The sequence below is a fragment of the Lonchura striata genome, chromosome 18 (assembly GCF_046129695.1).
Source record: "Lonchura striata isolate bLonStr1 chromosome 18, bLonStr1.mat, whole genome shotgun sequence".
Classification (NCBI taxonomy): Eukaryota; Metazoa; Chordata; class Aves; order Passeriformes; family Estrildidae; genus Lonchura; species Lonchura striata.
In genome coordinates this window covers 14,907,597-15,195,954 of record NC_134620.1, presented here as the reverse complement: position 1 = coordinate 15,195,954, position 288,358 = coordinate 14,907,597, and the positions used below count along the sequence as shown (strand labels likewise).

General features: G+C 44.2%; 3 protein-coding genes across 10 annotated transcripts; 1 reads left to right on the top strand and 2 right to left on the bottom strand.

Annotated features, from left to right (window-relative positions):
* Positions 1–102,502: 102,502 nt before the first annotated feature.
* Positions 102,503–220,420, bottom strand: ADGRD1 (adhesion G protein-coupled receptor D1). 2 transcript variants are annotated; one of them, XM_021543961.3, is made up of 26 exons: positions 220,066–220,149; positions 219,933–219,969; positions 216,946–217,029; positions 213,967–214,062; positions 211,473–211,595; positions 208,440–208,619; positions 206,840–207,091; positions 203,441–203,505; positions 202,314–202,469; positions 200,418–200,477; positions 199,451–199,580; positions 198,477–198,587; positions 196,655–196,730; positions 193,323–193,464; positions 158,882–158,955; positions 156,960–157,083; positions 143,343–143,446; positions 140,763–140,874; positions 135,603–135,756; positions 131,702–131,768; positions 130,666–130,732; positions 127,159–127,250; positions 106,983–107,109; positions 105,775–105,816; positions 103,838–103,930; positions 102,503–103,196 (listed from the first exon to the last, which is right to left on the bottom strand). In XM_021543961.3, the coding sequence occupies exons 1-26, from the start codon at positions 220,132–220,134 to the stop codon at positions 103,101–103,103; spliced, it is 2,733 nt and encodes a 910-aa protein (XP_021399636.1). In that variant the 5' UTR covers positions 220,135–220,149; the 3' UTR covers positions 102,503–103,100. The 2 variants fall into 2 exon arrangements, with proteins under 2 accessions (XP_021399636.1, XP_021399634.1); XM_021543959.2 differs by lacking the exon at positions 213,967–214,062 and having other exon boundaries at positions 220,066–220,420.
* Positions 220,421–231,469: 11,049 nt separating this feature from the next.
* Positions 231,470–235,640, bottom strand: RAN (RAN, member RAS oncogene family). Its single transcript, XM_021543968.2, has 7 exons — positions 235,519–235,640; positions 234,775–234,816; positions 233,849–233,933; positions 233,630–233,755; positions 232,494–232,681; positions 231,807–231,977; positions 231,470–231,713 (listed from the first exon to the last, which is right to left on the bottom strand). Exons 2-7 carry the CDS (start codon positions 234,808–234,810, stop codon positions 231,669–231,671), a joined length of 651 nt encoding a protein of 216 aa, XP_021399643.1. The 5' UTR covers positions 234,811–234,816; positions 235,519–235,640; the 3' UTR covers positions 231,470–231,668.
* A 25-nt stretch (positions 235,641–235,665) lies between these two features.
* On the top strand, positions 235,666–255,830 carry STX2 (syntaxin 2). 7 transcript variants are annotated; one of them, XM_021543967.3, is made up of 12 exons: positions 235,666–235,694; positions 236,793–236,897; positions 245,635–245,706; positions 246,190–246,289; positions 247,244–247,318; positions 247,724–247,797; positions 248,317–248,425; positions 249,698–249,771; positions 249,854–249,991; positions 251,303–251,413; positions 252,455–252,582; positions 253,780–253,879. In XM_021543967.3, the coding sequence occupies exons 3-11, from the start codon at positions 245,686–245,688 to the stop codon at positions 252,536–252,538; spliced, it is 786 nt and encodes a 261-aa protein (XP_021399642.1). In that variant the 5' UTR covers positions 235,666–235,694; positions 236,793–236,897; positions 245,635–245,685; the 3' UTR covers positions 252,539–252,582; positions 253,780–253,879. The 7 variants fall into 7 exon arrangements, with proteins under 7 accessions (XP_021399642.1, XP_077643408.1, XP_077643407.1 ...); XM_077787282.1 differs by lacking the exon at positions 236,793–236,897 and having other exon boundaries at positions 235,676–235,694; XM_077787281.1 differs by lacking the exons at positions 235,666–235,694; positions 236,793–236,897 and adding an exon at positions 236,558–236,576.
* Positions 255,831–288,358: the final 32,528 nt, after the last annotated feature.

Here is a 288,358-nt window from a genome sequence, read left to right as displayed (position 1 = left end):
AATCGGTCGCCAAATCGTAAGCTTACTTTTATCTTGGGACATCAGTGTTAATGTAGGTGATTTTCAAGTTCTTGTCTGCTGTATTTTTCAAGAACTGATACATATGATAATTGAATTAATTATTCTGGATTCCTGGTGGTACCAGCAGGTACATGGTAATCCCTGCTCAGCCAGTGATCAGATCATAAACCCAGAGCTGTTATTACATTTAGACAAGAAACATCCAACTTTTTCTGACTTTATCAGATAGTCTCTATAATCACAAATAGAAGAATAACTTGGCTCAGAGAGAGAACAGCATGGAGCTGTAACAGGGGAGGTTTAGGCTGGATATTGGGAAAACGTTCTATCCCCAGAGGGGGATTACCTGTTCAATTGTCTGGGCAATTACCTCTGGACACCGTCTAATATCTTAACACTTTTTTTTTAGTGTGATACCCCAAACTGCACAGAGGACTCGGGGTGAGGCTGTATGTCCTGGAATACACCACAAATTTTTAGTGACTGTCCCCTGGCAAGCCATCACATCTCTAGAATAGATGTTGTTTATATTAAGAACTTACTAAGGAAGAGAGGAAACATCTGGCCTTTATTGAGCTACTACACAGGCAACATTCCATATGAAAAGTACAGTCGGGCTGCTTTATTTATTTCCGATTACAGGGAGAACAATCGAGTAATGCAGCAGCCCAGGGGAGGCAGAGCCCCGCCGCTGCTGCGGGGACAAACGGGCTGTGCCTGGGCCGGGTGGAGCGGAGCCCCGAGCCGGGCTGCGGCAGGTTACCTCGGGGCTGCGCAGCCCGGCGCGCTGCGCTGAATAATTACCCTCGCAGGGAGGCAGCGCTAATTGCCTTGGCTCGCGCCCAGGAGGATTTCTGTTCCAGGGCTCAGGGCACCAGCTCCCCGTGGCGCTGCAGGGTGCTGGGCAGGCTTTGTGCTTGCTCGATTATCTGCACCATGGCATTCCTAGATAAGCACATCCTACCTGAGAACTTCTGGAAGCACCACAGATATAAGGGTGCTGAGAATATCTGAATATTATTTGTGGAGTAGGAAAATTTGAATTTACTATAGGTGTATGTTTAAGTCTGTCAGCAGGTATAGGCAGCAGTATATCTTCTCTATCACCGAGTATAATTCATATGAAATATAAAGTATAACTTTCATTATAGAAGTTATCAAAACTAAAATAAATCACTTCAAAACGTTTTTGCCTTCCAGCATGGTTTTGATGAACACACTTTGTCCTGGAAGGCAAATAAAATGACATAAAAATCTATACACCAGAGAATTTCTATATAAGGTTAAGTTTTTTTTTCCCACACTGAGGCATTAAGTCTAGATTTTCAATTTATTTCATCTTGTAATTGAATGCAAAAGTATTTCAGCTTTGGGGACTAATCTAAAAATTTTAAGTATTTAGAGCCATGCTTTACATTTTGATTGGCAGAATGCCCTACATTTAGCAAATACTGACAAGAAGCACTTTTGCTCAGGAAGTCAAACAGTAAGTGAACATCAGTTTAAAAGAGCACCTCTCAAACACATTTAGCCGAGCTCTGTAGCATGACTGGAATAATCTCTGAAATTTCAGTGTTTTAAAGAAATCTCCATTACAAATACGGAAATGGAAGGACTACATTCTCTGACACCTGTGCTGATCTTTGTGTGGAAAATGCAGTTACTGACTTGAGGAATGAAGCAGATCTTTTGAATTTTGTTAGAGGTTAAAGCCATTCAACAAGTCCACTGATGGTTTTGCTTTGGGTAGGATCAGATTGAGAATACAATAACACAAAGTCAACAATGGCAAAGCTATCCATAACAGAAAAAAAAATAAATTTCTTACAGGAAAGCAGGTTAGCCTTTCACAAAGTTTTAGACTTTCTGAACACTAATCAATCTAATTTAAGAAAAGCTTTTTAAAGGAGAAAAGATAACTCCATTTGTTTCCCTGCCTCTTTTTTTTGCACCTCTCATACTTCTCTGCTCTCCTATCCTCTCTTTTTGCTGACTTAACTTTTGCTCAGCAGTTACACCTACACAGTGTTATTATAAAATACTTTAAACCATCATAATAGTTTCTGTCCCCCACAGTAAATAGTTCCTGACACTATTTAATGAAGGATAACAATAGGGAACGATAATCTTAAATATTAAGCATTTACTTTAAACATTAAAAAATTAAGTTCTCCTCTGAATGTTTAACACTTACACCAACTTTATAAAAACTGAAAATGAACAAGGAAAAACTTTTAGTATGAAAAATATATATCCCTTAAGCACGAGAAATAAACTGGGAGCAGGACACGAGGGACACTCCACATTATAAATATTTCAGATCACATCTATAGAAGAAAAGATCCACCATGTGATTTTTTCCTCTCATCAGGTAAACATGATCTCCGATACCAATCTTGGTAAAGAATTTGAAGTTTAAGTTTGTTTGACAAAAACGCCTCAGTGACAGTGAGAATTGTAGCACTAAGCATTCTTGTCCATACTGCGAGCCCGTCCCTGTTCCCATGAGCCAGCAGCATCCCAAACTGGGCCATTTCTGGCCCAAGTCAGAGCCCAGCAGCTGAAGAAGTGACAGTCACCATTACTTAGAGCCACCTGGGAGCAGGAAACTTCTTCATTGCTATTTTCACTTGTCTGAAACATAAAAAACTCACTATCCTGAAAGCTGCACTTTTATGTTATCCTGTAGGCAAAGTCAATACCAGGAGAACTCTCTCACACACTATACTAATTAATATTTGATCTATCATAATTGTAATCAGCAAAAATTATTTTTTTTAACATTAACCCTCATTTGCATTGCTTTTCCCCACCTTCTCAGTAAGAGAGAAATGACATTTTAGTAGAATTTTATACTCACTAAATTAAAATGTCGAAGGTAATATTTAATGAGGCAAAGTCCTGCTAGTCACACTCCCTTGATCTTAATTATAATCTCAGATTTTTTTAATGACTATCACTTTATTAGAAACTTTTCTGAAGGCTGGGGTATACCAGGACCAGAAAGTAAACAACAAGCAAAGAAACCAATACATGTCCTGCTCCTAGGCTTGGGGACTCCAAGTCTAAAAATGAGTAAGCAGCTTTCACCAGTTTTAATGTACTGAGAGAAGTACTACTGTCATTTATTTGGGAATAAATCAGAAAGTATTGACACCAACAGTCAGGTCACCAAAACTCCCTTCTTTCTTAATGCTTATTAAATTTTCGGCCACTGGGACAGTCTTCAGACAGATACCTCATTTTTATGAGAGTAGCTGTACATTCATCTGGAAGATGAAAACCCTGGGATCTACTTTGCAGTTCACCCCAGCTGCTGAATTTTTCATTTCAAGCAATTAAGAAAAAAGATGATAAGTGGAATGTTGTTTAAGATTTAAAAGACCAGAAAACAACTCACAAATTGCTTTACACATGTAACACAAATCTTGGAATTAGAAGTGAAGTATATTCAAATACATTTCTCAAATATTTTGGCATTTCTTTCAGCTCAGAAATCAAGCCACATTATCAAGGACCATTCAAGGCAGTTAGAAAGAAATGTGTAGTGCTAACAAATTATAGAATTTAAAAAAAAATTAAATATCCTGTTTTCTTACTATATAGGCACACTCCAAGAGTCGTTCAAAGCAATATATGCAATACTGAAATGGTTTTACACTGCGTGTCACTTCAGCTTAAAAGTGTAAAAATTTATTTCCTTAATCTCTTAATGCAGGCTTGTGTGTTTCTTTTTTTTAAACCTAAATTAATTTCAGCAAATTATGTGATTATAGCTATTTCCAAATCCTTTTCTGAACCAACAGATGTTCTTAAAACAAGAAGAGACAGAAGGTAAAAGAAAAAGAATGCTATTCTGAAAGAACCATTTCAGAAGCCCAAACCTGCAGACTAGACAAAACAAGAGGCAATTCAGAGCATCTGTGAAATTGCAAACAGAAATGAGATAGTTCACAGTAAAACAAATGAACAAAAAAAGACAAACATAAACCGAAAAATCACCAGTGTTTTAAATTTAAGAATAGCTGAGGAAGACTCTTTAAAAACAACAAAAATCTTATTTGCAGTATAATTTTGAGAAGACAATAGCTCTGTCCAGGAACAATAGAAAAAACACAGATATTTTCAGTCTGGCAACCAACTGAAACTTGCAAAACCATATTCTCTTTCTGGAAAATACTAGCAGGAGGCTGGAGGAGAGCCAAAGGAACACAACACCCTTGTCTGTGGTTTTCCCTCTGCCTGAATGACTTGTTCATTGCTGCCATGGCACGGGCTATGGCACGGATTGAAGCCTCAATGCCCACAGCCATTCACACGTCATGGTCTTTGCCATGAGCTGCTCTTTGTCCATGTATCCCAAAGCTTTTGTGCTGTCTGGAACATCCTCACCAGGATACCAACTGAACAGCAGCAGCAGCTCTGTCACATCAATCAGAATGAGCTCCCCTGCCCCAGAGTGCAGCTTCCAGTATTCAGGGCTTTGAAAAGCTTTCAATAGATCATTTTCCTCTTTCTTTGCCTCAGAAAAAGTAAGGAAATGACGGAGAAGTTGATATGCAATAATCATTTGTCTACTGAACCCACGCTTTTCCCCTTTGAGAATGAGAGCTGTGTTATGTTTAAATCAGCACACTGAGATTACTGTTAGATGTATGTGCATGATTTAAAAACCATTGAAAAATACTAATATGCCATGGTTATTAATAAAATACTCTATAATTATGCACACATCTAGTTACATTGGTTCAGATGGAGAACTGAAACTTGTTCTACCTCAGATCTCTCTGAAGTGAATTTTCTGCAGCTTGGACGTAATGAACATTTATCCATTTTCAACCAACCATCAACTAGTGCAATTATTTTTGCATCCTCATTAATCATATAGCATAATGAAATAATTTATTCCTAAGCAGATAATGAAAAATGAGGTGTTTATACTGATGTTCTCTGTTAAAGAGCAGCAGCTGACACAGTATTTGAAGTTGTTATTAGCGCTGACCCCTATGCAATATATACATATTGCCTGTCACAGGCTCAATTATGGTATTTGAGGGATTTATCTGTTCAGGAGAGATGGGACAGTAAATAACTTTTTTTTTCCCCCAGGTCTATATATTTAGCAGCTAGAGCATCACTGTACCAATGATTGCTACCTCAGGACTATGCAATATGGAATACCAAGATTTTCACCTATTTAAAAATAGAAGGAAGCATTAAATATGTAATGGGCAATCAGTTGAGGTAGTTAAGAACAAAAGGTGACTTCTAAACAGTAGCTATGTCTATTATCTGCACTGAATTAATGTCACTGCCTTTGCTTTTCAATGCTCATCATCTAGAATAAATGGAAATTGATGGCAACTATTAGTCTATTTGTGCACACTTTCTGTACCTTTCTGCTTGAAAATGTTGTTGTGTAAAAAGGTGACATTCATCAGCTACATGGTTAATTGGTTCAAATCATATGTTGATGAAAGTATCAGTGAAGTGCTACTGACTTAACAGCATAAGATGTCTGGATCACCAACCTCTGCAATCACAGTCCTCAATGTAAATGACATTGCATCCAGGCAGTGCTTGAACATACATTGCATACAAAAGATCAAAACCCTCAAAATATGTCATGTGCTTCAGAAATGGGGAAAGGAAGAGATATTGCCAGTGTCCTGTATTTCTTAAAGCTGAGTATCTCAAAAGGAGTTTGTACTTTCACATTATAATCTTCTATCTGCTGTCTCTAACCAGAAAGCAAAATTAGTATCAAATTATGAACTACCTAAATAGAAAAGACAATTATTAAGTGAAATATTTGGCCTCTCCAAAGAGGATTTACAAACATTACAGAGTTTCTATCACATGTAGGCATCCAATGGATGCCCAAATGCTGAGAAGCCAATGATATAATTTAGTAGAATATATAAAATTTGAGTCTTTAAGAGATGAGTAGGACTCAGGGAATTTTTACATTAAATAATGTAAAACAGATAATTATAAATAGTCAAATTCCTGTAGAGCCAATAACAAAGTGGCAGTAATCAAAGGAAAACTGGCAAAAGCCTTTCTGTCAGCAGTTAGGCAGTATTACCCACGTGCTCTATTTTGAATTAGTTAAAAATACTTACAGCCTTGTTTACGTGCACATGAGAATTTAAAATATTGTTAGCAGAGGTTTCCTACTGTCCTTGGTATATAATTCAATCTAATATATTTCATAAGGTGATTTTTTTAAGCTCTGCTTACTGGGTTATAAATTGATCATGGCATTTCACATCTTTGTGATGAGTTTGAGATATTGTTCTTCTCTTCCCACACAGCTTTTTAATAAAATGCTGCCAGTTTGATGACCTTCCTCTCTTCAAGGTTAATGGTTTGCTACCTACAAATTACTTTTAATGATACAACTTGGGTTATGAACTCCAAAATAGTCTTCTGTTGCCTCTCCCTTCAATTTGTTTTAGGCTCAGAGAAAAGCAGATTTCACAATAGCAAAAAGGGCCACAGAAATGAAAAGAGATAATGTTGGCTTTAGAAACTTGCCTTTTTGTTCTATAAGAAGAGAGCAAATTGCTGCAGCAGAGTGATACAGGGAAACAAGTGCTGTCATGCTATGTAGGAAACCTAAAAGCCTCTGAGATTGCAATTTACCACTGCCCTGACTTCTTTTTCTTGCATACAGAGCCTCTTGGCTAAAGATATTTCAGAGACAATAGTTAGTGACATTGCATAATTGTAAAGGTTTATAAAGATGTTAATAGTCAGACAATTTATAATTTGCAGGCTTTGTTATCTTTATGGAACATCTGTTATTTAAGAGCCAAACCACGTCCTAGCATTTCCTAATCCTGTCACAGTTTAAGAAGTTAAAAAGAGATGAAATTAAATTTGATCTTGGGAGGTAGCAGAAATCTTTGCATCCCATGGAGGGCAGTAAAGCAGAAGGTGCTCAGTACCACCTGGCAGTTTTAAGATCCTTCACTAATATATCACATAATCCTTTACCAGCTGGCCCTTCCCACCCTTTAAACTTTGAGAGGGAATTCTGCAGACACCAATAACGAGATTCCAGTAGCACATTATAACTCAATATCCAGGAAATACACATTTGCTTTCAAGGTCTGGGAGCCATTTCAGTATCTGCACTGTTGAAAAATGTAACTCTACCACTTCAACTGCAAGTTCAGTCATAAAAAAATGTGTAAGTCTTTTATTCTGACTGTTTTTTCTAGAGATCATTTACATGAAGCCATTTATAGAGGAGTAGAAAATCATGCAGTAATGAAGCAGAGCTTTCTTGGTGTGTTTATGGTACCCTTGCACAAGAGTATTGCAAACTGCTTAATTTTTCAATTTTGAATAAAGCATCTATTCCACTTCTTTTATTTTGAAGGCTTTTTGAATGAAAACTGGCAGCATCCTGCAGAATAACACCCTGAAATGACTCTTCCAGTTTATACCTTTTTTTTTCATTGTTGTTGGAAAAGGGTTGAAAATTTTTTATCTCTTTCACAAATACTCTCCATACATCTCTCTCACATTTAATTACTTCAACAGTTCATTAGACTGTGCATTAGAGCACTGTTAAATTTACTTTTAGTTTCATTCTAAAAACAGATTTAGTCAATAGCTATGAAGTACTGATTCTTTGTCTACAGAGACCGTTATTAAAATCTTTACTTACAGCCACTTGTGCAATGACTTCAAGCTATTTAAGTCCAATTTTATTCAATATTTTAAAATTTATACCCTTTTAAAGAAAATAAATACCCATATTTTATGAGCTTCAAGGGGTTGCTATTCCTCTCTTAACATTCTTTTTATTTACATTTCTTTTTTTACTAGTGCACTGTGATTGTACATATAAAACAACAAAATCACACTCCACCCCAACCCCACACGTTATTTTCAAGAAAATGCTAACTGTAGCATCCTAACTCCAGTAAATAAAAACTCAGCTCCTGTAATGTTTTGCTGAAGTATTTGATTTACTTTGTGCAAGTTTTGTTCTCACGATTACTTAAGCCGCTTACAGCAACAACATCCAGGGTTCCTCTAGCACTGTCCTGGAATATTGGTCTGGTTTTAGACTTGGAAAATCTGAAGACCACTGCGAGCACATCAAGGTTAGAGCAAAACATTGGCAAAATCAGCAAAGGTTTGAGTAACGGCCCCATAGCAAACAAATCTCCCCAAAGGGGCGCTCAGCTTCCCGTTGTGTCCAGTGAAAAGACTTGCAAAGAAGCAAAGTCAGAAACATCTTTAATTGACTCTACATCTTGAAAAACTGGCCTTGTCGAGAGGTCTCAGGCTGGGGACTCAGTTCCTAATGCAAAATTGTAAAGCATTCAGGTTTTATGACATGGTTTAGGGCATGACAGTTTCAAGCTGTCCTGCTTAAGTAAAACATGCACAGAATTAAGCAAAATTTCCAGAAGTGATAAATCTGATAGTGGTACCCTAAAATATCAGCTTAAAAGCATCAGTAACCAATTATGAAATAGATGGTGTTAAAAGATTCAAAGCTTTTAGAACTGGGTGCAGCAGCACTGCCATCAGAGGAAATCAGTCAAACTATCAATCCTTTTACCATTATGTAAAATTTATTTTAGTTAAAACCCTAAGCCTTTCATTATCTAAATTAAAACTATACTGTGTTTGTTGAATTTGGAGATTAGCTTGCTGTTACACACTGTAGCCTTACTTTGATGTCTCAGGATTAATATTCATGAAGTTTCAGACTATTAACTACACATGTACAACATCTAACAAGAAATGTATCTCACAGAGTTCAACTATTGTACAATGCTGTTAGTTCTGATTTTTATCTTTCATTTTTCTGTGGATTCCCATGGAGTTTATATAAAACCCATGTTTTAAGGTTGGTTGTGGCAGGTTTATTGTATCAATGGATCTAGCTAAAACTTGGACTTTCAAAACCAAAGGATATCTTTTGATTTCTTTCTCATTTTTACTAGGTTTTATATGAGTGAAAACTTTCAACTTCAGTTGCCTGAAACATCTGAACTTTCAGTAGAATTTGAAATCAACAGAAAATGTTCACTCCTTAATCAGTTCAACCCAGAGAGTGGCAGGGCACTTTGCACGCCACTGGTCAACACTGACTCTTGTCCCTTTTCCCTTTCCAAGGTCTCACAGACACGAAGCCTTTGTATGCTCTGGGCCCCACAGGTGGTCAGAAACACAAAAACTCTAAGCGCTACTTTTTTGGAATTCCAGATAAGACTCAAACCCAAAAGCCATGGAACACTTGTGTGGTCCTTACCCCACAGGGGCTGCTGTGCAGGAGCACTTCCCACCTAAGCCTATGTCAGGATGCTGCTAAAAGTTTCCAATTTTCCCTCGGTGCAGGGGAGGAAGACAAACTACACAGCAATAGTAACAAAAAGCAATAACAAAAGGAAATGTCAGAATTTGAATTGCAGATCATACATGGGCCTTGACTGCTAAAACTAAATCCAAATTTGAACATTAAAGGCTTGAAGTTGCTCAGCTGGGGATAGAGGTTGCTTCTGCTCATCCCTTTAACAATCTACTGGGCATTCCAGGTAGACTATGGCAGCAACTCTCAAAGTTCACAAGATTCAGGTGAAATATTTATTATTTCAATAGAAAGTATATCTCAAACTTCTCCCTCTGTAATAGAGATTTATTTTTCTGATAGGGTTTTTGTACAGTAATACAACTTTCTAAAACATAATTTCTACTTATGTTAGACTAATTTCTCCTGAAAACAAAATATATTTTAGACCCTACTATATAGGCCCTAATTCCCACTTAAATATCTGGATTTAGAAAAGTTCAGAATTAATATTTTTACATTATTTACAGCAAGCAAACCTGCAACAATACAGAACAGCTGAAATATGTATTGAGAACACTGAAACCCAGTAGCATCATCTTCAATTAAATAAAATTTAAATCATTAGCTTCTTAATTTGGAGCTTGCCCTATTAACCATGAGAAGAGTTGCAAGTTTCTTCTTATCAGCTGAGTCAGGGAAAATAAATTCTCTGGTGCAGTAGATTTATTTGCATTATAAGGAACTGAAGTTTAAATTCTTGGTCTTCACTTGACAAGCAAAACAGTTAGCAACAGGCTTTATAAGGGCTTAGACTAATGTATATACCACACTTAAAATGAGATTTTACCTTAATGGTGATTAATGGCTGATTTTCCTGTCTGCAAATAGAAAGAGTAGCTTGTCTAGTATTTTGGACTTACACACCTGGAATCCTGAAAACTGTTTCAGTTCTATCTTTCAGTAAGTTTCAGGATAAACAGGAGCACTACTGAAAAGAACACTGACAAGTGATTGGCCACTGCAATCAGGTAATGAATGTTCTAGAAGGACCAAGTGAGTTTCTTCATAGATTACCCCAGTTGGCTGCTCTGGGGAATGCAGTCTAATTTTCAAGTATTTGCATTTACATAATCAGCAGACTGATGTATGTGGTATAAGGTGACAAACAGGTTTGTGGTTCAGACATCCCACTCCCTCCTTTTGAGGGATAAGAACTTGTAAGCCTCTCAAAATTTTTCTTTGTCAGGAAAATAACAGTTTTACATTTCTCTCTGTTTTACTCAGTAAAGTTCTTCGTACCCTACAGCAACTCAAAAGAAATCCAACATGGATATTAACACAGAGAAAAGAAGAAATAAAGACAAAATCCAATCAGGTTAGAATTAGTTTATGAAAAGTCATCTGCTGCATCTTCTCACATTTGCATTTTAGATTAAATGTGGTTTCATTTCTTCTATAAAGAAATGAACAAATCTAAATCCCCTGTCCATATTAGAGAATTTGAACAGCATGTTGTAAGAAGCTTAGCTCTATGGACTTAATTACATTTCTTTTAAAATGCTGGAGGCAAGTTACCACAAACAAAAGTTTCTACCTGAACCAAGAATTGGTCTGTGTGAATAATTTAGCCATCCTTTGTTAAACTCCTAACTAGGGCTCATATTCCTCTTTAACTGTGTACATTTCTAAGAGTCACTCAAACCCAGGTGACATGCAGGTTCTTCCTGCACCTCTGTTCTTCCACCCAGCTGCTCTCTTAGTACCTTCTACCACATAGAGGATAGACACATCAGAAAAGCAAGTGCTAATTTTGTAATAGGAAAGCATGCAGTATATGTTTAACATGCCAATCAATTTCCTGTCTCTGGGAAGGGTTCACTGCATTCATCCCTGTTCTCATTAGTAGCTCAGTAATCTTGACAAATTCTTATAATGAAGAAATCTTCTATTTCACAAAGTTACCAGAGTTCTTTGGCTGCACACCATAAGGAAATCCATGCACTTAGTCACTGAGCAGCAGTGACACCACCTTGGATAAACAGCACCTCAATGACACTAGCAAACAACTCCACAGAGAAAAAGATTTCCTATAAAAGAATACATATATGACTTTTTATCTGTTAGAAAACAAAGGAAGAAAAATGCATCTCATTAGCAGAAAGCACAGCAGTATGTAGCTCTCACCCTTAGCTATCTGTTAAGAGCAGAAGCTGTCTGTGAAGTTGGTGTGCATCCTCCTCTGTTCAACGAGCAGCCCCATTGCACATCTCAGTATCCTTAAAACAAACTTAAATCTGTGATGCCTAGTGTATGTTCAGGAAAAAAGAAATCACAGTGAATAGTGGTGGTGGCTGCTATGGTGAAGGTGAGGAAGTGGAAGCTGTTAATTCCAGATTATAATTCAGACCCTCTGGGTTGTAGACAAACAGAAGGAAATAATTTTGCTCCTGCAGGGAAGCAGTAAAACATTCTCAGTGACCGTGAGGCCTGCATGACTTTAAGTAATTTGCAAGGTGGTGCAGAGCTCTGCTTCCCTCAAGGGTGTTTAATGGGACAAGGCACCGTGACACCCACACACAAACCAGGGGCCGGGGTCAGTGCTGCAGTGATCGTGCACAGCTGTATAACGTGAACATCGAGACAACTGAATTCCTAAAAGCATTCATACATGACTCTGGAGACATAAAAACCCATGCAGAAACAGCCCATACCAGAAGAAGTCAGAGTTCATGGCTAAAACAGCAAAATGCTCCAGGTCAGAACACAGCTGACCTTCTGACCAAGCCATTTGTCAACTCCTGATCCAGAACTAGAAGTACTGACTTTCTACATGAGCACAAGTAATGCAGAGTCGACCCAAATATATTCCTTCATGTATTATTAACGTTTGACAGCAAATTATAAGCTTCATTTGGTTTCTTATGCACCTGAATACTCCTCAGTCTTCAGCCTCATCTGACCTCTCCTAAATTCACTTTTTAAATCTGAATTTGAAATTACAGTCCCTATCTTGGTGTCCAAGCAAATAAAAAAGTTACTTTTTAACTTTGGTAGAAAGAGGAAGTAGTTTGTTCATTTCAGTAATAAAACTGAACAAACTTGTCTCCAGTAGGATTCCTATGAGTAATTATATTCCATACATCTCTAATTTTTCCAGGTCTCTAGTAACCTCACAGTGACTACACTGTGTAGGCATGTTTAGGCTAAATCATCTCTAAACTTTGTGTTTTCCTACTTATGATTTAGGGCACATGACGTGACCTGGGTATTTAATTTATACCTCTCAGTTGCTGAGACATCTTTCTACTTCAGCTCTGGCTTTTACTTTTAGCCAATAAATCTGGCTAAATTCAGTTGAAATGTGGGAAGCCAAGCCACGTTACCCTCTGGGACAGCACAGGCCTTTCTGCCTACATTTCCTTGATGCTGTGCTTTTGAAGTGCATAGGAGCTGCAGATGCTCAGTGAATAAACAATAATTTGTTGTTCATTTTCAAAAGAATATAAAATATTGTTCTTTTATGCCCACTTGTAACATAATTTTTAATGACACCAAGTACTAAAATATTTCAAAGGATGCTCACTGCAGCAGATATTCCTGTTGCCCACAATGCTATATAATTTTGCAGTAATTTACTACAGAAATCTCCTTTTGTTCAGGCAACGAGCTATTGCTGAAACACCAAAAGGATACAAACAGAAAATAATGTGCATTCCTTTGAAGGCATAAATAGGAAGTTTCCCTCACTTCCAGACTCAGAATTGATAGTAAGAAGCACAAAGATAAAAGAGACAAAGATAGACCGTGTTTTTACAAAGTAACTCTTTTACAAGTACTGACAGCGTTGGTGTTTCTCCCAAGCACTAACGTTCTGTATTTACTGTTGCATTTCATTTTATGGATTTTTTCCCCACATTGAGTTCAAACAGAATAAACAGAAGTTTGAGTTATAGCATGTAACATGGTCAGAAAGGGACTTTATAGAATTAGATCAATTCTTGTTTCTTATCCACCTAGATTCATAAAACACTCATATTGACTCTGCTACTTTAATCGTTGTGTTTGGTTGCTCAGGCTTCACAATCTATTAGAAGATAAAAGAAGAGCTTTTTATGAGAAAAATAGAAGTCACAGGACTTTCACAGTGCTGTTCTCTCTTCTTCATGTTTTTTTCTCTAAAGAATTTTCAGAAAGTTTTCAATCTCCTATTTTTCCCTATATCCACATTAAATAAAACCCTTCACTGTAATTCAAAAAGCCCTGATTTCACAGTCAGCAAAGGAATGGAAAGGCAGGTCTCCATGTAGTTCCATAAAAAAATGATTGTATTTCCAATCAAAGCATGGAAAAAATGGACAAATTAGACGTGAGACAAGTGAAATGGAAAGGAAGTGAAAGGGTAGAAGGAATTCTACTCTAGATAGCTCCAAAGGGTTTCTTGTAAGACTTTCCCTGAGTGATGTAACAAAGGAACTGTTGGTAGAAACTGATGCAGTGCTGTCTTCTAGAGCGAACAGACAAACATGACAACTGACTATTCTGCAGCCAGAAAGGAATATTTTCAAGATGTTTGTAAAGAACTAATTATTATTTAAATATTAGTATTAGATATTAGGAAATGCCATTAAATATATAGCTGTACCCCTTAGATTCTTAGAATAATTTAGTAACTGTCTGCAGTCTCTATTTTTTATAGAAACCTTAAGCAACAGTGGCTTGAAACACAGGTGAAGAGACAATTTCTCCCTTCTCTTGTTACTTGCAGGCCAAAATTAAGATGCTTGGATTACTTCCAGTCTGGCTCTCAATATGTATGAAGGAAGAAACAATGGTGCCTGTGATTTAATAAAAGTGATTATTTGTAATGGAAAGCTGTGACCCTTCTGTAATTCATCTAAATTAGATCTTCAAGTAAAAAGGAAATATTTTTTTCCTTCTTAGCCCTTCCATCCTGGCTGAGAACATCGTGGTTCTAAGTGAGATACTGAGATAAGCCCAATATCCATAGTCTGAGCATCACTGAACACAAAGATGTAACCGGAATTCTGACTTCATTCTCCGTGTCGCACTCAGCAAACATTCCAGTAAGGATGGGAATGAGCTCCTATGAAGAAAATTTGTATATAATATGTCTACCAGCAGAATAAATAAACCAGTCAACAAAGCCTCAGGAACTGGGCACATACATGACATGGACTTTTAAGATTCCAGAAACTTTGTTGTGGTATTGTCATGCCCCCCAAAAAATTTTGAATTACAATAGCAATTGCAATGCACATTGGATCAAAGAATAAAAATCCCAGTTTCTGAGAAGCAAAAAAGGAAATTTCTCTTATGGGTCAAGAGCAGCTCAACTAACATTTTGAGACTACTACAGTACTCTTCTATGTCTCAAGTTAACTAAAAATTATATGACCCTATTACTACATTTTACAGTAAAAAGACTGTTGATCAAAAGGTATTTAGCTAAGGAAATCCAAGCTTCCCAACAAAACCCCACCAAAAACAATCAAACAAAAAGCCCAAAACCCCCAAAAAAGCTGCAGAAGATAATGTCGCACCATTAAAAATAAAGTTACAAATACCTCCTGCTCTGGAAACTTTAAATGGTCTTGAGACCAAAACAGGACCCTCACATGAATAGGATGCATCTGAAAGATGGTATGTGTTACCTGCATATAGCTTTAGTGATGCAAATTTCTGCTTAATAATGCTACTAATAATTTAATTACTAACCTATGCCTTCATTGGCAGCCTAGGAATTATATTGCTTTTGAATTTCTTGCTGTGCCTTAATTTCTTGTCTCCTAAAATAGCAGGATTTTATATGGTAAAGAATATGTGAATCTGAGCCTTCCTTGCTCAAGCTGCTGGCATTTCATGGAAAGGTTCACTGTGAATTGCGGCCTGGGACTGTGTTTGAAACACACAAACAACCTGGACTGAGCTATAGGCTACCAAACCCATTTTCTTCAAGCAAATTATTCTTCTTTCATTCTCATGGTGCATTGATGTTGACTCAGAATGATTTTTCAAAAGATAACCAGATCAATCCAATGATTTATTTAATTCAGTTCATGTGTTATGACTCTGAAAAGGTGACATTCATCATCATTTTAAAATTACCACCTTCATATAAAGTGCTAAAAACCTGACTAGAAAACAGCACAGTTATACTTAATTTTGAACCATTCTATTGCAAATATTGGTAAGTTTCATCCCCGGAGTACTGAATACAATAAAAAGTATAAACATGGTATTTTAAGTTTTTCCTGCAATTTCTACAGAAATACATTACACCTTCCAAAAGCACTCTGGATTACACCTCTCAGATTCTCAGGGATTTAAACACTCTAGCCCTTGTCACAGGTAGATCTCATTAACTGCTGGTGAACAAGTGTCTCTTCTATCTTGATTCATCAGCTCCTGAGGTATTTCTAGACAAGCAGAATCCCACAATTTTCTTACATATTTAAGAACCTTCTTATTCCTTTATCATCATTCAGTGTTTTGCTCAATGTCTCACTAGAGTAGTAAGTATTAAATATTACATTTTCTGCTCAGACCAATATTAAGATTCATAGCTTTTTTACTCTAATACTGATTGCCTTCACCTCCAACAAATTAGTAACTTAATATTAAACTCACACAACCATAGCAATGAAAAATAAAGAAAACACTGTATAATTCTGTGTCCTGGCACGGTTACTTAGGCTGTCACCATATTAAATGAAGGGAACTTTCATCAATTGGCTCAAGAAATATGTCAATATTTAAATTGAAAAGAACACAAAATATAAAAAAAAGGTTACAAGTTCTTGCTGAACACAGGAGCCAGAATATTTTGATTTACAGACAATTTCCTTTGATACTTGTAAGCTGGAGGAAAGGAAGATATCTAAACCCAAATGGAAATAAGCTACATGCACCCTCAAGCCTGGAGTTGTATCTATTATTTTCACACCTAGTTTCAATAAATGGCAATGTGCTCCTCACACATCACGACAGCCAGCACCAGCTACTGAATGTAAAACTAGGGTCTTGGCCAAGAACCAGAACACTGCTGGATGACAGAAATGTTTTTAATAAAACAGTGCCCACAAGCAAATCACCTTACTCAATGTTTGTGTATCAATGAAGCCACACAGACTGAAAAGAAAATTGTACTTGCCATAAGTCCACGCTCCAACTCGGCACAGGAACTAGGGGAGAAGAGAGGCCAAAGCTGAGGTCACATTTTGCTGTTGTTCAAGGGCAAATCCTGCCCAAACCGAGCCTCAGCCCTTCGAGGGGGAAGGTGCTGCTCTCCCATGGCCTGGAGATATCTGGTCACTCCCACGGGGCTTTGCCCAGGTGAGGGTGGGTGTTCGTTTCACCCAGGTGAGGGTGTTTGCCTGCCCAGGTGAGGGTGTTTGCCTGCCCAGGTGAGGGTGGGTGTGTGTGTGTGCCTGCCCAGGTCCGCCGGTCCAGGTGAGGCTGTGTGCCCTCCCACATGAGGTGTTCTCTGCTGCTGCTGGGTTTCTTTGAGAAAGGTGGGGAGAGGAGGAAGCAACGCCTTCCATAGGGCATCCTGGAAAGAACCAGTGCCGAACCTCTCCACTGCCCCCCGTTCCAGCACCCTGCTCACCTGGCAGCAAACCCTTGTCCTGAACCCCAGAGAGCCCCAGGACTGCCAGCAGCACAGACTGCAAACCCAGGGCAGCTTCTCCCCACCAAAGCTCCACAGTTATTTGCAAACACTGTAGGATATTGTGGATCACAATAAGTGACAGGAGTGATTTCTTGGAATTTGTTCAAGGAAAGGCTGAGGCCATGCATTCTAAAAATCAATAAAGTTTGGAGCACCAATAAGACATAATATTCTGTAATATGCGCAATCCACACGCTATTGCACTTGATTAAAAAAGTGACTCCTCTTTTCTGGGAAGTCTTGCTTACATCATTTGTATTGCTACACCAGACATTCAGACACTTCTGATGTTTTGGCTTTTGTTGAGACTTTGTTTTTAAATTGTTTTGGGGTTGTTCTTTTTCTAACAGACTTTCTATCCCCCAAATAGAAATCCTGAAAAGAGTATGAAGCACAAAATACAGCTTAATCTGCTGAGTCATGATGACAAAGCAAATTTACTAAATAGATAAAAGCACCCTTCACACAGTGATATACTGATGAAGGTGGTAAATAAATACGCAGTGCCATTTGCTGGTTTTCTCTGTGTGGAACATATGAGGCCATAACTGCTTTGCTAAACTGTGTCCTCCTAGAAAGATTTCCAATATCAATGAGAGCACTGACTGCATTGCTACTAAATAGAGTTCCCTGATGTGTTTCCTTGATTATATGTAAATATTTCCTAAATTTGACATGTTTCAAGCTCCATTTAAAATCTAGTGCAATAGGATATTTTGTCAAAATCGTGCAAGGTAGAATACAACAAGGACCAACAGTCTAGGACTTATACCTTTTCGTTTGAAATGAAGATAATTTATTCTAGATAATGTCATTTAACAAAAAACTAATAAGATACTTTGGGTTTATGCTAGAGAAATTATGCCAGTTTTCTTAACTATTAAAAAAATCTGAAGTTTAGCTCATGTGAGTCCCTAAAGCCTCAGAAATTATTCCAACAATAAATTAAGAAGTTTAAAGTGTGATGTATAACAAGATGTTTTCTCATTACTCAATAAACTAAGCTGTTCACTTGACAGGAATTTCATATGTAAACAAATGATACATGCAGGAATATATTAATAATACCCTGAAGTTATAAACTGCCCACCTCAAAATTTCTGGATTATTTTAAAGATGCAAAACTCTCATCTTGATGCAAAACAAACAGCAAACAAGCAAAACCCTACAAACAAACAAAACCCCAAACAAAAGAAACAAAACCCAAACAAATAAAAAACCCCCCACTTGAGATCAACCCTTTTTAATACCAAGATCTCTTGGACATGCAAGGATCACTAAGATGAGGCTGAGGATTAGACCACAGCTTTGTTTTACTTGACCCTTCGCTCTCTGAGATTTCTCTAGCTGGCTCTTCTACTTATCTGTACCCTGTAAATTAACTTGGTGTTTTGATTGAATTTTCACTAGCTCTGACAAGAATATTCCTTATTGTTGGCATTTGAGTCAGTGTTTATCGCTCTCTTTATGTCCTTCTGGAATTACTTCTTTCTTTGGACATTTAACGTACATGGTGCCTCCTGTTTGGCACACTTAAAGGTTGAAAATCTTCCTTCAGTATTAATCTTTGGCCAGAAAGAAATGAAGGAAATTGCATGTTAAAAGTGATATGCATCTCACTGCTATAAATAGAAGAAACTGAAATAGGAAATAAAGCTATCAAGTGAGAGTGTAGGATATTTCTGTGTCTAAACAAGCAGATGGCTTCTGTACAGGAGAATATATTGATGCTCCTCAAACAAATATTGGGAATTTATTAGGCAAAGAAATTAGGGAGATTTCAAAACTAGCATAAAATGGCATGTCATTGTTCAGAAGAGAAGAGTTTTCTTGAGTGAAAAGAAGCAGGTTTTTTTATGCATGGAAGGGATGGTATGCAGTAGGATTTACTTATACCCTGAATATTGTAGCTGTCTTATCTGGCTTTATGTAGCTTGTACATCTGTTTTCTGGTAGACATCTGGACTTGCATCTTGCAGCAGACAGCTAACTGACAGCAGAGATGTGCTGTTTCCTGATTGTAGATATTCTCTCAAAAATGACACTGAGATAGGAGAAGTACATGTTTTTACAGACTAAAATTGTTACCTTGACCACTTTCTTCCACAATTATAATTTATAATTGCTTTCTCACATCACTCTGGTAAGAAGGATGACAGCAAATGAAAGGAAAGGAGAAGTCTAACACAACAACAAAAGTTTCCTTGGTTGTCCTCTACATCTAGCAGTTTCTCTCTGTCTTCTGACATGTACAGTAGAGAAAAAAAACCCAAAGAAATTAACTCATCAGAAACAGCATCACACACCTGGAGCCTCAAAAGAAGACGCTGTATATTCCAATCCTGCAAGTACCAATCTTGAACACATCATTTACACTACAGCTGCTGCCCACATATTGCAGCTCTGCCCTCCCTGCAGAAGTGCAGATGGAACCTCACAAGCACCAGAAAGGTATCACTGAGGTGGAAGAGAACACTTTTCTCAGCCAGGCAGCTGCTGCTCCCAGCCCTGCAGTGCAGATGCTGACAGGTTTTGACAGAAGGGATAAGTAGCAGCCAAAGCCAGGTCAGAGCAGGGAGCTCCAGCATAGGAGAGATAGCTCCAAATCAGTCTTTCCACAACCCATATAGAACTCAAAATCCAGATATGGCTAGTAAATTATTCCAAATCAGAATTAAAACCCCTCATATATACATAAACACACAAAACTAGGATTTCCAAGCTTTGTTTTAGTTAGCTATACAGAAATGGTTAGACTTTCAAGATAAACTAAATGCTTTTATGACAAAACAAAGGCACTGAACAGTCTATCCAGCCTATTGCAATCCTAGATATAACATCTGCTGGAATTAAAAAAAAATCTAGAGCCAAATATTTTGCTGTTAAGGAAACTAGCATTGCTTAATAGATATCACTAGCATACATTAATCCAGACCATCTAAGAATTAGGTCTCTAATTTGATTGTTTCCAAGACCTTTATGCGTTCAATCCTCTACCAATTTTAATTAATTTGTCTCCTCTAGACTCATTGGCTCAGTTCTTTGAATAAAGAATGGGAATAGGACTATGAAGAGGAAGCAGATTTTTTTTCTCTGAGCTCAGCCTGCTTTAACAATTTTAGCTAAAGAAGTCTTTCAGGGTACTGAGTATTCTCAGTACAGTTATGTGTTTGGGTTTATTATCTGGATTCTGTAGTGTATTATGTTTCATATGGGTGTCCTGATGCCTATCTCAAACCTTGGATTAACCAAATTTTGTTTTCTCTCAGCAAACAGAGTAGGGGGGAAAACCCTCAAAGAATAAGTGCCAACCCAACAGAAACTGTGCAGAAATCTGTCTGAAATCCCATAAAAAAGAAAGGCCTGTACAGCTGTGCTCTGCAGAAGAGAGTTCTCATTCTTTATGACATCTTACAAGATCCATACTGCCTCAACACTCTTTGCTTCAGCTCTGACCTAGCTCTCACTCAGTTACCTCTGACTCCTTGCCCCTCAGGCACAAAAACCTCTTAACTGAACACAGAGAGCATAATCTGAGTGGTCTGGGGATGGAAATGAAAACCTGAGTGCTGCTTTCATTCCAGGGCATAGTTTAGAGAGGTTTTCTCAGTGCAAGTCCTTATCATGTGCCTTGCCTAGAATTCATCACATATTCAGAGGCCAAACAAATTATCCTGTAATCCAGTGGGAAAGGATCAAAGCTGATACTTTCTGCCTTTTTGCATTTGCTTCCAGAAGTCAAGGAGGATATATCTGTGATAAGAGTACAGAGCAAATGATCACGCAATAACTCTGTACAGCTTTGAAGCAGGGATAATCACAGCAGAGCTAAGTTAACTGGATGCTGATTTCTTCTCCAAGGAAGATTTTTTGAACAGCGAGTAGCAGGAAGCTCTGCTTCCCACGTGGACCATCGGAGCAGCAGGACAACGCTCTGGGGCAGTGCTGAAAACGCTTTTCTGTATTTGTAGTTCTGCTAGTCAAGTTTCAAACTGTGCAGGCTGAGTAAGAAAAGCTTCCTAATTCACCTTTGTGTGGTGAAAATTTGGGAGATTTTGAAAAAATTAAATTTTGATGTATTGCTAATCAGTGGAGCAAAACTTTTGCTGCCAATATCCATTTTTGTTACCAAGATGATAGCAGAACAGTTGCTGACACTCAGATTCTCAGGTGTAGCTCAGCTGTACTGTTAAAATACAGACATATCAAATGATATTTTATACATTTTAGGATATCACTTGCATATTTTTCCATGTTATAGGCAGAAAGTTGAGCCACATTTCTAAATTTATGTTATTTTCCAGCTCCTTTGTTACCTGTGTAGGGGTTTAGTCAGAGAAGCAGAAAACAAGAACAGTGGAAGCACTGTAATGGTCCTGCCTTACAGCTGGGATGCTATTACGATAAATCCTAAACAAACAAGATGAAATTACTGTCAGCAGCTCAGATCTCTAGCTGTTAAATTTCTCCCTCTTCACAGATCAGAATTTGAGAAAATTCTGGACCATGAAAGGTTTAACAATCAAGGCAGGAGGACCAAGGTGATTCTAAAGCCATTTTTATATGCTTCACTCAGTGATAAAACCAGATTCTCTATGTTTCTTTCTAGTTCTATGATATGCATTTTCTTTTCAATCCTTTCAGTATTCAGTTGTGGTAGAAAACAAGAAAACAAGCCCCAGGACATTACAAGGACATGCAACACCACTGTAATGGTGTGCTACAATTTTAATTGCAGGCAGTTCTTATTTGGAGGATTTTCTCCCATTTGGAAAAAGTACTGCAGTAAGGAACAGGCCTGTGGATCTCATCAATTATAGAGATTTCTTATTCCCAGGGAGCACTGATTGCACAGTCAGGCTTTGCTCCACGTACCAGGGCAAAGTGGAAATGTAACATTTTTACACTAGGGATGTGTATCAATATAAACAAAGGCGTAATATAAGCATGCACTATGGAAAATCATAGATGCAAGCATTCATCCCTCTCACCTTTTAATTTGTTAAAAAGGTAATTAGCAAAGACTATTATGAGATAAAGGCAATTTATTTTATGGATAATTGCATGCATTTCCAATATGAGTAGATTTAGAATGGTTCACAAAAGTATTAAAGCCATTCATCTCATTAGCTTGTTTCCTGACTATTTAAGGTTTCTTTTCCCACTCCGTACTCTAAGCTTTGCCAAATGATATCCAATGGAAATTTGTACCCATGCTTTGGGCATCATGGCATAGCAGTTACAAAAGCCTGATGTAAATTCCCTAAAACTGCAAATCACATTATCCTGCATGAGATGTTTTTGTAAAATGGTAGCACAGTGCATAAACTCAGCCATGCGTTGCAATGGCAACGTCCTCTATCACTTAACAGGGAAACACAGCATAACACAAGTGCCTCCTTTAAAGTGCCATTTCAAAAAGTTTGAACTTATTGCAATACCAAAGCAGTGCTGGTAACACTCTAATGTTCAGCTTTTGCTAAGGGCTCCTCTGCTTCTCACTCCACCCCCCACCAAACAGGTTGAGAGATAGAATTAACTGGGAGGGACACAACCAAGCAGATAGCCCAAATTAACTAAAGAAATATTCCATAGCCTGGAACATCCATGGTGCTCAGTAACAGAACAGAAAGCAAGGAATTTTAGAGGTGTTGGACTGTCTTTTCCTCAGGAACTGGCTGAACACTGTTCTACTTGTGGGAGGAGGGGAATGATTGCCTTTTCATAATTTATTTCCATGCTTTCTTACCTATTTTTCCACTTATCCTTCACTTACTAAACATTTTTTGGTGTTTTTTTTCACCCCCAACATTCCTTACTTCTACTTTTCCTTTCCTCCTCTCCTGGACTACAGGGAAGGTAGGGAAGTAAGTGAGGCAGCAGCTCTGTGGTGCTTGAGTAGCCACCATGGTTAACCTACTATGCTAAGCAATAAAAATTAATAATTAATAGATGACTGATGCACAGGGCTGAAACAGGTAAATGTGGTATAAACTCCAAGCGTCTAATCACGGAAAAAGACTACAGAAATGATTCAAAAAAACATAAGTGAAGAAAATACGTAGCAAGAGTACAACAAAAATTGAAATGACAAATGTGCTCTCTGATGTATTTGGGAGGCAGCTTGTCAGCGTGTGCTATGATAATAAATAAATAATACTACATTACATTTCTGCAGTGCCCTTCAGTGACAGACCAAGGTGCTTTGTCAGGTGAAACACAACAGAAGCTAAACAGTGCTGCTACATCAATGCTTTTTCAATGTGAATGCAAAAATGCCCCAGTAGAACTGACCTAAGTAAAAACTATTTGAAATAAAGACAAGTCATTATCATGGGAAATAAACAGAATCTGCTCTTCACAACTTCAAGTCAGAATTAAAAAACAGTCAAGGGGAAAAAAAGCTTGTAGATGTCAGTAGCATTAACAGCCAAGATCAGAGGTGATCAAAGTAGGAAGCAAATGAATGTTTATGCAGTTATGCATGTAAAGCTGTAATGAACTAATTTAAAACAGCATCTTTCATGCTCCAAGTATTTCCTAAGGAACAGATTTAGTCCATACTAAATACAAACACAAGGCCTCAGAGTCAGGCACTAGTATAGCAGAGAGTAAAAAAAGAGGTCAGAACCATAAAATATAACATGTCTACTCTCATTAGCATTTAACTGTTACAGAATGTGCCCTGGAGTTGGAGTTTAGAGTCTAAGATCAGCTCAAGTGGTTTACTGAGGCTGCTCATAATTTTTTCTGGAATTCTTGATTCCACTTGAAAAAAGATTGTATTTTTTTAATATATATTTTATATATTATATTATAATTCACTTAGGACCTGTACTTGTAAATATTTGTCAACAAATGCTGATGGCACAAATGGTATAAACAAAGCCTGAATTTACCAAACTACCTTGAATGATGCACATTACACTTGTTCAGCTTTCAGACACATAAGATGATTTCGTCAATATAGCCCATCCATTAATGCAGATATTCCTGTAGAATTTTGTAATATAAGGTAAATACAACTCTTCAGGTAATATAAAAATCCTCAGAAATATAAACCAACTGCAAGATGAAAAGAAGTCAAGTCGATTTTTAGATGGATAACAGTCTGTAATTGGTCATCTGTTGAAGACCTGGAGCTGTGTGCCACAAGTGCATCGTGGGCTGACTGCAGAGGGAAGGAAGATGACTCAGTGTGCAGGGCTCTGGCACTCAAGGCAGGATGGACAAGTCTTTCATTTGGTCTATTTACTCATCTAATATTCATCTATTTTATCTGATCACTTTTGATTAGTGCTGCAGTTTTCGCTTTTCTTTGACTAGAGGACTCTGATGAATGCAAATGGGATGAAAAAGTGAATTACAAAGGTCACAAGAACAAAAAATAAATTGTAATAAATTAAGCCATTTGAGAAGTCATAGCAGTCCAGTAATGTTCCTACTAATTGGAAAGGGGGAAATGAAAAAAGGCAAAATTGGAATACCCAGAGAACTATAGCTGCACTGCTGGAGAGCTGACACCCATTATTAAAAGAGGGGTAGCTGCTAATCCTTAACCACGGCTGAGATGACAAAGATACTCCTCTGCTGCTGGTGAAACAAACACACTGACAGGCTTTTATCAGCACTTCAAGTTTGTCTTGTTTCCTTGGGATTTGAAAAGCACAGAATTTGTCATTCTGCCAGTCCTATTATGTTATCACATTAATGTTATCACCTAACAATTACACACAGGGCTGAGAAACTTTGTTTCCTCGACATTTGATATGAGGTACTTCTTCCACTATTTGACATGTGAAGTTTGAAAATCAAAGCTGCCTAATGTATTAGTAGCATAAGTACACAAATTCAAATATCCCACACTCTGGCTGGATTCATTCCACCCATCTGAGACATTAAAGCAGTCACTTCCATCTTCCTCCACAGTCAGAGGGCAACTCAGTGCATCAAAGAGAAGGTTTGATCTGTGTTTCAAAGTGCAAATGTCACACTACAAACAGTACTACAACAGAACTACAATGTAATTTTATATCACAATTATGCTCCTTTCAGATCAAATATTCACCAAAAAAACATACACTTTATCAAGTTAACAAAAGAAGTCTGATAAAACATTGATAAAATATCAAGATTGCAATTTGAATTTCAGGAAAATTTGCAGACCTGAACTTTCAGCTCTTGCCCAAAATGAAACAGGTCTGAAAATTGTGTGGTGCATCCATCAGAGTGCAGGAGTGCAAAGCAAAGAGTCTAAATGCTGCTCCTACCAGAGTTGTCAAGCTGCTGGTTGATCTTAGGAAAGCCACTACTCCTTTCTCTCTCTCCCCAGCTATCTCCTCAGCTATCCAAATTCCAGCTGGAATTTTATTTCCTAAAGTGTACCTACAGGGTGTAATGTAAAAAACATTGTAATAATAGTAAAGACTCCTTAGGTACTCTCCTAACTATGCTAATGTGCCTAAATCAACTTTGCATACTGATTACAATTCTAGAAAACATCTGCTGCCTCCACTCACTCCTAACTTTCCTCTTTCAGCATTTCCTGCAGGTTTATGACTTATCTTTTATGCATATTGATCATGGTTTCAGCAGTTTCAAGTTAGTTATTTTTGACATCAACAATGTTCAGAAATCAATACACACTGAAGTCTGAGCATGAAAGCCAAAGGAAATTAAGCCAATGAAGCATAGAACAAAATGATATCGTTTACTCATTTTAAGTTAGTCATGAATGTCCATTACAGGTGTAAAATATCAGAAACCTTTCAGAACCAAAATTGCTTCCTTAGAGCAACAGGCTTACTGCTTCCATTGTCCTGAGAGATGAAAAAAAACAGCCTAACATGGTGTAATGGCAAAAAAGCATCTTCATTTTACAGAAATGCAGACAATGACTGGATAGAAAATTAGTTATTCTTCTGAACTGCAACTTTTGAAATTTAATTTTGAAGGAGCTGGAGTTAAAAGAGGAGCCACAGTTTTCAATTCAAGGAAAACATTTGCATTCATTTTTTAGTTTTTTAAATTAAGGAGAAATTTAAAAATATATTATTTCTAAAGAAATCCTTATAATTTTGTAATGCTCAACTGATATGTTGGCATGGATTTTTTTTATTTTTAAATGAGTATTTCTCGTGCATGCCAAAGGCACATACAATGGCACTGGAGTGGGAAGGCCAAAGGTGCTGAGGTTTGGGAAATATCCAGCCACACAGCAGCTTCACAGACATGAATCAGAACTGTAGGAATTTTTTTACAATTTTCAGTCATGGCAGTCAGCATCTCTCATTAACAGATTTACCAATTTTCCACTCCTCAATAGGAATATTTTTTGTCAGTTCTCTCTCTCGTATAAATTATCGCAAATAATTAAAATGAAATTCATAAGATGTGTGAGTTCATTAACTTCGTTAATGAGAAAGAACATTTTGGACCTTATTATTAGACTGTCATCAGTATCTGTTAGACAGCTAAATTAATAAAGTGATTATATTCAAATAACTCAGGCATTTGCATTTTATTTTTAACATTACATGTTTCTCTAACTTGCTCTGAGACTGGGGAAAATTTGCTGGCCATGCAGGAGTGCAGTCTGGGTGGATTTCAGTGCACTGCATGCCCGGACCTCAGAAGTACTTAGGGGCAGAAATAGCTGTGGTCTAGGTAAGGGCTACTGGAGCCTCAAGGAACAATTCAAGCAAGCAAGAGCAGTATAGATATCCCTTGAAAATAAAGATATTGTGGTCCCTTTACTGCTAGAAGGCAAAAAGCCTGAAAGAAAACTGTAGAGAAGAGACATTTTTTATCCGTGAAAGCATCAAGATAAAGCAAGACACAGCAATAATTCTCTCCTGCACTGCACTCTTGGAATACCACTGACATTCTGCGAAAAATATCCACTGGCTAAAAGCAATATACAGAGTGGAGCCAGAGCTGCAGAGGTCTCCAGTTCTTGTGAGAAGCCATGGGTATTTTGTAATGAGCTCAACGTCCATCTTTCTCAGAAAGATCCTCCAGCTATGCAGGGGCCCTTCAGTGCTTTCGGGGACATTGGTGCAGCCAAGGCACACAGAAGACACAGCCTCAGCTCAAAGAGAAATGCTGCTATTCTGAAAATCATATGTCAGATGAGGGGGGAAATGGTACCAGTTAAAACTGGTGTATAGATCATATTAACTCATAAAATCTACATCTGATTTTTAGTAACATGTGCCTACTTTATATGTATCCCTCAAGCTGAAATTTCTGAACTGAAATTTTTGCTCCCAAATGTTATTCAAGACAATACAAGCAGCTATTTGACTTCCACATCCTCAGCACTAAAGAAAAAAGTCATGACTTTTCTTCTCTTCCTCATGTTTCACAAGTCACAAGCTTCACAATAGCAAATAATAATGAAAAATAAAACAGACATATCCAGTATGGCTCCTGCATGAATCAAAATAGAGTTTAAATTTCATAATCTTTAAAGCCAAACAAGGTAAACTGCTGTTTTTTAAGAGGCTGTTAGATTTACTAAAGCCATGTGGAAAGAAACTGCTAGAGTATCAGTTGCTCAACAGAGAAATAGATAGGAGGAAAGTGGAGGATTTTTTCAATTCAATTAAGACATGGTTCTGTCTCAGAATTCTGTCTCCATGGTGCCTTCCAGAAAAGTGCAACTGATGAGGAATTTAAAGCACTGCTTCTTCTACTGAGCCTGCTCCAGTTACAGAACTCTGATATTTTCAAAGAGAAATTTAGCTGAAAAAAAAATAACATAGCACCTGTACAACTGCTTCAATATTTATGCCCCATCTTATTTCTTTCCTCGGGGCTGCACTCAGCTGCACAGCAGAACACGGCACAGTTGCATTCGCATTCATCCCAGAGATAAGGAGTGAACTAAGTGCTGTGTTCAGGCCTGCCATTCGGAAGCGATGCTGGATGCTTTGGCTTGAACAAACGCTGCCGATCACTGCGAGCATGCAGAGGCTCCACAAGAGCTCTGTGTTGCTGGAGTGGTGGAGGAGCTCCCACTGAGCACCCCAGCGGTTCCCCTGCCAAGGTCTCTCATGAGAACATCCATCCTATCCCTGCCTATCCATCCTGCTTCCTGTTCCATTGTTCATTTAACCACAGCAACAAAACTGCAGCTGATGCATGCGGCAAGCTCAGAGCCCAAAAAGCCTTTTACTGGTGGAGCTGAGAGAGGAGGGATGGTGCACACAGTGTTATAAATCCAAAAACTCCAATGGGCGTCCTGCAGCTAACACTCCTCAAAACAACTTTGAATCCAGCTTGATGGCAGCCAAAGTCCAAACCTAACAGCAGCTCCTCAGGCATTCCAAATGTGGTACCAGTGCATAGCTGGAAATCACACACCACAGGCAGGCAAGGAAATTCTTGAGCAAAACATTGCAATTTGCCATTCTGGAATATTTTAACATAACGTTAGTCACAAGACAAGTTCGCTTTAATTGGCTTCTCACAGAACAGTCACACAGCTAACCAATAATCCAATTCAAATATCTACTAGCAATCCATGCAATCACTATTGTAAAATACAACACATTCGTCTCTACTCACTAAAGCAAATCTCATCAATGACCGACCCACTTATACACAGTAAAAAAAGAAAGGGATGTGTGTGTTGCTCTATTTATTTTTACTCTCACCAGGAGATGCTATTGAAATCATTCACCCAATTACACGTGGTAATCAGAACTAACACAAAATTTTATGTACAGCATTACATCTTTAGTTTTCTGTGGAAAGAACACCAAGATTACATAGACTCAAATTTCCAAACACAAATGTAATACTGTAAGTGATATAATTAAGTGGAACAATTATTTTTTCCATAGAAGTGTAGTAATATTTCTAGACAGAGAGGTGGTATCTTGTATAACAGCTTTTTTGCAGTAGGAACTGTATTTGCATTTAATATCAAACCAGGGTTTTATCAACGGCTCTAATTCAAAATGAGAAGTCATTCAGATTCTGTACAGACAATTAACTACCTTTTATTGAAAAGCTGTTAACTCTAATGATATATCTATCTTTAATAACTAAGTGAGGAATATTAACAATAGGCAGAGATCCTCCAACCTAACTAAAATTATGGCATAAGAAACCTGTTCTGAATTAAAGTAATACTATATTTCACAAGGCCTTTAACAGGAAAGTTTAATTTATGGCTTAAAATAACTACAGTTCTTCAATTCAAAATGCTAATTTTGGTTATACCTGTAATACGCTACATGTTCATATCTTCCTCTGCATGTCAGCTGGTTTCATTTTAGAGTTCTAATGAGCCTTACACAGGGCTGGCTACTGAGTTACATGCCTACCTCCCAACTTGATGCATCATTCCTCCTCAGCAGGTGAGGATGATTAAATTTTTACCAGAGCTTTTAAAGCACCAGAGACAATTACTTCAAGGCCCTACCCTCAAAAAAAAAAAAAAAAAAAAAAAAAAAAAAAAAAAAAAAAAGAAAAACCAAAAAAACCCAAAAAAACACCAACCAAACAAAAAAACAACAACAACAACAACAACCAAAAAAAAACTGTACAGAAAAGCTGAAATACTTCAATGTTTACTAGTATTTTTTGTTCTGTAAATGCTCAAATCAGGGCAATAGCAGGATTACCAAGCCATTTTAGTCAAAATATTTTATGAACACATAAGTGAGGTGCTACTGATTCAAGTCCAACTATGAAAATAGTGAATATGACTCCCTTTGAAAATACAAGGTATCTCCAGAAATTTTATTTATAAAAGGTAGCTTTTCATATTAGAAACATTCAATATAACAAAGAGAAGATGGCAAACTAAAAATTAGCAGAGAATTTGGGCTAAGTTTTATACATTGTGCTAGAAAAAAAGGAGGTGGTAATATGACCATGTGAAAACACTACATTTTGATGTTTTGGGGTTTTTTGATATTTCATTTCAAACCCATCAAAAACTCCATAGTCTTTTCCTGAGAAGGGAATATCCATGCATGCACCTCCTCTGCAGGTTCTGCAGGATAGTACACTTCCAAATGCAAGGCACAAAGGGAAAAGCTCTCATGAGGGAAACTAGGGCAGCTCTTGGATCTTTTTACCTTCAAACCCCACATTCCGCTCATTAGCGGTTAAATTCCAGCTCATATAAACAGCAAATTACAAAGACCAGCAGGAGTGGTTTTCTGCTCCTGATGCTCTGTACTAGCAGCTGCAGGGGCTACGCTGCTTCCTGCGGAGCTCTCTCTGCAGGGATGAGCCTTTAACTTCTGAAGCTCTTCCTGGCAGAGAAGCTCCCCTGACAGAGGCAAGTTCAAGGGACAGAGTTAGAGCTGCAGAGCAGAGCAAAGTCAGGCAGGAGTGAACTGAACTGTGTGTGCACCGGACTCCAGCTTCTGTGAGGACGGCTGTATTTCCTCTTCCAAAGTGATTGAGATGATTCAGTTTCTAAAGAATCACTACAGTGCTTTTTAAACAGAATTTATCTAGGCAAAAGAAAATATGTCTGTGGCTTAATTCTAACAAGAAATGACAGAGTAAGTTGAATTGGAAATTTCACAGATAATAAAAACATCAGAGACAGTATGCTTTGTGTTTCTTTGTCGTGTGAAACCATTTGACACAAGAACTCTTGAGGATTTTGCTGTCTATAGTCTTTTGACACTTTCCTTCAATATCAGTTATCAATATAAGAAAAAAATAGTATATCCTAATTTTTACACTGATTTAAAATAGAAGGAAATTTTGACCAACTGAACATCAGCAGAAATTAAGATACAGTAAAAAGCAACCATAATATTTCAGACAGATCAAAAACAATTATCTCTAAAACAGCTTAGAGGGATTATAAATACCCACAGTATAAATTACAGGAGATTTAACACTGAATAAAGGGAAAATGCTGAACCCTCCTTTCTGGGCTCTGAACAATATTCCAGAAGTGCAAAATAAAGAGTTAAATAACTCTTCATAAAAACATAGGGATTGCTTTGCTTTGCAGGAAATAGTCAACAATTATCTATTTGCATTATGAGCCATTAACTGGGGAGGTTCAGAAATGGATTAATGGAACAGCTGTCAGATAAAAAGGTGGCTGCAGAAATATGTATTCTGCCATTTGTAACACTGATGTCTCTGTGAGCATCTGTCTGCAGATCCGCCTGATCCAAAGGCCACCAAAGAGCACAGTAATCTTCTCAGTGACTTATGTGGTACTGCCACATGCTCTAGACAAATTTAAATCAAGATTGGGAGCCTCTAGATAGATGCTGCTAAATCGTGTTAAAATAGATTTAATTAGGCTTAAGAACCTGCATTTGTCCTTAATTTGTTAGATGAGTTGTGCTGCTCCAGAGATCACCAGTATTAACCCACTGGGGTCTTAAAGTAGCTTTCTCCTCTGCTTAATGCTATGCCATAATCCTTCACTGAGATCATTGTCATGGCTGTACATCAAAGACATAATGGTTACATATTATTAGACAAAGTCTTTTTAATGTTAGATTTGGCAAAAGGGGTTTTCATGCTTAGGCAAAGAGTTTCAGCCATTCCATCAATGGATTCTTGACATCAAGCTTTGCATAAAAATGTTTTGTCATTTGTTTGCAGTTTCCTTAAATTTCTTTGATTATTACACAGTATGCGAAGGTCAATTTAAAAAGCACTTGAGGTGTTCCATGGACTACTAAATATAAAGAAACAATGTTTTAATGGTGACCATATTTGTACTATGCATTAACCTAACAAATTCTCATCTCCAGTTTTAATATTTTACCTCCCATTTTACCTTGTTGACATCCTTTCCCTGCCCAGTGCTGCATCAGGGTTCAGCACCACTGCGTGGTGAGACTCAGTTGGTCCAGCAATGTGGAAAAAAACTTAGGCTCCTCTAGAGAAATTAGCAGCACTCTGCTCAGATACAGGCACAGTCCTGTTCTACCAGGCCTAGCTGTTTTTACAATTTTGTGACTATTCCAGCAGCAGTACCAATTATTATAATGATACATCATTCTAGTTACAGAGTACCAAGAAAAATTGTGACTGAGAGAAAAGAAACTTGACAGAAAGGATGGGAGAAAATGTTCACTGCATCAGTACAAGTTCCTGTTTAAAGTCACTAAAAACTAACTTTAATCAAGCTGAAATTGTATTGGTAAGAGCAAGACTCATACTGAAATTTATTTTGTTTTTTTTTTATCTGGTCCTTCCACTGATATAAAAAGAAATCCTTCCAACCAATCCTTGTTACAGCTTCAGAAGAGGTGGCCATGCTAACAAACTCCCTAGACTAAATATCTCAGCTGGTAAAACTCCTAGTCAGCTCCATAATTCCATATTTTACTTACAGCAAGAGACTTATCTTCCAGACTAAAAAAATTAATGCTAATAAGTGTGCACTGATACAGTATATTGTAACAGATCCAAGACCAACAGGCCTAATGCAGATACCAAATGCAAATAAAGACTCCCGTGAAAGCCCCCAAAAAAGTAAATGCTTTAGAAGTAGCTATCAACAGTAGGAAATACTTAGATAATAAGGGAGCTAGATTAGGACTTTAAACATTCCAAAGAAATCATTTACTTTCTATGTATTAAAATCCTATTACATAGGAAATTAACAGAAAAGTACTGAGAATTCTAAATCTCACAAACAAAGCACTGCAGAGCATACAAATTGGCACTAAATGAAGAGGAACTGCTGGGCAATCTGACAAAAGAATGTGGTGAAGTTTTTTGAGGCACAGTGTACTGAAACAATCAAGTGAAAGAGTGGCCCAAAGGACAGGAAAGGACAGAAGTTCTCTCCCTGGAGGAGAGCAAGGAAAGCAAGGTCTCAACACACACAGCAGTGTTCACTCACTGGCTGAGCCAGAGTAAGTCAGATTTATGAGGCTAGTCTTCCATTGTGGAGCAAATTGTCATCTCACAACCACAGATAATGCAACCTTTATTATCCCTTAGTTTTAACAGTGGTTCTCAGAGTAAGGCCCCTGCAATACATCCATTCCCTTGATTTCAAAGGTCCCAGAACAGCCTTAGTATCAATCTGTCCCTGGGGGAATTAAGGAGAAGTACACGGGGAACAGAATTTAAGGACAGATGGCAGTGTGAAACTAGGTGCTCTAATTCCCTTTTTTATCTGATACAATGACGAAAGCAAGCAGTGTCAAACAAGAGAACAGAGAACTCAGACTGCAACAGGCAGACCATGGAAAAGAGAAGACTCAAACAAGTGCAGTATTGTTTCCAGATTTTAAGCAATACAAACCAAAAGGACCTGAATACCTGGCTCTTCAAAAGTCTAGGCAGAGAGTTGATTATTATATTTATAATACTACTACCAAGAAACCAAAACCTGTCTTGCACATGACAACTTGGAAAATACACACCAAAAAGCCAAGGAAAGCATGATTATACATGTACTAATCTCCCAATACAAGATGAAGAAAAGAGGGAATAGGACATGGTGCTTCATTAAGAAACTTTTCTTTGAAACCTGTGCTTAAAAGACACGAGACACAAAGTAAAAAAAAAAGAGACAAACCAATAATTTAAGAAATATTTTTCAATTTGAGAAATTACTGTTCGAAAGTATGTAGATCCAGCTTCAAGTTCAGGAACAATTTTATATATATATATATATATATATATATAGGTAGATAGGTAGAATATATCATTTGGTGAGACCAGGGTTATCATGAGAGGAACAAAGAGGTAAGATTTGACAATTTCTTTGGGGAGTTTTCGTTCTTAGACTCTCAGGTAGAACGGGAAGAAGAACTAGTTAAAAAAAAAACAAAAACAAAAAAACCCTGAACTTTCAGGATAACCGAAATAAAAATAAAAATCTTTAGTCTGACAAGTATTCAAGAATGTTGTGATATCAGTAATGGCCCATGAGAGGAACTGCAAGTTCCAGGTTCCATTTCCCTGTGACAGTGCTGAGCCACCCCTCAGCAGTACCAGGCTGCTGAAAATGTCTGTAGAGAACAGTTTTCAGTTTCCAATAGAACTATATATGCTGCCTTCTGAAAGCCTCCATACTATTCCTTTGTCTTGGAACACATAAGGATTCTGGAAAACACCACGTTAGAATTCATCTGACTCAGTCTCTTCTCAGGAGCTGAGGCTCCCAGTTACCTCTTCAAGCATTTTTCTTTCTTTAAAATCAAATGACAGGGAAAATCTGTCACATAAGATCTCTTTGGAGAAGTTTGATAATGCAGGGAGGTTTGTTCCATGCAGGGTCTCAGCTTCAGCATTTACCTGTTTCAGCTGTTCAGATTAATGTTTTCAGAGTTTTACTTTAGAATCCAACACAACAGCATTCCATCAGTGTGTGGGGTATTTAACTTGGGTTATAGTGTGATTTTATAGTAGTTTGAACAGTTTAGAGCAATGCTTGGCAAAGGCACTAATTATAATTAGATGGCTTTTTCAGGCAATCATTGTACATAACTGTGCACAGAATGTGCAGCCCAACAGAGTTCTCATTTCAGACAGGATGCCTTCTGTAAGAGCCACATCCACATTTTCTGGGCTACAACTACAGCAACACAGAGGTACCAATTACCTGGGCTGTGCACAGCAAAAAAACAACCAGCATAAAGTCATGTAAAGCCAAGCTGAGAAAATACAGCTCTAAGTTTAGCAAGAGATGGAAGCTTTGTGTGGAGGTGTGGGTTTTTAAACAACCACTGATTAAGTTGAAATGCTTGCCCTACCTGGTTTAGAGAAAAAAGAAGAAGATAAAAATATAAAACCACTAGGTCTTCAGTAGGTTCAAAGCTCTTAGATATTCCTTACATCAGACTTTTTGTATTAAACTATGAACACAGCATTTCTTGCTTTGATTGCCTTAAATATAATAAAAAGAATAATTACCACTTGAAGATTTCCAGTAATTCTCATTCCAGTGTAATTAGATGTAATGATTAGAATTTCTTCTAATGCATTGCAGCTCTTCCTTAGCACCAAGGAACAGTAATACAAGTTATTTGCATAATTATCTCAGTTAAATGAGGAACACAGCTTAACACAAGGGTTGCCATTGCTTCCACTGGAGCTCCTCAAACCTCCTGCATAACAGCACAGTTCTGTGAAATTACTTTGTAAACTGTTTGTGTCACACCATGATCCATAGAATTTAGTCTATTAAACACAGTCTTTTCAACCAACTCATCCACAGGCTGGCTGACCCCAGGTTTTTTGAGGGAAATATCCACTTTACACCCCAAAGACAAAGTCATGTCTCAGTATTAACTACTTGTAGGCTTCATGACTCATCCATTAAGTTTCAGGCACAAGCAGAACAGATTCAGATTCTCATCGTTTCTTGAATCTAGAGTGGATCTCTGCACTAAATATATCATAAATATTTAATGAATGTTAGCATTTGGAGTTAATAAGAATACTCCTAGGAACACCACTAAAATGTTTGTAATACAGTTCTCTTTTATCAACATATATGAACATTTAGATTCCAAGTTCTTGGACCACAGTCTGAAACAACAGCCACTTCCATGTTGGTTTAGCCTTTACAAATTAAAGAAGTTGTTGATTCTGTTAGCTTCTCCACCACCTTCTCCATTTTTTCCTACATTGTGTAAGAGCAGCTGGTGAAAACTAGCAGGTTAGACAGCCAGAGAAATGCTCTATCTAGCAAAGCATCACAAGACATTTATGGTTCAGGAAGGTTGCAATTAATACATCGTATTATATCAATTCAAAATAAACCTCTACTGTCTTACATCACTCACTCATCTTATTCATAATAATTTCTCATGATTTCAAGCTATTCCAGCTTGCTCTGCTTTTGAGAGAAGTTTTTTTGCAGCCTACCTTAGTCAGGAAATTTCTTAAATCCATCTGACTTGCTCTTTAGTCATTATCTGCTCTTGTTTTAATTACAATAACTTATTCACTGTGTTTCTGTATTTTTACAGATCTGTTATCTATTTCCAATTTCTCAGATATTAGAAAGCATTCAGCAATTTTTGTGCAATGCTCTTTTAACTGTATGTGCTCTTCCAAGCAGCTGGCTACTAATATTCATTCACACAGTAAATCAGAAAGCAGATTTATTTTCAGAAAGACAATATAGATGACCTAGTCAGCATGAAACTAAGTTGCAATATTATAGATTTAACAGACACTTAATTGGAATCATTGCTCAATCCCAAAGCACTTTTGGCAAATGTGGATGCCAGCCTGGAAAACTGAAGCCTGGTCCTTCACGTGGCTCCATCTGCACCCTTAGCTCAGAGCATGAGGGGGAACTGGAAGCATTGTGGGTGCACAAGCCCAGGGCACACACATCCTGTGCTAGCAGGGATGAGCTGACTGCTGCCAGACTGAGCTGGAAGCCACATGCACATCCTTTGAGGACAGCTCTCAGCCTGGCAGCAGCTCTTCTCCAGCTTGACTTGTCCAGGCTCAGCTCAGCGCCCGCTGTGGCCCCGCAGAGTTTTGGGAAGCCTGGGGGCAGGGGAGCTCACCCCCGGCTGCAAAGGACATCACACACATCTAGTGCACAAAGGACAAGGATCGGGATGCAGCTCACGATTTCTTGCAGCCTTTCACTCCCTCCTGATTGTACCCTGCAGGTTTGTAAAGGCTGAAAGTTCATGAAGGAATAGAAATGTTTAAGGCTAAGGAGAAAGCCCAGAACAGGGATCCTGTCATCCCTTCCGTGTTTACACTTGGTCAGCTCTGTTCAAACACGAGCTGTGGGACTCAACACAACTACTGTATGAAGTGCAGTAGGCTGAGCTCTCCAGATGAGACAAATGATCGAATTACTGCCAGGAAGAGGAGCTGCAGAACTGGCAGAGATGTGACATAGCTTGTTTTGGAAGAACAGATTGGATTTTCCCACGAGGCTTACAAAGGGTCAGACTGTTTTCCAAGAACATGGTGTGCCAGCATTCCTAGGACAGATGCAAGTATTGCCTGTGAGCATCCCAACAGCATCTGTAGAACACCTTTTATTGACAGTGAAGCAAAACAAAACCCCTCAGTGTTCCATGTTCCTAACACTGAGTTACTAATTTTAACAGGAACAAAGACACCCTTTCCAGGCAGCACTGGGAATTCCTGTCACATCAGAACTACAAATCTGTGAGACTGAACAAAACACTTCAGGAGAGTAACTTACATCAAGAAGTGGGTGTTCTTAACACTCTGAACTTCCAGGAAAAAAAGTCAGTGTGATTTGAGGCACCTTTTTCACAAACTTTTCAGCCCTTCCTCAAATCAACTTGTAACACTTGGAAAAAAGGGCTTTTTTTGCTTGTCATCATGACAATCAAACCTATTTTCACAATTTGAGAAGGGGAAAAGTGAAAGAAATATCATAGTGTTTCACTTGTTGCAGTAAAAAAAAAAAAAAAAGTTGACAGCTGCAATATTTTCCTCCCTTTCCAAAATGGACTGAAACTATTCAGTAATGAGTATCTTTATGAGTTGTTTGTGCACTTGAAATTCTTTAAATTCTGACTGGCTGGTGGAGAGCGCTCACCCAAGCTAACATCAATGAATCTAGACTTTATTTCTATAACTACTACAGGTCATTGTCACAGGAAGGATATTGGACCAGACAAACATTTAGATGACTTCGCATTCATAAAACCCAAAGTAAAAATGAAACTGGCACCTCCTTTTCTTCCTCCCACTACAAAAAGCACTAAGGAAAGCTAAATACTTCAGGTTTTGCTTATATTTAGATATGCATAGTGAAAGAAATTTAATTAAGTCAGCTGAAGTATAAAAAGCAAGGAAATCTGTTGTCTTTCTTGACACTGCAGCTTTTTTCAGCCAGAGGTCAAAATACCTTCTAACAAGAAAGCACTCCACATAAGTACTGTGTCTGGCTTATTGTCTGAACCAGGACTTCCTGTTGTGCATGTAATTTTTACTGTATTTAAAAACACACTAATGTTCTGACTGGTGCTAGCACTGTTCTGGGAGAAGTTCGTAACGTAGCTAGCACTTAAGATCTGCAACCAAATCTTATGACTTGGCCAATCAACATTTCTTTTTTTGTTTTCATTTCTATCATTATATGTGGTACTCCTTCCCATTCTCCCAAAGAAGCTCTCCTAGAGCTGCTTCAGAGGTGTTCCTCTATCAGCTGCTTCATGTGGGACGAAATAATCAAGCTTTCTATGAGATTACCTTTATTTACATTTTAGGGAATGCATCCCGATTAGGGAATAGGGATCCAAATTCTCTATAGGACACTACACTCACTGAAAAACATTGTATTTGACTGCTGTAATCCAAGATTTAAATACTGTATTCAGAATCAGTCAATGAGCAAATCTTTTTTCCCCACAGAGTCCTTACATCCACGTTGCATGCAATGCAAAACAAGCATTTATATTCTTCAGACTTTGCCACTAATCCAGCCAACCTCATCTTTTAGAGCTCACACTTCATAGTTCAGTATTAAGTTCACACTTAATAATTTAAACCTGTTACTTAAGAGAATGTTGTATTTCCAAATATTGAGACTCTCAGGAAAATCAGGTAAAAATGCTATTTAGACATTACTGCTCTAAATCTTGCTGCAATTAGTAAATCAGCAGTGAGCAGAGCATGTAAGGACTCCTTGCGTAGCCCTTTTCATTGCCAAACTAATTCCACAAGTAGCTGCCCTTGCATCTGTTGGCTTTAGGAGTTGATATACAACATGGGTGTAAAAACCACCTACTTGCAAAAAATTGATATAAAATCTTAGTTACAAGTTCAAAATAGCATTGCATAACTATTTTGTTAAAAGTATATACTTAGAAGAAAGACAGGAATAAAAAAAAAACCTGAGGTTGTGATTTTCTGAAGTTGAAGGCAGAATGTCAGGGAGCAAGAGATTATTGGAATAAGGAAAGTTATCTAGGCCTTTGAATTCACACACCGATGTGTTCAGATTCAGCATCAGATTTTATCTTAGCTGCAGAATTTCCAGAAACGTATTTTACACATTATTATATTATGCTGGAGGGACTGTACTACTGGATGTCCATTATCCTTTTTTTCAAAAGCTTCCTCATTATTTTTCTGGAATGTTTTTGGTGGTATTTCTAAGAACTCACTACCAGCTGCTGTTGCTTCAGGCTGCACAGAAGATTTGCACATACTCACAGCCAAGCAGCTGGGAAGCCACAGGAGGAATATGATTCTATCATTTATTTGTAGGCAAGCAATTCTTAGAAAAGATACCCTCAGTTATGACTCATGCCTTCCTTAATAGGTACACCATTATTACAAATTACAGGTCTCACAATGTGTGAGACCCAGCTAGTGCACCATAATTACAAATGAAAGCTAATGATTCTTCTAATCTTTGGCTTTTTTTGTATGGTATCATCCTATTCAAGATCATAAGAAAAGTAATAACATCATGAATAAGAGGCACAGCTACATCCATCATTTCAAGAGAGGCCTCTTTTCCTCTTCTGTATTACTAAAGGCAAGTGATAGATAAAATGAAAGAAAAAACTAAGTCTCATTCAATATCTTGAGATAGCCAAGAGTTGCCAAGCCTGCTCCCCTTGAGGAACAGAGGAAACACTGTCAGGTAACAAAGCCCTGAGGTTTGTCTGATATCCTCACTGCAGGCAGCAGCAGAGCTGCAGAGCTCTGAATCACAGCCACGCATGGGGCCCAAGGCTGAAATGCCCAGGATGCCACGGGAACAACCCAAATTGCAGGCATTACCCAGCCAAGGGGGACTCAGCACTTGGATTTGCTCAGTGCTTATGATGTTTAAAACTTTTAAGACTTTAAAACTGATAAAGCCAGCCCAAAATTACAGTTTCCAAAACTCAACCCATATAGCTACCCAAAAATGAGATTAAAATCCAAGCTTACCTTATAGGGAAGGACCCTTTTAAATACCCCTTTCCTTCAACTCCTGCCCCATATCATCCCTTGTGTCTATCCCAGGATGAGATGAATCTCACATTGAGGTGAAGCATTGACACCTCATGAGGAACAAGTGCCAATTCCTGATGATTTCACTGTTCTTTAAATGCCTTTTGATAGCAGCCAGTACAATCTCCTCTGTAATTTTTCCAGGCACTAAGGTTAGACAAAGGTCTTTGATTTCCTAGGTTTTTCCTCACACTCTTCTAAATTAGAATATCATTGGCCACCTTCCAGCCAAAAGGAACCTCCACAAACTCCCAAGGCCTTTGATAGATGGTGAAAAGGGGTCCTGCCATGACATCCACTAGGTCCTGCAGTGCTCTGGGATGAGCTCCATCAGGCTCCATGGACTTGTGGATATCGAGCTAGCCCCTTACAATTTCAGTGCCCACAAACAGAAAACCTTGTACTCCAGATCCTCTGACTCTTGGGACCTGGCGACCCAATCCTACCCACATTCCTAAAGACTGAGCCAAAACAAGAATTGAAAGCCTCCACTTTTTCTTCATCCTTGGGTGTGTGTGGCTCTAGGTGTGACAGATGCCAGGCATGAAGGCCTGCCAGCTGTACCAGCTGCCCACTCCTCATACATCTTTTTATACATATTGGAATTGTTATGAAGTACAGCATTGTAAAAAGAAAATCTGACAGATGTCACACCTTTACTCATGCCATAATCATAGACCCTCACAAGGAAGGAAGTCACTCACAGTCATGTAAATTAGCCCCACTAGGGATAACTTGAAATGGTTATTTCATTTGATTAACTTTTATGTCCTCTTTAAAAGTTACAATATCAAGATCAATCAAGACTAGATACATCCAGCAGGATATTTCAATACATTTTTGATCATGCTTTTCAAGTTTCCTGTTACTTTCACATTCAAAAGAGACCACCACAGTTCTGTAGACAACGTATCTTAAAAGACTTTAGCTTTGTTCCATGTATCTTTATGTTCACAAGCTAAAACTCTACTAATTAAAAATTTGTTAATCAATCTGTGTAGCAAATGAGACACCCAAAAGCTCTCAAGATTTATCTGTAATGTAGGACCAGCAAATATTTTCCAGCACTGATTGCCTCCTAAAACCACAAGTCCTTCTCCCTTCCTCCCACTGCCCAGAAACAGATTCATCCCCTCATTTTCATGGCAGAAATATGTGGTAAAACAGACCAACACAAACTTGGGGTGGACTCCATTAGACAGCCTCAATCTGCATGACAACTGCATTGACTGAAAATATTTCATAACAAACAAGCATGAGCTCAGCATAAAGACATTTAAAAAGTCAAAGTTGTGTTGCCTGATTTGCCAGTGACAATCCATTTTATTTATTTGAATGAACCTCTCCATGCACCAAAATTGAAATATTCACACAGGAAATAACTTGAAAACATTATTAAAATTGTTAAAATAATAGCAATAGATAATGTGCTGTGGACCTAATCCCTTCAACCATTTAAATACTCACTTGATTGAAGCTTTTGGGATGAAGGAATTTAAAAGGATATTTAAAAATCAGTAAGAAAAATGCAGACAATATTTTAGAAAAGAAAATACCATAGTGAATAATGCATGGGAAAATTTGCTGCATTTTGTGTTTATTTAGTATGATAGTACATATGAGTTTACAATCTCATTTCTCTGGCTGACTCATTTAGCTTCTGAGGTCTGACTAATCATCACTAAATCCCTTGGTACTGTTTAAGGGACTCTCTACTAAGTAGAACATTTGTTAACACTGTCCCCAGTAAGCTGCAGCCATTACTGCTCACTCACATTAAGCTACAGCCATTTCCTGGCAGATGTCCTAGTAAAATAGCCATCCCAAATCATTACATTTCCCATTAAAGGAATAAATAATATATTCACTATTGAAATTAGATCAAAATATTGAAAGATTCATAAAATTCCTCCCACCTCATTTGGGAAAGAGGAGATAGACATTATCATAAGCACTTTATTTATTGCAGGACTTTTGCTTGCAGCACATCAGTGTCACAGCTAAATTATGATATTCCAGAAATACCAGCCTTCATAACTACAAAAGTGACCACAATTTCAATAAACTGGAAGGACAAATGAAGGATTAAAGGAATATGTCATTAGCCTTCCATTTCTTCTCCCCTCCTTCTCTGCCAGTAGCTGCCTGTTTGCATTTCAAGATCAGTTAAAGCGAGGTTAGCAGCTTGTCTTTAACAGTATTTTAGTGGTCTTCAATTCCATTTTACAGTCAGATCTCTAATCCATACGATCTTCATTAATCAACTGCTTGGGTGGCAGTGGCCGTGGTGGCTGAGGCAGCAGCACACACAGTTTCTGGTGTACGAGCTGGCACCTGGCACAGGCTCATCAGGCACAGCCCTGCGCTGAGCCAGCAGCGGTCTAAGCTGGCACAGTGCAGTGCTCCTGCTCCCGCGGCAGCAAACAGCATGCAGCAGCAAGCACCCGTGACCAGCAAGGCTGGGACACCCGGGCAGAGCATGCCCCGGTCAAAGCCACAGGAAAACAATTGCTTTGGACTGCGCTCCTCCAACACTCACAAAGTCTGTTTTCTGAAACAAGCGCCATTGCATTGGGCACTTGGAAGCAATAATGAGGTTATAAAAATTTACAAGTTACCATGAATTTTCAGACTGATCTTTCCATTAGGATTAATTGCAAGCAGTGTAATAGTCACAAAGCAGCCCCAGAGAGAAAAATCATCTCTGTAATTAATTGTGGCATTTGACTAATAATGTATATTTCCATTAACAAAACTGAATGCAAACAGAATTGATTTTCAGCTTTGATGTAAACACAGCTTATTATCTTGATTAATCCTTCTCCACGCTTTGTTTTCTGGAAAACCTTTTTCTCAAATAAAGCCACACACAAACAGTACTTTTACCTTTATAGCCTCAGCTATGATGTAGGATCCAAGACCTGATACAAGAAGTTATTCATGTTACTAAAATCACCTTGGACGTAGAGCCCTGTTAGTGAAGTGGCTGCATCAGCCCTGGGGCTCAGTACTAAGAGCACCCGTTTGAGGCGAATGGCCTGGATGCTCCTGGATGCTCCTGGATGCTCCTGGATGCTCTGGTCCGTGCCTTACCTGGAGGGAAACGCTCCCGGCCCCAGGGTAGCCCCGGGCACTCCGGATTCACCATTCCCCCCGATCTCGAAAACACCATTGTCCTCACAGCCCTCTCAGAATTTTCCAGGCTACCTGCTTAAAAGGTTTTCCAAGTGAGATCTATTCTGAGACTCCGAGTACTCTGTGCTCTTCTTCACCTCCGTACAGGGTGTCTGTGCCCAGGCGCTGGCTGTGGCTGCTGGGGCCGCTCTGCTGGGCCGGGCACTGCAGAGGGGGCAAAATGTACACAAACCTGCTTGTGCCACTGCAGAGCAGGCAAAATGTACACAAACCTGCTTGTGCCACTGCAGAGCAGGCAAAATGTACACAAACCTGCTTGTGCCACTGCAGAGCAGGCAAAATGTACACAAACCTGCTTGTGCCACTGCAGAGCAGGCAAAATGTACACAAACCTGCTTGTGCCACTGCAGAGCAGGCAAAATCTACACAAACCTGCTTGTGCCACTGCAGAGGGGGCAAAATGTACACAAACCTGCTTGTGCCACTGCAGAGCAGGCAATACCTGCACAGGGCTCATGCCAAACCCTGCAGAACAGCTCAGCCAGCCCTGAACTGATCATTGGGCTGAAATACTTCCCTCTGGTGGCAGAGTCTATTTCAGCCTACAGAAATAAGTGCTTTTTCAAATTCTTCTAATTGCAAATCCAAAATAGACGTTTAATTAACTGTAGAAGCAGCCAATACTGTCCAAAATGCAGTCTGATCATCAGTCCGAGTCCTTTTGCCCTCAACATAGCACAGTGCATATGAACACAAAAATCTTAAAAGTACAGAAGACAACATCCAAAATGGATTAGGACCAAAGCCTACATTGAAGTGCTTTCCTACATCAAAATTTGAATCAAATAACACACTATTTAATTAAAGAACTTAATTTACATTCCCACCTTTCACTGCATTTACAGCACATTGCTTAATTATATTCTCTAATCATGACAAGAGATGTAAAATCTCACTCACTACTTCTGCTCCTTAATTTGCAAAAAAAAAAAAACCTTTACAGTTTGCATAAATATTCACTGAAATATAACTGAAACACTGGAGATGCAAGAATATCCTTTGTGTATTTTCTGAACACACACTTTTGAAATTAGAATTTTTCTATATTCCTTTCAGATTTATTATGAAAACAGAACCACGTAGTGGGAAGTACAGTAGCACAGTTTGGATGAGGAACAGATAATCCATATCATAAAAGGTAAATTTGGGATTACTGAAGTAAACTTCAGAAGTCTGCAGCTGAAGTACCACAGTGTCACAGAGGTGAACAGGCTGCATATATATTCTTTACCTTAGACAGTATTTAAAGATATTGCAAACTACTCACTAATTTAAAACAAACTTTGTTTCTAGCAACTTGCCTTAAAATCAGCCAGTGCTTGTTCAGCAGTAATGATGTTCTCCTTTTAGAAACTGCACAGACCAGCAATTCCATCATTAAAGTGAATCATAAATGAATTACCTCAATTTTTTTCCCTGCACAACTTTGCTTTGATTGTTATTGTAAAGGTTCTATCATCATTTCAAAATGCAGCTTTAACAAATAAGTTTTCTTGAGCTCTGTTAATCTCCTTGCCCTTTCAAGTTTTTAAAGCCAACCTGAAGAAGCTGTGGGCATTTGCTGAGCAGATGAGAATCCCTCTGCAGGTAGCTCTCCCCACCAAGGATGACTTCATACTGCTTCAGGCCAGAATGCCCTTTACATTACTTACTTTTATTTTGTGTGTACTCCACGTCTTTATCCCTAGAGGTGACCCGAAGGACTTCACACAATCAAATGTATGGAAATCACGATCCATTTAATCCCTTCTCGAAATGTTTCCGACTGGTGCAGAGGAAAACAAGGGCACCAACACCCAAGGGCCTGCACTTCTAGTGAAAACTCTTCTAAAATCCTGTCTGCCCTGATCCGAGTAGCTGGCTGGGAGGTTTCTCACTCACTGCACTACAAAGAAAATTTGTTTGAATACATCTATTGTGGAGGCTGCCTGCTCTCCACTGGCTTGTCTCTGGGGCACCACCTTTTATTCTCATTAGTGAAGGGATGCCATTGGGAATTATTTTATCTCAGACATTAGTCTTGAAAACTGTTTGTTTTGAGGGCATTTGGTTTAATATACATGACAAAAGCAGTAGATACTTTGGAAGGAGAAACAAATTCTCATGTAGTTTTATCTAACATGACAAATAAGCATCTCCGAATCCTTTACTTCATTACAATTTCAGATGCAAATAAAGATAGAAATATAAAATTTATACTCCTTAGGCTTTTCTTCCATCTCATAACCAAGGGAGAGAATTAATTTAAGACCAATTAAGATTGTTGTCAGTAAGATTTAAACCAACAATGCATGGAAATGCATTGTGAAAGTGTTGAATGAGAGCATAATTTCCCAAACACTACTAGCAATCAGAATTTAAATATCTTTTCACCCATAGTCTTCAAAGCAGCTCATGAAGTATTATTTTGACCTTTGTGTTACAGATGAGGCAATTAAGGCAGAGAGAAAAAATCTTCAGAAGCTTCTTGAAAATTCTGCTTTGAAATTTTTATCAGAAAAAAAAATAGCATTTTTTCTGGTGAAAAGTTGAAATCAACACCCTTTGCATTACAGACGTGCAGACAAAATGGCCCAACAATTAGAACGTGACAGAATGGAAATGGAAATTACTATAGATATCTTAAGACTTAAACCACCTCCAGCTCAGCCTCTGACTAGAAACCTTGGTAAATTCATAGACCTAAATTGACTCTCATTGCTTATATATGCATTTAGATTTCTGTGTATACAGCTTCCAGAGCATTCTACAGACGGCAGATAACAATTCTGAAGCTATTATTTACAACCTTATTCAAATCTATAGAGTCACAGTCATGCAGTGGTACAGCATCTTTAAAACTAATTCAACACTAGTCATGCAGGAGAGAGTAGAGCCAGGGAACGCTGAGGTTTCTTTGCATTTAAGGAATTTTCTGGAATTTAGACTGTAATATTTCCAGATTTTGCCTTCCTCCATATTGCTTTCTTCCATTATTAGAGAAAATGGAAGCTGGCAATATAAAAGCAAATTTTTTTGAGCCAGATATAAAAAGCATACTGAGCTCTCATTGAAAATTCCCATTCCCTACATTGTTGCAATGTCCATCAAAAATTTCTACAAATACAAATCTAAAAAATACTGTCTCTAGTAAATGAATCATTCAAAAAATCATTTATTCCTGAACATAACTAGAAACTTTAAATGCAAACAATTCATTCAAAATGACTTTAATTGCTTGAAAACACTTCATAAGAACATCTATTGATTTAAAACTTGACTCTAAGTAACTGCATTCTGCCAAAATAAATGTCAAAGCTTCCACAAATTCATTGAAAATGCAAAATTCAGATTTTTATCATCTGTGTCCTGACATACAGAGAATATTCACAGAGAATATTCATCACTGACTGGCAAATACATAAGCACGGAAGCCCTTGTTATTACAATTAGTTATGCCCTACATTCAATACAAAATGCAGATTTTTCTTGGTTATAGTTAACTAATTAGCAGTCTCTTAAGTTCTGCAATATTAACTTTTTTCCTTGTTCCTATTAAAATGAACAGAAATCTGGTGTAAGAAGAGCAGCAGCACTAAAGAAACATTGCATTGCTGAAAGAGAAACAATCAGAATAATGGACACAGGCTCACTTATTAATAGATAAACCACCAGACAGAACATGAGAGAGAACTCACAGCCAGAGACTGTAATTACAGAAATACTGCTGGCACATTTTAAGCGTAGGAGCTGCCAGAGATTGCTTACCAAAGGTCCAAAATACAGGAGAAAATCCATTCCTGGATGCTTTCTCTCTCTCCTATCATATTACTGTGTCTAATCTAGGATTCTTAGGAGATTAGAGTTTTCAGAGCTGTCTTCTGGGGTGGCTAAATGCAATAAATATCCTTCAGAGTACAACTTGGTATTGCTGTCACAGGATTTACTGCAGCTGGCTTTGCAGCCAAGGTATATTTTTCAGACATTTATTTGTTCTCTTCTCATCAACATTAAAATATTGAGAGTGGTTAAATAGAACAAAGGAAAAACAGCCAGAAAATTTGTATGATTTAATTAAAGAAAGAAATCAAAGGGATGATAGCCAACAAAGGAAGCTTAAATGAAAATTTACTAGCTCTGGAAGTAACTCCCTGTGGAAGGTAATAAAATACCTGGCACTTGGATTCCTAGTGAAATGAATCATATCTTCACTACACAACTCTTCCACAAGCTTCTGAATAAAATCACTTCTTCCAACAGCTGCAACTGCATCTTGTTTTAAAATGAATAATATTTCTCTAATATTTATCTCATCTTTCTATTGATACATGAGACCCGTCTAGACTATGTCTGCCAAAATTCTGTCTTCAATTTCCTCTTGATTTTCCAAGTCACTGGTTGCAGGAAAAACCCTGGATTTTCATGCTCTCTAGGGTGGAGGCAGGATGGGCTACTCCTGCTAATCCTCACCCAGGAAGCATTTATCATTTCATGATATTCAATCTTACTTCTTAATTGACTTAGATTAAAGAAAAAGGTAAACATTAATGTTACTTAAATTAGGCCATAGAAACAAAATAAGAAGGTTTGTTTTTTTTAAATAATGTTATACACAATAAAAATTGCATTTTATTAAGTTTTTAAATTGACATTAAATAGGAGTCTGATCCAAACCACTTTTTTTTTCCTTAAGGTTTCACATTTTATTAATTAATGCACATATAATGACATTTACATGCCCATAAGTCAGGGAAGCTATTGGAGACAACTGAAGAGTTAACATGCTATAAAAAAGGTTCTAATCCAAGCCAAAAGACAGAACCAAAGCTGTTGACAAGAAACCAACATAACAAACAGAAATAACTGAGAAAGGGTTTATTTCAGTAATGCCTGACAAGTGACATTTGCACATAAAATCGAAAGAGAATGCCTGAAAAAAAAAAAAAAAATTTCCTTGCCAAGTGCTTAACAGATCTTTGGTGAGAATAAAGCTTAGATGGCATTTCTGATATTAGAGAAACTGATTTTTATACAGTTTTTGCTACATTATGAAAGGATCTTTCTGTGTTCTTCCCCCCTGAGCTATCATGCATCTGTTTCTCATTTCTGTTATTATATTAATTTTTTTCTAATTATTATACCCATACAAGGGTTTACATTGGAGACATCAGGTCAACTGCTGGCAGGCCAAGCTTTCAGTAAACAATAAAAAAACTATATGGACACGTAGGTAAATGTGCAGCTGGGGAACCCAAAATTACCTGAAGAGAAGTTTTCCTACTAATTAGAAGTTCATTTAAAAATGGGAAGGCCACCTATGTGGTACTGATGCAATGCTTTTCCATGATATCATGCTTCTAAAACAAATGTTTGTTTTAAAAACTTCAAGTCTTTGAGTGAGCAGAATAGTTCACACCACTTGCCTTGGACAAGCACATAAGTAATTACAGTGAAAGCACACAAGCTTTTCCAAAACTTTAATGCAAATTAGATAAAAGAAAAAGATCATACTTACCATAATGAAAACCAAGTTCCAACTGTAATAAAAATGAGAATATCTTCAATCCCACTCTGCACAAATTATCTTCCTTGTCCTTCTCTACACCCATTAAGTTTCATTTAGGCTTTTGAATTTTACTTTCCTTTCAAAAACAGAAAAGACTCTGGTTTCTGGGTTTTTTTTGTGACCTCTGTTACTAAAATCATGCAAGTAACAAAGCAAAAATATCCAATAACAAAGGGCTCCTACAGGCAGCCTTAAACCACCCCACCTTTTTAAACTAGCACGACCTGGGTTCCAGACCACACCTGGTGGTGTTGGGTCATCACAGTGCCTTCTGCTGTTTGTAAGTGGAGATCTTTTAATACATCAATTAAGTGAAAAGAAACAGAAAAGCAATCTAAATGGGTTAGACAAAACATATAGCATTGGTTACATCCTCTTTATCAAACCAAAAGGTGAAAAGGTGTCAGTAGATCCACATAGATAATTTTATTCCTATTGACTGCTTTTTCTCTGCTTGTTAATGCAGAAACTAGTGGTTACCACTGGAGTTACCCTTTATTAGCTCTGGATGAAATGTAAGTTAAATCTCAAGAACAAATGGCAGGAAAACAATTTATTTCTTTCCATTCCTGCCTTGGATCTTCAAAACTTGAAGGAAAAAAAACCAAAACAAAACCAAACCAAACCACCTGAACTTAATTTCCTTCTGTTAACAGTATTTCATTCAGAACAGTTGATATCAAAACTTCTTGGGCTCTTGATGCACACAAATGCTTTGGAATACTGATATTGTAAATAAATACATGAAAGCTGCTCTGCTTCCTCTTCTTCAATGGCTTCTCTTCTTCCCTTTGAAAAGGTTAACTTTAATCTTCACAAACAAATCTCTTGTTTCTAACCTCAGATGCACTGAGGTCACCTTATGCAGAACTTGAGCAATGTCAGGTCACTTACTTTGTAGATGTCCATGAATCAATGAGCTAAGAGTTAAAAAAATTGCAATACATCACACTAGATAGCTGCAAATGTTCTTCCTGGCTTCTTACTCCATACCTGTAAGGCATTACTTTCTGGGAAAATAAAGCCCCAAACAAATAAAAATTAGAACATCAGGAATATTTAAATGGGTATCTGAAACAAGGCATCAATACTTGCATGAAGATCTTTAAACCACAGCTGTGTTTTCTGAAGTGCAGCAAAAACTGGCAGCTGCAAATAATCTCTAATGTGCACTTCAGTGAAACACTTAGAAAGTGAATTCTACAGCATCTTACAGACATTGCTGAAGCCTGAAGATGTTTTGTGTGGCTGATGAAGGCAGCTGTGCAGTACGAATCCAAAGGCAGAAGCAGCATGTGGACCTGCATTACTCAGCCCTCGTTTCACCTTCATCTCCTGGAGCTGTGTCCCAGCACGAGGATACAACAGCCCGTGATGGCAGGAGTGTGAGCACACAGTGTGACCAAAGTCACCCAAAGAAGAGTTTATTCCTCATTACTGCTTTTTGATGAACATAAAAATGAGGAAGGGGGAAAATTAGCTGCTTGACTATTTCTAATTTAAAATTAGACACTGAACAAGGCTCTAGAAAGGTTTGATTGTACCATTTGATTCATTGACAACGTGCTTTCAGACATTTTTTATACATTTTATGGTTAATTTAGAATCCTGGTACTTTACAGTTTTCTGCTACAAAAGTTTCCCAATTAAAACAGAAAAAATATAGTTCACTCACAATGTAACAATTTTAAGTGAATGTACAATTTAAATGTTATTGTTTCTTCCAAAATGGGTCTCTCTGGAATACATAACAGTTGTGATTTTTCAGGGGAGTAAGAAGAATATACATAACATAGTATTTGTAGCTAACAAATGATAGGACTCTATGTTTCACATACACAAACCAAGAAGGTTGCAGCAGAATTATGGGCAGTATTTTTAAAAGAATGTTCACAATTAGAACCTTCCTCTGACATTAAATATTTCTCCTAGTAAAGAGCTGTGGCAAGTATTTATCACAACCTGCATGGCTTGCATATTAATGTTGAAATCGCCAGAAATGCAGGCTATGTCTCAGCAAGGAGGGAATTTAGAGCTCAGGCACACAAGTTCAGTGTCAGACAACAGTTTTCACATGGGGAATTGTGCTGACTCCAGCAAGAGCAGCAAGGCAGCAGCTGCCATTGCGTTCTGCGAGGGAGGACAGCAGCCAGACCTCCAGAAGGAAATGCTGCTCCTGGTGAGCTCCTGGGATCTGTCAGCACAGCCCCTGGCAGTTCAGAGAACTGTCCTGTGCAGCAAGACAAGCGTGTGCATGTGTAAATACACCCCCAGAGCCTTCCTGAGGAGGGAGGCATCTCAGAGCCCTGGCACCCACTCCTGGCTGCAACCAGACTGCATAGCTGCACCATCCTCTCTGGCAGACATCACTGGGCCTTTGGAAAATCAAGGCAATAAGACGCAGTTCCTAACCTACACTTCGTCTGAATTCCTTGCAAAGGCACTTTCCCGTGACACTATGTAACAAACAGACCCATGGTATTCATATTCCAGAGACTTATTTGCATGGATTTCTTGCTTTCCTTTTTTCTGCCGTTTCAAATATTACTTAGAAATTATAAACACAGGCTGACTGTCTGAAACAGATGGTAAAAATCAGAGATTTCTATTCTCTCAGGAAGACACAGGTGTGGCATCCAATGAAAAGCTCCACCAAGAGATAATACTGTCACTGAAAGGATTGATAAATACGTTATTTAAAAGACCAAGATGTCATTGGCATAGCAATACTGCGGGTCATATGCAGATCTTTTCTGTAAAAAAAATAGTAGACCCACTCTCAATTTCACACTGGTATCATAGAAAATGCCTGCTTTGTCTTTCTAGGGGAAATCAGACTTGCACTAAGCAGCCCTGCCTATGCTCAAGTACTCTGGCAATGCATTAAAATCCATTTAAATGAGAATGTTACTTGATGTTTCAAAATTCATGAAGGAACACTTGGTTCTTCAATTTTTCCTTTCTTCTTCCCATCCTTTCTCCCTGTGCAGAATAAGGAGGCAAATAACCTTGCTCTGGGGTATCAATATTACCACACATTAGGACAGTGATCAGAGAAGAGGGCACACTGTAGTTGTGCTGGATTTTAGCCATTACAAGAAGTTTTCTCTCAGTTTAAATGAGCAGATTCATGTCCTCATACCATTGTCCTGGTATAAAAGCCTGAATATAAGCAAACAAAAGATAAAGACACAAAGTGCAATCAAAACTCAGCAGTTTGAAACAGCCAGTCTGCCTTACTTCCCATTGCAATTTATTTTATTGCCTTGTGTACTAATACTAAACCACAGCATTGTTCAGCTGAAAGGGTGAATCTGGGATCTGTTCTGCAATTTATTTTATTGCCTTGTGTACTAATACTAAACCACAGCATTGTTCAGCTGAAAGGGTGAATCTGGGATCTGTTCTGCTCCCAATATTGTCCCCAGTGCACTACAATTACAGAAACACCTGGTTTGAATAATTTCTCTACACCCTACTGTAAAAACTCAGTGCCCAGCAGACCAAAATTCCACATCAGTCTGCAATATAAATAATGTATGTATAAGGCACTCAGATTTGTACAGGGCTGTGGACTTCTCCCCTGTGTCCTCAGTTACCATATCCTTTGTGGAACAAATTAAAAGGGAAAATGAGATATGCTAAACTTTTTTCTGACATTGTATGCAATAAGCATTCTTAAAAATAGATAGATTTGGAGGCTGGCCAAACCCTATCTGTTCCAGAGATCAGCCTGGAATTGTCTTCTGGGAACATGATTGCCCTCATTCCAGACATAAAGCATCTCAGTCTATCACCTACTATAACTTGATGGCACTAGCACCAGTTTTGCAAGTATTTCTGAAAAATAAAATGTGTTTTAATATTTCTTCACTACCTTCTTATCTTTGTGGAGTTCACTTCTCTGAACACATTTTACCCAATGCTCATTTTGTGCCTCTCCCATGTGTGATTTTTATTTGCAGACCATTGTCAGCAAAATATATTCATATGTTAACATTGTAACACTCACACAGACACAGAGTACAACAAAGATTTTTAAATGCACCTACAGCAAACCCAGCATGAAGAGTTTGCCAAACACTTCCAGAATGGCTATTCAGAAAGTCAGCCTGCACACTTAAAAGTTTTGAAATCCTGAATGATGCTGAGAGCCATTCAGAGGAGCTTGTCATGTCACTACAATGACCTGAATACAGGGTTATTTCCTGCTGGGGCTGTCAGCAACTTCAAGAAATGTCCTCATCTGCATGGGCAGCTATTCACCTGTCTATAAACCTCAGGGTGCTCATCACTACCAAAAAAACTACTTTCCAGTCACCATGAAGTTCTTCAGCCCCTTCATAAGTATTTTCACACTTCTGAGGTGACAAAAATATGTATCATACACACACCATAACCTGGAGATTGGATCACGGGGACTGGACCAAGACTAGAAGCTATTAACAGCAGAAAAATAAGTTTAGTCATGCTACTCCCCTCTCACCTTACCTATAAGAATCTGCCCCATGGTCAGGAAAACTTCCTCTTAACTCTTGGCATGTTCACAGAGAATATTCACAGAGAATATGTGAACTAGTGCCCAGAAATGGCAGCCTTGCAAATATTGCTTGGCTGAGCTTATGAATTCACCTCTTCAGGAGCACCCACTAATATGCAAACACAAACTCTTGTTTCCTCTTGAAGGAGAGCACTAATAGAAGGCAACAAATCCCAGCTTCCATATTTGAGAGGAAGGTTTCAAAGACCAACAATTTCATAGTCAGAGTAAATCCCTGGTGATTTACATGAGAGCAGAAATATATCTGTGCACAGTAATTGCAGTGTTTTACTTACACAAATATTTTCCATTTTAGAAATTTTTATTAAAAGAAAAAATTGCCACTTCCTGGTGCAGACTTCATCTAAGCAGTGCTCCTTGCTGCTCTTAGTATTTTTATTAAAGAATCATTTTTCCAAGTCTTATTGGGTTGCTGCTGGAAGCCAAAGAATTGGAATATTTCTTGTTTCCTGCCCATATGAATGCTAAACCTCGTCTGGTTCAGATGATTTGCATACATATTATTCCTAATCCTGGCAACATGTTGCTTTGACTTTTCCAAGAACCAGGATAATGCAGCAAAATTATTCTTTTCAAAAGGAACAGAAACGATAGACTTGAGAAAATTTATTTCCAAAGTGCACACAAAAGTAACAAAATCTTCCTAGAATAAAATCCCACCTTAAGAACAACCATCACAAGTATCATAAAGAAAAATGCAAGAAACACTAAAAAAACAAAGTAATGGAAAATATTTCTTAAATCCTTTCTTATATTCCCCTTTTGGTTGTTGCTTAGCTCATTACATGAGTCTTTGTAAAACCAAAAACTCTCTGCCCAAAGGAGTGGGACATTTAACTTAATGTGAACCAACTTCTGTTAAATATGTCACTTGGGAGAAAGTTGAGCATATTTATTATATGAATGCAAAAAATTTCCTATTTTTTGTCTTACTGATCTACCTTCTATGTGCATGCAAAAGAAGAAATATAGTTTCTTTTTTTTTTTTTTTACTGCTATTCATTGCCTCCTTCACCATTGCTATTACTCTTTTTAATTACCAAATAAATTTATTTGTTCTGAAAATATAAAGTTTAAAAAATTCAATGTTCACCAGAATTTTCTCACATTTAATTATTTTTTACTACATTTACATGTTTTACTTCTACTATAACTCCTTGAGGAGCCCTTTTTTCCTCTGAGGTGGTGAGAGAACAAGCCCACAATTTGCAGTGCCTTATATAATAGCTCCTACTGGAGAAATACATCTGGGGCTGAATTCTTAGCTCTTGTGATTTCATGGATTAAAAATTACTCTGAGCATTTGGTTTCTAAAAGATAGGACTGGGCACAGAGAGGTGAAAGAAAACTGACATTAGTATGTAAGCTGACATTTAGCTTGGGTGGAAGTTAATGAGCTCCATCTTGTCAAAGCCTGAAATTGCCTGTGAGCTTTCCTAGAAGAAGCTGCAACAAATGAATATGAATAATTTTGCAGAAAGAAAAAAATAGAAATTTACTCTGACTGCTTCTAAGATGGGGGTAGGGAGGATACAAATACCTCATGCCTGGCACATGTAGGTAAAGCAAGAGATGTGGCTGTTAGAAGCCACAGGAGCCAATGCGACAGCAGCCTGGACTGTATCTTGGACATGTGTTCATTCACATGGTAACACATCTATTTCCAGGCTAGGAAATGAGCCACAGCACCGAGGCAAAAATGTCACTGACCACAGACTCTGTTTGAACACCTCCATGCAATTCAGGGACAACTCTGTGCTGCAGGTTTTCTACTATATTTGATCTTGGGTGACAAATGTACCTGTGTAAAAATGCTTTCTGACAAATGAATGGACAAGAGAGAATTTTTATAGTAATATAAAGAGAATGATTCCAGCCCAAGTCCTCCTCCACTTCTTTAGTAACACTTTGAAAGAATCACACAATTCTGAGAGCCTCATTATTCAGAGTAGCAGTGTGGTCAGAAAGGTCTTTAATGCCCTGGAGAACCGAATGGCCTAGAATGCCCCAGTGGGAAGGCTGTTGATTCTTGAACTTTTGCATCCAAGCTATTTTCACTCACTCTTATTTGAACCCTTGCAAAAGGCTGCTCTCATAAACACTGGTTTCTGTGCAATATTAATAAGAGATTCTGTGTTCTGACAGGACTGTCAGTATGGGATTGACAACTATGCCTTTGAAAGAGGTCCCCAGAAATGAAATGGCAACACTCAATAGATTTTTACATTAATTTAGTGTGACAAAACTTAAAATATAAATTTAGTAATGATTTTGGCATGTCTGCACAATACATCTGATTTAACCCCATGGAAGAACCACCCAGAACAGTCATACCTCACAGAGGATCTCCAGAGACCACAGGCTGCCACAGAGCTGTTGCTAACCTAACCATTGGCAAAGGGAAGTTTCCCAGATGCAACATATAAATAGCTTCTGCTGAGCCATACAGTGCTGACACCTCTTTAGAAATGACATCTCTAAAGCCCAGCTTCTCACTAAACAGAAGCCTTCTGGTTGTAAAAGAATGGGAAGATGCTTTTAGGAGAGGAGCAACACTTTGTCACAACCTTCTCAGCCTCAAAAAGGCACATACTGGAAACTGACAGGTCCCTTTCTTTTTCCTTCCATGGAGAAGACACTTGTCTCATTCTATTCCATTTTCAGTATTGTTGCTTTTAAAGTGACAAATGAATAAATAAACAACATCTGGGTTGCAGAGTAGCCATCTGGGAAAATCTTGGAAGTGAAGTGTAGAAGGGCCCCCAGAGAATGCTGAAGAGGCAGAGAATGGAACATAACTTGCAGATGCACTCAGCAGAGCCAGGGGCTCCAGCTTCCCCACCATGGGCATGCGAGGAGCCAGTGCCCGCCTGGGCTGGCAGCCATCCCTCCCTGGTGCTGACACAGAAACACAGCACAGCGTGGGTGTGTCTCCAGGAGTCTGACTGCTAAAAACCACATCAGGCAGGGATTCTGTCCCCCTGCCAGTCTATCATGGTCTATCTGCTTATTTTATTAGATCATCAATTTGCAAATATTTTTAACAAAAATGGAGGTGGATTTAGTATTTCCCACTGTGCTTTCTTCCAAAGTCAAACCATGACATTTCACAGATTTTGTTAATCTTATTTTTCAAAAATCACTCAACTGTGTATCTTTTGGAAGGTAAAAAGGTAAGTCCTATGCAGGCAATAATTCCTGAAAGACAAGACCAAATTTCAAGAGAAGGAACTGCTAGGTTTTGCAGTAGGATATAGCTGTGCGACATTATTTGTCTGAACAGGTTTGTAATATTTTACAGCTTATGCAGGAAACAAGAAAAGAAAAGAGTATCTTTAGTCTCACTTGGAGACAAAGTCAATTTCCCACAAAGCTGACAGCAACAAATAGTTTCTATGACTTTTTGTTCATGTACCAAAGGCTCGGCATTATGGCCTAATGGAAAACCAGAACAGGTTATCCTGAGTCCATAGGAAGAGAAACTTATTGCTGCCAGTTTTGATTCCATGTTTTTCCCTTGTTCATCAAGTTTTGCACTCTGTGCACATATGTATAATGCATATCTAACATATATCTAATTATAAAATATATATAGGTACAACAAAAAGAATATGAATTTCACTTCTTTGTCCACCAGACTGCATTGTAGATCAAAATGCTGCCAATGACCTTCTTCAGTATACCTGAGAGTCATTACTATGTGCACAGGATTCTGGGGGTCTGAGGTTCAGACTTTAAAGGGGACTCCTCCTTCAATGCCTGAGGTTAAACAGCCTGGGAAAAACTTGAAAAGATCTCCAGGTTCCAAGGCATTCTGAGTTCCACTTGTTTACCACAATTGAGTGACCAGATTTTCAAGTTTACCAGGGCAAATGGTGAGAAGGGGATAATGGAATTTGGATCAAAGCCTATGAGTTTAACCATGGAGTTTTAGGGCCGGGCTGTGCAGGGGGAGCAGTGTAAATATCACTGAGAATTTGTGAAATGGTACATCAGGCACTTTGTGAAAGGTACATGCTGGAAGGCATTTGGAGCCTACTCATTATACAGAGATTTGGTTATTATGAGACTTTCTAGAGAGGCTTTTTACCTTGGCAATGTGAAACTTGCAGAAAAACATACCAGGCATTGGTAATTTAGGAAATTCCTGTGGCATATAAGTTTCCACTGTGTTTCAGATCAGTTCAACTCAGGATTGTTGCAAAACTTGAAATCTAGCTAACAGCAAACAAGGTTTATGCAGAAAGAGATTGTTCCATTTCTCTGGAAAGTTTTTGTGAGGGTGGCAGTGCAGAGGTGTGTTCATGTCATCAGTTGTAAGCGTCTAAAGTTGACACTACTGAGGAAGTTTGCTTCTACCCAAGTACATTAGTCATCTCCTGGATATTCAAGACTTGTTTGCCCCCTTGAGCACACTTGAGGGAAATATGACTGATAGCAATAAAACTACTTGCAGGCATGTGTTATTGGCAGCAGACAATAACAGAGTTACCTATCTCTCCACAGGCATTTCCCATATACCTCAACATGTTTGTTATGAGCAACTGATTTCTCTGGAGGAGCCTAAATTATTTCTGTGCTCCTGGCAGATGTTGTGCCATACATAGAAAACTCATTTTGACTCACACACTGATAGGCATCATTTTACAGTCACAGAATGGTGGTCAGAAGGGATCCCTAGAGATCTTCCCCTGCAAACCCACTGCTCGAAGAAGGGTTAAGCAAAGTTGGCTCAGGCCATTCTCCAGCCTGTGGCAGGGGTCACTTGCTCTTTGATCTTAGGCTTTAGCTCATTGCTCTGTTTCTCCAGACACAATCTCTGTCTAGAAATCTTGGTGAGACAGCTTCACAATTTCCCATTGCTGGTCCAGCATCAGGACCAGCATAATGCATTTGCTCAGTGTAGAGTAAGTGTGTAGAAAGTCCTGAATATGCACAGAGGTGGAGAATGTGAGAAAATATTAAAGCTTTAATAAGTGAGCCATTCTGGAGGCCTGTCCTGACAGTATGCAGTAGAAGATGCCCAGTGGGATCACCTCCAAAGAACTGATTTTGTTGATCATAGGAGGGCTAACCATAAAACCTTTTCTCCTTCCTCAGGAATTCTGTGCTGTTCAGGCAGCATTGTCTGCACACCACTGGTTTTACATTCCTCACTCAAGCTGACTGTATCAATTCCCACTGAACAAATTTCTGGCAGACACTCTCTCTTCCTCTGACCAGATACTTAGAGATTTCACCATTTCAATAGAGAAACTAATTTATGGAATTAAGACTGGAACAAGAGGCCACACATTAGCCCACATCCAGCAGCAGAACTGATGTGCATTAATTACACTGTGATGACTGGACCAGGTCCGATCAGAGCCCATTTTAGCAGATCAGAGCCTGGGGTTTTGTCTCCACAGCAAATGCCTAAGGAATTCTATGAGAACAAGACACATATCCTGTGATCAGCCCTCAGTGGTCTGCAGCTCAGGCAGTTTCCAGCCCAGAAGTGGTATCTTCAGTTTGAGCAGCTCAGATGAACTCTTCCCATATTTTTTGCCTCATTTATTGATTACACTTCACAATTCCTATATAACTTCTAGACAGCTGTCAAAGGTACCCAGCCCATTGCATTAACAACCTAAATATCCTCTGGAATGGGTAGTCTGATTTAACAGGTTAGTAAATGAAGCACAACCAGGAAGAGAGCTTGAATATCAGAACTGTAGTCAGCTGAAAATCCTATTGTTCACAAACCAATCAAAATAAAACTAGAAAAAACTCCAAGCCACACCAACACAGAGTGGGTAGAGTTCAGGTTTCAGCTTCCTTCACACATGTGCTGAGGCTGACAGGGAGTTAGATGCTGCTCAAAGTTACCAACTAATCACAACCAAGCCTGTTCACGAGAAAAAAATCTATTTTTAAACTCACAGGTATAATTTAAAACCAAGCACAACCCTTGCAAGTGGGAGATGTTTGAATCCTTGGTGGATGTTGCCCATATATCTATAGTTGAAGAATCATGCTCTTACTAAGAAGGGGTTCTGTACCTCTAGTCCCTTTGAATATCTCTCACACTGGCATTTAATTGTATTTGAGCAGTTGAAATTGATATGCCTTATTTATGGTTAAAGTGCTGGCAGCCTTCATAAACAGTGTATTAACATTAATTTCTAAACTTACTTCTAGATTAGTTAAGCTGCATTGATGAATTTGACACTAATGCTAGCAGATCTATGAAATACATGTGTTGAATATTTTATAATATTGGTATAATATCTGGAAATTAAAGAAAATTAGTTAAACTGTGACTGCGTACAGAAGTAGGCCATATCCTGTATATTTTTAACGCATTTTCCACTAATTAGAACAGAGGGTATATGCTTAGTTAGGCATATAATTAAGCAATAAAACCCTAGTGATTCAGTATGCACTACTGGTATTTTGCTAATTAATAATTCCATGAAATCTAATAGTAGCTCTCTTATCATTTGAATCAATGAAGTATTGATCTTTCAACAATATGGACAAATCTGAAGAAGTAACTGTCCCCAACTGCACTTGCATAACCTCATTTAAAATAGAATCTAATAATTGTAAGAGAATGTAAGAGAAAGCAAACTTTTATGTATGGCATTTCAACTGTGTAGAGCAGTGTATAAGTCAGTCGCATTACAATTAAGTGACTCAAAAGCGGCATAAAAACAGACAACCTGCAAAAGCAAAAAGAAAGAGTAATACATTTATTCTTGTTGGAATCCTTACTTTCAAAGACTACGTAGATTTAAAAGGCCTATTATATCTATGGGATTCTCACCTTATCAAGAAAAATTATTATGCAATATGCAGGATTAAGTCAAGTGAGTACGAATGCTTACTTTTCTTTATGGATCCAGAATATCTTTTATTATTATGCCAAACTGAGTTTCCTGGTGGCTGCATATTTATAAAAGCTGTCCAGGAAAAAGCCATTTTTTTTCAGAAAATCAGAAAAGTTCCAAACCTCTCCTGTCCCTCAGGAAAATGGATGATGAGAATGACAAGTTTTCCTGACAGCAAGATCAAAATTAACAATGACAGTACACTTTATTCCAGAAGCAAAAATAAATACAGGTCAGATGTCTCTCAGGATAAGGCTGATGCATTTGCTTTTGAACAACAATTTAGTTTCAGTTAATTAAGCCAGTAATATTTAAATGATGCCTTATTTGCTACATTAAGTGATGCAAAAGTCTAATGCATAATTTGGTTTTTTAAATTATAATGGTTCCAGAATTTCTCATTTGTGAGTGATTCATTGGACAACACCAGATTTAAATATCTGGCAAAGATTTCTTCTTATAAAGAATTATACACTTCTAAACCCTGAACAGAGTAGGCCAAAGTTGACCGTTAATTTTTCGCTTTAGTTTCAAAGTCATTGGTCATTGAATATTAACCTGCACCCCAGAGGAACCAGAGTGCATGGCCCTAGGCATCGAAGCAGAAGAAGAGTTCCTGGATTTTTTCCAAGGCCTGAGCAGTCTCCAGGGGTCGGTAGGGATGTAAAGAAAGTCTCTGATTCCCTGCTCTGCCAGCCTTGACACTGTCCAGCACAAAACCCACGGCTGTGGACTCTGCAGAGGAGTGATGCTGAGTGATGCAAGTGCAGCGCATCCGTGTTGGGTTGCAAACCTGCAAACGCAGAAGAAACTTGTTCCACGGAAATCCTTTGCTCCTTCCACGCTTCCACAAGACCAGTTCTTTCCTCCTGCCTCAATTTGATTTTATATCTCTGCTTCTGCATTCTGCCTGGGCAGCCCAGGTCCAGCCTTTGTCTTTCTATCCACACAGCTTCAATCCATCTCATATACTTCTACTTGGGAATTTTGACAACTCTCTTATAAGTCTTTTCAACTAAAGTAATCCCTACAGATGCCAAATGGATTATTTGGACATGCCATTTATCCCTCCAAGACAAGCCAAATATTTTTTTTTGTTATTATTTTATCTGTTTTCTTTTTTTCCCAGGGCACAGTCTCTAGTTTCCTAGCAGGACATTCCCACTATGCACTGCTTCATATTCTAGCAAATTATCTCCATCCCATTCTTGGGCTGCACAACTTGCTTTTAACAATCACCGCAAGGAGTTTTACCAGAACAGAAACAGCAGGAAAAAATTCCTCTCAAGGAAGGAAAAACCGTGATTGTTTTCCAGGAGTGTTAAAAGAATTTTTGTCACATCTTTATGAAAAAGGGTAGTAGGCCTTATTTCCAGTGGGATGTCTGTATCTCTGACTGGTCCTATTCCTTGAGCCAAACCTCAGAGGATGAAAAATTAATGCCTGTGTCTGGAAGAGCCACATTCAGGGGTGTAAAACCCAAATTACTCATTAGGGGAAAGGCAGCAGAGAACAAATGTCCTGTACTGCAGTACATTCTCTTTGTTCCTTCATGAATACCTTAAAATAAACAGAGACCAAAACCAGTTTTGGGGGTTGTGCTTGCAGTATAAAACAAACCCAGAAGTACTCTTGCTTTTTTAGGGAAAGGTCAACTGCATGTACAAAGTGTCTGAAACTGCTGGAGCTGTAAAACTGGGAGTGATGCCCAGCTCATAAAGTTCACAGATGGACTGGACCATAAAGAGGAATTTCCCCATTAATGACTGAAAGATCACATTATGTCCAAAACAAAAGAGTAGTTTCCTCTCAATATGCATAAGGGCATAACGGGTGAATTTCATACACCCAGAGAGAGATGTCATTCACACTGCCATTTCATAACCATATCAAAGCCCACCAGAGCCAGCCCCATGCATAGTGATGAAGAGAACAGCCCAACAAAGATGGTGAGCTGAATTACAAAGCACTGTATTCCTGCACTGAATAGAAGGTGACACACTAAAAACTAAAAGGGAATTCAGCTGCCACGGTCCATTTATTCCTCCATGCTTCTGAGGCTGCAAACTAGCTGGCTGTGTGCAGCATCCACCCGCTTAGTCATAGATCACAAACAAACAAGAGCCAGCACAACCCTAACTGAGGAGCAGAGCAGCAACTGGAAGATTAAATGCTCCACAGCTTGTTACTGGCTGTGTAAATGACCCACTCCTTCAAATCATTGTTTGAGAGGCATTTTAAAGACCTTTAGGATAATTACTATATTTGGTTCCAGAATCAGCCTGTTGCTAATGAATTATTTATATTAGGAATTAGATCCTGTATACTTCAAACTGCTCCAAAAGAAAATAAGTTATAATGCACCTAAAGATAATGAGACAGAACAGTCAGCGGCCATACTTTGAGCTTCGACTGTGAAAACCCCAGCAATGATGTTACAAATTTTACATTGGTTACATTACCCAAAGAGAGGAGCATCATGAAGTTACATTTTCTCTTTCTTCTCCCTAAATCTAAATGGAGTCCTAAAAATAGCAAAAGACGTTTCAGGAAGCTTTTTGAAGATGACAATTTCAGCCCTGTTAAAGGGCACATCTCACTCTGGCCAAGGACAGTTAATTCTGTGGCCACATCTGAAAAACAGGAAGAGCTGGAACAAAAGCAACTATAATTATATTAAAAGTGCTTCATTAATGTAGTGTTAAGCATCAGAATATGGTAAGGAGGGGAGGGTGCAAGAATTAATAGTTTTATTGTAAAAATAAATTGCTCTGTCGTCCTTTTTCTATCTAAAGCATCCACTCATAATTGAGGCAGCTAAATGTAGCCTTTGTTAGATGAAAATGTGGCCAGGCTGTTAGCACTCTTTTATCTGATAGCTTAATGCAGTAAAGCTTGCATTATAAAAATGAACATTGCAAAGGAATATTAAGTTGAAGAATTTACGAAGGATCATGTTACTTTTTTAGGTAAGTACTTTTTAAAGGAGTTCAATGAGTGCTACTGTTTCTTTTTGGTTTTACTAGAATCCATATATTTATATATTACATATAAACTCACAATAATGGGATTTCATGTACAGAGTATATTGAATTTATCACTGGTACACAATGAAATTGCTCCATTGTGCTGCAACATGTGACTGATTTTCTAATGACTGGTGTAAGAGAAAGGTAAAAGGATAGTAAATTCCTCCTCAGCAGTCTTGTTTATGTGTTGTAGACACATTTATGGTAAGTTACTGTAAAGGTATTTACACCTTCCTAAAGGTGAAAAATATAAGTATTGTACATGATAAAGGCTTAGTTATTTTTCTACACTGATAGACACATAACGGGGAAATATTTGCAGAATGATTTGGAGGACTGGAGAATGGATTGGTCTTTCCTGAGATACAAAATCTGTTTCTTCTCCCAAGTGGGGTCCAATAAACATTTTTGGGCAACCCTCCATTTTTTTCCTTGCTATGCCACAAGTTTTTCCTTGCTCTTCTAAGCAGAGCAAATGAAACAAGGCTCCTCTTTAAGACAACTCACTTAACAACTTGTGTGAGCTGTATCTTCCCATTCAGTGTCCTATTACTTGTAAATTGTACATCAAAAATTATCCATCACAGTCACCCACTACAGAATCTGAAAGACAAAGCTGTGATTTAAATACCAAACCTGACAAGCTTCAGGCTAGACAGAACTACACCATGCAACAGGGGACAACATAGTCTCTGCACATTTCAGGACTGAAAGTGTTTATTCCACCAGAAAAGAATGTCAAATAAGGGGTTTCTCACATCAGTGTTAGAAATATGGAACTGATCCTCATGGAATACAGTTGCTATTCCAAAGTTACAAGAAACCTGTTGGTGACTAGAGTCCTCTTCTCCTGAGCTGTGTCCTGGTGCTCTAAGCTTTGAGCTCTTTTCTCTACGCCCAACGTTTGCTGGTAAATCCTTTCATCAATACAAGATCACCATGACCCCCTCACTTCCAATTTCCTACATACCTTTACACATTCCTAACTTTCTTGTTCAGCTCAGTTTCTGTTTCATCTTCACCACCAGAGAAAGCTGAAGATAGAAATCACAGAGAGGTGGAAAAGCAGAACCTTGATGTCAGTTTTCAGGAGTTTAGTCCAGCCAGATACCAAACACTTAGGAGCTGCACCATGTCGTGCAGAGACACAGCTTTGAGTCCTTTGGCTCTGCCCAAACCTTGTTATTTTTGGACTTGTTCCTGCCTGGCTGCTGCAGTGTCATAACAATGAAGACTCTAAAGGCTCTCTCTCTTCAATCACTGCCCTGACACAATGGCACTCACAAGAAAAGAAGCATTTTTAACCATCTTTTGATTCTGAGCTGTCTTTTTCATTGTTAATAATGTTGCTTTTTTTTGTGTACCTAGGGAAAAGGAAAATTATATATATGAATATATACCAACAGTCATGTGGAAAGCTGCCCATACAAGTCACATCTCTTATTTGTCACTGACAAGAATATTAGTTGGTTAATTTTCAGCTTTATCAAAACTCCAAATTAAAACTGCCATAACTTCAATGATTTTCAAGGCAATTTTTTCCCCCCAGAGGCTCGGGTTTTCATTCAACAAACCATGAACATTCATGTATTACACAAACAAATCTAATGATTGATATCTTCCTATTGTCACCTTGCAGTTGGAGGTCTGCAGTTTACTCCTTCCTGTGTGAATAATGATTAACAAAATAATTAGATTTTTACATGAAGTCATGATCTTCCCAAAGGAACTGCAAATATTCTGTTGAATATAAACTATTCAATTCTCCTTTAAACAAAGGGCAGAGTTTGCAATTAGCTGTAATAAACCAGCTGATTTGTTGGACAATTTAGAAGAACATCTAGTTATTAAAGTTCTTAATATCCTTTCTCCAGACAAATTCTTGGGCTAATTTTTCCCACTTCATCATCTGATCTAATAAAGGATTTTATAGCTGCATACAGCATTTTTTCTTCCTATATTTTTAAATAAACAAAATGTCTAGTGCCATCACTAAATAAAAGAATAACCTGAAAATCAGACTCCAGACTCTTCAAAGAAGATTTTCTAAGTATTTACTTCATGTGATTGCTTAGTCTTTAAAAATACTTTTAAAAAATGCATGCTGGTGCAGGGAATTGTAGAGAAAGTATTAACAGTACCAAGGCAGATTGCAGCAGAGCAATGTGACTACCTCCCTGCACAGCTAGCTCTCAACAAAGAGAGGTTTTAGATGGGTCTGTGAAGAGTTCTGGAAATCCAGGATTTCAGAGAGATTATGAAAATCCTCCCAAAATAGATTTTAGGGGATAAGGGCAAACACCACCTCCCCAAAGTCCCAGTGATGTAATCTTCATGGAGGATTTGGAAATGTCTTATTTGACATCATCTGTTTTGTTTCACAGACACAGTAAAAGCTGGACACCTAAAACAAAAGCAATGGGAAAAAAGTTTTTAAGGATTTATCACCAGTGCAGCTTGGAAGATTTGGTAAATTCAAAGACCTCTATGTTGATCTGGATCTTCCTAGCAAAGAATCAATACCTAGTATCCCTTTCTGGTCTCTTGTTTAAGATTATTCACAATTAATTGATGTTTTGAGACCTAAGGAACAAAAATTGGCATACTTGGAATAAAATGCACAGAAAATCCTTGTATTACAAAGCAGAAAAGGAACACGGACTCACATTCTGGGAAGAGCGTGAATTAGAAGAACATCTTTTGGAGTCAGTGAATTTAGTGCTTTATCACTAAATTTCTTGACTGCATTAAGAAATACTGGTTATCTCCCCATCAAAGTAGCACATCAGTATTCTACATGGCACAGTTTGGACTGCAGAATAAATCATATTTCTAATAAAACCACTAGTGTCCCAAAGAGGTCAGTAGCAAAGAACTCTTAGGTCTTCTTTCACTTCTTCACGGTCCAGATCTCTGAAAAGAATTTATTGGCTGGCAAATAACTTAGAGTTTGTCCAAATGAATGGCCAAACTAAGAGAAGTCAATTAATTTCCTTTGTATATTAAGATATGAATGAAGATATGGCTACACTATTTTGAAATATTCATCGAGATAACATAAGAAATAGAAACCAATACAACCTTAGTGGGAAAGTTTTAATTGTTGTCCTTTTCCAGCACAACACCAAAAAGCAGAGGAAAATGGCAGAACAAAATTCAGCAAAGCCACTAAGCTCGTCTGAATTTGTACTGCAGCTAATAACACTTTCCTAGATTACTTTCAAGTTATAAGGAGTTACCTTGAACATTTGGTCAAAGGAGTACTTTGGAGGACAACTTTGGTGGAAATTAATTTATCTGAATCTTGCTCCTGGGTAGCAATTAATTACTTATGGTAATTAGAAAGGAAAGCTTGACTGGCTGCTGCAGTTGCCCTGCGATGGCTCTAAACATGTCCAACTAATCACTCCAGTGTTAGTAACTGTTTCTCTCTTTCCCAGACTCGTGGAATCACAGCAAAATAAGCCAAAGCTGAAAGACAGGGAAGCATAGGGGCAAGGAGTCAAAAAAATGGAAACTCTGGCAGATGAAGGAGTGATTAAAGATTTGCAGAGCTTCATATTTAGTCTGTTGATGTTGCTGTAGCTCTTAATGTGAGAAAAGAGAAGATATAAATAATTTAAGTGACTTTTAAAGAGATGGAATTAATCTTCCCAGGCTCCCTTTGAATGGGGTGGATTCAGCACAAAACCTCAAAAAGGCTGGTGGCAGCATCATATCACCTGGAACAAAATGCCTCACCATGGGGCATAAGAAGTATTCTTGCAGCAGAAAACAGGCACCATCTATAAAATGTTTTACTAGCTGACAGGTTTTCTTCACACAGAAACCAAACTAAAACCACCTATAAGAGTACCCTAAAGAAATGTGGTTGATATTGTTGGAAACACAGAAAGGAGGTAAAGTAAGATTGAAAAAACCTGCAGTTCACCCAGAGAAATAATGTAAAATGTAAAATTCAATGGAAGAGATGCAGGGAAAGCTGTACCAGTGAACGAAATGCAAAAGCATAAAAAGACAGAAAATTAGGTACAACATTCTGTTACACAGAAATGGAAAACACTGAAAGAATTTAAGGCCACAGAAAGGGATTTCAATCATAGTTCCCTCCTCTCTCTCCAGCCGGCTATAAGCTTTCAGTTTCATTATCAACATTATTATCTTTCATTACCACACAAGTGAAGAAAGACTGTAAGTAAATTGAAAGCAGAGCTGATGGGCTAAAGGACTTATCTAATTGAAAGTAAACATCAAAGATAACAAAAAGTTGTTTATTTGAAGCACAAAGCAAAATGGATCAGTTAAAGCATGGAAAGTACAGGGTGAATTAAATGGAACTTACCACTTTCACTGTGTCTATTCCCCTCAAGAATCTGTAGAAAATCCATCTGGGATACCACAGATCTTCAATCTGGGATACCACAGATCTTCACTGCTCCCTCGATGGACAGGAGGGACTCAGACATGCTTCGCTCAGTGGGCTGTGCCAGGCTTCACTACAATGTGGTCCTGGACAGAGGCAAAAGTGCTGCTGGGCAGCATTCATGGAAAAATATACCACTTCATATGAGGGTGAGAATGGAACTATACTTTCCCTGGAGCTAAAGGCCATTTGGAAAGTGTACAAAGAACGGATTGGTGTTTCTGGACCTGCTCCTCTTCACTGCTCCACAAAGTCAAACAGATGATATTTAAATTGAGTTTTTTTTAAATATAAATAGACGTTCAGTTGTTTTCTGGTTAATGTTCAGGGATTTTGTTTTAAAGGGATTAGGAGCTTAGATTTGATGTAGTTTTCACTTGCAACTAAATCCCATCTCTATGTATGATTAAGTTATTTAATAACTTCTGCACAGGATCGTTTCCTTTGCTTTGTTCTAAAATACCCCCAGCTCTATACTGATTTACAAACATTTGCTCAACTTCCTGCCCTGCCATTTATTATGCTCACATTTTCATTAAAAATTAATTAAGTTTTAATATCATAAATATTTGTGCTGTGTGTCATCTCTTTTGTCTTAAAAATCCTGTGCCCATCAGTGTATCTTTGGAATCTGTTCTCTTAAATCAGCTTTAGTAGGCTGGGGATTCTGAAGCTTTAGTGATTTTCTAGCAGCTCAGTCTTCAGGGTCTTCTACTGGGATGAAGCCTGTGAGTTTGGCTAATTCTCTTTTACACCAGAGACTTCTGACTAGGAAGAGCTGTCATTAAACATCCCAGATGTGGGAGTCTTCTCTTGTATAAGTTCCAGGCCAAATTTGGCTCTCCTGCCTTGTTAGCAGTTTATACCTTTCCACCCATGAATCTTCAAGGAATAATTAGCAAAGAAAAAGAAGATCCACAAGGACGAAACAGCTGTTTTCAGAGCACAGAGGTTAAGAAAGAGAGACACCCCTCACCAGGGCTCCAGGAAAATACAACACGCACTAATGGAGCCTGCAGCAGATGGATTACAGGAAAGACTCCAAAACAAAACCTCTTAAATGGAAGCTCTAACAAGCACATGTCTTGACTATGACATAGGAAGTAACCAGCTTTTTATCCCTTCTTCTGGGACAAAACCACTGAGAGCCATGAACAAGCTTTCTTCACTGTGAAATTAAATGGGTTTCTATGTGAAATAAATAATTTATGTAACAGAAAGGAAAATAATTATTCCCTAACTAATCTAAATTAGAAGCCTGGAGGTATTGTCTGGAATTTTAAAAACAGCTCCTAACCTTCAAAAGCCAATCCAGTTGACCCTGATCTTGAAAACACCTCTTTGTCTTTGGTGATTGATTTTAAATAGACTGACAATGTCCCTCTTGCTCATGCAGAAGTAATTAGCATTTGTTTTCATGATAAGGTTAGAGCAGCACAACATCCCTTCTATCACTCCCCTATTGACACTGCTTTTTGAAAGATCAGAAGCAGCTGAATGCAGAAAAAGCCTCCAGAGAAGTGGCTACACTGACTTTCATTCCAGGGTCCACAGTCAAAGTGAATCAAATGTCTGAGATGTGCACAGTTCTCTGTGTCAAGCTGAGGGTGAATGTGGGAAGTTCTCCTCATATGCAGTTGGCCAAAATCCCTTCCTCTCTCCTTGGGGTGCTCTACATTGTTTTGACATAGCACGCACAGTAAAAACAACAGCTGGTGATTCACACTGCAACATGAAAATAAGCCTCTGCTGAAGTGACACCTGCCCTACAGTCCCCAGCTGGCTGCCTTCCCACCTGCACGCCTGGGCGACATGTCCCCAGAGCTGGCCAGGAGGTCACCATCCAGAATTCCTGATGTGCTCCATCTAGACCATGACAATCTGGATCTTTTGTGCACACTTGGTGTGCCTTCCTGTTCATTCTCCCACTTTCTATCCATTGTTGTCAGCACAGATACCCCCTTACAGAGAAGGTACTAAAACAAAGACAACAGGACTTGCCAGTAAAATGGAGCATTTTTAGCTGAAGAGCTAGAGAGCAAAACACAGAAGATCAGTAGACTGCTAACTCTGTGCATTAAAGAGAGTCTTATAGATGTATTTTAACATTATCCCTCTTCCCTCCCCAAAATGGGAAATCCCATTAGCAACATAATTAGCCCTCCTTTAAGTAGCTAATTACACCTAACTCAGCCATAATATCTAATTACTGGTTTATTCACTCTAAGTGGTTTATAACATGAGAAATTACCGAGATGAAATTAGATCAAAGAGTAACATAAAAATATTTGCCTTTCAAACTGCCTTTGAAGGCAGAGGTAGAGCTGGAAGGGGGCTGAGGTGGTGGAAGAGAAACCCTAGCTTGAAGGTAAAGCTACATTTCCACGGTGGTCAGCATCTGTTCCCTTCAGAGCCTTTCTTCGTCTGCGTCCATGTGGGGAGGTGTGCTCTGCACTGCAAAGGAACAGTCCAGACCAAAGATGTGAGAGCAGCTTCATCATGTGCCAAGGGATGGATGTAATTACTCTCACTGCCTTTGGAAGATCATGGGAAGAAGCCTGAAGCAAAAAGCTGCAGGAGAATCATAGGGAGCTACACGAAGCCAACCCTGCAAATTCTAAGCGTCACTGTGGTGTTACTATAATAAAAATATATTACTTAAGATGTCTGTACAATGGGTGAGAAACAAGATTTACCTCATTATTTCACAGCAAAATAATGTGAGGTTTTTGATTATTATTTAAATTTTTCCCCTAGAAATTAAAAGTGCAGCAACTAACACCCCCAGTATGGGAACTGATGTTGAGATAAGGGTGGAAGTGATGTTATGCCAGGAGACGGGTGGGGTAGAAGGGCTTTACTAGACACTAGTATAAAAATCTAAGGAGCACTGAAATTATAGGAGAAAAAAGCATTCCCGAGAATGCTCTGCCTCCTTTCTCACATTCTTTTAATTTGCAGTCATAAACAGCAACAAGTTTTCCTTGTTATGCTCACCAAAGTTGCATAAAAGGCATGTCAATAGAGAGGAAGTATTTCAGAATGGGATGCAACATTCATTCACGTCCCTAAATTATGTGAGAATTCTGTGGTCAAATCAAGCTGACAACATCATAAAGGCAATAGCTTATGCAAGCAGTATCTCTTTTGCTCATGATTTAAAACAGGGAGACGTTGAACAATAGTTTAAGAACATTTTGCCCATCTCAGTTCTGTCACAGCGTACAATATCCTTACCCTTCATCGCTCTGTCCTTTCAGAGATGCATCAGTACAAACAGAGTTTAGTGACTGGTAGGCAACAGGTGAGTTAACTTCATGCGTGACAGAATCAAATTAGCAGAGACAAGTCATAAATTATGCAGATAGTTTGTCTTCCATTTCCTATAGACTGTACAGCTAATTATGGATTCTGCAATTACTGTGGCATATGCTAACCAAGCATCCCATCCCTCGCTAGCGTCATGCTCCATTACAGAAAGTTAAGGATGGTTTTTGGTTCTGAACCACATAAACTACTAGCTGAAAACTGGTGTGATTCAGGATCCCCTTCCACAGTCTCTTGCTTGCATTTGTTAAAAACAGACATCCTGCTTCCTGAGATAGACTAAACTTATTTGAAAGGCAGCCTCATCTTATGGCTAGTAATTGACATTGCCAATATGATTCAAATACAGTGATTGAAGAAAAATGTTTCTTCTTTCTGTGTTCATGGTTTCTGGGAACTCTGTACATTACTAGTACACAAACAATGAGAAGTACAAAACCCAGGAAGCTGATGGACAAGATGGACATTTTACTGGGAAGCTTCTGAATGCAGGACTGAAAGGGGCAAAGACAATATCAAAAACTAGATTTTTTTTTTCTCAGTTGTTTTCCAGGATAAAACTATTGAACTGATCCAAGTCGATTATATTTCAGCCTCTGAGAGAGGCTGAGGTGAAGAGATGGACATGTGTTTCTCATTTGACCTTCTCAACAAAGAAAAAGCTGAGTGTATTAAGCACCCATACAAAACATCACTTATTCTTTTTACAGTGCTTCCCATGTCTCTCATTTTTTGTGTGAAAGCAGATTAGCTACTCTCTCACACATTGTTATCTCTCCTGTGCTCTGACCTATTCTTTGATGCGACTTGTAATAAACATCTTGTTATACTCTAGCACAGACTTTTGGGGACAGGGGAAAGAAACCACACACAATTGCTGCCTAATGTCCAAAACAAGGTCAAAACATTCAAGACTTTTCATATTTTCGTATTTCTGTCATATTTTATGGCTTTTCCTAGATGTGGCTAGTAAATCCTTCTTGGATCAATTATGACTATTACATTAATTTATTATAATTAGGCATAAAGCCAAATCCACAAATATTTTGCCAAGCAATGTACACACCACTGTATTAGAGACACTAACACTTCAACACACTCTTTCTATTAAATTTTAACAGAAATATCTCATTACATATGCAAGCATCTTTTGTGTGTAAGAAAAATGGAACAAGAAATACCAAAATTTATACATATTTTTGCTTAATTGTTTTCTCTTAGTTCTGCCTGCACAATTTTCCCACAGTTACATGGATAGATGCCATTTCCTTCATGTCACAGAACAAACAGGTTGCTTGTTGCCAAGCTTTATTTATTAGCTGAAAGACAGATATTTGATAATTCTCACTAGAGAAAGCAAATGGGACTTTTGAAGAAGCCTAAGGGAATTGAAGCCCATCATCCAGTGAATTTCAAATGGAGTTTGGCTTCTAATCCTTTAGTACTTTAAGAAAAAAAGAAAAGCTAAAGTGAACATTTCAATAAATGGATTAAGCACATTAAGAAAACTTGCCATCACTTGCATTGATGCAGTCAATGGCTGGTACAGAGTGCTGTGGTTGAACAAATGAATGCAAACAAAAGAGGAACTAATTTAAACAGAGCAGTCACGAGATTCTGCATTATTTAGGTTCTGCTCATTTTCAGTAAGGGATTTACTGAAATACAAAATAGTTTTTACTCATTGGGATTTCACGGGAGCATTTTCCTACTTCACATATCATGAAGGACAGTAACAGTCTCCTCTCTTTGTACATCATTTATCTCAAACAGATGAGTCACTAGACAACATAGAAGCAGCAACAACTCTGACATTAATGTCTCTGTTACCCCATGTATTAGTTGGCATTCTTCTAGGTGCTGGTATCCCCAGGAAAATGACAATGCGATGAGTTCCAGGCCCCTACAGTGCACACAGACCTCTGTTTGAAGAAAGCTCTGTCTATCACAAATTACTGATTGAATAGGCAAACCCTCACTGCTCTACACTCAATGAACATCCACATCCAAGCAAAGATGCAGTTCATGGTACTGCACAGTAAAGCCTCTTAGGAACCTGAGGAAGCCATTGCTTCTCTTTTTAGATCGTATATATGAGACCTTTAGGACAAGCAGCCAAGTTTTGCTGTGTTCATGCCAAATATCCCACAATGTAATTTGAACTGATATTTAAACCTCTAATCTTGGCTATAATGCAAGCAGCAACCCATTATGACCACTCCCACTACAAGAAACTTTCTTGGGTGTGATGCCAACAACCAGCTCTGCTTCCTGCAGTGCCATAGGGTTAGATATTTCTCTCTTTTCTTGCAGAAATCAGCACTATAAAGTTATTTAGACACTATAGCCAAAGACCATGTCCAAGTTAGATAGAGTTATACTCTATATGATCTTAAACAAATCACCTCATGCTCTCATACCTCTGTGCCTTAGTTTCCAAATATAATGTTGAGATAAAACCCATTCCAGTTGATAGGAACATGGTACAAATTTAACCTTTCCAAAATACAGTAAAAGCTTCTAATATACTGCTAGGTTTCTTTAGATATACAGTTTAATCAAAACCCTGGTCACGAGCACATCCCAGGATTCTGCAAGGTAATTTCATTCCACAAAATATTTCTTCAGTGCATGAAGGAAAGAAGCATAGCAGACATATGGACAGAGAATCACCAGAGAGGAAAAAATTTGCTATTGCAACATACAGCCCCATGTGAAGAGCAATCAGAAGCTTGGGGACCCTATTATGGGCTCCTCACTGACAGAAGAAGCTGTAAACTGTTCCAGGAACTTGTGAGGCAGCAGCAGCAGCCTGTTCATGATTCATTTAGGTGGCAGAAGATAAGCAAAGTGGCTGATGGCCTGACCTTTCTTCACAGAAAGCTGACAGACATTGCCTCTTCACTTGAAACAATTCCCTGGAAAGGCAGAAGTGATGGTGCGTCTTTAACTAGATACTGCTTCTTATCAAGGAGCTGCACCTTTTACTCTAGTAATGACTTCAAAAACAAAGGACAAGTTACTCCAGTACTGAGAACAGAGAGCTCTTAAGATGGCTACATTCTCTCTTTCCCCCATTAATAGATGTGGAGTGCCTCTGTTCCTAAGAGGCAGGAATTTTATCTTACCCTTCTTGTGTTGCTAATAACTCCTTGCTTGACCCAAACCCTAAACTCCACCCTGCAATACCCTATAAAAACCCCACGACCTCGCCTTTGCCCTGTCTTTAGTCTCCATCCCGCCCCTCCTCCCCAGGGGCAATAAATGGATTCTCGAGCTTTCTGAAACAAAGCTCCAGCTCCTTTGTTCCATGCCTGGCACCAGCAGCTGCACCCTCCCTGGACACAATGAACCCACTTGCAATGCACTGCAGCAAGAACTCCTGCTTTCTCAAGGTATCCTCGTCACATGTTGACAGCCAAATGAGAACAGGAACACAACTCCTTCCTGTGTCAGACCTTATTTATCATACCTCTCATGTCAAACTGGTCTCCAAAACTCAGGTTTAAAAAGGTCATGAGGCTTTTTGGCCCCAGGCAGATCTAAGCTCTCATGGAAGAGCAAACACGTTTGGTAGCCCTCTGGATGCATAGGGGAATTTTCAAGTATGTTTTCAGGATGACACACCATTTGTCAAAGCCAGTTAGAATGTTACCAAAGACTGATCTTTTCACCGCATTTTGGAATACTTGTCTTGGTATTTGAACAAACTGTTGACAAAAAAATCCAGTTGGGATACTGAGTGATTCATTCCTGAAATTTGCTGTATATCTGTGACATGTGGTTCCTCACATATTTTTATCCTACCAGTGCAGTGTCAAACCACTTCCAACCAGCAAATGCAAAAGGACTGCTCACAACTTCTGCTTCTAGTGTGTTTGATATAAGAATGCAGAAGACAGCTGGTGCTCCTGGTACTTTTGCAGAAATTTGTACATGGCTGTTCCAATGAAATTTTGGATTTAGAACTGCTTTATGGTCAGGTAGGTATTTCACAGATGGGTTAAAACCAGATAGTTTGTACTGACCTCCTTCATTACCAGAGCATGCCCCTGTATTTCCTGTAGAGGGGGGCACTTCTGTATGGGAGGAAATCCACTGCTACACATCCATACACGTCAACAGGAGTGTCAGTAAAGTACAAAAGCCAAGCATTGGGAAATGCCAGAAACAATCCCAGTTGTCCAACCTGAGTTAAACCATCCTGTACAAATGCATTATGGCAGCGCCATGAGGTGTGGGACTACAAACCAGTTATCCCCAGGACCACAGCCTCTTTCACACACAGCCTGGCAGCACCAGACAGTTTTACTGACAGGGAATCTTTGTTTTACTGCTGAGAATTTGGTCCTTCCTTCTGCATCATAGGTAAATCCTAGTTTGAAAACAAAATTCTCTTTCCTTGACAGCTTTTCAGTAGCACTTCTTACAGGATTTTTATGAGGTTCAATCTACAGTGCTGACAGGAGATAAGAGGTAGTGCTATTCCCATTTCACAGACAGGAAATGCCAGCACAGAGGAAATGATAAATAGAAGAAAATATGAGTCACTTAAGATACAGGGAGGGTTCAGTACATGATTATTCACACAAGACTAAATTATACACAAGGACTAGGACATCACATTTAAGTTCCTGCAATTCACAGAGGTGTGCTTCAAATGACTTCCCATTAAATGTTTCAAAACTGCAAGTTTCTGACAGAAAACTGTGTCTGGTTTCCCACAGGAGATGAAACATACAGTTGTGCCATCTGCCTATTCACCTGCTGTTAATATTCCTCAATTCTAAGCCTGTTGTCTGGCTTCAAACAAAATTGGTGAAGGAAAAAATCTTCTGAGTGCTTCTAGGTCTTCCAAAACCTGGCAGCTAACAGAGAGTAAGATCCAAACAACAGCCTCCATTGAGGGAAAGGAAACTGCACTTCTGCCCCATCCCTGTCCTGCCAGGCAGTGCCAGAACCCCTGCTCCACACACACAGCTCTCAACTGGCTGCTTTCTCAGGGATTTAGGGCACAAATACATGGAGTTAATATCCATGTTTCCCTTTGAGAAGTTGTGTTCTCATCTGGTGACATGAAATAGAGAAGCAAAACAGAGTAAAATCATCTCCAAAATATGCAGTAATGAGCCCTTACCATGCAATGAAAGAGGTACCATTTTCAGCAGCTTAGAGGCATTTACGGCATAATAAATGTACTTTTATAAAAATATAACTGTAAGTAGAGGAAGAATTGGCTGCTTTTAGCATAAAGCATTCCTAGACAGGGTGATCCAAGTGTTTGTGGCATAGAACATTAAAGAAAGACATATCCAAAAAATAAATGGTAATGGTGTAGCAGTAAATTCACACTCAGCTATACACAGCTTCACAGCTCTGCAGCAACTGCACAAAAGTGGAACATACAGAGGAGCCAAGAAGATGCCAGCCAAAAAAATCGGTCACTTACTGATAACTGCTCCTAAAATCATGCCCCAACTGCAATCCATTTGGCATTCCCCACCCTGGAGCTGCAAATGAAATGAGAAATTCCAGGCAGGTGTGTCTTACACTTCTGCCTTGTTCTCTCCCAACACCATACACCTGGGGTTAAAGGGACTGAGCCCAGCTCTTGGTTCAGCACGTGCCAAATTACTGTATGTGAGTGCACTGTGCCCAGAGGGACAGGAGCTCCCTGGGCCTGACCTTCTCATTTGGTGAAGCTGATTAATGTTATGCTTTTGATTACATTTGTGCAACAGTGAGCACAGAGGAGGAAAATCTGAGCAAGTGAAGGCAAAGAAAGCAGATGGAAAAATCTTGAATTGCAAAAAGCAAAGACACTTCAGGAGGATGGGTTTTGCTTTTCAACAGCTTCCTCAGGTGACACCTGCTTTCTGCTGTGCAGCTCTGCAAAATGCTGCTATGTCTGTGAATTCATCAGTGTGGCCTAAATCAAGAAAGGTGTCACTGTCAGATAAATCTAGCAAAATTTTAAAAATCAACTTTGTCCTTTCCTTCCTAAAGTATCATTCAGAAAAGGAATTAGCATAGCACTGAACTCTTCTGCAGTGAGTACTTCATAGACTTCAATTTTGACAGCTAAAAATATATTTCAGCAGCAGGTACCCATCTGGATAGTAGTCTGAAATAACATAAAAACTATTACAACACTTCCGAATATACTGATGCACTCATTATCTAATGTTCTGCTGCTTTATACCTCACCATAATAGTTGAGAAATAATGGAGAAAATCTTTGCCTATATTATGAACAATGAAGTACTGAGATCAAGAAAAATTCTCCATATATCCTGGACTCATAGATCAGATGGACTTAATAAAAACTGAAATTAGGTGGTTATCAATAATTTGAGGATGTGATCTTCTTAGTTCCATTTTCCAAGCTGTTCAGCTTGCTGACTCTTCCCTTCTCCCCTTCTGCTTCTCCTTCTCATTAGAAGGTTGAGGTTCTGGTCAAGCCCTTGAAGAATTTACTGCCCTGAAACAAAGGAATCCATGTCATAATCATCTTCTGAAAAAGTATTTCCTGCAGAAACAGTCACTTTTGAGTATTATGTGAAGCTAGGCATTTTAAGACATTAATTTAATTGCTAGTACCCATTTTAATTAGCAAGAGTTACATTCCTACCACAATGAGCAATTGCATAAAATAACATAGTGGAAAATTTCAAGAGGATATTTTCCACTTTGTTGAAAGTGCTGAAGATATATGGTGTCTTCAAGAGCTGCACACTTAACCCAGGGCTGTGACAACAAATTACAGCATAGTATCAACCCAAATGCCCCATCACAACACCCTGTTTATTTTCTGCACAGCAACTGAGTCCTCTGGGACAGAAACTCATCTGCAATGCCCTTAGGGCCACAGATTTAATCTCAAGTGCAATGTATAGGACTAAATTTACAGTAATACATCTATGACTTCTCTGTAGTTTTCCCATGTTAATGTTAGACTTAGCACAATGATAAAGGATTAAGAGAAAAAAAAAAAAAAAAAAAAAGACAAAAGAGAAAGGTATAAGAAATTGTGGAGAGAATGAAAGCAATTAATCACTAGATATGTACAGTGTATAAGCAGTAGCAACAGGTACTTTAAAACGAATAGCACAGAGCTGGATTTTCATGAAAGGATGTTCCTGCTGTTCCATACATCAAAGCTTTTTAATGTTAAATTTTATGTCTCACACATGCATGACACAGTCTGATCTTCACCACTTTCCAGCTCTCTTCAGAAATCCTAAATGTGCATTTGAATAGCTTGCATAGGCCCTGGGAATATCCAGTCCTAGGCTCTAAGGGAGCTGATCCCTCCAGCCTGCTCTCAGACCTTTTTTCAAGGACTTTTAAAAGTTTTCTGGAGGTTGGAGGATAGGGACATAGCTACACAGGCCAGATGGGCAAACTGCAGAGAGTTAATTTTATTGTCCTTTGCCCATAGGCTGATGATACACACCAAAATTGGAAAATCTCTGTTCAAGTCAGTGGACCAACATTCAGAGAGCTGCCATCCAACTGCAATCCAATTTTTCATTCCTTCAGTAGTCAGCTGAATGGGCCTGAGGAGGAGGATTTGACTCTTTCACTGCAGGAAGAATGCTATAATTACTTTGAAAGTAAAAAGAACTTGTCCTTTAGGTTACATAACCCATGTTCCTGCTGTCTCACATAACTATGGGGTACTAAATAATACATAATTGAATGAAAACTGCAAAACGGGGCTCAAAAATTTGCTGAAATAATTAATATCACCAGTCATTATATTGATTTATATAGTCAGTATTCCAGACAGAGCTAACCACTGTAGGTTATTATCCTTGAGAATCAATGTATTCAATTGCTGTGTGCAAACAAAGGGAAAAGTCAAAGAATATAATTTGTAACGCTTGCAGCTGAAAAAAAAGGAGATGTTGAATGCATTGTGTGTACTGCACAAGGAAAAGTCATGCTGAAAAATGAATGGAGAAAGAAAGAGAAGCAGACATGAAGGATTGCTTAGAACACAGCCCAAAGTATAATGTGAGACTGACAACTTGAATATATTGTTATTTGCACAGCCCTTTTATTTTGCCTCTCTGCTATTACTCACAGTCCAAAGGTAGAGCTTCTGCTGTGTATGACTGTGTAAATACATGTATATATACATGTACATATAGGAAATAACTTTATAAGAATGGATATTGGGTCAGCGGACTTCAAAGTATGAAGTGATACAACTTCTATCGGGATGTAACTTCATCATGGTAACAATATTGCCAGCTAAGAATAAAGTACCAATTTGCATTATTATCCACTGCAATGGAAACTGCTATTTTTTACCTGCAAATACAGGGCAGGCTTTAGCTTAAGTGGCAGGATGAATGCTAAACCAGAGCTAATGAATAATTCATAAATTTTACATGATGCAGCGGCTCACTGTGGGATTCATGTTTGAAGAATGACTTCTGCTGGTTAGATGCTGTTTAGATTCTGGACTAGTGACACCTTGGCGTGACCTGCCTGCAATGAGGTAATGATGAAAGGGTTGGTTTGTTGTCTGGAGGTTTTTTCACCATTAAAATTTTATTGAGTTTTCATTACACAGACGTATCTACAGAAGACTGAAAAAAGCATATACGCAAATTCAGCAAGCGTGTTCCAGTCCCTGAGTTGATTGCAGAGCCAACAACTGCCTGGAGTAAACCAAAGGCCCATTCCAACCACATCCTGTGCAAAATGCAGCACAGCAGGGTGAATACCACGCTTGGCATTAGGAAATCTGGGTCCATTCCCAGTTCTGCCAGCTGCCTAGGCCATGACTGAAACAGGGATGTGATTTCCCTCCATGGCCTTGAGTGGGGAAGAGGAAAGGAAGAGTTAGTTTCCTCACAGGGACAGGACAGGGCCTGAGCATTGGTGGTGCTACAACTAGACCATATACATGTCTGATGTCCTCTCCAATGCAGCTGAAACAAAGATACTTGGCATTTACTAAGGGCTCTTCAGCTGCATAGTTCCAGCATTATGAGAGTGTTTTATTCACAAATATAAAAGAAGCAGGAATCAGAGGGTTTAGGGAAGCTTAGTATAGTTGTTTTGGAGACAAAATCAGGTCATATACCTCAGAGAAAACACCCAAAATCATAGCTGATGTGGGCTGAAGGGTTGTACACTTCTTGATCCAAGTTAGTCCACTCTGAGCTGCTGTACTCAGTTTTAGTGACTCTCCTTCCATTCTGCTATTGAACACAATATGATTCTAAAGGTCTAAACAATATAACAGTTCATTTTTTTTTTTAATGGACTGTATGTATCAATGGGATATAGCAAGAACAGTATACAGAACTCTGCTTGCCATGCAGGTGAAGGGCAGTTCAGTGTCCTGGCTCTAATTCCATACAGGCTCATGAACTCCCACTCTCCTTTTCCCCATGCCCACAGAACAGCATATTTCCTTATCTTGCTTACACACCCACTGTTTAAGGGGTCAGTGTTGAAGTGACTGCTTTTCTCATTTGATGTGATTACACATAACAGAAGTAATTTCTTTCTAACCTCCTTGATGACCAAGAAAATGTAGATCATTCTTAGAGCTCCTGCATTTCTCTGATTCAAAAGAATTAGAAAAGAGATACACACAGCACAAAACTAATTTACACATACCTCACACCTCTGGGAATGCATTTATAACCCTCACTGGCTTTAATAAATTCTGCCTCCCTGTAGTTGTTACATGCCAAGAGAACTTGATAAAAGCCAAAGTGTCAAAAGGAAAACTAACAACTCACTGCCTGTGTCACTCCAACTGCTCCTAAAAATTACGATAAATGAAAATTGTTCTATTAAATTTAAAATTTATTTGCTACTCACTGATTTAGTAAAAACCTCTGCTCCTCCCACTTCTGTCCAAAAGCTCTGTATTGTAGGTTTGTGCATGACTACCACTCCCATTGCCAACTGACAGTAAAAAGGAGACTTTCAGAGGGAAAAGGAAGAATAATTTTCACATATTCCTTTTAAAAGGAACTGCTCCTCAACAACAGAAGTATTTTAAATTACATTATCAGGAGAGATGTTCTGCCTTTTCAGCAAAGGCTTTTTTCTTGCTCAAACATGAAGAAGCATTTAATTACAGGACATTACTAAAATAACATGTTAAGGATGAAATACAGTTCTATTCATCCAAAATCAAAAGAGGCCATGTCAGGCTAATAAGCTACTTCTTCCTAGTCTGGAACTTTTATCTGGTGTTTTAAAAATGTTAAGCTGAAATTTGACTGTACAAATTTATACATTGATGCATAATCATGGAAACATTCAATATACAAATGTTAATATTTGAAAACACATTTGATTCTGTCCTAAAATTTATATTTAATGGAAAAAAAATCAAAGAATGAAGTAAATAATTATAGGGACACATGTTTGTATGGGACCTACCCAAATAGCTAACAGAGTCTGCAGAGAGACACAGGATTCTCTAATGAACAATAAAATGATGCAATTTCATTTCCTGGTATTTTCTGTGCATTTCTTGGGTTGTTTTTTGTTTGTTTGGGGGAAGGGTGTCTGTTTTGGGAAGTTTTTGTTTGGTTGGCTGTTTTATTTAACTTTTGATGCAATCCCAAGAGCTGCATGCTCCAGGCATGGGGATGTCAGATCAAACCAATGCTTTTTTTGACCCCTTAAGCATCAATGATCAGCCAACAGTCAAGGCAAGTTAAATTAACCCTCTAAGTCAGCAGCTTTCTCCACCTCTGAAAAAGGTTTTGGACATTTCTAGGTGTCTAAGGTCTGGTGAAGAGGGCATAAACAGTCTACCTAGCCCAGAAATCAAACAGGCTGCTCAAAAGTCCACCAAAGCAGAAAAACAATGGCAAGCTCTTAATACTTAACCTTGTGACACAGAAAAAGCCCTTCTTTAATGGCTTTCCTCCTCCTGAAGTAAAAGTAACCAACAAATTTTGGAAAGGCGAATGGCTTCTGCTTTAGGGTTTTATTTTTTTAACAGCTAAAAAGAAATCTAAGCGGCAACCGATTGCATGGTACAGAGAAACCTCTGCTAGAAGTAATTTCTTTATGCTCAAGGCTACAGTGTTACCCTTCACACAAAACTGTGTCTGTTATTAAACCTGAAAAAACTTTCATGTAGGAAACAAAGAAAGGCTGGGGGAGGAACTCTAATGTTTAATTTTGGCTATGACTTTTGCTGTTCTTCTGAGATGGAAAACAAAATGTATGTGTAGTCTTCTTCTATTGAAGCTGACAAAACACTTTTCAGACCTTGGCTTTTGGCAAAGGCATCCGAGGGGAACAATTTAGATGTAGCATGGAAAGTTATCAAAAAATGACAATAGGTTGAATAGTCTCCTTAAATGGTGGAGTTTAGTAAACAATTTTAGCCTCTTTGACGAAGGCCAAAATGAAGAAATACTGACTTCTTCAGTAAACAGTCCCATATAAAGTAGTACTAAATTACAGCAATGTTTCTGTAACAAAATGATTTAAAAGGAAAAAAAATCTGTACAGAGCTTTCAATATTTCAGGAAAAACAGCCAAGTTTTCCTCCCCTCAGTGCAGGGGATTAAAGTGATCATGCTAGAATAGCAATAGAAATAATCTTAGGATTTCTGTGTTAAGCAGAAGCAAAACTAAATATTTGTTTCTGATGGGAATTTTTTTTTTTTTTTTTAGTTACTGAGCAGATTCACAGTGAATTTTAAAAAGGAGCCATTGCATTGTGCTAAATACAGGCAAATTCTGAGAGGCACTTTAGAGACTCAAGCTTACAGATTAGTTTTCAAATTCCATATGCTTGTCTCTCTTCCCAAATATCTGAGTTCTGCCCTTCTTTACTTTGAAAAGATGGGTGAAAAGGTATTTTTTTAATTCAGCTTGAGTGCTGAGAAGCCATTTGTCAAAATGGTATAAATGAAATGTCAGCTTGCTGCCCAGCAGAACATATCTCCCCTGTGCTTGGCATAACATTTGATGCACTCTTTTGGTGTACTAAAAATTCCTTTGTATTGGTTAAACATGATAGAAATGTCACTTTTTTTCAAAATCAGCACAATACACTTGTTTTTCAAACTTCAAAACTAGAGAATAAATGTTATTATCCACTTTCAGCTAAACTGAAAAGTGATACTAAATGACTACACTTCCATTAAGGTAGAGGAAAATGGACTGTTATCAGCCTAGGAAAGAACAACTTGTCTGTGTTTCCCTACCTACACCAAAATGAAAAGAAATACAGTGAGTGGTATAGAGATTAATTTTGATAAATTTTCCTCATTACACCTCCCCTCTCTTCAACACAGTCAGAACAGCTGGGCCTAATCAAGGGTCTGAATGAAATAACATAGTCATCCTATCACATACAGACTTTACAAGCCTATAGTAAACTCAGTGTATTTTTTTCTTACTCATAGATATTAAAATTGGTTGTATTATTAAATGTGGTAAAAAAGCATACCATGTGCTATGGTTTTCTTCCCAGTGTTAGTGTAGAGTTAAAAAAAAAGTTTAATTTTTTACTCATGCTGGGAAAAAAAAGGAAGGGATGGGTGCTTTTTTATTCCAATGCAAATTCATAATGCACTACAACAAACTTGCTTAAATATATTGAAAATCTGTATGCAGTCTGCTTATGTTTTTCTTCTTTCCCTCAGGTGCACAATAATCTGAAAAGAACTGTGCTGCAGTTGTCCTGTTACTTCAGAAACCTCTCTGAATTTTTGATGACGACTAATGACATGTGAACAAACAGCCGAGAATATCACTTGCTGCAATATACAGAAAGCTACTGCCCCAGCCCTCAAGTTTCATTTTGTCCTTTTTCTCAAGAACAGACACAGGATTCCCCTTTTCCATGATTATCCCCTTCCATTCATAATAATTCAGCGGGAATATTATCAACACCTGGTGCTTTATTGTTCCTGGGTGTTCTGGTCACCTCTTTGTTCTTCTATAAATGGCTCAGCTGTCCAGAAGATACCTTACTGGATAAAATACTACCTCCATCTTTCTGTAATTACATTATTTTAGCAAAGTCTTCCATTTTTGTCCTTTATCTGACTTATGCACTGTTCATGTCCTGGTCTCAAATGCTGATACCCCAGGAAAATGGTCTGAAGGTATCTTATAATGTAGCCACTTCTACTGCACAGAGCCCTTTTTGTGATGTACTATCTTCCTGTTGAATCATTTGCATTACCAGAGGACTTCAGGAAGGCACAAAATCATCACCACACATTGCTTTCTTATACTCCCCATCAGAAACTTTTTGTTTCGTTCATTTTATGTTTTTCTCCTACTCTTTTTTTTGACTCCAAGTGTTTTCCAGCTGATGTCAAATTGTTCCATAATGATCAAGTGCTTTCCCACCTGTACATTTGGTGTCCTCTACATTTCAGCCTGTTTTTTTCCCTCAGACCATTTGTCAAACATATCTGTCAAAAATACTTCTTGCCTACAATAAATATTGTTTGAAGTCATACTCCAAATGTGAAAAGAACAATCTATTTGCTCCCAGCTAGAACTGTTCCGTGGTTGATCAAAAATGAGGGGGTCATTGTGAGATAATAGTTTTGGGATAGATGATTGATGTCACTTACCGGAGCCTGTGCTTTGAGGCTAGGTAGACACACCAAAGACTAAGTGAACTTGAAAGCTGAATTCCCATCTCAGGCTTACAAATGAACCATCTCAGCTGAGCTTGCAGCAGTTGTTTAATCAGCAAGGAGCAGCCTCTGTGAGATCCCAATGTTGTTCCTATTTGTCATTAAATGGGGGCCATCAGTCTCCATGACTCTCCCTACAACCTATTAAATTTCCTGTAAAGAAAACAAAAGCACTGATTAGTGAGACCTGTAGATGTTTGTCAGAGCTACAGGTGCCTTTCTTGACAGGAGACTGAATATAAAAACAAATCTCTGTAAAATAAAAAGCTTCTGTTAATCTTGAAAGGTGGGGGGAGGATTATGGATAATTGAAGGTGGGAGAACAAAATTGTTACATCTGAAACATAAACACATTGTCTCTGTGTCCATCAGAAAATTGATTTTTGATGCTCATTTTCCCTCACTTGATTTGTCTTGGGGCAAGTTCATATTTCTGAGATAACAAACTCCTTTTTACCTTGGCAAGCAGCTTGTAGAAACACAGTTCTGCTTCTTTAACCACAGTACAATCCCGAGTGGTTGGTATCATGCTTTTCCTCACTGCACGAGCTGTGAAGTACAGGGTTTGTTGCCAAATATGCATCCAAGATTCTGGTGAGGCCCTTCCTTCCTTCACCCCACATCCAGCTCTGCATCTTCTCCATCCTGTGCACATCCCCAGATCCTTCACCTCTCCTCCACTGCAGTATTTTCCTTCTCTTTTTAAAAACTCTGCTGACTTGTGATCACTTCCTCATTATTTAGGTTAAAATGTGCATGTAGTTGTATTGCTACCTACACATGCAAATAATTCTTGTTTTAAACTAAGAAATGCATAGATTTAGCTTTTTAAAAACTCAGCTACAAAATGAAATGGTTTGATGCTTTGCATTTGGGTGCAATGCAGCTGGGAATAGTATTCCTTCCCTGTTTGCAAGTACATAGGAAAGTGTGTTTATTGATATTGATCAAATAAATACATTTTATTGCACTGTAGTTACAGATGGAGAGGCAGAGTGGAACCCTTTTAACAGAGACAAATATATTTGGAAGAAAAATAGCTTTAGGAGTGAAAACTAAAGAATATGGATTAGATAGCATGATAATGTTATTTGTAGAAAGCTCTGAACAGATCAGACTGGAACTTACTGAATAACTGAGGATGTTGTTTATAGTTAGCCCTTGGCTATTTGTCTAAAGTAAACTTGGAATTAGTTGTGGATTTATTTGGTAATCAGAGTAGTTCAAGCAATTTATCTAATCAAGCACACTGCAAGTCTTCATCCACCATCAGATTTTATTTCTTGCTTGGATCTTTCTGCCTTATGTGACTTGAATTAAAGTTTTCATAAAACCTCTAGATTTCTGTATAAGAATGGAGGTTCATCTCTGAGCAGGTCCACAGGCAGGAGAAGAGAGTTCATTGAAGCAGCAGCAGCACAGAATCTCGTGCAATCTACTTTGAACAGAAGCTGTAGCTGTAGATTCAAAACTTCATGAAGTTTAAGTGGGGATTAATTTGGCCACAAGTGTTGTACCTTCTCGGCCTTCTGCAGAGATCTGAAATCTTGCCAGAATTTATACCTTGAACAGGCTTGTTATAATAATTTAAATTAAGATTAGATAATGTTTTGTACTCTCAGATGGCACAGAGGGAAAAAGGAGGCTGATCTTGTACCAAAGAAATTAAACTAAAATGTCAGTTAAATTAGTTAACTGCATAGCTTGAGCCAGCGTGAGATGCTTCAGTGCACCTAAGACCTTAAGTTATGAGGTAAAAGCAGGCTCAAGGGTCAGCAGCCAGTTTGTCTGCAGCTCTTTGCTCTCAGCAGCAGGCAGGATATGGCACCATTTACATTGAATCAGTCTGTTTTCTGCCATGCGCATTCCCCTGTATTTATAATTCTTTTGCTTAGATTTACAGCCAGAAATGCTCATTAAAATAGCAGGTGATTATACAGATTTTCTTATTTTCCTCTTGCTCTGCTATCTGAATTTAGCAATGACCCTGGATTTAGCCGCAGTCCTGAAGGTGAATATATGCAGAATGTGGGCTGGCTGCTAAAGGTGTCCACAGATTTTTCTTGCTTCCTGGTAGCTGAAAGACAGGAGATTTGTTCAGGGTCAGAGAGCAGCGTGTCCCTCCAGGCACACAGCCCTGGGGCTGCAGCTCCTGCTCTGGGCTGCAGACAGATGTCGATGTTATCCTCGTTTCCTTGAGCTCCTGAAACCATGCAGGGAATGCACATGGCAGCACTGAAATAAAAGGTTAACTAGGAAATGTCCAGAGGTCCATGGCCCTGGCTGATGGCATCCCAAGGGTCCAGGGACCACACCTGTGGGTACCTGAGGTAACCCCTCTTAGAAGCGTGGCTGTGTTGCTCCTCACAGCAGGGCACAGGCAATAGTTCAGTTGAAGAGGCTTCAGTTCCTGCTCCACTCCATCTTAGTCCCAAACCTATTTCTGTGAGTAGCCTCAATTTTGATAGTGTTTGCAAACCTTCCTTTGTGACACCACACTGGTTCCTCACTTTGTTCTCAAGGAAGAGCCATTTGGAAGCTTCATTTTATGTGGAAATGAACCTTGCTGTCTTGAACACAACTGACATATCCATTTTTAACACCTTTTGAGTTGTCAGTCTGTAATGAATTGTGAATTCAAGTCAGTTCTGACTGAGGTGTTCTCCAGTTCCCGAGGTTTGCACGCTGCCTCACGACAATAGTTTTACATGTGCTGTTCAGCCTTTCTTTGGTCCCTCTCATCTGTTCCTGGGGGAATTGGTCTTATCATGTTTCCAGCCCTTCACTTTCATACACCTAAAGCATCACTCTTTTCTGTTCTGAAAACCCAGCACCTGGTTATGCTCACGCTGAGCAAAATGAAATAACAGAGGCAAGGGCACGCAAATTAGAGCCCTGAAGGATCTGCAGTGGTTGCTGCTTCCAGGAGCACGTAGCACTTCTGCAAGATGATGCTGTGATTACCTTGCCTTTGAAAGTGCTGCAGACTCTTTCAACAACTTCCATGGGCGTTTGCCTCAAACTGAATGACTCCGGTTTAATTTAAATGTAAATGAAAAGTACATCATTTAAAATGTTTAACAGACACAGGAGGATTTTGCACAGAGCAGAATTGTTCACGTGCTGCGTTCTGTTGTGGTTATTATTCACTTATGCCACATCTAAAATCTTTAATCAGCTCCAGATGATTTTCTCCCTCCCTCCCCCATCCATGTAGAGGGTCTTTGGGAAGACTTCCCAAGAGCTATGCCAGCTTGGCTTCTGCAAGGTGCTGCTGGTTTCCTAAATCCTGCTGCAAAGTGGCTTTCATGATTGCAGAGCAGAACTAATGCCTTCTGATACTTTCTTTGCAGTGAGCAGCAAAACCCAAGCAAATGGCAGGCGTTCGTTCCTGCAGTAATTCTGGGTCCTGGCAGGCTCTCCTCAGGAGTTCCTGGCCTCTTCTGACTGCAGTAAACTGTAGGTTTGAAAAGAAGGACAAAAGGGAGTCTAACTCCAAGCTTCCAGGCATTTTAGAGAGACTGTTCTGAGGTTTGGAGCTCACAATAACAAGCCTTGTCCATATCTTCAGAGCCTTCAGGATGTTCTGCTTTCTGCAGAGAAATTCTTAGGAGTTCACTATACTTGAACAGTCATTCCTGCTGGTAATTTAGATATTATTCCAGGCGTTCCATTAGTTCCACTATGGATTTTGATCTACTTCGTGTCTGTATAGTCTCCAGACTGTTCTTTTGTAATTAGAAAACATTATTTTTCTTAAAAAGGCACAAAAATAGGATCAGGCCAATACTTCTGTTGCACACACCTGTAGTAGAGCAATGTTCCCTGTCCTGGGGCTGAGGGTATCCAGGTGTCTAAGCAGTAGCAGCACACCTGTTTAGACCTCCTGAAGCAGGGGCACTTCTTATATTATTTTATTTCCTATGAAACAGCAACAATACTAGTATTGCAAGAAAAGATCTTAACTGTCTGAATTGCTGCAGGTTCTACTTACAGGATCTTACTACAGGCTTTTTAATTAATCTGTCCCCCAAAATTCCATTTTTTATCACCTTCAACCTTTGCCAGTCTGGAGTTTTCCTTATTACATATATCTGCTCAAAGTAATAAGTGTAGAAATTGCTTTTAATGCCATAACATTAAAAACAGATATACTGATCCCTGCTGAAAGTCGCATTATTTTTAATTGTCTGACTTGCAGGGGATCAATAATCTGGGAACCTGTGAGTAGCATGGACAATTCATTCTTCACACTGTTCAAGAGCTGTGGAGTTAATCCTGTATGTGGCAAGTTTGTCAAATTAACAGATTCTTCAGTTTTGTTCTGGCTGCTGCTAGGGATAAATAAACAAAGATGGAAATCCACCCAACTCACCAGGAACTGGTTCCAGCCTTGGGCAGGTTGCAGCCGCAGAAGTGGGTGATGATGGCTTCTACAGGGAAAGCTGTAAACCAGATTTTGTGGGGCACAAGATTTCTTGGTGGAGCCCCCAGGTTTCTGTTTGTGCCAGCTCTGCTGAGTTCCTGCACAGAGGAGCTGAATTCTCATTAACAGGGTCTGGCTGGGAACTCATTACAAACAGGTGTGTGCTGAGCACAGGAACACAGCAGACCACTGTGCACCATGTGACAGCAGAAGTTCCCCAAGCAAGTGTACCCCCACACACTACGTGTTAGCAAAAGGTAGTGTTGAATTTACTCTGCAGAGTAACTGCGTGATAAATAATTTCAATCCTTTAGTTAGTCACTTAAAGAAGCCCCATAAATAATTACTGATTTACTGACAGCAATTTAGTTGGTCTAAGAACCCAAGATTAATAACACACTCTGCTTGTTCTCTAGAATAATAGCTTAGGTGCAATTTCTAAACATTATATATCTTTATCTCGGACTCTGATACCTGTCAGCTAATCCTGAGCAAAGGAGCTAAGAAAATGCAGCTAAAATGGAGATTTCTTTCATCTTAATAAATCTCTTTCCCTTACTGCCTTTTTTTTTGCCATAGTCAGGTTTCTAGTGAGGCAATCTTAATTTATTAGTTTAATCTGGGAAATTAGTTGCTGTGGGTTTTGGTTGAATAGATCAATGGACAATAAAAAACATTTTGACTTGAGTGAGATTTCTTTTCCTTTTCCAAGGATGCAAAGAGAATACTGAAATATTTTAGACCATTATTGTTTCAGAGACTAAAATTCAAATACTAAAGAAATATTTCACTGAATTCTCTGGTAAAGGGAAGTCTGTTGTTCTCAAGCAATAGCTGTCTGCAAGTGTGTAAAGACATAACACATTAAAAGTTTAAAAAAGTAACAACTGTTATGTTAGAAGTACCCTCTCCCTCCAATATTATTATAAATCGTGTTTTAAAGAAGAAAAATGAAAGCATTTCTTAAAGTTTCTAGCTGATTTTGGAATCTAAGTCACATCATTGGTGACATGGGACTGAAGCCACATAGTTGTACCTTCAAAAATATTTGTTGAAAGTAATTGGACCATAGTCACTATTTGAACATTTTTCTAGGTCTCATTTGCATTTGAGGAGTTAAGGATGTTTTAATGTCTGTGCCACCATGATTTAGACTTTAAGACCTGTTCAGTGCCTTTTACTACTTGGCCTTCCAGCTGCCCAGTCACTTATGAAAGCAGGTTTTAGGTGTTCAACTCCTTTAGACCTTGTGGTGATTAGTGCAATGGCAAGAGAAAAATTGGAGCTGGCTGCTTAAACACAGAGCTAAGCACTCAGCAGCGTTTTACAAAATGCTCCATAGGTTAGGCTTGAATTCAGGATAAGCAAAAACCACAAAAGTGCTCACAGTGTTTATTGAACGGGTCCAATTAGTGTACAGAGAAGTAACCAAATGCCTTTACCCTTGTGCAAATGAAGAACCAGCCTCTGCTCAGTGACCAGGCCAGAAGGGAAATGCTCTGCCTGTGATGCGTGGCAGCTCCTGTGCTCCTGAGCAGCCACTGCCACCCCTCCGTGTCTGCATTGAAGGCACGAGCCCTTCGTGCCCTGCTCTGGAGCTCTGAGCCCCTAGCAGCCCAGGCTGTCCTGTGCTCCCCTCCTGCAAGAGCCAAAGCCAGCGTGGCCACCAGCGTGGTGCTGATGGCCCTGGTGGCTCCTGCTTGCCAGGAGAGGGGCACTGAGCCAAACCAGCTGCTTGCTCTTTGCCTCGATAACAAATGGATTTTAGATTGTTCTTTTCATATTTGGATGTTTGCAGAGTTCTGCTTTTCCCCTGAAGGGTTCTGTGGGATTGGCAGGGCACCTTCAATTGGCTTTTTAAGTCTAGGGTGCATCTCGGTACACTTGTGTTGGCAGGGTAACAAGAGTATTTACTTCTTTTCCCATTTCTTTAGTTTCAAACAGAGATGAAAATCAGTGACTTGTTTAATGGGTTGAAAAATCTCCACTGCTACTCTGATACTGGACTGCTGTGTACCTTGTGTTGTTTTGTTTCAAGTTAGGGCATTTTCCCTGAAACATAATTTTCTTCATTGTGGAATGCAGTATGAGGTAGAGGTTGCACTTCAGAGACACATACCTGGTTACAAAGCATTAGTTTTTTCACCTTACTGTTTCCATTTTTCCTGGAAATGTCCCTTATGTATTCATTAGATAGACAATGGATCAGTGTGGCACAGGTTTGGAATAAGATTCACACCAGGAGATGTGAAAAGAAAATATTGAGATAGAGAGTGGAATTCTTTTCATATATGGGAGAGGAATACTCTGAAAATATAGTATCTGTTTTGATTTCCACAAATAGTTTTCTTCCTTTTACATTTCCATTCTGAAATTACATCTCAGTAGAAAAATCTTGTGTTTTTTTCTTTTTTGAAGTGAAATGGCATGTATAGTAAACTGCTGTCTTAAACAGTAATGACTTGCTCAGGACTCCTTGCTGGTAGCTAGTGAACCACAAAAATATCCCGAGATGAACAATTTAAACAAAAAGTAGCACATCATTTACTTGAACTCGGCAGCAAACTTTGATTGAAGCGGGTCTGTATCTGTGTTTGCTCCCCAAGAACATTTGAGTGTTTCACCGAGACACAGAAAGTAGGCAGGAAAGCATGGGCTGATTCATTCCAACATGTCTTTCTTTCTTTTGCCAGAATCCAAATTTGATGCACATATTTCTAGTTCATCGTGAGTTCTATCAAGTGAGGAAACAGACCCAACAAGTGACTAAATATTTTCTAGCTGGCACTATGTATAACCTACTGCAATATTGTTTTTTTAAGTCTTCACTATTCTTGCTGTTAATTACAGTTACTTGACTCATACAACTAAAATTACATGGGAATGGCAGACTGTGAGCATTTGTGACAAGATTTCAGCAGACAGTCTGAACAGCAGTAGTTACTCTGAAGGAGTTAATAAATGTTAGTGTCTCAGTCAGTTCCAGAATAAGACCTGACATAAAACCTACTAAAATGATTGGAAGTCTTCCAACAAATTTACTCCATTAGACTTCAAATTGGATGGTTTATCTACTAAAATGGGATGGTATTCAGTTGTTTGCACTGTTTGTAGCATACTATTAATTACAATATTTTTATCTTTGAATAATATAAATTATTAAATTTATCCAAAATGTCTGTAGCCTTCCTGTGAGATAAATTTTTCAATCCTGAAACTTCCTGTCCTGTAAACAGTTACTACCAAATTTTGACAGCCTGATATCAACTTGTGTTTTTCTGCTTCACCATCCTCTGTTTAGCTGGAAGATAAGTGAGACAAGAAAATTAAAAGTAATGAAGACGTGAGGCAGCCAAAACAGCTCAGATTTTCAGATCATACATTTTAAGGTTTACAGACGTACTAATATATACCTGTGTGCATACAGAAATCTCTAAGGAGTGGCAGGCTTGCATCTGACTCAGAATTTGACTTATAGCTGGGAAACAGGAGTTCAGCTGAAATAGACAACGAAGGTTACATTAAATAAAAAAAAAAATGTAGGGCCTAACTCAAAAAATCCAGCATCTTTTAGCAGAAGTCAAGTGTATTTCTCAGTTGTCTGACCAGCTTCTATCAAGTTCATTACTCTCTCTTGATTAAATCTTTTCTAATGATTTCTGCCTGAATGAGAAGCAGAGCAATGGTAGTCACCAATCACTCCTTAGACAGACTTGACAGCGATGTGTATGACTCATTTCTGTTCAGCTGGATCTAACTCTTTAATTCTTCTTAACAAGAAGCAAAAGGGTTCCATCAGCAACAAATATCCTAAGAGTGTAAATTCTGAGGGAAACTTCTGCTATGTGATAGCTGGCAGCAATTAGAAGATTGGAAAAATCGTTGCAAGTTTATCAGGAATACATGTAATAATGCTAAACATTTAAGTCCATTTATCTCACAGAATTTATTTATCCAGAGGAGAACAAAAGACAACTTTTGCCTCTTTGGTGTGTTTTATCTAATTGGAGTCTATAAAGAGTTTTTTTTATAGACTCACCTGAAAATGAGTCATGGGGACCTTTTGGCCTCAGTAGAGTGACTCACAGGAAGAGAACTCTTGTCATGAGCAGTAGGTACAAAAGCTTTTGTGATGCAATCAGAGTTACAGGCAAATTTTCATTTTATCCAGAGGATCCTGCTCCACTCTGCCCCTAGTACTGGCATGGTGCTCGTGCCTGTAGCTGACACTGCCCTTGCCCATCCCTGCAGGCTCAGGTGCCCCTGCTCCAGCCTGGGTTGTGGATTTTGGGGGGTTTGTCTGTCTCAGCACCACAGGGCTCGAAGGATTCATCCTTCTCCAGCAGCAGCCCTTGGGAGAGAGGGAAGGGAAACAGCTCCTCGAGTAAACCTGTGCTTACAGAAAAGGAAACGTGCTGACCTTCCCTCAGCTTGGCCTTTGCACAGGAGGGAGAAAATGATTCCCTTCTCCCCAGCCACCTTTCATTTCTTATTTTCCTCTTTTATCTACTTTTCCTCACGAGGCTGATCATAAATGTTGTCTTTTCTGACAGAGAACTGGGCTGGTCTGGGCAAGATAACAAACACATGCTCTTTTTGCCACTTTCCTTATATAGAATAGCTTTTCTTATTCTATTTGCTTTGCTGCCAGTTCTTATTTGGAATTTAGATCATAAAGCAGGACTGTCTTTCTCCAGGACTACTAAATAATATAATATCTGGTAGATTGTGAGCATTTAAAAAAAATTTTGTTCTGAATTTTATGATGTTTCAAAATAGATTTGGTAACTATTCATACCCTATAGAAAAGACAGAAACAAAAATACTTTATCTCCATTTCTGGCTGTTATGTTTACTTGTTTTAAAGTGTTGTCTTCCCCTTCTCTATTGAAAATTGGCTTTTTCTGATAGTACTGGTGTGGGTCAAGGTCTGATCTGAAGTTTACTGCTGTTAGTACCAGAACTTTTGCTGTCATCAAGAGTGTTGTTTGTATTTATAATAATAACGAATACTGTGTAAACACTGCACACGAAACTGCACAATACTTTTCACAGATTAGGGCAGGGTTCATTGCTCTGTCTTTAAATCTCCTGATACCTTCGATTGCTAAAGAGAAGTGCATGAATTTTTTACTGGGATGCATGAGGTGCCATCCAGCAGATCCATCAGGACACTCCTGTCGTGCTGCTGCTGTGGTGCTGGGCTCCTGGAGCCAAATTCCTGTTGGCTGAGGCCACAGAGGACAGCAGGACAGCAGGACAGCAGGACAGAGGGACAGCAGGACACAGGGACAGCAGGATACAGGGGCAGCGGGACACAGGGACACCAGGACAGCAGGGCAGCAGGACAGCAGGACACAGGGACAGCAGGACACAGGGACACAGGGGCAGCAGGAGAGCAGGACACAGGGACAGCAGGACACAGGGACACAGGGGCAGCAGGAGAGCAGGACACAGAGACAGCAGGACAGAAGGACACAGGGACACAGGGACACAGGGACACAGGGACAGCAGGACAGCAGGACAGAGGGACAGCAGGACAGCAGGGCAGCAGGACAGCAGGACACAGGGACACCAGGACAGAAGGACACCAGGACACCGGGGTCCTGCAGCAGCTGAGCCCAGCCAGGGTAGGAGGTGCTGGCCTGGGCAGGTAAGAGCTGCTCTTGTGGGAGCTGTGTCAGAGGAGCCCTGACACAGCCCTCGGGAAGGGCCTCTTTACTTGCCTGGAATGCCAATGAAATTATTCACAAGAAAATCCATTTTAAGTGCTGCTTCCAGTTTGAGTTTCCATGGAGACTGCTGACCTTGTAGGAACAAGGCAGGCTCGGGAAGCAGCCCCTGTCTGGGAATGGGCTGTGGCTGGGATGGGAACACAGCAAATTACAGCTGTGCCTATCTGAGACAGGCTTTATCCAGATGTTATGAATTTCAGGAACAATTGCTTCCTTCTTCAGATAAATCCTTGATTTGCTGCACCCTTGCAGGGTGTGAGACAGCAAAGAAACTCAACTGGAGAGCAGTGGCAAGAAGCATTGCAGCAAAGCCTGCCTTGAGTCAAGGGTGGACAGCAGGGCCTGAACAGGGGCACATTCCCACAGTACTCTGCTGGCTCGGAGGGCTAAAGGGGGAAATAACCTTCATTATGGGAATCTGTTCCCCTGCCCTTGCCTCAGTTATGGGAATCTGTTCCCCTGCCCTTGCCTGTGCCCATTGCATGGTGCTGAGAGCAGAGAACTGAGCTCACTTAAGGGGCAAATAATAATAATTATTATTTATTGTTAGAAATTCAAAGCAGCTACTTCTACATTTGTGGCCTTGCTCTGTCTGTATGGGAGAAACACCTTCTGTAGGAACTGGCATCTTAAGAGCCCCAAAATCCCTCACATGACAAATTCAGAGTATAAAAGTAAATAAGGCAGCAAGAGGTGGTGTTCAGCCAGCAGCTGCCATTCCTAACACCAAGCCAGCCCAGAAGAAAGCTGGAGGCTCTCAGAGCAGGAGCCAAAAACAAGAGGGCAGGTAAGGGCCAGGACCAGAGCCCTCAGGAGGGCTGGGGTCGGTTCCAGCTGCTGAGACAGCTCTCAGGTGCCCCAGCCCCGTAATTTAATTGATGCTAATTGACTGCTCTTCAGGATCTCCTTCGCAGTGTCTGCAGAGGATGTTTTGAGAACTCTTGGCCAAGGATGGATTTCTGTATGTGAGTGTTTACAAATAAGCTGCTAACACCCCCTGGGCTTTAGAGATAGCCACAAACTCTGTTTTTCACGGAACCTCAGTCCCCCAGCCAGGCAGAACAGTGCCCTGAGCCCATGGTACAGGAGAAAAGGAAAATGCAGATTGCAGAAAGGGACATTTACAGTATCTGAGGGAAGTTCTGGCAAGAACAAGTAGGAAAGACCTGAGGACTTAAATGAGCTGAAAAGGTATTTATGGGAAGGGAAGTAATCAACTTAAGAGAATGAAGAGGGAGCAAGACCTGTGACATATTTGATTGCCAGGAACAGAGCCCAGCTGCCTTTCACATCCCAGACAAACACAGTTTGACTTGCAATTGCTTTCATTTCATAAAACCCACCATCTGTAGGGAGAGAAAGCAGAAGGTCAAAGTGGAGGTAAAATAACCTCTTCCCTATGCCAGTCCCAAAAATTAATCTTGCAAAAGCAGCAACCTGTACACCATGTAGGAGGCAGTTGCCTGTATTTTGTGACATCTGTTCTAGTCTCACTTGAATAGATAATGCCAGACAGGTGAAACAGAGAAGTTAGGGGAATGACTACACAAGTAATGAAAAATAAAATTGTTCTTCAAGGATTGTGGGAGGCATCTAGTGGTAGTGATGCACTTAAAGAATGTTAATTGCCAAATAGATAACTGGAATTCGAGAGTTTGAAATGTGCTTATTTTTAAAGGTCGTGAAAGGTCAGCTCTAAGTTCCTCTTTTCTCACTGGGAAGATGCAATGTCTCACAAATTATAGTACACACAAAGAAAGCAGAGTTGAGCTGTTTTGTGCTTCCCAGTGTGCATTTCTTGTGGTGTCATTACCGAGGCTGTTATCTGAAAAAATAGCTCTATGAAATGAAAAGCTCTGATATGGAGGAAGAAGATTATCTCTCTTTCCCTGTTAAATTACTGCACTGATGCACAGCCAGAAGGGACTGTGTTTTTCTTGCAGTTAGATGTTCACAGGACCAAACATTTTCCTAATGAGAAGAGGTTATTAGAAGCTGCTGTGCAAAGGTTTTGTTGTTGGTCATTAAGAGTTATGGGCACCGTGAGAGCTGCAGGGAGGTGTTTCAGAGAGATGCAGACACGTGTGAGCCCTGCAGACGGATTCCAGGAGAGGAACCTTGCTGCAGCCTGAATGCAAAGCTGCTGCTTTCAGTCCTGGAGCAGGACCAAAGGCCTCGTCCTTGCCTCAGGCTCTCTTAGAGCTGCCTCAGGCAGGGCTCTCCTGTGTGCCAGCACCTGTGGGACTTTGTGACACCTCTGAGCTCTGCCGTCAGCCCAGCCCCAGAGCAAAGCCGTGGCTGCAGCGAGTGCTGGGCTTCAGGCTCCTCCTGCCCACTCCTTTCGTGGCTCTAGGCTGATGGGAGACTGAAAATAAGTGTGATTTCGGGAGTTTGTTTGGCTTGAACTGCTGTGGATTCAAAGGGAAACTATCCATAGCAGTGGCTTTTTTGGAGTCATGGCACAACAATTACCCTTTCTGTCCAGTGAAATGCTCTTAAGTGGCTCCCCTGATCCAAATAATCTCTGCTCTTAAGACAGCAGAGCACAGCATGAATTATTTTCTTCTGCAGCACAAATTATCCTGCACTGGCTGTCCAAGACAGACTATTCAGCAAGTATAAAACAGGAACTGAATTTGACAGAAATGCCTTCAGACAGCCTGAAAGCATCTTTCACACTGTTTTTCCATCTATGTCGTAGAATGCATGCAGAAATTAATTCAGAAATCCAGATTTGTGACACTCTGGGTGATTCCTGCTCCCCTACTGAAAAAGCCAGAAGAAAACCCCACCCTGCTGCACTGGGATGGGTTTTTGTCTGTGACAAATGCACTGGCATCTCTTTTCTATGGTTGTTCGTTGTCCTTGGTGGGTCTGGGGGAGAGGAAGCACCTTGGCTTTCAAGGACTAATTCTGAGATACTTTTTGCATGCTTTATGTTGGTTTGACAGGTAAACAGGCAATGTGTTCCACTGACTACACATTGGAGAGTTTAATGCATAATATATAATCTAAATGCACAATGTTGTGCTCACCACAGATAATTTTTTATCAATTATGCTTTTTGCTGCTGCTGCAAAAAGCTGTCCATGCAAAGATTCACAGCTGCTAAGCTTCAGAGCCTTCAGCATCCCCCACAGTCCCCAGCACAGAGGGTGAAAGGCCCACAGGCTGGGGTGAGGACTGAGCTTTGCCTTTTTTCCTCTATGAACACATGCTCATGTGTTCCCCCGTCATTTTGTTCTTTCCTTTTAGAAATGGCTAAATATGACAAATTAGTGACACATGACTGGCTAAGTGAGAAGACATCACATCACAGACGAGTTACATCTAGTTGACCTGTGCAGAATCTGAAACAAAAATACCTGAAGGAAACATTCTATAATCAACATAAAACAAATTTTAAGTTGTCTAAAACCTACTATATAGGGCTCAAGTTCTCCAAGAAGCATTTGATATTTGCCTAATTTGGGATACTTTTAGAGAGTAAAAAACTTGGTTTTGTTTTATTCTGCATTTTCCTCCAGAACATTATGAGCATGAACTAAAACTAGGGTTTTGCAATGGCAGAGTTGCTAACTGTGCTGGAGTTTTGGTGTGGTTTTCTGTGTGTATATGTTTTGGATTGTTTTTTTTTTGTCTTGAACTGTTTTATGCTTTATTCTCTGTTTGTGAACAGATATCAGCAAAAGCTTAGCTTGGAGAATGCTTAAAGGAGCACATAGAGTGCCCAATCAAGCCTGATTTTATTCAATAACAACAGATAATAACAGTGGTGAGAGAAAATGTCAGTTTTGCCTTTGGTGCAGGTGAGTGGGTGAGCTCCAGGGCAGAGCTCAGCTGTCCCCTGGGAGCGAGTGATTCTGCCGTGTGTCAGCACCTGGGGAGAATGCTGATGTCAGGGCACATTTAGAGCTGTAATCATCCTTGACAAGATGAAATATGGCCTCTGAATTCCAAGAACATATGGGATTATTGAGAAGGAAAATGGTGTGAACAAGGGCAATTATAGCAATAACTATCCATGACACACTACATGGAGTCAGCCAAGCATAACACAGATATAATGAAAATATTTTTAAAGGCAAACATGATGTAAGCCAGTGCCAAAATGATCTAATTTATTATTCTGTCATGAATGATAAATGTTAATAACCTCTGTGTTTCATAAAATAGCAAAAAAGCTTTCTTTTACGTATGACTTGCTACATTATTTTAAAGGATACAAAGCGAAGAAGGTTTATTGAAAGAGGATGAAAAACCTTTCTCATCTAAATTCTAATCTTTAATTTTTCAGCATATAATTGCTCTTGTTATTTTTCCACACCACACCACACCTGCACACCTAGGCAGCAGAGAGGAGGCAGCTGGCAGTCTGTTAATCATCACAGAACGAGCTCTAACCTTGAGAAGGAGCTGCAGGACTGCATCCCTGTGAGGAGACCGACGTGTGATGTTTCTGGACTTGCAATATCATTGTCACATAAAAGTGTAAGAGGTATAAAGTTTTCAGGCAATAAGCACTAGTTAAAACCCATCACTTCTGACCTGCTGTGGGCTGAAACCATTCCCAGAGCCAAAGCTGCAGTCACAGGCACTCAGGCAAGGCTGCTCTGGCTCTGCTCTGGTTGTTCTGAGAGCCAGGAGTTCTCCCTGCAGTTATCCTCTGGGTATAAAGTTTAACAAAAATACTGCCTGCACATTACCTCAGCACCCTGCCAGACAGCAGGTCTCTCACAGGATGCATAATTGCTCTGATGTTTAATTGCAACAATAGCACTGATGGGGAACCTTCATTGTTATGCTGTTGTTTACAATCCATATCCATAGCAAAAGAATCGTTTTAACAAATACAGAGTCCTTTTAGGAAATTAAGATTTCTTATTTATTTGATGGGGAAAAAACAACAAAACTAAATTATTTTACTAATTACTGGCAAAGTCATTCTTGCTACATTACCTATTTTTAAAACTCACATTTCATTCAATTAAGATTTCATACTGTTGACAAAATGATGCTGTCCAAAAAAAAAATATTGTAATAGCTGCTATATACAAGCCCATAAATAAATTGCAAGATTTTCAAGCTTCAAGAGACTGAGGACAGAAAGAGATTGTTTAAAGATTAATTTGAACATTTCTTATTCAGTACATTTGCTGCATTCAGTACCAAGAAAAACACTTTGAATCAAACAAAAAGAATGGCTATCGATGGCAACAGAACACGTTTGTACTTTGAGGGGATTTTTACCAGTTTATCAAAACCAGAAGCAGCGCCATGCCCAATGCATGGGATAAATTCATGCTCCAAACCTCGTGGGCCATGAACAAAATAAAACTGCTTCATCCCAGCCCCGTTCAGGTGCAGCAGGACCCTGCACGCTCAGAGCATCCCAGGAGACACTGGGTCATCCCTCACAGCACTGCCCTGTCCCTTTCCAAAGTATAAAACCAAACATGCTTTCATGCTTGACTTAGGTTTGGTGAACAATTTCAAACCAGAGCATGCCTGATGAGAAACTGCCTCAGCCCGTTGTGCCACTGTCATTCTGCAGTGTCAGGGGTACATTTCTTGTTGGGGTTTTTTCCAAAGGGACCTTGGATGGTCACAAAATGACCAATACAGCACAGGAGGAAATGATGCAGGGAACAAAAATTGTGCAGAGGGGAAAACTCTTAAAAATTAAGATTTAAAAAAAAAAAAAAAAAAAAAAGCTTTTAAATGTTGTCTGGTTCATTCACAGAACTTTGTGCTATAAAACAATGATTAGAAAATTATCAAGGAGGGTTTCAATCTATATTTGTGGTCACAGTATAAAAAAGCCAAAAACAAACCAAAGAAACAAACCAGAGCAAAAATAACTCATATGGTCCAGTATAAAAAATACGCTTAAATACATTGTCTGCACACAATACAAACTCTGAACACTGTTATCACAGTACTTTTCTATTCCATCTCCTCTGTACATCCCAAAGGCTCTGTCTACGGGGTCTTTCAGGGAAAAAAAATAATTTTCAGGCCAAGAAAAGCCCAAATATTTGCACAGCTGTAAGACAGAACAGTGCAGAAAAGGTTAGGAGAAAACCATACAGAAAAGCCAAAATAAAGACACAGCCATCTACATATTTAGCTTTTACTGACCCTCTCTTTGGAGTTAGCTGTCAACAACTGGAGTTATTTAGCATTAAGAAACATGAGATTAAAGCCGTGGATTTCATACCTGTAAATGTGTGATGTGCAGTTCTGCTCTGTTCCAGCTGCAGGAATCCAGCAGAGACCTGGTGTAACTAAAATCATTTCTGTAGAATGTTTTGAGCTGTAAGCTCAACAAGCTTGGGTGTACTCTGGGCTCCCAGTTTGGGGATCACACCCAGGTGTGGGAAGGAGAAAAGGCAGGAAAGACTGAGCCAAACTGAAACAGATCTTTTTTTTTAGTGCAGGAAGGAAATAGGAACAAAACTTGTTTTGGGCCAAACAGAAATTAAATGCATTGAGTTTTTCTAAACTTTAAATGAAACACTTCACTAAATTCAATCATAATTGGTGGATATTTCCTGTTCCCTAAAGATTAATTTAATTTCATTTTACTTTTTTATAAATTTACTATGCAATAAAAAATTTCCACTTTGCATATTAGAGTGTAAATACCTTTTCTATTAGAAACAAAAAACACTGTGACCAGGAATGGTCTGAGCTGCAGAATACACAAACATTTCATTAAGGCTAAAAAAACCCAACACGAAGCACCTTATGAAGAGGTGAGGTTGAAGAGTTGCATTTTCTGCCTGTTGCAGTACTTTGGGAGCCCAGTGGCTCAGGACAGTGAATTACCTGCTGACCTCTGCAGAGCAGTGCTGGGAGGGCTGGGGTCAGAGTGTGGCTGCAAAGGCTTTGTGGAGCATCCTCACCTCTGGAAGTGGCTCTGGGGTCACAGGGTGGCTGCAAAGGCTCTGTGGAGGATCCTCACCTCTGGAAGTGGCTCTGGGGTCACAGGGTGGCTGCAAAGGCTCTGTGGAGCATCCTCACCTCTGGAAGTGGCTCTGGGGTCACAGGGTGGCTGCAAAGGCTCTGTGGAGGATCCTCACCTCTGGAAGTGGCTCTGGAGACCCTGAGTAAGTCCCAGAGCAGGGCTCTGACCTCTGCCAGGGGTTAAGCTCTGCTGGGCTCCAGCTGGGAAGGTGCACGTTTGGCACAGCAGGGGTGGCCCTGCCTTGTGCTCCAAACACCACTCTGAGACCCTACAAAACACTGCTCAGAAAAAAAAAAATTACAGTGCTTTTTCCCTCCTTAAAGATAGTTCATAGCAGTACTAAAGCAGAAGCTACTAAATGCTGAGCAGAGTCTGAAACCACCAAAAGGGACTGCAGAGACCTGTTTAAAAGCTGTCTGCAGGAAACAACACAGACTCGTTTGTAGGCTGGCTGTCTTCACAGTATATCAGTGTCTTACATCTTTGTGGCAGCAATTCAGTGAAATGACCAGCAAAAGGAGCAGGGTACGTCACAGCTCCAGGGCTTGATTTCTAGAAGCCACAGTGAGTTTGCAAAATGCACCCAAAGGAGAGTGGATGATTGCATCCCCGAGCTGCAGGGGAATAATTGAATAATTTGTATGACAATGTGTCAGCAGACACACATCAGCAACAGAGGGGCTGTGGGGCTGCTCTAGGACAGCCACAGCCAGTTTTGCCTCTGATGATAACAGGGCAAGAGGAAGAGCTAAAAATACGACCAGGCCACATTCAGGAGATGTACAGCTTACAGGTGCTGTTTATGTGCTCGTTAGCTTTGCCAACCCACACCCACCTTGGAAGTGGGGAGCTGGAACCTGCTCCTCCCTCACGTCCTGGCTCCCTTGTAGCATCTAGTTAAACACCACACCACGTATTTTGAATCAACTTCACTTTGATAATTCTGTAAGGTAAAAAATGTAAACAGAGAGAGCACAGCAAGTCTGGAATAGTCTCATTACAACATCACAATGGGAAACATTTCATTTTAGAGCATAAAAATCCATATTTTCAGAGGTATGTTGCTTTCCCTCAGTTCTGGGAGCTGGAATGATTCAGAGAGCAAGAAGCCCTTCTTGCATACCTAGACTTTTCATCATTGGTGACAAAACCATCCAGTGTATATTTGTGCTGGTCATTTTTACAGATACTGCTAGTAGCCAAGTGCTAGAATGTGTTACAGTTTTGAAGGCAAGCAATGAGGGCTATTTACTCAACAAAACAATGGCAATTCCCAATTCATTAGGCAGTGATTAAAAACCCGGTTTTCTACTGTTACAGTGAGAAAAAGCTGGTGGACACGGGGTCGGAGGTCCTGAATGTGTGGCTTGATTTTCTCTGAGGAGCTGCTGTTCCTGTCAGACTGCTGATAAATCAATGCGGTTTGCTGAATTGGTGCTTTTATCCCAGGTGTTCAGCTTCGTGGGAGTTGTGCCTGGCCTGTTCCCAGTCATCTGGAAAATAAAATAGTATAGAAAATCGATTTATTTATTTGCCAAGCCACTCTTGCCTGGATGAAATAAAAGCTTGAAGGCATCTATTTACATTACAGTGTTCTCACAGGGTCTTGAGAGCATATGCCAAAAGGATTTTTAAACAGTTATTTCCAGGATCTAAGGTGATTGGCAACGATCACTTAATAACACCTATCACTTCAGATGTCTGGTTCTTTATAAAAAACAAATGTCTCCTGTCTCAAGACAATCTAAGGAGAGCTAGAAAAGGATATTCACGTGCTGGCTTAAATGCAAGAATGCCCCATCAGAGAGCCACCATCATCAGAGCAATACATTGCCAAAGTGCTGCTGGAATGCAGAAGTCCATTGTAATTGGTGGGAATAGCCTTATTGAACCATATCCAGAGCCCACAAAGCTGTTTCCTTTATTTGATCATTTCCCAGAAGGCAGAGTTGCGTCCTTTGCTTTCAAAACAGAAATTGAAGCTGCAACTTCATGCTTGCTGGTTCCACCTGTCTGCACCTTGCATTAGGCTGGTACTAAAAATACCCATGGGCCTGCTCTGTTCTTTCCAACAGAATTTATTCTGGAACACTCTCAAATACAGTAGGGAAAAGAAAAAAGGAGCAATACTTACAATGTCTGAATTGAAGGGCTTCACATTGATGTTGCGTGTTGAACTGCTGGTGAGGGACCAGACCTTGGTTTTGTGCTTAAAGGCAGCTCTAACCTTTGGCAAAAACAGTGAAACCAGTTGAAAAAGTTGTGTTTATTTTCCCAGGTGCAGCCTGCAATCATTTCCCCTTTTTCCTTCCTCCACACAAATGTCACTGTGCTATTAAACAACAAACAGTCCACCCCTACATTTTTCTTTGTCTTTATGGACTTTTGACTTGGAAACTTTCACATTTTCTAACTAAATACAGAGCCCCAGGCTGGAGCACGAGGTGCCCCATGCAGGCAAGGCTCTCCCTGGGCTTCACACAACCCTGAATATCCAGGTGCCAGCAGGACAGAGAGCAGCTGCCAGCCTGTTGTAAACCGAGTCATTGAAAGATGCTGGATGAAACTCCCTGGAGATGGGGCAATATTCTTCACCAAGGTGAAAATCAGCTGCAGAAAAGACAGATGGTGGGACAAGCAGGTGAGATTTGCCAAGGACTGATGGCTGGGAGTGACTGGTGTGCAGATCAAGGACAGTTTTTCAGACCATCTTGGACCATTCTCCTGTGATTCTTCATAATACCAGTGCATTTCTTTTTCACCCAGCCACTTCTATACCCAGTCTATAGATGTTTCTTGACAATGTCTGAGTTTTACTTCTCAGAAAGAAATTCTCAAGGATTTCTGCTATTTAGCTAAAGGAGTATTTTAGATATGCACAGCCTATGAAGGAGCCAGTAAGCCCTGCTCTCCAAAAATGACAGCTCACATCAGCTGTGTGGTTTTTGAGGATATAAATTCTGAAAAGTTTCTGAAATTAATTTCTCATGGTTCTGGAAAAAATGACAGCAGTTCAAATATTTGTATTTGATATAAAACATTTGAAACTTGAAAATTTCTAAGCCTGGGGGAGAATAGAATAAAGAAATATTTTTCCTCCCTACCTTTAACCTGCCTGCTAAATTTTAGTTGATTTCTATAAAGATCAAGAGTTTCACAGTCGGACCTGACTCTCCAAGCTGATTTTGGCAGGGATCACATCAGTGAATGCTCTGAGCTGGAATAGGTTGGCAAATATTAATAAATAATAATTTCTCTACAGAAGAGCTGGAGTGCTGCTGTTGCACAGGAAACAGCAGCAGGTTATGGGGCACAGCTACTCATTAACAGCCAGGAAAAAGATCTGTGGGGAACCAAAGCTCCGAGGGTCTCCACTGAGCATTGCGCTGGCAGGTGCTGGAAATGGCTCTCATAAAACCATTTATTTCAGTAATACTTGTTGCTGAGCATTTTCTGCTATCTGCCACACGAGGAGAGGATGCTCCAAGCCAAATTTACATCAGCCTTGTCTTGGCTTTATCCCAGTTCCTCTAATGCAGCCTTAATGCAAAAAAGATGCCTCAGTCCCCTGTGAAAAGCTGAATTCCCACCAAGAAAAATACCTGGAATATCTTCTACTCACTATGGCTTCCCATTAAGGACTGCATGAGCAACATCCAAAAGTATGTTTCACTGAGAATAATACTTATTTTCCTCCCTGGGACTGCAGCTGTGACAGAGCCCCCAGCAGGGACTGCCAGATGCTGCTCCCAGTTTGAAGCATCTCCTCCTCCCAGGCAGTCCGTGCCTGCTCAGCCCCTCCAGATCCCAGGACTCTACTCTTCTGACTCTTGAACTGCTCCTCTTATCTTGGTTCTGTGTCTCCAACCTTTCTTATGCTAATTAAAACAAATGTCAAGCATGGGTAAAAATGCTGCAAGTCACAAAGCCAGAGGAGTCATGGATTAATTAAAAGAAAAAGGAAATCAGTGACATAGCAGGCAATGATAATGCAGAAAATCTGCTCTTGCATCACACTTATGTTCATTGAATTTGGTAACACCAGATTTATTAACATGATTGATTTCATACCTCTGAGTTCAGAAGACAGTGAAACAGGAACATGAAAAATCCCTGAAAAAGGGGAAAAGGGAAAAGGGTGAGGTCTTGCTGTGAAAAATCAAATTCAATAATGTGTTTCTCTCAGTATGTACAGAACAGGCATCGGGCAGCTGGAGCCCTGTAAATATCTGAGTGCACTAAACCAGAGTGTCCCAAGTGAAACCTGCAGCATTAGGTTACTGTGGGGCTTGGAATTATTCCTGCAAAACTTTCCTAAACTTTGCTGTACTAAAGGAAAAATCTGGCTGAAAATATGCAGAAATTCTTGTTTCATGACAACAAGAGAACTTTTTGCTTGTGGTTGCAAAGACCAAGTAGAGGGAAATGCTCTTAGGGGAACACCAGGATTTTTCAGGTCAGAAAAGCAAGATATTAGCACTAGGAGAATTTTCACAGCAGAATTTTGCTATCTTTGGGCTTTTAGTCCAATGCAAAGTGAAAAGCCCTCATCCCTTTCCTTCACAAAACAATTTTATTTTCCTGGCAATAGTATTTAGCACCAAGAACACTGTTTTACTATTTTTGTATCCTAGTGCTGTTTGTTTCCAAGACAAGAAAGGATTTCCAGGAGATTGTTTTTTCTCCCTCTCTGTAAGCACTGTTTGGGAAAGAACTGTAACACGCCTATAGGGTTATGCCTCTGCTGAAATGTCTGCTTAAAGCTAAGCAGATGTTTACATTCCTCCCTGGACAGAGCTGTTTCTCTGGATTGCTGTGCCAAGGAGATGAAGGCTGAGTTTCCTGCATGCAGGAGTTCTGTACAGCACAGGGAATAGCTCCACTTTTGATCTTGCCCATATACTTCTGTTTGCTTTCATTTAGTCTCAGTAATGAAGCCTCAAACTGGCATTGAATAATTGGCCTGGTATCTCTACTGAAAAATCCTGCCTGTGGTACACAGTGTCGGAAGAATGGATTTCATTTCATTTCTGAAGCTCAGTGCTGTCTCATTTATTTAATTATTGCTGCTGGAAACAATAAGGAGTGGGATACAAGTTCTGTTCTAACGAAGACAAGCAATTGCCAGCACTCTGTGCTTAGTACAGAATTAAAAGACAGAGGAAGGAACACCGAATAAAATGCAATAAACATAAACATGTGAAGACATTACTAATGATCCATTTAATTGGATCTCGGAAGCACTTCTGTAACCATAAATTTTCCAACTAGGTACTTACCTGTAGTGAATTAAAAACAGCAAATATATACTGAAATACTAAAGCGTGGGCATTGACAGCCAAAATACCAAAGATCCATGAGCTCCCCAAGATGGGTAAGAGAACAGCCACGGCTTTAGCTGTTAGTCTGTAGGAGAAAATGAAAATAGGAAATTGTGGTCAGACCATTAAAGAAATGTCAGCCTCCACACCAAGGAGCTTATCAATTATGTTCTCACAGCAAGGCAGCAGACAGAACTCTTCTTTACCATGAAATTCTTTTAATGGGAAAGATTTTAATTATTTTTTCATCTGTGGAAATAGGGATAACAGAGCACTGGTATCACACAGGATAAATAGAGATGGCGAGTCAGAAACTGAGGGAGCAGGGAAAGAGATCTGGGAGACGGTCATAAAAATACTGCAGTAATATCTTGAGTTTACAGAGAAGTTTGTTAGTGGGCAGCCAAGTGCAAGAGTCAAAAACCAGTGAGCACTGCACACCCAGGTCACAGCCTGGGCAGCCCACACACTTCCCTGTGTGGGTCTGCCACACTGTGCTCTCCCAGAAAACTCATCACTCCTCAGGGAAACCTTTCTTGCCATCCAGGACCTGCTATTTGATAAATGCCAGGAGCCATTTCCCCTGCAAGGAGGAACAGCTGAACCTTTGCACACCGGGCACATTTCCAGGGACAGCTCTCAAAGGAGAACTCCTCCTCCTGGCCAGCTGAGAACAGCTTCAGCAGCACAAGACAAAAAGCACCAAGAAGGGACCAGTCCCCACTGGGAGCATGGCCCAAGATGTAATCCCAGCTTTCAGCACTGCAAACACTTAGAGAGCTCCTTTTGTAGCCCATGGGATTCATGCAGAATTATCAAATTAAGTGTTTAAAATATCAGTTAATTCAGTCTATGGTGCAATTACAGATAGAGGAGCCAAGGAGCAGAAAAGAAACAGGGGTAGTGAGAAACAAAAAGTCAGTCCCTGCTTGCTAAAACCATGAGTTTTAAAAATGATCAGATTTCTATTTAGATGGGAGCCTATGAAGGGAAAAAGCTGCTTCAGGAAGAATAATGTCCTGATTGTGCCTTGTGACCCCTTGTACAGATTAAAGCACACATTGAGAGAAGTGCACAAAGCTGTCTGACAGGAGACTGCTTGTAATTACAGCAAACACAAAACAAATGATCATTTTGTACGACACAATTCAATGAAGAAATCTTTTAATTAAACTTAGAGACAAGATGTCTTGTTCATTTCTGTGACCTGAGCACACACCATCATATCAACTAAAAGTGCATCATGAAGTTTATAGGGAAATCTGGGACAGGGAAGCATCGAGATTTTTTTTTCTGTTTTGGTTTGGGTTTTTTTTCTGTATTGATTCATATCTCTGTATGCTCAGTCATGAATATTTCTGCATAATTCAGTCTAATTCTTCAAGGAATTTTTTCAGTCAGAAAATGAAGGAATATCTTAAAGCTTGAGATCCTATTTAAATTTTAAAATGCATTTTAAAAGATACAATTTTTAAACAATTTATACAAGTTTATTTTTGTGAATCAAATATGCTTTGGGTTTTTTTTTTTCTCTGATAGGATTAAAGATCCTCCCCAAACTCCAAGATAAAATGTGCTGCAGTGGCGACCTGCCAGCAGAACAGCTCTTGCCATGGGCTTTGTGCAGGAGGAGCTGTGAAATGCCACTGAGCACTCAGGAAAATGCAGTGTGCAGGATCAGGAGCTGGGCAGGCCAGTGAGCACCTGGGGATGGAGCAGGTACCCCCAGGAGGGTTCAGGGGTTTGAACACCTGGGGATGGAGCAGGTACCCCCAGGAGGGTTCAGGGGTTTGAACACCTGGGGATGGAGCAGGTACCCCCAGGAGGGTTCAGGGGTTTGAACACCTGGGGATGGAGCAGGTACCCCCAGGAGGGTTCAGGGGTTTGAACACCTGGGGATGGAGCAGGTACCCCCAGGAGGGTTCAGGGGTTTGAACACCTGGGGATGGAGCAGGACCCTGGGAGGGTTCAGGGGTTTGTACACCTGGGGATGGAGCAGGTACCCCCAGGAGGGTTCAGGGGTTTGAACACCTGGGGATGGAGCAGGACCCTGGGAGGGTTCAGGGGTTTGAACACCTGGGGATGGAGCAGGTACCCCCAGGAGGGTTCAGGGGTTTGAACACCTGGGGATGGAGCAGGTACCCCCAGGAGGGTTCAGGGGTTTGAACACCTGGGGATGGAGCAGGTACCCCCAGGAGGGTTCAGGGTTTAACCCTCTGCAGCCTGAACCAGCAGGGATTGCCACACCCAACACAGCTCCACTTGCAAAGCTGCCTTCATCAAAAAACACCTTGTTTCCTTTTTCTCTTTTGTTCTCAAACTCTCTGGTTTCATAAAATTTTCAGTTTGGAATATAATTTTCCTCAACTATTTTGCTGCCAAAAATGTTATTGTTTCCCTTTGAGTCAGAGCATAAAAGGCTTCATCTGATTTGTAGCTGGGGGCAGAATAGTCAGGCAATTTTCAATATTTTCAAAACCATTCTTACAGTTTGGATTTCCAGAAGCCTTTAATATTGAAAATTACTCATATAATTTTAAAAATCAGGTTTTAATAAAGATGGCTCTTTATTGAGCCCGAAGTTCAGCACATGTGCAGCAGACTTCCATAATGAAAATGAAAATACAACCCAGATGTGGAATTTTCCATGCAAAAGTATTAATGTTTCATGCACACTCTTTTAGAAAAACAGCCATGTAAAGGTGAAATTCATTTAAGACTGAGGGTCAGCTCTGCCTATGATTCTCTTAAATCTCAGAAAGACTTTTTTTGAATTTTTCCCTAGTTATTGCATAGCCTTCTATGCTTACATGTTTGGAATTTCATCCTCGGTAGGAAATTATTAATTCAAATTGTTTATGAGCTTTACCTACCAATCAAAGGACCCAGCTCTATGATTCTTGGAGCTTTTTTTATCTTCTTCCACTTACCCCTCCCCTTCCTACCCTTACTCCATTTTAATCTTTGAACTTTAAAAAAGAAAAATACTAAATGTAAAGTGCTGCTTCAGAATGCCATTAAGGTAGCAAGGTTAAAAAAATCATAGAAATACAAAAGTTAATGTTCCACTAGGTGCATTAATTCTGACACACTGCACATACTTTATTCATTTTTTTTATTCCAGTTTTTCTTTGCTACATGAATATTTTAGTAGATTAGTTCTAGTACACTAAGATATAGAGCACAATGAAATAGATGTTTTTGGAGAAGGAATTCTTCCCCATGCACGACTTATGCTGTGCAATAGTCACTAGCATCAATGGAGCTTTATATTGTCCATAAAATTGGTGACATGAAGCAATAATTTGGGGCAGGGGCTGTGCTTACTTTACAGGCACTGTGGTTCAGCCCCACCAGGACTTCATAAACCTTGCTAGAAGCTTTTTTCTTGTGCCCAAATGTGTCAGAAAACAGAGCAGCCACCTAAATTTCTCCCGAGCGCCCCTTCCATGCCCTGGCCTTGGCAGTTAACAGCCTGTTTCTCACACACATTTCCAAAGCTCAGGTATTGTCACTTTCCTGCAGTCCAATAGTGCCAAGTCTGGTGAGATTTTGTCTCTGCAGCTAAACACAACTGAAGGATCAGTCCTGGAACTAATTCATTTGGAACAAAGCAAATCCAGCACAGAATCCCCTTTCTATTGTTACACTTTGCCAAGATTTTTTTTTTTTTTTTGGTTGGTTGGGGTTTTTTTTTAGGTATATACCTGTCATTACTTAGACAAGTTCTGGAAAACACAAAAATACTCAAGAGTCGGATTTAATTTGTACACCATGGGAATATGGAGAAGCCTTTGGGAGAGGATTAGCTGTCCATAGCTTACCTGTGAATTCCGCCGTGGCCAGGGCTGCTCACACCCTACCCAGCACCTCCCGTCCTCAGCCAGAGGCTGCGGCAGCTCTGCCCTGCCAGGAGCGCCGGGGCAGGGCTGGGAGAGGTTTGTGAGCACCAGCCCGGGCCAGCGCCCGCAGCTGTGCCAGGTCCTGTGAGATCAGGGGCTGCTCTGCAGCTGTGCCAGGTCCTGTCAGCTGTGGGGCTGCCTGGCAGCTGTGCCAGGTCCTGTCAGCTATAGGGCTGCTCTGCAGCTGTGCCAGGTCCTGTCAGCTGTGGGGATGTTCTCCAGCTGTGCCAGGTCCTGTCAGCTGTGGGGCTGCCCAGCAGCTGTGCCAGGTCCTGTCAGCTGTGGGGCTGCCCAGCAGCTGTGCCACATCCTGTGAGATCAGGGGCTGTTCTGCAGCTGTGCCAGGTCCTGTCAGCTGTGGGGCTGCCCAGCAGCTGTGCCACATCCTGTGAGATCAGGGGCTGTTCTGCAGCTGTGCCAGGTCCTGTCAGCTGTGGGGCTGCCCAGCAGCTGTGCCACATCCTGTGAGATCAGGGGCTGTTCTGCAGCTGTGCCAGGTCCTGTCAGCTGTGGGGCTGCCTGGCAGGTGTGCCAGGTCCTGTCAGTTCAGGTGCTGTGCTGCTCACCTGAGCATTTGTGGCTGAGCCCCTCTGGCAGAGAGCCAGAGTCCAGTTCCTTTGAAAATCCTCAATCAATTTTTCACAGACACCTCTGGCAAGAACAGCATTCACTTCCTCCATTAATTGCTAAGCTGTCCATTTAACACCCTTTCAATCTCCAGCTGGAGAAAAAATGTTTTCCTTCCCTTTTCCTGTTCTTAGGGTTGAACTCTATTTCCTGAGAAGTTAAACCTGGTTGATAGAGCTCTTTTCCCAACCAAATTTCTTCAACTGGCTTTTTTTTCAGTTGGTTTTGTTTCAGCACTCACTCAGGACAGGTTTTCAAAATCTTCTGTGTGTCCTGCTGGGTGACAGACTGTTAGGCAGCATTTTAACCCAGCTGAAATCAATCAGCAGGGGAAGGGAGGTTTTCTGAGCTGGATAATTGCCTCAGCTGTACCGCAGCCCCAGTGTGCAAGAAGCACAGGCTTCAGCACCTCTGAGATGTATTTTCATTGCCAACATCATCTGAAATCATTGCACAGTTACTGAAGCTACCAGGGACACTTTTCCAAGAGCACAGCTGGCCCTTCCAGTGCGTTGTGTTTGCAGTTGGTGTCAGCTGTGACTGTGCGATCGCTCCCTTCCCTCAGCTCCCTGTCCTGCCCCTGCCTGAGCACGCTGTCGAGATTCACACCAATGCAGAACGACCACACTGACACCTCACAGCAGAGAATGTCACTGCTTGCAGAAAGAAAACTTGATTACTTCTGTGAAGGGGACCCCTAATTCACAAATCTATGTTATTGGTTCTAATCCTTTTAAGACTTCTGACATCCACTTTTCTGTCTTGATGCCTGCTGAAGTAAGAACTAAATTCAGACCCATAAGCCAAGATTATATAATCATTGGAGAAAAGACTGTCTGAAAAAAAGCAGAATTTCTTCACCACAACTCACAGGACAAGGCAGGTCTTTTAACTTAAGTTTCTCTCTTGTTTCTTGAGCTCCTCTCTAGTCACTTCCAGCAGTACCCTTTGTGTTTTATATAAAAGTAAATAAATCCCCAAACCCATGACTAATATTTCAGACTCATGGCTGCAAAAAAATTAATTTAATTGCAATTTCCTGTTTGTTACAAGTAGTGTCCTAAGCTGGAATTGGAGAGATGCTGGGAAAGCACGTGTAGCAGCTCTGGCTGTGAATGAAAGTGATTTTCACACACAGTCTGTCTCCTGAGCTGGCTGCTGAGCCCTGAGGAGCAGAGCCCCAAGCACAGCCCCAGGAGCTCTGTGCTGTTCCTTCCTTACTCCGAGGAGCAAAACCAAGAGCTGCGGGCGCTGAGCTGCCACCAACACCAAAAGCACAAATGGAACAATAATGGTGACAGCTCATCTACTTGATGGCAGCAAATGGCAGAAAAAACACAGAACAATCTTCAGGGCTGATGAAGAGCCACTGAGTCCATTTGGGATCTAGAGGAATGAGCTCCCTTGCACTCCTCAAGGAAAAAACTGCTCTTTATTTGGAGAAATGCCCTGGGGGTGCTGAGCAGAGCAGCCCAAACTCAGCCTCAGAGCCAACCCCTCAGCCCCTTCCAGCCAGCAACCAATTTATGGCCACCCTGCAGGCAGGGGCATCAGAGCAGGGCTGGGGTGTTCCACCGAGTGAAAGTCAGCTCTGGACTCTGTCAGGTGCCTTGATCGAGTGGGTGGGATTTTCATCCTAAAAGGACACACCTGGATTTTACCTCTGCGCTCCTGACTCCAAGCAGCAGCTCATGAATTCCTGCAAATACACAGGCACCTCCTCCTCCTCCTCTTTGTCCTGGCTGCTGGCACAAGGAATGTACTTTAATCTGCACATACACAGCTGCTTACCTAATCTTGGGTGATTTCTAGGCAGAACTATAGCAAATTAAAGGGGAAAAAAAGACAAAACTAATAACTGCAGAGGCCATTTCCCATTTCCCAAATGTTATTTGCACTTTCAAAATAATGGTGTGAATCTGACTAAGACCCATTTACAGTCACTTCAGATCATTGCTTTCTTGTGGGTGTCATTTATAACCCAGGAAGAGGCTGCTAAATGAAAGCATTGCAGCTACAGAAAAAAATAATTCTAGGCTGCAACAGCAAATAAATTCAGATTGATTTTTATCACATGAGTGGGAAGGGAGGTGGAGGTGCTCCTCTTCTCACTGTTTAGCAGTCTGCCCTCTCACCACAGACCCTCCCAGGAAGGCAGATGTTGCCAAAGCAACATCTCTCACCTCCCACACGCCTTCCCAAAAACCTCAAACTGCCTTTAGGAGACACAGCATTTGCCCAGGACACGGGAGGCCTGGGTTCAAATCATGCTTTTGCCCAAGGGACTGCACTTTCTATTTTTGCAGGAAAGCATTTTGACTCCCTGCTTGATGCTCATTCTTGCCTGTTGAACCTGTCCCACAATTATATATTGAATAATTAAATATTGTCTGGCTCAGAGAGAGAAGGTGAGCTCCACAGATTAGTCACAAGGCACTCCCTGAGAGAGTAGAGTCCTACCTAATCCTTGCTTTATTAATATTGTTGAATTTATATTAAATATTCAGTAGAGCAGAGACTGAAACTCAAGTCTCACTTCAAATCCCCATCAAGCCAGACAAAATTAAGGCCATGACCAGAAATGGAGCTACCTTAGGAATTTTAATACTGAGAAGGCAACTCCAGGGGCTGCAGCACTGAATTCAGCATCTAACCAGGGGTTTAGGAATCCCTGTCTTGCTAAGGCTTTCAAGTCCCTTGTCACCTCCATTGCTTCCAGATTCTAAAAATGCAAAAGAAAAACAAAATACTTCCCAAAAATTAAGTAGTGGACCAAAACATGTCATTCTCCTTGTCTTCAGTGCAAGTTATTAAAAACAAATACGAAGAATTAAAACATAATGTCATTGCAAGCTGAATTTTAGGAGTTTGTGATTTCCCCAGGGAAACAGAACTTGCAAGGGGATTTTACCATTCTTTTTCTACATTTCCTTTCTCCAACATTTTTTGGTACTAATTCTCTCATTGCACTGCTCTTGAGACAGCATTTTGTGCTTGTCAATCCCCAAGGCCAAGGTAAGAGCTAATTTTCCACTGAACTTTGCCATTAAGCCATCAAAGAAAATGAGAGTTATTCTCCCATCAGAAGAGTGTTGCACAGGCAGCCAGGGGTGCTGATAAATGTGTGTGGGCGAGGAGGGCTGGGACCTGCCCCTGAACCTCTGCACAGCCACTGCTGCTGCTCTTCTGCCCGAGGGACCCACGGAGCATTCCCTGCTCCCGGTGCATCCCCACTGCCCGAGGGACCCCCGGAGCATTCCCTGCTCCCGGTGCATCCCCACCACTACAGGGGGACCCCCGGAGCATTCCCTGCTCCCGGTGCATCCCCAGTGCCCAAGGGACCCCCGGAGCCTTCCCTGCTCCCGGTGCATCCCCACTGCAGGGGGACCCCCGGAGCCTTCCCTGCTCCCGGTGCATCCCCAGTGCTGCAGGGGGACCCCCGGAGCCTTCCCTACTCCCAGTGCATCCCCACTGCCCAAGGGACCCCTGGAGCATTCCCTGCTCCTGGTGCATCCCCACCACTGCAGGGGGACCCCCGGAGCATTCCCTGCTCCCGGTGCATCCCCACTACAGGGGGACCCCCGGAGCATTCCCTGCTCCCGGTGCATCCCCACTGCCCGAGGGACCCCCGGAGCATTCCCTGCTCCTGGTGTATCCCCACTGCCCGAGGGACCCCCGGAGCATTCCCTGCTCCTGGTGTATCCCCACTGCCCGAGGGACCCCCGGAGCCTTCCCTGCTCCTGGTGCATCCCCACTGCAGGGGGACCCCCGGAGCCTTCCCTGCTCCCGGTGCATCCCCACTGCCCGAAGGAACCCCGGAGCCTTCCCTGCTCCCGGTGCATCCCCAGTGCCCAAGGGACCCCCGGAGCCTTCCCTGCTCCCGGTGCATCCCCACTGCCCGAGGGACCCCTGGAGCCTTCCCTGCTCCCGGTGTATCCCCACTGCCCCACCAGGGCTGCCTCGTGCCCTGGCTGCACGTTTGTGTTTGCTCCCCACAGCTCTGCGTGTCCCGGGCTCTCTCTGCTGCATCGCTCGAGCCTCGGGAGGAGCCCGTGAACAGAACCAGAGTTCTCCTTTCCATGGCACCTGCTCAAGGAGCCTGCAGGACAAACATCCCCAGCCAGGGAGGCACTGCAGGTACAGGGAGCAGAGACACAGACCTGGAGCATAAATTCACAAACACTGCTGCATTTCTTTAACAGCCAGAGAGGCAGAATGGGCAGGTTCTTTGTTTCAGTCACAGGCCACACCTTTTGGAAATCCAAAAAATGTGGCTGCTGAAAATGCATGACACTCCAGAAATGGATGACAGAACAAATTTCCCAGGAGTGCTTGTTGATGACCGTGGCCAGAAGCCAAAATAATTAAATTCTTAGAAAATCATGTGGAAAATGAAAGCAGTTTAAAAGCAAAAGAACTGGCCCTGATCCTTACAATAGTGAAGATTTATTTCTTTCTTGAACATAAATGTTCACTTGCCTATTTCCCACAGTGTTTGCTTCTTCCCTAAAAGACTCTGGAGTTACTTTATAGAGCTAAGAGTGGGGGGAAAAGAGACAAGAAAATATTACCAACTTCCATTACAGGTTTTCTTTAATAGTGTCACAAAAGCTAATTGACAAGAAAGTCTGGAGGGATTCATTTGGGTTTTTAAAAGAAAATAAATTGCAACTTTCTAATGATTAAGGGTTTGGGGTTTTTTTTGGTTTTTTGGGGGCTTTTTTTAACATAGCATGCTATTATTAGGGACCAGTTTGTCTCCAAAGATAAGACAAAAAAGCAACACTTGCTCACCAGACAAGAAAAACTCAGGAGGAAGATTGGGTTTCATGGATATCCAGTTTGCCAGGAGCAAGCCCTGGGCTGAACAGGTAATGGTATTAGTTCTGTCTCTAGCTCAAAGATATAAAATAATTGACAAATATTATAAAGTCAATAGGAGCAACAAGATAATCCAGCCCTGGTGCTCAGCCCAGGAGGAGGCACCGCCTGTGGCAGCTGATTCCAAATCCTCCTCACCTGTGTGTGAGGAAACACAAAGTCTCCAAGGGTCAGGCTGCCTGTGGGGGGAGCAGACTGGATGTGATCTGTTCTTCTTTCTACACCTGCTTACGTCTGCCACTTCCCCATTGTTTCATCCTTTTCCAAGCTCCAGTGCAGATTTCTCCTGTCCCATGACAGCATTCTGAGCCCTGTCCTGAGGCAAGCTGTCAGTGTGAGGCATGAATCTGCATCAGCCCAACCCTCACTACTTTTAATTGGCTAAATCTCTGCAAGTCATCTTGAAACAGTATTCTGAAAATTAGTCTTACTACACTGGTTACAGCCCTCCATCTTTTTTATAGCTGCTCTATCACGTGGTGAAAGTGTCTGTCTGCCCAGCAGTAAAGCGAGCTGGCAGACCCAGTGCCAGTGAAGAGCGGTGCCAAGTGCCAGGAGCATGGCAAGGCCCTGGCATTCCCCTCTAGGGGCACTGCCCTCTCCCCAGAGCCGAGCTGGGCAGGAAGCCCTGCCAGGACTGGAATCCCCATGGCAAAGGGCACAGCTGGCTCAGGATGGGCGCGCAGCGGTGGAGAAAGGTGCAGCAGAAGCACAGACCCACTCAGGGAGAGGGAAAGCACAAGCAGGCAGAAGAAAAGCTTTTAGAAACCTCTGGGCCAGAAGAGAGCAAAGGAAGCAGAAGAGTGTGGCAGCGCACATCTCTTTTGCCTTGCCAGACCAGGAGGATAAAGTGATGGGGCCTTTTTCCCCTAAAAGTTTTGAGACTTGTCCAAAGCACTTATAAAGCTGCAATCAGTGATGAAAATCCATTATGATTAAATTGTTTTCCCTGCTCTGGGATGTCAAACCAGGCACACCATATGCTAAAAATATGAAGTAGCCCCTACCCTGTGCTCCATGTACTGTGCTGGGGTTTGAAGAAAGTTAAGTGTGTTTTTTTGGAAAGATTTTAGAAAGATTTTTCTAGATTACCAAAAACTATTGGTAATCTAGAAAACATGGCCTGTCAAAAATGGCCAAGGCTCCAATTCCTTCTTTCTCAAACTGTCCTTGAAGAAACATCAACTTTTCAACAGAAAAAAAAAAACTTCCGAGCTAGGTATTCCCTGAAGAGACTCAAAACTCCATCACCAGAGGCTTTTACCAGTACATGTGATTGTGTTCTACACAGATTTCAAAATTGTCACAGACAATTGTACAGCCATTTACCACTCCTAACCTGAGAAGTGGGTACCTGCACAGCTGGGTAGCTCTGTGGCCCTGGAACACCCAGGAAAAGCAGCCTTCTCTAGGAATCTGGAGTTTGGCAAGTATTTATGGCTTTTAACTTGGAGTCAGTGGGACCCATATTTTAATTGAGGATGACAAAGTAACTATCACGTCAAATCATGGGGTCAATTTTTGAGGAACAGCATTCACCCCCTGAGGAGCTGAATTCTGAGGATGATCTCCTGACCCCAGCAGTCCCAGTGACCCTTAATTACCCACGCTATCAGCAGAACCATCTTCTCCCGTTCCCACGGCAACGGCAGCAGCAGGAAAGGACCAAGGTCAGGCACACAGGCTGAGCAGAAAAGTCATTTTCTGAGGAGTGGCTCATGTGAGCTTTAACTGCAGCAATGGCAGATAAATCGCTGTACCCCTACCTGGCCTCCAGTCTCATATGTACACACCAGTGCCACAGCCACATTCTTCTTTCTTTCAGATTTTCACAGAGAAGCACAGAGAGAAGGAAAAGAAAACAATTTCTATTTCTGCTCCTTGTTTTCCCATGTGGAATGTGTTTGGAGAATTGTTTCCCTGGGGTGATTGCTCGGCTGGATTCTGGTGAGGATTGTTTGAGCCTGGTGGCCAATACAACCTACCTGGGGCTCGAGTTGGGAGTGAGTTAGATATGGGAGTTAGAAAAGCAGGTTTGTAGTTTTAGTATCTCCTTTAAATAGTATATTAATGTATTACAGTATAGTTATAATACAGAAATCATTCAGTGTTCTGGAGTCAGACATCATCATTTCTTCCCACCAGGTTCACCTGCATTTACAGTACACCAGGAGCAGAGAAACAGGACTGCAGGGCTGCTGGAGCCCAGCTGCAGCCCCTTGCCTTTTATTGTGTACCTGAAGAGAGCACCTCAAAGTTTAAAGGTATTTGTGATACTAAGAGAGTATATTTTCTTTATTGTAATTACCTGTGCTTTCCATTTATTTTATTTTATTTTCAGAGTGCTTCATTGGGAAAATATGTAAACCACTCTTAGCTCAGAGCTGTGTCACACTGGGCAGTGATTTACAGGCTGCCCAGAACTCTGCACAAGGCACATGCTTAAATAACATTCATATTCTGCAATGGCACAACTGTAATATTTGTTCTTATTATTCTGCATAAAGCTGACACAGAGTTGCAGGATTATAAATTGGAACCAAGGGTGTAAATGAAGCAGTTCAAGCAAACTCTTGAGGTTATTGCTGTTCACAGGGAATTGTCCCATTTTGTGAAGAACGAGCAGCGTTTAATTGTTGCTCTGGAGCCAGGCACCAAGCTGTGACTCACAGCCCCGTCCTCCCACCAGCACTTTCATGGCTTAAATCTGATATTAAAAGATGGAAAACTAAACCCAGCTAGGACATTTAAAAAACAAGCTAATGTCAGCTTCAAAGCTATAGATGTTTAAAACCTGACAGTTTCTGCTGCTGTAATTCTAGAAGTAAAGGAGACAAGCTGTCCTTTAGAGAACTTTGGCAGCAGGGAGGGGGACAGTGGAGTGACAGCACCATGTGCTGTTCTCAGATGTCTCAATGCCATATTGCTAACACCCTTGACCTGACTCCTCTCTACCTGGCACCTTGTGTGCCACGAAGGACTCATCAGGAGTGATCCAACCTTAGGCATGGGGCCAGCAGGAAGTTTTGTTCTCATTAAATGCTGTGTAAATCCTGGTTTGTCCCAAGGAGATGAGATCTGAGCCGCAGGCTCCTGCAGAGGACAGATTACACCTGCAGCCACTGCCCTGGAGTCTGGCAGGTTGGAATCAAGAAATTGATCCAGCCATAGGTCAATAAGTACAACACAAGCTTCTAGACATCCCCAGCTAGATAAGATGATAAATGGCTGGAAGGTGGCTTGCTATGGCCCCTTCTCATACCCTGCACCTCCAGCACTAGTTCTGTTGTGTTCACAGCAAGGTTTCATCACAGGAATTTAATAACCAGGTTTTAATAAACCTTATTCTATCCTGACATTCACATCTGAAAGTAAACATGACTAAGCACCTCTAATAAAAATTGTTTTACCTTTATACTCAGAAAAACCAGCACCTCTTAACGCTGAAGTTTCCCCTGTATATTTGGTACCCATCTGTTTTCTCTTGCTGCCCTTCCTAACACAGAAAGGAGCAGGCACGAGTGTCAGAGCTGCTCGCTCCTTTGGAGCCAGTATCAACAGGCCCTGGAGCAGCAAGTCCTGCTTTAGGAGCAGTGACAGAGAGAAAACTGTCCATGAAGGACGGCTCTGGCTCAGAAGGAGACACCAAGGAAAAATCAAGCTGTGGGAGGCTCACAATGCCACCTGACCCAGCTCAGACAGGGTTGGCTGTCGCTCCTGGCAGCAGAATTAGCTCTGACATGCAGGCGTAGCACCACTTGTAAAGCTGTTCAAAGGCAGCAGCTCTCCAGGTAATCAGACCCAGTGCTTTGCAACTCCCCTCCCAATACAGGAAGGTTAAAGATATTTGATTTTTTAAATCAGTTTAAGCCTGTTACCATTTGTCCCTGTTTGTCTCCTTTTTGCAGAGTAACCTCCTCTCTGCAGCTATGCTTTACATCCTTTTAATCTTTTAATACTCCTCCCAAAATGTGCCTGAAATGTGCCTGAACAATCACAGCGTGGCCTGGAGCCTTTCTGCAGTGCTGTGACTTTGAGCATCTGCAGTGAAGAAAGCATTCCCATTACTGTCATTATGGCCTCTAAAAGATTAGCACTTCCTCATTAATACCCTCATTGGCAACATTCAATCCCATGTTATTTTTAGTCTAAAACCCTGAGTCTAATAAGGAGACACCCAAACTGTGTTTGTATTTGTCATATTCAATGAGCCAAAAATTTAATTAGGTTGAAGACATTATCATTGGGAGTTAGCACTTCAGCTCACTAGTTGTTACTGTTTAATACTTTCATTTTAATTATTTCCTTTGTTGCCAGTCAACTCTCCTCCTTCCAACAGGTTCCAGGGGGTGCATCACTCATGCTGTTTGAAGCCATGTTCAATGAACACGTTTCCTTACACACAGTGAGAAATGGTGAAGAAAAGGAACTGCTGAAAGCAGATTTGGCCTGTCACACTGCTCTAATGGATGGGTCTCCTTAAGCAAAGGGAAAAAGCTCTTTTCTTTTTCTTTAGGGCACACAAAAGCAGGTGCTCCCTGTCTCTGAGGACTGCCTGCAAACATCTGCCACCCAGAAACGCACAGAAAGGATTTTCTAGTGCTATGGATTTTGAATCCCTGTAGACTTTCACAAGAGTTTACAAATTGTAACTTGCTCCTCACCTTCCTTGTGGAAGGAGATTAAAGAACAAAAATGAAAAAATCTCTAATGGCATCCCAAAGAGGTGGAATTTAGTTATGGAGGAGATGATGGCATTGCTTTGGCAGGAGAGCTCTCATGAGAGCTTTGAGCAATGCCGTGACTGGCAAGTACATTCTGTGAAAATAACAGCTGGGAATAATCCTTAGGAGTCTTTGGGCACCAAATGACACCAGACAGGAATGGGATCCCAAGAACGAAATGCAGCAAATCACAGGAGCTCGCGGAGTAACAGCTGATGTTAAAGCACCGAAGTTACCAGCACTGACTCAGGATTTGTATCCCAGGCAGAAGTTGGGCTGAAGGGCTGGGGAGTGTTTACAAACAAAGCAGAATCCCGAGGCAGAGCTGTGGATCGTCATTAAAGCAGGAACAGCCTGCCACAGCAGCCCCTGCTGCAGGGGTGTGATGGATGGCTTTGCAAAGTGCTCTGGAATGGCCAATTTCCCACAGGTGTGTGCAGCACCTGAGCTGCTGCAGGGCTGCCCTCCTGTCTGCACCTGCCAGAGGGAAACATTTCTGCGCGTTGCCCAAACAACAAAGTAAGGATCACATCTGCAGTAAAGCTATATGCCCTTTCTTCAGTTTCATGTGCAGGGGTTCGTAGCTATTAAAAAATGCAGATGAAACCAGCAGAGCAGCTGCCATGACTTACTCACTGTGCTGAGGTTTTCCTGAAGCCCTGTTTTGCTCCCATTCACTGCAGCTACCGCCATTTTCCCCAGTTTTCAATCATTAATTTAACTAAGCAGAAAACATATTTTTCCAATGGAGAACTGTTTTACTATATCACTGAGTTTGAGGGATGAAGAAAGTAATGAAATGAAATAAAGACTAGGGTAAAAAGCTAAGAAATATTTCTGATTTTGCTGTAATTGCTTTTTCCATGGATGATTATGATAGCTATCACTTTTGGTTCACTGAGTAAAGCGTGCAGTTTATAAAAAAGACAGAGATTTTTCCAACTCATTGGACCATTTCAGAGTAAGCAGTGAGAATGTATTTAATAATTGGCAGTCTATTCAAGAGAAGTTAATGAAACTGTCTCTTCTGGACAACAGAATGCAGGAGTGAGCTGGCTGGGAAATCACAGGGGGTTGGCTAAATGTGGTGAGTGTGCTTCTAAACTAAAACCATTACTCCTCCAACTGAGACAAGCTGGGCATCCTTCCTCTGCTACAATTAACATCTGTTGGTGCCAAACAGAGCTTTGAGAATTCTCTGTTATACTTTAACCCTTGCAGTCAAGGGAACGCCGTCAAATTATTACCTGTGCTGAACGTAATCAGGCAAGAGTTGTCCCCATGGGGAAGGAAATGTGCACTTTTCTAACACTGTCACATCGGGGACCTCTTCTCACTGTAACAGAGAAGTCACTTGCCATGCAAAAAGCAATGAGGCTTTGAAAGGGTGGGGCAGTAAGGAAAAAACCCTTCCTTAGGCCCTTATATGTCAATGCATGTGTCGAATAGAGTTAAATCTTTAGATGCAGCAGAAATAAGTCAGAAAAGAGTTCAAATGGTTCATAACTCAGAAATGTAATCATGTGCCTTTTCAAGCACATGAGCAACTCCATTAAACTAATCTACTTTAATTGCATTAAGCTTAGACAGGCTACCCGTATGCTTAAACTCAAACATATGATTAGTTATGTCCCTAAAAAAAGAATGGATAATTCAAACAAATGCTGTATGTATGCATTTAAATATTTCAAGGTATTAGATTCAGCATTCTACAAACTAAAACATTTAAATTAGCTTTTTGGCAGAAAATCTGTTCCCTGATGCAAAACATTCTTATTAAGCCACAACTGAATTATTGCCCAAAATTATTTTGCTGAGAATCAATAGCTAATCCTCTGATAAAAGGTTCAAGAATAATCAATGACAACTAAAGGAAAAGTTAATATTCTATATGTACTCTATATGCTTCAAAAACAATACAAAAAGCATGATCTTAAGTAAATTCAAGTAATAAATAAGATATGATAATAATTCTTTGCTCAGCTCTTTCCAGTAAACTGGTGTTGCAGATTAAAAGTTTCAGACACTAAAAAAGTAGCTATTTTCACACACATAGGAAAATTACTACAGTGACCAAATACTTACTATTCAGACTATCACAGGAGTCTATTATGCTTTAATTAGTGTCTGTGATCATAAACTGTTTAATTGTATTCATTTTGTCTTAAATTACTGGGTATTTTACAGTTTATGTATCATAAAAGCTTGGTCTTTTATGCTGCTTCTTAAATTCATTTTAGGGGCGTTATTTTTATTTATTTTAGACAAACAAATGAGCACACCAGTGGCAGTGAAAGCAGAACAAGATGTTCAGCGGGATGTTCTCTGCTGTCTCCTCTGTGACAAGCAACATCTGAACTTGAGCAGATCGATAAGCCAGTAACTGCACTTTGTTCTGGAGGAAATGCAAATGGGGAAGATTAATAATAAATTAATTTTAGGACACTAAAAGGAATTTTGTTCACAACTTTCTTTTCTGTTTTGGCTTTTAAACCTGAGGTTTGCCAGCTGCTGCCTTCACAGCAGAGCACTGTCTCACCCTGGTGCACGTTCTGCAGTTTGAGTTTGCATTTGAGAGGACCTGCTGCCATATGGAAAATTGGGAACAATTACTCTAAATAATTACATCAGTTTATTGCTGTTTGTTGCCAAGAGAAACAAGCCTTGTTGGTAATATCCACTTGCATTGCCAAGTAACTTAATTTTTCAGAAAGCAAACATGCTCCAGCACCAGCTCTTCTCTAGCAATAAACACCCTCTCTAACTGATGCCATCATGATTCAGATGTGTCTTTGCTGTCAGGATTTCCTGAGGTGATCTCTGCTCAGTCACCACACCTGGCTTGGGACATGCAGAGATGGTGACTGAGCACAGCCTGGGCTTCCCTCTGCCACCCACCGGGGAGAAGTCAGAGCTTTCAGGGCAAGTGAGAGCAACACTTAACAGAGCACATCAGCTGTGGGCAGCAAGGACCAGGAGTCCAGTGGGGTCAGCTTGACTGAGCTCAGGAGTTTAGGGGAGACAGAGCCAGGGCAGGTCCTCTCCCACCCTGCTGCCAGCAGCAGTGGAGTTTAGTCCTTGTCAGTGTGATTAAAGCTTTCCTTTGGCAGCAGAGCCTGGCCAGAGGCGAGCCTGAGGAGGAGCCTGTTCTGTGAAACCTGCAGGCTGGCATTTTTGGACTACAGCAGCTGCTTGGGTTTGCACTTGGAAACATCACAAGTGTGAGGCCACCCAGCCAGGCGCTTACAGACTGAAGTGATGCTGGCCCGAGCCAGCAGGGAAGGAGGTGGCACTGGCACCTCCTCGTACTCCTGCCACAGCCGCTGTGGTCAGTGCAGGAGCCCTGGAGCTCACTGTCACTGTGGTGTGACCTGCTGGGAGCCATCCAGCCTGCTGTCCCTGCTGTCATAGTGCTCGCTGTCTGGCCGTGCTGCCCGCCTACGTCTCATCGCGGCTTGAACAGACAGCACTGAAGTGCCCCTTCTTTTCTGCCTCAGCTTTGGTGGGCTGAGCAGGCTCCCCTCCACAGCTCCTTGCCCTGCAGCTCCCAATTTCTGCCTTTGGCTGTCTGGAAGCACCAGCCCAGCTCTGAAGGAGCCACTTCTCCCCATGCCCCGCTTGGCTGCTGCAAACAGCTGCGACGGGTGCCAAAGCTTTCCTGCCTCTCCAAATCACACTGTGCCAGTTTCATCCAGCTCTGGCTCGTGAGAAGGTTTGAAAAACTCCTCCTAACACAGCCCAGTTCTGCCCACAGTGATATCCACCAGGTGCAGCACTCAGGGATGCCTGGCAGCCCCTTTATTTGGGGATTACAGCACACAAAGCGTTCTGCAGCCGTCAGGGATTCCTCCCTAGGCCAGCTCAACTTGTTGATCCAAAAACCACCCTGCAGTCCTTCCTCACAGAACTGTAGAGCCTTTCCTGCTTTCCTGCTCTCTGTTTGTCACTGATTTGTTCTGCTGTGCACATCCACCCTCCCGGGTTAACAACCTGTAATCAGCTCCCAGAGCCTGTAATGCTCGGAGCCGTGGGGATTTCACACCGTGAAACACTTCCGTGCACCTGTCAGCTCACGGCCCTGCTCTGCTTTCTTCTCTTATTTCTTGGAAAATACACACAAGGATTTCATTCTAGACATATAAACTCGGTGCTACAAAGGCTTTATAATTATCTTTTTTTCCAATAGCCTAGTTTTCTTTGTGATATCCTCTGTACATAAAACTCTAATCCATCATGCCTCACTGCTATATCAGGGCATAAACACTTCCCAAGATCTGATTTGAACATGTATTTATGTTCTTCTCATTTCAGACTCCGAGGATCCACTTCTGTAATGATATGTACAGAAGAACTATTCTCTATGTTCTGTTTACCTTCTATTGTATTTTGTTTACTTAACTTATTTATGTGAGGAAAGCTGTTCTATCAGAGCATATTTCCCCTTAATCACTAAATGGTTCAAGTTTTCAGATGTATCAGCCCTCTGATAATAATTTTTTCTCCACTTTTCTCCCTCTAACTTTTGTTAGGTCAAGTCCTGAAACTGTAATGTGAAAATAACTTGGCAAAAAGAGCATCTCTCAGCCAGGGTACCTGGAGAAGTCTCATTTTCAGTTAAAGTTATCCCATTCCAAATCTACAGCTGATAATACCTGGGCTAAGAACATATGCTCCTCATTAAAGGCATTACATCTTATTCCTCGACCTATCATTCATAAATCAATTTACTAATGTGCACACACGCAGTTTAAAAAAAATAGTGTGTGTTAGTGTGCAGGGTACAGTATGTATGGAATCCATTCCTTGCAATAGAATAAAATATCCAAGTACATGGAGCAATCTCTGTAGCTGCTCCTGTACTTATGGAGATGTGTCTTTGTGTTCATACTTCTGATAGTGCAAAAAACTTGGCATTGACAATATAGTTATTTGCTTCCTAAGTTTCTATTCTTCCTTTGTGTTTCTGAAGGTCACAGGAACTCAGCCAAACCTGAAACAGTCATTTTAATTCCCAGGCTTCTCATTTCACTACAGTGTAATTGTCTTATTGATTTTTGTGTAGACTTATTTACTGTTTTTCTTTTCCTGTTGGATAAGTGTATAATAAGTAAACTAACTTCAATTAGGTAACTGTCACCAATATTTAAAACTTAATGACAATTTCAAAATTACATAAGTAATCCAAGCATAAAAATTATTCTTTATGATACAATTTCAGCACAGTGGCACCAAATCTTTATCATACAATAACCTGTGCCTCAGAAACATTAAACACAAACCACCATCACATTTTTCTTCTATCTAAGTTCCATATTCTTTTATTTATATACAGTGACATTTCTCTATTTGGACTAAAGCTTCTTTAGGAGATACAAAATGGAATATTCAACATCTTCATTTATCCTTGATATATTAAATTATCTTCTTAACTACACCCCCCTAGTGCTATTTTAAAGATGACTCATTCTCAGAAGCCACCAACCCAAGAGGCTCAAGGCACTATGATATAAAGATCTGCTTGAATTTAGGCACACATTTAAATCCAGGTGTAAGTCTTTGTGCTTTGTAATGTCAAGAGAGTCTTAAAGATAAGCATGTGCCTAAATATTATACTGAACTGGGGCTGGAAACAAGGTCTGGCCTCAGAAGGAGCAGAAGAGTTGCAATAACCCAGTACAGATTAATTATGCTCTGTGAAATTCAGCTTTTGACTATAGCAGGAAGAGGAAAATCTCCCTTAGCAAAAGGGAAAATAATGAATCAGCAAATGCTGGAGACTGTAATAGGCAAGGAAGCACTTCAGCTCCTGCTGAACCACAAGGCTTCACCCTGTGCAGCATGCAGCTTTAATAAAACATAGGTTAACTGGCTGCATTCAAGGGAGGATACCTTTGAAAAGTATTTGCTTTTACTGAAGAGGAGCAGTCAGTGTTCTGGGAGCAGCCCATGGTGTAACATTGCTTGTGGGAGATTGTCACAATTTCAATGAGGAAAACTTACTTGAAGGCATTAGCATCTCCATGGACCTTGTAGCTGTCTGCACTGATTCTGGAGATGACTCTTGTGACAGCAATGAGAATGCCAATGTTGACCTGGAGGAGGAGGAGGAACAAGCCTTGGTCAGGAAAGCAAGTTTGGCTGAGTCTGAGGAGCAGGCTGCCCAGGGAGGGCATTGTACAAAGACAGCAGGAAACAGAAACAGAGACTTTCTGTGCTCTCTTTATGTGGCAAGAGAGGTTTCCAAGGCTGGGCTGTGTGGTTTGCCCTGTGTCAGTGATTCCCACCCCCACAGCTTTTCTCCTTCCTTCAGGAGTTCCTTTGCATGTTCAGGAAAAGCCTGGATGGCTGCATTGCCCCAGAGCCAAGGTGCTCAGGATCCCCACACACAAATCGATACCCTGACTGTAAATCACTACCCTGACTGTAAATCAATACCTGATTGTAAATCAATACCCTGACTGTAAATCAATATCTGATTGTAAATCAATACCTGATTATAAATCAATGTCTGATTGTAAATCAATACCTGATTATAAATCAATACCCTGACTGTAAATCAATACCCCAACTGTAAATCAATACCCGATTATAAATCAATACAGGAACCCCTCAGGGTCTCTGCATTGCAGCGCTGCAGGAGCCCCTCAGGATCTCTGCACTGCAGCCCTGCTGCAGCGCTGCAGGAGCCCCTCAGGAGCTCTGCATTGCAGTGCTGCAGGAACCCCTCAGGAGCTCTGCATTGCAGTGCTGCAGGAACCCCTCAGGGTCTCTGCGTTGCAGTGCTGCAGGAACCCCTCAGGGACACTGCTGCAGCGCTGCAGGAACCCCTCAGGGTCTCTGCGTTGCAGTGCTGCAGGAACCCCTCAGGGACACTGCTGCAGCGCTGCAGGAGCCCCTCGCTGCTCTGCGCCCTGCCGCCCCTCGGCGTGTGCAGCTCCCATCTCCGACCAAAGCCCGCTCACAGTTTGGGTACAGAGCATTCGAAGGGAGCGATGGCAAATCTGGACTCTGCTCTTCAAAGGCTCTGCTCTTTTTGATGTCAGGTCCAGCAGAAACATCAATTAAATAAAAAGAATCCCCGACAGAAAAGTAGGAAATCTTGAAAAGACTAACACTGAAAATGTTCAGCAAAGGAAAGTTTGTGCTGGAGTCACAGGTGAAGGAAGAAGGAAATCTTTATCACTTAAAGGAAATGTGGCAAAGACTGTCTTGCTGTGCAAAGACCTTGGGTTTAAAGGGAAAAAAAATGTAGACAATGTGAAGGTGAAATACATATTTTCCCTTCCTGTCTAAAGTTGCACATCAGCTACAAAGTGTCAAGAACAAGGGTAGAACAAAACTATCCTGAACTACAGAACAAAAAGAAAGAGAAGACTTCAAAAAAAAAATGCTGTTCCTCAGTTAAAACTCAATAATCATTCTCTACTTCAACATAAATATTCTAATTCTGAGGATGAGAGGGTGAATTAAAGATGTTTAAATTTGATTATAATTATTTCCTTGGGTTTTTTCCAAATCTTCTGACCCTTTTTTAGATTTAAGTTTTCTAAGGGCAGATCTTCACCTGCTGTAGAATCAGAGCATATCTGTAATAGTTCATTTTTGCCGTGGCTCTCGAGTTTATCCAAAGGCTATCCTGTGGAACTGCCAGCTTCTCAATAACAAGTGTACCTGTTGTTCAATCAGCTTTACAGACATAAGAGGTGAAATTCAATGGTCTTGGGATCATTTTCCCTATTGCTGCCAAATCATATTTTGTAAATAACCCCTGTAAATCCTTTGAGGTGGTAATGAGCATATTTGAGAAAGCCATTTCTGTGCTGTACTCAGAGCCTTGCAAACTCTCACTCCAACTGCACCACCAGGAAAATACCAATTTACAGGGAAAGCAAGAGGTCTGGCCACTGCAGGCCAGTGTCTGCTCCTCATTCCCTACCTGGCACACAGATGCTTTCCACAGAATTCCCTGAATTCTGCCATATCTATGGAAACACACCAAGGCAGCAGATGGCTGATAATAAACAGAGCCTTCTGCCAGAAGTTTTAATGTCTTGTGTCAAAAATTCAGGTGCTTTGTTAAGTCAGGTTTTTTCCCCCTCAACTGAAAACAGATCCCAGGGCAACTTAGGCTGAGCTTAGTTTGGTTTGCAAATTAATTTCAAGGACATTATGTGAAGCTGCTTTAAGAGGATGATATAGAGATGATAGATATGTGTTGAGGTTTGGGGTGTGGGGGAGAGTGATCTTAAAACCTTAAGATGTAGGTAGAAGCCAAAAGACCTACATATAGAAGGAACTATTTCCTTCATCATATCCCTTGACTCAAACCCCAGGGAAAGAGCATATTTAGTATGGGAATCTATATAGGGCTGGGAGGTTCTGTGAATTACTGCCTAGAAAAGAATGTGTGAGTGCTTTTCCCCAGTCACAGTCCCTCCACATCATTCTGGTGTAGGCTCCATGGTGTCTGGATTGCCTGTGAGGCTGGGGCAGGATAAAAGGGGACTGTGTCTGCCTGGTCTCTGGGGAGTGGGAGTTGAAAGGAGCAATCCCCTCTTTTCCTCACAGCATAATCCTTTTTCTTGGCAGACACACTGTGAATCAAACTAGTCAAAAACTGCTTTTTGAGAAGTATTTTCAGACTTAAATGCTAGTTTATGCAGCTGGTGGCTAATTTGTTATTTAAAGAACACAGGCACACATGCACACACGCCAGAGAGTGTTTAGCCCTGTTATTTCCCTATAGGCACTAACACATTTTTCAGCTGGAATATCCAATGCCCACAGAGGTAATTTGTCAGCTCACTTGCTGCTATTTTGGGCAGAGCTGGGTTTAGACTATTTAACAAATTGCCTTGTGTGGATCAACCTTGTGAGCTCACTCTTCCTCTTTCTGAAAGTATTTGTGTCCCTACAAGAACATAATTTGAGCTGCACAAATGTTAGATATCGTAAGTCAAAGGCAGCCAGTTAAACTCTTACTTTCTCTGCCAAGTAGCTGCACATGAAAACTTTTGGAGGCTGTGCTGGCTCAGGTGAGTGAGCATTTCACTGCCTGGTGTGTTTGGTTACCACCATCCTTGGACAGCAGCCTGGGAGGGTTTGGTGTCCCTGACTGCATCTCATCTCCTCCTTTGGTGCTGAGCAATGGCCAGAAAGCAAGTGCTAATGTGAGGAGAGGACATATGAATATTGGATTCTTTTAATTACTCTCCAATCATCAATATCTACATACCTTTGACTGTAAGCTCACACATAGAAGTTTATACCCTCTGTTTGCCAAACAGGTACAGAGGCATGCAATGGTAAACTCTATATATGGATATTGTCAGATATAGTTATACATATACCCATGCACAACACTAAGTTCGGAGCAGGAACCCAGATTTCTGGAGAATTCAGGACTGCAGTTTCACTGGGCTGGCACAAGGTCTGACCCCAGGCCTCCAGGCAGCCCTGCTGGCACAGAGGTGCAGCAAGGAACAGCAGCTCTGTGCTGGTACCTACCAGAATGACAAACATCGCTGGCGCCACAAAAGCCCAGATTGCTCCATTCTCCAGTGAAAGCCAGCAGCTGCAGGGGAAATCAGAGTTGTTCCGGAGGAAACATACAGTCATTTAATTAGTAATGTTATTCATTTAAAAAAAACCCAACCTATAAAATAAAACAACTAAAACAGAGTGCAAGAAGTCTGCTGAATTTTGAAAGCAAGAGATGTGATAGCACATCAGGAAAAAGCTCCTTTTCCCCTCCCACTGGGGAGCCAAGGTGAGATCTCACTTGGATTTGTCACACAGTCAGTGACACCTCTCTGCCCCAGCCCACCTCCACAGGACTGCAAAGATGGGAAGGAGGAAATGTTTTATTTGCAATTTGTTGTTCTGGTGCTCTCAGCCACAGGCAGTCATTTCAGTGCTGGAGCACTGTGAAATGTCTCATTGGAGTGGATTTGTCTCATTGCAGCCAGGGACAAATTGAAGCCCTTCCTGCTTCCCCTGGCTGGTGCTGGGGAAGGGGCTGGCAAACACAATCAGGCCCTTCTTACAGCCCTGAAGAGATAAACCAGTTTACCACATGTGAAATTATTTTAGGATTAAATTCTATAGAGTTATTTCAGGTAAACTTGCTCTTCTTTTCCCAAATTAGAAAGGAAATTAATTTTCAAGATTTTGGACATTATCCATTCCAAATTTCAGGTGTGTACCTGCAGTTTTCTTTGGAAGATTGAATATCTTTAACCAATAGTTACTCTCATCTTGGTGCAGGCTTTTCCCCCCTGAGCAGGGAGCTCACTGAGGAGCTCTTCAGTGAAAATAAAGAAAAACATCTCAGGAGCTTTTTGTGCATCATCTTTGTGAAAACCAGACTTGAGGCTTCCGTGTTTAACAATATTTCTACACAAGTCATCCTTTTGCAGACTCTCTCCCCTGCTCCTCAGGAGGACGTTGCAGCACCACAGCCCATTTAACACATTTATAAATTTCCTCCACATCAGATTTCCATCCCTATGGCACCTGCAGTGAGGCTTTTTTTCATACTCACTTGCCACTTTCTCCATAGCTGTCCAGGGAGGATGTTGCAGAAATGACACAGATCACCAGTGGGCAGCCTGCAGCAAGGCACAGAAAGGCAGATGCTGAAGCAATATTAGGAATAAAAGCACATCTTCCAGCAAGCCCTGAAAAGTTCTGCTAAATTTTGTATGAGCAGAACAGCTCAGAGTCATTTTCAAATTAAGTCTAACTTGACATCCTCCTGCAGCCGTTTAATCCAACACTAATTAACGGATGTCAGACAAAATGACTTTTTAATAAAATACTAGTTTAACTGTTAAACTGAATCAGTGCTAACTTCCTTGGGAATCACAGTCCAGTTTAAACCTGGTTTTGGCTTATGGACTTTCTGCCTCTTGCTATCCAAGCAGTGATACATGTGAAGCATTATCAGCCTTATTTTAACCACTTTACCCCAGATAAGTGCATTTTTTGCTCAAGAATTCAGAACTTAAGACAGGAGAGCAAAGTTTCTCACAGGGATGCATAGATAGCAGGTGAGAGGACAAGAGTGGTGACATTTGGTTATCCAGAGCATCACAGCCAGCCAACTCAGGCTGCCTCAGGGGACCAGTCAAGGCTGAGTTTAGCATAAATATGTCATGGGTCTGCAAGATTTTTGTGTTTAAGAGGAAATTATGTTTCCAGATAGCTTTGACTGATGCAGTGGGCTGTGCCCTAGGAGGTGAAGAAACATTCATGAGATAACACAAGAATTACACAGAGGCAGTTCTGTTCCTGATCCACAGGAATCACACAGAGGCAGTTCTACTCCTGGTGACACAGGAATCACACAAATCACATGGAGGCAGATCTGCTCCTGGTGACACAGGAATCACACAAATCACACCAAGGCAGATCTGCTCCTGGTGACACACAAATCACACAAATCACACAGGGGTAGAACTGTTCCTGGTGACACAGGAATCACACAAATCACACCAAGGCAGTTCTGCTCCTGGTGACACACAAATCACACAGGGGTAGAACTGCTCCTGGTGACACAGGAATCACACAAATCACATGGAGGCAGATCTGCTCCTGGTGACACACAAATCACACAAATCACACAGGGGTAGAACTGCTCCTGGTGACACAGGAATCACACAAATCACACAGGGGTAGAACTGCTCCTGGTGACACAGGAATCACACAAATCACACCGAGGCAGTTCTGCTCCTGGTGACCCAGGAATCACACAAATCACATGGAGGCAGATCTGCTCCTGGTGACCCAGGAATCACACAAATCACATGGAGGCAGATCTGCTCCTGGTGACCCAGGAATCACACAAATCACACCAAGGCAGTTCTGCTCCTGGTGACCCAGGAATCACACAAATCACACCAAGGCAGCTCTGCTCCTGGTGACACAGGAATCACACAAATCACACAGGGGCAGTTCTGCTCCTGGTGACACAGGAACCACACAAATCACACTGAGGCAGATCTGCTCCTGGTGACCCAGGAATCACACAAATCACACAGGGGCAGTTCTGCTCCTGGTGACACAGGAATCACACAAATCACACAGGGGCAGTTCTGCTCCTGGTGACACAGGAATCACACAAATCACATGGAGGCAGATCTGCTCCTGGTCTCAGAGCTGCTCTGCCCCCAGCACTGCCAGGTCCTGTTGTGCCACTTCAGTCCAGGCCAGGAGCTGGAGAGGAGGCAGGGGATTTATTGCCAGCAGTTCTGAATGCAGTAAAACCCATCCCTTCAAATATTAAATGATTGCCTGCTAATTCCTGTATGATTTAATAAAATGTGAAGGTTTGAGCTTTGATCATCGTACAGAATTTAATAAATAGGTCCCAGACAGAGTATTAGACATGATAGCTTAAAGTTTCAATTTTCTTTTTAGTTCTTCAGGTTTTCTGCATGAGGGTTTTACAAAATTCTCTGACAGGCAATTTCTACTTAATTTTACCACGATCATCCTCACAAATTGTGTAAAGTTTTCCAGTACTGGCAGAAATATAATTTTTGGAGGAAGTATTTTAATTCTTTAATAACTGCAGCTAGAAGCACATTTATAAATATTTCTATATTGATATGAATATGTATTTATAAATATGGGCTATACTCAGCAGTTAAGTAGCACTGTATTTTGAAAGATTCTGTATCTACTATATGTGCAAAAAAACCCAAAGAATACAAAAAAAACCCACCAGGTTGAAACTCTGTGGCAGACAATTCAAAACAATTTTAGGACATCAGTTCTAAAAGGCTAAATATGTCATTTATTGAGAAAGATGAAGCATTAGGCACAAATGAAAGTGTATTTTCCTCCAATGATGAAAAGATCTACTTTGCTTGATGGGGATGAGTATATTCTCCCATTTATACTGAGGATGTTCATTTTTTACGATTTTCTTCTGCTGTGTTACATCAGATACGGGCAGAAGTTGGGAACTACATCAGCTAACAGCAAATAATGGAATTTATGGCACTTGACAGCTCAGAACAGTCTTCACTCTGTGGCAGTTTCTGAAGGAAAGGGAACTGGCTGAAATGGGAAAACATCCAGAATCACAAACTCTGTCCCCAGCATCCTACAAATGGTGGGACAAAAAAGCCTCGCCAACAATCTCTGCCTGGTATGCTGAATCACCACAGCAAAAAAGCAGTTTTGGGGATTTTTGACCTAATCAGTCGGATGCCTGGTTTGGTTTTGTGTCTTCTAAATCGCTGCCATGTTACAACCAACAAACCCGGCACAAAGTGCCACATGAATTGGAATTACTGAACCTGTACCCAAGCAATGGGGCCAAAGGAGAAAACCTTCCAGCTGCAGCTCGTCCCCTCAGCCTGGGGAATCCCCTGCTCACCAGGGGACTGTGGCCCCCAGACACAACAGCCAAGAAGGTTTTTAAATGCACAAAATAAAAAGGACAGAACTGACAAAAGGACAAGTAGGTAGTTCTTAATATATATATATATATATATATATATATATATATATATATGTATCACAGCATTACTATCACCCAGATCTGCATGGTGCCAAATAGATATTAAATATTTCAATTATGACTGCAGCAGATCTGTATTATTGATATAATTGTTCTTCCTGTATCTCCAAATGAATTCGGAGAGAAGGAAAGATAATGCATATTTTAACATATTTCAAAATTGTCTATAATTGCATGTATATTCCTTTTCTATTTTTCACACCTATTCTTTGACCCAGTGAATGAGGTTCCCTCTCCTTCTGAATGTGGAGCTTTGTCAAGCACCCCTGCTGCTCTCCCAGGGCTGTGACAGCAAGTGACTTTGCTCTGCTGGCAGGGTCTGCAACCCTTTAAATATGTGAAAATACTCAGCTCTGGCTCTCCAGAAATGCACATGGGTTATGCTTTTATTGCTGCATCTAGAAAGCCTTGAATTGTCTGAGATATTCCCATGTCACAGAACCACTTCTTCATTCCTAGTAACAACAACACTGGGGTTCTGTGCACACTTCTAATTTAAGGATTTCAAGGCACAAAGCACCAACCAGTGAAGCCTTGTGATAATTCTGTGTTGCTGTGCCCGTTTTTCTGCACGACTACAGAATACAGATGGAATAAGCCACTGGTGTGAGTCAGAACCAAAGAAAGAACACAGCAGTGTAGTGAGATTTCCCTCCCTCAGTCCTGCCATTGGTTTTGTAATCGAGGGTCTGATCTTGCCTGGAGAGGTTGTGCAATTCCTGCAGTGGAATTAGGCTCAAGGACTACACTACAAGTCTGATTGCAGTCAGAAAAAGGATGCATTTTCTCATCCAACAGACCCACTCTCACTAAGGCAAACTGTGATCATAAGATGATAATTTCAAATATGCTTCTGAATATAATCTTGTCCCATAGTGAGGAGACTTAAAGTAAGCAGCTACTAAATGCTTACCCCATCCAATTCCATAATAATATAAGTGCTTGCTTTCTTCTGACCCAAATACTTTGATCACCATGCTGTAAAGATGAAATCCTTCCACCAGCATCCATGCAAACGCACTCAGGAAGAAAAAATGAAGGAGGATGGCCAATATCTTGCAAGGCAGCTAAATTAACAGTAAAAATGAATACATTAGTTCTTTGTGATACAGTCACATCGGTTTTGTTTTTCTTTTTTAACTTCTATAGACATTTGCAGGCTAAATATGAAATCACTGAAGTAAAACTGTCTTAAAAAGAAAGCAATAGACAATTTCATTTTTCTACTGCATTTTCAGATTGCTTCAGAGTAACAAATCCTCTTACCCTTGAAAAAAAACAAATAAAAAAAACCCTAACAACATGGCCAAATGTGGTGTGGAAATCCAAGTGTGTTATTTATTTTTAACAGTAGAAGCAGTATTCCCATTAAAGTCTACACAGTATTTAGGGAATCGAAACTGTCTGCATGTGGTTGCTAAACCTGTAGTAAATACAGGAGTCAAAGAAGTGGGGTACAAGTGTTGTCCTGTACCCTGCTGCCTGCTTTTCCTTGAGGTGCTCCTCTCAGCATCTTTAATTTTTCTCTAAGCCAACGATCAACCTGGTTTAAAAACAGGAGAGCGGAATCCTTTCTCCTTTCCCAGTCTCAGGTGCTCCCCACTGGCTTTTCCTCACTCTCTGCCCTTCCCTTTCCTCACTCTCTGCTTTTCCCTTTCCTCACTCACTCTTTTGAGGAGGTCCCAGCAGAGTGGCTGTGCCCATCACTCAGTAACAGAGCAGAGGTGGCTGCAGGGATGTCCCCAGGTGATGTCCCCACACTGATGTCCCCACACTGATGTTTCCACACTGATGGCCCCACACTGATGTCCCCAGGTGATGTCCCCACACTGATGTTTCCACACTGATGGCCCCACACTGATGTCCCCAGGTGATGTCCCCACACTGATAGCCCCACACTGATGGCCCCACACTGATGTCCCCACACTGATAGCCCCACACTGATGTCCCCAGGTGATGTCCCCACACTGATGTCCCCACACTGATGTCCCCACACTGATAGCCCCACACTGATGGCCCCACCAGAGGACCTGGTTTGCTCTGCCTCAGCTCAGCTGCAGCAGCCCCCCCCTGCCCCACGGCCCTGCCCTGTTGGTGGCAGGGTGCAGGGAGGGACGTTCTGCCCTGCAGCCGTGCCACCCCTCTGTGGCCCCTGCAGGGCTCCAGGGCTGCCTGCAGCCTGCCCCGGGGTGGGAAGGCTTTTGCCTTCCTCGGCTGGACCAGCCCCAGGGAGGCTCCAGGCAGGGGGAGCTGTGCTGGGGGAGCTCCACCAGCAGGACCCAGTTTGCTGCCTCAGGTGTTACTGGTTTTGTTCCCTTTGCCTGAGCTAAGCTGTGCTGTGCTGGCATTCTGTTCTTTATGTTGGTGGTTTGGGATTTTGAATCCAATGAAAATAAACCCCTGGGACCTGGTAGCATAATGAAAATGGAGGTTTTCCTGTACACACTCACTTGGACATTGCAAGGACATTCTAATGCAAATCCAATGGGACTACCTGCATTCAAAAGCAATAAATTTGGGGTTAATTTGTATAAGTGAGGTCTGTATGTGGTTTAGTATTTCACAAAGTTCAGTGACATATTATTAAACCAGATTAGCTTATTGACAAAAGCTGTAAGAGCCTTTCCAGTTAATTTTATCATAAGGCTATAAAATCCATTTTAATGCCTTTTGATTTCTACCAGAAGATTAGTCCACAAGAATCTAAATGCAACATAAAGCTGACATACAGGCTAGCTCTGTCAAATGGATGTTTTCCAACTTCTGATAGCCAAACAATATGAATCACAAAACAGCAGAAAAATAACACACAGTGAAGTAGCAGGAGGTTGGTCTGTATAGAATTTTGTATAATACCTAGTTGCAGATTTGTACATAAAACCCATAGCAAAGTTGCTGCTTATTCTGGTCGGGGTTTTTTTTGCCTTGATTATTGCTTAGAAGTTAGTGTTATATGGCAAAATTGCCTTCTGTAAAAGCACAGAGAAGCTGAGCCTTGACATGCTAAGCCCAAGCATGTCTCTCTTGCTGCACCTTGTGAAACACCCTGCTTTTAGCAGAATACTCATAAAAAGGCAGGTCTTGTTCTTGCTGCTCTTAGAGTTGACAACTAGAGGGTCTGTGGAAATAGAAAAAGCAGCCCTGCCAGCAGCAACGTCTCTGCTATTATTGCTGATGAGAAAGTAAAGCAGGCTTTCAGAAAGGCCTCCCAGTTTGTCTTTTTTTTTTTTTCCCTAGGACAGTCTTAAAACAGATAGGTATTTTACAGATACATCACAAACAAAAGCAGCTTGTTTCACCTCTCTCTGTTTGGATGTTTCCAGCAATGCCAGGCAGGAGCATTGAGTGAGAAAGAGACAAATACCCTGATCCAGAACTGCAGATAGTAGAGACATTAGATTTTCTGGTTGTGCTGGAAAAAAACTCAGTGCTGGCTAACACCTTAAACTTGAATTTTCATTTTCCTGTGTCTCAAGAATATAAAGACATAAAAAGACATCCTGATTTTGGGAAGAATTGCCTTCCTGGAATATGCCATGATCAGTTAACTATTGGTGGTAGGTGTCAATGACCAGCTTTTTATAAATAAATGAATAAATTAGGTGTACTGGAAATATTAAAGTCCTGTTTGTGAAGATAGAGCTTTGTGGTTAAAAACCACTATTATTCTACAAAAGAAAAACTGCTGTAGAATGAATTGTAAATCATTAAATAATGCATCTGAAAATAGCAGGGAATGCCGTATGCCATATCTGCAATCAAAACCAAAATATCCCCAGAGCCAGAGGTGGGGAAAGGATGGGGAGGCTCAGGGCAAGGAGGCAATGCCAGCCTCGAGAGGGGGACAGAGAGGGTCCTGCAAGGGCACCCCAAAACAGCTCAGCACCGACACACCAGCCCTGGCAGAGGCAAAGATCACAAATTCACACCTGCTAGTGTAAATACTGCCTCCCTCTGTGTAAACGATCATTCAGCAGTTCAATTAAAGGTATTTAGGCTGTTGTCAAACTGCTCGGAGCAGGTAAGGACAGGAGACCAATAAAAGGATGAATCACAACCCACACCCCCCCCCCCCCCCCGGATTCCACGAGGGCAGTATTTACATCACATCTGTCAACTTTCAGACCTTTACAGTGTTATCCCATACAATTATAGCTGTTATAGAGGAGGTAGGGCAAACAAATCCACGGATTCTGTGAAGCATTTCATCTCACAAAGCCTGGTGTAAATGGGTCTCACCTCCTTGTGCTACCGCCCCGGTTTCACCAAAGTAGGTTTGGGATAGGTTTAAGAGGAAATCTGCAGCTGTTAAACTGCAGCCTGTGTGAGCATCTCACAAGCTTGACTCAGCAAGAAGGACCTGAGTGTGACCGAGGCACGCTGTGAACCTGGGTGGCACTGGGGCTGGAGAACACGGCTGTGCCTGGAGAGCACATCTGTCCCTGGAGAACATGGCTGTGCCTGGAGAGCACAGCTGTGCCTGGAGAACACAGCTGTCCCTGGAGAACACAGCAGTGCCTGGAGAGCATGGCTGTGCCTGGAAAGCACATCTGTCCCTGGAGAACACGGCTGTCCCTGGAGAGCATGGCTCTGTCTCCTCCAGCCCACACCAGGACAAAGCTGGGGCTTCACATCACCCAACAGACTGAGGGCCACAATGGCCTTGGTCAGCTGTAAAAAGGCTTCACATCCCATCTGAAGTGACTCAGCTGAATTGTCTGAACATTTGGGATGGATCAAAAACCTGTGAGAAAATGACACACTGTCCTGCTGAGTGAACCTTCTACTGCCCTCAAGACTATGTTCTTTCAAGAGGGTTTTAGCTCTCTACTTAAAGAGGATTATTTTCATGCCTGGTTTCTACTGTCTGCAGTTTCATCTTCTGCTGCTCTCCAATGCCTCCATTTCATTCTCCTTCTAAACCATCCCCTCTCATTTTCTCCCTTGCACATTGCATGACTCATTCAGGGCCCACCCGAATGCTAAACAGCAAAAGAATACAAACTTGGTTTTCAAAACTGCTTTTAGGTCCTCAGGTAATGACTGCCTGTGCAAACCAGACATTACGGTTATTTATAAACCTAACAGAAATTCAAGGGAACCCATTTCAGCTGAATATAAATTTAAGTAGCTGTTGTATTGGCAAAATGAACAATGTGCAAACCTCATATTTAGTTCTATTGAGAAAAAACACCACCACCACCCCCCCAATAATAGAAACCACTGGCTGCTTCTGAAAAATAATGGGGAGCAGCAGCTGGTCATAAAAGTAGACAAGTTTTTACCAGCACAGAGCACCCTGGAAGTTTATTGTAAAATCAGGTTGTTTCTGCTTTTCAGGTGGAACTTTCCATCAAAGACCTTAACATTACTTTAAATGGTGTTTTTAAAATTAACAGTGGGAATAAACTGGTTTTACTGGTATGTGGTGCTGTTAACTTGGCCTATTTGTCTTAACCTAACCCATGTGCTTTAGACACCAGTTTTAATGGTTTAGACCCTGGTACTCTGCCTAAGGAGTTCCCCCTGCAGCAGGATGGCATTTTTGGCTAAGGCATGTTAAAGCTACACCTTGCAATGCAGCAGCTGTCCCCAGCAGTGCAGCTGCCCCAGCAGACCCCGGTGACTCACGGTTGCAGGGCTGAGCAGTGCAGCTGCCCAGCAGCAGTACAGCCACCCCAGCAGTGCAGCCACCCCAGCAGTGCAGCACCCAGCAGTGCAGCCACCCCAGCAGTACAGCCACCCCAGCAGTGCAGCTGCCCAGCAGCAGTACAGCCACCCCAGCAGCAGTGCAGCCACCCCAGCAGACCCCGGTGACTCATGGTTGCAGGGCTCAGCTGGAAGCTGGCCAGCAGCAGGGCCTGCCCCAGCAGCAGTGCAGCTGCCCAGCAGCAGTGCAGCACCCAGCAGTGCAGCACCCAGCAGACCCCGGTGACTCACGGTTGCAGGGCTCAGCTGGAAGCTGGCCAGCAGCAGGGCCTGCCCCAGCAGCAGTGCAGCTGCCCAGCAGCAGTGCAGCACCCAGCAGTGCAGCACCCAGCAGTGCAGCACCCAGCAGACCCCGGTGACTCACGGTTGCAGGGCTCAGCTGGAAGCTGGCCAGCAGCAGGACCTGCCCCAGCAGCACGGCGCAGGACAGGTTGGCGTGGATGTGGTAGCGCTGGTTGCGGATGGTGCTGACAGACCTGCAGGGCACAGAAACACCTCAGCATGGCTCCGGGGCACGGCTGTGCCCATCTCCCACCTGCAGGCACCCACACTGCCTTTGGCTCTTGGCGGGGGCACTGGGGGCTCTCTGGAGCTCTGCTCCCAGCGGCGTGGGGCGCCAGCTGAGGGGAGCCCTTGGCATCCTGCTGCTGTCCCACAGGCAGCAGGAGATGGATTTGCACGTGAGCAAGTGGATGTGACAGAATAGTGACAGAACATCAGCAAAGGGTTTGATCCTGATGGGTGCTAGGGTACCAGGCAGGTCGCACCCACTCCTCACAGAAAGCACATGGCACCTGTGCCCACACTGTGCCACAGTTCCTGGGTTCATTTTGTTGGTATTTGCCTTTCTGGGAAATAAGGGAATGGGAAAATACATTGGTTCCAATTCTGTTTTATACAAATATAACTTCTGAGCATGGAATGATAGCTCCATATACAGATGGGCAGTGCCTGTCTTGACAGGAACCTGACTGTGGTTTCAACATCATTTGAACATATCTCTCTTGGCTTTTCAAAAAACAGCTGGAAATCTGACAAGAACAGGCTTTCCTGGAAGTCTGCTGATCTTGTGTTTCTGTTCTCATCCCAAAATAGGAAACAGAACACAAAAACATTGATCTGAACATCTCAGGCCCTGCCTTAAACTCTGTTCTCTTTAAAAAATAAACAGTCCTGGTGATAACAGGTTCCTATTCCAATGCACCCTGCCTGCTGCACTGCTCCATGGGAAGGGAATGAAGAGGGAGATGACAAGAAGTATCGAGATCCCAAAAAGTAACTCAAAGGATGCTCTGCCTGCTGACAATGGCTTTGTAATGTGTCACAAGCTGGGCAGTGTCACCCAGGAGGGGAGCAGGGCTCACTGCCCTCCCAGCAAGGGGCTGCCATTGCCAGGACATGAAGTAGCAAAGAACTTGCCAGATTCTTCTCCACTTATGTCACAGTCATCTAACACCACATTGCAAAATTTAACTTCAGCTGCTTAATGAGACCCTGCTCTCCAGTGAAAACATAATCAAATTATGTTAAATTGGCAGTTTGAAGGATGCTGTATGTAGGGGGGCTGCTTAACCCTGTGACAGTCAGCTGGCTCCAAGCTCTCTTCCAAGTCTTCTGATTGCCTCCAGTTCCCTGAGGAGTTTTCATCCCTGCTGCAGCAACACCTCCTCCTTTTGCTCCTTTTTCCTCTCTAAACACTAACATCCAATTCTGCACTCAGACTAAAACGGAACAGGTCATTCCCCTTAGCCTGAACATGCCAACAGCACAATGTCAGACAGGCAGATGTTGGACTTATTTAGAGTGGATTTTGCCACACGTTATGCTCTCAGTCCAAGTATGACCAACACAGATCTCAAAACTTGGAAATAATACGGGGTCTGGAAAAAAACAAGCATTGTAATCAGTTTACTGAGATTCAGCAAGTCCTTTCCCCTAGAAACTGGCCTCTCAACAGGATGTCCAAAATACATGCTTAGGCACAGAAAACAAAACTCAAACTCTTAAGTGTGAACAATGTGGTTTAGTGTTTGAAATGAGTCAAGAATCCCACTCCTTGCTGTACTCCCAAAGTGCTGCACAACCTTGGATAAGTTACTTCACCCTTAGTCAGGTTTTCTGTTTCTTATTTAGACACAAACCTTTATGAAAGCTTTTTTTCCAGAAATGTTTGTATTAAGCTCAGCTGGGCCTCAAACTGATTTCTCACTACTGGAACATAAATAGGAATAAAGGTCCTGAGTGCCCTGGGGCAGAAACTTTCCCAGCATGAGAGCCCTCACAGGGGCTGCCCTGTTTTGGGCAGGAGATGCAGAGATTTTTAACCACGAGCCATAGAGTGAATTTCACACTGCTTACAGTGTCCTTCATCCCACTAAAGCAGCACAGAAAAGCAGCCTGATGGAGAACAGCGAGACACTTGAACATAAACGTGGGTTGTATGAGGTAATTGTGTACAAGTTGTGTGAAACTGAAGTCAGGCAGCCAGTGCTGACTGAGACTTCCTTACTGGGCATTCCTTTCTAAACAGCCTGCCTAACAGACAGGGCAGTGGAAAAGCAAAAAATGCTGTCTGTGTGCTCCAGGCAACCCAAAGATGTGGGGGGGCAGAGGGAGTGGTCCTGCAGTCCCTGCTCACGTCGTACCTGAGTCCAGACCAGGACCTCCTACAAGGCTCTTTGCAAGATTCCTGAACTATAGCAAAGCATGGACAGTTAAAAAAAAATTAAAAACCTCTCATGAGATTTAAATAGCTTGCTATATAAAGACCATCCCATTTCAGGAAATGAAAGTAATTTAGAAATAACCAACCAAGTGTTACAAATACATGTGCAGAATCTAATTAAGGAAGGTTGTAGAATTAATGGCCTTTGTTTTATCCTGAGTAGCTGAAGGGATCCTGCTTGCCTTTCTGCTCATCAGGTATGAAGTTAAAATTACTCACGACAGCACAGCGAACGTGACCAGGGTGATGGTCAGGCAGAAGATGGACAGGGCGCAGCCGATGTAAGTGATGGAGGAGAGGGCCACCTGGTGTTCTCTCGTTAGCTGCAGGCACAGGAGAGACCAGAACAGAGCTGTGAGCGGCTGTCCCCCCGAGCAGGCCAGCCCTGCCTTGCCCTGCCTGCCCTGCCCATGGTGTTCTGTCCCTGCCAGTGTCACACCTCAGTCCCCAGCAGTCCCTGCCCATGGTGTTCTGTCCCTGCCAGCGTCACAGCCCTGCCCTGCCTGCCCTGCCCATGGTGTTCTGTCCCTGCCAGCGTCACAGCCTGGCCCCAGCAGCTTTCAGCGGTTCCTGCCGTGGCTGCAGGGCTCAGGCAGCCTGAACAACTCAGCCCGGGAGCTCGCAGGGCCCTGTGCTGCTCGCAGTGATGCTGCAGCATTGTTCACAGTGATGTTCTCAGTGCTGCTCACAGTGATGCTGCAGCGCTGCTCACAGGGCCCTGTGATGCTGCAGTGCTGCTCAAAGTGATGCTGCAGCATTGCTCACAGTGATGCTCGCAGTGCTGCTCACAGTGACCCTGCAGCGCTGCTTGCAATGCCCTGTGATGCTGCAGCACTGCTTGCAGTGATGCTGCAGCGTGCTCGCAGTGATGCTGCAGTGGTGCTCACAGGGCCCTGTGCTGCTTGCAGTGCTGCTGCAGTGCTGCTCCCAGGGCCCTGTGATGCTCCCAGTGATGCTGCAGCACCGCTGCAGTCATTCCCATCCCTGTGCAAGCACCACCATGCAGGGAGAGCAGCACCAGAGAACACATCCACCAGAGCCCTTCAGAGCCACGGGCTCGGTGCGATGGATCCTGTTGGCAGCGCCTGCCGAGGGAGCTGGGCTGACACTACAGAGTGAGAAACCCCAGCAAGGAGCCAGCGTGAGCAGCAGGAGGGCAAACTCTGCTCCCAGCCCTGCTTCCATCTCCTGGCACCTCCTGGGGAGGTAATGCAATTTTTAGGAGCATTTAAACTGCAACTCCACAGTGCTCTCCCACCAGGATCTCTGTTAAACCTGGACAGAGTCAGTGCAAGAGGGACACTGTGGTTTGGCTATTCATCTTCAATTAATCAGAGTGTGGTTTAATTTTCCATGCAAGTTCTCATAAAAGAATGACAAAAGAGCCACACCCAACAAAGGGAGCCAGGCAGTATTAATATGTAATAAGTAGAACAGAGCTAGGCAGGAAAAAGCTTTCTCATCCTAGAAGAATTTTCAAACATTTTTCATGACTTGATTTTGGACAGACTTGACATTTTCATAAACTGAAGGAAAAAAAATTAGTCAATCAAAAAGTTTTAATTTTGATGCTTGAAATATGGTGTTACTATTTAAATCTCAATTTACTATTAATTAAATTCCAAGCTGAAAAATATTTATTTCTTATTAAAAAATACTAAAAGGAATGTTTCAAAAACATTTTTACAGCACATTTATCTAATAAAAACTACTCTTTCACATATGTTTGGGATTTTCTATTCTTTTCCACACACACAATAAAATTTCCCACCCAAAGTATTCCATTAGAGATTATCAAACCGAAGCAGCTCTACCAATAAACCCCCCATTAAAATTCCTTTTAAAGGAGAGAAATAATGTGCCATGTGGTCATGGGAAAACATAAATACAGACAAAAAGAGGTGCTGTGTATGTCGGTTTTCACTGTAATTATCTGCCCTAGCAGCTCATGTGTGCGAGTTTCCAGCAGAAGAGCTCAGCAATCCGAGAGCCATTAAGGGATGCAGCAGCACTGAAAGACAACTGTTGCTATGGTGTCACTGTTCCTAGGAAATATGATGCAGCTCTTGACTATTTTTTCATTTTTCAGCCAAAGACACATTTCTTTTCCCTGACTGGACAGCATCAATTACGGAAACAACAGAGTTCTGTGTACTGGAACAGCTTAAAAGCTCCAGATAATTCCTACAAAAGAGATGCTATCATCCCTCATCCCCCAAAGAAGCCATGTACAGGCATTCTTCACAGAAGATTCCTGAAATAGGATCATCTGTGTGGCAAATGGAGCACTTCAGAAGTGATTTCCTCATCAGGTATATTCATGTCCAAAATGCATGGCCCTTATTTCCCAGTTCCTCCAGTAGACACCCTTTTCCTTTTTCCCTGGCTGCAGGTGGCTCACAATTCTGCAGAAGGGGGAGGGGAGCTGAGAAAGCTTTTCAGATGTAAAGTCACTCTGAAATCAGTATTTCTTATCAGTCCTTAAGCCATAAAATGCTCCCTAGAGAGTTTCCCTGCTCAGGGAAAATTCATATTTACAGTGGTCTGTCCTGGTGTTTGCCCTGGCAGGGATCTCAGAGGGGTGGTGTGTCCTTACTATCACAGACAAATGCAGAAGATCCCGAGGAGAAAACCAGTGGAAATGGGCAAAAACTCACAGAATCCCAGAATGGCCTGGGTTGGAAGGGACCTTAATGGTGCAGTGCCACCCCAGCCATGGCAGGGATACCTTCCACTGCCCCACGAGCTCCCAGCCCTGTCCAGCCTGGCCTGGGGCACTGCCAGGGATTCAGGGGCAGCCCCACTGCTCTGGGCACCTGTGCCAGGCCTGCCCAGCCTCTCAGGGAGGAATTTCTTCCCAATGTCTGCTCTAAACCTTCCCTCCTTCTGTTTGAAGCCATTCTCCTTTTCCTGTCACTGCCTGCTCTTGTCAACAGCTCCTCTCCATCCTGTAGGCTCCCTTCGGGTGCTGGAAAGCCACAATTAGTCAGCCTGACGCCTCCTTCTCTCCAGGCTGAACGGACCCAAATCTTTCCATGTGGGAAAGGTGTTCCATTCCCCCCAAATCAAACTGATTGTTTTTTTCCCATAGTAATCCAAAAGAAGATAATGATCACTCAGATATTTTTGCTCTCTAATTTCTTTGATGTCATGTTTCTAAGAAAGTCTGTCTCTGGGTTTTAGTTCAATCTTTCTCCAGAAACCCCTGCAGGGCAAGACAAAATGCGAATCCAACTGAGCCTCTATGACATAGAAATGAAAAAGGGGAAAAAAAATCTCTTCTACAACAAAATGTATGAGATTCACTGAAACCTGAAATAACCTACATAGGTCCCTGCACCTGTGAGCTGGAAATTGCTCTTGCTCTGGTGAACACAACCAAAATGTGATGAGGCTCTAAGAGTGATGCTCCTAAATCAATACTCACATCAGTCGGGTAACAGCTCTTCCAAAAGCAGCAGCACTGCAGTGCAGCCTCTCCTCCTGCCCGTGTGAGGGACAGAGCTGGGCTCCAAGCTGTCTTTCATTGCTGTTAAGGACCCAGGGCAGCCTGCGGGGGCTGTTCTCAGAGGGGCAGCTGGGCTGGAGGCTGCAGGAGGGCTGGAAAGCTCCTGCTCGTGCAGGTGTGAGTTGCAGGGAAAGAACGTGAGCAAGCACAGAAAGAGCATGAAAGGAGGCCTGGAATGATTTCCAGGCTGTGCAGCCTCACTGCAGGGCGGTGCTGGAGGAGGGAAAAGACCCTGCATTTAAAGATATCAGATCTCCAGAACCCTCTCAACCCTGCTGTCACAGCACATCTGGATGTGCTGCATTCTCATTTGAAGGGATAACAAGGAGCAATTTGTTAGAGGTACCTGGGTTGTCAAAATATTGGGCCTTATTAATTTAGAAACTATTTTAATGAATTCCAGTGCTCTGATAAGGGCTGATTTTACCTTACCTCAGCGTGTCCTTTTGAAAGTTTACAGACTTCCTGCATGATGTGGAATATAAAACAGTAATTTGGGATGTTTTTGTAGTCAGCACAAAAACTCTAATCAAGCTGCAATGCTATTATTAAGGAAAATAGCATTAAAAAGGACCACATAAAACACTGAGCAATCTGTGAAGTTGTCCCATGAGCCTGATTCTCACACTTGTCCCAGTCTACATTAAATTATTCTTTTCTTCTAAAATGCTTTGCTTCCTTGCATTTATATGGTCATTCTTTTACTCTGAAAAGCCAGGAAACGAGCTCATCCACTCATGTCAGCAATCACCAACACTAAGAGACAGATGTTTCTTAGTTTCAGCTCTGGCAAGGTAAAATCAAAAATTCCTACCTCATGTAAAGCCCTCACCCTTTCAGCTGCAACACCCCTCACCTTGAGTGTGCTGAAAGCCTGGCCAAAGAACGGGAGGGTTTGGGCAGATCCACCCACCTGGGGCAGCAGAGCCCACTGTCCTACCCTTGCTCTCCCTCTTAAAAAAGTTACTACATTGCTTAACACTTTTATTTTGGAAACTGGCAGGCAAGTGGATGGCCTGAGAAATGATCCAGCTCAGACTCCAAGTACGAATTTTTCATTTATAAAGCTGTGCATGGAAAAAAAAAAAAAAAAAAAAGAAGTGCTAACTCCTCTGTTTATAAATAACTGTACAGAAGATGAAAATACATTATTATAATGAGATGGTACCTTTCGTACCTGCAGGAGCTGGGAAAGGTCATTCAGGCTGAAAGACTTACTCAGAAGGCTCTACAAGAAAAATTGTTTGTGTCCGGAAGAGAAAAGCTCCTTTTTTTATGTGAAGTCACTGAGTGACCACACACAGGAGCACAACAGCCCCTGGGCAGTTCAGAGCACCTGCCTGGGCTCTCTGCTCAGTGCTCCCTTTTTCCAGGGGACATCTGCCCTCCTGTCCCTGTCCTTTTCCAAATTATTCACCTCTCGGGCCATTGACTGCACCTCTTCTGCTTGGCTAAGAGTGTACTTTTGGCTTTCTCCAAAGGAAGGAACTTTTTGGGGAAGTTCTAACCTGAAATTTTCTCCTTCATATGCTGCAAAACATCCCTCTATTTCTGCCTTCAGAGGTCACACATCAGACAAAGGGCTGAGCTCCAATACTTCAACCAAGGCTTGTCATAGCTGATCCTGACAGGGTTTGCCCTTGGACCAAGTTACAGCTTCACCATTTAGACACCAAAAGCAGTAATTTCACTGTCTAAACTACTTTTGAAATCTCATTTCTGAAAAACAATTCCTCTTCCAGACAAAGGCAAGTTGTTGAACCAAAAAAGGTTTTACAACCTCAAAAATGAGTTCTGCAAGCTGAGGAGATCTTACCTCTGGTTTGTGTTTTGGTCTCACTCACTGGTACAGCCTGGGATAGGTTTGCATTTCATTAAACCACAGTTATTTGTTCACTGGTGGAAATGCCACAACACCTGCATTTTGCCCTAAGTCCAAACAGAAGAGTGAGCCAGATTTTCACGTCCCTTTTGGTCAGCTTTCCATCTCATGGAGACGTCCCACCATGGGTCCCCTTGCACTGCAGATGGCTTTTGCTGTTCATTGATCTGCCAGGGGCTGCCCAGCTCTGGAACCCAGCCTCAAACCCCTCTGCAAAGGCTGAACTTCCTCCCTGAGGATTTCCTGGGGGGAAAGGGCAGGGGGTGAGGGGCAACAGCTAGGTTCAGCCAAATCTACTGAAGTTGTATCTTTAAAATGTAATCTGAATCCAATTAAGAAAAGGATGAATAATTAACTTTGGCAGCCTGAGTGTCTCAGAGACATTAAAACGCTGGCCTTGGCTGATGAAGCTAATGGTTTTAATTACCTCCAGAAGGGCTGCTGAAATTCAATTTCGGTCCGGAGAGGCCTTTATTTATGTGTTAAACAATAATAACAATACAAATCTCTGTTTTCCTTCAGCTTGCCAAGCACTTTGTTAGGTACACAACATTCCATTTTTTTTAAATTAACATCTGTGACCAGTTCAGGAGGCTCAGTGTGCTCCCTGAGACCACAGGATAGATTTTGGTGGGGCCATGCTACATGGCACTGTACAATCACCACCCACAGAAAAGCCTAATTTGATGTACAAACTTCTTTTCTCAAGCCACAATGCATCAGATACTGTGAATGTAAAGAAAAAACAGCCTCTGAGAGTCATGCTTCACAATGCAATCATCTTTATCAGCCATTTCCAGCAGAATTGTTTTTGAATTCCCCTTCTCTATTGACTCCAGAGTTCCAAGCAATCTGCAATAAAGTGCTGCACAGGGGGCTTTTCAGGATTAAAGGCACATTTTCCACCAGCCAGCCCGGCCTGGTGCTGCTTATTTAAAACTTCTCACTGTGACACAAAAAATACAGACTTTTCCAAATATCTCTGCCAAGATATTAATTAATATTTTTATATGCCCACATCATTTTTTAAAGTAGTTTTGGGCACTGTGTCATCAAACTGTAGGGGTTCTGCTCATTACAAATCTCAAACAGCAGGTTCTCAGTTCAAATGAAGCTTGAAGGAAGCATGGCAGGGAGGAAAGACTCAAGTTGTGAGGAGGTATCAGATTATAATAAAGTTTGGGGACCAGAAAAGCTGATATTTCCAAGTTCTTAAATCTGCTCGTGCAGCAGAGAGCAGGGTGTTTTTTCTGCCTTCCTTTCATGTCTAAGGAAATGTTAAGTGCTGTATTCCCAGCAGATCGTCCCGTGAGGCTCAGGAGCTGCTTTTGCCCATACACCAGGGCTGAACATCTGCTCTCTGCCTGTGCTGCAGCAGGAGCAGGCTCCTCCTGCTCCCAGCTAACAGCCAGGCTCGAGTGCATGGGGAGCATCCCAGAAGGGTCAGACCCACCAGGGCTCCAGCAGAGACACAGCAATGCAGGGATGTCACTCCTGTGACAGTCACATTCTCTGGGCACAGAGACACGATTCTGTCTCTCAGGATTGCACAAGGAGAAGAAGAGAAAACAATCTCTACCTCTGCTCCTTTGTTTGCCCATGTGGAATGTGGTTGGGGATTGTTCACCTGCAGGGATGGCTGGGCTGGATTCTGGGGAAGTTGTTTGGGGTCAGTGACCAAAGGGACCCAGCTGTGGCTCGGGCTCTCAGCAGAGTTACGAGTTTATTCATTAGTTAAATGGGTATGTAAGGAGTAGTACAGTATCTCTTTAAATAGTATATTAATGTAATATGGTATAGGTTTAATAAAGCTATCCTTCATCCTCCTGATCTGGAGCAGACATCATCATTTCTTCCCTGAGCCAGGGTTCACTGCAGTTTTTTACTATATTCTCCTGCCAGGCTGAGCCTGAGGCCTTTCAGAGCAGCTGAGGACAGTGAAATACCCAGCTCCTAGCACAATTCCATAAAAATGTGTCTAGCTCCGTTCTCCCAGGCCTGGGCTTTGGCTCCAAAAGGCCCATTTGGACTCAGGGCTGGGACTGAGTGAGGCTCCTGCCCCAGCCTTTGGGGACAAAGAGCTCACTGCAGGAGGCAGACCAAACTCAAGTGCAGAGTCACTGCATCTAAAGAGAAACGTGATGGATAAAAGTGCCCTGCTCATAACATTTTACACTGCACGGGGAAATCCTTTAGTCAGCAAGAACTGGCTGCCAAGTGGTTCAGTGCTCTCATTTCCACCACAGAAAGGAAGTCTATGCTCTTTTGGTGAGTATTCTGATTAAAATTGACTACTCCATCATGCTTCTCAGACAAAGTGGTTATTTCAACAGTTATAGCACTCTTAAATATCTGTGCTTTTCCAAAATAAAAAGTCAATTTTAGTCTCCCCTGCTGAGTGAAATTCAGTAACTGCCAAACAATTCTCTAAGGAATTTGAGATGTTTAGTATCCTGCAGCACTGGTCCAACTTTTCCCGTGTAATTCTGTGGAATTAGGGACAAGCAGAAATTCTCCTATTTCCTCCCATCAAAATCAACAGAGCTGTACTGGCATAGGAGTGGAATAGCAGAAAATGGCTCTGGGTTAAAAATCAAGAGCAGTGCTCGATTTTCAGGAAAGCTGAGCACGGGCGTCGTAAGGACAAAAGAAATATGATGCACAGTCCCAGTGTGAACATCAGGGAGATGTGCTCCTCCACAGGGACAATAATCACTGCAGTAAAATGGAGGGGAAGTGGAGAGAGTGAGAAAGAACAAAGAAAGTTTACAAAGCAATGCTAGAATAATCACCCAGGCTGATTTATCTTTGTGCATCTGATGGCTGAGGGCTGTCTGAACTGTCTGTGGAGATCTTTTCAGTTACACGAACTGTCAGTGGTAATAAACAAGGACCCAAAAAATCCCAGTGCCTATCCAATTTTTAAATATGCAACACAAAGAAAAATTACTGGACTAAGGCATTATTCTTTTTATGTTCCCAGCAATGAAAAGCATGCTGAGAAAAGTAATTATAGAAAAATTACAAAACAGCAGAAAACGGAGAGTGCTACATTATTTCTATTTCATTGTCCTATTAGAGTATGAAGCTGGCTGGAAATTTTAAGAAATAACTTATGATTTTAGACTGCTATTGTATTGCAGCCAAAGTGCAGTGTTTGAATAATAATAATTTCAGTATTAGACCTAGGAAACAATGCTCCAAACGGATAAATTACACATCTATCCCACATATTTTTAAAGCATCTTGCAACATTAGGTCTTTTTCAAAAGAGCCTTTATGAACACAAATTGATGCACCTTTTTCTCAGTCATCCTCAGCTATAACAGTGAAAGATAAAATAAAGACCCATATATTGCCTCAAGAAAAGAAATTTGGGATGATTTTTTTGTAAACAGAAGCTCACAGATAAATACCCAAACATTTCCAAAATCCTGGGCTCCCTAAAAATGCAATGGGTTGTTTCTACAGTTCCATCATCAAGATCAGATGGTTTTAAGTATTTTCCCTGTATAAACACTTGTCTGCTTACAAGCCCATTGATGAGCTGCTTGAACTATATTGATTGATGGTCTCTTCTGAATTGTGAACAGGCTACAAATGGGATAAAAAACAAAGTCATTTCTAGCTTTAGAAATGCAGAAAATGTGTTCAAAACTCCAAACAATTTCTAACACAGATTGTATAACACTACTGCTTAGCTGGAAATGTCCATCCACATGTGAACTTTACAGGAGCCATTTTTATACTCTCACAGTTTGAAAAGACAGCCAGAGGAAAAATAGGAAAAAAGAACAATTTAAGAGAATGATTTAGGAGACATAAATATTTCAGTTGTGTCCTGCATTGGTGTTTTGGGGGAGGGAGACCCAGGCTTCAAACTCTATTTTTCTGTGGGAGAAAATGATTCCTCTTTGAAAGGATTTTTGAACCCTGGGTCCCCAGGTGTCCACCATCCTTTAGCTGAAGTGACATTTACGTGGCAGATGGTACAAATAGCCTGGCACGCTTTGTAGTTGTTGGATCACTATAAAAACAAATCTGCCAGATGGCTGGCATGTTCCTTGGCAGGAGCAGAGGGCCCCACTGACTGATGGAGGGAGAAAGCTGCCCAAAATGCAGTAATAGCATCTGAATTTTCTTTGGAGCACTTCTGAGCTGCAGCTCTGTGCTGAACTGAAGGGACACTGCTGTCCCGTGTATGCCACTGCCCCTCCTGCCCCTGCCCCTCCTGCCCCTGCCCCTGATGCCCCTGCCCCTGATGCCCCTCCTGGCACTGCCCCTGTCCCTCCTGCCCCCGTCCCTGCTGCCAGGAGCCCCCAGCAGCAGAGGCAGAGCTGGGATCCCCCCGGCCCCAGGGGATGTCTCCTGTCCCACCCAGGTGCCACCCAGCAGGACACTGCTGCACCACTGCTGCAGTAAACCCTCAGGCAGCTCCTGACCCTGGGTCTCTTCTTCCTGGCCCTTCTCCAGAAGAACAAAGACATCAAAATAAATGGATTCTTTCTTTCTCCCACCACAGCCACACTGGTGCACCTGTGGCTCCCTGCCTGTTTGTGCTGGCTGCCCTGGATGGAGGAAAGCCTGGAACACTGCTCTGGACCAAGGAGGGAGGAAGACAGGACTTCCCCAGGTGCAGCTGCAGCAATGGTTATTTGCTAGAGGGACTTCTTCACCCTGCCTCAGGCTCCCCATCAGAAGGAGGAGCTCGATCAGAGCAGTCCCTTCATGCCTGCACAGCTCCTCCAAGTGTCCCGTGCCAGGGCTTGCTGGGAAGATGGGACTGAACAATCTTCAGTCTCTGACTTGGTCAGAGCTGCCCACGAGTTCCTAACGGTCCCCAAGTGCTGATTGCCTGCTGACCTTAATTACATCCATGACATTTCTCAATCAAGGGTTCAGCATGTTCCTTCAGGAACATTCTGCTCATCTGCACTCCCATTTTGCCTTCAATCAACTTATTTATTTGTTCAAACCAGTTGATGACCACTAAGCTCTAAAATTCAAAATAGATGTTATCATTCTCAAGTGAGGACCAACAAGATAAACGAATCTCAGCAATAAGGAATGTGGGCCAGGCGTGCTACAGACATAACAGCAGAGTGATAAAACACGAACAATTTCAGCATGTCTGTGGTCCAACTCCTCAGCAGGGTACCAGGTCAGTGCCAGGCTGACATCTGAGCACCACATGGCTGTAAGAGGGTTATTTCAACCCTGAAATAAACTTGTTACAACTGCTAATCCCCTGCACCTCTGAAGGCACTGAGCTGAGCTCCTCAGCAGCATTGTTCCTGTCCTTCTTTCACAACCACCTTGGCTTCAGTGCCTTAAAGCTCCTGCTGAAACCAATGAAAAATCTGGAGTGCTGTGCAACTACATCTGTAATCTGAGCTCAAGTTATAAGTCATTCACAACTTTCAAAGTTCTTTCCATCCTGGTGCAGAGCCCACAGATATCAGAGTGAAGGTTCATGTTGTCACACTGAAGTTAATATTCCAGAATTTCAAATTTTCCTTTGTGACTAGTCTCTTTCAATTTCTTTCTCTAAATATTAGAATAAAAGTGATTTTTTATCTCAGCAGATTTCAGCCTTTGGAGACCACCTCCAGCTGGCACACAATAGAACAGTGACTGAATTAATCTAACCTGTTTTGAGTAAAGATCAAGAAGAAAAATGGAGAATTCACAGCTTGTTCTCAAGAACTTTCTTGCATTTCCATGCTCTAAGCTCCCTAGAAATTACACCCACCTGACAGTCTGTGCCACGAATGTCTAACAGTTCATCAGCACCCCTGATCTCAGTATTTCAAATGTTCAAGAGACAGCACCAGGAAATGCAAGATACCCTACAGTTTTGTTCCTATCAATGGCTCACTGAAACAAAATGGAATCCAAGTGGGACACAGTAATTCCTCCCAAGCCAGGTGCATGAATTAGTAACACAGCTCTGCAGTGCTAAGGAATATTGAAAATGCAGCAGGGCATCCCTGGACACAAAGAGCACAGGGGATGTGCCTGGGGAGATCTGTGAGGGTGGCACAGGGGCTGGAGCAGAGCCAGCAGGAAGGAGCACAGGGCCACAGGAGCTGCAGGGATGGACCCTGCTGCATTCCAAGCTGGAAAAAGCCACACCTAACCAGGTGAAGGAGCAAAGGGAAGGACTTAAGCACGAAGATCCCTGTTGGAATTCAGCATTATTCAGGAAGAAGTCGCCATCCTTGACAGAGTCAGCCCCGAGCCAAGCCCTGGCCACCAGCAGTGCCCACCCCACCTGCCCAGCAGGACTGCTGAGGAAGGTCACTCATTTTCAGAGCTGGCTGCTCAGAGACACCTTGGCTTTGTCTGGACCCCCTGAGGATCCCGTGCACTCCAGCTGGGAACAGCAAACTCTAAAGAACTGCAAAGTCTCATTAATGGGAAGCCTATGCCCTTTTATTTTTTTTTTTTTTTGAGCAGAAGGAAAATCAATGTGAAGGGGAGCTGAGAGAGGCAGAGCACTCATCCCACTGAGCTGCTCCCAAGAGCTCATGGATTTCTCACTAGGGCTCTCCCTGGGCCTGTTCTCCAGGACTGAAGCTGCTGCACACGTACTGGTGTGTATTGCAACTCTTTATCACTGTCAGCATTGCCCTTTTTTAGATTTTCAAATTGTTTCTGTGCCTCTGCCTGCCTTTCTGCAGGGGCTGGCAGAACTGTGCACCCCTGGTTTTGCTGGCTGCTGCAGGAAAGGCTGAGCAGGTGCCCATGGAGGGGGCCTCTGCCTCTTGCTGCTCCCCTGAGAGATGCATTTATCTGTACCCTGGGGAGAGAGGGAAATGATACTTGCCACAGAAGAAGAGAAGTATAAAAAGAATTACCATGAAAAATTAATTCCCATATTTTTTTTGTACCAAAAAAAATACAGCTTTTGATGAAAAAATCTACAGTTCTCAGGCAGTTCATTTCCAATAACTTATTTCCATTCTTTATGAAAGAAAGAATGGGTAAGAATATAATTATTTTTTTCCAGAATCTAGAGAAAAAGAGACATTCTGTCAAAAACAGTGTTCATACAAAAAAAAGATTTGATCCATTTAAATTTGTTTGGCCACAGATGTATTATAGCTGTGGAAACAGAACCACTCAAATGTGGGCAATTGAACACTCCCACTCTCTTTTACTTGCTTTATATTGTCTGTGCACTGCATCTATGAAAAGATTAAACTGTACAAAAGTTCAAGATCAGATATAACATCACTGCAACAATCTCTTGGAGCATTGGCATCTGGTGTTCCAAGGGGTGATTTAAATGGGCCCTTTGAACCTTGGCTCATGAATTTCTGAACATGGTGAACAAACACAAGTATGTGCTCAAAATCCACAGCATTTTAACATTTGCTTAAGAGGGTTCCAAGGACACCTGAGAGACGTTTCCAATTGTCACATTGGTTCAGTAGGCTTCACTTAGCTAATGTTTTGGGAATTTGTGACTGCTGGCACAGCTCAAAAGCCAGGAATTCTGTCTTAGCCTGACTCTTCATGTCAATTGCATAACAATTCTTTTCACTAGTTAAAAAAAATACTACCACAAGAAAATCCTAAATGGCCCATTTAAAAGAAATGTCTTGGACAAAGATTTGGGATGAGATTTTCCTTTAATCATACAGGGGAAAACAAAGCTGTGGAAAAACATTCTGCACAAAGTCTGTGGATGTAAATGCACCAGACCAAAAATGTAAGGAGAGAGAATTATTGAAAACGGAGCTGTTAAAGGACTGTGAGGAACTGGAAGGTCCATTCACATCCAGCCTTTCCTGGTTATGTGTTTCAGACCCCTTAAGGAAAACTTGATTCCAAAGAATTCTATATGAAATATCTTTGATCTCTAATCACTAATATCACATCATATTAAAACTTATTGCAGTATCTCATTAATCATCACAATCCTAAATCTGTTTAGTTGAAAGCTGGGCCTTTCCGAACTATTCCCAGTGGAGAACCAACCAATCTTTCAGTGACATTTAATTGCTGGCTGTCCTCTTTAATCCTGGCTAATTCCCTGAATGCTGCTCTTTAAAACAGGGTTAATAATAGCACATTTCTCCCAAGATTCTTCTGTCTTACAAGATGGGAGGTCTTGAGGCAAAGCTGCATTTTATTATCAGCCTGAAGAGTTCCTAGAAAAATTATACTTGGAAAGCAGATGGGGTCATTAGGTGCTTTACAAGTAATAAAGATAATGATAGTTAGATGGATGACCTGAGGAAGCCAACCCCCCTTCAAGTGCTCAGACTGACACAAAGGGCTGGGGTATTAACAAAGCTCTCTGGATAACACAACAGAAGCAAGAAACAAATCCAAGTTGGGTAGAAGTGAGCCCAGTTTCAGTCACTTACGTGGTGTAAGGATGTAACTGATGCATTTATGCTTCATTTTGAACAGTTACTGCTTTGCTGAGTCTCACCTTCAGGGGCACCACTTGCATCAGGATGGCGAAGTTGGTGAGGTGGTTGCAGAGGCACACGGAGTAGTTGAGGTCCCCACTCTCACGCACACAGCCCTCGTCAGACCAAACACCAGTCCCATTGCTGCAAAGCACAAAAGGCAGTGTCACCTCTGCCAAACGCACCTGCTGCAGGTTCACTTGACATGCACTGTGCAGGTTAGCTTGACATGCACTTGACTCCTGTTCACAGGAGCCAAAAGGGTCTGGAAGCCATCTCAGGCTGGGGACCCCACTAACGCTGCTAGTGTCCTCTCAATTCCATCCTGAAAATAGTTAAGGAAAACATTCACCAGGACAAAGCACAGATCAGACCCCTCCACGAACGTCTCTAGAGATTTCTCCCTGGTTCTAAAATCAATGAATGATAACTACATTTACAGTACATTCTGCATCTAATTTATGGCATTTCACCCAGACCCAGATTTCTTTATTTGGAGAACTGTAGTACCAGACAAGTCAATAATATTGCAAAATCCCCAGAATCATTGTGTCTTCTGTGCTGCCTGACCCTTACCCAGTGCCACACTCATCCTGTTAAAGCAATTCAGGCTGGAAGGATCCTCACACACTTTGCTTTTTTCTGAGCAGTGATCCTCATGAGTTTGCTTTTCCTCAGAGCCAGGACAAGCCAGAATTCCCTGTGCTCTGCCAGCCTTGGGGTGCAGTGGGGACACAGGAGCCTCAGGGACCACGGGTCACCCACCCACTGACTGACAGGAACTATTTCTTTCTCCTTTTTTTCTGGGTCCTGCAGATTGACTGAGTGATCTGTACTTCTCCCAGTGCTGTTTTAAAGATAGGTATTACCTCATACTCCTGCCCTTCAGGACCTCCTTGAGCTCTCAGAGAGACTGTTGTAGGTCAGAAACCAAATTAACTACTGTGCACCAGGGAATAAACCCATCCTGGCACAAGGAAGCTCATCTGGAAGGACAGATTTCATATTTGAGTTTTAATCCCTCCAAAGCCCCCAGGGCCCCAGCCCCAGAGGAGAGCAGTACAGGAACAATGCCCCAGTCATATTCATTTGCTTCATTAAAACCTGCTTCTAATTTCTCCTAATTTGTGAGTAACCATAACAACGAGTAACTGCCAACAGCTGGGGCAGCTCAACACAGGTGAAACAAAACTTCAGTAAAACAATAGCATGACCTTCCCAAGTGCATGGTGTTCAGGAGGGATCACAGCATCCCAGACCATTGCTACATCAACTAGGCTTACACTGTTACAGCTCAAACCCTGCTAATCCCCATGAAATGAAAAATTCACTATTTGCACTCTTTCTCAATGAGTTCACTAAGAGCAGCATATTTCAAAAGAAAAAAAAATTTAAATGTATTCAGTGCTAAAAAAAAAAAAAAAAAACCTACTGCTTTTCCACAGCTCTTATTTTCTGAGTGAAATTTGAAGTGATTTTTATTTCCTTTTAATTCTACTTTGCATTAAAGATGGATCATTGCATTATGTTTATCAATTCCATGCACTGGCCAAAATCCACAGCTCTGAAATCCAGAATTCACACGCTGCTGTGGCACAGAGCCAGTGAAAACAAAGGCTGTGCTGGAGCTCTGCCACCCTGAAACATCCGAGCACCTGCCCAAGTGGACACACTCATGAAACAAGACAAGCACGATTTGTATAAAGTCTGCAACTCTGATTACAAAATGTTTCCAGTTCCCAATTGCCACCCCAGGGTGTGGGAATACCAGGTCTCCTATCTCTGGTAAGAAGAAACAATCAGATTTGGGTTTTTTGGTTCCATTTCTTTAACTATTTCCATGAATGAAAGGAAGCAAGAAGAATATAGATAATACACAGGATCGCAAAGAAAGTGTAATGTAGTAAAACCAGGTTAAAGAATTTGGAATGATGCGACATACCTGTAATCCAGAAATGCACAGTAAAGATGAACTCTGTTACTTTTATTTAGTGCTTGGCTGTATTGTCTGGGCGTCTGCAAGAAAAAAACACAAACCCCGAAGGAATGTTTAAAAAGGCCTAAATTTCTCTATTCACTACTTCATGTTCTCATTGCTACAATAATTTAAAGTGATTGATTATAGATTAACACACCAGAACTGGCAGCAAAATTGTTCAGTCCTCATTTCTCCAACATAAGCTCCAAACGTGCAAAGACTGGCACTCAGTCTTAATTTTATGCACTGGGATTAAACTTGTAGCACTCTGAGTGAGAAATCTGTGCCTCCTTTAAGCAAATAGCAAAGCAGGATCACTATTGTACATAAGCACAAATACATTTGTTAATTTTTGCAGGATTGGGACATCATTCTTCAGTATACACATGGCTTCTTTGGGTTTTGTTCCTCGTTTGTTCTCACTGAGTAATAAAAACGTCGCATTTTACGATTAATAACTCTGAAATATGTGCACTACAATGACCAACTCCCAGACATTTTCTTTCCACAACAGCAATTACTTTAAAACATACATTCAAACTGAAAGAGCTGTGCCATAATTCAAGATTTTATTTTAGCACACCTCAGCATTATAATGACATAATTTCTATCTTCCATAAACAGGTTTAGCAACTAAGTCAATCTCCTGTATTCCAGAAGCTTTGAGATCCAATTCTCCACTCTGTTACATGAGCTTGATGACAAAATTATTCAAATTATATTGGAGTGAAGTAATAGTTTGTTACAGATAAAATTATTCAAACTAGAAGATTTCCAGTGTTTGTTCAACCCTTTCTAATACATAAATCCCAAAAGTCCATATTATGTGGACCCTGCCTTATGGCAATTTTTTAATTACAAGAGTCTTCTACATAAAAAAAATCACTGGTGAATTAACAGCTCTCAGATTATTGCAACACAATTCTGCTGTCAAGACCAAAGATAACCAAGTTTTGCTTTCCTTGTTTTAGGGAATGAAGAAAAAAACCCAACACCTCATCCTGCTGAAACTCAACCAAGTACAAGGAGTCCCTGATGCAATTTTCCTTCTCCTCTCATGAGCCCAGCCCGGAGTGTCAGGCACGAGGTAGCACAGGTCCCTCCTGGCTGGAGATAACCCAGAATTTCTGCCCAGCCAGGGCTCCCAGGACTGCCCCAGCTGTGCTGCAGATAAGGACATTGCCTGCTCAGCCCATCTCTGCACAACATAAACGGAATTTTCTTATCTGCCTGAGCACAGCCCTGGCCCAGGTTTGCAGTGCCTCGCCTCACCCTGCTTTCCTGGGGATTTCTGTCACGGGATGGTGCTGCAGGTCAGGGGCTTTGTGAGAGAGGACTGTCCCTGTCACCCCAGCACTGTCCCTGTCACCCCAGCACTGTCACTGCCACCCCAGCACTGTCCCTTGCAACCCAGCACTGTCCCTGCCACCCCAGGACTGTCACCCCAGCACTGTCCCTTACACCCCAGCACTGTCACTGCCACCCAGCACTGTCCCTGCCCTGCCCCTCTGGCTCTGGGGACGCCCTGGAGCCTTCTCCCGCAGACAGCAAAGCTGTGGAAGATGTGCACTGGCACCTCACACCGCAGGCTGGGAAGGGGCAGTGGGGCAGGCTCAGCCCCTGGTCCCCAGGAGCACCTCGCTGGGGCAGTGCCAGCCTCTGGTGCCACTGCCTTTTGTCTGGGCTCTGCTGGCAGAGCTCACGCTGCCCCAGCAGCAGCAGGGACACGCTGCCAGTGTGCTGATGGTGTCACACCCTCATCCCCACAGCTCTCCTGAAGGCAGCAAGTGAAAGAGTCTGCAGCTGCCTTGTAGTACAAATTATTTCCCTTCTATGACAGACAGTGCTAAATAACCACAGAGAGACAGAAAGATATGCTGTAATAACAGCAAAGATGGAACAATAACTGCCATTTCTGATTAGTGAGATTTCTCTAGATAAATCTGAATTCTAATACACTAAATGGAAAGGGCACCTCAGGGTCAGGTTGGAAGAAGACATGGCACTGCACTCGTGTATCTTTTACACAAATAAATCCCAGATGTATGTTTTACCCTCAATTAAATTTCTCTGGCAAGGGACAAGTCCTTGTTTTTGTCCATCTTAACTCTAAACACAGATGTCACTCATTAGACCATGAACCATACAGGCCTCACTGTCCAGAGCTGTGTATGTACTCAGATGGAGAAATAGTAAGTAAATAATAATAATTAAAAATAGATAAATATATTAAAGAATGGAAAAGAAGGTTATATCCTAATTTGCCTTTGTATTTCTCTTAAAGAATCTGTCCCATGTTTTATCACCCATTATGTAATCTCCACAAGGCTTTCCAGTGCCATTCATGATAACTGCATAAAATACTCATCCTCTGAGACTTCACTGGAGTTCTGCAGCAGAATTGTCATCAGGATAGAGAGCCCCCAACACATAAGAAACTGGCTGCAGAGGAATAAACTCCCTCTGATCTTCAACAGCTCTACTTCAAAGTACTCTCTAATCTATGAAGAAGGAACTGACTGTACCTCAATATTGCACTTTTAAAGTTAAACTGTGTGTGACAGCTTATATGTGACTTGGATCCTGTAGAACTGAGCATATTGATTTAATGACATTGATAACAGAAAGCTTAAAATACAAGTAGGCTTTTACATGAAAAGATTAAGTCACTTGAGTGTTTATTAAAAGCCTGTGAAAGGACAGCTGATGAAGCTTTCAGGGGAGGGAAAGTAGCAGCACACTGAGTAATCCAGGATCTGTGCATGTGCCCTCCCTAATCCAAATTATTCACATCATTCCTTCTGCACAGAGAGGGCACATGCAGCTTCTCCAAAAAAGAATTACACTGAAAGAGGAAAGCAACCTCTCGGCACAGGAGCAGGGCAAGGTCAGTGCCTGTCTGGGGGAGCCTGTGCCCTGAGGAAGGACTGGCTGGACTCGGGGTCTGAGGGCCTTTTCCAGCCCCAGGAATTCCCTGCTGGCTCCCTGTGTGTGCTGCCAGCACACAGCCCTGGCAGTGAGCACCCCTCTCCGTGAGCCAGGCAGAGAAGCACACACCCCAGAACTGAGGGATGCTCGCAGGGGATGGATGTGCATGGATGTGTGCTGGGAGCCAGGCAGGCAGAGAAGCACACCCCAGAACTGAGGGATGCTCTCAGGGGATGTGTGCTGGGAGCCCAGCCTTGCTGGGAGCCAGGCACCAGCCAGCTAAGAGGAAGAGGAGGCCAGAAAAGGGGGTGTGGGCTGAAAGGGCTGCTGGAAACCCTCAGGAAAACCTACTGCAGGAAATGTCAGGAACAAAATTGCAGAAGAAAAACAGGCAGCCAGCTGCTGCTGGGAAGGCTTGCCAAGGAAGAGGAGCCAAGCAGGGTGGGGTGAACCTTTGTGAGATTAGTTGTTTCTCCTCTCCTCCCCTGGATTTAAAAAGAAAATACTTAGGCACACAGTGGTGGCCACCAGGAGTGGAGGGTGTGCACCTTCTTTCTTCAGTGTGAAAAGGATGAACCTTTGGTCAGGGCTGTCACTGACCTAAACACAGCAGCTCCAAGCCCAAGGTGTTCCTCTCATCCAAAGCAGTTGACAATTTACCTCTTTAAGTTCAATTTGGAGCCCACTTGTCTCTGTTTCCTCACTTCCATATCCTTATGTGCATGTGGTTCAAAACAAATTTTGATTCTGGTTCTTGGATTAAATTAGAGACTAAAATGATGCATCTAATTTAAGGATTTCCTGTCCTCACAGTGACATCCTGACTGTTAGCGTGACCTATTCAGGTTCACAAGGTTTATTGACTTTGTTTTCCATCCATTTCTCCTAATTACCTAGAAGATCAAAACTTTAGAGTACATTCATCTACTCAGTTACCTGGAAAAAGACAGATAGAAAGAATAATCACCCCTGTCTGTGGTGGCTATATTGGCTGTTTTCTTCCAAGCTGTGAGAAAACTGCATTGCAACAGATTTGGGGCTTAGATCAGCCAACTATTTTAATTTAGAGTCCATTTGACTGATTCACCCTAAGATGTAACTAGCATATGTAATGAAAAAAAACATTGTAAATTGCACAGAAAGGAATTTAGGTTATGAATAGGGAATTAGAGTGTGTTATGGATAAAAGCCAGACTTTCAGTTGTTTCATTGTTGTGAACAGAGCTGTGCCAACACACACTTTCTGAAGCAATGAACACAATACTTTCCAACAGGAAAGTTTGCTGAATATATTTCCTAATGGGACAATCAGACAGTTAAACTGCATGAAATCACAAAGGGTGGGAAGCTGTGACAGACTGCAATACAAAATTAAAAATGAGTGAAGTATTAGAGGTTATAAAGTCATCTGAAATGGGAGAAGGTTGCCACATGGATTGGCTTTGATTATTCCTTTGCCTGAGGCTAAAAATAGTTGACATATCAATCTCCTGCAAAAATAGCGTTAATCAAATATTTCACCAATATCCTTCCCCAGCTCTCAGAGTTGTCTATTTAACAGCTGCTGTACTGGGCAAGCAGTGTGAGAACAAAAGAGTAATGAAAAGCCCCATGAGCACCAGACTGAAAAATATCTTGGCTGCTCTACCAGATATCATTTCTATAAGACAGAGGAAGGAGGAGGAGGGAATGGATGAGGAAATTGTCCTGGTGCTTTCTTTTTTAATTATGGCACATAGCAAAAAAAAAAAATTTACTGCTGTCAAATATGTAGAACATCAGAAGGTCTTGCTATTTTTCTGCTACCAAGTCCACATCCATTTGAATAAAAATGCCGTTCTCTTAACAGGATCCCATCTTTTTTACAGCACTGAACAAGGGGCTTCGTGCAGCAGCTGCCAAGCCAACATCTGAGCACTTGCAGATGTCAGGGAGGGCTGCCAGGCCCTGTCCTGTGTCACTCCCTCACTTATGATCTGTCCCTTGGTGTTTGTCCTGCTTCAGCTGGTGCCTTTGTGCATCTCAGGTCACCTGCCTACAGCACAGGCAGGTGAATGCCACTGCTGAAAGAGCAGCTCTTTTCTCTGGCTTTGGTGCTTAACAGCAGTAAAGTCAGTTCTTCCCAAACTGCTCAGGGAAAGCTGCAATTTTGGCAACAGAAAGGTCTGCAAGCCTTGAGTTAAAGTTAGAAACTCCCTAAATGCACATGCATGGCTCCAGGTGGCTTTTCTCTCATTTTACAGCTACAGAATTCCCACCCTAGCAGAGGAGTTCCACTGATGGAACCCCTCTGGCACCGAGCACAGCTCAGGGTCAGTGCTGAGGTCTGGGCAGGGTTGGCTGTGGATTGTGCAGATTGCTGGGCAGCGATGAGGAGCTGCAAGCCAAAACTCTTCCAGTTTGGAAGCCAGAACTATTTAAGATGCAGCACTGCAGTGTAAACCCATGCCAAACAGCCACTGACTGCAGTCTGGATTAATAACACTCACAATATTGTTGTAAATCATGGTAATAAAGGAGAGCACAGAAAGGTTAAAAAATAGCTCCAGAAAGGAGCAGGTTCATTTGCATTGGAGATGCATGGAACTGCCTTGGATGGAAGATGTGCACAAACAGAAGCTGCAGGATAAAGACCTTTGAAATTCAATTTGGTGAGCAACTGGGTTACATCAGTAAATATTTGATGTTTAAAAAATTTAAATGCCAGTCAGGGAGAAGCAGAGCTCAGCATGACAGCCTTTCCTTATGTAAGCACCAACAGACACAGAACTAACTGATGATCTGTATGAAAAGCTGCCTTAATGCTTGAGTGAAAACATTTTTCATGTTCCTTAAAGCACAGCTCTATACCAAAGAACAAAGAGGTGAAATATTAATATTGTCTCTCAATAAATAGTCTCATTTACATAATTAGCAGAGAGTTTTGATATGTCCTTACAGTAAAACAGTTATATCCATATGTAAGAGAAAAATTCCATGTAGAGCTCCATCTAAACCTGTATGGAAGGATGGGCTGAGGGCAGGGTTGAGCCCATGGCACTGAGGCAGCCTTGCCTCCACCTTTCAGCAAGTCAATCCAAACGGGAGAGCAGGGGAGCACCAGTTTCCTTCCTGGGTGTTACTAACAGAGCTTGTGCAGAACCTCAAACCTGGCACCCTCCCCACTGCCTTCAGGCACAGCCTCCAGCCAGACACTGCCTCTCCAAAGTTAATGAACCAGTCTGGCTCCAAAGAGATCTCATTTAATCCAAGTGATTAAAAATGCAACTGATTCTACCCAAGGTGCCATGTTGATGGCTTTTTATAATTTTTGTAAGAAAAGAAACATCTGCATCAGACAAGACCTGTTCAGGACAGGCAGCATTCCAGTTGTGACTCCCAGTCCCATCTCCCAGTCCCGATGCTACTGCGGCAGAGAATTCAAGTGAGGAACAAGAAGCTGGGGCAGCTCAGCCCCAGCTGGGCAGGAGCTGGGCACTGCCCTGAGCCCCAGCACCCAGGGGTGGGCAGGCACCCAGGGTGGGCAGGCACCCAGATCCCAGCCCACACACACCTGGAGTTTCAATAACCAGGTTTCATCAAGCTCAGGTGGAACTGAAACCCCGGAGAACAGAGGTTTGCTACCTGCAAATAACAAGCTTCAGCGACAGCAAGGAGCTGTGCTGGGTTCAAAGCACAGCTTAAAAACCCAGCAGCAATGGCAAGTCTCACCGGCCCTTCTTGGTTTCAGCTGTACTCACTTCTTTGCCAAGCCAGAAATTAAATCTGAGTTAGCAAACATCTGTTTTCTGCAAGAGTGAAAGTCATAATTAAGAAGAATCAATCCATATTTATTATGGAGGAAGCTTTAGAGACCTTTTAGGCAATTTTTCACACAACAGGCACACCGTAGTTATCCCAAGATACACCTCCAAGTGAAGAAACAGTACGTATGACCTTTTCTAAACATATTTTTAAAAAGCACAAAGATGCCCCAATTCTCGTCCACAAAGACTGAAAAGAATCTGGGCCCTTCTCTTTGAAGAGCACAAGGACTTTGACAGCCTGGAGCAGTGAAACATTAAAATTTCACTTAGACTGCATGATAATAAGAGGGATAATGAACTGTTTGTGGAATATTTGTGAATAGTGCATTCATCTTCTTTATAAAGGCTGCAATCCCCTGCACTTCACCTCCAGGGACACAACTGGCTTCTGGGACAGGCAACCTCGGGAGCAGGAGGTGTCTGCTGAGCCAAAGCCCCATGCAGCAGGGGCAGGATGGGGGCAGTGGCTGGAGGGGCCGGGGCTGCTCCGGGGATGCTCCAGGGATACTCCGGGGATGCTCCAGGGATCCTCCAGAGATCCTCCGGGGATACTCCGGGGATGCTCCAGGGTTGCTCCAGGGATGCTCTGGAGATGTTCAGGGGATGCTCTGGGAATGCTCCGGGGCCACTCTGGGAATGCTCCGGGGATGCTCCAGGGATACTGGGGATGCTCCGGGGATGATCCAGGGCTGCTCCCAAGACACTCCCAAGACACTCCCAGGCTCCTGCGCAGCCCAGCCCGGGCAGGGCGGCTCTGCCGGGCCCCAGCCCTGCTCCCCTGGGCTTGGGTGAGCAGGAGCAGAGGTGAGAGCGGAGCAGGGGAGCCGGGAGCACCCGAGGAACAAAGAGTCCAGGGCACAAAATCCTCTTGGGGTGTGCATGTGCACGGGAAGCAGCGGAACGGGACCATGGTGTGTGACACAAATAAACGGGTAAATAAATATAATAAACGGCTGTACTCCTGAGGAAAACACCAGCTCCTTTGGCTGTTGGAACCCCCTTGGTCAACGTCAGGTCTGCATCTCGCACCTCGGAAAAACCCAAGTTTTGGTAAGGTATTCAGCCGGTTTGTCCTCATCCATCCACAGAATAATTCCCTTCCATACAAAGGACCATCTTTTAAAGGGAGTTTTGAAGACAAGATTTAATGAAAGCTTTAGGAGGAGTTTTAATAGCTCACGTCAGAAACAGAGTACCAGGCTTAATGGCAAAAATATTTACCACTCAGTAGTTTGTTGTGGGTATATTTTTTTAGGACTGGATTTATATGTTAGCATTTTCCATTCTCATTAAACCCCGGCTACGCGAATGTTGCCTCTGAAAGGCAGTGCCTCACATTCTTTGTGAATTATTTGTGGCAGCCTTTGTTCTAGATTGACCCCTTTAGCCCTTACATCCCTTGACTAGCTGCTAATCGGCATTTATCCTTCCCCTGCCTCTGCTAATCTCCCGGGAGCGGGTGGGACGGGCGGTCAATGGGAGCGATGGAGTAGAAATAATGACAGAGCACAATAAACATTCCGGAGCGCTGCCACAGCTCACGACAAAGGCTTGCAAAGCAGCCAGCGCTCACTCCTTCCACGATAAGACTGCTGTAACCAGACTGGAAAATATTACAGAATCTTATGCTTGCTTAAGGACAAGATATTCAGGCCCGCTAGGTGAGATAAGAGAATGTTTCTTTTCTGTAATCATAAAGTCGCTTGGATTCAGGCCATTCGGTTTTATTCCCCAATTCTCTTGTCCCATGTGACTTTCCACAGGCTCTTTCCCGTCTCTACGTCCCACTACACATCCATTAGCCAGGGATTTCCTCGGTAACAGAGCAGAGGAGGCTGCTGGACCCTGCAGGGGCACCCGAGCCGGGCATTTCCCGGGGAACAGCTCCAGGAGCCTCCGCTGTCAAAACAGCTCAGAAACTGTTGTGAAATGCTTGGTAGGTGCTCAGCACTGTAGTTTGGTTATGGTAAAAGGGGTTTAAAGGGGTGGTTGTCAGAAATACGGTTCTCAATGTACCACAATACACCGAAATAAAGTACAACACCCCCCAGCGAAACGAGCCAGCCCGGACAGAACTGTCATGGGCCAATCGAGCCCTTAAACCTTCGTGCAAAGGAAGGATTCAAACAGAAACCAATCCAAAGGGACAGAAAACGGGACAAAAAGGGACATCCGACCCACGGAACCCGAGCCGCTCAGCCCGGCCCTGGCACCGCAGCATCCGACGGGATGCTCTGCTCAGCCCATGGCCCCTGGCTTCAGGCCTTCCTTTTTATTGCAATAATGCTGAAATCACTTTTCGTTCCGGGACTGTGCTCCCGTTTCTAACACCCGCAGTGCCCGGACCCAGGGGCTCTTCCCCGAGCCCCCTGCCCGGCTCCGGCCGGGGACGCCCCAGCTCTGCTTCGCTCGAGCAGCTCCAGCAAACAGCCAGCCAGAGGGAAAAAGGGCCGAAAACAGACAGCAAGCCCACAAAACCGCAGCTTTTCCCTCGCTGTAATAAGTTACAGCTGCTGCCCTAAGCACAGTCAATAAATAAAGCAAAGGAGAGCGGGGCTGACCCGCACAGACACAGCGCCCAGCTGGGTCTGGAGTTAATCCTCACCAAGAGATAAAACCTCTCCTCTGTAAAGCCTCCAGAGATGCAAAGAGCTGTAACACACCCTCTCGCAGGACTGTTGCTTAGATCTTAGCACCTCATTAGGATATTACACTCTCCTGACCAGATCTTTCAATGGTTTCCATTACTGCTTTTTTAAATTTCTTTTTTCTTTTCGCTGTGGGAAAAAAAACCCTCTCTTGAGAACATTTACATTTTTTCCCTCCGCTTTGAATATTTTCTCCCATTCCTGCACGTTTGCCAAACATGAGTTGTCTTTTAGTCTGTTGCATGAATGGGGATGAAATTCACACAACTATTTCGTGTCATTTTTCATTCACAGGAAGCATCAGGGTGCCAGAACTATTTGATGTGTGCATCAACCACATCCAACAAATTGAGAACCAGCCTGGAATTAGGCCTGGAGCATTAACTCCAGCTACAAAGTTGAGCAATGTGAGACTAAGCCACGGAGTTGATTTTTCAGATGAGAAAACAGGAGTGAAGCTCTGTGCACATCCCCAGTCAGAGCACGGATCATACCTCCATGGGGGTGCCAGGGAGGGGGAAAACCCCAAAATCCCTCCATGGGGATGGCAGGGAGGGGAGTAAACCCCAGATCTCTCCACAGGGATGGCAGGAATGGGGGCAAACCCCCAAACCCCTCCACAGGGATGGCAGGAATGAGGGCAAACCCCCAAATGCCTCCACAGGGATGGCAGGGAGGGGACAAACCCCCAAACCCCTCCACAGGGATGGCTGCTGTGGGCTGGTTCCTGCAGCCAGGTCACAGATGCCACACAAAGGCATCTCCTGCCATGAAATGAGCACTCCTCAGTTACTCAGCCCCCAGCCCTGCTGGCCCAGAGCTCAGCTTTTCCAAGATTCCTGAAATCAGCACGGGTCCCTCTGCAGACTGATCTAATGGTCTGAGGAATGTGGGCAGCAGAGCTCCAAACTCACTTGTGTGTTAGTCAGTGCAACAATTCTAGATGGGCAAAGAATGAGAAATAATTTTCTCCCTTCAGAGGCAGCACTGCCAGGCTCCTTCTTCTGCTGCACTTCAGGGAAATCTCTCCTCATGGCAAGCTGGGTTTTTAAGCACTTGGTCAGGATGCAGTAGTTACACAATGTACCTGATGTGATGTTCCTGTCAGCTCCTGAGGCATGCCACACCATTGGTGTCTGTACTTGTCTTGCTTCTTCTTTAAGAAAAATATAGCACGCAAATACTGGAAATTATTTAGAGCTAATAAAATCATAGTTGTATGTAAACAGAAATGGCTGAGTGCACAGTTTAATTTACTGAGAAGATTCTACAGAGCATCAGAAAAGTCACAGACCGAAAAAGCAAAGCCTTCAGCAAACTGCTGTGTGCCAGGGGCTTTGCAGGGCTCAGAGCACCCTGCTGCTCCTGCTGAGCCCACAGGAAACTGCAGGGACTCCGTGGGCACCAGGCTCGGTGCTGCTGCTGTGATCGGGGTTATTCAAAGCAAGACAGTCCATTTTCAGCAACACGCTGTCTCCCAGCATGGCAGCAGCTCTTCCAGCGTCATCTGAGCGAGAGCTCGGGGTGCTTTATGCTACAGAGTTTGAAGATTTCTTTCTTTTGCTAAACATGTTAATTTTGGAAACATTCTTGCCTGTGTTCATGGGAATATTTCCAATGGGACAACACTTCCAATTAAGACCTCTTTATAAATAATAAGTGGCTGACAGCCTAGAAAATAAATGGATTTTTAAAATAAAGAGATGATGGCTAACTGGTCACAGGGTGATATACAATCCAAATAAGTCAAGAGATTCTTTCCAACCACGACCTACAACTTCAGAACCTTTTTAGTACCCTCATAACCAAAAATGGCACATGCTGTGCATATCCACCCTGTGCTCACATCACCCACTGCTTACTCTGAGCGACATAAAAGGTGCTCATTAAAAAATTCCCAGGTCATTTCTTGCACAGATCAGAGGCTCTTGCACAAAGTCCTGTTGTAAGTAATTCAAGATCGAGTACTTCTAAAACTGAGGAAAGGGGCAAGCCAGCCTTCCCCAAAGCAGCGTTTGGGTTCCCTGCAGCACAGCAAATTACAGGGGCACGCGGGCAGTGCCGGGGCCCTGGCCTGCCCTGCACACAAAGGCTTTGCTGCACTCACAGCACTCAGGCACCCCCACAAATTCACCTGCTAGGGCCCTCAGCACCGTGGGGACAGCCCAGGCTGTGCCCTGCATTAATCACAGCTTTAAAGCACTGCAGTGAAACAGCCCTGAGCATCAACACAGAGAAAAGAAATAGAATTTAATGGCAATCTTCTGATTTATGGCCAGCCTCTCATTATGGTCTCCCCATGCTACAAAATCAAAAGGCAGAAGAGCCTGAGGAGAGGGACAGAGAGCTGGGAAAAGAAAGCACAGCCCCTTCTTCCTCTGGGACTCAGCCATGCACTCGAGGAGTCACCTCTCTCAGAGTACTGCAGAGAGGATTTCAAGGAATGAAAGAAAATAAAACTTTTAAAGGTACCAAAATCCTATCTGAAATATTATTTACCAACAGAATTATCCCTGATGCCTCTTCAAACCATGTTGTCCTCCCCTCTGGTGCTACCCAGTACACGTTGGGTATATTTTAAGTGGGATGCACCCAGGGCACACAGTGGAGGGCAAACAGCAGCTCAGGGAATCCTCTAAGCACCCCACCAGGACTTCAGTAGCATGGTCAGGTGTCTTGTATCTTTTTTACACACCATTGCTTCATTTTTGCTTATTTCCCACCAGCAAAATATTGATCCAACCCAGCTTTTTCTGGAGATTTGTTCCTACTTCTCTTCCCAGGGTTTGCCTTGGCAAAATCCCCCCGTTCTTCCATATACAACCTCAGCAGAGCAGGAGGAGCAGCAAAGCCCAAAGGCCACAGCTGATGAGGTGAGTCAGGCTGCTCCAGGGATCTCTTACCTCTCTTACCCAGAAAAGCAGCTATTGACCATTTGCTCACTAAGGCAGCTCTTTATGACTTCTGACATCATCGCACTGGAGCCATCAGGAGCTCCAGGGAGGGCTCAGCAGGGCCTGGGACTGAGCTGTAACATAAACCCTGTGTCTGTATGTCCAGCTGAACCTGCCTAGGAACTTCATTACTAAACTCAAGGCTTGATCACAAACCCACTTAGGCCAGCTAGGCTTTCCCTGGATTTAAAGGAGTTTTGGACCATTGTCTGGATTACAGAGCCAGCAAAATTCCTTATTAACGCCCTCAGAGACTTCAGACTCCCCTAGATTTCATTACTAGAAGGGGCTGCCAGCCCAAAGGCTTTTCAGCACCAGAATCCTTTACAGCACGGAGGTGGGGCCCTCCACAAAGCCACATTTTGGGTTTTTCCCAGGTCACAGGGCTTTCCAGCATTTGGGGTTCGACTGGCTCAGGTCCAGGTTACCCCAGTGCTTACAAACCTCTGTGCTGGAAGGAGCAGCAGTGAAGGGAATGCTGAGAGAGGGACCAGAGGCTGTGCAGAGTTTCAGCATTCCCTTCCACGAGCTGCCCCTTGAACACAGAAGTTCACGTTTGTAAGCACTGGGGGACAGAGGTCCAGCTCGTGGCCTTTGAATACACTTTTCTTAGAGGCCAGTTGACAAAAGCAAAGGAAAATTATTTTTCCCCCACACTCCTTGAGGTCACAAATCTCCTTGGGAGAACACCTCAAGGTGCTAAGCTGAAACAGGGTGGACATTATTCAAAGCAATCAACTGGTATCTAATTCTAACCTCATGTATTTACAGTGCTTCTTTTGCTCTGCTCTCAAGCTGAAACACAAAATGTGTTTGGGCAGAGCTCAGCTGCAAGCTGAGACCTGCTCTGGACAGTGCCAGCAGGATTCTGGCTGTGGCTGGAAATCACACAAACCCATGGATGAACACAGGAGGGTCTCCAAAAACACATTTTCTTCACACAACAAACTCTCTCCAACAAGATTAAGTTATACTCCAGTTTATCTGACAGTGGGAGGGATTGTGTCCAGAACAGAGCCACAGCTGCAGATGTGGAGTGCACAGTCTGTGCTCAGCCCAGCCAGAAGCCTGATGAAACTTAAATGGGAGATCTGGACAGTTTTCTCACACACGTACAGCAAAGAAGAAGAAATCACAGGTATGCCTGCCCATGAAACTGTTTTGTGCTGCCAAGTTACCCACTTCTGAGTTGACTGCTTCTTATTTTTCCTGAAATTTTGCATGAAACAAGCATTGCTCCTCACATTTTGTTTCTACATAGAGGGAATGGTGTTGTTTGTTCTGCTTTTCCCTTTCCCGCGTAATATAGGACTGAAAAAATAAAATGCCACGAAATTCTAAGAAAAAATATCCAAAAGTCTTAATTTTCCACACCATTTCCCTGAAGAAATCACTGAGCGATCAAAAAATTGTCCCCTAATTTTGAGCAAAAGGACTGCGACATTTTCAAGGCACTTTGATGTTTCTCCCCTGGGCCACGCTCCCTGGGTGCTCAGGCTCTGTGTAGCGAAGAACATTTAATTAAACTGAGCCATGCCAGGTGTGGCAGCCCCTCTGCAGAGGACAGGAGGTGTCTCAGGGGTCCCTGCCCGGCTGCAGGCTCAGGATGGCTCAGCAGGCTCCTCGAGCACAGATAACGCTGCAGGGCTGTTTGTCACCCACAGCCCCAAGGACACACTCGGATTTTGCACATTTCCCTGAGGACAAATAAAGCAGCCACTCTTCTGCTCTAGCCAGGCTTTTCTGCTTTCCCAGTGGAGGGAGATTTTGGTGCCAAGAGGAGCAGGGCCACCAAATTCACCTGACCCACAAGATCAGTCGATGACTTCCTCAGATTTGCATTAGAAAGAAATAAATGTTATAAATAAAAGAGAAACAATGCTTTTCGGGTTTCTTTGTTGTCTGTTGTATCTGGCGCTCTGGGTATGTTGTTTTTAGTTTTAGCACCTGACAAAGCCTGAAGCCAACAATGACATTTATTTATCTGTGTCTTAGTGATGCAAAAGTTTCTAAAGGTCTGTTTTCATTGTACAAGAAAAACAGAGGGAAGGGAAACAACTTTGCTTTGAGATGGTTTTTAGTATTTCAGCTTTTAACTTTGAGAACAACTTCAAGGCCAACTTGAGACACTTAAAATACAGGGCTTCTAAAGACAATGCTTACAGCCTATAAACTGTAAAAGTTATGGAGAACCCTGTAATAGTAATAATAATAACTTTCATTTATATACAGTGATTTTTCTCCCAAAACATGTCATAAATCATAAGTCAAACAATCTCATCTGTGCCAGTAAAAAGGACTAAAATAACAAGTATTGTAAACTCCTGGATTGGAGAAGGGTTCCACCCCAGTTCAGCTGCTGCTCAGGCCTTTGAGTTCAAGCAAACAAGGCATTTTATCTGCTCACCCGGGCACTGCAGCCTTCCTGAGAGCTGCTCTGAGCACCAGGAGGGCAGAGGGCTCGGGCAGGCTCAGATGTTGGGGAGCCACAGAGATTCCCAGGGGTCCCAGGTCTGGCAGCCCCCGAGGGCTCCAGAGGGGGAGATTCTCTCCCGAGGGCTCGGGGACCAGGCACTGCTCTGAAAACACCCAGGATCTTCATTGGGTAGGGCATGGAGGGAAAGAGAAAAAGGAGAGCAATTTCTCCAGCAGAAACGAGGGGTGCAGTGGCTTTTTGAGTCTCGGTCTCTTTCTGTTAAAGACAATGGCTTGAGAACAAAAAAAAAAAAAAAAAAAAAAAAAAAAAAAAAAAAGCTGAAAGATCACTGACTGTGTCCATTACACATATGGGCAAACTCAATTATTATTGACCATTTTCCTTCTTGAGATAATTCACCACACTTCTTTGAATCTGATCCAAGTGACCCAACTACATTTAAATAATTTGCTCCAAGTTACACAAGTGGATTATGCCAGGTCCAGACATGGGGTTTAGATATCAAAGGCTTGGTCAATGTAAAATTATCTTTCCATTTCCCTTTGTGATCACAAACACTCACTTTATACAGCTGCAGTTTACAAACTTAATAATCAAGGGAGCCACAAAAGCCCTAATTAAGGCAGTAAAAGCATGGGTTAAATATATGAAAATATATTCACCCTTACAGAAAGCAAATTTACACATTCAGGACTGCTATAGTGAACAAAAGCAATTTATACTCAAATTCAGCAACATCCTTTAAAAACTGCAGTTAAACGAATGCAAACTAGAGAATTCTGACAGAGGAACATCCACACTTTGTTTGGGGGTTGGAGCAAAAGCAAAGAGCCTGTGAGGAGTTCCATGGAAGGAGATGAAGCACCTGAAGTGCCCCAGAGCAGCAGAACCTGCAGGTTTTGTGTCACAGGCAGGTCCCTGAGAGCTGCTGGGGACAAAGATCCTCTGGTGGCTCGGCTTGGTCCTGGAGCAGCATAAAAAAAAAAGAGTGGCAGAAAGATGAACTCTACCAAAACCAGATAATTTCCAGTCTTTGTTCTTATTTTAGCTTTAGAAAGCTGAGAAAACAGAGACACGCCTCCAAAACTGCATGGTTTGCTGAGAGCTGACTCCTGGCACCCAAAGTGCATCTTTTCCCAGCTCCTGGGAGGGCAGGAGCTTCACCCAAAGCCTGCTCGCCCCACCAGAAATGCCACATGAAAAGCTCTTCCCACAGCCTTGAACTCCAGTGCAGACACAAAGCCAGCTCTTGCACGGCATTGTTAGCTAACAACATCTTCTGAATTTCATGAAAACGTTGCAACTGTTTGGTTCAGAGTTTGAGCAACGGTTTAAATTGTTTTCATTTTTGTTAGTTTTATACCAATTTCATACTCTTACAGTGTCAGGACTGAAGAAGTTGCCTTATTCCACAAAACCTTCAGGAAGAATTTCTGGAAGAAGTTGCTTTAAACTTTACCCTTATAATTTAACTTGCCGGCCAAATTTTTTGTTTGCTTTAGAGTTTTCTGAACATACATTTTTTTCTGTATCTCTCCCAGCTTTCCATAAACCAGCCATTTGTCTGTCAGCTTTTTCCTGCTCTCAGTGTTATGATCATACAACATGATTTTCTCAGACTAAATACTTTGATTTAAACAGATACCTACTGAAGAGAGATCTTGTACAGCACTGAGATTTCATAAAAATCAGGATTAGTCAGAAATTTAAAGGCCAGATGAAGAAAAAGGAAAGACAGAAAAAGAATCATATTTACAGGACTGAAAAGAACCAATTATTGTAAAGGCAGCAGTGCCCTTGTCTGGTGATTTTTCTGTGTGCAAGGCCAGCCCAAGTGCTGGCAGGCAGGAGCAGAGCTCACAGCTACAAAGTGCAGGGCCACAGAAAGTCAGAAAGTCAGAAAGTCAGGCCCACGTCCTAAAGGCAGCGTCAGAAAGCCAAACCCCTCTGAATTCAGCATTTTTTACAGCAGTCTGCACCCCTGGGGAATGGGACCCAGGCCCTCCATCCATCCCCTGCCAGCAGAAGGGAAAAGGGGATTTGGGGAAGGGAGCTCGGCACTGCTGGGAAATGGAGCAGGGGCCTGATGGGACCCTCTGACAAATCCAGCGTGGCCAGGTCTCTGGCACAATAATTCCAGAGAGTCTGAGGACAAGGAAATCTCACTGTGAAAAGGCCACAGGTGCTGTGACTGATTTACACAGATCCAGCTCTAACTCCCACCAGTGTAAGCCACAACCCTGGGGGGTTTGTCAGAAGCTATTTCAGATTAGCCAAATGGCATCTCACGATTAATTATTTCTCAAAAGTGTAGAACGTGAAATGAGCATCTCTTATTTCCTATTAAAAAAAACCAGCTCCCTTTTTTCAATCAATCTGGATCATTCAGTCAACTTGAAAAGGCAAATTACAGCTTGATTGTAGGGTAATTATTCTGGTGGAGATCACTTGAATGACTGTACTGTACTCTTCGACAGGCAGTTGCTGTTATTTGAACACTGATGTTATTTAATTAAAGGATGAAAAATATCTCGGGTGCTTCACAACAACAACTCATTGCCATGAACAAAAATATACAAGTGCAGAGTTTATATTTTGAAAAATAAATTCTCTCCTCCCAGAAATGTTACATCTAAGGAAAAGTAATACAGAACTCATTAGCAAGAGCTCATTACAAAGACTGTGAATGATGCTGTGGGTTATTATAATCAGATTAGTATAATAATCTATTTAATCCAGCTCCATGACAGTTCTGTACAGATTATTTTGAGTACTTCAGCCGGCTCTGCTAAACCCACTGAAATATTCTTCCAATTACACTGACTAGTGTTAACTTAAAATGAAAAAGTTTACTGTGTTAAAAATAACCCTTTCAGCATTTAGGGAAAAAAAATCCCCTTGTTTATATTTATGTTCTCATTCTTCACATTTTGAGTCATGTCTCAAAATCAACTAAAGAAGGCCTTATTGTGGTGCTGGTGATATAAATCCTCCGAGTTTATGCCCATATTTTTATTTGTGATATTTTATTGGAACTGACACTTTTTTGGACACTACTCACACTATGACTTATGAGTTTAATTTGGTTTCATTTGTTTTCCTGTTTAAAATAAATTAAGACCAGGGTCTCGGGGATTTATTGTCCCTCATGATCCTTATTTACTAATATTGTGCAATGTGAATTCAGGGTTTTAGTTGCTATTCAGTTATGCCACCTTGCCTCACCCAGCGGCCTGACCTTGCTGGGATGGGCCCATTTTGTCCTGGCAGCTGCAGCAGGGCTGTGCTTTGGGCCCAGATGAGAATAAAGGTGACTTCAGTTATCTCTTTTTTTGTGGACAAATAAGGCTGATGATCATCCAGACAGACAGAACATCACTTCAATTAAATGAACAACTATTAACAAGCAGAATTGTTTGTGGATAGCAGTGGCTTTTGGTGCTCTGTTACCAACCCCCAGGTCAGGCACTTAGTCCTCCTCAAAGAGGTAACTGAACTGGAGTAAAACCTCTGAATGATTGCCTGTAAAATAATGCTTGGCATGACAAATTTCTGATGAAGCAAAGATCAATGACAACAAGGAGATGCTGTTTTAAAATAAAACTGCTGTGCCATTGAAGCAAAGCTGGCTATTGACTGAGGCTTTCATGAGAGGCAGCACAAAGCAATTCTGCTGGAGCAATAGCAGGGCACCTCAGGGGCAGGGGATGCAGACAGAAAAGGTTGTTGGGCCCCAGCATATTCTCAGCAGCTGTACTTTGTTCTTCTAAATCATCTTTCAAAGCAGTTTATGAATCCATCTCCAATATGGATCAGACAAGACCAACCTTAGGATAACACTTTAAAAGAAAGTGAATTTATCCCTAGGAAGTAACAGGTGCAGTATGATTTTACACAAGACTTCTTACCAGCTCTTCATTTCTAAAATAGCCTTCCAAGAAGGCTCACACACCTTTACCTGATCTGGGGGGTCACCTTCTACAATAGCCTGCTTTCTCTGTGCCTTACAGCGACTGATTTATTCCATCTCTGCCTGGCTTATCCCACTTCCAGCTCTTTCCACCAAGTCCTGCATTATTTTACTCCTCCAATAACCACTTCATCTTCACCCTTTTCTTTATGCATTTGGTAAACAGCAAACTTTGAACTTTTACACTGGTGCCTTGGAACACATTAGATCTGCTTGGCACTTGTGAGAGGGCATTAAATATCCTGTTTGCCTCTGAAGGAAGGAAAGCAAGCAGGATTCAGCCTGTTGGAGAGGCTGCAGAAAGGTGAATATTGGAAGCTGCTGACACCTGCAAACTCCAGACAGAAATATGGGCACTGATCCATGCAAATACATTCAGTTGCTGGCCTCTGCATATATTTCTCTTTATTATGTAGCTTTTCACAGAATTTTGGCCTTGTACAGTGGCTGCACCTTACTGGGTCTTATTTTGCATTCTATTTTTCATCCAGTCCTATCCATCTTGTAATTTTATACAGATGGCATTGAACAGGTTGATTCATCTTGCAGTTTATCAACCCAGTGCTTACCTAACAGTAGGGCTTGATTATAATACCCCATTTCTCCCAAATTATCCTGCTTATTCAGGTATTGCCCCAGACTTGCAGGACATGCAGCCAGGTGTCCCCTGCCTAGACAGCTCCTCTCAGCTCAGTGCAGCCAGGGCTGGGCTTTGGGGAGTGGCAGCCACAGCTAAATTTCTGGTTGGCCTGAAACAAGAGGGAAAATGATGGATGTCCTGCTGTCTGCAGGTGAACAGAGTGCAGTGAATATATCAGTAAATTACAAAAGCTGCCACTTTTTTGGCAACTGGATTAAAGAAACCCAAGCAATAAAAGATGAGGTTGGAGCAGGGCCAGTGAGAACTTTATGAAAAGGTGCAGAGCTGCCTTTCTGTGACATCCCAGCTGCACTTCCTAAGGCTTCCTTCTCATGGAAACTGAAGAGTCCTCTCTCATTACAAGGGCTGGAAAAGACAAAATTAGGCCAGAAAAGTTGCCCTGATTGTTTTTCTTTCTGGCCTGAAGGATGAACAGTACAGATGATAAACAAAGAAGCCCACTTGGAAAGTCAAGTCATTCATATACCCTGAGAGAGTAAATAGGAACTGCAGTAGTTGTGATTCCTGCTTCCACACCATAATCCAGGCTTCATGCTCCCTCTTGTTTTCCCAGCTTTGTATTTAAGTGCTCACCTCCCCTGTCCTTAAACCAATAAAAAAACCTTACAGCTTTTGTTGCCATTCCACATTCAACCAAGAGTCTCTGGGGACTGAACATCCTGGAAACATGGTGCAATGTCTGAACAACTGGAAATCTGAAATTCTTTGTACCTTGAGAAGATCTCTCATTACAATTCAAACCATTGGAAAACAAAGAACAATGTGGAATGGGTAATTATTTAAAATTCCATAATTACCAAGGGGCCTTTTTTCCCCAGATGTTTCAGTCCAGTCTGGCTGCATTTCCTGCACACCATCGAAGAACCTGACTCTGGCCACCACGGGTGGTCTGAGACACTTGTACAGAAGGCAGGATTATGTCATGGTGAAAAGTACTTTGTTTTACAGGCTCACCCCGAGCAACCTCTTTGCAGAACGAGTTGGAAATATCTAATTCTCATGCAACCCCTCCACTGCAGAAGTCCATATAAGCTCATGCCAACAGGAGGCAGAAAGAGCTTTCACCGACCTACCTCAGGCCATGATAAACATGGGAAAATAGATATTCACATTAAAATTACAATATGTCCATGTGAGGCACAATCATGAATGGGCAGAAAACAATGTCTGAACTGATCTTTTTTCCCAGCTGGGCAAACACTCCCGTTTTTAGAGCAGCCAAAAGAAGAGCTGGAGCTGACCGTGTGCCCTGCACTGCAGCTCCAGCGGCCCCAGGGGTGCCTGGCTGCCCCAGGAGCAGCACAGCCCTGCAGCCAGGGCTGGCTCACTGCCCACCCCACCAGCACTGGGTGCTGCCACAGACTGAACATTCCTGGAGGGGAGTTCCTCTCTTTCTTATGCAACTGATACAACTGTAAATATATTCTGGCTTAGCATCTGCATTTCTTTTTTCCCTAGGACAGGATTTACAAGTCTCTGGTTTCTCCACAAGCAGCAGCAGCCAGGTTTGACAAGAGGATCTGCATCTTACAGAGCAGCTACAGAACAAAGATCTTCAGCCAAAACTGGCCACACACAACCAGAGAAACTCTTCCTCTACCTTACACAAGAATTTGGAGGGTTAAGATCCATTGGGTTAACCCTCCATTAGAGGTTAAGATCCACTGGTTTTCTCACACAGTTTTACTGCTAACACAGAACGTGGTTCACACTGAAATGGGCTTTACATGGTTGTCCTATAGTGGGGCTGAAAATCCCCCCCTGACCCACATCTGAACTTTCAGCCCAGTTTCCTCCTCTTCTCTCCACAAACATTAAATACAATACTCAAATCGTCAGGAAATTTGACATGTTTAATGTCAAAACATGATTCCATTTGGGGCACTTGTTGCTTTTAAAATTGCATCTCATTTCTGCTCACTCTGTTTAGGCAAGGCACTTATTTCTGAAGATCTGGTTTTAATTGACATTTGACTGCCAGTGCACAGTGGCCTTTCATGATGAACATTTTGATAAACTCAACAGCCTCAGGATGTGCTGTTTCCTGAGATAAGTTCAGTTCCCTATCATCTCTACAAAAATACATTTGTTTTTTAACTCACATTTTTCTAAAAGAAATTTAATGCCAGTAGTTCTGGAATATGAAGATCTAATAATAAATAGATTTTTGTCTGCTTTGTCAAGTTATCCATTGCTAAGAGATCCCAACATAATGGCTGGTAAATCTTCTCTCTGTGAATGAAAATAAAGGCAGGCTAGAGCCACTCTCTTCTATTTCTTTCTGCCCTTAACTTGAACTAAGTAATCATTCTCACTGGTGTCTGATAATTGCTTAGTTATGTTGATAGTTCACCTGAAAAAAATCCAAAAAACTGCCACCTTAGGTTTTCCTCCTATGAAGAATTGCATGCATGTATCTTTAAATGGATGACTCTAAAGCAATGTTATTTCTACTTCAAATTAAACATCATGTATATCTTACTTATGCATGATTTTTAGAAGATAAAGGTTGCTTGAAGTTTAATTAAAGCCAAAGCACAGTATATTACAAGATTTTCCCCAGGACATTCTGCTGTTTCAAATATCATTAACAGAGAGGAGATATCACACTGCTAAGGGATCTGTGTAATCTGTAAATACATTAACTTGGAGGAATTGACACATCCAATAACAAAATAGGAACTCCACCTGCATTATTTCAGTGCTGATCTACTCAAATGTCACTGCAGAAGTCCTCTCATGACTCCAGCCTTTTAGGTATTTTATAGTTAAATTGCAATTCTCTTTCATGGCTCTGTGCCCACGAGTTTCACAAACTGTATCCACAATAGCTTAAATCAAATCCTCTGCAGGCAGTCACAGCCCAGCCCCTCTGATCCAACACAACAGAAGGGCTCAAGGCTTGGACTTTGGCACCAAGACCATTCCCCTTCAAGCTACTGGTCATGCAGGAGAAATGAAATATTGCTGTCTGTAGATCTTTCAGGCCAGTTAAAAAAATTAAACTTTGCAGTGTTTAATTGTAGGAATAGGCACATGCATCATTGCAATAATAATGCACTTGTTTAGACAGGAAATCACAGAATGAGGGAAAAGGCTCACAAATACCTTATTGCCTCTGTTACCATCCTGCAAGAAACCTGAAGTTTTCCCCAATATCTTTTACTGTTATACCAGGAAACAAGAAGGATTTCAACAGAAACTTTCTGTTCACGAAGCAAACAGAAAGCAAACCAGGCACTGAAGCTCAGATGTGCCCATGCACTTTCCTGGGGGAGATTTTCAGTCCTCGACCCACCCCGAGCTGGCCCAGTTCAGCAGGTGTGATACCTGAGCAGTGTTAGCTCGTTTAACACACGTTTCCAGGGATAACAGAAATCACCTCCATGGCCTGGTGCTCTCCAGCCAGTGCATTCCTGTCCCAGCCTGGCCTGGCAGCACCAGGCACAGCCCTGCTGGCAGGCACTGCCTCATTGCTCACATTTTCTTGTGGTCTGGAGTTTCTGCAGCTGGCACGAGCAGGACAGAATGAACCCTGGAAAATACTTACACATATTATACCAAAGGAATGTAGGGCAAGCATTAAATGATAAACCAGAGTGACTTTAAATGAAATAACACAGCAGGTTGTGATGGCTGTTTGATATGGGCATTTAGAATCTGACTTTCAAGGTATGGCAGAGGAACAGATGTGAGAAAGGGGGAAGAGATTCCTGGCTTGCCTGGAGACTTGTAACGATGTCCCAGGTGGGGACTGCATTCCTCCTCCCTCCAGCTCTCCAAACTGCTTCTCCCTGACCTGGAGCCTGGAAAATCTGGGCACCTCAGCACAGAGCTGGCAAGGAACCATTGTCCCAGTCCTCTCTGACATCTGAAAGTGATCACTGGACTGCCCACGCTGCAGGAATGCTTCCCCACAGGAATAAGGAGTTTTATAAGTGTTATAAAAAGTTACTGGCACTACAACGTATTATCACTGTGGTGTAAATTACTGATGTGCTGTCAGCTAGGGGCCAGCCAGGACAGCAGCCAGAACCCTCTCCCTGCTCTGACAGAGCTCTGTGGGCTCCCTTGGCAGCCTTCAGTCTCACCAGCACGGTCCTCCCCAGCAGGGACAGACTCAGACCCAAAGGGGAGAGCACAAGGCTGCAGCATCACATCCTGATCACAGCACAGCTGCAGCAGCAGACAGGGTTTTGATCACAGTTGTCCTTCTGCCAATAAGATTTGCAGTGTAACACCAATTTTCACCAATACAGAACAGAGCTGTAGTTCTGCCATACTCTCAAATTAAATAGAGTATACTAGAATACACTTCTCTATATTTAGTTCTCAAAATATAAGCTACTTAGACTCTCATCAGACCATATGTTTAAGTTGCACAATTTTTCTTCCAAGTGCTCTGAAATTTACCTTTATTTTTAGCTTATGTTTTCTTGGAGTTGGCAGAGGTTCTGTCACGGGAGATATTGTGTACAAAATGTGAAATATTGCTCTCTGCACTGTCCTGCAGAGTCCTAAGCTGAATGTGGCTGAGCCACCTCCCAGGCCAGCTGAGCCAGCCCAGCAGCAGCAGCACAGAGGGGCACTGGCACAGGGATGTTCTGCAAAGACAATCACTGTCCTGCACGGACAATCATCCCAGACCTCTGAGACAGTGTCCTGCACAATCACTGTCCTGCACAATCACTGTCCTGCACACTCAGTCACTGTCCTGCAGAGACAATCATCCCAGACCTTTGAGACAATGTCCTGCACAGAGCAGTGCCAGGCAAATGAGAGAGGCTGCAGCTCAGGCTGAACCCATTCATTTTGTGTGCAAGGCTTGTCATCATTTCCCATTAGTTTGGAAGCACCAGCCTTGTCAGAGATCCATCAGTGCTTCCAGGACACATTTTTATTTTCAGGGCTCTATAGCTCTCAGCTGAAATGTCACATTTGTGGTATCATCAAAACATATAAAACCTAGTTCAGTCATGCAAGAAGGAATATGGGAAAAATAAAGGACTTTTATAGCATCATTCTTTTTTAACTTTTTTTTTTTCTATCTTTCTAAATGCATTCCTTAGGCTTAAAAAACTGCACACTACAGAAAATCCAAAATGGGGCAAGTTTTCCTCAGCAACTAATCCAAGCTTCTGTCATTACAAATATAAATCTCCATATCTCATCTGTGCAGTCTTTACACCAGGCACGAACAGCACCTCTGGTTCCTTAATGTATGCCCAAAACACTCCCAGCAGGGAGCTCCCCTGGCAGTGCGGGTCTGCAGGGAGGGCTCAGCTGAGCAAACCCAGAGGAGCCTTGCTCCAGGTTCCCTTATCAACCAAGACAAATAGGCACAATCCTGCCAAAACCTGTCACCAACTGCCTTGGCGTGAGGGGGCTCAGGGAGGGCTGGAGTCCCTCCGGGGCTGCTCGGGCAGCTGGGCAAGCAGGAGATGGCAGTGCCAGGGTCTCCAAAGGAAAACCACGCTCAGCACAGCCTGAGCCAGGGGTGTGAACACAGCCAGGGAGCAGCTCTGCTCCATCCAGAGCTAACAGGCTGCTGGAACTGGTAACGGGCTACTGACACTGGTAACGGGCTAGTGACACTGGTAACTACCTACCCAAATGGGTAAGTGGCTACCCCAGTTGGTAAGTGGCTACCCCACCACCCAGAACTGGCCCTGCACAGCTGCCAAGCTGCCCCCACAGCCACAATGAGTGGAACTCCACGTCTGGGTGGAACCCCACGTCCACGTTCCACGTCTGAGTGTAACTCCACGTCCCTCTCACTGGCTGCCCCGAGCCCCAGGGCCCAGCAGAATTCTGCCTGCCCCTCGCTGCAAGCCCAGGGCAGCAGATCCACCCCCAGCATTTTGGCTCAGCACTCTCCAGTGCCCACCCAGCTCCTGGCCAGCACTATGCACTGCTAGGCTGGAGCCAAAAGCTGGGGCCTGAAGCTAAACCCCTCAGTGAATCACAAGAAAATACAAGACTCAGAAGCTTAGATCTCAAGCACTGAGATTATGTTCTACAAAGCTTGCACAGCAGCAAGTATCAGGATGAAATGTTGCAGCAGGAGAGGGTAAGTGAAAAGCGGCTCTCTGAGAAGAAGCACTGGAACAGAGTCCTTGTGTTGATTAATTGCCTTTAAAATTTGATCACTACATGTAACCCAGTAAATCTCCAAGTGTTTCAACATATCTTTACTGAAGACAGAGTCAGGCAATTATGTATGAAACATCCAAAACATAGTAGATACCTAGGAAAAAAGGTCACAGCTTCCTTTTCGGAGTTTGCCTTCCAGGAACAGTCTTCTGCAACCACTTAAAATTTGCTGCTCTGCTAAATATTCTTGCCAGTACATTTGTTTTCTGCTGGCTAGTTGACAGTTGCAGGAAGCAATCTCAAAATATTTTTTTTCCTGAAGTGGAAGAATATTTATGGGTGTTTTTTTTTTTTTTTCTTAGACAATATATACTGAGTTCTAACTTTCCTCAAGAGAAAGCCAGAGAATGAGCTCAAATATGTAAATCTGGGATATACAAAATACTCAACTCAAGAGAAGTAAGAAGCTAATCAACAGTCTGCAGACTGTGAAGAATCAAAATATACAATATAGAAATATACTACATACTGAAGTTATGCTTTTGTTCCCTTGGGTACAGAATTTACCATAATAAAGCACTAAGTCTCTGCAAATTCTTTATAAATTTTTCATGGGAAATTCTTCTATCATTCCTCAGGTTTTATGTTCACAGGATATATTTGGCTCTGATGTTTGTGTGGTTCACTGTGAAATACCACAGTGATTTAAAGTGACAATGATTTAATATCAATGATTTAAAGATTTAAAGTGACATCACGTACTTCAAGGCGGTTAGATAAGTGTAAGGTTCCTTGCTCCCTAAAGTAAGTGATCAGTTTTAATAACACATTTCGAAGGAGCTTGTTCCCTCCACGCTGCCTTCAGAGGATTTTGTGGGATTCATCCTGAGCTATTTGCACACAACATCCCATTTCATGCCCCAGCTGGCCACCCCAGGCATCCCTGGGCATTTTAGCCCTGAAGGGAAGCTCCAGAAGGAAACAAGGCAGGAGCTGCATTGGTGGCAGGAAAAGCCAGCAGGCTGGAAGGGCAGAACTATCCCTGGCACAGAGAGAGCCCTGAGCTGTGCTGGCTCCTGTCCCTGGCACACACAGAGCCCTGAGCTGTGCTGGCTCCTCTCCCTGGCACAGAGAGAGCCCTGAGCTGTGCTGGCTCCTGTCCCTGGCACACACAGAGCCCTGAGCTGTGCTGGCTCCTGCCCCTGGCACACACAGAGCCCTGAGCTGTGCTGGCTCCTGTCCCTGGCACACACAGAGCCCTGAGCTGTGCTGGCTCCTCTCCCTGGCACACACAGAGCCCTGAGCTGTGCTGGCTCCTCTCCCTGGCACACACAGAGCCCTGAGCTGTGCTGGCTCCTGTCCCTGGCACACACAGAGCCCTGAGCTGTGCTGGCTCCTCTCCCTGGCACAGAGAGAGCCCTGAGCTGTGCTGGCTCCTGTCCCTGGCACACACAGAGCCCTGAGCTGTGCTGGCTCCTGCCCCTGGCACACACAGAGCCCTGAGCTGTGCTGGCTCCTGTCCCTGGCACACACAGAGCCCTGAGCTGTGCTGGCTCCTGTCCCTGGCACAGAGAGAGCCCTGAGCTGTGCTGGCTCCTCTCCCTGGCACAGAGAGAGCCCTGAGCTGTGCTGGCTCCTGCCCCTGGCACACACAGAGCCCTGAGCTGTGCTGGCTCCTGCCCCTGGCACAGAGAGAGCCCTGAGCTGTGCTGGCTCCTGCCCCTGGCACAGAGAGAGCCCTGAGCTGTGCTGGCTCCTGCCCCAGGGCAATGCCAGCAGGCTGGAAGGGCAGCACTGTCCCTGGCACACAGAACCCCACAGCTGTTCTGGCTCCTGCCCCAGGCTCCAGGAGCCCCCCTGCACTCCCATCCTGGGCTGGGGGTCCCGTGAGCCCTCGCAGCAAAGCCCTGCCCAGGAGATGCAGAGTGGCCCTGGCCTTACTGAGCCAGGCTCTGGGAGGAAAAGCTGCCAGCACTGGGGCACTTTGCAGGAGCTCAGGCCCAGAGGATCTGAACTCTGATTTTTTGTCTGAAGTCTGTTTTTTTGTCTGAAGTCTGTTTTTTTGTCACCCTGGCAGCTGCTCCCTGCAGCAAACGCTGCTCCTCTGAAGCAGAACCCAGGCTGGTGCTGGGTTTTCCTGAGCTGCACTGGATTATTCCCTGGATGGTTTTCTTCCTTCACCCATGCCTCCTTTACCCCCACTAACACTTTGTCTAACTCTTGGAGGATTTTCAATGTAAATATTCCTGCTCCTCAGAGGAATTTACACTGAGCCCAACGCTCTGCCACAGAGAGACACGTGGAGCTGCCACAGCTCCTCGGTGACACTTTAGGAGGACTCAACACAGGACCAAGAGAGGGAACATTTCAGCCTCCTCCCTGCAGGGCACTCTACCACTCACCAGACTGCTCCACTCTGGCAGGCAAACTCCAAAGCCTCGATGTGCCTCTCTGAAATAATGCCCTCACCGTGGTGCACTTTCACTGCCCTGCTCACCAGCCTTGCAGCAGCCACATTTTGGAAAGTTTTGGCCATTTGAGAAGTTCAGTGTCTGTGCAATAATCTGGGAATGTCCTGTCACTCCAAACTGGCACCATTTTATTCACGTCTGTGAGCTCTGCTGGCTGACTCCACATGAGATCCTGGTCCCACTGAAGCTTGAGCCCATTTCTATAGTGATGCTTTCAGTGTGACAAGAACAAACAAAAGCATTTGACTAGAAAATAGATCATGTCAATACAAAGAGTTTCACCTATCAAAATCAATGGAAATCAGGACTTCAACTTTGAATAAACCAGTAAATGGTTGTATGACTCACAAAACAACCATTACAGAAAAGGTGAAACTGAGAAATCAGAGATTAGAAGAAAAATTCAATACTGTTCTAGCTTTTTAATTACTTGGAGTGCAAATTAATAGCATTACACTGCAAAGCTGACTTTCTTGATAAAGAAAAATCAATCCAGTTCGGAGGGCCTTTAGGTAATACTCCTAAAAAATTACCATATGACTGCCATATGCAAAAATCAAGAAAACATACCTTTAGGTTGAGATGGAAAAAAACACAAAGAAACAAACAAAAAAGCTTTCTCCCAAATCTGAAATTCCAAAACTTTTTCAGGGTAGAATTGACATCCCTTATGATAAATGGGAATCAGTAAGATTTCACCAGTGTAGCTGAATAATTACAAAATCACTCAAGAAAACTAAATTCCCTGGTGTCTCTGGTGCTTTCTCCAAACTTATTCTTTTGCTGGCTATTCAAGCTGTATTTGATGTCAACTACCATAGCAGACAGAAACAAGGAATGAAGAACACAGCACTGGCTCCTGGAGTTCTTGCTATTGAAATTATTTAAAACATCCTCAGGCAAATAAAAAGCCTTGTGTAGAAAACACTGACAAGGAGCAGCAAAACTCACACAGAGTTTACCTGAACCAATCTAAAGTGCCACAGGGTATTTTTTTCCTTGCAGGTTTGTTAATTAGAAATCTCCTTGAGCAATCAGTTCATGCATTCCCTACCTGAGAGCCACGCTGGGCAAGGGAGAAGTGGCTTCAGTGCCAGCCCGTGGGGATGGGAGAGCTCTGAGCTGTGTGTGCCAGCCCTGTGGGGATGGGAGAGCTGAGCCTGGGGCTGTGTGCTATCTCCATGGGGCTGTGTGTGCCAGCCCTGTGGGTCTTCCTAACTATAAATTCATTCCATTTGGAAACTGCCCACTACTCCTTTATCACCAGAACAGTTGAAGACAACTTTTCAACCCTCATCATGATGAACTAAACTTCCTGAGTTCCACAAAACCAAAGTGAACTCTCTCACATTCATCCTTCATGTCTAAAGTGTCTGACATGCCAACAGGCAGCTTTCAAATAATCCTGCTCCAGTCCCTCTTAACTGAAAGCCAACAGGGGAGCTCCCCATGCAAAAACTTCAATATTCTATGACCCAGAAATACAGACTAATTAATTCATTTCCTGTCACTACCCATATCCTGCTATTTCTCTTACAAAGAAATACTGAGAACTCGTTTTATGATGAATGAGTGATAACACAGGCAAAGTTTTGGGTCTCCAAAGGTTTGAACCTGTTCTGACATGGAAATTAAACCTTCTATGAATTACAGCTTATCACAAAGCAATCCTGGTCCTTGGAGCTGTCAATGTGCTTGACAAAAATCTGTATTTTTTGTTAGTTCAACTTTCTAGGCTGTTAGAATGGAGTCCCATGAGAAAAAGTTCTGGGATGTTTCTGTTAATAACATTATCAAAAGAAAACTCTTGCTGTATTCTTAAGAGGCGCTGCATTTTATCGTCATGGCTGCTGGGGCTTTAAAGTTGTCCAGAAAGAAGAAAGGGAGCTGCAACCATGTTCACTTTTCATGTGGACTCAGTGAAGTTCCTGTATTCCTTACAGCAAGGATTTAACTTGTGTAACAAAGTGCGAAACGTTGCATTGATTTTAAAATCATGAGCTTGATTATTATTTTTTCTTTGTGCTTAATAGTGGTACATTCTGCAAGAGTCACAGTTTCAATTGCAAAGTCCATCCACTGAATAATTATACCTTTGTTCTGCAGATGTGGGCAAGATTTATTGTTTTTCCTCAATCAATATATAAATTAGCCAACACTTAACTTGCCATAAAAATTAATTGGCTCCACATTGATTTGCCTCCCTCATGGCAGCACTAATATTTGTGTACCAATGGGAATGGGTTCTTCCCTAATTTTATTTTCTTATCAGTAATGATAAACAAACCTCGGGGTGTGGTATGGCCAGGAAAAGGAAAGAAAAGGATGAGGTTTGGGTGAGTTTTCAGGCTGAAGCCCAGGGCCTCATTGAAAGCTCAGTGAGAAGGGAGAAGTGAGGAGCAGGTTTGTGAATGAGGCTGAGTTTGTGCAGAGGGTCTGTGGTGCCTGCACAGCAGCATCCCCGGGAATGCAGAGGTGCTCCTGCCTCTGCTGCAGGACAGCCAGGAGCAGGAGAGAGCACCAGGAGACCCAGGAACAGGGCAGGAGAGGGCACCAGGAGCAGCAGCTGCTGAAGGAAGGGGCTGATGATAATGGAGAGGAGAAGCTGCTGAAGGAAGGAAGGAGCTGGTAACCCAGAGGAGAAGCTGCTGAAGCCCCACTGGTGCAGGAAGGGTCACAGCAGGCTCCTGATGGGAAGCACTCACTGCACAGAGTGGAGAGCAGAGGCAGCTCCTCACAAACGAGGAGAGGAGCAGCTGCTCAGTGATTCAGTGCAGGAACATGGCAGGAAAGATGAACAGCTCCCAGTTCCCCAGGCACTGTGTTTGCTAAAATGGACCATGCTGAGCACAGGACTGAGAGGGAACGATGCTAAATTAGTCCTGACTTGCAGTATCTTAGTAAAACATTCCTTTCTTTTCCCAGAACCAAACAATTCTTTAAAGTGGCACTGCCCCAAACTATGTTTGAGGGAAAAGCAGCTGCATTAAGCATCCCCAATTTGCATCTAATCTTCATGAGAGGATTCTCACAGAGGGTGCAACAGCCAGGAGCTCATAACTCTCCAGAACTGCAGCTGCACATGTTCCTCTTCTGCAAAGAGCAACAAGAAAATAAAGCCCTGGAGAAAACTCCAAGTGGCTGAAACTCATGTACAAGAAGTTTTCTTCCAGATGTGAGGTAATTTTCTCTGGAGTGCCAGTCAGGAGCGAGGGATCCACAGAGTTCACACCCAGGCTGTGACTGCTGCCCTCCTGTCCCTGGCAGTTCTGGGCCCCCTTTGTACCAAACACGCCTGGATTTACACCCTGCTGCTGGTCCTACCAGCTGAAAGGTGCCTGAAACACACAAATTTACAGCTGCCTTGTCCCCAGGAATGCCAAACTGTAACTTCACCATGGGCAAAACTCCAGGGTTATGTAGCAGAGGTTATGTAGCCTCTGCTTTGCAGCCATATGGGTTTTACAAAATACTGGTGCAGTTTGACACAATTTCCTCCTCTGATGCCTCTTCTGACTTTTTCCAGAGCACACTGTGCTGCATTTCAGTCTTGACATTCATCTCTTCTAAATTTCTACCCTGTGCTGTAATTTCTTGGATCACAGCAGTGAAATGTTAGTTTTTCTCTAGTTGTTCCTGCTATGAGAAACATCTTGCTGGAAACAGGACTTTTTCAGATAATCATTTTACAAAATGTACTGTTGCCTCACTACAAAACATCTGGACAGGTCAAGACTGAGCTGTCTCCAGCCTCAAAGCAGCCTCAGTCTCCACATCCTCCCCACACCCGGAGGTGTTAGTGGATTTCTGTGAATTTCTGGGCTCTGTTCTGCTGGACACAGAAGTTCATCCGAGTTGGTGAGGAGCAGAACATCACCAATTTTAAATCTGTCCAAAAAATGCCTGTCTGTCCCTGAAGTGTTCCTGAATAACAATTGACCATTGCAAGTCGGTGTATTAAACTGTCTCTTAGAGCACTTAATTCAGGCACTTAATTCAGTTTTGCTGGTGAAAAAGAGAAATGAAATCTCCTCAGAGTTCACAGAGACTGTGCTGCAATTACAGCCAACAGCCCTGGCAGAGCCCAGTCTGCTCCCCCTGGTCCATGAATTAACCTGAATTAACCCTGAATTAAGAAGGTTTTATGAGCTCTGAGGTGACTTCTCAGCCCCACAGCCCCAACTCTGCCCCACGCTGCTCCCTGCAAAGGGAAGCACTGACACATCCCTGGGAGATATTCCCTGTATCCTTCCCTAATTAATTAGACATTAGTCCCAGTTTGGAATTCCTTGTGTTTTAAAAAAGAGGGACATTTACTCACCTCACCAGCTCCTCAGAGCTATGTGAGAACTGCAGACATTTCAGAGAAGCCCCTGCCTGGAGATTTAACTCACCGGGATTAAACTGTGGGATGATAAATGCTCTGTGAAGTTTTGCTGCAAGAGGTGATACTCAGTTCACAGGCATTCTCTTTGTAACTATTTCCTAAAATAGACTTGGTTTATTCCAACTTCCTTTTGTTTTCTGTTGCTCAGTAATTGGCATTTTTCCTACGCACATTAGAAGAAGAAGAGGAATTAAGAAGTCAGACTCAAACTTTAATAAAGAAAAACTATTTTTTGGACTTGGTATTTTTTACTTTTTCTTATTTCACTTTCCTCTGCTAAGCTGAGAAAATTATGTGGAACAAACAAACAGCTATAAGAATGAAATGTTATCCACTTCAAATGTTTCTCCCATTACTGCAGTATTTAAATGGATAAAACAGGTTTCTAAGCCAGTTTTTATGCTCTCAGTTTAAATATATTATTCAATCAAAGTTAGATAAATAACTTGACTGTTACTCTTTAAAGCACCCACTTTAACACAGTGATCTTGCAGCCAGAATTTCTTTTACATTTTAAATTCTGCTGTTATTCCAGAGGAGCCCTACTCAACCAAAGGAAAGCACTTCAGAGTGAAGTGATAGCAGAAAGGATCTGGGCTGCTGGCAGCTGAAAGCTTCCAGGGGCACGGAGCCACCTCCCAGCCTGCTGGAGTAAATTCACTTGAATTTACTTCTGTAAGCTTGCTGAAGTAATTTCCCTAAGCAAATTTACAGTTGTCTAAATGTGTATTGTCCAGAGTGATGCCATGGGACTCAGGGGAAGCACAGCAGTGTACAAGAGAAAGGTCTGGCCCAGTCATCTGTTCACCCTTTCCTTGGTGTTAAACTTAACCATTAATTAAAAGCCAAAGGAGCAATTACACTCTGAAAGCTAGAGATGTCAGAGGCAAGCAGTCCTGCTGTCAAATTCAATGTACATTGTGATTGCATTGCTCATCAGCCAGAGAAGCTCTCTGAGAGGAACCAGTGCTCTCCTGACACAAATCCTACAGCACACACAGGTCTGGGTGCAGCCCGAGCTCCCAGCCCACCTTACCCTGACACAAATCCTGCAGCACACACAGGTCTGGGTGCAGCCCGAGCTCCCAGCCCACCTTATCTGCCACAGAGGTTGCAATCAGCCAGGATCATCCCTGTTCTCAGGGGCTCTGCTGGCTGAAGCAAAGAAGGATGCCTGATAAATGCAACGTTCCTATCTGCGTCCCAAAAAATAACAAAAAAACACAGTTTTGTCTAGGAGCCTGCTAGTAAATCACCACCACTGCAGCACGAGGAGGAACATGAGTAAACACAGCAAAGTGCATTTTGTCAATGATCTAAGAGTGCAAAATTCACTTTTCACAAGTGCCCATCTCTAAGAGGCCTTTAGGGACATTTAGGAGTTCTCAGTTTGGAAAACTGTCAGCAAAGGAACACACTTCACTCCTGGGCCTCGGGGATTCTCTGTGCTTCTGGAGCTCACTCCAGCTTTATCAAAAGCCCAACAGAAAGAAGATAAACTGTCTTGAAAATAGCTTTGAAAGAAAAATATGATAAAATATTCAGAAGAACATCTAAGAGATGTACTCTAGGAAATGTTTAAGAATTGAAATCCTTCCTTGCCGGTCGCATTGGTGGCTGTAAGTGGGTCAGAGATGCTGCATGGCCTCCCTCAGCACCTCGGAGTCCGAACTCTCCTCCATCCCACTGCCCTCAGACCATTGAACCCCCTCAGCTATCTCTGCGTGGACCACAATCAAAAGCAAAAGCCCCAGGAGAGTTGTGTTGTGAGCACTCTGGTGGGAAAGCAGCACTTGGTGGCTGTGCAGGCTGCACCAGCACGGCAGAGCACGCTGCCAACTCGGCTGCCCTGGGCACTGCTCCGGCACGAGCACCCACCAGCCCTCGGCAGCACGGAAAGAGAGCCACAGTGGTGGGCAGAACAGAATGTTGCAGCCACAAATGGCAGCTGAATTGCTACTAAAAATGCCCACAGAAATCACAGGGAAGAACAAAGAGCTGGTGGCAGGCAGGGAGCCTCTGTGCAGCCCAGAGCTCCCGTTTCACTTACCAGCCTGTGGGTGAGCTGGATGGTGATGAGAGGAGAGCCTGACAGGTTGTGGGACAGCTGGGGCAGAGGCTCCACCTTGATCGAGATGAGGAAACTGCTGGCTGAGATCATGTAGCCTTTGTAGGCGGCAGCTTCAGCAATCCTTGGAAAGAAGTAAATGCGTTAAGGAAGAACAACAATTGGTTTTTAGTTCATACATAACAACAAAGGCACACAGGACCTCCTTGATCCAGTCAAGCCAAGAGTTCCTCTAGGGCAGCAAGGTCTGGCCCCAGAGGATCCTGTAAAGCACAGGGAACAGCTCTGGACACCTGGAGACTGACATCAAAGGTGCTCCTTCACCCTGCTCCTCCTCGCAAAGCTTTACAAGCCTTGCTGAGAGTGTTTGAGGGAATTAGAGAGAATCCTAATGAGGGATCTAAACAATACCCTGAGCAAAGTGAGGGGGAAACTTGCGGGGGCTTTCAGCTGGCTGATCAAACAGACAAATCAGTGTGAGGCACACGGGAAAAATGCACATAATAAACACAGGAATGCATTTAGAAGTGATTTATAGCTTTACCTTGAAAAATCGATGATGCCCAGTTAGATTTGTTAGAGGGAAAGACAGGTCACAATACAAACAGCTGAACTGGACTAAATAGCTGATTAGACCTGGAAATTAATTTATTCTAGTGGGAGGTCATTTTGCACTGCATAAGAACCCTTATTTTAAGGTAAAACTTATGAGTTTGGTATTTTCACACATTTCACACATTTTCACACATTTCACACTGATATCCATTTGGTTTCAGGGTAGAATTTTTTACACTCTCAGCAACAAACTGCAGGATTAAATGACTGCTGTCATGTGTCCCTTGGGCAGGTAGATGAGTGGGTTTTACCAGAAGAAATCTGAGCCCTGGTGAATTAACCACCATCCAGGGTTTCCAAACGTAGCCCACCTGGAAAGGGCCAGTTTGAAACAAATGAAAAACCACCTCGCTTACACCCACCACCTGTCTGCAGTGGTTTCTTATTTTTATTTCAGAAAAAAACCCAAAAAACCTCACATCAGATGTTCAAATCACTGCACTCAGCTCCTTGGCAGGGCCACAGAACAGAACTCATTTTGCAGAACCCCTCAGTTCTGACCTTAAAAAACCATCAGTATCAGAGATTACTTCTGCTCCCAGAGACCAGCATGGGAGTGGAACTTGTCCATCTGCAGGCAGAATTTGCTACTGTGACACAACAAATTTAAGTTCAGATAAGAACTCATAAAGTTAAACTCATTAGCCAGCAGTTTGAGGCTTCTCCTACACAGACTGAGAGCGTGGATGCTTTTCCACAGCCTTTATCTGCATGTTTTTCCTGTAGAGACCTTGGTGAATTTGAAGTGTGACAGATCTTCACCAGGAGCAGGGATTGGTGTTTCTGTGCCTGCACAAGCCTTTCCTCACCTTGGCCCCGGGGTCAGGTGCACATTTACACAAACTGCTGTGAACAGTGGCAGAACGGGCTTGGAGCATTGCTGTGTTCCAGTTTCTTTGGGTAAAGACCCAAAAGCTGCTCCTTTAGAAACTGATATTTATGTAGCCTGAAAATAGCTCTGTGTCTGTACAGCACAAAAGCTCCAAGAGTTTTGGTTTTCCACCACAATAAAAGAAAAAGGTTGGGTTTCAAATTACAGGTGTTTAAGTAACCCAGTGGTAGAAGGAACACAAAATAAATTTTCTAAAACAAACTACTCTGAGAAAAAAATTATTCTACTGAAAAGTAAGCAAAAAAGTTATAACAGTAGAGCACAAAAAAGAAAAGCAAGCAGAAGAGAAGTGCATACTTATTTTTAAACTATCTTTGAGTACCTGGGGTTTGGTTCCACTGAGGAAAAATTGCCAAGGCAGCATTCCCTGAATTATTACCTTTTTGGATGCCGGTGTGGGCAGACCTGCATCTACAGTTTTAAGGACATGATCTTGTATTACATACTGCAAATATTTCAAGCAGTTTGAATTAAATGTAGAAATCTAGGAAACATTTATTCTCCAGTGACTTTTTGGGTTTTTAACATTGTGACGGGGCAGACCCTTCATTCTCAAAATGAGTGCTGAAATCAAACCCAGCTCCGGGGAGCAGGAATGGATCTCCAGGTCACCCTGTCCCGCAGACTTCAGGGAAGGCACTCAAAGATCACATATCTGTTCCAATTGCTGCACCAGAGCCCCAGGATCTGTGACACTGCGTTAGAATAAAGAGCTTTGACACGCAGCATCTTCAATAAACTCTGACCTGAGTCAGGATTATTTTAATTATCTTCCTCCCTTTGAAAAATTGAGATTACATCTTATTACCTTAATAAATTGCATTGATCTCCTCTTTGGAAAACATAGTAAGTTATTGCCTCAATTTCTTCATGTAAGTACAAAACACTGCTCAGTGGTGGCAGAGCTGCCTTAGAGCACCTGTGTGAGCTGGACCCTTCTCCTGGGAGCAGGGCAGGGCAGCAGAGCCTGAACTGGCTGGAAATGCCACTGAGATGGCTGAGGGGCAGCTGGCTGTGCCCAGCCTGGACTGGGGTCTGCTCAGCGGGCAGGGCAGGGAGGCACCCCTGGCAGCCCCTGGGCTGGGCTGCTGCCCCTGTCCTGCTGGCAGCACCAACCCAGCCCAGTGGGAAAGGCTGACAGAGGGAACTGAGCCACACACCCAGAAAGTCAAAGGAAAACCTTTCTTTCCACTTGTCATGCACTTGCTTGGAGGACAGGGTAATATGGTTTGCATGAATGGCCTTGCAAAATCCCCTGGGGAGCCCTGCTGCAGAGGGACACAGCTCTGCAATTACTTTATCTTATCTGCTAATGATTCCACTGATGCAGTACATAAAGCAGAAGGTCCTTGAAGAACTGCCTGGTCTCCTGTTATAAAATTACCTTATGGGTTTCCAGGATTAGGATTCAGATTTTGTCTAAAGAGGGATGTTATGTTTTCCTACATGTTTCATTTAAGTGCAAGCTTTATCTTCATATGTGCTAGGAGCAAAAATGCAATTTCCTTTTACGAGACAGATTAAATTACGACATTCTAGTACCAGATCTGATGGGTGGAAGGAGAAGACAAGGAAAGACAAACATGTCTCTATGGAATCAATGTTATTGCCGCCTAAAATAAAACACATATGTAATGTAAACTTCAATAGCTCCCTGGCTAATGACTGCACACCCTGAGCTCTGCAAAGCAGGGTTATGGCTTGTCATTTGTTCACAGCTGATAAGGACAGGGCTGTGCCAGGGCAGGGCTGTGCCAAGGGCTATCACCACAGTAATAAGCAGGCTGCTGCCTCCTGAGCTACTCACCTGGTGTCCACAGGGTTGATGTTGTTGAAGAAATAATGCATGTTGTGGTAGAGCAGGCCCACGATGGTGATCCAGGCTGCGGAGAGGGAGCAGGGTTATTCCTCAGAGGCAAGCCCTTCTCTCCAGGGCTGCAGCTCTGGTTCACGAGAGCCCTGGCTCACACAGCCCCTCACACCTCTGCTGTGGCAGGCATTTTCTGCTGCAGGTGAGAACACCCTGCACAGCACAGACACCCCTAGCGAAGCAGAGGGATGCCTGTCCCGCATAGCTGCACCCCAAAACCAGCTGCTAAAGCCATCACTTGTCAATTATAACACCCCCAGCAGCAGGAAGGGTGGCAGGACACAGCAGTGCCTCCCTGGGAGCCACCAGGGCCACCCCAGCGCTGGTGGCAGCTGGGGGAGCTCAAGCCAGGCCATCAGTGCCAAAGCTCTGTTTGCTGCCCACATCCCAGGTGATCCTGGGTTTGCTGCCCACATCCCAGGTGATTCTGGGCCAAAGTTCTGTTTGCTGCCCACATCCCAGGTGATTCTGGGTTTGCTGCCCACATCCCAGGTGATCCTGGGCTCTCCAGCACCTGAGTGAAGACACAGATGTGTATTTTTTCAGAGCGAGCCACACAGATGTTTTTTACTATCCCTTTTGTCGGCTTCCAAGTATTTATAGTGTCAGCTGTTTAAGGTGAAATAACAGATTTTTTAGGTTAGCTCATCTGGACAGTGTAGAAGCATGGCCTGAAGGCTGAAATTGCTCAGAAGTGAGCTTCAGCTGGAAAAGAGTAAAACATTCAATGTCCTGGATCATTTCAGGATACAAAGCATGACAATGCTCTGGAAAATCAAAGAAAATCTGTATGGTGAGGAACTGCAGAAGTGGGGAAGGAAAAAACTCCTCTCGCATGCTCTTTTTGGCATTATAAGTTGGCTTGCAATTTTAGTTTTTCAAACCTGGGAGGACTTGCAGTTTCCAGCCACAGCAAAGAAACAAAGCTGTCACCACAAATAAAGCAGACAGTTCAGGAATTATCAGAGAATTTCTCACTGCAGGTTATTTTCATCTAACTTTGCACTTTATGAAAGAGGGATGGAGCATCCCTCTGCAGAGGCGACTGCAGAAAAACCTCTGGGTGAGAAAATTCTGTGGGCTGGAATGTAGGGCACCTAAGTCAGATTTTCAAAGATTTGAGAATGGAAGTAGATGCTTTTGTAAATGGGTTCCTTCATTCTCTAAAGCATAGATAAGTAACTTAACATTGCTGTTTTAGAGTCTTGACTAAAGGTGCAGATTTTAGCCATGCTTCTTTTTGGGATTTTAAAAATTTTTGCATAGGTATGGATTTCTGAGTTCTGCTTTTTTGCCATGAGTGTAGTCCATATCTTCATTCTGTTCCGGTAGCTGCTATTGCTTAAACCTGTCATTTTATAGTTTAATTTTATAAAAGGACCAATTTTGCATGAAGGGATAGGTAATACCTGACCTGACATCCTAGAATTTCTTAAAAATAACCAGTTCAGATAATTAAAAAGAATAATTAGGAAGTTATGGCTTCTCTGACGTAAAAATGTGTCAGAATTTAATGGCTTCAGTCTCTGTTGCTCAGCTCTATTATTCAATATTAATCTAATTAGCATGAAAACTCCACCACACTAATTGCTCGTTAGCCTGACAGGGCCACTTGCTGCTTGCTCAGACTCAGTGCAGCCCACAGGGATCAAATCAGTTACCTGGAAAAATGAAGTGAACCAAAAGCTGTTCCAAAGCAAAATCATTTTCGGATACCCTGTGCACACAAGTCCACTTCTCTCTTTAATCTTTTCCTTACCTTTTCCATGGAAAGCTTCACTGGGAATGGAAATGTAGCTCTGCCCTCGAGATGGAAATCGATAGTGGGACACGTTCAGGGTCTGGGGATGCATTTTGACCACAGCGTAATCTGTGTGATAACCCAGAGGGGAGTCAGCACATCAACAGCTGCCACACCCCGAGTGCCCACCCAGCCCTCCCTGAGAGCTCCTGCAGCTCCTCTCTTTAAGCCCAGATGTCTGCAGGCAGCGTGCTGGATCCCCAGCTCCCAAGGCTGCCTCTGCACCGGCTCCCCTATGGCAGCCGGGTGCTCTGTGCACTGCTGTCACCCACGGACCTGCACTGCAGCCAGGCTCAGAGCCAGGGCAGGCAGAGCAGAGCAGCAGCTCCCTGCACCTGCACTGCCATTTGCGGGCACCACTGCAGTCCTGCACCCGAGCATCCCAGCATGTGAGGGGCACCCAGAGTGATGGATGCTCCTGGGAATAACCTGCTTAGCTTGTTCACCCCTCAGAGGGGTCTCAACAAGGCACAGCAGGCAGCCAGAGCAGATGAAACACCTCTGACACCTGGAGCATCCAAAGATGCAGGTGAAATTAAGCTGCTAAAATGCTAACCTGCAGTAAAATAAAATTCTCCAAAAGGTCAAAACTATTTCTATCATTTTCAGTCTCTTTCAAAACCCTTGGGCTGCATATGAGCTCTAGGCCCTTTATTAGCATAGCACTCCTCAATCCTTCACACATAACATTTATTCTGAATTCCTCCCCACATAACTCCACGGAAGCTCCAGCACAGCCAGAGCCCTCACCTCCAGCCTGGCTGCACCGACAAATAAAACTCAGGTTGGCATTGCAAAGAGGGAGATGGTGAGTTCTGCTTTAAACTCAGGTTGGCATTGCAAAGAGGGAGATGGTGAGTTCTGCTTCGTGCTGGGGAAGGAGAGCTCAAGCACAGAAGGGTTTAGGACAGAGCAGCTCTGGCCAGCCCCACCTGCCACGGCCGAGGAGCCCTCGAGGGTCAGCGGCAGCGAGTTCCCCTCCGAGCTCCCCTCCAGGTTGTGGGACAGGTGAGCCATCACCGTGTCGATGGTGTGGATCAGGCTGCTGAGCAGCACGGGGCTCTGGGGAGGGACAGACACAGACAGGGCTCAGCAGGGGCTGGGAGCAGGGCACAGGGGCTGGGAGCATGGCACAGGGACTGGGAGCATGGCACAGGGACTGGGAGCATGGCACAGGGGGCACAGAGACTGGGAGCACACCACAGGGTGCCCCTGGGTCCCTGCCCAGCCCAGGGTGCTCCCACCCTCCCTGGAGAAAGTGTCACACACACTGAGCCCACCCAGAGCGTAACCTCCCAGAATGCTGTTTGTAGAACAGCCAAAGCCAGCTCTGCTCAGCATCCAGCAGAATGAGGCCAAAACGGTGCAGTTTTTTTAACAATATATAAAAATTGGTATCAGATCTTTGTTGGAACACAAGCTGAGACATTACAGCTGGGCCTTTCCTTCATCTTTTTTCAAATGCTCCTCAGTATAAAAGCAACTTTAACCCTCCAGGTTGAAACTTGACTCATAAAATCTCAGAGTTAACAAAGAAAACCTATTTTATCTGAAATACATTTATACCAGAGATGATGTGAAGCTAAGATCTAAATCAATTAGACATCTTTTTGTCTTAAGTGTTTTACATTTCAATGAGACCTCCCTGTGCTTTAGCTTCTCCTTCTCTCTCTTTAAAAGCTCCTTCTTCTGAAATCTGGGTTTTCTTACGATTCAGACAAAAACCTCAGGAAACTTCTGCATTCACCCTGCAGGTATTTCATCAGTGACAGATGATAAAATAAGTCACAGTGCCAAAAAGTCCCGGTAAGTGAAGTAATAGTGACAACCAGTTCTGCTGTCATCTGTGTGGATTTGTGCAGCTGAAGGAAATCACAAATCTGAGCCCATTTGTCTTACCTCTGGTCCATCAATCCAGTCAGACAGTAACAGAAAATCTTCAATAGCTTTTAAAAACGCCTAAAAGACAAATAAAACTCGATTACTTATAAATCACTACATCTCCTGGCAAGGATCCAGGGCAGATCTCTGTAGGATTTTCTCAGGTTTGTGTAAAGATGACAAGCCCACTTCCATTCCAGTGACAGATCCATCTCTACCTGGCAGCATCCCCACAGTTCTGTGTGGTGACAATTATTTTAGTGGCAGCCCAGCTCCATGTGGCTCCCACGGTGCACGCACTGCAGCTGAGCCAACACTGGGACCGAGACCCAATGAACTTATTCTTTATCTTCCTGTTTTGTCTAAACTCACATGGCATCCGTGGAATCATAGAGGCTTGGAAGGGACCTTAAAAATCATCTCCTTCCAGCCCCTCTCCCTGTCCAGCCTGGCCTGGGACACTGCAGGCTGGGACAGGCACTGTCCAAACCCAGCCCCATCCTGGGGAGTCCGTGATGTGCACACAGGGAAGGGGAAAAGGGAGCACAGAAAACTGCACTGAAAATTAAAAGAAAAAACCCACATTTCCAGCTTAAACTTCTCTAATAAAAAGCCTTCAGAGAATGAATATAGTGAAGTTCCACTGTGAAATGTGGAAGACACCACATGACAAAACCCAAGTCAGATTTGTCAGAAGCGATTCATTACAACGTGTGTCAGTAATCAGAAAGTTTATTGCACATCACTTAAATCAAATTTCCTGGTGCTGTGAGGCGTAGACAATCAGGCAGAGATAACTCCACAGAAAATCACATGCATGCTCAGTGCTTGTCGCTCAGAGAATTAGCTGCAGACAATTCAGAGCCTCACCATCAATCAGGCAAATTACAGGGTCGGTGTGTATGATCAGGCCTCTCTTGTATTTACATCCCAAAATAGCTCTGCTAGAGATAATCATGTCCCTCATTCCTGTCTGCAAATCACTGTCATGGCACACAAAGCAGCGTCAGACAGCAGGAATGAGCACCCAAACAGTGATGTGGGAAACAGGTGTGGTGTCGGGCAGGATGCTGCTCCATCTGCAATCTAGAGCCCATAGGAATTTTTCAGGAAAACAAAGGAAACAAAGTATTAAAGCTTTTTAGAAGGGCTTTTGCTACATATTAAAGTGTGATCCGTGAAATCCAAGCTTTAGGGTTTGCAAATGCCAAGCTTTTAACACAGTCTCCCAATTGCTGTCCCTGTCGCTTTCAGAAGGTTTATTTGTATTTTTTGTCTGAGTAAAGCTCCCTTGTCACTCTGGAATTACCCCCAGGCTTAGGGCAACAACCAGCAGCGAGGCCAGAACTGATTACTGCACTAATGGCTTGGCAGCCTGTGAAACCAGGGAATTAGATGCCAGGGAATTAGATGCCCATCACTTTCCAGCACTCTGCATTAGAACTTTATGTGAGTGGGACACAGTCCCTTTTTCTGGGCTCAGGCTGCAGAGAACACCTGCTTGCTTTATGCCCTCTGTGGATTAGCTAGAATAAAATAAATTCCTTGAACCCATTTCAGAGACAGTGACTCCACCATTTCCCTGGGCAGGCTGTCCCAGTGCTTGACAACCCTTGCAGGGAAGATTTTTTCCCTAACATCCAGCTGAGGTCTCCCCTGGCACCACTTGAGGCTATTTCACCTTATTCTTGTTGTTTGGGAGAAGAGATCCAGCCCCTCAGCATTCTCCTTGCTCATGATGGGTCCAAAGGCATAAAGAAAATACCTCCAGGGACCAGTGAGACATTTCAGCTCTGCTCTGCTCAAGCTCTGCTGCTCCCTGAAGCAGGAGTGTCTGCAAAGAGCAGAAGCTTTCCCAGCTGCACTGGGTATTCCAGGTTTGGAGAAAGCAGGGTTCCCAGGAGCCCCACTCACCTGGGCCAGGCTCAGGGCAGTGTGCTCTGCCAGGGAGGCGTTGGGCAGGCTGAAGGACACGTCCTGCAGGTCCCCCAGCAGGGAGCTGGGCGAGGGCAAGCTGCCTCTGTCCCGGCTCAGCGCCGCGATGATGGGCTGGTAGGCGTCGGTGGGGAGCTGGAGGAGACACAGCTCAGCACAGAATGTCCTAAATTACCTGTACTGTCCCCAGCAGGGACAGAAATCAGCACAGAATATCCCAAATTGTTCATACTGCCCCAGACATGGACACAGCTCAGAACAGAATATCCTGAATTATCCGTAATGCCCCCAGCAGGGACAGAACTCAGCACAGAATATCCTAAATTATCTGTACTGCCCCCAGCAGGGACAAAAATCAGCACAGAATATCCTAAATTATCTGTACTGCCCCCAGCACGGACACAGCTCACCTCAGCACAGAATATCCCAAATTATCCATACTGCCTCCAGCAGGGACACAGCTCAGCACAGAATATCCCAAATTATCTCTATTGCCCCAGACAGGAAAAAGGAAAAAGGAAAAAGGAAAAAGGAAAAAGGAAAAAGGAAAAAGGAAAAAGGTTAGTTCAAACATTAATTCAGGTCCATCTGCCATGAGTTTCTGTGAACAAGAACTGATAGAAGAAAGAAAGAAAACCAATAGAACTTTGATGCTGCAGAGAGCAAGAACGTGAGAATACACTAATACACCACAACAGGCAATTGTATTCTCCATAAGAAAAATCAGTTTTCATTTTTTTCATTATACTTCTACTAAACACATGGAAACCAGTTTTCTTCTTGTGGTGAAATGGTTTTCTAATCTTAAAGGAAACAAAAGGAAACTCATCAAAATTGTTTTAGCCTCTGATATTTTCAAAGTTAATGGCAACACTTCAGAAGTTGCTTTTTTTTTTTAATGTAGCAAATATTTTATTTAGCAGGGAATTTCCTTTGTTTCCTTTGGATTCCCATCTTCTCATAGTGGCTAAAATTTCTGCCTATGTATTTGTAACTGAGGTATGAAAAGAAGTGCCATTAATGCAAATCAAGCAGGGAGGAGGGTCTGTAACTCTGATTTATGCACGTTCTGCCATTATGGAAAAGAGTTCTGAGCACTGTCCTACCACAGGGTTTGTAGTGGTTGTCATGAGAGACCAGGGAAGTGTTGAAGAGAGCAGAACTTGCACACCTGGGAAAACACAAACACGAATGAGCGTGTTAGCAAATCTGGATTTTTTATATCAGACACATAATTTTATATATATATATGTGTGTATATATATATATATATATATATATATATATATATATATGTATATATATTCCCACCTCAGGCTGAATCAGTTGTAACTGAAAGAAACAGATTTGCTGTTCTGTGGATTTTATTCATTTCCAGTACTGTAGCCACATAACCTTGTTTAAAAAAACTAATTTTCTGATTCAGTCATCAGGTATATTCCATCACCTCATTACAGATGAGCATTGCAGCAGTTTAATTCTCACATACTTAAATCTTTGTTTGCAAACAGGAAATTTCAATTTAATTTTGTTTTATCTCAATAAGAAAAGGCCAACTGTGCAGTTACAACACTGATATCCATCTTTCTCCCCCAGCTCTTTCCCCAACATTTACAGAAATTCTTTACAGTAATCCTATGTCTCATCAGCAGTAAATAATGATCTATGGGCAGTTCTGACAATTTCGTGGAAGATCTCATTTTATTTCTGTGTATTTATTTCTGGGAATGGGGGGCACTGGAAAAAGGAGGGCCAAGCCTCAGCTCCCATCTCCAGCTGCTGAAGCTGACTCGGATCTCGAGTCTGAGTGTTCGAGTGCCAAATAAAATCACACCCACAAAGACAAGCTCAGAAAGGCCTTTCCCCATCAGAAAATCTGCACTATTTGAGGATCTGAAAACATTCAAAGCCAGTGGAAATACTCCCAGTGCTTGCAGCAAAACTGAGGAACCCGCAATGACAGAGCAGGGCTGGAAATGGTGCACTGAAAATGACCATATGAGCATGTCAGAAATGATTTGTCAAGACAGAATCAACTTGATTCTGGATGGCTTTCAGTTGCTCTTTTTGAAAAATACTGATTTTTTTTTTTTTTTTTTGTGCAAAGTGATTTATTAGTCATTTGTGATAGAGAAATAACATTTTCTTCTCACCTACAATCTGACCAAGAGTTATTATTTGCCAGGAGTGTGGAGTTTCAGTGCAATCCAACATTGGATGCATATGCAGGACTCATTTCTCTCAGGGGTCCAAAAGGCACATGAACATTCATTCAGTTGAAAACCAGGCTGTCCTATTTCCTTATGTCAAAGCACATTACCCTGCTTCACCCCTGCTAGAAATCCTCCAAAATCAATAAATAGATATCATAACCTTTCTGCCTATGCTGATTGCTATTGTAATACCCATTGCTTCCTCTGAGAACATTCTAATTTCATACATTAAATGGGAAATCGTATAAAATCCAATCAGTCTATTATTTTGAAGAGAAAAGCCAAAAATTAAATTGCCACATTTCCCAAGTGCTCCAAAACACCTCATCACATTAAAACAATGTTGGTTTGGAATTCTTTTGTCTAATTAAAAAAATGTATACCTGGCATCCCTTTACATTTGAATTCCTAAGCCTATAGAAAATACACATCCAACTTCACTCTCAGTTAAGAGGCTATACATCTATTTTTCACAGCATTCTGATAGTTCCACATGGCACTGAAAAACCTGAACTAGGAGTTTAGGGGAAAAACCCATCAACACAACATTTCATGCCATGGAAATTGCAGTAAACTCACAGGTGCTCACGGCATGAACATCTCGAGGTACAAATCAAGAAGTTTGCTGTGCAGCCCCCTGAAAATCAGCAGGGATTACAGGTGGGATGCAGGTGAAATTCTGCAAAAACTGGACTCAGCAGAACTGGAGGGAGCACTCAGACAGGGCGCAGAGGGGAGCTCCAGACACCGATGTCCACATCAGACTGGGGCCCCAGCCCGGAGGGGAGGAGAGGGAGGGAGCCCTGCAGCATTCCTGGAGCTGGGCACAGGGGCAGTGCTGGGAGCCCCCAGGGGTTAAAAAGAGCTCTCTCTGTATTTATCTGAGCCGTTCTCCCCAGCAGAGGAACAGGGCACACATATTGATGAATTGGGGCAATTTGGAAATCTGCTGCTCTTGGGTTTAGCAGCAGAACATTCTTGTGGAGCTGCATTAATCACGGAGTGTGATTAATGGCAGCTTGGAGCTGGACACTGTTATAGTAACCCTCAACTGTTGTCAAAGATACAGCAGCCAAATACAAAAGCATTTTTTCACCATGACCAGAGCATTGTAAACTTTTTAAAGATTTTAAAGTTATTTCCTGTATCAAATGACTACCAAATGAGTACTCTCCTGATCAGACGTTTTGATGACTTCCATAGGAAACATTTTTTAAAATTAAAAAACTTAAAAACTTTTTTGTGGCAAATCAAACAGATATCTTCATTATATACCCATAGATGGAGGGTTTTCTTTTTGGTAACTTCAATTCTACATAACGAGCTTGTGCTTTAACTTTTTATGAAATACATTTTATACAAATTTGGTTGGTGTAATCAAACCCGGAAGTCACAAACACAGACATTTTCAGCAGGAGGTTCTAGGTGCCCTGTGGCTTCACTGCCAGGGGATGTTTGCTGGCTGCTCCTCACACGGACAGCAGAGGCTTTTCTTGCAGGGGAAGGCGCTGGTGCAGAGCCACAGCTGCACTGGCCGGCTCTGACCCCGACCCTCTGCATTTCTCTGCATTTCAGCCACTCTCCTTCCTGCTGGCTCCCAAGCGAACGGGAACCAAGCCTTCATCACTCCAGGAGGAGGAGGAAGGCTGCACATGGGGCAGACATGAGTGTTCCTGTGCCCTCACCACCTTCATCGCCCCAGGAGGAGGAGGAAGGCTGCATGTGGGGCAGACATGAGTGTTCCTGTGCCCTCACCACCTTCATCACCCCAGGAGGAGGAGGAAGGCTGCACATGGGGCAGACATGAGTGTTCCTGTGCCCTCACCACCTTCATCACCCCAGGAGGAGGAGGAAGGCTGCAGGTGGGGCAGACACGAGTGTTCCTGTGCCCTCACCACCTTCATCGCCCCAGGAGGAGGAGGAAGGCTGCAGGTGGGGCAGACACGAGTGTTCCTGTGCCCTCACCACCTTCACCGCCCCAGGAGGAGGAGGAAGGCTGCAGGTGGGGCAGACACGAGTGTTCCTGTGCCCTCACCACCTTCATCGCCCCAGGAGGAGGAGGAAGGCTGCAGGTGGGGCAGACACGAGTGTTCCTGTGCCTTCACCCTGGCTGCCTCCAGGGCTCTGCCAGCAGCAGCAGCGGGTGCCGGCCACGGCAGCCCTGCCCAGGCAGCACTCTGGTGGCCGAGGTGGCATTGCTGACCCATAGCAGGCCCTGCTGACCCACAGTGGGCACTGCTGACCCATGGCAGCCCTGATGGGCACCACTCATCCACAGCAGACACCACTCACCCACGGCGGCCGTGAAGTACTGGCGCACCTCGCGGGGGCTCAGGGCCCTCTCCCAGATGACGAACTCGTCGAAGGCGCCGCTGACCGAGCGCCGCGCCGTGCCCTCGGTGCCCCCCAGCAGCTCGGCGCCGGCGTCGCCGTAGTCGTAGAAAACCTTCCCGTCGGGGTCCGCCGTGCTCAGGCTGCCGTTCACGTAGACCTTGAGGCCTTCCCGCGACCGCCAGGTGAAGAGGACGTGGGTCCAGTAGGGGCCTGCAGGGCAGAGGCACAGCGGGCATGGGGCCGCGCCGTCCCGGCAGGGTGGAGGTGAGCCGGGAGCGCCTGCGGCTGTGCCTGCTGCTGGCTGTACCCGCTGCTGGCTGTACCCCGGGAAGCTGTGCCTCAGGGGCTGCTGCAGCTGTGCCTGCTGGCTGTACCCGCTGCTGGCTGTACCCGCTGCTGGCTGTACCCCAGGAAGCCGTGCCTCAGGGGCTGCTGCGGCTGTGCCTGCTGGCTGTACCCGCTGCTGGCTGTACCCGCTGCTGGCTGTACCCCGGGAAGCCGTGCCTCAGGGGCTGCGGCTGTGCCTGCTGGCTGTACCCAGGGAAGCCCGTGCCTCAGCAGGATGCCCGCCAGCTGTGCCCGAACCCGGGCTCACCACAGCCCCATAAATTTCTGCTGAGCACTGCCAGCCACGACCTGAGCTCTCTTCACTCCGGCCTCAGAACTCAGCCCAGCCAGAGCAGCACGAGGGCTGCAGGAGCTGGAGAACGAGCGCATAAACCCCTCAAAAGCTCTCACTGCTTCCTTGTCATGCTTGAGAGGCAGAAAACACAGTATTCATTTTCACTTGGATTGGATAATCCACAAACTTGTGAATTATTCTTGCCTTTTGCTCCTTTTCTCTTAAAATAAGACTTCTAAACTGATTCATTAAGGTTTATGGAACTGCTACCATGAGTCCTATTTTAACAATGTATAGCCACTGAAGTTAGGGCAAGAAAATATTTATTGAATGCCATTAGCATTATTGGAAGACCAGAATTCGTTCCAGTCAGTAGATATTAGTGCTCCCCTGCAACGCACAGTTTAGATAGAAGCAGTGAGATATGTGATATACCAAAATGTTTATTAATGCTATGGCTTGGCACAGAAAACCTGACACTCAACAGGAACAGAGCCATGCAAGCAGCAAAGAGCAGTGAGAGAGTCACCAGACAAACCTGAGCTCAGCAGAGAGCAGCCTGGCAGCTCTGGGAGCTGCCAGAGATTGATCTGCCTTCTTTCTCATGCTCCCATCTGAACATGCAAGAACCACTGGAGTCAGTGAGGATCCCCTGCAGACACCACTGCACGCTGCATCCAGGGGCAGTCAGCAAATGCAAATGTTCTAGAACACATCACTGGTTTCCCTTTGCATGTTCTAGAACACATCACTGCTTTCCCTTTGCATTTCACCCCTCCCTCCCCACTCCAAGAGGATTCTTAAGCACAGAGGTCTGCAGCTGTTTTTGTATCCCCACTTCTCTTCCCTGAGCTTGGGCTCTGCTCACTACCTCTGTCTGCAGGAATAAAGCAAAATGTAACAAAGAAATCAGAGGTTTTTCAATATAAACTTTACCTGGTGGACTAAAGCTGGCTTTCCACTTCATCATTGCATTCCCACGGGTGTAAAACTCCACGGAGCCTTCACCTTCATTTGAGCAGATTTTGAAACCACTGGAAATTACTCGCCCACCAGAGGCAGGGAGAAGCTTGGCCTGTTGGTCTTGAGTCTTCCAGAAAAAGGAAAATGTTACTCCTGAGGAAAGCAAGGGAGAAGAGGCTTGAACGAAGAAACGGAGTGCAATTGAAAATTTCCAATGTGCAGAATAGAGGCAGTGGGGATGCTTCTGAGGTCAGATCATCCACTGGCATAAACCAGGACAGCATTTTAAAAATCAACAATGCTCCAACAGTTTAAACCAGATAAACAATCCCTCCCTCAGCTTTGCCTCCCCTGAGCACACCCAGGACACAGCAGTGTCCTGAGCAGCTTCTCTCAGTGAAAACCAAAGTTCTGTGATCTCCAAAGGGCACCTACATGTTTTTGGTGCTCCCCAGGCCCCATCACAGCCAGATTTAATCCAGTGACCTCTCCTGAGCTCCTCAGCACTGCCTGGCTCCAGCCCACCCCTGCTAACAGCTGAATTTCCTAAGCACTAGATTATGTGGATTTTCACCCTTCAGTGCACCAACAGCTCCTGAAAGCCAGGTGTAAAATAAAAGGTAACTGTACATGCAGAGCCACAGAAAAGATTCTGGGGTCCCCACCTACACAAAAATAATTGTCCCGAAAATACAACACAATCCTGCAAGTGCACATGTGATTAACTTATCTCACAAATGATCTGCTCAGTTCCCAGCAAATCTCACTATTATCCTGTGAAATGGAGCAGCTCCCCAGGTCACACACTAGTGAATAAATGTCATTTCCACAAGGTGGCTTTCTATAATAAAGGCTACCCCAGAAAGCTTCACTGGCACACAAGTGGCAAATCAAACCTTGCTCACATTTGCCATTTGTTGGCTACAGGCAGCTTCTCCAAATGAGCTCAAGCCAAGGAATAAGAGAACATTCTCTTGCACCTCCCACAAATGTTTGTTTTGACTGAAGATGCCACTCCAATGAGCCCAAAAAACATTGTCTGAAGATTGCTTCAGAAGGAGCAAAGTGGAGAAGAATGTTTCAACACACCAAAACCAAGAAGAGTTTGTTTTCTCAAGTAAAAATAACAGTCCCAAAATGTTATGAAATCCAGCCTTAGAAGAAGCACTGGGATTTTTGTTTCATGGGTTTTTATTTCACCTGGGGAGATCCCAACACCCTTCCCCAAAGGCATTTCCTGGTTAAAAACCAACATACAAGAAGCTCCATCCATTTGTGTTTCACACAAACACATCAAGGATGGTTAAGCAGCAGCAGCTGAAATAAAATCCACCTTACCCTCACCACAGGTGCATTTGGCTTGAAAAATACAGACACGTTCTTTAGACACAAGGGTGTTGCCTTTTTTCCTTCCATTAATATGTGCTGCAGTCACTTCGTGATTAATATTTATATGATTTCTTCTCCTCACATTTTATCTACTGAACATTTCAGTGTTTTATGCCTTTAATGTTCTTGTTTGTGAGATACTGGGAGTGCTCTGGTACTACAAAAACAATTTATTCTGATTGTTACAGATGTTGAAAGAATATGATTTCCTGATGATTTTTATTTCCCAGTGGCATGAAAAAAAGTATGAAAAGATACAGCACGTATCCCAAAACACACTTGGAGCAGGATGCTGAATCCCTTTTTCTGTCACTCTCAGGCAACAGCCAGCTGCTCTGGGTGCTTACAAAGCTCACCAGCAGCTCTTGCTTCAGCAGCTCCAACAAAAGTGATCCTAATTTCCAGCCACGTTACCCCCTGAAGGATGGCCCAAGTCAGCAACAGCCAGAACACTGTTCAGTGTTGGCAATGCTGTGAGTTCAGGGGCTGCTGGAGTTCAGGGAAAGCCAGCATTTGCTTTGGAACCCTCCCTTTCCATGGGGTTCTGCATCTCCTGAGAATGCCCTGGGCGAGTAACCAGGTTTGCTCTGATTGTCACACTCAGCCTCAGTTTGCTCTGACTGTCACACTCAGCCTCAGTTTGCTCTGTCACACTCAGTCTCAGTTTGCTCTGATTGTCACACTCAGCCTCAGTTTGCTCTGACTGTCACACTCAGTCTCAGTTTGCTCTGACTGTCACACTCAGTCTCAGTTTGCTCTGTCACACTCAGTCTCAGTTTGCTCTGTCACACTCAGCCTCAGTTTGCTCCGACTGTCACACTCAGTCTCAGTTTGCTCTGTCACACTCAGCCTCAGTTTGCTCTGTCACACTCAGCCTCAGTTTGCTCTGTCACACTCAGCCTCAGTTTGCTCTGTCACACTCAGCCTCAGTTTGCTCTGTCACACTCAGTCTCAGTTTGCTCTGTCACACTCAGCCTCAGTTTGCTCTGTCACACTCAGTCTCAGTTTGCTCTGTCTGTCACACTCAGCCTCAGTTTGCTCTGTCACACTCAGTCTCAGTTTGCTCTGTCACACTCAGCCTCAGTTTGCTCTGTCACACTCAGTCTCAGTTTGCTCTGACTGTCACACTCAGCCTCAGTTTGCTCTGTCACACTCAGTCTTAGTTTGCTCTGTCACACTCAGTTTCAATCATCCCCTGTCACAACACGTGTCAAACCCTTCACTTTGTGATCCCAAGGGAAGGGGAAGAGAAACAGAATGGAGGGATTTCAGCATCTATGAAGACAAATGGATTCCATAGCATCAGAGACCTAAAAATGTCCTTATCTCTAGAGAAAAAGCTAGAGATTTATCTAGAGATAAAGCTAGAGATTTATCTCTAGAGCCCACTCCTGCAAAGAGGTCACACTGAATCTGAGTGGTTGGTGATCAGTTCCAATTTAACCTGCAGTTAGAAAAGACTAAATTTGCAGCAATCAACACTCAATTGTCTTAGAAGCCAATAAAGTGTCAAGCCTCATTTTTAGATTTCACTCCAAGGAGGAAAGAAACAACAATTTTTGAATAACATAACTTGGCAGCAAAAGAAAAGTCAATCATAATTAATGAATTTCTCACCTTCAGGCCCACAAGCCTCTGGATTACTAATGCAAGAATTTCGATAGCTTCCGAAGAAGAGAAAGGTGACTCCTTTCTTTTCAGTGACGTAAATCCCTTTGTTCACCATCCCTTCTATAATATCTAAAGCAAAAGCAAAATCCAGTTTAACGTTCACATAAAGGAAAACCTCCTGGAAACATGATTTTAACAGACTCCTACAGCTCAGATGTTTACCTTGGTCCAGCTATAAGGTTTTATTACTTTCTGTGTTTGCTTTTCTTTTTGTGTTTTTGGTTTCAGTTTGCCAGTTTTGGTGTGCTCAGTTTGTTTGTTTCCATTTGTCAGTGGTTTGTTGTATTTTTAAAGACCACACAGACACCTCCCACTCAGCTCTGTGGTTAACTAAGACTGACAGAACCCATACATCCAAAAATTATTATTTTAAAGTAATCTGAGTGAGCTTTATGCTTTCCAGAGTTTGGAATGCTAGACACTTCCTAGAGGTGTCTTACTGGTAGGCTGAGCTAGTAAAGAAATTCTTTCCCCATTTAAAATGTAACAAAATAGTGTTTCTCTTTTCATTTTTTGAAAGGGCAGGCTGGTGATCAAACACCAGTTTTCAGTGAAAAATAACTCAATGAAATATCCTTGACGAGGTCCACTCAAAGACAGAACTGGAGCTCCTTTCACACACCCTTTGTTGGGTGTCCTTGGCTCTTGCAAAGGCAATTGCTTTACCTAAGGTGGATAATGAGCAATTTGCTTGTGTTTTCTTGTGTTCCCTTCCACAGAAAAGCGCTGCTGATCCATCTGCTGCCAGCTGGGAAATGGAAATCCTGGCATTTGTTTGCTCCAGGAGCCTCCTTAGCTCTCAGAGTGCAGCTGACAGGAGGTGCTGGGGAGATTCTCCCCTTTGTCCTGGCTGATTTTAGCAATGCAGACAATGGGACAATGAAAAATCATAAATAAAAGTTCTGGTGGGCTGGGAAAGCAGTGAAAATTGGACTGCCTGTTTCTGAGAGGGAGAACATCAGTTGTTGGTGTGGGATTTCCTGCTACCTCCATCCTCTGGGATGGCATTCCTGCAAGGAGGATTCAGAACCTTGGGTTTAGGACCCTTCTTCATCATTTCCTCTGGAAAAAGGTTGAGAAGAGCTGTTCCAAGGGAGCTCCAGCAGTGAGAAGATATTTTCCTTTTCTCTATTAATGCTGTGAATGCATGTTTCAGTGTCCTCCTAGTTTGTCCCAAAACTTTATTTAAATATCAGTTTTCAGGTATCTTCCCCTCCCTTTGGGGGAGAAACCATCAAGCCCTGCCTGTAACTGACAGATAAAATTTAGTTCCTTTTAAAAATGTGTGTACTGTGGAGCAAATAAAACATTTCTAAGTTCTTCTCAAGGCACCTGAATTATAAATTCATCTCTGCAGGGAAGTTCCCATAAGATAAAGCATTTCTGTTCCCACAGCACTTCCTTTGCCACTGGTGTCACTCTCTCTAATGTTCATACTGAATATGCTTTATTGTGTGAGAACTATGCAAATGGTCTATAAAGCAGATAAGAGAGGACTGGAAGGAATTAGGGTCATTTGAAGTTCATCATTAATAGAGTTCCCATGTGCCAGCATACTTTTAATGTTAGAGAGTAAAAAAATAGTGGGTTCAGTATTCCAATATAAAATTCTTACTATCTGAGCAGCCCAAATGACAGTTTTACCATTTCCATCCTTCTCCTTAGGTCAGGTTTTCTGACAGTTTGATGTGAGTTAATTCCTAAGGCAAAGTGGGCACGAGGTCACATTTCAACTGCAGCCACACAGCACAAATGCAATGACTGAAATTAAGTGACTTTAAGCTGCTGTGCCTGTAACTGATTTCCAGTCTGCCGGGTTTCTGCCTGTGAGTTAGCATTTTCTGTTCTTCCTTTCATCTCCAAGTGTATGGATGTTAAAAAAATAATATAAGGACATATATAGAAAGATTTGCTTCTCATTTAAAAAAAAAAAAAAACCAACAAACAAAAACCCCAAAATAAACCATCATGTTAACCAAAGTTGTCATGACTGACAACCTCTCACTTCCAGGCTTTGCAAATCTGCTTGCATTTGTCTTTCTTAACATGTCCTCTAAAAACTATTATAAACCAGTGAAAAACACAGGGCTTCTTTTCCATTTTAGCCTTGAAAGACAAGAAAAAAATTTACCTGTTTGTTCTCATATGTTCCTCTGAAATGTCATCTCTGTTTCTTTTAAGCATAATAGCAATTTTTTTAGGTTTTGGAGGATCCCTGGGGCCCATCCTCCCATGGGATTCACGTGGAATGCCTCTCCCAGAATCCCAACCCAGGTAACACTGCAGGGTGCTTTTCCAGAAACGTGTGACAATGCAAAAATAACAATCACTTTTACCACATGAGCTCTTGAACCAGAACCCAGAGTTAACTCTGAATCCAAGGCTACAAGAGCCATCCACGCCTGACAAATGCAGAACAAAAAAACGAGAAAATCCTCACCTACAGTTGCAGAGAAGTTAGAGTAGGCAGAGTCATTGGTATTTACAAAGGTAGAGTTATGGGAAGGAAGCACAGTGAAGTTGTGGATTCTTAGAGCTGGGTGGAACAACAAAAGAAAATAAGCAAATGAGCAAAACAATGAATAAACACCATCAGTAATGAGCTGGCCAGTTCATATCTCTCAGCACAGCAGAAATCACAGATTTGTTGGTTTAATTTTACCACACAAGCACTTCTCAGGGGCTGGGAGTGTCCTGGCTGCACCTGCTCAGGGAAGGCAGAGCCACTGCAGGAACTGAGCAGAAAAGTCTGAGAATCACCCAGCTGCAGGTGGAGGCTGTGGAACAGCCTGCTGCTGCTGGGAACACCTACACTAAAATCCATCCCTGCAGGGCTGGGAGCTGGGGCAGCCCCAGGCTCTGTGAAGGGACGGGGACACCTGGAGCAAGGCAGGAGAGGCTGGGGCTGCTGGGCTGCAAAAACCCCCAGCGTGCAAAAATCCTTAGAGTGCAAAAATCCTCAGTGAGCAAAAAATCCCCAGTGTGCAAAAAAAATCCCCCAGCTGGAAATGGAAAGATGTGCCAGGCTCTCCTTATTTGTGCCCAGAGAGCAGATCAAAGCAATGGGCACAAATCAAAATACAAGAAACTCCATCCAAACATAAAAAAAACTCCAACTTTTTTATATCTGACTATAAAGTTTTATTCTCTAATTTGTTTTTCTGATTTTGAAAATTTAACAGTATCTTGCACACTGTAATTGTTTACCCTGGGCAGGCAAATAAAGCCTGATGGAAAGCACATCAAAGTAGATGAAGGACATTGATTTGGCATTTAGACCAACTGAGCTCATAGAACAAAAAGACAAATGCTCTTAGGAAAAGAAAAACACCCACAAAAACCTCCAGATAAAAATGCATGGAAAACAAGGGGTCAGGTGAAAAACCTGAGCATGGCCACTTTCTCTTTATTTGCTATATTTTGAGCTGATTGTTTAATTTCAATTGCTTCTACTGCTGAGATTTCCAAAACATTAATTTGCTGACACACTCTCACCACACGAATGCTTTGAGAGATATAAATCTGGCTTCACACACAATGACTTCAACAAATAAAATGGATTAACATGACGGACAGATTATGGTGCTTCAAGGATTTAAGAGGAGAAACATGGAATGAAAATAATTGCATGATATGATGAGTGGAAAAATAAGAAAGACTCTGCAATAAACAGAAGAGTTGTGTAGTCAGAATGGAGCCAAAACCAAGCAAATTGTCACCTGGAGTAGATTACAACAATAAAGAACAATTTTCTTGTATATCAAAGTGAAATATCAGACACATAAAACCTCTGCTGGAGGCAGCTGAAATGATATCGTGTCTGATCAGCACAATACAAACGACTGAGAGGAATTTGAGCCATCCAGTGCAAGGCTGCAGAGAATTCAGCACTGGCAGAGCTGCACTGCAGAGACAAACACCTCTGGCTACTGCTGTCCCCTGCAAGTAATTGTAAGACAAAATCCACCAAGTTTTTCAGCAAAGTCCTGCAGCTGGCTCGTTGATAAATTTCTTTATCACCATGTCATAATAGGAATCAAAAGAGATTGTTCCTGTGAGCCAGTCCCTTTCCTGTAAGTGAAGGCTTGTAGGGTCAGGAGTTTCATCTATTATCTGCTTTCGCTCTACCAAGACACTGAAAACATTTCTGAATTTTGCTGAAGTAAAATTAAACAAAATTTGAAAAACAATCTAACATCAATTGTCCTTTTTCAAGAGATGTATTTTTTATATATTATTTTCAAGCACTTTCAAAACATCTTGGTTATAATGTGATTGATTGCCAAAACAGAACTAGATACTGAGCACTTCACTCTCTTTGAAACCACGTGAAGTCCAGGGTCAGAAAATTACTTTAACACACTTTTAGAGAACTTATGTGGCAACTTTTGTAAGCCAAATAATTATTCTATTGCAGTCAGTAGGAATGCTGCCATCAGCTCCTAATGGAAGCAGAGTATTGCCCAGATATATTTCTGGTCAGGCAATTCCATTCCTTTCAGAAATTTTGTGGAAATACAGGTCAAAGTTTAGGCTTAAAATAGTTGAACACCTCTACAACAAAGGGATATTTTTGGATATTTATAGATCTTGTCCCCAGGCAGGAGCAGAGATCAATACTGCCACGTCTGGCACACAGGTTTGGGGAGTGCCCATCAGCACAAGCTGGAGCTGGCCAGGGTGTGAGAGAGCCAAAAGCTCCAGTGGGAGCTCCTGGGGTGTCAGAGAGCCAAAAACTCCGGTGGGAGCTCCTGGGGTGTGAGAGAGCCCAAAAGCTCCGGTGGGAGCTCCTGGGGCTCAGCCCATCCCCTACAGGGCCAGAGCTGGGGGCACCAGGGGCTGCCCACCCGCCCACCCCGCCCTGGCAGCAGAGCTGTCCTTCCCTCGGGGAGGCAAATCTCTCCTGATTTCGCCCAGCTGGAGAAGGAATTGAATTGACATCAGCTCATGCTGCAGCACTGCTCTTAGGGAAACTCCCAAAGGAGACACAAATGAGTGAGAGGTATCCAGAGGAGAGCTTGCACTCTTCTCTCTGTGGACACCACATGCAAGGTTCAGAAGTGCCTGAGGAGCTTGGGCATTTAACTCCCTCCAAAATGAAAGCAGAGCCATCCCTGCTGGCAGAGCCAGAGCTCCCAGAGCCTGAGCACCTGGAGCACGCTGTGTGTGTACCAAACCAGTGAATGACTGAGATTTCAATGACCCTTGGATCATAAACTCCTTATAACCTCAGCAATGCAGCCCATAACACCTCGGAGAACACAGAAATCAGCTCACAAATACAACAGAAACATAAACTGGAAAGAACCCTCAACCTCTGAGCTCCAAAGTCCCCCCCTTCCCTATCTCCTGCTGCCCCTCCTAACCACAGCAGATACAGGAGCTGTGCTGCTGCCAGGCCACGGAATGTTTTGTCTACCTCCGTTTGTGTCCCGAAACTCGTGAATTCCATCCACATCTTCCAAGGGCCAGTAATGGGAAGCTGACGCCAGGACTTTGAATCCTTTCAAGAAACACAGGTTAAAAGATTATTAAATAAAAGACCAACAAGGGGTGTAACAAGTCTCCACAGAAAATAACCATAAAAGAGGTCAAAAGGTTAAGTAAGCCAAAATGCTTTATGTAAATCAAGTGTGGCACACAAGCGAGGTCATAAATCAGAGCAGCAGAGCAAATTAAAGCCATATCTCTGATTAACCACTGCAGAAAACCTGCTTTTAAATCCAGCTGGTTTGCATTCTAATGGCACCTAAAAGGTGTAACAATCTCTGACTGACTCTGGGGTGTGTCTGGCAGCACCCACTGAACAGCAGCTGGGGAGACACTCAGAGACCAACACTCCAGAGCAATTTCCAGATTTCACAGAGACTTCGAGCAGTGCTGGCCAGCCCAGAGCGGGAGTGCAGGGGGGAAGGCTCAGCCTGCCCCCGAACATCACTGCTCCTGCCTCCTCCAGAGGGGCTGGGTGCTCCGAGAGGAGCTCCCACCTCCCACCCCGCGCCAGCCCTTCCTCCAGGGCCTTCTCAGCACCCCAAAACCCTCTGGGGCTGATGAAACATTCTGTTTTCCTGCACCTTCTCCTTACCAGCAGGTGGACAGGCTGACCAAGGCCAGCACCTGCAGGTTTCCATTGGCATTTCTGTCTGTACAGTCTGACTGACCAGAGTTTGGACAAATTTTGGGATGTGGGGTCACGTTGGGCCAGAACGGGCTGCCCAAAACAACCACAGTTTCTGTTAAGATAACAATTCTATTTTAAGGGTAGAGCATTACTAGTGTAGAAAAACGTGACTCGTAATTTCTTACTATCTTGCTTGCTACAAGAAACCCTTTATTTTCAAAACAATTACTTTAATCAGATGTGATGAAACAAATTTAGCATGTCTCGCAGCTAAGAGAGTTCGGGCAAGCTGGCACAGATATTCAGAAGTTTTTCCATGGATGCCCCATCATGGCACATCACCCCTCCAGCCTGGGTTACTTTTCTCTGGGGGAAGAGGTGGGGAAAAAAAGAGTAATAGGGACCAAGAGCAAGGGCTTCTGTCACACCACATTTCTGGCTCTCTGCCCTACAATCAGTTTTCATCCCAAGCAATCTTTCAGGAGACCGAGGTGTGAAGCTGACAGAGGGAAGTTTGTCAAACCCCATTTCAGCTGTCAGACACTACAGAACCTCCCCACACCTCATGTGCAGATTAACCCGAGTCACCAGCAGCGTCCTTTGGCTTCCGTGGCTCATCCCACTCCTTCCTTCACTTCTGAGATCAATCCCTTTTGCCGGTTTTCATGTCCTGGATACACACCAGAGCTTTCTATCATGGATACAAAGGTGCAAAAACTTTATTAAAGTGCCTAAAGCCCTCCTGGAGAGCACCTTGATGGCCTCCATCCTCCTGATGCAGCTTCTGAGGTGTGGCACAGACAGGATCCTAAGATTTATTTTTTTATTTTGAGTGCAAAGTTGATAAAATGGCTAAACTTCACAACGAGCAATTGCAGATGTGAGGAAACAGAACTCCAAGTTCTGCATCTTGTGGGGGTACAAGAACTACTCAGACTTGCTTCCAAAGTCAACTATACCAGAGATAGCTAACAAATGATTCACAACTGAATTCATTAATTCAGGATCTATTCTTAGCCCACCTAACTAAATGTTTGCCGTTGTCATAGAGGCTTTCCCTCAAGGAGGGAACAGAGCACAAACAGATAAAATGGGGATGTCTCGTGGGATGGAAGTGGGATGGACACGGGGTTCTGTGGCTCTCATCTCCGACTGCTTGGAAGGCAGAGCTGTCACTGAGAGGGCACTGCCAGCCTCAGAGGACAGACCCACAGCAGGCACACAACACATAACCCAAAACCTCCGGGCAGCCCAACCTCAGCTGAGCCTTCTGGAGGCAAGTGCCTGCTGCCCTGAGTGCAGAATCCTCTCCCAGGCAGTGACCCCGCTGAGAAGGGCCCAGGGCTCGGCCAGCCTGGAGCAAGGCCAGCAGCATCCCTGCCTCACAGCCCTGCACCCCTCACCCAGCATCCCTGCATCACACCCTTGCATCCCTGCCTCCCTCACCAGCCGTGGGACTCGCCCACCTGGGGAGGGTGGTTTCCCCTTTTGTCCCACCAGCCAGAGGCCACAGACCCTCGTTTTTAGGGAATAGGACTCTTTTTCTTGGTTTTGAGCAAAGGTGGAGCAGGAGCATTAATCAGGCTGAAGCTGCTCCCTCGCCAGACGTGGCCTCTCCCCATCGCTCTGCCTTTTGCTTGGGAATAATTACATGTGGTTAAAGCTGAAAAAAGCAATCCATGGGCCGGGAGCAGTAAAACTGTACTTGCACACCACCATGAGGCTTGAGGTTAAACTATTTATATAAACAGAAGGATCCTGCAGTTACACACACAAACGCTTCTGAGCTCCGAGTTCTTCACATTGGAAACAGATGAGAAATCCTAAATCCGCTCTGAAAGCGATGCCAACCCGAGGGGGAGGGCTGGGACAGGGAGAGGACTCGGAGCCACGCAGAGCACTGCGAAGTGGGCAGGCTGGCACCTCCGAGTGCATCAGGGAATCGAAAATGAGCATCGAGGGGAAAGGAAAAGAGTCTGTGTTGGTCTGGTTCAGAGCCTTACTCTCGAGGACAGCGGGGTGTACAAAGGAGTTTCCCACACAGCAAACACGAGCCATTTTTCTCCAAATGTGCTTCTACCCAGAACATTCAGTGGGTGGGGTACTGAATTCACAGGGACTGATACTTTTGACTACTACATCTTTAATACAGAGCTGGCATTCAAACAGGGGCTCTGTTTCTTTGGGGCTACTAAGAAAATTTTTTAAAACCCCACAAACTACAAAAAAAAAGCAAATAAATATTCGAGCACATTGTCACAAAGTGGAAAGAGAGCATTTCTTACCTGGGTGTTTGGGGAGCTGGGAATAGTTTCCGTACACCTGCACACAAAACATTACACAATGAGACACGGTGGGGCAAAACTTGCTAAGAGGACTCCAAGCACATCTCAAAACTGACCGGATTCAGAGCATTACCTGATATTTTTGCTGAAATAAAATCAGCAAAGAATAATGGCAACAGAGTAGAGATAACAAACTCTCCATGGTCTATTTAAGGTTAAAAGTATAGCTGAACTCCAACTCCTGCAGGACTTCAATCATAAGTTTTCCTTTGCGACTTTGGGTATTAAAAAGGACATTTTCCATGCAGGTTCGAAAGGTACATTCCTTCAGGGATGGCAAAAAACCCTTCCAGACCCTCCAAGCAGTGTTTCCTTGCTTCACCCTTCGGTATCTTCATTTAACTCGGAATAAATTGCCGTGTCCGGAGGAAAACTCACGGAAAGTCGCGCCAGACCCGGAGCTGCGCCGTTCCGTGGAGAGAACTCAAACGCTTCTGCTCCGACGGGTGCCAGAAAAGATCTCCAAAATCTCCTTTGCAACTTGGCGCTGCTGCCCCTCCCGCAGCTCCCCTGCCCGCGGGGCCCGGGCTCAGCGCTGCGGGCGGGGACAGCGCTGCCCGCTCCCGAGGGATGAACCGGGCTGAGCCGGGCTGAGCCGGGATGAACCGGGCTGAACCGGGCTGAGCCGCTCCCGAGGGATAAACCGGGCTGAGCCGGGATGAGCCGGGCTGAGCCGGGATGAGCCGGGATAAACCGGGCTGAGCCGGGCTGAACCGGGCTGAGCCGGGATGAACCGGGCTGAGCCGCTCCCGAGGGCTGAACCGGGATAAACCGGGCTGAGCCGGGCTGAGCCGCTCCCGAGGGATAAACCGGGCTGAGCCGGGATGAACCGGGCTGAGCCGGGATGAACCGGGCTGAGCCGCTCCCGAGGGCTGAACCGGGCTGAGCCGCTCCCGAGGGCTGAACCGGGCTGAACCGGGCTGAACCGGGCTGAGCCGCTCCCGAGGGCTGAACCGGGATAAACCGGGCTGAGCCGGGCTGAGCCGCTCCCGAGGGCTGAACCGGGATAAACCGGGCTGAACCGCTCCCGAGGGCTGAACCGACCCCAAAGGGGCTGAACCGACCCCAAAGGGGCTGAACCGCTCCCGAGGGCTGAACCGACCCCAAAGGGGCTGAAGCGATCCCCAAGGGGCTGAAGCGACCCCAAAGGGGCTGAACCGACCCCAAAGGGGCTGAAGCGATCCCAACGAGCCGGACCGAGCCCGGCCGGGCCGCAGAGAGCGGCGGTCCCGCACTCCCGAGCCCCGGCCGGTGTCACGCTCCCTCCTCCAGCTCCGTCCCACCCTGCTCCCTGCCCATTCCCATTTATTCCTATTCATTCCCATTTATCTGCCCCCGCTCCGGCAGGGAGGGAGCGCCCCAAAACCGCACCTGGGAGGGGCCAGGGCACGCCCAGGCCGGCCTTGGAGCACCTGGGCAGCGCTCCCGGAGGAGAGCGGCAGCTCGTGGAAGGGCCGCAGCTGTACTTCCGTCCCAAGGAAGCTTTAAAACACCGATTTAAATCGCACGGCGCGCTAAGGGACTGCTTTTGCTTTATCCGTTCCCAGCAGGGGAAACTGAGGCATCACTTAACTCACTTCCTCAGAGTTGCACAAAGCAAGGAAAAAACTTCAGTACTTGCTACGACTTTGCTCCTTATTTTAATAAAACTAATTGCATCTAAGAGTCATATAAGAGTCTCCCAATTGCACTCTATGTCACAAATATTAACCAGCACTTTACACATAAAAGAAAAATAGCAGCTAGAACTGGCTGATATTCTTTATTTTATCTGCCTTCTGGGATAAAGTCTTATTTTCAGTTCTCTCAAAGTTCTTTATTTTCAGCCAAATGAACTGAAAGACTAATATTTTAAACAAAATTTGATAAGCTTTCCATCACTGTTTGTTTCTTCCCTGCATTTCCCTATCAACCCCTTCTTTATCCTCACGCGAGCCACTTAAAGGTGATGTAGGCAACATCCGAAACTACAAATCAGAACCACAACATGCTAATATCTCAACAAAATCCAGACTATTTTACTTTTCTTTTGCCAGAAGTTATGTAAATATATTGGATAATGTTTTCAGCCCCACTCATGCAGCAAAACGGTCTTTATTTGAAATAGTTTTTAATGAGTGACTGCACAAGATTCTGACCTATTATAAAGTTATTTTCTGTACTATTCCTATTCCATTCCCCTTTCTGGAGACACACTGTGCCTGTACCTGCTCTATCTCCACACCTATCCTGTTATTTCCCTTTCTGGAGAGTTCTGTGCCTGTACCTGCTCTATCTCACACCTGTTCTGTTACCCTGCATGGAGATATTCTCTGCCTGTGCCTATTCTATTCTATTCTATTCTATTCTATTCTATTCTATTCTATTCTATTCTATTCTATTCTATTCTATTCTCCTTTCTGGAGAGCTGTACCTGTTCTATCTCACACCTTTCCTATTCCCCTTTCTGGAGAGTTCTGTGCCTGTGCCTGCTCTATCTCACACCTGTCCTATTCCCCTTTCTGGAGACATTCCAGCAAGACATTCACGCTGCATGAACGCTCCAAAGTTACCCAAGTTCAGTGCCACAAAATTTCAGTATGGAAATAAAATGTGGGTTGTGTTTGCAATCCTGATCTAGGGCCCATGAAAGAAGAATTTTGAAAATTTTGAAGTTCTGAGTTTCAGTTCCCACAGAAATGTAGTGATGACCAGCCTGGCTTTTGCCTATTTCCCTCCAGCTTTTTTGAGACTTCCTCTCTCGTTACTGTGAGCCACAATCTCCTCGATATCCTGAAGGAAGAGGAGGAATTCTGTGTAAACCCTACGAGTTCTGCATCATATAGTGACAAATAGAGCCATTCTTAGAAATAACAGAGAGCTGCAGCTAAAAATCCTGAGTAAAAATGAAAATGTAAAAAGAGAAATACAGGAATTTGAAATATTTGCCAATAGGGGCCTGTCAAGGGAAGGAATATGCTTACCAAAACAATTGTGAGAATCCAAGCAAACAAGTTCCCTGCCAGAAATTTCTGCAGAAACAGCAAACTGCAAGCAGACGTTGGAGATTATTTGCAGAAACAAATTCTGAATTTATTCCTGTGATGCTCTGGAAACACGATGTGCAAAGCCAGGCTGCTCCCAGCAGAGCCTGGGGCAGCACTGTCAGAGCAAACTGGAGCCACTGGGCAGCACTGGGTGGCCAGGCCAACCCCGGGGGGCTCCTGGGGAGCCCCACCAGGAACGGAGCTCATTTCAAATCCCTGCAGGTCCCTGAGGGTCCCTGGAGGTGCTTTTGTGTTCCTGGAGGTCCTTGAAGGTCCCTGGAGGTGCTTTTGGGTCCCTGGAGGTGCTTTTGTGTTCCTGGAGGTCCTTGCAGGTCCCTGGAGGTGCTTTTGGGTCCCTGGAGGTCCTTGCAGGTCCCTGGAGACTCACAGGGCAGCACTGGGTGCTGCAGCCCAAGCTGAGCCTGCAGGAGCTCACCCAGCACCTCTGTCCATCCTCACCCTCTGCCCTTCCTCACCCCTGCCCAGGACTGAGACAGAACCAGCACAGCTGCAGCTGACACGGACAGGGAACCCCAGGGAAGGACAGACAGCCCAGGGAAGGACACACAGCCGCGGGGAAGGACACATAGCCTTTGTGGCTGCCTCCCTGGATCCAGCAGAGGAACAACCCCTGGCAGAAGGTTGTGGCCCTGCAGAACACGGTTTGTACCGGGGTTTTCCTCCCTTGCTTGCCCCGGAGTCACCAGTGTACCGCTGGGGAGCTGGAGCATCACTGGGACAGAACATTCACACGCGTCTCAGGAGGATCAGAGGGCTCTGTGGCATTGCCCATCGCACTAGCACACTGCAGGTTCTCGGGATTAATGCCCTGGCTCTGTGGCATTGCCCATCGCAGCCCGAGCCAGCACAGCGCAGATTCCCGGGATTCCCGGGATTAACGCCCCGGCCGGGCTGTTCGCCGCTCGGTGCCACGCTGTCCCGCAGCGATTCAGCTGATGGAGCAGCACACATCCACTCGCATCCCACCGCAAACCTCCCTAAGGGGCACCAGCGAAGGGCCTGGAGAAGGGATTTTATTTAATTCACTTCCACAAATCACCCCACAGCTGTGTAAACTCATTCATCCGTCCTGTGCTCCAGGGAAGTGCTCAGATGCACACAGGTGCAATTTAGTTAGATTTGCACTTTAAAAAATCATTTGCCAGCTGCCTCACCTTCCGAGAGACTGAAGAATGTTTCTTTCTCCTTTTCCTTGATGTATTACAATCAAACCCCGGTAATGGGTGATACTAATTGGCCAGCCACGGCAGAGTCACTCGGGATGCAGCGCTGGAGCCCCCTGGCTCCGGAGAGGAGCAGAAAACACAAACCTCACTTAAGTCAGAAGATTTTTGCTTTAAAAAAAGCGCAAAAATTGATCCTTTAAAACATTATCACCCTGTTAATCTGCATTGATGTAGGAGATGGGGATGAGTCAGAAGAGGCTGAGCTGTGCTTTTCCTTAAGGTTTCCAACACACAAGTTCTGTTTTCCCTCCAAAATCCCCTAACAGAGGGCATCGAAGGGCGGCCACTGCCCAGGACAGATCAAGTCATTAACGATGCTTTCATGGAGTCATTAACGATGCTTTGGTCAGGCTGTAATTAACGATGTTTTGGGCAGACTCCTCAGCTCGTAAGAGCACCACGGGAAATCTCTGAGCGCTGGAAGGACGAACGGAGCAGCTCGGAGTGGGGAAAGAAAACAAACACAAACCCTGCAGTTAGCGAGGCCAACGCTAGCATGGAAAAATATTTTTCTAATTAAGATTATGAGAAGTTGCTGGTCGATGCCAGAAAACAAAAACACAGCGTTTTGGCAATGAAATTTAGTCCTAATCAAGTGAAAATGCTTTTATTGTGCAACATATGTAATATTAAGCTGATTATATATATATTCTTTATGAAAACATTAAGACACTGATGATTCAAAGACCAATTAAGCAGGTATATAAAACCATACAATAAATTATACATTAAAGTTTCCCTAAATGAGGTCCCAGCTCCTAACAGAGTTATTGGATTAGCCCTTTTATTGTCTGTTTTCTGTTCATTGGACTTTTTTTGCGTCTTGATACTGCCTTGAATATCTGACTCTGCGTGCTGAAGAAAACATTAGATTTTTGCTAAGTAGTTTAGGATTTTGTGCCAATCTCAAAGATTTAATTTAATCAAATCTTTGATTATCTGAGCCTTAATGTCAAGCTTAAGTAAAATTGGATAATTGTATAAATAAAATGTTTTACAAATCCTTTTTCTTTATGATTAAGCCAAATCCTTTTTGCCAGAAGCCCCTGAGTGTAACTGGGTATGTTCTGGGGCCACTCAGGAACTCAGATCTTCTTAATTACACAAATACCAAAACCACATTTATAATATTATATGGTAATGATGAGTAATCCCTAAACCACGACAAACGTTGCCTCTAGGATTTGTGGCAGCTCCTCTCTTGCAGTTTCACAGCTTTGCCTCCTGCGCCTGGGGGTGAAAGCAGCTCCAGGGAGGTCTCGGTGCCTGCCTTGTGCAGGGCTCAGGCACTGCAGGAGCAGGCAGCAGCCTGGAAAGAATTCCAGCAGGGACAGAGATCCTCACAGCCACTGAACCAACTCCTCATCCCTGGGGAACCACTTCTGCCTTTGGAGCCTCCTGCTGCAGCCTGGAAAGAATTCCAGCAGGGACAGAGATCCTCACGGCCACTGAACCAACTCCTCATCCCTGGGGAACCACTTCTGCCTTTGGAGCCTCCTGCTGCAGCCTGGAATGAATTCCAGCAGGGACAGAGATCCTCACAGCCACTGAACCAACTCCTCATCCCTGGGGAACCACTTCTGCCTTTGGAGCCTCCTGCTGCAGACCTGGGGGCAAAAGCAACCAGAGGTGGGGACAGGACAGGGAGAGCTGCAGAGGCCCCAGATCCTCACTGCTGCTGAAATCTGAGCAGTCATCAATCTGAAATGCAGCTCATTAACTCACTTAACTCATTAACTCACTTAAAGGCATGGAAAGGAACAACTCCAGGCGCTGAGTCCTGGCTCTGGGCCACCCCTAAAGCGAAGGCAGCACAGACTCTCCCCATGGGTTCTGCTGCCTTCACCCTCACTCTGCTGCAGTGCTGCACAATCTGAATAATCACTCACATCTGTCGGCTGAACAGCCATCCCAACGATCCTAAAATCACAAGACACACCCTAGAATCATGGAACTGCCTAAAAACATATTTTCAAAACAATAAATGAAAGGGAAAAAAACTCAAACATTTTTATCTGCCATTGTTCTTCATGCACACTGCAAGAAAGTAAACTGGAATAAAACCAACCATTCAAAATGTGATTTTGACTATGAAAATGGATCTGATATGGAGATCAAAGAAATCCTCCTTTCTTTTTCTAGAGGATTTGTCAATCTCTCAGTGATTTTCATAGGCTCCTTAGAGAAATGTCGTTTTCAGATGTCATTGCAGCTAGAGACACCTGATGCAACCTGATTCATATCTCTTTTAATTAGTTAGAAATTCTGATTTTTCAAGAGATTAAGTGTTTCCCTTCTGGGCTCTAAGACTTTTTTAGCATATGCAAAGTCAGCTGGGATAAGGAGCAGGAGATGGAAACACCAAGGAACACCCAGCACTTCAATCTGTAGAGTTAAATATGAGAACAGTTCTGTAGGCAGGTCAGTTCCTGTGGAAATGGCATTACAAAACTCAGCATGTCAGATTTGCAAGCCAGGGATATATGCCATGTATTTAGGATTATTTGCTCAGAGAGAATAAAATTACCAATCCTCTGCTAGTAGAGAGCCACTAGGAGCCAGTATCCCCTCCAGAGATGACAATTAAAATACAAACAAGGCTGGAAGCGTGATGAACTCCAGCAGATGGCTTTGCTCTCCCCACAGTTAATATCTGCTGTGTTTTGCTGGGTGCCAGAGAAAAACCAGGGCAGAGCTGCTCCTCCAGCTCCAGAGCTGAGGCTTGTGAGGAGGAGCATCTTCCTCCCCCTTTACTCCTCCCTGTGGCAAACGGGACCCGTAATGCTCGGGACACCAATCCTCCCAGCTTTCTGTTCACTCTGCTACTCACGGTGTAACTTTACTACAGGATCAGCCCGTGAATGCCATGACAGAACTGTGCTACGTTTGGCCATTGCACGTTCCTCGACACGTTTTTTTGGTAATATTTGCTGGTCAGCACCTAGTGGATGACTTTTTCCCCAGGTGAAGCTCTACTTCAGTTCAATGTCAGTTATCAATGCTGGCTGTGCTCCTGCCACAAGCCCTGATTCTAACAGCTCTCCAGCACAAATGGGATAAATTGAGGGGCAGGGGATGGTGTGCCTTGCTGTGCTTTGCTGTGCTAACAGTATCAGGATGAAGAAATCCACCTGCAGTGCTCAGTCTGGGCACGTTTCACACTTCTGGCAGATGTCACCTGTAGAAATGTAAAAATCAATGTAGAAATGTAAAAATCAACGTAGAAATGTAAAAATCAATGCAAAATCCAATGTAGCAATGTAAAAGTCAAGATAGAAATGCAAAACTCAAGGTAGAAATGTAAAAGTCGAGGCAGAAATGTAAAAATCGAGGTAGAGAAGTGAAAGCCGAGGTAGAGGAGTGAAAGCCGAGGTAGAGAAGTGAAAGCCGAGGTAGAGAAGTGAAAGCCGAGGTAGAGAAGTGAAAGCCGAGGTAGAGAAGTGAAAGCCGGGGTAGAGAAGTGAAAGCCGGGGTAGAGAAGTGAAAGCCGAGGTAGAGAAGTGAAAGCCGAGGTAGAGAAGTGAAAGCCGGGGTAGAGAAGTGAAAGCCGGGGTAGAGAAGTGAAAGCCGGGGTAGAGAAGTGAAAGCCGAGGCAGCGATTAATTTCCAAAGGGAGCGAGAAGCGCTGGGCGGGCGGCGGCCGCCACCGCGTGGCCAAAATGGGAACTGCAGCGGGGTCTGGGGCAGCGGCTCGGAACGGCCCAAAACGGCTCGGAACGGCCCAAAACGGCTCGGAACCCAAAACGGCTCGGAACGGCCCAAAACGGCTCGGAACGGCCCAAAACGGCTCGGAACCCAAAACGCTCGGAACGGCCCAAAACGGCTCGGAACGGCCCAAAACGGCTCGGAACCGGCCCAAAACGGAACGGGACCACCCCAAAATGGGCTCGGAATGTCCCGGAACGGCCCAAAATCGGCCTAGAACCGGCCCAAAATAGCTCGGAACCCCCCCAAAATCGGCTCGGAATGTCCCGGAACGGCTCCGTCTGCTCAGCGGCTCCCTCCCGCTGCTCCCGGAAAAGGGAATTCTGCAGCACCACCCCATCTCCTGCCAGGGTAAATTTAAAGTTCCATCAGTGCTCAGTGAGCCAAGAACTGCTCTCAGCTGGTTTGAGCTAGCACAACCTGCAGGTGACCTGTCCCAGACGGTTCTTCCACACATGAACTTGGCAGAATTCTCATTTGCTATAGTCTGAAATAAGTTTTATACCTAGACCTCAACTTAAGTGTTCAAATAAGATATCCAGTACAAATAAGAAATAAGAATACTCAATCCAGAATCAAGACAATTAATAATGCCAAAAATCCCAGATTCTTTGTTAATTATGAACCACCTTTCAATTTATAAATGCAACAAAACTCTCTGGGCTTGAGCTCTTTCCCTAAAACCTGCCCAGAGAACCCACTCCTAGACCCAGAAATACTTTTTTTTTTTAATGCTGTAATCCATTTAAAAAGTCTGACAGGAAAGCTAACCTTTGTATTCTCAGTCTAAACAAAACACACAATGCTCCCCCTCCAGTACTATTTTTGAAAGCCACCAAGGTGGAAAAAAGCCATCAGCAAGTTGCCTTTGGTTTTGTGCAGTGGCAAGTTTATAGAGCAGGAGCAACAGGAATTATCATCACTGCTGGGAAATCAGACTGGAACAGACTCTCCACTGGAAAAAGTCCTTACTTGACTGAATAGGGAAAGATTTGTTTTCTCTAAATCCAGCTAGTGAAAACTTCTTTAGCATGGTTGTAGATAAGGAACTTGAACTAAGCACTCTGCACGTGCATTTAAAGCTACCCACACTATTTAAAATCAAGTTTTAACAGGGACTAAATGTAACAAATGCTGCAAGAGGGCTTTAACTCCGCTCCCAAAACACTGCAAATTGCTTTCCAGCAGGATGAGCACTGTCTTTCAGAGCTTGGGAGATGCACTAGATCAGAGCAAAGCTCCCAAGGTGGAGCAGTTCCTGCAGCTTCTCCTACTGCAGCTGCTCTGCAGGAGCCACCCAGGACAGGCCCTGCCAGGCAGGTGAGACACGCTGAACCTGCACAAGCCCCACTCTGTGCTGCTGCTGCTGCTGTTCTGCAGGGGTGCCAGCACTGCAGCAGCATCCCACGCTGGCAGGGGAGCTGTGAGCCCACTCCAGTGCTGCTGCTGTTCTGCAGGGTGCCAGCACTGCAGCAGCGTCCCACGCTGGCAGGGGAGCTGTGAGCCCACTCCAGTGCTGCTGCTGTTCTGCAGGGTGCCAGCACTGCAGCAGTGTCCCACGCTGGCAGGGGAGCTGTGAGCCCACTCCAGTGAGCCCACTCCAGTGCTGCTGCTGTTCTGCAGGGTGCCAGCACTGCAGCAGTGTCCCACGCTGGCAGGGGAGCTGTGAGCCCACTCCGTGCTGCTGCTGCTGTTCTGCAGGGGTGCCAGCACTGCAGCAGCATCCCACGCTGGCAGGGGAGCTGTGAGCCCACTCCAGTGCTGCTGCTGTTCTGCAGGGTGCCAGCACTGCAGCAGTGTCCCACGCTGGCAGGGGAGCTGTGAGCCCACTCCAGTGAGCCCACTCCAGTGCTGCTGCTGTTCTGCAGGGTGCCAGCACTGCAGCAGCGTCCCACGCTGGCAGGGGAGCTGTGAGCCCACTCCAGTGCTGCTGCTGTTCTGCAGGGTGCCAGCACTGCAGCAGCGTCCCACGCTGGCAGGGGAGCTGTGACAGGACACCACCGACACGCTGTGAGTGCACACAAACCCCACTCCGTGCTGCTGCTGCCGGTTCCTCTCCAGGGGTGCCAGCACTGCAGAACTGTCCCACGCTGGTTGGAGCAGCTGTTTCCAGCAGGGAGAGCGCGAAGCCACAAAAGCCACCACCCCAGACCCAGCAAAGCAGCAGCCAAGCCAGCAGGATCAGCCATGGCCTGCACAGGAGTTAGCAACGACACCCGCAACAGCCCACAGCAGAAGTTAAGAGCAGGATTATGCAGCAAGAGTCAATGAAACATTAAGTTTGTCCCTCTACAAACACCAAATGTACAACATCCCTCATCTTCATCCAGGAGCTTCAAGTTTTAAACGCTTCTGAGTAGCCAAAAACCCCAACCCCCCAAGAATTTCCAAACTGAACTAAAAAATTACTCCTTTACAGCAATGTGGCACAATAACCATAGTCCAGTTTTTGCTACCAGGCAGCAAAAGTTGAATATTGAAGTAATTCATGTACACAAAAATGCCAGTTAAAAGGAATAAATGAAATGCTCCACTTTATTAAGAAACCAAAAATACAAAACTGAAGAGTTCAAGACTTCATGTACTCAAACACTACTGAAAAAAAAATTCCTAAACTTAAGTTTTGCTTACTAGCAGTACTAATATTGACCAAGGTTCATCTCTACAAGGTAGTGTTAAAAGTTGACATTTTCCACCATTTGTGCTGTAATAAGCCAGTTTCAAATTAAGAACTTGGTGCAGTTACAGTAAAGTCTAGATGTCTCAGTCACTGTGGCTCCAGCTAAGATAGCAATGGGAAGGCAAGAGCATTTTGGCTCAAACCATGGCTGTTTTCTGGTCAGTGAGTTTGAAGATGCTTAGAATTGGTTTAAGCAGCTATAGCTTTACTGCTGTTCCATGCAAAGACACAGCTGAAGTCAGCTCACAGGCTTGGATGCCATTTGCTTCTGGCTGCTAAAAGCAGAGCTGAGGGTACCTGTGGTGCCAGTGAGGAGCTGAGGCTGCACAGAACTGCAGCATGTGCAGGCAGAGCTGCAGGCTGTGCTCTGCACCCTGCAGCAGCATTGCCCCTGCTGGGAACGCTCCTCCAGCCGCAGCCGTGCCCACCGCTGCAGCTCTGCCAGCCAACAAAAGGACAGGGGAACTGTTAGCTCTGAGTTAGCAAGAGGAGCTTAAGATGAGAAGCAGGAAGGAAAACAGAATGACAAATGCAGTAGTAGACAATCAAGTATTACCCTCAAATGAAGAACAGAAGACACTTTGAACAGTTTTCCTAACAATGCATGAAAGTTCACTTGCTTGGAGATACTTGAAATACAACTTTATTACCTAAACAAAAGGATGGGAATGACAGAAACAAGATTTTCCACTTAACACTCTGATGTGACTGCAGCAATCTTATATTTGAAACTCAAAAGGGGAAGTAATTGCAGTCCAAAAAACAGCTAAATATGCAGGTCCAAAATATGAATGTTTTTTTTGTTTTGGTTTTTTTTTTCATTTTGTTTTGTTTTTTGTTTTTTTTTTAAACTGCCACATTCACTCTCCGAAGCCCATTCATCTCTTTCAGCATCCCAAAGATTAAGCACATGTTCTGTTCAGCTAGATAATAAAGTGGCAAACACGCTGCATCACCGACATCACAGGACAGTTGCCTATAAAACTAGACTTCTGACGCTGGGCTCCAGCTTCATCCCTCACAGGTCATCATCTTCATCTGGCAGTGCAGTGGTTTGAGCAATCTGCAACAGAGCAAGTCAGGCTTTAGAGCTGCTCTTCAGCTGTTTGTGCCCCGAGTGTGGCCCCAGGCAGCCCATCTCCCCCCCGCCACTGACCTGTAAGTCTTGCTCATACTGTGCTGCCAGTGCTGGGTCCATAACAACTTCAGGAGGTGCAAGTGCAGGCATGGCAACAAACTCCAAGTTGGGATCTCCAATTAGCTTCCTAGCAAGCCACAGGAAAGGCTTCTCAAAGTTGTAGTTACTCTTAGCTGAAATGTCATAATACTGAAAAAGGCACATATTAGACATTTTAAAAACCCTCGAATATTTAGAGAATATAAAGATGAACGCAACCAACTTTTACCGTCCCTTTTTTTTGACTGCATGGCTTTTGTTTCCATATTCATAAGCATTTATGGTTTAAGTATCTAGAAACAAAGAGTTTCAGGCAGAAACCATTAACTGAAAGGCTATCAAATCTCATCAAGGACAAGACTTTCAGGAGGCAATAGTGCACGTATCCTTCTCCCACGACATGCTCTGCTCTAGCCCCAGTCCTGTCACAGGATGAGATTCTGAGCAGTCACAGCCAAATGCACACAAGTTCTTTAAGAACTTAGCACAGCTTCTGCTCCAGGCCAGTGATGATCATCCTTAACACCATCCCCTGCCCTGAATTTTGGTTTGAAGAGCCAAACAGAAGTGAGGCTGCCTACAGTGACAGAGGCTGAGCACCCACATCACCATCCAAAGCCCAGCGGTGCTCAGAGGACAAAGCCAACTGGATTCCTCCCGACTTACCTGGAGATTCTTCTTCCTATGGAACACAATGGATTTTGCCTTGACTTTTCTGTCCTTAATATCCACTTTGTTGCCACACAAGACTATGGGGATGTTTTCACATACTCGTACCAGATCTCTATGCCAATTAGGTACATTCTTGTAAGTAACTCTCGATGTTACATCAAACATGATGATGGCACACTGAGCTGCAAGAGAAGGAAAGTCAGGTTACACCAGGCACAGCCACTTGCTTACAACAAGGGATGGAGAAGAGGAACACAGAGATTCCCACATCAGGGTGAAGCATCTGCATGAACTCTTCCCTCTCGGCATCACCGCTGTGGCAGCTGCTGTTCTGTTAACCAGCTCTGTGCAGGAGCCCACAGAACCAGCCCAGGGCCCTATCACCTCACACCTGTGCTGCCCCATAGCAGAGCAGCTCCTCTTGCTAGCTCAGCTCTATCCCTGAGCAACGTGGCATTGCACCATGAGACTATACAGACTATGGAAGCCAGTGTGGATGTACCCAAATGCCTGGCAGAATCAGTTTAATTCATCTCAGAACTGGTTTAATTCATCTCAGACATGCCAATAAGGCTTAAAGGTAGGCTGAGAGCCTGTGGTCCACATCTCAGGATACCCGTGTCCAGAAGGGCTTCTCAAGGACCTCAAGAATACTTTACGAAAGTAAGATACACTAAAGATGTGCAGGGTGAGTGAAGAAGCAGGGGACAGGTATTTGCCAAGCAGAAAGAACACTGCACATTTTCAGAAAGACAGACTCTGGCATGAAGGTGTCCAACTGCATCATGGTATTGAAAATCTCAAGTTTCTGTGTTCCAAGGCCTTGCCTGAGCACAGCAATCCAGACAGAAATCTGCACTTACTGAAGCACACGTTGTCACCCCTTAACCACCGAGTGCTGCCAGTGCTATTGGTCATTCCATCAATACCAAAGCCCACAAAACACGCTGAAACACAACCTTACTGTGTTCCCACGTTGTCTGGCAAGGGACATTATTCTCTCCACGTAAGAGCTTGAGTTCTACGCCAGCTCATCACTGCAGCCACACTGACAGCTTGCAGCGCAGCCAGCATGAGCAGAAGGAAGGACTGAGCTGTAAGAGGTACAGAACTGTCCCCCCAGATCTTACCTTGGATATAGTAGCCATCACGCAGGCCACCAAACTTCTCCTGGCCAGCTGTGTCCCATACGTTAAATTTAATAGGGCCTCTGTTAGTATGGAACACCAGAGGATGAACTTCAACACCCAGTGTTGCTAGGGAAATAACAAAAAGCAGTGCATTTAGCAAGTCACAGATTGTATTTTCATTTGTAAGATACTGGAGCTCAAATGTTTCTTCAGACATACCTACATACTTCTTTTCAAATTCACCAGTCAAGTGACGCTTTACAAATGTTGTTTTACCAGTGCCACCATCACCAACCAGAACAAGCTGAGGACAGAAAAAGGAAGAGTCAGAGCAATGCATCTTGAGACACTTATCAGTCATTCCAGCACAGATACTACTCATTACTACAAAGAGCACAGCTCCTACAAGGTGCTGTAAACAAAGACAGAACTCCCCATGAAGCAGCTCCCTGTGCTGGGAACCAAATCTGTTAAGTCCACCCATCATGCTGTAACTCTGATCAGTCTTATCCAGCCCTTGTAGGCAAGGGCTGCACTGCAGAATATTTAGGGCTTTCAACCTGACTGTAACCAGATTCCAAGAGGAAATTATCAAAACATCCACTGGAGAAAACCTTTGCTACCTTAAAATTAAAGAACCCACCAACATTTGCACCATAAACTGAAACACACTAGTCAAGAACTGAAAGAAACACAAGTAACAACCTTCAAGAAAGAGTCTTCAGGACTTCTGGCTGTTAAGGTAACAAAAAGATAACCACCACCCCACCAGCCACTCAAAACACCAGAAAATTCCCTTCTGAAACACTTGCACCATTAGCACATGACAGAAAGCAAGCTACTCTAATTCACTCTGGGCAGCTTCAGTTCTTAAATTTAAAAATCATTCTGTAGGTAAAGATTCATTGAAAGCTATCAGACTGAATTACAGATAAAATAATGACACAAAAAAGAATTTAGAAAATAGTTTAATAGAGTCTTTTTGTGCGAGTTGTATTCAACACTTCAATAAATCGCCCCATTAAGGGAAGACCAGCAGTTCAAAACCAAACCCACCATCCACGTAGGCACTCGAGAGTGGTTTGTGTCACTTTTCTAGCGAAGGGAGAAAAAGCCCCGAAGGAAAGCGGGGCAGCGCGGCTTACCTTAAACTGCACTTGCGGCTCTCCCTGGGCGGCCATGCTGCTCTGCGGGGGAAATGGCAGCGTGAGCAATGGCAGCGTGAGCGGGCGAGCGCGGCGCGGCAGCGGCCCCGCCGGAAGGCGCCGCCCGCGTGCGGCGGAATGGCGGCGCGCCGCCGCCCGCCGGGCCCCGGCCCCGCTCCCGACCCGCGCCGGGCCCCCCGGCCCCGCTCCCGACCCGCTCCCGGCCCCCCGGCCCCGCTCCCGACTGCGCCGAGCCCCCCGAGCCGGCATCCCCCCGAGCCGGCATCGCCCCCGAGCCGGCACCCCCCCCGAGCCGGCATCCCCCCCGAGCCGGCATCGCCCCCGAGCCGGCATCGCCCCCGAGCCGGCATCCCCCCGAGCCGGCAGCCCGCCGCCGCTCGGGAGCCGCCGCCCGCCCTGCGGCGCTGCCGCCGCGGCCGGGCCTGCCCGCCGTCAGCCACCATGACAGAGCAGCGCCCCTGCCCCGGCCGGGCGGGCCGCGGGGGCCCCGCCGGCGGCCCTCGCACCGCCCCCTCCCCGCGCACGGCCGCGGCCCGGCGGCCCCGCTCGCGGGGAAAAGCCGCCACGCGCCCGGGCCCCGCGGCCGCGACGCTCCCTCAGGCACGGCCCGCCCGGCCCGGCCGCCAACGAGCCCGACCGCCGCCCCCGCTCTGCAGAGCGGCCGGGCGCGCCCCGATGGCGGCGGGAGCCGGGCCGGGCCGGGGGGCCGGGCCGGGCCCGTACCTCTGCCGAGACTCTCCGCTGCTCGCTCCGTGCGGGCGCAGGGAAAATGGCGGAAGCGCCGTTCAAATACCCGGACGGCGGCGGCGCGCGGCCGCGGGCGGGGCGGCGCCGCGCGTCACGTGGTGCGCGGCGCGCGGGAGGCGGCGGGAGGCGGGGCAGGGCACCGGGGAGAGCGGGTATGGCACCGGGGAGAGCGGGTATGGCACCGGGGACAGCGGGTATGGCACTGGGGAGAGCGGGTATGGCACCGGGGACAGAGGGTATGGCACCGGGGACAGCGGGTATGGCACCGGGTACAGAGGGTATGGCACCGGGGACAGCGGGTATGGCACCGGGGACAGCGGGTATGGCACCGGGCACAGCGGGTATGGGACCGGGTACAGAGGGTACGGCACCGGGGACAGAGGGTATGGCACCGGGGAGAGCGGGTATGGCACCGGGGAGAGCGGGTATGGCACCGGGTACAGCGGGTATGGCACCGGGGACAGCGGGTATGGCACCGGGGACAGAGGGTATGGCACCGGGGAGAGCGGGTATGGCACCGGGCACAGTGGGTATGGCACCGGGGAGAGCGGGTATGGCACCGGGTACAGCGGGTATGGCACCGGGGAGAGCGGGTATGGCACCGGGGAGAGCGGGTATGGCACCGGGGAGAGCGGGTATAGCACCGGGTACAGAGGGTATGGCACCGGGGACAGAGGGTATGGCAGCGGGGACAGAGGGTATGGCACCGGGGAGAGCGGGTATAGCACCGGGGAGAGCGGGTATGGCACCGGGGACAGAGGGTATGGCACCGGGTACAGAGGGTATGGCACCGGGGACAGCGGGTATGGCACCGGGGAGAGCGGGTATGGCACCGGGGACAGAGGGTATGGCACCGGGTACAGCGGGTATGGCACCGGGGAGAGCGGGTATGGCACCGGGGACAGAGGGTATGGCACCGGGTACAGCGGGTATGGCACCGGGGAGAGCGGGTATGGCACCGGGGACAGAGGGTATGGCACCGGGTACAGAGGGTATGGCACTGGGGAGAGCGGGTATGGCACCGGGGACAGCGGGTATGGCACCGGGTACAGAGGGTATGGCACCGGGTACAGAGGGTATGGCACCGGGGAGAGCGGGTATGGCACCGGGGACAGAGGGTATGGCACCGGGGAGAGCGGGTATAGCACCGGGGAGAGCGGGTATGGCGCCGGGGAGAGCGGGTGTGGCACCGGGGACAGAGGGTATGGCACCGGGGAGAGCGGGTATGGCACTGGGTACACTGGGCACAGCCCTGAGCACGGCACCGGCCACACCGGACATGGCACCGGACACAGCGGGCACAGCACCAGGCACGACCACAGGCACAGCACCGGGCACGGCACCGGGCACAGTAGGTACGGCACTGGACATGGCACCGGACAGAGCAGGCACAGCACCGGGCACAGCGGGCACAACAGCGGGCACAGCCCCGTGAGGCAGGCTGGCCGGAACGCCCGTGATTTTCCATCCTTCACACAAACTGACCTGCACTCACTGCTGTGCAGTCCTGAAAGCAAAACTTGCTTTGGAAGCCTTGCATTTAGAATAGCTCTCCAAGATCTCAAAACTCTGCCCAAACGTCAGTGAAAACACTGAGTTTCAAAGAGTGTAAAACTTTTGCATGTGTCTATAGGTACCAAGTTCACGGGTTTGCTCTGATTTTTAATGCCTCTGGTATTTTTTTAATCCAGTATACTTCAATTACTTTTATCTTCTTTGTTGCTATCCCCATAATCTAGAATAAATAAATGATACGTTTTTACATATATCTCAATGAATGGAATTGACAAGGAAAGTATTTCATGGCAGCTGATATATATAAATGTAGTTTATTTCTTGTTAACTTCCTCTGACATAGACACAAAAAATACACAAAGCTTTACAAGACTGGCTGGCCTGTGCTGTAATTTTTGCTTATTTGACAGTGTAATGCCAATCCAAACGCTGTGTGAGATTTCCTTGGGAAAATCACTCAATTTGCCTTCCCTTTTTGAGATGAGTTGGGTTTGTGTGGGGTTTTTTTGCATTTTTGCTGAACGCCTCTAGGTGTCAGGATTATTTTTTCAGAATATGCAATTCATCTTTTATTTTTCTCAGCACAATGCTATCCTGGTAAAGCCCTTGCCACACGGGCCGTGCCGCACCATCCGTGTCTCACCGCCCGCCCGCTGTGCCCGTTCCATCGTGCCCGTTCCGCCGTGCCCGCTCCGCGGGGCCGGACTGCCTGCCGTGCCCATTCCCCACTCTCCGTTCCCGTTCCTCCGTGCCCGCTCCCCGCTCTGTGTTCCCCGTTCCTCCGTGCCCGCTCCCCGCTCTGTGTTCCCCGTTCCTCCGTGCCCGCTCCCCGCTCTGTGTTCCCCGTTCCTCCGTGCCCGCTCCCCGCTCTGAGTTCCCCGTTCCTCCGTGCCCGTTCCCCGCTCTGAGTTCCCCGTTCCTCCGTGCCCGCTCCCCGTGCCCGCTCCCCGCTCTGAGTTCCCCGTTCCTCCGTGCCCGCTCCCCGGTCTGGGTTCCCCGTTCCTCCGTGCCCGCTCCCCGGTCTGGGTTCCCCGTTCCTCCGTGCCCGTTCCCCGCTCTGAGTTCCCCGTTTCTCCGTTCCCGTTCCCGCTCCCCGCTCTCTGTGCCGTTCCTCCGTGCCCGCTCCCCGTGCCCGCTCCCCGCTCTGTGTTCCCCGTTCCTCCGTGCCCGTTCCCCGCTCTGAGTTCCCCGTTCCTCCGTGCCCGCTCCCCGCTCCCGCCCGCCGCGCCCCACGTCACGCCGGCGCCGGGCGGGGCGGCGGGCCGGGCCGAGCGTGCGCGGTCGGTCTGTCGGTCGGCGGGCGGCCCGGTCGGTCTGTCGGTCGGTCCGTCGGTGGGTCGGTCGGCGGGCGGCCCGCGGGAGCAGCGCGGAGCGCGGCGGGCAGCGGCGCCGCGGGGATGAAGGACCGGCTGGCCGACCTGGCGGAGGTGCGGGGCGGGCGGGAGCGGGCGGGGCGGGACGGGGCGGGCACGGGCACCGCCGGGAGGGCCCCGCCGCCGCCGGGGCTCCTCGGACCGCCGGGGCTCCCGGGACCGCCGGGGCTCGGGGCGCGGTGCCGCCCTCCGCGGTGCCGCCAGCGCGCCGCGCTCCGCTTCCCGTGGCCGGGGTAACGCCGTGCCCGGAGCTGCCCGGAACTGCCCGGTAACGCCGTGCCCGGAGCTCCCCGGTAACGCCGTGCCCGGAGCTCCCGGTAGCGCCGTGCCCGGAGCCCCCGGTAGCGCCGTGCCCGGAGCTGCCCGGAGCTCCCGGTAGCGCCGTGCCCGGAGCTGCCCGGAACTGCCCGGTAACGCCGTGCCCGGAGCTCCCGGTAACGCCGTGCCCGGAGCTCCCGGTAGCGCCGTGCCCGGAGCTGCCCGGAACTGCCCGGTAGCGCCGTGCCCGGAGCTCCCGGTAGCGCCGTGCCCGGAGCCCCCGGTAACGCCGTGCCCGGAGTCCCCGGTAGCGCCGTGCCCGGAGCCCCCGGTAACGCCGTGCCCGGAGCCCCCGGTAGCGCCGTGCCCGGAGCCCCCCGGTAACGCCGTGCCCGGAGCTCCCGGTAGCGCCGTGCCCGGAGCTCCCGGTAGCGCCGTGCCCGGAGTCCCCCGGTAACGCCGTGCCCGGAGCCCCCGGTAACGCCGTGCCCGGAGCCCCCGGTAACGCCGTGCCCGGAGCTCCCCGGTAACGCCGTGCCCGGAGCCCCCGGTAACGCCGTGCCCGGAGCTCCCCGGTAACGCCGTGCCCGGAGCCCCCGGTAACGCCGTGCCCGGAGCTCCCGGTAGCGCCGTGCCCGGAGCTCCCTGTAACGCCGTGCCCGGAGCTCCCGGTAACGCCGTGCCCGGAGCCCCCGGTAACGCCGTGCCCGGAGCTCCCGGTAGCGCCGTGCCGCGCCCCGGGCGGCGGCGGGCGGCTCTGTCCGCTCCCGGCCGTGCCGCGGCAGGAAAGCGCCTGCCAGCCGCGTTCTCCGCGTGTTTACAAAATGGTGCTGCCGCTGGTTGTGGGCGCTTTTCCTTCCCCGCACTCCTGCCTTGGAAATATCCTGAGAAAGAAGGGAGAGTCCGGGCACAGGCACCATCGGTCTGTCTGCAACAGGATACGGCTTGGGTAAAAGAAAAGGATACTTGAGATTTTTTGGTTTGGGATTGTTTTTGGTTTTTTCCTGAAAAGAAATGGAAGTGGAGAACACACAGGAGTTCCTGGGACGGTTCCAGCACTCCGTGTATGTGTAGAAGTTGGGCTGTGTGCGGCTGCATTCAGCTCTGGGGCTCTTTCGTCTTCTGGATCATAAAATACATTTTGGAAGCTCCGTCTCTAGTGATGGAATTACCAGTCTCTCTGTCTTCCTCTCTGAAAGAATGAATAGGCATTGAAGAAGTTTTAGGATTATTAAATTACAGTTTCTGTACCAGGAATGATGTTTTGGAGCAGTGCCAACAAACCAGTGTCCTTTCTTTCAGGCACAGTTATTTCCTTTCCCTGTTTCTAAACATGTCCAGGCTGTGGGAACGCGTGCCAGATTTCGGTGCTGGTGCACACCAACCAGACAGAGGAAGCAACCAGTGGTGATCCAGTTGGCTTTATAGTTCTATACCCGCAGACTTAATCCTGTTCTCTGTTTCTGTAAATGGAAGAAACCGATTCCACACCCTGCCACACCCCCCACTGACAGGGTTAAAAGTGTTTAATGCAGCTGAACAGAGGCATTTTTAAGCCAGCTTTAGTATTTGACATCTGAAAACATTATTGCAGTGGGCTGCTTTTTAAATATGTATCAGCCAGTATTGCTGAAGTGCTCATGTGTTCATCAATATTGTTTTTACTGCCTGTAGAATTAATAAATAGCTTAGAAACTTAAAAATTTTCTTCTAATGAAGAAAATATTTAAACATGAAATGCAAGTAAAAGTTACTGAAGATCTAGTCTATTTTTAATCACAATTAAAAGTGCGTAGTTGAGCAGAAGTTTTGTGAAGTTGCATATCCAAGGGAGATGCATATTCCCATTTCCATGGGCAGCTCATTGAAGTAGCAGCTTCCATCTTACACCTTTGTCTGAAATACCAAAAATATAATGATTTTTGAAAGGGTTTTCCTTTCCTAGAATAAATACTTTGAACAGAGGTGCTTGACACATGGATGAGAGGCTCTGAAAAGGAATAGCGAATCCGAAGAAATAATGTGTTAACACTTGTTTGCTTATTTTCCAAAGCGTTTAGGTTTTTTTAATGTAGTTTTGTTGTATTGCATTTGGCTAAATCATTAAGAGTAGAGCATAGACGTTGCAGTTTTCAAGCAGGCCTAGGCCTGCAAAGTTTTCAGGGATAACCACACCGTGCCTCTTTCCCTTAACATTGGGGTTTCGTTGTTTCCTCTGGTCACAGCTCGCCCCTGGGTTCCCTGCAGAGCCTGCTGGTGCACCAGGAGTCCGAAGGATCCCTGCCTGTGCTGGCTGAGCACAGCACTGCCTTGGCAGGAATGCTCATTTCCGTCTCCTCCTTGTGTCTTCCTGCCTTTCTCTGGGCAGCAAGCAAAACTTTGTCCTTAGCTTTTCCTAGCTCATCATAACGAGGAGGGAGAAATGCTGCCTGTCAGTGTTTGTGGTTCATTAACACACTAACATAACTGTCAGATACTTTTGTTAATGCTCTAGGTTTAGGCTGTTAAACAGTTGCTGGAGAAAGAAGTGGTTGATGACATGCAGCCCTCAGATAATGCTGCTTCCTCCTGTTTCCTTAGCTGGAAGAAGTTGTGTAAAACGTGTATTTTTTCAGAAGACAGCAACCGTAATTGTATTTGTTCAACTTTAGGGGGTTATTTTAATGTCATTTCTAAATGACTCTAAGCAGGCCCAAATTAACTTCTTTAAGTGGTTTGAATTGTCTTTTAATACAATTAATGGCACAATTGAGCAAATCCCAGACTGGTTTGAGTTATTTTGAGCACAAATAAGTGTATGATTAAGAGGTTCTCTGATCCAATATGCTGTTTTCAGCAGTGGTTTATAGAAGGTGTTTAGGGAAGAAGGAAATGAGTAGTACATAGCTGTGATTGCAGGATGTGCTCCCAGCCTTCAGAGGTTTGCTGTTCACAGATACAATTCCATCTGAAACGGCTCTAAAAGACCTGCACAATCCATGTTCAGCTGAGCACACTTAGCTAACTTCAGGTATCACAAACAGGCCTTTTAAAGGTCTGCTAATAAAACTTACTCATACTTTCTTTTAGTTGTTCTGTCATTTCAAAAGAAGGTTAGACATAAACCTCTGCTCAAGCAGAATGCTGGTTTGGATCTCAGGTTTGGGGTGCATTGTCCACATAGCTCCAGAATTTCCCCCTTGTGGCATGCTGAAGTGGATGCAGACCTGTCTGCTCAAATCCATTTTTCATGCTTGATTGGTGAATCAGTTAAAATGCTTGGTTTATATTTCTTTACTTGTGAGTGTTAATGAAGATCTGTTCCATGTAATGTTTGAAAAACGAGCAGTACATAGCAATGTACAAGTTCACATTTGACTGCAGCTTTTTTTAAGCAAGGGGCTGTGACTCGAACAGAGCTGCACTGATTTTTTTCCGAACCCTTTCTTAGCCAGTCAGTGCCCCCAGGACTGTTCAGGAGCAGGTGAAGAGCTGCAGTCCCAGAGGTGGTAGGGAAGCAGGCACCAAGAGGGGCTCTGCAGCAGGAGGAGAGCACGGCTGTTGTTTTGGCTGTTGTTTTGGCTGTTGTTTTGGCTGTTGTTTTGGCCTGAGCCAGGCTATGCTGAGGATGAGCAGTGTGCCCTCCGTGTCCTGGGTGGTTCAGTGGGGCTTGCACAGCCCTGCTGCTGAAGGCAGCATTGTTAATGATTGACCTGCCCCAGCTCTCCCTGCGCCCTGCTCTGCCAGCCCTCCGTGGCTGCTGGCAGCACGAGGGTTTCTGGGCACACGGATGCTGTGGGAGAGGCTGGAACTCTGGTAAGGTGTTAATCCTGGGGATGCTGTGGGAGAGGCTGTAATTCTCTGTAAGGTGCTCCTGGGGGCTGATTCCCCTGGAGGATGCTCAGCCTTGGAGCCTGCCACAGGAGTGCACGAGTCTGTGCTGAGAAACAGCTAACCTTGAACAGAATTTCAAGGGCAAGTCATAGTCACGTTTTCCAGCCAAAAGCTGTTTCCAGTTGCAAAGGTCAGTAATTACCAAGAGATCTCCAGCCTGAGTTATTTCTGTAGTTCTGTAAGGTAGTGGAAGTTACAGAAGCTTCATAAACCATCAGGATAGCTTCTGCTTGGAGCTGAGAAATGACATTGTGAGAATTTCTGTAGTTTAACCCTGCTGGCAGCGAGAGCAGCACACGGCTGCCCTGGTGGGATGGGGCAGAATTCCAGAAGTGAGAAAACTCCTGGATTGAGAATGAAGGCACTTTAACTGGTAAAGTAAAAGCTGCACGCAAGCAAAGCAGGAAAAGGAATTCCTTCCTACTTGCAGTTGGCAGGCGGGGGTCTGCAGGAAAGCAGAGCTGCCACACATAGCAGTGGCTTGGGAGGACAAAATTCCCAAACAGTAAAGCTGCCCCCCTTCCTTCCTGCTTCAGCTTCGTTCACTGAGCATATTGCCATGTGCTCTGCAATGTCCCTTGGGTCACTGGGGACTGCTGCTCCATCTGTGCCCCCAGCCCCTTGGAGGGGAGCAGAAAAGCAGAAAAATATCCCCTCTGTAGGTCTGTAACTGAAACATCCCCGTGTCATCAGCCTGCTCCCCACAAATCCCAAACACAGCCCATGCCAGCTGCTGGGAGAGAGCTAACCCTGTCCCAGCACAGCAGCACAAACCCCTGATGGGGCTGGATGTGTTTTATAGGCTCTGAATGTTTATGGAGCTGTGTGTCCCAGACTTTGAGTCCCAAGGTCAAGGTATGAGCTGCAAACAGACTTTATTAGATTGCTCTTGGCATTGACGTGAAACTTTTTATCAGCTTTTTGTGATACTGCTTCTACTGGGGAGGTGAAGTCCAGGGAGAGCAGTATGTTTCTGCTAAATTCTGATAAAAGTGAGTTCTTGGTCACTTGTGTGCTTGTCAAAAGAGGCACGAAAGCACATCAGTTGAAGAGAGCTGCAAATGAGCTGTATTTTAGGTAAGAGATGATTTAGGAATACAGAGAAGAGAGGTTGACAGACCTCTCAGGTGTCTCAAGTGCTGATGACTGAGCTAGGCTGTCCATAAATCCTTGAACAAATTGATCTGTCAGTGGTGTCATTGCAGCCAAGCAGGACAGTGGAATACACATGGCACAGTCTGTGGGCTGGGGAGTCATGGTCAGCTGCCTCCCAGCTGAGCATCTCCAGGCAGATTTCTGAGTCACACGTCTGTCTTCCAGTCATTTAGGATGCACTCAGGTGTTACATGCTTTACTAAGACCCGGTCAAACTAAAAGCAGACATTCTGAATCTCTTCATGGATGGCATTATTTTTAGTTTTTTAAAAAACTAAAAATAATGCCATCGATTTTTATTTCCATTATTTTTAGTTCAAATAGCTAAATATAGGATGCAGATATGAACAAGGAGAACAATTATCTTTTACTCAGTAAATACAAACAGAAAGTGTTCTTTTGCATAGATAATGAAATTAAATGTCTTTAAAATGTAGCTCCTTCTTAAATATTAACTTGCAGCCTGTGGCTTGGTAGCAGTGCAGTCTTGGGAATAGTAAATGTGTGGGTGTCTGGCTTCCTTGGGGCACAGACTTCCTCCCTTATTTGTGTTAAGCAAGGCTGTTAATTGATGGCAATCTGTAAGGGCAGATAATTGGAGTTCTAGCATTATCTCCCCAAAATGAGTGACTTATCAAGTCCTCGGTGGCAGCCAGCACTGGGTGCCTGGTCCAGGAGGGCAGTGGCATCTCCTGGGACATCTTTCCCCTTAGCACAAAACCCTGATGGTTTCTGCCCCGGGGCTTTATGCATTAATTCCCCGAGTTTGCAGGAGAGGAGCTGGCACCAAGTCTGGAACTTCTCCCTGAAGGTGTGGGGCACTCCTAGATTTTCTTAATTGACAGTAACTTCTTTATAAGATAATAGCAGCGTTTGACACTGGATTAAATTGCAGAATTGTCATGCAAACCATGTGTATCTCATGTAATTTAGGAAAACCAGAACTAAACTTCTTGGCTAACAGGATCAGAGGTTAGGAGTGACAGTGGGTGTTAGAAGATCAGATGGCCTTGTAAGAAATGAAAGGTGTCTTGGAACGAAAATCCCTTAATGACAATTACCTCGTAGTTTGTTTTTTCCTCACAGGTAACCTGTTGACTGTATGTTAAGGGTAATATTGTGTTCTAATTTGATTCACTGCACTGCAAACAGCCTGTGCTCCTCGGAGGGCATGGCAGAAGACAAGCTTGAGCTCTTTCCCCTCTGTGGTGCCTGTTGATGCTGTGTTTCCCAGGCTGGGGAGGCGTGCTGGGCGATGTGCTGGGCGTGTGCCCGGGCTGGGGCACAGCCCTGCCTCAGCAGCCATGCAGAAATGCATTTCTGGTTCTGTGCAGAAATGCATTTCTGGTTCTGTGCAGAAATGCATTCTGGTTCTGTGCAGAAGTGCATTTCTGGCTCTGTGCAGCCAGCTGGGCTGCCCTGCTCGGGTGGCAGCAGCTGGCACGGCTCTGTGCCGGCTGCCAGGCTGCTGGCCCTGTGGCACCCCGGCTCCCAGCCCGCTCCCTGCTCTCCAGGAGTGTCCTAGTGCTGGGAAAATTTGGGAAAAAACCTCTGGAAGGAGCCCCCAGAAGATAAATGCCCTGCAAGCCGTGACACCCAAGCCCAGCCCGATGGATATTCTGGTCAGTGCCCCTCTGCTGCAAAAACTGCCTGTCAGGGACAATTCTGGAGCTATTCCTGAATGAGAAAATAAACCTAGGGGCCACAGAGGGATTAAGATCTTAAAAAACCCTGGGGACCAGACACCCTCTTGGCTGCTGTGGCCTCTGCTTTATTTATTTCAGCTTAGAGCCCTCCGAAAGGGAAGCCTTCCTTGGCTTTGGGCTGTTGCTGAAGTGTGTGCAGTGGCAGGAGTTTGGGTTTGCTCAGGGCAGTGTCCTGGGTCGATGGCACAGATTTATTCTGTTGTCTTTTACAGTATAAAGGAAATGAAGATGGGGAGACAGTTATCATCGAAAAAGACCACTTCATGGATGACTTTTTCCAACAGGTAAAGTTACAGTTTTCTCCATGGATTTTCACCACTGGTCCTCTCTGTGCCTTTTCCTTTCAGTAATGAGGTTTAACATTTCATCTGCACATCCTCCCCAGTATAGTTAGTAATTGTATGCCAAAGCAAATGTTGGTAATGCTTTATTCTTTTATTTCAGGGTATTTTCTGTGTTTATTGCAGAAAAATGGTTTTAATTCCCCATCAACAAGAAATCTGCAATATTAAAATAGTTGTTTATTAGGAATATTAGTAATTAAGTTTTTGGCCATTCAGAATATGTCTGCTATTGCCAATACTGGGTTTTAGTTTAAAAAAATAATTTCGGACCGTTTAAATGTTGACATTTCTACTGGGATTTCTTTCTGTGCTACTTACAGATTAAATACTTCAGATTTTATTAGCAGGGTTATTTTGTTTTTAAAAAAAATATTGGCCCTAATTTATTCTAATCTCATCTTTGCCATATTTCTCTTCCTCTAGGTTGAGGAAATTAGAAATAACATAACAAAAATAGCACAAAATGTGGAAGAAGTGAAGAAGCAGCACAGCATTATCCTGTCAGCACCAAATCCTGAAGGAAGTGAGTAATAATTTTTAAGATGTCGCATAATTGTGGCTAGATATTCTGAAATACTGTTTGTTTCCTTTAGCTGTCCATAGGAATAGAACTTCAGGTGTTCAGAATGCAAAATGTAACACTAAGTAAACATTTTCATTTTTTATATTAACTTAATACTTTCATTTGGGTTTTTTTTGACCTTTTAAAGTCTCATTTGAAGAAATGTATGTTCAGAATATTTCTTGCATCATCCAAACTTTTCCTAGACCAAAACTCAGTTTAATATGGGTTTTTTCCTCAGAAGCGGAGAGGTTCCTTATGTCTCTTCTAATTTGTGAAAATGTTGAAGCTGCCAGCTGGAGCTGGGACTGCCAGGTCTCTCTCTGTCCCTCCAGTGGAGCCCCGTTTTTAGAGCTGCACCCCGAAGCTGGGAGTGCAGCTGTGCTGTCCCAGCCCAGAACTGGGGAGCTCAGGGACCCTGCCCAGAGCGTGGCCCCATCCCTGTCCCTGTTCCCAGCCTTTGCTGGTTCCAGGCTGCTCTGTGCTCCTGGGCAGGGCTCGGAGAAAAGGGAACAAAAGATGCTGAGGCATTTTTTGTTTGAATGTTGCAATGCTGGCTTACCATTTGTCTTGTGACTTCATCTCCTTGGTGGAACCGAGCTTGGGCTTTATTTTATCCTGTCCCCCGTTTTCCTTGCTGTGTGTTTTTATCCTTTTCCGTGATGTGTGTTTTTATCCTTTTCCTTGCTCTGTGTTTGTATCCTTTTCCTTACATTTCCCAGGTGTAAGCCTGTAAGAAGCAAGCACCTCATGGTTGCTGTTACAAAAACAGTATTTAAAGTACTTAGGAGGATAACAAACTTCAACTCTACATAGTTGTACTGAATGAAATTCTGAGATTACAAGGTAGATTCTTAGACTCTTGCTGACTTACTATAATCAGTCATTAATGGTTCAAAAATATATTTTTTAAAGGAACAAAGGAAGAACTTGAAGAACTAAATGAGGAAATCAAGAAGATTGCTAATAAAATTCGGGCCAGGTTAAAGGGTAAGTTGAGAGGACAAGTAAAACTCCTTGCTTTCAGAAATAACCTAGAAAATGACAATGCAAATTAATTCATCCATATAGAAACGTCTTCTGCAACTGAAGTGCTTTTTGGGGAGATGATATTTTGGAAGAAGATTAACTGCAAAATGACACCTTTTGAAATTTTTCCGGTGTAATAGACATTAGTGTGTCTGTTAAAGTATGTTACATACTCTGTTAAGAATATGATTGAAGCAGTTACTGTGTTTAAAGATCTCTACCAATTATCAAAATGATTTAAAAATTTTGCTTACATATGCCACCCCTGTCCCCTGAAATGTTACACATGTCTCTGGGGGCCTTTAAAAGTAATAATAATATTTACAATTGAGCTGTTAAATGACTGTACTCTTGTCTTGCTCTCAGCTATTGAGCAGAGCGTTGGTCAGGGTGAAAATGCTAATCGGACATCAGTGGACCTCAGGATCAGAAAAACACAGGTAGGATCCCTTCAGCTTAAGGAAAGCCGGTGGGTTCTGGTGAGAATGAGTTGAACTGTTCGGAGCTCACTGCAGAGCTGCTGGGCTGGGCTGGAGGTGCCACTGTGAGCTGCTGTGCTGAGCTGTTGCTGTGTGACAGAAACGGCCCTTTCTAACACCCTTCTCTGTCCCTGTCTGCCCTGCCTGCCCCTCCCCGTGCCCCTGTCCCCGTGTTTGTCCCTGCTGTCCCTCTCTGTCCCTCCCCATGCCCCTGTCCCTGTGTCTGTCCCTCCCTGCTGCCCCTGCCCCTGTGTTTGTCCCTCCCTGCTGCCCTTGTCCCTGTGTCTGTCCCTCCCCGGCGCCCCTGTCCCTGTGTCTGTCCCTCTGTGTCCCTGCTGTCCCTCCGTGTGCCCGTCCCCCTGTGTGTCCTTGTCTGTCCCTGCCGCCTCTCCTTGGTGCCCCTGTCTCCGTGTCTGTCCCTTTCTGTCCCTCCCCGTCCCTGTCCCCTGTCTGTCCCCCTTGTCCCCGCTGTCCCGGCAGCACTCGGTGCTGGCACACAAGTTTGTGGAGGTGATGACGGCGTACAACGAGACGCAGACGCTGTTCCGGGAGCGCAGCAAGGGCCGCATCCAGAGGCAGCTGGAGATCAGTGAGTGACCAGCCTGCTCCTCAGACACACACACAGCTCCTCAGACACACACACAGCTCCTCAGACACACACACAGCTCCTCAGACACACACACACAGCTCCTCAGACACACACACAGCTCCTCAGACACAGACACAGCTCCTCAGACACAGACACAGCTCCTCAGACACACACACAGCTCCTCAGACACACACACAGCTCCTCAGACACACACACACAGCTCCTCAGACACAGACACAGCTCCTCAGACACACACACACAGCTCCTCAGACACACACACAGCTCCTCAAACACACACACAGCTCCTCAAACACACACACAGCTCCTCAGACACACACACACAGCTCCTCAGACACAGACACAGCTCCTCAGACACACACACACAGCTCCTCAGACACACACACAGCTCCTCAGACACAGACACAGCTCCTCAAAGACACACACAGCTCCTCAGACACACACACAGCTCCTCAGACACACGCACAGCTCCTCAGACACACACACAGCTCCTCAGACACAGACACAGCTCCTCAGACACACACACAGCTCCTCAGATACACACAGCTCCTCAAACACAGCTGCTCCTTCTCAGTGCCTCCCTTCTCCTTTCTCCTTCATGCACAAAGCAGCGGAGGTCTTGGGCAGCATCTCAGAGGGTGTGAGAGGAGAGAAACAATTTTACTGCGTGGCACAAACTCCTTGATATTACTCTCTTTAGAACAGCTGTAAAGAAAAGAGAGAAAACTCAATCATTTCCTTTACATTGAAGATATTAAAGAAATTATCTTTCTCCATTGCTTCATTGACTTCCAATGTTGCAGCTTTAAATGAAGCATCAAGAAAAGCACTCTGAAACAGCAAGTGTTATTAAAAGCCATTCCAAAATTAACATGCCTAACAGGATAACAGCTCTTTTTATGTGGTCCCGTTTTTGTCTACAAGGACATTTCATCTGGCATAAAATCAGTGCTGCTGTTACATGTGCTTTAATCATTTGCTGACTGACTCACATATGACTTACCTCCAATTCATTATTAGGAACATTTAGAAAGGTTCCTGACTTTACTTTGAAGTACAGTATCTACCTTGGAAGGTGTCTAAAAAGTGCCTAAAATTAGTCCTTTTCTTAATGTGCTATATAGAAGTGAATATATACATTGCTGAAACAGGGAATGCAAATGGGGAAACTGGCAAATTACAAGAATATTTTGCTTTTGGTACACTTTTCAAATTTGTCGTTAGCCTCTGTGCTGATTGCTGTTTTTATCCTAGCTGGAAAGACCACGACTGACGAGGAGCTGGAAGAAATGCTGGAGAGCGGGAATCCTTCCATTTTCACCTCTGATGTGTGTACTCCTGGCCAGCTCCATCTCCCCTCCCCGCTGCCCTGCCCTGCAGGCGCTGACGTGTCCCTGTCCCCCTCCCCAGATCATCTCGGACTCCCAGATAACCAGGCAGGCCCTGAACGAGATCGAGTCCCGCCACAAGGACATCATGAAGCTGGAGTCCAGCATCCGGGAGCTGCACGAGATGTTCATGGACATGGCAATGTTTGTGGAGACCCAGGTACTGCCCACGCTGCATGGCACGGCCTCTGCCTCTGCTGCCCCTGGCCACGTGCAGGAGCAGCTGGGTATATCCAGATAGCGCAGGTTTAGAGTGGTTCTGGACTGGGATTAGAACGTGTGGAGATGAACCACGGTGAATCAAAAATTCCTTGCTTTGTTGTGGACAGTTTGGCCATCTCAATGTCCTTATGCTTTCAATAACTGACCGCAGGCTTGCCTTCCAGTCAGTATATTTAGTATTTCCTTCAACATGATTAATTAATTGCAATATGTTGGAACATCTTTGGGTGTGTTTAAGTAAGAAAATCTATCTCGTGGGACATTGTTGATTCCCTGGGGATTTTGGATTCTCAGCCTTGGTGGAGTAACAGGTGTGTCAGCAAGGCTGTGTGCACCCTGCACTGCATGCAGAAGTGCAGTCCTGTGTTCACCAACATGAATGTAAAGGGCTTAACAAGTCCCTCGATCATCTCTTGTATTCATAAGCTTTGTCTTGACAGGGACATAAATCTGTTCTTATTTTGGTCTTTAAATACCAATTATCCAACCAAAGTATTTTTAACCTTGATCTTAAAATGGTTTGACTGCTGCAGGAAAGTGAAAAGAATAGTGTTAGAAAAACAAGTTAGAGAAATTTGCCTGTTTTTTTGTGATTGGGTTTTGTTCTAGAAGTCCTTTGTTGCTTTGATATTAAATATACAGCCAGGAGAAATTGGTAGCAGGTTTCTTTTGAATCACACACGAACTGAAGTTACTTGTGCATCATTCTGTAATGCTTTGCTGTTTACTGCTGCTGATTATTTCTTCTGATGGACAGAGACACAGGTAACAGACTTACTGTCATTTTTCACCAATCCTCCATTTCATTACCCAGTGCCATTCCTCAATTCATTGCAGTTTGTCACGCATTGGCATCCTGGTGTGTGACATGTGTGACCTGTGTGCACTCCTGGAGAGCTGTAGGTGCTTGTGTGGAGCTGGGGAATGCCCTGTGCCCCTCGGACACATGGGGCTGGCTGATGCTCAGCTGGGGCTGCTGAAGCATCCCTGCACACAAGGGATGTCTGCAGGTGCTCAGTGCCTGTTCTGCACAAGGAGGAACTTGTGTCCTGCTCATGAACATTCCCTGTTTGGTCACAACTTGCTTCTCATTCCCTTTTTCCTCCACGCCAAAGCAGATAAATGTCATCCCCAGTGTGTGCATCACTGCCTTGGGAATGTTCTTGCTGTTTCTAGAGCCTTTCTTTTAGATTCATTAAACATTTGTGCATTGCAGTAACCTGCTTTTCCTTCCAAATTTTGTTTCAAGGGTGAAATGATCAACAACATAGAAAAGAACGTGATGAATGCGACAGATTACGTGGAACACGCAAAAGAAGAGACAAAAAAGGCAGTTAAATATCAAAGCAAAGCACGCAGGGTATGTTGCCTTTCTGTGATTGTGCTAGGCAGTGTTTTAGTTTAGCACAGCAACATTTCCAATGTGAATTACTTTGCTGTAGTTCATATTGAAATCTGTAATACCAGCAGAGGACAGCCACTTGGACTGTGAGAGCAGATCAGCAGTTCATGCACAGCTAAGGGTGTGTTCACAGCTTTCTTCTCAGAGCTGCCATTTCAGAGTGTAAAAACCCAAAACAAGAATTAATGTATTATTCCAGTGGATAAATTCCCATCTTTTTCTTATCAGCTTTCACAATAATTTAAGTTATTCAGATTCTAAATAACCTTAAATTTTTTGGCTGTTTATCACAAATGAACTTACCTGAATTTAAAGCTATAAAATCTATTTGCTAGCAGAAAATATAAAAGTGCTTCTGTTGAATAAGCTTATTTTTTTAAAATTCTGCTCTGATTTTTAGTTTTAAGATAAATTAGGGGGATCTTCCCTCTGGAAGGGGTGTGGCATTGTGCCATGACACTGAATTTGTGGAGGACTTGGGTTCACAGGAGTGTTCTGGCACTTTCCAGGGCACTTGTTTTGTTTCAGTATTTTTCTTCCCATCAGACACCAGATAATATATTCTGATATCAGACTACTAAGTAGTTTATTTTTGCATTCCCATTTCCCCTTTTGATGTGCTGTGCAATTGGGTGAGGCTCGCTATGGTTAGCTGGGTTTGAGGGAATAATTAATTTTCTATGGATAGAGATCTACACAGAGATAGCATCCCTGATCCTTCACAAAAGATCTTTTCAGTGTTCAAGGAGCCCACTTAATGTGTATGTTAATGATGCTTGTATCTTCTCTGATTACTGCGGAGGCATTAATCCCATGAGGTTACCTGTTTAAAAACCTTAATTCTTACATTTGCAAGATTATATAGATAAATTTATCTCAATTTAAGAATACAGAAGGCTTTAATAAAACTGCTTGTGGATCTAAAACCTACTTGAAAATTTGAACATAAATGCAATTGTTAATGTGCTTAATATTTACAATACCTTGTTTCTTTGACAGAAAATGGTGATAATTATCATTGTGTCAGTGGTGTTGATTGCCATAGTAGCTCTAATAATTGGTTTGTCTGTGGGTATTCGGTGATGCTTGGATAACCTCAGCATGCATGGCTTCCTGCCACTGTGGCAGTAAGTAACTAATCGACTAATTTGGCTCTTGTTTTCTGTCTTCTTCTGTCCCTTCACATCTTCTTGTTTTCTCTGTCTTCTTCTGTCCCTTCGTACCTGTCCAGTGCCCTGGTGGCCCTGCAGGACCTGTGGCAGGTCCTGGCTGTGCCGGTGTGGGTGGACCTGCCCAGGGCAGGAGGGGCAGCCAGCAGCCCAGGGTGGCTCCCAGCTCTTGCAGTTGTTGTTTTTGTGCTGGAAGTTCACATCAGCCAGCAATAAGGAATCCTAAGTGCACCTGGGACTTTATCCAGGGGGGTTGCTGTGGTTTTGAGTAGAGTTTTTTAAAAAGTAGATGTCTGCAGCCATGAAGTTGGCTGTAGTGGCTTGGAGAACATCTTTGAATTTCTTACTCTGAAACTGTTTATTCATGCTAGACTGAACGAAGGTGGGAGGTAACAGTGTGTTAGGACACGAGGCTGCTCTCGGTGGCTTTGCTGTAGTAAAGCCCATTTCTTGCCCAGGTAGTGCTTCCCAGGCTGAGTATGCAGGTCTCTGCTCTGGGTGCAGCAGAAATGCAGCTTGCAGCAAGCAGAGCCTCTGAGCTGCACAGGGCACCACAAGCAGGTGCCACTCAGCTCCCCAGAAATTCCCATTTCTGTACTAACCCTCTTAACACCGAGCTCTGTGTTCTCTGTGGGAGCTTTGGGCAGGGGCAGAATTCACTGTGCCATTCCCTGCACTCAAATACCTGACCAGGGCACACCTTGATGCCTTTGCCCAGGAGCATCTCTCCCTTTTTAACCCTTGCAGCTCCTCTGAGCTAGTGCCTGCTCAGTGTTTTTACTGACCTGGTGAATTCCACTCAGGGTGCAGCTGTAAAGCTTGGAGCAGGCTGCAAATATTTGTCCAAGGAGGGTGGCAGTGAGCAGTTACTTAGAGTTGACCTGCATCTGTTTTAACAATGTTTGCAGAAGCTGGGCATGAGCAATAACCAATATTCTGTAAAGGAAAATAGAGGAATGTTGCCCAGATGGCTCTGTCTTGTGACTCTGGTCACTTGTGTGTTAGAAGCAGGAAATCCTAGCAGTGATTATTCCTCAGAAAGAAAATCCCAGCACTCAGCCTGGGTGTCAGTCTTGCTGTGCCTCTGAATATATTTAAACAATTCTGTCTCTGACAAAATATTTCAATCTTAACTTTTTTCTCTTTTCCCTGCAGAAATTGATGTTCATAATAATATGTGTAACTGTATTGCTTCTGATACTTGGGATTATCCTAGCAACAACTCTGTCCTAGCAAGCACATTCCAAGAGTTACCACCCGTCAGGAACTCCAGAACATCTTCAGTAAAACCAAACCTTTTCACAGATGATGCCTGACACTGTCCCACCGTGATGGCCTGCCACTAATGGTTAAATGAAAGCAAAATCACTTTTAATGTTTACTCATGAATGGAGATCAGAATGTATTAGGGTGGGGATGGATTTTACATCATAAACTAGACACTTGTGAGACTGAAACTTGGTTTTGAGCTAAAGTAACTTAGGGTTTTTTCACATCTCAGTGTTACAGTTGAAGTAGGGAGTTCAGAGTCTATTGAGTTTTGAGTGTTTGGGTTTTTTTTCCTATTGCTAACCTAACTCTAATCATGAATTTAAGTACCTTACCAGTGCTGCCTTTGTTAGCACTCTTGTGAATATTTTTATGAGATGTAGCCTTGTGTATAAGTGTATTAATTATTTAGTCACCTTAACCTATTTAAACTTTATGCTTTTTCTCCAACAAGTGCTAAAATATTTCATCCTGGAAAGACTACTCCTTTAACTGCCTAGTGTACTACACTTGAGAAGATAAACGAAAAAAAGCTTTTTTACATTTGCCAGTTTTTTAATTTTTTCTGTCAAGGTTAACTGCTTTAAATACTTCCTTCATGGCTACTAAAAAGTCAGTTGCAACATTTCTGGTAAAAGCATACTTGAGTTTGCACTTGAGCAGATAATTTCACAGGTAGTTCTTGTGCAAAGAAACTCACGGATCAGTTTGGCCTTATTGCTTATATGAATATGACAAAATGACTTTATAAAGCCAAATCAAGTTTTCTTGTTCTGGAGTTTGCTAATGTTGATGTATGAATACAGCACGTGGGGATGAATCCCCAGGAGAGTCTGGAACTGAGTACAAACTAAGACACTGATGTGTTATGAAATCTGTGTGGCTCTGACATGGATGAAGTGTTTTGGTGTGCACATGCCTGTTGTAGTGCCAGCTTGCGCCACTTGAAAGCTTCAGAGAATTCAGATGTACCCAAATAACTGCATTTAATGTTACAGGTTATTTTTGTATTGTTGTGTGTACAATATTTGTAACTTGGGTTTGTGACTCCTTGTTGTTTAAGCATATCCGTGTAGATATGTAGATATATTTACACTCAAGAGAAGTAGAGGAGAGGAGAATTTGTGCCTTTTTAAACATGTCTAAAACTATACTCACCAATGTTTTCAGATATTCAGCTCTCATGTTGACCGCAGTAACTCAGTCCTGCAAGTTTAGAATCCTTAAACTTGGGTTTTGTTGAAAGTGACTGAGATCAAAGTTACTCAGTAAGTGAGAATTCAGACTTCATGAAATTCAGCAAAGTTTACAGTTTCCGTTGTATGTATGAATATTCCTGCTTTGCTGTCCAGGTATACTGTGAATATGCTGGAGCTATTCAGATGTCAAACATGTTTAAAAAAGAAAACAAATATTGTTATTATTATTATTGGTCTCTTTACAAGTCAGCCATAAAGAAGTCGCTTGAAAAATTCGGCTTCAATAATGAACAAATTTCTGTTACCTCTGAGTGCAGAATGCTCACTGGTGTTTGTGAGGAAGTTTACACGCAAAGCAAGGAAGGATTGGTTGCCTTAATGCTCATTCTGGTAAATATATTTTATTCTGTAGTTGTCTAGATTTTTATCAGTAAATATTATTTATACAGATATGCGAATTAGATGGGGAAAGAAATCACTCCTGCTGTTTACCAGCTGGTTATGTAAACTGACCCTCAAAGTCCTGCCACGTTGAATTTTCTCCTCTGTAATGCAATGATCTGCCCAGCAAGACCAGAGATTTGAATAGGCTACTCCACATTTTGGCTTCTTGCTGAACAGCTGCCTCAGTGAGTTTGTTTTAAAGCAAAACAGACCTTTCCACATGCACCTCTTTGTGTGGAGGTGGGAGGGGAGGAAATCTCTAACCTGTGCACTAATAAACTCATCCAGCCCGTCTGCTGTGTCTGCTTGGTGTCCTGGGAGTGGCCAGGGGGTGTTTAAAGGAGCTGGTGGCTTTGCAGTGCCTCACATCAAACACAGGGTGAGGTGGCTTCTTTCCTGCAACTTTCTACCAAAAACAGTGCAGAGATAATTACGAAACAATGGGATGTAGGAATTGAAGCTGTGCCCATGGGGGAGATTTTTGGAGAGCTGTCGAGGTAAGAAGCCCCAGGGTTGCACTGAATGCTCTCTTCATACAGAAATCATTTGTGGCAGCTCCTGGCAGAGCCTGGCAGCAGTCAGGGTGTGGGGTTTAGTACCAAGCGCTGTGGAAATGGCCAGTTAATGACTGCATGCCACTACAAACTCAGGGAATGTGTTCCACAGCTGCTCTCACAGTGCAGCGTGCCCAGAGTGCTCAGGTGGGGTCCATGTGCAGGTGTCTGCTGCCAAAGCTGGGCAGGATGGTCTGTACAGAGCCAGTGAAGCTGCTGCTCTGCCTCAGTTCTGCCTCTGTGTAAAACAGCTCAGAGACCCAGGCAGAGCAGGGTTGGTGTGTTCATCCAAGCACCATGAGAGTTTTGATGAGCAGAAGCCTGATGAAACTGGGGAGGCAAAGGGAAAGGAGGGAACTGCTGCCCGTGAGGAAGGATGCTTCTCTTAAAAAAAATCACATCCTTTAAAATGAAAGTTGTGCTTAGTGTGGCTTTGAGAGCGCAGCTTGGATGGGGGTTTGTTTTGGGTTGTGCTGGGGGTGGTTGGGGTGTGAATTTAAAGGCTTGGGTTGTGCTGTGTTAAATTTGATTTGATGTGTTCTTGGGGCTTGGATGGCACATATGAAAATAGCCCTGGCACCTCTGGAAAGAGCCCTGGCAGTAGCCCTGATCCGAGCCAGGCTGCTGGGCAGGAGGGGCGTGGCCCTTAAAGAATGGCTGGAGCTGCTTTTAATTTATTTTGGGGTTTTGTATTGAGACATTGGAAAGCAAAGCCTTGGGCTGCTGGCAGTGGGGCAGCCAAAGCCATTTCACTGAGCTCCCTCTCAGCTGTGTGCACTTCATGCTGCAGATTTCAGTGGGATGGGAAGGCTCTCAGGAAACAATTAATCCTGATTGTGTTCTTCAGACCTTCCCTGGGCTTTCTGAGTGAAGCACAGCTAATCTGGACCCGAGTCCAGGGAAAAGCTCAGATCTGAAGTGTTTGGTGAGAGCAATGAAGCTCCAGTCCCTCTGCAGCAGCAGCTGAGAGCTTGGCAGAAATCTCAGCTCTGGGCTCAGCTCTGGGTTCAGAGAGCTCTGTCACACAGGGAGTTTGGGATGGTCTGGGGCAGGTCCTTGGCAGCCTTGCTGGGAGCACAGCAGCACTGCTGGGTGATCCCACTGACTCCCAGAGCCATCCCACTGACTCCCAGGGCCTGGGCAGGGCAGCCCCAGCCCCAAACATCCTCGGGGTTCTGCTGGCAGGGCCGGCTGCTCCCACTGGGAGCTGCAGAGTGAGAGGAGTTGAAATCCTAAGGAGAAAAACCTGCAAGTAAGGGAGCCTGGCTGCAGCGGGCTGAAGGAAGAAATACACACATTAAATATCCCAACAAACTGCCTTTAGCTGTCTGAAAAGCTGCAAAAAACCCATTTCAAACGTCCTGGGTTTGAATCAGTTCCTACAAGCACACACTGCATTCCCAGCTCACATGCTTGCTCTGCTTTTGATTTTCCCTTTTGGCAATTTATTCAGAGTAGAGTTAGTGGGTAGAATCTCAGAGGAGAATAAAAGCCAGTGTTTTGAGAACTAATGAAGTAATTATCTAAAGCATTATTTACAAGGATTATTTGGAAGATAATGAGACCCTTTAATTGTGTTTGTTCTGCACAGCTAGCCGTTCAATAATTCAGGGTGTTGCCGTACAATTTTCTCTATGTTTGCACATTTTTTGTTTAGGAAAATGTCACGTTTTTATGCCTGTGTAAAGCTGAAATCTGGGCATTGTCTGTCACAGGGAAATCCCCTGCTCACCTCGGCTGCAGCACGGGCTTTGGGGCTCAGGCTTCTGCAGGGTGAAGTGGGATGGGAGAAACAAGGGTGCAGTGAAGCTGCAGCTGTTAAAGGCTGCTCTGGCTTTGCTCCTATCCACTGGAATATCTCCACACTTTCATTACTCCACTGATGTTCCTGTCAGCATTCCTCTCACTGGAGCTGAAGCTTGACTTGCAGTTTATTTTCATTTTGGGAGCCGTGATGTTCAAATGTGAGCTTTTTTAAAAGAGCTCATTTGCATAGAGGAAATTCAGAGCATCATTAACGTTTCAGCAGCTAATAAGAATTCCACTGCATCTGCTAAAATAACGAATTCTGCTTAAGCAGAGGTCGGCAGCGCCCTGGGGAGAGGCACCTCCTGAGCTGCCCTGCAGCGGGGCAGGGAGGGTGGGCAGAATCCACTGGGGCACCTCGGGCTGAGGGCTGCCAGCTCTGCCCAGGCTGCTGGTCTGGGGGGAGAGGAGCTGCCAGGGATGCCCCGGTGAGCCCAGGAGCTGCTGCAGGGGGCTGCTCCCCCACTCCTGCTGCTCTGGGCAGGCAGCCCGTGGGGAGAGCATCCTTGCTGGAGTCTCTTTGACGTGTGCTCCCTGGGACCTTCTGGAGCACCAGAGCAGGCAAGAGTTCCTAAGGCTCAGGAAGCAGGGCAGGGTTAGCCTGCACGTGGCTCTGTGCAAAAACTCCTGAAAGAAATGCATTGAAATGTGAATCAAGTGAGATTCTGAAATACCTGCACAAGGACAAGTGAGCTGCTTCGCTTCAGAAATCCCAGGCAGCATCTCCAAAGCCAAGCAGTGAGAGCCAGGCCTCGAGGGAAAGGAAAGGAAAGGAAAGGAAAGGAAAGGGCTGGCTCACTCTGTGGAAGGTCAGAATTGGCAGAGGGCAGCTCAGGCTCTCTCCAGGGGTGAGATGCTCCCAGCCCCTTTCCTGCTCTCAATCCCACTGTAGCTGCTCTGTGCTGGAGCCCCCAAGGCAAACCAGCCACTTCCAGCAGTGGATGGGCCCTTGATGAGAGAGCAAGAGGAGGACAAGGTGCTGAGCAACCATTTCAGCCCAGGGCAGGCCAGAGTGTGGCTGAAAAGTTGCCTGGGGTTTTCTTTCTTCTTTTCTGAAGGGGTGGAGTTACAGGCAGCAATTTTAAATAAGCATTTGAAAAACCTTACCACGTGGAGGAACTCTACGTGGCCTTGTCAGTAAAATGCTTCGTGGTGCAGGATATGCCTCTGGCATGCAAACCAATGAATTAAACCCCCAAGTGCTGGGGTTTGGTGGGGAGCTGCAGGGGTGGAGGTGCTCTGTGGGACAGAAAGCGTGGCCAGCAGTGAGCCCCAGGCCAGGAGCTCCTCACAGCAGGGCTGGGCTGTAATCACAGTGCCAATTCCCTCACTCACAGCTCACTTTGGGTGTCCTGCTGCCCCTGAACTGGGCTGCAGAGGCAGATTTTGGAAACCAGAAAGGTTTATCCCCACAACCAATGGTCCACGATGAGGATTCCGTTTGAGTTTGGGTCTCTGCTGGCTTTCCCACGGGGCTTGCCTGGCCTGTGTTTATCTCCCCGCATCTGACATCAGCGATGCTGATGTTACTGTCCCAGGGCAAGCATTCCAAACATCCTCTGTTACAAATAATTGCAGCTCCTTTTCGTGTCCCCACGTTAAAAACAGTCCCTGCCTGCTGCGCTGCCCACCAAGTGCTTCGCTGCTTTAAATAAATCAATTTGCATGTGTGGAAGGGTGCATTTAGACTACTCCCACAGTGCAGAGCTATTTCTCACCACGCATTTACACAGTTCCTCAATAGCCACTGATGGCAGGATTTCAAAGTTCACCTAAAATAAGGGTGAGAACCACTCTGGGAAGCACACAATAGTGCCCAGCGGGTCTGCACAGTGCTCAGCAGAGAAGGGCACGGGCCAGGGAGAGCTGCCAGCTGGGGCTGGAGGGAATTTTGGGAATGTTGGGGTACAGGAATCCAGCCCAGGTCACCCCTGCCAGCACAGCCTGGGAGGCTCTGCCCAGCCCAGGGCTGACAGCTGGGCACGCCTGGGCTCCCCTGGCTGTGAAACTATTTACAGACAGATTTTGTCAGAGCTCCCATTTATACAGCTCCCCTCATGGATGTTTGGGCATGGCTTTCCTTCCAATATGAGGCAAATAAAACCACAGTCTTAGAAAGAAAACACAAACTCACAGGACAATAACATTCAGCAAATGCTGACATGTATTTTTAATCACAGCTAATACGTTTGTTTTTTTAAACCCTAAAATAACAGAAATTACCACAAAGTTCAGGCGAGATTGAAGAAAAGGAAGGCAAAATCTCTGTTGCCCCTCAATCCAGCTGGGTTCACAGATCCACACTAGAGCTGGTTTGGATTCCAGATCTGCTTTCTGCGTTTTCCTCCTCAGAGCTGGTGCATTGCTAAGGCAAGCACGTGCTGAGCAGAGTGACTCAGACCTGTGGGCCAGGATGCTTTTCTTGGGTTTCCAGCGAGCACTTTTCATCCTGCACAGATATAAATAAGTGCCCCTGCTGACTTCCCACCATTTATACTAGAAAAGTGAACGTGGCATTACTTTAATGGCATTAAAAGATCTCTGTGCTCAAAGGGAAGCTGTTTCATTAACATCTGGTGTAAGCTTGGAAGTTCTGCTCTCACACCCTGGCACCCACAGAGCCACAGCACAGGGCATAATGCACAGGAGAAAAGGAAAAGCTGGGCTGAATGGCTGTAAATGATCAAAATTGGATAATTCTGAGATCTGACTGGAGAAGAGAACAAACTCCAGACTTGCTTTCCCAGAGAGACCTCCTTGCTTGGCACTGCCAGGTGAGACCTCGGATGGGGCTGAGCACCCGTCCTGCTGCCCAAGCAGAGCCAGCCTGACTCAGCAGCAGGGACAGAGCATGGAGTCAGGGTGCTGGTGCTTGGAAAAAAGAGATCTCACTCTGTTTACCCTGTGGGAGCGGTCTTGCTTACACAAGATTAAATGTTATGTAAAGTGAAAGAGCAGCTGCTCTGCAGTACTGCAGCCAGCAGCAGCGAGGGCCAGGGGCAGCTCAGAGGGCAGCCCTGGCACAGAGAGGGGCCAGCCCTGGGTCAGGAGAGAGGGACCAGCCCTGCTGAGCATCCCTGGCACAGTGAGGGACCAGCCCTGGGTCAGGAGAGAGGGACCAGTCCTGCTGAGCATCCCTGGCACAGTGAGGGACCAGCCCTGGGTCAGGAGAGAGGGACCAGCCCTGCTGAGCATCCCTGGGTGAGGAGAGGGAGCAGCCCTGGCACAGAGAGGGACCAGCCCTGGGTCAGGAGAGAGGGACCAGCCCTGCTGAGCATCCCTGGCACAGTGAGGGAGCAGCCCTGGCACAGTGAGGGACCAGCCCTGGGTCAGGAGAGAGGGACCAGCCCTGCTGAGCATCCCTGGGTGAGGAGAGGGAGCAGCCCTGGGTGAGGAGAGGCTGAGCTGCCCTGGCCCAGCTGCCCACGTGCTCTGGGATGTTTATTTGGGTTTGTACCTCCTGGCAGGCAAGGCTGGCTGCACTGGCTGTGCAGGCTGTGACACTGACGTGATTTACCCACATGTCCACGTTCTAAAGAGGAACCAAGGCTGAAGGGTTTGTCCCTCTTAGGGCAGCACTGGCTGCTCCTCTGCACCCTGCGCTGGTCCCTGGGGAGCAGCAGAGGAGCAAAGGGCTCCCTGTGAGCTGCAGGGGTGCCCCTGTGCCTGAGCAGCCTGTGCCACCCCTGTGCCACCCCTGTGCCACCCCTGTGCCACCAACACCCTGCTGCTCTGCCCTCCCTCCAAATTCCCAGTGGGAATTCCTCCGGGGATGGCCAGGACACAAACCAGGTACAAGGACTGAACTGCTCCTGATGGTGCCACCAGCCCCGGGGCTGCAGGCTGTCCCCTCCTGTCCCCTCGTGTCCCCTCGTGTCCCCTCGTGTCCCCTCCTGTCCCCTCGTGTCCCCTGCTCCACCGGGGGCGAGCAGTGCCAGGGCCAGGAGGGCAGCAGGGGCTGAGCCCTGCCCTGCCCTGCCTGGTGCCACCTCTCACCTGTGCCAGGAGGGGACAAACACGGTGATTTCAGGCCAGCAGCGTCACCGAGACCGCCCAGGTGTGTCCTGAAGGGTTTCAATCAGCTGCTGGTGAGTTTTGTTCCACAGTCCAGAGAGGGCAACAGGGCAGCAAAGCAAACACTGGGAAGTCTCCAGGCTGCAGAGCTGTGGGCAGCAGCTCAGGGAGGAGCAGCTCAGTAAATATTAAGAAGAGCAGGGTGAGAAGAAGCTTCCAGAGCTTCCCTGCCAGGGGCTGGGGCACCTCTCGTGGCACTGCCACCATGCAGAGGTGAGGAATGGCAGGTGAGGAGCACTCTGCACCCTGCCCAGCACCGGGCACACGAGATTCACCTCGGGTCTGCCTTCCCTGGCATCTCTGCTTCGTGTCATGGCCCAGCACAAATCACAAATTAATTACACAAATTACACAAATTACAAGTAACTCTTTGCAGTTTTGGGAGTTAATGTTGTGAAAGTTAACCTGTAACAGGACTATCCCATTATGACTTTTCTTCTTTCCTCTTCCAATTGGAGTTATTTACTGTTTGTATTCTAAGATAGCTAATTTAAAGTATTGGCCAATTTGTAGTGATCCCCCTAAAAAAAAAACAAAAACAAAAACAAACAAACAAAAAAAACCCCACCAAAAAACCAAAAAACTAGATGCTGATGTTAGATGCCTTTCGTGATGATTCTGGCATATTTGTCTGCACGTGTGGCTTGTGTGAGGGGGAATCAACTTCTTTCCAAAAGCCCTGGAGCTGAGGCTGGCCTGGAAGAAAGAAGCAGCGGGGCAGCCCCGGGATGCCCTGGAGATGGAGGCACAGCCCCGTTTGCCTGCAGAGAAACTGCTTTTCCAGCTCCCCAGCGTGACACTGCTTTTCCAGGGACACTGGGGGGCCTCAGTGGAAGGCGGCTTCACCTGATGTTGGCTCTGATCCAATCTTTTCTGGTCACTAATGGATCCACTCTCCAGAGCTTCCAGCGCTTCTCCCCTCGCTAGATACAGACACGATAAGAAATGCTTTAAAAAAATCAATACACACTTAAGTGTTTGGCAGCTCCCAGGATTTTACTGGATCGTTTACTCGACAGTTTAATGCCTAATAGAAGAAACGCGCCTGTTAAATATTCACCTGCAGATTTGGCAGATACACCTCGGCTGTTCTCTCTGACTCTTCACTCATTCCCACAAAGCAGTTTTCATCGCACAGAGCCCGGCCCGGCGCTGATGGGCCCGAGGCAGGGGCAGTGCGGGGATGGGACAAATTCCGGCCTGGGCCGCGAGTCTGGACTGAAAATTCCTCGGCGTTCTTGCTTTAAACTCAGCGTGGGTGGGGCAGCGGCAGCGCTGCGCATCGGGCACCCGCGGCTGCCGGCGGGACTGCCCGGGACACCGGCACGGCTCGGTTCGGTTCGGCACGGCTCGGTTCCGAACGGGCACCGGGCCCGGCACGGCACGGCTCGGCTCGGCACGGCTCGGCTCGGCACGGCTCGGCTCGACACGGCTCGGTTCGACACGGCTCGGCTCGGCACGGCTCGGTTCGGCACGGCTCGGCTCGATTGAACAGTGGGCTCGGCACGGCTCGGCTCGGCACGGCTCGGTCCCAAACGGGCACCGGGCACGGCACGGCACGGCTCGGTTCGGCACGGCTCGGCTCGGCACGGCTCGGCTCGGCTCGGCACGGCTCGGCTCGGCACGGCTCGGCTCGGCTCGGCACGGCTCGGCTCGGCACGGCCCGCCGCAGCCGCGGAGCAGCAGCGCTCTGTTGCCATCCAGTGGCAAATGCATCGCCCCGCGGAGGGGAAGGGAGAGGGAAAAGGAATTGTCTGTTTTTCATCTTTCCTGTCTCTGTGCTGTGACTGATCAGGCAAGATTGGCTCTTGTTCACTCACAGCGCGAATGAAATGTCTGAGCAAGAAAACTTTCAAATAAAGCACTTTACGCTATGATTTTTGAAATAATTTGAATGAAATTCTTTCCCTCAGACAAAGCTTTAGCAAGAATGACATGAAAAATGTAATTTCTCCTTACCAGGCTGTCAGCCCTTCATCTTCATTGACACTGTCATCCAATAACACTGCTGTCATCACAAAAACAATCACCAGAACGCTGCCTCCAAAGCAGAAAATGCGCTTTGTCAATGTTAGGTCTCAACATCTGCAAAGTATCAACAAACAATCCAAAAGCATAAAAGATCTGGAGATCCAGCTGCTGCAAGGGGAGTGTGCAGAACAAAATCTGCTGGGGTGCCTGAGGAGAGGTAAAAATCCACTGCTATTCTTAATCTCAAACTGTGCTGGTAAACAGTTACAGTGAAAAGAGTTTATTGATAGGTGAGTTAAACCCAAAATATTTATCTGTCCATTTCTCACTAAAACAGATAATTTACACAACATTTAATAGCAGTAAGCTGTCCTGTGTGGAGGAGTTTGGGTCAGAATCCACAGCTCTTCTGGTTTAGACTCGAGACCTCCACTGAGGATGTGAGCTGGCACTTTGCAGTTCTCTGTGCCATTCCTGCACTTTGTGTTTGTACCCCAACATCAGACTGCCCTTGGCATTGTCCTGTGCCAATTCTTTGCTCTGCCAGCAGCACCTCTGAGCGCCGTGCCAGCAGCAAACCCTGCGGGAGGAGCAGCTCCCATCCCAAAGGAATTGTTTCCATTCCCAAAGGAACAGATCCCATTCCCAAAGGAACAGATCCCATTCCCAAAGGAGCAGCTTCCCAGCTCCCATTCCCAAAGGGCCCAGCTCGTGTCCCACCTGGCCCAGCTGCAGCAGCGGCCAGAGCAGCACCCGGAGCTTTGGGGCAGACACGGGGTGACTGCAGGAATGCAGGAATGCAGGACTGCAGGACTGCAGCTCCACTGCTGCTGCCAGAGACTGGGGCAGACACAGAGTGACTGCAGGAGTACAGGAGTACAGGAGTGCAGGAGTGCAGCTCCTGCTGCTCTGGAGCACAGGGTCACCGGGGCAGGCACACAGTGACTGCAGGAGTGCAGGAGTGCAGGAGTGCAGGAGTGCAGGAGTGCTGGGTCACCAGGGCAGGCACACAGCGACTGCAGGAGTGCAGGAGTGCAGGAGTGCAGGAATGCAGGAGTGCAGGAGTGCAGCTCCTGCTGCTCTGGAGCACAGGGTCACCGGGGCAGGCACACAGTGACTGCAGGGTTGCAGCTCCACGGCTGCAGCAGGGCAGAGCCCTGCTCAGGCAGAGTTGCTGTGGCACAGCCATGGCACAGTCACCCAGTGCCAGGGCAGCAGCGCAGGCTCCCCGTGTGCCGGGGGCAGCTGCTGGCACAGCTCCGCAGGAGCTGCAGGGCTGCAGACAGCTCTCCTGCATCCCTGGGCAGGCCTGGCAGGGCGCAGGGCTCATCCCGTTTGCTTTGCTGCAACAAACCCTGCAGCTCTGGCTGCTCATCCGGAGGGGAGCACAGCCCAGCTCTTGGGACATACTGTCAGTAATGGTTCCATGGCATTGCTCCGTGCTCATGGAAAGAACGTGGCGTTCATTACAGCCTGTGAAAAGTGTCACAGTTTAAATGGTATTTCATAGAGCCCTTATCATCCACAGAAAGGTGTTTTTGCTCTCCCTCCTTCTCCAAAGAGTGTCTGTCAGAAGGGAGGGTCATTCCTTGGCGATTCTTATCCTGGAGGATTCCATGGCACACAGAGCTGTAATTCCTTTTCTTCTCTCGGCAAAACTGTTAGATATGTTATGTATATTCTTACATGCCAGTAGCCATCAACAGCACAACTGCAGCCAGGAAAAATTATTATCAAGCTATATACTTAATGCTGGTATTTGGCCACACAAACTACCAAAATAATAATAATATGTTTGTGATAAATCTAACAGTTCCAGTAAAATGTCAGTTCTCATCTGCTGTGGCATAACAAGTTGCATATGTCAAATTTTTATGACTCAAATTGCTAAACATGTTCTTGAGATAAAGAATATGTTTTAAAACCTTCATAGCAGTGAGTCTGTAGTTGTAGTTTAAAAAACTACTTGCTATTTTCCTTTCTTTCAGAGTGACTTAATGAAATGTATTCATATAATTTTGCATATTTTTAAAAGAAGGCTTTCCGAAAGTTTATTATAATTTACATCTTTTATCCATGTATGTAGCCACACCCCCCATTGCAGATATTAATGTTTGAAACCCACCCATGACAAGGGATGAGCAGAGCTGGTTTGGCTCAGTCTGACACCTCAACAACACCATTTTACAGCCATCTGACAGACTTTCAAGTATCAGGTTGGCCTGGCAAACTTTTGTTTTGTTTGTGCAAATGCACACAAGGAACAGCCACCTTCCTCCAACCTCCAGCCTGGGCATGCCAGATCTCCAGTGTGCCAGCTGGAATGTTCTGGTGCTGCTCACGTCACGAGCTGCAGATCTGTGCTGCTGCTGGAGCACAGTGTGCTCAGTGCTGATGCAGTCAGAAGGAACATTGCAGTTTGAAGCTTCCATGTGGCTCAGCTGAGGGGGAAAATCTGACTAGCCAAAATTAGACTCAAAAAAAAAAAAAAAAAAGCCATTTATACCACAAAGTGGTTATAAAAGTAAGAGTGCTTTGCCTGATATCAGAGCCATAATCTAATCTGGGAATGAACATATGAACCTGGCTAGGAACAGCTTTTCCCTCAGAAAATGCCAGAGTTTGGTTGTTCTGCTGCAGTCATGAGTGATCTCAGGGAAGGTCATTGGGGGCTGAGATTTGCACAACAGAGGGGTCTTGGGGACCCTATTTTTAGATTTTGGACTTCTCATTCAGAAAGTTCTAGTCTTTCTAGATGGTGCCAGCACAGCTCTTCAGGGAAGAAAGCCAGATTGTCTGAAAACCTTCTCCTCATCTTTCTCCTTGCCATGGCACGTCCCCAGGGCTCAGAGCTGGATGTCTCACTCAGACAAAGAGGAACAGCTTTTCCAACAGCAGCCAGGGCTTTGCAGGGTGCTGTGACCACACTGTGATTTAATCCCAGGCCTCTGAGGAGAAATGTGCCTCATGCACGGGGCAGTGGTGGTTCTGCAAGCGCTGGGGCTCAGACAGATGGGTGGCTGGGAGCTGCTGCAGCCAGAAATCCAGACAAGGAGAGATTCCCCAGCTGCTCAGCAAACATCAGGGTTCACGCTGAGCAGGAGCTGGGAATCCAGATGACACAAACCTTGAGAGAGAGATCACCTGAGAACTCCCTCTGCCATGGCTCCCAATTCCTTGCCATCAGGTGTTGGCAGGTCCTGGAGAGCAGGAACTCCCCATGCGCTCCAACGTCAGGAGGAGCCATTAGGCTTGAGGGGAAATCTGCCTTCTTTTGTTAGTGCCAAACTTTCCCCAAAAATCTCCTGCTCTTCCTCGTTATGTCTGTGGGTAAAACCATGGGAGGAAGGCTGGTATCTGAAAAGGAGTTGCAGAAAAGACATTATTGAATTGAGGGGTGTATTTCTCTAGATACTTTAGCAGAATTCAATAAAATAGTGCCTTGAGAGTGCAATATTTCCTTCCCTGTAAAATACTAAAAGGAAAATAGTGAGATACCACTCAATAGAATTCAGATGTGTTCCTGATGATTTAACCTTCATCAGCCTGGGGAATTTAGTTACGTTGTAGTGAATGCACTCCCAAAGTGATCAGATTCTGTCACTCGGATCATCTCTGCTCAGGAGAAACTAGGAGCAAAAAACAATGAGAAAACGACCGAAGCTGGGTTTTTAAAATTTGATTGATTGAAAACGTTTCCCTGTATCCCCTTACAGCGTCGCCCTCTGCCTGCCGGGGAGATGTTGCCGCACCCGAGGAGTTTCGTGGGAACGCGCTGCCCCCGCTCGCTGGGGCGGAGGAGCGGCGGGGCGGCCGGGATGCTCCGGGTAATCCGCCTTAATCCCGCTCTGCAGGGCGCTCCCGCCGTCATCGGGGGCCGGGCGGCGCACCAAGCCCGGGCTCGCGGCTGCATTCACTGCGGCGCCGGCAGGCCGCGGCTGCCCCGGCCCGCGGCCCCCGCGCCAGCGCAGCTCCGCGGCTCGGCCGCGCCGCTCCGCGCCCCTCGGGCGGCGCATCCGCGGGCCCGGGCCATGTGAGCGCCCGGGGCTCCGGGAAAGCCATCTTGGGCGGCTGCGAGCGCCTCATAGGCTCCCGGGCGGCCGCGAAGGGATGATGCTCGCTCGGCTCCCCGCCTGCCCGCCCGTCAGGCGCCCGTGAGCGCCGGCCCCGAGCGCCGCCGGAGCTGCGGCTGCTGCCGGCCCCGGATCCCCGAGCTGCGGCTGCTGCCGGCCCCGGACCCCCGAGCTGCGGCTGCTGCCGACACCCGGAGCTCCGATCCCCGGAGCTGCTGCCGGCCCCGCTCGGCTCCCGCATGAGCCCGCTGGCCCCCGGCACCGCCTGAGCGCAGGTACGCGGGGATCGCTCCTCTCTCTGCGGGGCCGCAGGGGATGGAATGGGATGGGGATGGAATGTGGATGGCATGGGGAAAGGGAAGGGAATGGGGATGGGGATGCGTATGCTGGGGGAAAGTCCCCTTCCGGCGTCGGTAACTCTTATCGCAGGCAGGCAAACTTTATTATTCTGCAGCAATTCGGTGATGCCCTTCACTGCATCTTCCCTTCTAGGTGCTGCTGTGAATAATAAAATGTGCATCGTGCACGAGCACTAGGTAAAGGGATTAAACTCTTGCTAGATTATTCCATCCTCCCTGCGACTGATGTTTAATCTGATGTCATTTCCCAGTCGCTTTTAGGGTTTCCAGTAAAAGAAAAGCCATTTTGGCAGGTTTGATGGCTGTGTTTCTGCTCCGTGTTGGTGTCTGTGGCGAAGTTGGTGGTGGCAGTGGCTGTGGCTGTCGCTGCCCCCAGCCCCAGGCACGGCGCATCTCCCCGGAATGTGTTTGCTTTGCAAATGTGGATTGTCGTGTCACGGCAAAGTCATCCCCGGCTGCTGCTCCACAGAGCCGCTGCCCGTGCGAGTGCGGGGCGTTTGTCTGGCACCTAAAGCTAGATCGGAGCAATTCCGGTAAATACCTCATCCTTTTTCACCGAACGGCGAGATTTGCGGGCAGATACAGACAGCTACATGGGCACTACAGACAGCGGGGCTGGGGGATGTCTGCTCTGCAGACGATCGCGTAGAGCAGAATAACACCGGCTATGATGGCAAATTCCCATAAATAGCAGTGAATTGGCCCGGAGCAGCGTGCTGTGCTGGGTCCGGGGGTCCTGCGGGGTGCTCAGTAACCTCTCCCACGCTGCTGGCGCTGGGCACGGGGGTGTGTCCTTCCCAGGGATGTGATGGTCGACATTACAGCTGTACATGGGCTTAGTGCAGCTGTGCTGAGGAGGCTCAGCGCACATGAAAGCCTCGGGTTTGCTTTTGTAAGCTACTGCTGCTGGGTTTTTAGTGGTAAAACACTGCCTGGGCTGTTTTGTCCAGGGCAGGCACCGATGCAGGGTTTGTATACAAAATATCTCGGCAGAATAACTTATTAGCGAGTCTTGACACTGCATCTGCTAAATTCAGAACCTGCTTATTAAGGGATTGGATATAATTTGAAGAAATACCTGAATTCAAAGGCACTGGTTGCAACATTAAGAATTGCACCAAGTATTCTGTGCCAGGGGAAGAACACCATGATTGTTATCATCCAGATAAAAATAAGGACTATTGCTTGGCAAAAGATAGAAGAGCTGCCTTAAGGAAACAGCATGAAATACTGAAACAGAGACCAAGCAGCAGAGAGGAAGATACAGCATCGCCTTAAAGCCAATATGATAAAAAATAGCAGTATATGGCTCTGATATGAAAGTTGCTGTTTTCACTTTGTATTTTGGTGTTTTTGATCGGGAGGTGTTATATTTTTATTAGAGGAGGGCTTTCAAGTCTGTCCAGCTGACAAATGAAGAAGGTAATTCGGATCAAATATTACAGATGTCAGCCAGGATTCACCACTGCAGACAGCTTTTGAAACACATTTGTGCTGCTTCTATTACCTTAAAGGAGTTTTGGGTTTTTTTAGGTGCCTCTTTGTTGTTCCTTTTTGATCTGATGGTCCTGGTCAGTGAATTTTTGCAGACTGTTTCCTTTTAAAAAGGGAAAAGACCGACTCTAAATGGAGCCAGCCAAGAGGCCATGCTGTGTGCAGGCTGGAGAGCAGCTCTGATTTTCCCTGCTTACATACCTGAATGGGTTCCAGCCTGCTGAAATGCAGCATGACTGCACGCTACAGGCAGTGAACAGAGGGGCTCTGCTATTGCATCCACCTTGATGAATTTGCCTCGACCTGGAGCACCTTTTTGAGGCAGGCAGCACGTTGAAATTTCTAGAATTAAAACCAAGTTACAGCTCTAAAACAGCACGTGGGTTTTAGGGGTAGGAAAAGTGAGATGGAACAAAATATGGGGCAGGGCAGTGCCAGAGATTTCTGCATGAAAATGGTCTGAATAACTGCTAAGTGCTGCTGGAGCTCACTGCCAGCTGCAAGCTCAGAAATCTGAAGCATCTCTCTGTGGATGTGACCAGTCCTGCCTGTACAAGCTGTGGATGCACTTCTGCATCTGCCCAGAGTGCACAGGTGTGTCTCTGGTTTAGATACCTTTAGGTGTGTGTAACCCCTGCCCTTTGGAGAGCTGTGTGATCCTGAGCCTTAAATCAATGTACCAGCACAACAGGGCTCTTACAAAACCTTTCTGGGCTGCCACAAGAGAAAGAGAAGCCTGTCATCACTGATAATTAACATCCTCAGGTATTAGGGGGCTCCTTTTCGTGTGTCAAGTGCCCCACCACAGACCCAAATTAAATATCCAAACTCTCGCTGACTTTACTCTGGAGTGAGGAAGCAGTTGGCCAAGTCCTGTCCTTTCAATATTCATGTGGAATGGAGCGTGGTTTGACAGTCAAGGCTGTTTGTCATTTCACTGAGACTGTTTCAGGCCCTCAGCACTGCTACGGAATATGTCACACTAGCTGCAATATCTGTTAGTCACGACTTTTTTCCTGGGACTTATTTTTGGGTTATTATTCAGCAAAAGGTTCTGACTTAAGTGGAATTTTGTGGAAATCCTTTGTTTCCCCCTTCCATAGCCTGTATATCCTATTCTGGTCGAATGTCAAGCTGTGTAGTTCCTCTCTGGTGCTGGAAAGTCTCTGTGCATAGGGCCAAGGAACTGAAAGCTGTTTCAGATTTCCTGGAAAACCCCTGGTGCCATTGGTGGTTACCTGTCTGACTGCTGATGTTCTGTGTAAGATGCCTGTCCAGCACAGATGGGGATTGTCAGAGTGCTGCTGACAGCAGCATTTCCTCTGCTAGAACAGCATTGCTGCTCGAATTGACAAATGCATCCCAATATTGTGAATAAAAAGGGAACTGGAATGTAGCCACAGTGCTGGGAAAATGCAGCTTCCCCCTGCCAAGGTGCCACGAGCCAGTCTGTGCTCAGGGGTGGGGGAGAGGCTCGGGGAGCAGCAGCTGGGGCTGCAGCTGGGAGGGCACTGAGCTTTCTCTGCACCCATCCTGGTAAATGGGTGTGCAGCCCTGTTCAGCCTGCAGGTGATGGCTGCAAAGCCCCTGTGGCTGGGGTTTTGGGGAGGAGATGAGAGTGCTCCAAGGGCTCGAGGCTCCTCGCTTTGGCTGGTGCTCGTGGTGCTTGATCAGGAAACAGAGTGGGGCTTCCAGCTCTGCCACAGATCCTTGACTGGCCCTGAGCAAAGCATTCAGCATCTCCTGGGCTCTGCTCTCCTTCTGTAAATGGGAATAATAATGAACTCTTTCCACTACATTCTATTCATTTTATCTGCTTAGGAAATGAGATTTTCAGACCAAACACTGTTTTCTCCATCAGGATGCTGAATCCCAACAGAGGCTTCTGGATGCTACTTATAAATCACAGGCAGCCTGCATTGTGTGTTGTTGATCTATGGAAATATTGCTGAGTGCCAGAAGAATTTGAATTTGTTCTGGGGTTTCAGGAAGAACATGTGATTAGCTAACTTCCCTGTTGTGCTGGTGGGTACATCCAGGTTGGAGAGCTTCATTCCCCTGTGGTGGCACTGGTTTGGTAGGAACATTTCCAGTGCAGGTGTCAGGACAGAGGGAATGGGATGGAGGGTTTGCTTTTTAAAAAATATATCATTGCCATGAAGTTTTCTATTTTCTGTTGCACACAGGCTGGGTTTCTAGAGCAGCAGGGGTTGCTGTGCCCAGTGCTGGCTGCTCAGCAGCAGTGCAGGCTGTTCCTGTGAACAGGCAAGAGGAAGGCACTGAGAAAATAACAGCAGGGCACAGATTCTCTTCCCTGCCCTCATCTCAGGACAATTGGAAACCTTTTCCAGTTTTCTTTTAGAGACCATCCTGCAGCCAGCCCCTGTTCCTCAAGGCTGGATGTGAACAGGGTGGGCTGGTGGGCAGCCCTCACATGTTCCCTCTTCCTTCCATGCTCCCCTCCCCTAGAACTAGACTGATTCATTTTCTTTCACTGAGGAGCAGAAATCATTTTTACAGACAGCCCCATCAAGTTTTTACACTGGATGTGTGATGGAAAAATTACAGTTATACCCCCTCTTGGCAACTGTGAAAGGAAAGCAAGCCTTTCTTGAGGCAGGTTAACTTGCTTAGGGTTGGCCTAGAAGAATCCTAAATCAAGGCTAAATTCCTCCAAAATAGGGAATTTCTTCTGTGACTACCTTTTCAGCTCCTGCTTGATATTTCTGTACCTCCTCATTACAGATGTGGAAAAATGTCCTTTGTTACTGCAGTATGGAACACCATGGTGCCTTTTTGGTGTGGGAAGCTCAGTGGGAGCCCTGCCTCTCTCACTGAGAGTGTTCTCTGATGTTAAACAGCCAGGACTGGTACAGATCTGTGCCAGCCACAGCCAGAGAGGGGCACAGCACAGGGCCCCTGGGCGTGCTGGGCTGGGCACTGGCTGGAGAAGGATGGAGCTGGGATAGGGTCGGGGTCAGGATGAGGGTGAGGGTCAGGGAGCTGCTGGTGCTCACAATTCAGGGCAAGCAGCTCTCAGCTCTCACAGTGACCAGCATACAGGGCTGGCTCTGGCCCCTGTGCTGCATTTCCCTGCTCTGTGGCACTCACAGTCCCCCTCCTGGTAAAGCCTGACTTTCTGCTCTCCCCACCTCCCTGCCCCAGTCCTGCACATAGTTTGGAACCTTAGGAATATTCCCTGGGAGCTCCAGGAGTGCACTCCTTGCCCTCTCTCTTGTTTACTGCTTGCTAATTAAATTTTGTAGGTGGCAGTTTGGAATCTTAGTGGGACGTGTCATGTGGCTGCTAATGCTCTGCAGATCTCCATTACATAACCTTTAAGTAGTTTGGGAAAATGTGCTTGTGTCATACTGGGCCTGACATAAGGCTCTGTCTGAAGCCAGCGGCCTGATCAGGTTTTTTATGTAGGATGACTGCAGAAATCTTGTGGATGGTTTGTTCTGGCACAAGATTTGTGCCCTGGGTTGTCAGGTCAATTGTGTTCCCCGGCGGAGACGCTGTGCAGGCTCTGTCTGCCTCCCCCGCAGGCAGAGCAGGCAGGGCTGGGCTTTAACGCTGCACGCCAGCAGCGATGGATCAATGCTAAATGCAGAGCTGGGGCTCTTCTGCCCTCCCGAGAGCTCTGACAGCCCCAGCTCAGGCAGGGTGCAGGGCAAGCACAGAACCCTCTCAGCCCGTCCCCCACCCTTCACCTCCCACAGCTCTTAACTGGGCCCTGGTGCTTTCTGCAGAATGAAAACGTGAATCGATACGGGTTTAAAAATGCCGTGTAGGGACGATCAATTTTTAATGCTGGGTAATTCATTAGGGTCTGCTTTGCTAAAGGAGCGTTTTGTAAATGGCAGCAACGTCTCCACTCACAGAGTGAGAGCTCTTCCTCCTTCCTCCAGGCCAGGACCATCTCCTGGTCACACTTCACACACAGTTCTGGACTCCTGGTGCCTAAAACATCCCCATACATCCCTACACATCCTTACACATCATCCCTACACATCCTTACACATCATCCCTGCACATCCCTGCACATCCCTACACACCCTTATACACCATCCCCATACATCCCTACACATCCCTATACAACATCCCTACACATCCTTGTACATCATCCCTGCACATCCCTGCACATCCCTGAACACTCTTACACATATCCCCACACATCATCTTTGTGCATCCTTCTCCACTCTCCAGTGCAGCTGAAGCACTCCCTGGGTGGACCAGCCCAAGGAAAAAGTCTCATTTTGGTTTCCAGGCCAGGCCATGGCCTTGGAGGCTGATTCCTGCCTGTGAGTTTGGCTGTCTGTGCCTCTGGTCGTGCTCTCTGACAGACCACGGGGATCCTCTGCCTCCCTTCCCTCACCTGCTGGGAGCTGCTTGGTCCTGCAGTGGAAGTTGTAATGAGAAATGAGGAAGAGCTGGATGAGATTCGGGGTGCTGAGGCAGGGGCAGCTGGGAGAAGGCTGGTCCTTGGTGCCACGGCTCTGGTGACCGTGGGACCCTCAGCCTGAGCCCTGCAGGGCTGGGAGCTCCCAGCTCTCCTCACAGTTCCACAGGGTGAGGTTTCTGCCGCAGCCAGAGTGAGCAGCCCTGCCCAGTACTCTGGATATTGATCCCAGCTGTCCCATGCCAGTGGGAGTTTTTCCACCTTGGATATTGGTAGTTACTAATTATCAGAAACCCCAAACCTTGTGCTCAGCTTGCAGCTAACTTCCCTTTTGAAAAATGTCTGTTTGATTTCTGCAAACACTGCTACAAGGAAATGAAGTGTGTAAAGCTTCAAGCTGCTGATATTTTTGTAACATAATGGTAAAAGTGTTGTAAATACGCAATTTTTTCTCATCTTAAAATAAGACAGAGCAATTTAGAACACAGAACCAGGGAGGAAGACAAGCTGTCCATGAGATGGAAGAGCGCAGCAGTGAGCGAGGCCATGAGCTGCTGACCCCACTGGTACCCTGGGGTCTGTGGGGCTCAGGTGGTGCCAGTGCTGCTCCGTGGGAGGATTGCCCTGGGCAGAGAGCAGGGAGCAGCACTGAGAGCTTGTGTTTGTGTCCTGGCCACCAACACCATGCACGTTCATCAGCCACGGCTGTCAGTGCTGCCACAATGTGAGGTGACCCTGGAGGGGCACTGGGTGGGTGTCACAGCGCGTGTGTGACCCTGGAGTGGCACTGGGTGGGTGTCACAGAGTTTGTGTGACCCTGGAGTGGCACTGGGTGGGTGTCACACAGTTTGTGTGACCCTGGAGTGGCACTGGGTGGGTGCCACAGCGTGTGAGTGACCCTGGAGTGGCACTGGGCAGCTGTCACAGAGTTTGTGTGACCCTGGAGTGGCACTGGGTGGTGTCACAGTGTGTGAGTGACCCTGGAGTGGCACTGGGCAGCTGTCACAGAGTCTGTGTGACCCTGGAGGGGCACTGGGCACTCCCCAGTGCTCTGCAGAGCCCCAGCCCAGGGCAGGCACTGAGTCCTGCCAGGCCAAAGCCCCAGCTGGACAGGGCAGAGGATGCTGAGGAAAACTCTCTCCTCCCTCCCTGCCATGCCTGAGCCCTCTCACACGAGCTGCCTCCCCCTCCCTAGCCCCATTGTGTTCAATGAACTCAAATTCAATGCTCATTGAACTCAAATTCAGGCACGTAAAAACCCCAGAACGTGCAGGCAAAGGTGCTGCTGATGTTTTAGTCTCCCTTTATTTAGCAGCATTGGAGGGCCCATGCTGCTGCTGGGCAGGATGTTTTCTCACTCCCATCTGCTCTAACTCAGTAACAGGGAATTTTCCCTGCTGCAGCTGGGCTGTGCACTGGGATGTGTGGATGGAACTGGCTGTAGTGAGTTGGAATTATTGTATGAAAGGTCTTTTAAACACCAGGAAGGGTGTCTGGGCAATGTGTCCACATGTCCTAGTGCTCTCTTTGGGGTTTTACCAGCCTAGGTTGCCCACCTCAGCTCTGTTTCTTCCTCAGAGGTTAGATCAGATCCTGTAGGATTTCCCAGGCCACTGAAAGAGGAAGGAAGAACTGGATAGGCTTAAAAAACACCCAGTGAGAAGGTGGAGTGGAAAACAAAGAACTAAAGAGCAGCATCTGTTTATTTTCCATGTGTGTAAAGGGATTCCACTGTTCTCTGCCTGGACTTGCTTCTTAAAATCATTTGGTAAATGTGAGTCCAGAAGTGCCCTTCGTTAAACACTGGTGAGTTTTACTAATTAGTTTTACTAATTCCTTGTCTTTGGTGCTGGCTCTGTCCTCAGTAATGCACCACAATTTAGCTTTTCACAAGCTTGTCACTTGTGGACTACTCACGAGTAAGCAGAAAGGGTCTGTCCTTGACACCACATTGCCTCGGGGGTAAAAATGAGATTTTGTCTGTGGTGTGTAACAATTGCCAAGAGAACAGAATTTTCATAGCAATCATGGCTGTTAGAAAAATGCAGATTGGAGGCATGTAGCACTATTTATTTTTTGTTCTCTGCAACATTCATTAAAAGTATAATTGCTGGCATTAACTAGGCAGAATAATGCATGCCTGTGAGCTGCAGTGCTTTTAAAGGTCCATGGCATTCCTATTATCAGAATTTCTAATTTATTGGAATAATTTCAGGGCTGAAATGGGTTTCTCTCATAATGGGTTGGTGCAGTGTATCTTATTCAGAGCCGTGGTAAATCTCACGTGCACGAGTCCCAGTGCTGCAATCCAGTACAGGTGTGCATGGGAGAGTGCAGCTGGATTTTCAGGCTTCCATCAAACCTGCTCCAGGGATAAAGTCCCACAGGAATGTTCAGCTGTCACTATCCATCACTGCTGGATTGATAATAGACCGCTGTTACATAAATAATAAAACCAGCAAGTAAATACTTCAGGGGAAATATCACAATATCCCACTGTGAGCCTCGTGCCTCTGAAAATGACCCGGTCCTTGGGAAGGGCAGGAGTGAGGGGTGAGAAACAAACCCTATTATTTCCATCATCAATAATTAAAACCATTTACAAAGAGTGTGGAACTATTAAAGCACATCTTAAAGCTTTGGCTTTTTGTGCCAGTGTAGGATTTGTGTTCAGGAAGGATGGGCTGGAGCCTGAAGAAGCCAGAAGAAAGGGCTGTTTGAATAAACCAGGAATTTGGGGAGCTTATGTTATGAAACACTAAAAGAGCTTATTCTTTGTTGTCTCTTAGTGACAAATTGACAAGGTAGGTCTGATTTCATCACTGATGCTAACTCAGGCACAGACTCAGTGCTGAGTGCTCCAGGTCAGGCACCCAGGGCTTGCCAGGACATGGAAGTGTTCAGAAATGCCAAAAGCTGCTCCTCGTTAGTGTAGCTCTTCCACAGCATCTGTCTGGCTGAGCTTTAACCCAGCTTTACTTTTAACCTTGTCTGAGTGTTTCCTGGGCTTGTTCTCTCTGAATTCAGTAATTCTCAATCAACCCTTGCTCCCAGTGCTACAGGAATGTTCTTTATGTAAAAAAGCCCTTTTTACTTTTGCAGTCTTTACATGGTACCTGTGGTACTTTTCTCAGTGTGAATATTTTTCAGTTCAGACTCCCTAACTAAAAGCTCTGTCTGCTCTGGAAGCCCAAGCACATCCTCCTCTCTTCTCCTGCCTGGGGAGGCAGAGGGCAGAGTCGAGGTTCAGGGCTGGCAGGAGCTGCTCCTGCTGCAGAAAAACCAAGTGCATTTTTTGTTGCAGCTGCTGCAGGAGGCGTTCACTGGGGCTGCCTCAGATTTACTGGGGAAGCATCGTGCCTGTGACACCTTGCTAAAAACTCTCCCTCTGTGCTGCCAGCAAGCATTGTGCCTGTTATCCAAACGGGAAAATATTCTTATTTGTGTCTTATCTAACAGGATTCACTCCCTCCCCATCCTGACTTGGTAATTTGTTTGTAGGACAGACTTGGGAGTTTGTGTGGGCCAGCCTGAGCGCTCGGGGTGGACTTGACCTGAAGATTTCTGGTCTCACCTATTCCTCTCTGGTCATAAACCATTGCTGATGATTTATTTCTGAGCCTGGATAGTCCAGGCAAATGCTTTTGACCTTGAGGTCTTCCAGCTGTAATTTCTGGGGATGTTTTGACTGGGATCTCAGTTTTGCAGACCTGTGATGATGGGTGACGGAGAGGAATGTTAGATCTGCTGCAACCACCTTAAAAATAAAGAAAAAATTCTTTGTTCAGCTGAGAGGGAATTCTTCTGGTCCTAAAAGTCCTGCTGAGAATCAAGAGGTTGCTGGAGGTTTCTAAGGAAGGATTCTTTCGGAGAAAATCAGGCCAGGGTTTGCCTTTTTTTCCCCCCCTAGGGTTTAGAAGAGAAAGTGTATTTAAAGACATCCATTCTCTTCCTGCATGAACAGTGGCTTGAATTTAGCGTGCTGTCTGCTCTGGAAGTTTATTAATGTAATCACTCAGCTGCAGATAGTTAAAACATTGAAGGAATCAGGCTGGCAGGGCGCCTAATCACTGTGCAGAACCAAGCCACAGCCCAGCAATATTAACCTTTCCCTTCTGGAGCCCTTCCCTGCCGTGTGCTTATCTAAGCTTGCCAGCAGAGCATGCGAGGTGGAGCCTTCAGGAGGTGTGCTGCTGTGGGGTTTTGCTTTGTTTGCAGCTGGAAGGATGAATTCCAATGTCTGTGCTCCCAGCTTTCCTGCAGGACGCTATGGAGCCTGGGTTGCTGGCTGGGAGGGGAGAGGTGGAGGTGGGACTCTGCTCCATGGACCCCTGGAGCCAGAGGATCCCTCAGGCTGGAAAAAGCTCCAGGGCAGCTGTGTACAGCAGAACCTCCCCAAAACTGGGCTCCAGCTCAGCAGAACCTGCCCAAACTGGGCTCCAGCAGAACCTGCCCCAAACTGGGCTCCAGCTCAGCAGAACCTGTCCATTACCTTGCTGAAGGCACCTTCTCATCCATTTTAGCATATTTGAAGGCATCATTTAAATGCTACTCCAGTGCTTGCACAGGCAGTCAGAAATACAAGATTCTCCTGTGAGGGAGGGAGAGAGAAAGCAAAAAACGTTGTCTAGAAAAGTTTTTATGTCAATTGAAGTCAGAATTTAAGTTTGTGGAGCTCACTCAGTCCAGAAAGCTTTGGACAGATGTGTATTAACATCTTATACTGGCAGTGATAAAGAGGTAAGACATCCAGGAGAAACAGAATTTAGTTATAAGGACAAATACTGTATGCTTCAAGGAATCTTCAAAGTACCCACATTCCTTAAAAGATGGAAAGCAGGAAATTGCAATGAATCTCACTTTCATTAAGGGGATCAAAGGGGAAGATAGATGTGACTTGCATATCATCAGTTCCAGCCTTTTGCTGATACAGGGTGCAGATGGAGGCCGGAGAAAAAGAAAATCCTTTAACTCATCTTCATATCCCTTAATAGGAAAGTCAGAGTAAATTGATTCTCACTTCCTGGGCTAAATTCTGGACCTGTGATAATAGAGTTATTTAACTTGCCCTTGTTCAAAGAGCTCTCCTGGAGAAGGGCAAGTGGAGCAGCAATTCCAGGCACAGCTCCCCGTGGGATGAAGGTGCCAGCACAGGTGTGTGGGGCCCAGGAGCTTTGGATGAGAAAAGTGAGGGGGAATCCAAGGGAAATTCGCTGTGAGGCTGGCCAGGGGTTTAGCACCATCACAGGGACACGAGGAATGACTAATGCCCAGGCAGTGATAACTTACAGAAATCAGATGGAGAAAGCAAGCTTTCTATTTTTAGTACCTTAGAGTGGATATAAATTACACCTTAGAGCACCCATTTCTTCACTGAGTGACAGAGGGCCCAGACAACTGGAGTGTAGATGTTCATACATCTCTAATTATAAACAAAATAATCCCATGAAGATTTATATTTTCGATTTTGTATAATAAATTGACTCATTTTTAATTATGAACATCTTTAATCTCAGTAAGAGGAGTACATGCTGAAAAATGTTTGATGCATCATTTACAATTTCCAGATAGATGATCCCAAAATCTTGCTGCCTGCAGAAAGTTGTGTGTTTTATACTGAGGGGTGGCTTGGACACAGCTCTGTCTGGCGTGTCTGTGTCTGGCTTGTCTCTGGTTGCTCTCCAAGGCTGAGCCTGCCCTCTGTGAGCCCATTAGTGCCTGCCAGGCTGCTCCTGGAGAGGCCAGGCTGTGCCTGCGGGGTTCTGGAAGGAGGGCAGGGCCTGCAGGGCTCAGGTGTGCGGGGCTGCTCCGCCTGCTGCTGCTCCTGGCTGCCTGTGCAGGCTCTGAGCCACAGGGCTTGTGGCAGGGAGCGCCAGAGATCAGATCAGTCAAACCTGGCATCCTTTGTAATTGCAGCAGGGCAGTCAGGGGATGGTTCTGTTTATAATTGCAGCAGGGCAGTCAGGGGATGGTTCTGTTTATAATTGCAGCAGGGGAGTCAGGGGATGGTTCTGTTTATAATTGCAGCAGGGCAGTCAGGGGATGGTTCTGTTTATAATTGCAGCAGGGCAGTCAGGGGATGGTTCTGTTTATAATTGCAGCAGGGCAGTCAGGGGATGGTTCTGTTTATAATTGCAGCAGGGCAGTCAGGGGATGGTTCTGTTTATAATTGCAGCAGGGCAGTCAGGGGATGGTTCTGTTTATAATTGCAGCAGGGCAGTCAGGGGATGGTTCTGTTTATAATTGCAGCAGGGGAGTCAGGGGATGGTTCTGTTTATAATTGCAGCAGGGCAGTCAGGGGATGGTTCTGTTTATAATTGCAGCAGGGCAGTCAGGGGATGGTTCTGTTTATAATTGCAGCAGGGCAGTCAGGGGATGGTTCTGTTTATAATTGCAGCAGGGCAGTCAGGGGATGGTTCTGTTTATAATTGCAGCAGGGGAGTCAGGGGATGGTTCTGTTTATAATTGCAGCAGGGCAGTCAGGGGATGGTTCTGTTTATAATTGCAGCAGGGCAGTCAGGGGATGGTTCTGTTTATAATTGCAGCAGGGCAGTCAGGGGATGGTTCTGTTTATAATTGCAGCAGGGGAGTCAGGGGATGGTTCTGTTTATAATTGCAGCAGGGCAGTCAGGGGATGGTCCTGCTCCCTGCTCCAGGCTGCCCTGGGCCAGGGGCAGAAAGCCTGGGCTGTGCGCTGCTGAGGGGAGGCTCTGCTGAGGGGAGGCTCTGCTTTTGCCAAAATGATGCTTTTGCTGCTGCCAGAACGGGGAAGTCAAAGCTGGTTTGGCTTCTGAGAGAGAGCAGCTGCTCTCAGATCAGCTCTGGCTTCACTTGGGCTTTCGCATTTCTTCACAGAGATGAATCCTCAGCTCCCGTTGTTTATGTCAGAGGCAGGCAGACATTTTCCTGACTGTCATTTTTGCACAAAAAGCCACCTCAAATCCTTTTTAAAGGATTTACATTTTATGTTGATAATACACAGGGCTTAAAGGCCTGATTCTCCTTAGACTGGTGGTAGTATCACTGTGGGATAATTCCAGTGAGAAATATATTAGTTACATGTGTGAAATGAAAGAAGACCTGGTCTGGCTGATGTATTTACATAAATTTCAGCAGCCCATGGAGAAGGCAGGTATTATGTTGGCTGCTGTGGAGCTCCTGCAGAGTGGCACAGTGCTCGCTCACACGCGGGGCTGGACGCTGAGTGTGGAAGCTGCAGCTGAGGCAGCTTTGCACATGGGCTGTACTTCTGTGCAACCTGAATGGGAAGTGTCAGCAAGAGACGAGGTGAATTTTACTGTTAACAAGAATATTCTAGACGATTCAGCATGGATAGCTGCTGTTCATTAAGGCTTCTTTCCTCAGCCAGGAGGTGTGTGCAGGTTTGAGCTGAGGGCCAGTGCAAAGCTCTGTGCAGAATGGCTCCGTGCACACCGGGCACAGGAGGGATTTCTGACCCCCTTTTCCAGGACACAACGCAGGAATAAAATGGAGATATCAGCCAGTCTTATGCTCAGTAACCTTTTTCTAATTTGTAAATGAGGTAAATTATTTGATACTTACACTTTATGGAAGAAATAGTAGTGTGGGTGTGTCTCTTGTCTCTTGATCTGAGTTTATCCTTGTAAGTTTTGTACCAGAGTGTTAAAGAGTAATAAACAAAGCAATAATTCCACCTAGATAGCCAGATTTGTATTTTTTCCAAGAATCACACTTCTTGCTCTGGCCACAGGATTTATCAGCACATTCTGTGAAACTCTGCTTTTTGAGACTTGCAGCTAGAAGTGGTTTTTACATTTACACGGCAACACAAGTCATTTGCATCAGAGTTTCCTGCCCAGAAGGTACCCAAATTGCTCTGAATTTATGATAAAAACGTTGACAGCAGACTCTCACTTTGAGTTTAGGATAGATTTCTGCAGATAGGTGTTTAACTAACTAAATTCAGAGCAATTTGGCACAGCAGCTAAAAATATGGGAACCCTCAAGACTGGAGTGCTTTGGAGAATTGGTGACAGCTACAGCAAGAGCATGATGAAAATCAGAGTGACTGAGAAGTGTTTAAAGCAAAAGGGCAGAGGAGGAGAATTAAGGGTAGGATATGAGGAGTGAGAAGAGGCTTTTCAAGCAGGACTTTGCTCAGTGCAGCTCCCACCAGAGCTGGGTTTGTGAAGAGTTTCATTGATGGAGGAAGTCTTTGTGTGCCCAGGAGGCTACAGAGTGTCTCCTTCAAAGAGAGGGGCACAGAGCCATGGTCACCTTAGATGGAAAAAGTGTGGAAAAGTAGTCTAATAGTTTATAGTTAATATAATATCTATTTTATTTATATATATAACTTTATACATATAAAATTTAATAGTATATAGTTAATATATGGTTAATATAGTTGCTGAAGATTTTATTATTCCTATTATAAAAAAACCCAAAAAAACAAGCCCGGTCCTTATCTGATTTTGAAGGAAATAGTTCACTTTGCCACATAGGTCACGTACCAAATCCAAGTAAATTATACTTTTTCTGCAGTGTTTTCCATTGGTTGGTGTGAGAATTTTATTGCTTATCAGGGCTTTTTTCTGGTCCACTGTCTGCATTCATTTTATCATTCTGGTGATGCAGGCTCTGGATGTTTCTGTTCCAGGGCTGGGATTGCATGCCTGGACAGCCTCCAGTACTGCCCATTGTTCTTTCTTACTTTGAGCTGCAAGTGACAAGTGAGCTCTAATTTTTAAATTTATTTATCAAAAAATCAAATCAACAATCTTCCCATTGACAATCAATATCGCCATTCACCCAAAGCTAGATGTGTATAATTAGCCACAAGCCAAACTTTGCATTTTCAGTAGTGTTTCCTCTTTGCTGTCGTGGTGGGAATTGTTCAGTCTGGCTAATACTGGAAGGGAGTTTGAACAGATACAAGGAATTTTTTGTCTGATGACAAACACACCTTACTCATCTCTTCTTGATCCCATGAAAGACCTGACAGCCACCAGGGTAGTGTCACTGGCAGCCCAAGCTATTTGAATTTGAGAATGTTGTCTTCACTGATTTCATCCAGGAAGGTTTGAAATACCAAACGAGTGGGGGAAGCAGGGTTGTTGAAGGCAGCAACCTTGCACAGCCAGGCCAGGAAACGTGACAGTGTCTGCTGTCAGACTCGTGTCCATCACCAGAGCTCCAGCTCAGAGGGAAGAAGGATTTTTATTTCAGTTGAGATCTGCAGGTTTGAGCTGCCAGCTGCTCGGGGAGCCCAGGTCACTGCTCTGCCCCAGCTGTCACTCAGCTCTTTGTGTGCTGACTGTCCTGCCCATCTCCACTCCTGGCTGGCACAGAGATAAAATTCAGGAACACCCCCTTGAACAGAGCAGTGGGGAGTGAGCTGGCAGGTTCCTGCTACCCCAGAGCCCAGGGAGCACAGACATTGTCTGTCTGACTGTCTGTCCCCTTCCAGGACACCTCTCCTTCCACGTGGCTGTGTCCAGCAAGCTGTGAGGGCTCCCTTCAGCAGGGCAGAGCTGGTCAAAGGCTGGAGCACTGAGCTCTGTGAGCCTGGAGCACTGAGATCTGTGAGTCTGGAGCACTGAGCTCTGTGAGGCTGGAGCACTGAATTTTGAAACACCGAGTTTCAGTGAAGGTTTTGCAGCTGAAGGTTCAGTGTGGACATGCTCTGAATGGATGCTCCAGCCAGGAACATGACAGGGCAACCTTTAAATGCTCCACAGCCCCCAGGCTGAAACTGTGAGCAGGAAAATGGATGTTCAGACCAGCCTGGGGTTTGCAGCTGGCCAGGGGCACAGCTGGCAGCCGTGGCTGTGGGAATGTGATGGAACATCCTTTTAAAAACACCCAAATCCTCTCGAGTGAACCCCCATGACCTGCTGCCCTGTTGGATATCTGCTTGTCTGCTCTGAAATGTTCTGAGAGCTGACAGAGCCCTGTGCAGCTCCACCAGGTGTCATCAGTGGAGTATTTTGGGATGTTGCTTTGCCTAACCAATGAGCATGTTTTGTTACATGCCTCCAAAAATTATTTAACAAGAAGTTGTGAGCTTTTCTTTTGGAGCCCACTTTCCATTTTCCAGTGACAGCTTGCTTTCACAACATCAGAATTGTGGGACCATTCGGTGGGGACCCTGCAGATGGTTATCCTTTGGAAAGCCAAATACTCTTTCTCTTCAGATGGTTCAAAAGAATCCTTATCAAACTCCCTGGGTGTATTTTTGACAGTGTTCAGGTTTTATTTCTCTTGTAATTACTTCCCTTTCATGCCTCCAGGCTATTGCAAGGCAGTTCTTTGAGCATTTTCCCTCAGAAAATGAGGCTTTGCAGAGCCTCTCCTGAGCAGGTCTGGGCTGGGGCTGCCTGTGGCTGAAGGGAATTTCCTAAATGGCCAGAAGGGAACATCCCTGTGCGTGAAGAGCACATCTGGCCTGGAGGGAGAACGTGAAGAGTACATCTGGCCTGGAGGGAGCACGGGTGAAGGATGCAGGGGGACCATCGGTGTTGTCTGGGGTTTGTGTAGGAAGAGTGGGCTGGGAAATCTCTGAGCCTTCCTGTGGTGCCAAACAGAATAACTTGAACAGAAACTTCAATAAACTGGGCATCAAACTACAGGGAGAAGTATAAATTTAGTTTAATTAAAGGCACTAAAATCAGGCAGGAAGGTTATGTAGCAGGAACCCTTAACCTGCTGGAAGGGGGCTCTGCTGCTGGTGGCAAGGCCAGTTTAGGGATCAGCAGGGGCTGAGCATCTTTGTTTCTCTCCCCGCTTGGATTCTGTGCAGCTGCTTCTCCTCCTTTGTTTATTTCATTAAAAATATTCCTAACAATGAAACATGGTTCTGTGTACTGCCTGTGGTCCTGCCATCATCTGGAACCACTTTTTTCATCAGTTGCCAGTGGCTGCCGAGGTCTGAATTTCTCTCCTGTGTCTGTGTCCCATAACCTCAAAAGTCAAAGGCTTTAGGAACTTCCCTATGTGTCTGGATTCATAAATTACTGCAATTCCAGGTTAGTGCTCCTTTCCTTCACCTGAACTTTCCCTTGGTGGAATGTGTCCCATGTCATGAATATTTTCAGTCTCCCCTTCTGCGCACATAGAGCTCTGGCAGATCCCAACCTGCAATTACAGCTCTCCCTCATCAATATTTAAATGGCAGCTCAGCTTTCAGACAGAGTGCACCGTGACAAAGATCGAGCTTTCTGACCTTTTGTTAATTTGCTCAGTGAAATAGGATTCCCATGGTCTTATTTTTTGTATTTAAGAGAAGAAATTTGCATACAGAGAGGGTGTTGGCTTTTCTCATTTTTGTTGCTAATTTCCTTTTGGTACATTTGTTCTGGTAGATCTTAAAGGAAAACGTCACTGGATAGTTTTATCAGTTATGCATGAGAATATGAAAGATAGAATTAAAGAAAAAAACCACTTGGGTTCTTTATCAGGAAATGATAAGAAACTGTTTTACCATTGTGGAAAAAAAATCAGCAAAAAACCAAAAGTAGACCAATGGAGAAACTTGTTATCCCACACTGCATTGGAAAGAAATGCAAACTTTTTATGATAACAGTGGAGAGCAAAGCTGGAAAATCCCAATTACTGCTTTGGAAATGAAATGATCTATTCTGGAAAATACAGCACCTGCAGACCCCCAGAAACCAAACTGACAGAAGACGAAACAAGGAAGTGTGTCAGTGTAATCACAGATCCACTGGGCTTTCAGGAACTGCAAAATGAAAATTGTACCATGATTTTGTAATTCTTAGCTAAAACATGTGGGTTTCTTTGTGTTTGTTATGAGTTTATTGTGGATTTTTCAAAGGAAGGAATGCTTGCAGCTCCTGGAGCTGGGGCAGCCAAAGCCTGGGAAAGCTCTGGTGTTGGCCCCGTAGTTTCCTTCCTGCTCTTTGTTTCCTGTTCTATAGGCAGCCATACATGAATGGCCATAGCTATAAAGTTGATTAAAGAAGGGACCTAATTAAGGGTTGTAATTAAACTAGTGGAGGAAATGACAACGGAATTGAAAATTCAGAATGAGCTGTGTGATGTAAAGGCTGATGGTGCTGAGGCAGTAATCTGTATGAAAGAATTGATTCTGTAGCTATTAGTCTTTTCTAATGAGATTAAAGATGAGGTGGCACGATCTCGCTAATTAATTTGGTTTGTGACTTTGAAATGTGATGTAATGGGACGAAACTGGTGATTGTTTAACACACCAAGCTCTCAAATTGGAAGACAAATATCAAAGTAATTCCACGTTCTCAGCTGTACCAGGGCTGGGGATAAGATTTGACTTAACTGAGACATCAAACCCACAGCCTGCATGGTCCAGCCCAGCATGGAGAGATTCCAGGGCAGGGCTCCTCCTTTTATCTTTTTTATCTTTTCATGGAGGCTCCAGGAGAGCTGCTGTGGGCACATCCTCCCTGGGAGCCTGTGCAGGTCTGGGATCTGCAGCATTTTCTGTGCTCTGGGTGCTGCATGGTGTCACTCCCCTTGTCTGCATCTCTGCCACCTTGTCCTGCATCACCACAGTGCAGGTGATGAGTCTGGAGGATCTTTAACCTAAAAAATCAAAAGTGCTCCTAATCCAAGGCTCATCTTACTGTGGCCTGCTTACACTTAATAGGACAGTAATAAATTGTAATAAATTAATTCTGGACAGTAAATAAAATATGTCAGCTTGGTTAGTAACTGTATTGATTAAGTGTCTGCACACACACAGTGCAGAACTGCACAAGTACTGCACATTGTAATATTGCTGATTATTCGCTAATGCTGAATATTATTTTATTATATATTCAGTAGTTCACTGATACGTTGTTATATATTCACTAATAGTGAATATTTATACTCTGATAGATGCAACAGGAAAGAGACTCAAAAGCAGAGGCGGGTCGGGAAAATCCTTTCAGTTTCAGAGGAAAGATTGAAATGTGTTTTGGGCAGGATTTATTGAAGTATCTTCCATTAGAAGCTCAAAGTTTGAGCACTGCTTCAGCAGAGTGAGAACCTGCAGTTGGCATTTTGCCTTCCTGCTGGATGTCACCGTCCTGTGCAGCCTGGCTGCTGGCTCTGTGGTCACCAGGCATTCCTCATGTGCAAGGCAGCCCCAGGGACAATTGTGAGTTATTTCTGATGTACAGTGGGAGATCATCCAAGAGGAGGCAGTGGCAGCAGCTCTCAAAGGGATGTTAAATGTTAAAAACAAGCCTGAGTTGTCCTGCCAGGGTCTGGCTGCTCCAGCTCAGCTCTGCCCCAGAGCCCCGGAGCAGCTCCTGCCTCTCCAGCTGCAGCAGGGCTTTTCCTAGAAAGGCTTTTCGTTCTCAGCAGCCTCTGCTGGCCTGGCTGTGCTGCAGCCTCTGGGAAGGGTCAGCTCCTCCTGCTGCTCCTGTCACCCGAGCCTCTCCCAGTGACAGGGTTAGAACCATCGAGTTATGGCTCTGACAGGATTTTACCTGCATTTGGGGACCCTGCAGGCACCAGAGCTGCACCTTTGGGAAACATTCCCCATTTCTGCAGGGAGCTCTTGATCTTTTATTCTCAGAGAGCCCTAAGGGAAGGCTGCAATTCCTCAGGAGTGGTGATAACTCTTTGCCAAGCCCCACTGTGACTACAGATCCCGTGCTGGAGCAGCATGCTGCAGCTGTGAACTTGCATTTTGGAGGCCCCTGCCCATGCAGCATCGCAGTGCCACTGACACAATCCCTGCACAGGCACCTCCGTGGTGTGGTGTGCTCACTGCATTTGTGTCTGTCAGGAGTGATGCCTCATCTGCAACCAAGCAACCAAGCAGGGTAACAGGAGTCACTGATAGACTTCCCAAAACAGCTCTTTTCCCCAGCAAGGGCTGTGTCACAGGGCTCTTCAGCAGCCAGCCTGCGCCCCGTGAGCCACCAGCCAGGTCCAGGAGGGTTGAATTACCATCCTGGGCAGCTGGCACAGCAGCCCTGCTTCTGCCCAGGGAAGTCATGAATTATGGAAGGCGTGAGTTTTCAGCCAGCCCAGCAGCTGAGGGAGGATTCAGCCCCTCCTGAGCGATCTGCCCTGTCCCACCAGCCCAGTCTGGACTTGTGCTGATGGGACACCAAGCACT

Coding starts and splice junctions, on each gene's coding strand:
- ADGRD1 (XM_021543961.3), bottom strand. CDS start 220,134: ATGGAGAGTTTGTTATCTCTACTCTGTTGCCATTATTCTTTGCTGATT. Junction 199,581..200,417: donor ACTGGATTGATGGACCAGAG/GTAAGACAAATG, acceptor GTCCCTCCCCAG/AGCCCCGTGCTGCTCAGCAG. Junction 135,757..140,762: donor TCCAGCTGAGCCCTGCAACC/GTGAGTCACCGG, acceptor CTGTTAATTTAG/CTGCCTTGCAAGATATTGGC.
- RAN (XM_021543968.2), bottom strand. CDS start 234,810: ATGGCCGCCCAGGGAGAGCCGCAAGTGCAGTTTAAG. Junction 233,756..233,848: donor ATTTGAAAAGAAGTATGTAG/GTATGTCTGAAG, acceptor TTATTTCCCTAG/CAACACTGGGTGTTGAAGTT. Junction 231,978..232,493: donor ATAGGAAGAAGAATCTCCAG/GTAAGTCGGGAG, acceptor TGCCTTTTTCAG/TATTATGACATTTCAGCTAA.
- STX2 (XM_077787284.1), top strand. CDS start 238,455: ATGAAGGACCGGCTGGCCGACCTGGCGGAG. Junction 246,290..247,243: donor AGCACCAAATCCTGAAGGAA/GTGAGTAATAAT, acceptor TATTTTTTAAAG/GAACAAAGGAAGAACTTGAA. Junction 251,414..252,454: donor ATCAAAGCAAAGCACGCAGG/GTATGTTGCCTT, acceptor TTTCTTTGACAG/AAAATGGTGATAATTATCAT.